The sequence below is a fragment of the Coregonus clupeaformis genome, chromosome 23 (assembly GCF_020615455.1).
Source record: "Coregonus clupeaformis isolate EN_2021a chromosome 23, ASM2061545v1, whole genome shotgun sequence".
NCBI lineage: Eukaryota > Metazoa > Chordata > Actinopteri > Salmoniformes > Salmonidae > Coregonus > Coregonus clupeaformis.
In genome coordinates, this window is record NC_059214.1 from 41,418,771 (window position 1) to 41,652,510 (window position 233,740).

General features: G+C 43.7%; 4 protein-coding genes and 1 long non-coding RNA gene across 8 annotated transcripts; 2 read left to right on the forward strand and 3 right to left on the reverse strand.

Moving 5' to 3' along the window:
• Positions 1-25,655: 25,655 nt before the first annotated feature.
• On the reverse strand, positions 25,656-41,715 carry epsti1 (epithelial stromal interaction 1). 2 transcript variants are annotated; one of them, XM_041844588.1, is made up of 12 exons: positions 41,444-41,715; positions 39,940-39,998; positions 39,537-39,620; positions 39,354-39,427; positions 39,092-39,175; positions 35,706-35,779; positions 32,210-32,294; positions 30,003-30,086; positions 29,824-29,885; positions 29,336-29,541; positions 27,229-27,323; positions 26,365-26,451 (listed from the first exon to the last, which is right to left on the reverse strand). In XM_041844588.1, the coding sequence occupies exons 1-11, from the start codon at positions 41,635-41,637 to the stop codon at positions 27,232-27,234; spliced, it is 1,098 nt and encodes a 365-aa protein (XP_041700522.1). In that variant the 5' UTR covers positions 41,638-41,715; the 3' UTR covers positions 26,365-26,451; positions 27,229-27,231. The 2 variants fall into 2 exon arrangements, with proteins under 2 accessions (XP_041700521.1, XP_041700522.1); XM_041844587.2 differs by lacking the exon at positions 27,229-27,323 and having other exon boundaries at positions 25,656-26,451; positions 41,444-41,714.
• A 4,197-nt stretch (positions 41,716-45,912) lies between these two features.
• Positions 45,913-67,457, forward strand: dnajc15 (DnaJ (Hsp40) homolog, subfamily C, member 15). 2 transcript variants are annotated; one of them, XR_005994928.1, is made up of 9 exons: positions 45,913-46,020; positions 46,468-46,519; positions 53,568-53,641; positions 54,811-54,890; positions 55,276-55,346; positions 55,504-55,860; positions 56,371-57,272; positions 60,477-60,586; positions 67,281-67,368. XR_005994928.1 is itself a non-coding variant. In XM_041844586.2 (6 exons), exons 1-6 carry the CDS (start codon positions 45,940-45,942, stop codon positions 67,349-67,351), a joined length of 429 nt encoding a protein of 142 aa, XP_041700520.1. In that variant the 5' UTR covers positions 45,913-45,939; the 3' UTR covers positions 67,352-67,457. The 2 variants fall into 2 exon arrangements, 1 of the variants encoding a protein (XP_041700520.1); XM_041844586.2 differs by lacking the exons at positions 55,504-55,860; positions 56,371-57,272; positions 60,477-60,586 and having other exon boundaries at positions 67,281-67,457.
• A 395-nt stretch (positions 67,458-67,852) lies between these two features.
• Positions 67,853-70,833, reverse strand: LOC123481762. The gene is made up of 3 exons (XR_006657276.1): positions 70,823-70,833; positions 69,796-69,798; positions 67,853-67,955 (listed from the first exon to the last, which is right to left on the reverse strand). It is a non-coding gene; the product is annotated as an uncharacterized LOC123481762 (long non-coding RNA).
• Positions 70,834-79,854: 9,021 nt separating this feature from the next.
• Positions 79,855-189,800, reverse strand: LOC121536930 (ecto-NOX disulfide-thiol exchanger 1-like). Of its 2 annotated transcripts, XM_041844583.2 has the most exons (15): positions 189,488-189,800; positions 119,347-119,521; positions 119,094-119,246; positions 113,369-113,536; positions 112,950-113,156; positions 109,974-110,207; positions 106,195-106,407; positions 98,864-98,970; positions 92,835-92,952; positions 91,225-91,415; positions 89,882-89,989; positions 86,286-86,345; positions 85,501-85,603; positions 81,737-81,822; positions 79,855-81,593 (listed from the first exon to the last, which is right to left on the reverse strand). In XM_041844583.2, exons 2-15 carry the CDS (start codon positions 119,354-119,356, stop codon positions 81,462-81,464), a joined length of 1,890 nt encoding a protein of 629 aa, XP_041700517.1. In that variant the 5' UTR covers positions 119,357-119,521; positions 189,488-189,800; the 3' UTR covers positions 79,855-81,461. The 2 variants fall into 2 exon arrangements, with proteins under 2 accessions (XP_041700517.1, XP_041700518.1); XM_041844584.2 differs by lacking the exons at positions 119,347-119,521; positions 189,488-189,800 and adding an exon at positions 115,134-115,204 and having other exon boundaries at positions 79,856-81,593; positions 119,094-119,178.
• Positions 189,801-201,569: 11,769 nt separating this feature from the next.
• On the forward strand, positions 201,570-207,139 carry lacc1 (laccase (multicopper oxidoreductase) domain containing 1). Its single transcript, XM_041843578.1, has 5 exons — positions 201,570-202,270; positions 202,370-202,548; positions 203,808-203,976; positions 204,080-204,305; positions 206,868-207,139. The coding sequence occupies exons 1-5, from the start codon at positions 201,742-201,744 to the stop codon at positions 207,073-207,075; spliced, it is 1,311 nt and encodes a 436-aa protein (XP_041699512.1). The 5' UTR covers positions 201,570-201,741; the 3' UTR covers positions 207,076-207,139.
• Positions 207,140-233,740: the final 26,601 nt, after the last annotated feature.

Consider the following 233,740-nt stretch of genomic DNA (forward strand, 5'->3'; position numbering starts at 1 on the left):
CTAACCCTTCCCCTAACCCTAACCCTAACCTTAACTCTTTAACCTAACTCCTAAACTTAACCCTAACCTTAACTCTAACCCCTAGACTAGATAAAGTTAGCCAGCTAGCTAACGTTAGCCACCTAGCTAGAATTCGTAATATATTGTAACGACCCGGTATTGTGTTCTGTGTTCGTGGGTGTGTTATTGTTCTGTGTTCGTGGGTGCTAGCAGGGGTTAAATATGCCAGGACAGATGGAAAGGTTGGGGGGGAATGATGGGTAATCCCGCGGGGTTTTGAAATGCATAAATAGGGGTTACTGTCTCATCTCTCTCTCTTCTGTTCGGGACCCTGATCTGCTCCTAGGAGGGTGACCCTTAACTTGACATGGTATATTTGTGTACGTTCGGAATTTAGCGGCGTGGGCTGTGGCCTGAACAATAGCCCAATTTAGGAATAAACCTGTGTTCTGCCCTGAACACCTGGTGTCCATCTCTTTTTCCTTTATGACCCAGCCGGGACATTACAATATCATACGTTTTGCAAATCCTTAACATATAATACGATTTGTAATTCGTAACATATCATACTAAATGGGTGATGAACATCCACAAATTAATACATACCATACGAAACGTAACATATCATACTAGTTTCACAAATTTACATATAAAATAATACGAAATGCTCTGAGACCAGGTTGCCTCCCACTGCCATGCAGCATTTCTGTTTTCCCATACCAAACTTCACCAAAACCATGGTTCCCAACCTTTATGTTATGACATGCTCCACCTAAAGTTTTTCAGATGTTCCACTGACCCAATATTTCCAGCCACAGCACTGTCCAAAGCCCTGACCCAGTGGGATTTGGCACCGATAGATAAGGTGGTCCTGACCCACGGTTTGGGAAACTAAATCTCCAAATCGTGACACAGATGAAATAACATGCAAGCCTACTGAAACCTCTGGCCACGCACACGCACACACACACACACACAAACATCTGCCAAACATCCTTTTACCAGTCTCTAAACCTTGGGCTGGGCTTAACTCTGACTCCAGTACTAATAGTTGGATTAGAGAAGAGTCAGATGATATTTATGAGGGAGATTATGTGTATGTCAGAGGAGACAGATCACCTGGCAGAGATTAGACTCTATACAGGACAAAAAGCTAATCTCAGTTTATCCTCCCATTGATTAAAATTAAACATGTCATCTACAGATGTTTCTGTAGTTAATCCATGTCTGTCTAGAATTAAGAATTGAATCTAGAGATGTTTCCTCACTCGATCCATCTGTCTGGGTTACAGGCAACACTAGCAGAAGCACTGCAGAACCGGGAGAGAAGTCAAGCATTGGATGCATGCACGCAAATATACACACACAGTATCTCATCGTCACTAAATTCCCAAAACTGGGAGTGGGAGAATTTGAGGGACCTGTTCTCCATTCTCTCCTCTTTGTGTTGGACAGAATGACATCCTTCTGTCTGTCTAAGGAGAGACTGATAGAGAAACCTCACACACACAGCCGGGTCCACGGTTACAGGTCTGGCACTGAGAGTTCCATTAGCTGCCGGTCCAAGGCAGCGCTGTGTGTGTGAATGGTTCCAACACTAGATCCATCCAGAAAGTGTGTTTACATTAGGAGGATTAGCTAGCAGGGTTGGATGAGACCAGCAGGGAAGGGTGACTCACACAGACAGACCGTAACACTGGGAAACACTGGGAGACAGAAGCTATATGGCTGAGACAGAACAGACACACAAAAAACATGAAACATATTATGTGAAGGAGAATACATTAGGCACTGCTACATCAGATGTTATCAGAAACAACATGCAAGTTAAGCATTTTACTGTACTTGAATTTGAACATTAGATATGATCTCAAGAGGACACTGTTTCAGCCTCTCAAGTCCTGTATAGAATCACAAACAATGAAAATGTTGGAGAACAAATATTTTGGAAAGTTTAGAAAATAACAGGCTGTCGTGACCATCCATTGAAAAGCACTGACTGATTCTCGTACGCACCTCATGTGTTTGGTAATTCTTTGTTCTAAAGAGAGACAGATGTAGGCAGTAAATTTACTGTAAAACCAATTACGTTAACCACTCCAAGACCCAGAGACCACATTCACACACACGCACATACACACACGCATGGATGCACGCACGCATGACACACACACACACACACACACACACACACACACACACACACACACACACACACACACACACACACAAATAAACAAGCAAACAAACAATTTACTTTGAGATACAGCTGATTATAGAGAGTAGCCAGTAGAGTTGAAAGGCATTCCTAGCCCACTGTACCTACATGACACATAGCGTTTCCTAGCCCTTCTGCAGAACCACAACATAGGAGCTGGCTAAACTAAGCACTCAGCAGGAGACCTAGTGACTGGGCCATTATAAACCCTACCTGTCATTATAAAACATACCTGTCAGAGCCCTCAGCACCCACTCACACATCTACTGCATGCACATGGAGCAGATGTGAGGCTCTGATATGAACTAGCAAGTGAGCACTACCATTGTCCAGCGTTTAAAGGTCCAATGCAGCTGTTTTTATCTCAATATCAAATAATTTCTGGTTAACTATTAAGTACCTTACTGTGATTGTTTTCAATTAAAATGGTCAAAAAGAAAAAATAGTTTCTTAGCAAAGAGCAATTTCTCAAGCAAGATTTCGCTACGACCATCTGGGAGTGGTCTGAGTGGGTTGGGGAAAGCTGTTATTGGCAGAGAGGTTTGGAACTAATTTACCGCCTGGTGATGTCAACAGGCAAGCCAAAACTCTTTTTTTTCAAACAGCTCTCACAGTAAAAGGACATTATCATGGTCCTCTGTAGCTCAGCTGGTAGAGCACGGCGCTTGTAACGCCAAGGTAGTGGGTTTGATCCCCGGGGACCACCCATACACAAAAATTTATGCACGCATGACTGTAAGTCGCTTTGGATAAAAGCGTCTGCTAAATGGCATATTATTATTATTATTATCATAATTTTCACAATTTCACAGTATCATTCCAACTGCATAGTGTGGAAATATACAGTCAGTATATTTGTGGACAGTTTATTAGGTACCGAGTCAGACCCCGCTTTGCCTCCAGAACAGTCAGAATGATTTGGGGCATGGATTCTACAAGTCGGAAACATTCCATAGGGATGTTGGTCCATGCTGACTAGATGGCATCAAGCAGTTGCTGCAGATTGGATGGCGGTACACCACCGCCACCAGCCTGTACTGTTGACACCAGGCAGGAGGGCTCCATGTACTCATGCTGCTTATGCCAAATCCTGACTCTGCTATCAGCATGACAAAACAGGAACCGGGATTCGTCGGACCAGGCAAGGTTTTTCCACTCCTCAATTGACCATTGTTGCTGATGGCGTGCCCACTGGAGCCGCTTCTTCTTGTTTTTAGCTGATAGGAGTGGAACCCGGTGTGATTGTTTGCTGCAATAGCCCATCCATGACAAGGACCAACGAGTTGTGCGTTCTGAGATGCCATTCTGCACACCACGGTTGTACTGCGCCATTATTTGTCTGTTTGTGGCCCACCCGTTAGCTTGCACGATTCTTGCCATTCTCCTTCAACCTCTCTCATCAACAAACTGTTTTCACCCAGAGGACTGCCACTGACTGGATGTTTTTTTCAGTCGTACCATTCTCTGTAAATCCTAGACACTGTCGTGTGTGAAGAGTTGTGTGTGAAAAGCCCAGGAGGGCGGCCATTTCTGAGATACTGGATCTGGCGTGCCTGGCACCGACGATCATACCATGCTCAAAGTTGCTTAGGTCACTCGTTTTGCCCGTTCTCATGTTCAATCGAACAGTAACTGAATGCCTCAAAGCCTGTCTGCCTGCTTTTTTATATAGCAAGCCAGGGCCACTTGACTCACTGTCTGTAGAAGCGATCAATTTTCGTAAACGGGGTGGTGTACCTAAGAAACTGTCCGGTGAGTGCATATAAAACACAGGAAAATCACATTTTTGACTGCATTGGGCCTTCTTCCTGCTTCCTAGGTACAAAGTGTTGTTGCAAACATGGAGACGCGAGGAGACGTAAGCAAGCTAGATGTTGCATTACTACAAAATAGCTTTCAGATATACACAAGCACACACACATACAGAGACATTACCACCACTTTACCTCAAGAAGCAACTGTCCTGGTCAATAGTTTCATTTACAGAATAACCATCATTCTTTCCACTGTGGGAGTGGGCTGGGCCTGCTTCGGTTTCACAGTCACTGTATCCTGTCCAGCCAACACACACACACACACACACACACACACACACACACACACAGATAAACACACATGCACACAAACACACAAAGATAAACACACACATGCACAAATACACACATAAACACACACTGAGACAACATGGCTCTAAGAGGGAGTGACAGCATATACATCCAGAAGACTCTTGCTCTCTCATTCCTAATCTGGACATTATTTATACTCATTGAAATTAAATTAAATCTGTCACATCGGCCGTGTATAGGCAGGGTTGGGGAGTAACTGATTACATGTAATCTGATTACCAAAAAAATTGAACCGTATTCAGTTACGTTACCAGCAAAAATATTGTAATCAGATTACACATACTTTTGAAAAAATAGATTACATCTTGGATTACTTTTAAATTCAGAAAGGATGTGCAAAAAAATACATTATGACACCATTCTGTTTTCTCAATGACATTCAATTCAGCATTGAAAAAATGCGCAAGTTTAAGTTTGTTCCATCTGACCGAGTCTGGCCACAAGTCAGAGACCACTATGATGACTCACCAAATGATGACCACCAATCAGAGACCAGTATGATGACTCACCAAATGATGACCACCAATCAGAGACCACTATGATGACTCACCAAATGCGTTTGATGGGTCCTTTTCGTCTTCTTCTAATACCTCTTAAGGGGAAAGTAATCCAAAAGTAACTGAATGTAATCCGATTACATTACTGAGTTTGGGTAGTCCAAAAGATATGTTACTGATTACAATTTTGGACAGGTAACTAGTAACTGAAATGGATTACATTTAGAAAGTAACCGTGTGTGTGTGTGTGTGTGTGTGTGTGTGTGTGTGTGTGTGTGTGTGTGTGTGTGTGTGTGTGTGTGTGTGTGTGTGTGTGTGTGTCCTGTTGATGCTGACCAGGTGTTACTCCAGTTTGACGGATGTTTATTGAACATTGGTTTTGGGTTTGTTAGAGCCTGACATTTTCCCACCAAGTTGTGTGCATTATTTATTTTATTCACCACAAAGTAAAGTAAAAGGCTGTGCCAAACCGCCACATGGATTCTCCTTAACTCCGGTCCTATATACAATACTACACACGACAGCAGAAACAGAATGACTGCTGAACGAATCTTGTTCAACATCAATGGTCACCAACTCTGGTCCAGGGTACCCACATGGTGTGCAGGCTTGTAACATATTAGACCTTGATTAATTGAGTCAGACGTATTCATGCTGGCCTGGAATAAAATCCTGCACACCTTGTAGCTCTAGGACCAGGGTTGAGGACCAGTGTTCAACAGCAGACTGTGAATGTATTGTGTACAGACAGTATATAGCTTTGTGTATTGTGAAACAGCGATATCAAAACTTCTGATTACCTTCAGTGGTGTAGCACAGCACCCACAAGGCCCTCTGGGGAGGTTGGGGACCCCCCGAAGGTCAGGCCCCCCAGAAAGTAAATGAACACGTCATAAGCCATGAATTACAGGAAATTAGCTTTAAAACTGAAACATTTTCTCTCAGCCTCATGGAAACATTTGTAGAATAGCAGGAAATTAGCGCAGGGAATTACGTTTTTTATAGTTTTCTTTTTTAATTATTTTATTATTTGAGCTTAAAATGTACATTTAGGCGAAGTTTTTGAACATAAAAAAAAAATCTATATTATTCATTTAGATGTCGGCTCTATGCCTGGAGAAAAGGATCCCGATTTCAAACTCTCCCAAAAAGTGTTTCAAATTCTAAAAACGGGCAATAATGGATATTACAGTTTTTCTCCATTGGTTTGGCTCATTTCTTGAAACAGAAATTACATTCTCAAAACTACATGGACAAACCTCCAAACCACTTGGCAATTGTTCACAACAGAATTGAATTTCTCATTCATTTCATCAAATTGCAAATGTCTAAGTACATGTCTCAATGTCTCAGTACATCTTTGCAAATGATTAAGTACAGGTAGCCTACATTTAGCACAATTTCCAAGTGAATAGATCTTGTTGATCTAAACTGATTGTTGATTCTCAGTCTAATGGTTGTTCGCTCCAAAACGTGTCAGCGTCATTTCATTGTATAAGTCATCACATGCACAATAGTCTGTTCAATTGTCAAAATTAGTCAAGAACATAATACCATGAATACCATATATGAATCCCTTGGAACATTTGATAAATTTATTACAGCAATTGACAGTCAGGTGAAACTAGAACTTGACTAACGAAGGAGGAGTTTCACACATCTCAGATGACCAATCAAACAGTATGTTTAGTTACCTGACAGGTGCTGTCCATGACTGTGAATGCTGCCAAACATGTATGTAAAGAGCTTGACCATGCAGGACCAGTACAATTTCTGAACATGGAGGCACCTGGCCAAGTAAATGAACAAGGGCAACTGCCTGCTCGAGGAAGAGGAAGAAGAAGAAGAGGAGGAGGAGGAGTAAGGGTGCGTGGTGGTGGAATAGGGGGGAAGAGGCCGAGGAGCACGAAGACACCATGCTGTCCCGGATGAAATTCGGGCCACAATTATAGACCATGTCATCAACCATGGCCTCACAATGGCGGAGGCAGGTCGCCGAGTGCAGCCTAATGTGCCTCGCTCAACAGTCTCCTCCATCATCCAAACCTTTCGCAGGGAAAACAGGTATGTAGTCAGTCAATGATGGAATTATATGTTGTATAGGACAGGACACTGTGCATAGAGCAAGAAATATATTTATTTACATATTTACCTATTCATTTAGTGTGTGTGTGTGATAGGCCTACAGTAATATCTTACCTCAATGGGATGTTATGATACTAAAAATGACAAGAAAAACATTGGAGAAAATAAACTATGGAATAGTTTATTTTCTACAGTATTGATGATACAGTTTACAGTAGTATTCCAGTCACTGTGCAGTGATGCATTAGAATTGTGGTAAAGTTACTGTAAGTAAAACAACAATACAATTACATAGGTAACTCATTCTGTAAGGAATACATAAGGTATACATTACGAATGGAGTGTTGTCCTTTGACTTCTATATCTAGGATTGGACGACAACCTTGCACAGGTGGCAGAGGAAAACTTCTCAATGAACAACAAGAACAAGAGATCTGTAACATGGTGATGGCAAATAATGCCATCACATTGAGACAGATCCGCGCTGCAATCCTACAAGACAATGCCATATTCCAAAATGTCAACTCTATAAGCATCTCCACAATAGACCGGATATTGAAGAAGCATCAGATGACAATGAAGCAAATTTACAGGGTACCATTTGAGAGGAACTCTGATAGAGTGAAAGAGCTGCGGTACCAGTATGTACATGTAAGTCAGTTACTGGTTGTCCATCATTATAACATTTTTACAATTAAGCAGTGGTTCCCAAACTTTTTTGGCTTCAGTACCCACTTTACCTGATTTGTGTATCCAGGTAATCCAGGTATGGAAGTATTTGATTTATCTGACTTCAACATTTCGCCTAAAAACTGCAGCTTACTGTATGATGCAATTATCATTATAATCCTTATTTTGAAGAATATAACATACAATAAGAAAAGGGGTCAAAGAGCTGCAATTAGTGCCTCCCATGTAAATCTATCTAATACTGTGGGTTTTACTGTAACATTTCAGTAAGTCTAGTCATTGATGATTTCCCCCCTCCCCTTTCTGTCAAATACCCCCTGTAGTACCTCTGCATAGGGGTACATGTACCCCAGGTTTGGAACCACTGGAGTAGTGGCCAGTAGTATATTGAACTTGTGGAGAACATAGAACATTCCTATGTAATTGTCTGTAACTGTAGTGTATGACTCTTCTGTATGACTGATTTGATGTTTTCTTTTTTACGCTATTGTAGAGAATAATGGCATTGGAAGGAAACGAGACCCATCACATCCTCGTGTTTGTGGATGAAGCTGGCTTCAACCTGGCCAAGGGCCGAAGACGTGGCCGTAATATTATTGGCCACCGGGCCATGGTGGATGTCCCAGGCCAGCGAGGGGGCAATATAACTATGTGTGCTGCCATATCGGAGAATGGTGTGGCCACTCACATCCCCAGTCTTGGCCCATACAATACACAGAAGCTCCTCATCTTCTTGGACCGCCTTCATGTTGATTTGATCCCTGAAAATGAGAGCGGTCTCGTAGGGCCTCACCTACCACAATATGTCATTGTATGGGACAATGTGAATTTCCACCGTGGCCCGCTCATCAGGGCCTGGTTCACTACTCATCCAAGGATGGTCATGGTGTTCCTACCACCTTACTCTCCTTTCCTCAATCCTATTGAGGAGTATTTCTCCGCTTGGAGGTGGAGAGTGTATGAGCATCGGGCTCAAGATCAGAGGTCCCTGCTCCATGCAATGGACGCTGCGTGTGAGGATATTACAGGAGATCAGTGTAGGGGATGGTTGCGACATGCACGCCGTTTCTTCCCTCGTTGCATCGCAAGGGAGAATATACGCTGTGATGTGGACGAGAATCTGTGGCCAGACAGACAGCAGCGTGTGGATGGCCAGGAGGGTGAGGACAGCGACCAGTGAATAACTGTTAGTTGTGAAACTCCAGCTTTATTTACAGCACTGTAGGCTGCATATAATTTTCATTGTTTTTTGTTTGTGTGTTTATATTACAGTATATTATGCTGTATACATTTTCTTTTTACTCTGATGTATGGAAGTTACTTTATGTGTGTGAATGATAATGGTTACAATTTCCTTGGCAGTATGAGTGCAATGTGTGATGTCAAACCTTGGAGGCTACTCTTACCCTAAAATCCTATTTATTTTTTTCAGTTTTATACACAATTGTATTCTGTTAGCTAGACAAAAAACAGTACAGTAACCATTGTCAATGAAGGACTGGGCTAAGACTGAAAGGTGGACATGAGGGATATTTCAATGGTCCTCTGCCATAGTGACAAAACATCTAAACATTTTGACTTGCAGTGCTTACACAATGCCAAAGGGACGAAGCATTTTTGGGGGCACTGACTGTTTAAATGAGAAGGAAATTTAGTTTTGACACATGCGTGAACTGTTTTGGGAGAGGTATGAGCTTTTGCAGGTGAACCATGGTGTTGTGCCGAACCATCCACGTTATTTTGGCTAAAGCACCAAGAGTGTTGAGAACGTCCGGTCTGTTTCAAGAAATGAGCCAAAGCAATTGAGAAGGATCTTTGCCATTTTCGTGGCACTGACTCCTTATATGGGAAAGGAATTTAGTTTTGAAGCATGAGTGAACAGTTTTAGGAGAGATATGAGCTTTTGCAAGTGAGCTATAGTGTTGTGCTGAACTGTAAGACTGTTTTGCCAAATGATCTTAGAGTTTTGAGAATGTAATTTCTGTTTCAAGAAATGAGCCAAACCAATGGAGAAAAACTGTAACTGAATAATTATATTTTGTTGTTTCTTGCAATAGCCCTCTGTGACTTTAAAGAATATTTATCTCAAAACTGTGATTCCTAAAAGATGTGTCTGGAGATTTGGTCTAAAATCCTAAATTAATCAAGAATGAGCAGGGTAATCTATACCATACAGGGTCAGCTATACTATCTCTACTTTTGATAGGTTGAAACAATATTGGAATCACCATGTTAACAACCATAAACTATCAACTCCATCTGCATGATAGATTAAAATAGAACATACATTTTGGTTAAAATACGTTACATTTAATTAGGTTTTATAGTCATAAAGCAACTGAGGAAAAACTAAATTGCTACTGTGTATACCACATGAATAAATAAAACATCAACTCCGTCAGAGTGCTGAAAGATCTAACAAAATGGTTATGTTTTTATTGGGGATTTTCAAATGAATCATTTTCCATATTTTACAAATGTTTGTATTTAACTTTTATTTTTAGAGGCAAAAATGTGTATGTTTTGAGTATCTGTTGTAAACTCCGTCAGTGGCTTGTCAACTCCATCACTGAAAAAAAGCCCTTGCTCGAACCTTGCTGGGGGCCCCGCGGAACTGCACTATGCCACTGATGACCTGGGGACTTCCCATTGTCAAATCCAGTCCCATTTCCTGTGTGAAAAAAATAAGAGGAGAGGTGATGCTGTGAGATTTCAAAGAGGCAGGTGAGGAGAGAGCTACTGCCTGTTTCATCATCCTATGCATAAACCAATAAGAATTTACTTCATGGTTGCATGGTCCACCCTTTTCCAGTCAATTATAATCTTTGATGGCACCATACTAGACAGAAGAGGTGGTAGGATGGGCCTGGTCCCATACTAGACAGAAGAGGTGGTAGGATGGGCCTGGTCTTGAAATACATCATTACATTACTGTACCTCCAACCTCAGAAATACTTGGTAGCTGGCTGGTATCCTCTGGACAGACTTCTGGTAAACTTCTCCCTCAGATGAGCAACAGGCCCTGGAAATGTATGTCTGTGTGTTCTCACAATATCATTAGCTATTAATCTCCACTGTGGGTGTTGCATTCACGTCTGCGTCCGCAGACTGTACACACATGACTGAATTCCCTGTCTCGGTCTGCGTTCAGAAACGCTTCTTTTCCAAGGTGTGTCTGAGTGGTTGTTCTCAGACCGAGTGTGTCAGATCCAGACATCCAATCAGCTGCTGCAGTCATAACAAAAACTCCCATCACTAGGATTAAGAAAGATTGATTTCACCTTGGAAACCTGTGTTTTCCTATACAGTAGATTTGTTTAGAAAGGAAATACAATGGTGATGAAGGCGTTAAACTCCATTACTGGAGGGCTGCAGTGCCTGCTGGTTTTTTATTATTTCTTTCTTTTGTTCTTTAATGTCTGATTGAGTCACACCATTTACAAACGCATAGATCTCTTGGTGTTGGAAGATCTGTCTACACCCCCCAGCCACACCCAGTATACAGTAAGCCTGCTGGGTTAGATCACACTCACAGAATGCAGATACAGAAAGCCTGGTTACTGTTTAGGCAGATCAGAGGGGCTTAAACCAACATGATCTCAGTCAGAAGCAGAGAGCCTTCTCTCTGAAAATAAAATGCTTGAGTGGAAGACTTGATCCCTGCGGTGTTGTCTATCTGAGGAGCCAGTGTGTGTGTGTGTGTGTGTGTGTGTGTGTGTGTGTGCGATTAAGGTCGCTGTACTGTGTCCAACACACAGACGACACAAGAAGCTGAATTACACACAGACACACGGACGTGCACATTCACTGCAATTACCTAAAGCAGAGAGAAGACAACCCCACTGTAAACAGACAGGAGGGGATGGAAATCAGCTGTAAACAGACAGGAGGGGATGGAAATCAGCTGTAAACAGACAGGAGGGGATGGAAATCAGCTGTAAACAGAGAGGAGGGGATGGAAATCAGCTGTAATCAGACAGGAGGGGATGGAAATCAGCTGTAAACAGACAGGAGGGGATGGAAATCAGCTGTAGACAGACAGGAGGGGATGGAAATCAGCTGTAAACAGACAGGAGGGGATGGAAATCAGCTGTAGACAGACAGGAGGGGATGGAAATCAGCTGTAAACAGACAGGAGGGGATGGAAATCAGCTGTAAACAGACAGGAGGGGATGGAAATCAGCTGTAAACAGACAGGAGGGGATGGAAATCAGCTGTAAACAGACAGGAGGGGATGGAAATCAGCTGTAAACAGACAGGAGGGGATGGAAATCAGCTGTAATCTTAGATCTACAGTAGTCCCATTATCTTCACACACACACACATACATACATACATACATACATACATACATACATACATACATACATACATACATACATACATACATACATACATACATACATACATACATACATACATACATACACACACAAGACACTGACCGTGTGAAAAACAGAGGTATTTCTATATCCTACCCAGTCCTCCACCATTATTACACCACTGGAACATATACATCACAATTATCCTGCAATATTCCATGATTTATGTGATAATTATGGGATGGATCAAGTGGAAGAGAACACTTTGTTGTCTTTGTGTAGTGTGTGTGGTTGTGTGTGTGCGTTCGTGTGTGTATGTGTGTGTGTGCATAGCGGACATAGAGAGACATGGTCTACAGAGACCTGTATTGTGAGGAAGACCGCAATTACATTTTTCCCTGAATTGGCCTTTACGCAACAGCAGCAGCTTTGTTGGGATCATTGTGTAGTATGTATGAGTGTGTGTAAGTGTGTTTGTGCATTAAGCGTGTGCGTGTGTGTGTGTGTTTCCCAGGCTCCTAGGCTGATTAAGCTGGTATAAACCAAAGCTTTGTCGGGAGTTCAGACTCATCAGTGAGGATACTACAGAGACACAGAGTGACCACAGGCTTGGTCAAGACACGATCAAGTCACAGACAGGTCACGGTCCTGTGGAGCGGATATATTAAGTCAGTGATTTTTTGGGGAGGGGATGTTTTGGGAAGAGCGAGCTGACCCGTGGTCGTGGGTTCATTGTACTGTAAGTTGTTTATGTTATTCCTGTCTTTACGCCTGAGATGCTGCCGAGTACAGGAGAGAATTCATGACACACAATAAAATGATCAGAAACAAATATTTGTTTCCTTTCAAAGTTCAGCAGGGAAGAGCATAAGAGAACTAATGTTACCCCTGGGTTAGAGTGACAGAGACAGAGCTAGAGGCTGGATGGTGCCAGGGTCCAACCCAGCAATACAGGAACGTCAAGCTGTAGTAAGTAGTGGAGAGACTCTAACCATCGCTTTAACCTCTCCTTCCCTATCTCTCCACCTCTCTCTCTCTCTCTCTCTCTCTCTCTCTCTCTCTCTAATGTCCCCCCTTTTTGTCTCTGTCTCTCTCTCTCTCTCTCTCTCAATCTCTCTCTCTCTTCCTCTCTCTCTCCATAAATCAGTCAAGACACCCACACTCCCCCGGTACAGGACGCCACAAGTAGCAGTGAACTATTACAGTTTTTCTCAATTGCTAAAACACAATTTCTGAAACCTTGCTCCATTTCCTGAAAACATTAAACACAAAACCTCATTTTCAAGCACTATTTACAAAACCTCTGACTCCTCTTGCAAAATGAAACATTCGCCTCAAAACAGTTTTACCTGTGTTCAAAATCAAACACTGCTCTCAAATCATAAACAAAGTGATCAAAATGATATACACTCTCAAGCAGTCAGTAAACAATACACCGAAAAATAGAAAACACATTGTTCAAAACATACAGTTCTCAGTGAGAAGTACATTTTTTATCTCAAAACAAATTTCATATTTTTCCATCATTGTCTTTTGATGAACGAAAACATGTTCTATCATAGTAGGTCAACATTTTTTGTTCTTCCTCCTCCTTGTACCCCTATTTTTACAGTACTGTACCCTGCATCTCACAAACTTGTCCTTTGTCTCTGTGATACTGTAATTCTTGTTCTTTGTTGATATGAATCTGCAACCAGTCTAAATCTATTGAGCAGTCAGTACTGTTAACAAATGGAAAGCCCAATGTTCAGGGCCATACAATTTGTCCATTGTACAGTATACAGCCTACAATGCACTGTACTACAGTATACAATACTACAGTTTTTTCCGACTGCTTACACACAAAATCTTTTCATGTCACACGATTTTTGAAACCTCTCACTCAAAGTGCAAAACTACACACCAAATCTCCAAAACCATAAGCTATTTCTCAGCCTTTGACTCAGTTGTCAATTGCATAAAACACTTTTTTCAAAACACTACACACAATTCTCTACCTAAAACACAAAAATCTAACAGGAAGTGACTTGCTTTCCTTTTCCAAACACAACCATTCAAAATGCTACACTTATTCACCAGGTCACACACACACTCTTCACATGTGCAAACACTAATTGCTTAACTGATCACTAACCAATCACTGCTTTACTGTAGTATAGGCCTATAAATAGGTCAAAGGTCAGATTACCTGTTTTGAACAATGGATGCCAACAATGGACAGAGAGCAAGAGGAGTAGGAGGGAGAGGCAGGGGACAACAACGAGGACAAATTCAAAGACGAAGTGTTGGAAGAGGAGGAGGAGGAGGAAGAGGAAAATGAAGAGGAAGAGGAAGAGGAAGAAGAGGACGAGGGTAAAGAAGAGAAGGAAGGAGATTTATTTATGTGGATGAGGTTGGCTTCAACCTCACCAAAACCAGGCGCCGCTGAAGAAATGTAAAAGGACAGAGGGCAATTACCAATGTCCCTGGACAGCGTGGGGTAATATAACTATGTGTGCTGCCATCACTCAAAACGGGGTCCTCCATCACAATGCCACACTGGGTCCGTACAAGACCGGCCATAGGCTCACTTTTCTGGATGCAATTTACACAATGCTTGTCCCTGATCCAGATCAGGAGCCTGCTGGATTTGTGGTTATATGGGACAATGTTAGTTTTCACCGGGCTGTTCTGGTCCAAAACTGGTTTGCCACCCATCCACAATTTGTAGTTTTGTACCTACCCTCATATTCACCTTTTCTAAATCCCATAGAGGAATTCTTCTCAGCCTGGCGCTGGAAAGTGTATGATTGCCAACCCTATGCCCGCATGCTTCTCCAGGCAATGGAGGACGCATGTGGGGACATAGAGGTTGCCTCTGTCCAAGGTTGGATACGCCATGCTAGGAGATACTTCCCTCGATGTTTGGCAAGAGAAAACGTATCTTGTGATGTGGACAAAGTATTGTGGCCAGACCCAGCCCGGAGAAGAGATGAAGCGTAGCTTAGCACTGGTGACTGCCCACCCCCCTACCAATTCCTGGACTGGCCCCCGGTACCCCACACACACAATTGTGTTCTTTACTGTATTCTAAAGAATATACTTTTGGTTTACATATGTTTATGGTTTTGTTGTGTGCTACTGTATACAACAGTAATGTTTGGCCTAATAAATATTTTCTGTTTCTACATTGCATTGGTGTTTACAGTGTACTTGTTACCCCTCTCAGCAGATTACTTTCACTGTAGAACATTGTATTGAAATGTAGATATAAGCCTATGAAAGACCAAATAGCTTTAGATTTAGAACAACAGTGTTTACATGGTATATCCAAAAATGTACTATTATGAAAGAAGTGTTTGCCATTTGATGCAAATGCTTCATTCTGACATGTGTTTACGGCATTTTGAATGCAGTGTTACATTTTGAAGGAGATGTGAGGCATTTTGCATTTTGTGTGTGCAGTTTTGGGAATTGTGTGTAGAGTTTTGAAAAAAGGAGACATAGTTTTGAAAACGTGTGTAAGCAGTTGGAAAAAACTGTAAAAGGGACAAAAATCAAAGGAGTAAACATGTGATCAATGTGGTTCTTCTTGTCTTTGGGCTGGGTCAGGCCAGAGCACTTCGTCGACATCACAAGCAATATTGTCCCTCCTGAGGCAACGGGGGAAGAAGCCTCTTGTGTGCCGTATCCAGCCCTGACATGATTCCTCACATATATCACTACAGGCTAAATCCATTGCTTGCAGCAGATTTACTCTGGTGTAGGGTTGTCTATCATACACTTTCCATCTCCAAGAGGAGATAAACTCCTCAATCGGATTCAGGAAAGGCGAGTATGGAGGGAGGTACAAGTTCATAAACTGCCCATTGATGTTTCTGAATGTACACTTACTTGCACATACTGAACTCCCAGTTCTTTCACCCTTGGTGAGTTGCGTTCAAAAGGTACTCTGAATACTTGTTTCATTCGCATCTTGTTACGATGGGGACACGGTCAATTGTGGAAATGCTCACACTGTCGATTCCCTGGAAGTGTGTGTTGTCTTGTATCACTCGTTCCTGGATTTCTCTGAGTCGTATTGCATTATCTTGAAGGACCATGCCAACTATAACGGCCTCTTGCTCCCGAGTGAATATACCTGTCCTTCCACCTGCATGTGGCAGCCTTGCAATTCTACAAAAAGTAGTTGTGCAGTTACAAAACATATTCATGCAGTACAATACATACAGTGATTAACTTTACAAATGTCTATTGAAACAGCTGCATATAGTGTAGTACAGTAAATTTGCAATTACAAAAATACAGTAGTATACTGTACCTGTTCTCTTCTCTGAATGTCCTTACTATGGTGGACACAGAAAATCGGCTCAAATTGGGTTGCACTCTAAGTCCTGCTTCCCTCATTGTCAGTCCATGGACAAGAACATGGTCTATGACTATTGGTCGAATTTCATCAGATATTTCCACTCTTTGTCTTCCTCTTCCTCTTCGTCCTCCTATTCCTCTTTCTTGCCCTCCTCCTCCTCTTCCTCCTCTTCCTCCTCGTAGCCCACCTCGCATACGCACTCGTCCTCGTCCTCTCACATTGTTTCTTCTATCCATTCTCAGACTTTCTCCTTCCCACCTTCAACAACCTGTTTGCTCTCTGAACTGGCTTATATTGGTTGTGTCGCATCATTTGAAACAGGTTAAATCAATTTTGAGTGGTTGTGTTCAATCAATGACATGTGTTCTCTATTTGTATTTGATTGTTGCCACTTGTGTTTACCAGTATGGATGACATGTGCATTAGAGTGCAGAATGTGTTTTGAGAATGAGAATGTGTTTAGAGTTTTGCTGAAAAGTCTAAGTGAGATCTGCAAATTGTGTTTTACCATGTGAAATTGTTTAAGGTATTGACAACAGACTGCATAATTAGCTAAATGAGTCCAGGCAACTGAGAACTTTGTTCAGCCAATGGGTTTTAGTGTTTTAGCAATTGAGAAAAACTGTAACCTCAATAACCTGAGTTGTTTGTGACAAGCTAAAATTAGTGTGCAGTTAGACTCAGAGTAATTCTGAAGACATGCAACACACAAACAGATCATGGAAAGGTCCATGTTATTATCAAACAATCACAACAGACAACAGGAGATGGAAAATTGTCACGCCCTGGCTCTGGGGACTCTTGTATGTTGAGCCAGGGTGTTAGTTTCTTTGTGTAGTGTCTATGTTTCGTTTTCTATGTTCTGTTCTAGGTTATGTGTTTCTATGTTGGCCGGGGTGGTTCTCAATCAGTCCAACGAGAATCAGCTGTTGCTTGTTGTCTCTGATTGGGAACCATACTTAGGCAGCCTTTTGTGCACTTGTGATTCGTGGGATCTTGTTCTGTATAGGTTTGTGTTGGTGAACCTGTAGACTTCACGTATCGTTTTGTTATTTGGTTAAAGTACTCATTAAAAGATGTAAGCATATCACGCTGCGCCTTGGTCTGCTTCCTATAACGATCGTGACAGAAGATCCCACCAAAACAGGACCAAGCAGCGTGTCCAGGAGCAGACAGCCTGGACTTGGGAGGAGATCTTGTACGGGCAGGGGTCCTGGACTTGGGAGGAAAACCAGGCCGGAATGGATCGCCATCCGTGGGAGGAGACGGTGGAGGCGCGCCATAGAGAGGAGCAGCGGCGCCAACCGGGCCGACGTCGGACACGCAAGAGGCAACCCCAAGAAATGTTTGGGGGGGGGGCACACGGCATGGACGACGGGGCTGCTGGAGGCAGCTACTGGGCGAGTTTGTGGATTAGGAGAGGAGTCCACCGGGTTTGGGGGGCTGGAAGGGAGGTTGGCGGAGCCTAGAGGTAGAGCAGAGCCAACTCCCCGTACTCAGGCTAGGCAGCGTGAGACTGGGCAGGTTCCGGGGTATGCGGAGCTGCGTACTGTGCCGCGAGTGGTCCGGCACAGTCTGGTACGTCCTGTGCGAGCACCACGCACGTGTCGTGCTAAGGTGGGCATGCAGCCAGGACGGAGTGTGCCGGCTCAACGCTCGTGGCCTCCAGTACCCCTCCTCGGTCCCGGATATCCTGCGCCAGTGTCACGTGCTGTAGTGCCAGTACGGGTACACAGCCCTGTACGTCCTGTGCTGATGCCTCACACAGAGTGTGTAAAAATAGGCATTCAGCCAGGACGGGTTGTGTCAGCTCTTCGCTCCAGACCTCCAGTCCGTCTCCACAGCCCGGTCCGGCCTGTTCCTGCTCCCCGCACCAAGCCTGTGGTGCGCGTCGCCAGCCCGGTCCGGCCTGTTCCTGCCCCTCGCACCAAGCCTGTGATGCGTGTCGCCAGCTCGGCCCGGCCTGTTCCTGCCCCTCGCACCAAGCCTGTGGTGCGCGTCGCCAGCCCGGCCCGATCTGTTCCTGCCCCTCGCACCAAGCCTGTGGTGCGCGTCGTCAGCCCGGCCCGACCTGTTCCTGCTCCCCGCACCAAGCCAATGGTGCGCGTCGCCAGCCCGGTCCGGCCCGTCCCTGCTCCCCGCACCAAGCCTGTGGTGCGCGTCGTCAGTCCGGCACAGCCCGTGCCTGTTTCACCGGTGCCTGGTCAGGTACCGGTCAGCTGCTCCACACCGGAGCCTAAGAAATCCGCTCCACCGATGTCCAGTCCAGCTCCAGCCAGCGGGGCAAGACCAGACCAGGGGCGCTACGGGGGGGTTGTTAGAGGGTGGTGGTCACGCCCGGAGCCGGATCCGCCTCCGAGGTGGAATGCCCACCCGGCCCCTCCCCTGTTGGGTTTATGCTGGCGCGGTCACAGTCCGCGCCTTTGGGGGGGGTACTGTCACGCCCTGGCTCTGGGGACTCTTGTATGTTGAGCCAGGGTGTTAGTTTCTTTGTGTAGTGTCTATGTTTCGTTTTCTATGTTCTGTTCTAGGTTATGTGTTTCTATGTTGGCCGGGGTGGTTCTCAATCAGAGGCAACGAGAATCAGCTGTTGCTTGTTGTCTCTGATTGGGAACCATACTTAGGCAGCCTTTTGCACTTGTAATTCGTGGGATCTTGTTCTGTATAGGTTTGTGTTGGTGAACCTGTAGACTTCACGTATCGTTTTGTTATTTGGTTAAAGTACTCATTAAAAGATGTACGCATATCACGCTGCGCCTTGGTCTGCTTCCTATAACGATCGTGACAAAAATGATGTCCACAGTATTTCCATAGCCTACTGCTACCTTTTCTCAATTGAGTGATTTGATTTCTAACTGACATTTCTCGGTTTGATAATAGTGCATTTACGCTATATTGTTCATACAGTGGGGAAAAAAAGTATTTAGTCAGCCACCAATTGTGCAAGTTCTCCCACTTAAAAAGATGAGAGAGGCCTGTAATTTTCATCATAGGTACACGTCAACTATGACAGACAAATTGAGAAAAAAAAATCCAGAAAATCACATTGTAGGATTTTTAATGAATTTATTTGCAAATTATGGTGGAAAATAAGTATTTGGTCACCTACAAACAAGCAAGATTTCTGGCTCTCACAGACCTGTAACTTCTTCTTTAAGAGGCTCCTCTGTCCTCCACTGTTACCTGTATTAATGGCACCTGTTTGAACTTGTTATCAGTATAAAAGACACCTGTCCACAACCTCAAACAGTCACACTCCAAACTCCACTATGGCCAAGACCAAAGAGCTGTCAAAGGACACCAGAAACAAAATTGTAGACCTGCACCAGGCTGGGAAGACTGAATCTGCAAAAGGTAAGCAGCTTGGTTTGAAGAAATCAACTGTGGGAGCAATTATTAGGAAATGGAAGACATACAAGACCACTGATAATCTCCCTCGATCTGGGGCTCCACGCAAGATCTCACCCCGCGGGGGTCAAAATGATCACAAGAACGGTAAGCAAAATCCCAGAACCACACGGGGGGACCTAGTGAATGACCTGCAGAGAGCTGGGACCAAAGTAACAAAGCCTACCATCAGTAACACACTTCGCCGCCAGGGACTCAAATCCTGCAGTGCCAGACATGTCCCCCTGCTTAAGCCAGTACATGTCCAGGCCCATCTGAAGTTTGCTAGAGTGCATTTGGATGATCCAGAAGAGGATTGGGAGAATGTCATATGGTCAGATGAAACCAAAATAGAACTTTTTGGTAAAAACTCAACTCGTCGTGTTTGGAGGACAAAGAATGCTGAGTTGCATCTAAAGAACACCATACCTACTGTGAAGCATGGGGGTGGAAACATCATGCTTTGGGGCTGTTTTTCTGCAAAGGGACCAGGACGACTGATCCGTGTAAAGGAAAGAATGAATGGGGCCATGTATCGTGAGATTTTGAGTGAAAACCTCCTTCCATCAGCAAGGGCATTGAAGATGAAACGTGGCTGGGTCTTTCAGCATGACAATGATTCCAAACACACCGCCCGGGCAACGAAGGAGTGGCTTCGTAAGAAGCATTTCAAGGTCCTGGAGTGGCCTAGCCAGTCTCCAGATCTCAACCCCATAGAAAATCTTTAGAGGGAGTTGAAAGTCTGTGTTGCCCAGCGACAGCCCCAAAACATCACTGCTCTAGAGGAGATCTGCATGGAGGAATGGGCCAAAATACCAGCAACAGTGTGTGAAAACCTTGTGAAGACTTACAGAAAACGTTTGACCTGTGTCATTGCCAACAAAGGGTATATAACAAAGTATTGAGAAACTTTTGTTATTGACCAAATACTTATTTTCCACCATAATTTGCAAATAAATTCATTAAAAATCCTACAATGTGATTTCCTGGATTTTTTTTTCAAATTTTGTCTGTCATAGTTGACGTGTACCTATGATGAATATTACAGGCCTCTCTCATCTTTTTAAGTGGGAGAACTTGCACAATTGGTGGCTGACTAAATACTTTTTCCCCCCACAGTATTCTGTTCAATTTTGAATGACATTCATGGATTAACAGTATTGCGGTAAGAGATTGAACAGTATACATTTTCAGTTTCTGCTTCAGAGCCAAGAACCTAGATCACAGAGTTTAAGAACACGCACACACACACAAACACACTCTCTCTCTCTCTCTCTCTCTCTCTCTCTCTCTCTCTCTCTCTCTCTCGCTCTCTCTCTCTCTCTCTCTCTCTCTCTCTCTACACACACACACACACACACTGAAAGAGGAAACATGAGAGAGTATTACATTTCTCTATTACATTTTATTCAATTGTTTGGGATGTGATAGAATAATGAACTCGCTCATAAATCAAAGTTACAGTACTGGCTCTGTATTCTGAATGAGGATTTTTCTTTGAAATGGATACTGAATGAAAAAGTGTCAAGTTTGTGCGTGCATGCATGTGTGCTTGCGTGCATGTAACGTATGTGTGTTTAAGGTAACACTATATCATAGAGTTGGACCACACAAGAATCAGTACAGGACTAGTGGCTGATGCCTCTGCCTCACACTCCCACTGTATCTCTTTAAACACCACCTGTGCAAGTGTGTGTATTTCAGCATGCATGACTATGATTTGTGCATGCAGATGTGCTGTGTGTGTGTGTGTATATTTTGTCTTTCTGAAACCGACATTGAATATTATCCAGATTTGTATGTGTGTATTGTGTGTGGTTGATAGACTTTATTGTATTTTCTGCCAGAACTCTGTGTGCGTGTAACGCCATGACCTCATTCAGGGTGGGAACCACCCATGGGTAATCCCCCGATTCACACTTTGGTGTGTGTGTGTTTGTGTGTGTGAGTGCGTGTGTTCCAGCTAATATTGAGGTGATTAAATACTGATTTGATCTGGATATTTATGACCACTATGTTGCACCACTCTTAGACGTTTCTGTTTTGCGGAGGGCTATCATTGACCTGCTCTTTCTGATAGTTTCAGCAGCTGTGATGGCTAGCTGTGGCGGTGGAGAGGTGAATAGAAATGGATGGGACACCTTTCAAGTTCTTTCCAATTTTTATTCAAACAAATTCCATTCCTATTTCATAGAAATAAACAAACACACACAAATACACGCACACACAAACAAACGCACACCGGCAGGGTGATTGATACTGAACTGTTTCCTCTTGGGCCAACGGTAAAAGACAGACAGAGAGAGAGAGAGAGAGAGAGAGAGAGAGAGAGAGAGAGAGAGAGAGAGAGAGAGAGAGAGAGAGAGAGAGAGAGAGAGAGAGAGAGAGAGAGAGAGAGAGAGAGAGAGAGAGAGAGAGAGAGAGAGAGAGAGAGAGAGAGAGAGAGAGAGAGAGAGAGAGAGAGAGAGAGAGAGCTGCTCCATGTTGTTATTGAACAGAGATGAATCAGGCCAGAGTACAGGAAGGGCTGGCGTCACACTTTATGATGCTAATACCTTCCACTGTAGACCTACCGTTTCCTCACACAAACCTCCTGTTATTACAACACTGGATGAGCAGCAGTGTGTGTGTGTGTGTGTGCGTGCCTTAGTGCTTGTGTGTGTGTTTGTACTGTGGATATGAGAGAGGGAAGGAGCTCGTTCAACTTTAAATCCCTGGGAAAAGTTGGAGAGTCTCACACTGTCGGATATGAGGGTCAGATTGGACAGGAACATTATTCCCTCCCTCACTCCCTCCATCTCTCCCTCCTTGCTAGATCCGGAACTGTCTTGCCCTGATTCTGGGTCAGCGGAGAAACACACCAGGGTGTTATGAGGTGAGGACTAGTTGCTTTGAGCCGAGCGGTTTGAAAGACATCTTCAAGATACTGTACATTCAAACTGAGAGTTGGGGAGAGATTGTATCACTTTTTGCAAATGCCATATTGCCATATTGAGATACACACACACACACACACAGACGTACATTGTAGCAGTAAAATAAAGGTCGGGTGAACGCTGGTTAAGATGATATAGTAAAGTCTAGAAAAGGTGCTATCTAGAACCTAAAAGGGTTCTTCGGCTGTCCCCATAGGATAACCCTTTGAATAATCATTTTTGGTTCAGGTAGAACCTTTTTGGGTTCCATGTAGAACTCTTTCCACAGAGGATTCTACATGGAACCCAAAAGGGTTCTACCTGAAACCAAAAAGGGTTCTACCTGGAACCAAAAAGGGTTCTCCTATGGGGACATTCGAAGAACCCGTTTGAAACTCTATTTTCTAAGAGTGTAGGGTAAGGTTTATGGTTATGGCCAGGGTTAGGGTTGAGCTGGGGTGTGGACATGAAGTTAGGGTTAGGGCTAAGATAAAGTTCAAGGATAGGGTTAAGGCTAGCTATATCTACATCCCTGAGAGAAACATTGTTTTTGTCATTATTGACTAGTTTTGGATCGATTCTAGGAGTTTCTGATTCCTGTGCATATCATACACACTCGTCCAGTCTGCTTATATTGCTTACTGTGTGTGTGTGTGTGTGTGTGTGTGTGTGTGTGTGTGTGTGTGTGTGTGTGTGTGTGTGTGTGTGTGTGTGCACGCACGCGCGCGCATGCGTGTGATCCTGTAACAGATACACATATACCGCCCGAGAATCATCATGTGATACCTTATTATAGCATGGTCTCATCAAGACAAAGCTTTGTGCAATACTGGTTTGATTATGCTGAGGGTGGTGGTTTGTACCACTATTTAGTAAACTGTATGTACACACAACATTCATCTAGGGACAGAGGACTTGTCCACTTAAGAGATAGCAAACAGCCTAAAAAACAAAAGCCCATTTGGAGAAAAAAATATATATATATACACACACATGCATACGTGGCACACACAAGCTGCTTCAACCATGGCAGGTGTGTTCAGGTGTACTCCTATCCTAACTGTATAGCTGAGGAGGCATGGCGTTGGTTGTTTAGTTACAGTGGGGAAAAAAAGTATTTAGTCAGCCACCAATTGTGCAAGTTCTCCCACTTAAAAAGATGAGAGAGGCCTGTAATTTTCATCATAGGTACACGTCAACTATGACAGACAAATTGAGAAAAAATAATCCAGAAAATCACATTGTAGTCTTTTTAATGAATTTATTTGCAAATTATGGTGGAAAATAAGTATTTGGTCACCTACAAACAAGCAAGATTTCTGGCTCTCACAGACCTGTAACTTCTTTTTTAAGAGGCTCCTCTGTCCTCCACTCGTTACCTGTATTAATGGCACCTGTTTGAACTTGTTATCAGTATAAAAGACACCTGTCCACAACCTCAAACAGTCACACTACAAACTCCACTATGGCCAAGACCAAAGAGCTGTCAAAGGACACCAGAAACAAAATTGTAGACCTGCACCAGGCTGGGAAGACTGAATCTGCAATAGGTAAGCAGCTTGGTTTGAAGAAATCAACTGTGGGAGCAATTATTAGGAAATGGAAGACATACAAGACCACTGATAATCTCCCTCGATCTGGGGCTCCACGCAAGATCTCACCCCGTGGGGTCAAAATGATCACAAGAACGGTGAGCAAAAATCCCAGAACCACACGGGGGGACCTAGTGAATGACCTGCAGAGAGCTGGGACCAAAGTAACAAAGCCTACCATCAGTAACAAACTACGCCGCCAGGGACTCAAATCCTGCAGTGCCAGACATGTCCCCTGCTTAAGCCAGTACATGTCCAGGCCCGTCTGAAGTTTGCTAGAGTGCATTTGGATGATCCAGAAGAGGATTGGGAGAATGTCATATGGTCAGATGAAACCAAAATAGAACTTTTTGGTAAAAACTCAACTCATCGTGTTTGGAGGACAAAGAATGCTGAGTTGCATCCAAAGAACACCATACCTACTGTGAAGCATGGGGGGTGGAAACATCATGCTTTGGGGCTGTTTTTCTACAAAGGGACCAGGACGACTGATTCGGTAAAGGAAAGAATGAATGGGGCCATGTATCATGAGATTTTGAGTGAAAACCTCCTTCCATCAGCAAGGGCATTGAAGATGAAACGTGGCTGGGTCTTTCAGCATGACAATGATCCCAAACACACCGCCCGGGCAACGAAGGAGTGGCTTCGTAAGAAGCATTTCAAGGTCCTGGAGTGGCCTAGCCAGTCTCCAGATCTCAACCCCATAGAAAATCTTTGGAGGGAGTTGAAAGTCTGTGTTGCCCAGCGACAGCCCCAAAACATCACTGCTCTAGAGGAGATCTGCATGGAGGAATGGGCCAAAATACCAGCAACAGTGTGTGAAAACCTTGTGAAGACTTACAGAAAACATTTGACCTGTATCATTGCCAACAAAGGGTATATAACAAAGTATTGAGAAACTTTTGTTATTGACCAAATACTTATTTTCCACCATAATTTGCAAATAAATTCATTAAAAATACTACAATGTGATTTTCTGGAAAAAAAATCTCATTTTGTCTGTCATAGTTGACGTGTACCTATGATGAAAATTACAGGCCTCTCTCATCTTTTTAAGTGGAAGAACTTGCACAATTGGTGGCTGACTAAATACTTTTTTTCCCCACTGTATCTCAACCCGGCCCAGTTGAGCAATGGGAACAGGAAGATCTCCAGGTCATCGCTGAAGACTTTGTAGAGTCACATTTACCATAAGTACTTCCATTACGTCTGAGGGGGGTTTTGGTTGGCAGTAACACAACCCTGTGCCATGTGAAAGTACCACTCTGTTCTTTGTTTCTGATCATTTAAAAGAAGGGGATGACATCGCTATTGTCCGGTAAATAATGAATGGAAGTGGGGGTTTTAACCACCTTTGTGTCCTATTGTTACAAACACTGGCTTCTATGTTGTTCTATTTTTGGTCAACTGACAAAGACCTATTTGCAAGTACCCTTACAAAGTACAGCATCATAGAAAGACAAAGACAAAGCTTCTTCAACCATGCATAGTACCGTGTTGAACACCCATTTATTAAACACAGCCCTGGATAGCTGACCTAAACATTTGAAGAATACAAAGTGAAAAGTCAGACATCTCAGTGAAACCAGAGATCACACATATCATAAAGACCCAATCTATTATCTAATAGGACACACTAAGGGAGACGGTCTATTGTTGTCCATTCTTACAGATGAAAAACCCTTGTAATGGATAGCCAACATGTTATTGTGATTAGCCTTTATACAGAGAAACAGAAAACAGCATCTCTCCCTGGACAGATGTTTCCATAACAACACAATGAGCTTGTTAAAAGCCAAACGGATATAAAGATGCTGACTCATCCTAGTGACCTACAGCTCATTTGTAAAACACACATCATCCTAAATCAATGTCAAACACAATGGAGCAATACGAGTCATTTGTGTTGAAGAAATTAACTAGTTTCACACTATTATTATTAGTAAGATATTACGTTTCACAATACTATCATTACTTGATCTAATAGATATTATCAAGTTTCACAATATTATCATTATTACAGTATCAAGTTTCACAATTTTACTATTAGAGATGAAGATATGACGAAGATTCAGTACTAAAGGTTAATACACAAGGGTTGTCATTAGACTAACACACATGCCTGTTGGTAGTCTCTGCAGCACTAGATAAGTAAGTCATAGGCCTGTTGATAGTCTCCGTTACACTGAATGACGATGTCCTCCAGAAAGGGTCTCTCACAGAACGGGAAGCTATTCTGAAGCTTCATCACAACCCACTCAAAGTCTGGATCTACAGAGGAGAAACACAGAGTTCAGTGTTAAATTGTACATTTATGCATATGTATGATTTTTCCAGTCATATTAGGTAACAAAGAAAGCCTTTGTTGCAGTCTATTGACAAGCCTAGGAAAGCAAGACAACTGCTCTCATGGAGTTTTATACCACACACTGTGTATGATCCTTTAGTTCTGAATACAGATGCAGGATCTTAATTTGACCTAGGTTGTCACAGCAAAAGAATCATGCAGCAAAAGGATTTAAACGCTTTGTCCATAATGTTGCTTGATCAGTGGTTAGGCTATTAGCTAGCCAAAAGTAGGCTACATGAAAAGTGCAATATTGTTAATATAACCGTTTGTTAGTGTGGGTTTTCAGTGAATTTATGTAAATCACGAAGCTCATCTGCATTTCCTGCAGGAACATTTTCAGCAAAAAGAGCCTGATCAAATTAAGATCCTACATCTGTATCTAAATGGCGGGGTATGGAGACAGAGGTACCATATCCTGGCCTATCAAACCCTAAATGAAAGCTGTATATTTATTCTGCATACAGCAGGATCTGCGCAACAGATGGCATGGAATATAGACTTGACTTTAGATCACTTTATGAGTTACGAAACCTTCTGAAAACTTTGATTTTGGATGAATGTTCCTTGTAATGAGAAACGATGACAGACACAGAGCTCAGCCTCATCCAATCCCATGCATGCATATACACATACACACGCACGCAGGCCCACACGCATACACACACACACACACACTGTACACACACAGACAGGCTCACACATTAGGATGACAGTCCTAATGACCAAGCCCGTTCACTGCAGTCCCATGATGCTCTCTGCTGGGTCATCTGGTTCAGCCAGGAAGGACAGATGACTGAAGAAGAAGAAGAAGAAGAAGAAAGAGAGAGAGAGAGAGAGAGAGAGAGAGAGAGAGAGAGACAGAGAGAGAGAGAGAGAGAGACAGAGAGAGAGAGACAGAGAGAGAGAGACAGAGAGAGAGAGAGAGAGAGAGAGAGAGACAGAGAGAGAGAGAGAGAGAGAGAGAGAGAGAGAGAGAGAGAAAAAAAGAAAGAAGAAACACTGGTCTTCCACCACAGTCATTCTGATCCTCCAACTAACCACACTATACCAGGCCCTGGTCGGTCACACACACACACACACACACACACACACACACACACACACACACACACACACACACACACACACACACACACACACACACACACACACACACACACACACACACACACACACACACACACACACACACAGCAGGGCAGTGTGAGGAGCCTGGAGGGAGAGGGCATCAGCCAGCCAGGAGGAGATTAGGAGTGTTATGGTGATGAAGGACTAACATCCTCTTTACATCCTAATCACCACGGCCATTTAGCCAACGGAGGCTTTTCTCCAAAACTATTTCCAGTTGACATTACACCCTAATCAGGGTGGTTGCTGAACATGGCCATTTACAACAGCTATCGGATGCAAGTTGACGGGTGTATTCAGGACCAACCCACAATCCTGGCATCGAACCCACGACCCTGGCATCGAACCTCCAACCCTGGCATCGAACCCACAACCCTGGCATCAAACCTACAACCCTGCCATCGAACCTACAACCCTGGCATCCAACCCACAACACTTGCGTCCAACCCAAAATTCTGGCATCGAACCCACAACCCTGGCATCGAACCCACAACCCTATCATCAAACCCACAACCCCGGCATCGAACCCACAACCCTATCATCAAACCCACAACCCCGGCATGGAACCCACAGCCACAACCCTGACATCGAACCCACAACCCTGGCATCAAACCCACAACCCTGGCATTGCCAGCCCCATGCTCCAAACCACTGAGCCATCCAAGCCAGTTCACAGGCTGCTGCTGACTGGATAGAGAGGATGAATGGAGTTGGTTTGTCAGGGATGGTGGCTGAGATAGTGTGGCCAGGCAAAGCCAGCTCTGCACTGACAGGCAGAAAACTATGTGTACTGTGATGACAGCTGGGTTCGAACCCAGGTCTCCTGCTTAAGCCCACTGAGCAAAAGCCTAGGGGTTGCCTTGGGTAACTAATGCACGTTTTCATGGGTGCGATGTGACCGTGAGAGCAAAAGTATTTTGCAGATGTGATGACAAGTAGCAGTAGGTCCTGAACTGAACTGTTCCTGAACTGAACTGTGAAACCCAACAGAAGTAAGCTTAAGCATCAGATGCCATCAGCTACAGAAGCCCAAGAACGTGGGAAGGGAATCAAAGCGTACCTTTGTTATGAGGTAACTCTAGTCAACAGAACATCTGCTCCTGTGCTGCTGCTGCTGCTATGGGGGCTTTGGCTTTGGCTGCCGCCATTGATAGGTTCATTTAAAGGGTTTAGTCTTCTGCACAAACACACACACACAGAGACATGTCTGATTTGAAGACTGTATGCCTTGGCACCAGGTAAATGAAATCATTCCAGAAGGCAGCATCTGACTGTGTTCCAAGCCCTGACTACTGGAATGTCTCTGACACGTTGTTTCATCAATTCATTTGGAATTGTATTTACGCTACACTGTATTATTGCCTTTTTTGTAGATATGGGCAGTGGTCAAAGTGGCCCATGGCAGGTGAGTTGAGAGCCGTGAAGTGGCATGGGAAACTAAACCCCAAAACATCTAGCTTACGGACGTGAAATGGTTCGAGCACACACGCAAAGCAGCCAGCATGCCAGTCATTTAAGACTCTCTCTCTGACAGAATCACACTGAGGGGCTTTTCCTTTCTACTTGACAGCTTGGCAGACTGAATGGCAGAGAATTTCCCTCCCTTCCTGACACATTGTAATTAACGGTACCCAGTGTGCAAGTGTGTATGTGTACGTGCATCCGTGTGTGTCTTACTGGTCTCCTCTCGCCACTCTGAGGTGCTGTGTGCTGGGTCAGGCTCCGGGGATGTAAAGGTGTCTTGTGGTCTGGAGGTCTGGCTATGGGTCTGCCAGTCTCTTCTGTCCTCCTCCATAACCACAGGGGGGCGCTGTAGCTCCATCTGCCCCCCTGCAACCTCTGTGCCCCCACCCTGCAGTCGGTCCAGGAAAGCTGATCTCCCCCTGCCACCAGACATAGTCATTTGTGTGTTATAAAATGTCAGAATGTTTCTTTGGAATGTATTCAGTATTTCTATGCTAATGTTTGTAATGCTGCAAGCCACATCTCCTTACAGGGATAATAATATATTCTAAACTCTTAAAAAGAGATTAGCAATATCAATAGATTACAGGCCGTCCGGCCAATTACTGGAGCAAAATAAATAAGGGAACAATGTCTAAACAGATCCCTCGATATTCAAAAATGAAAGTTAGGTTTTAACATGGTTGTAAAAATGAGCACACCTTCTCAATTCTCTCCTCCTCTCCTCCTCCTGATCACTATCTTTCTCCTCCAAGACTTCACTCTGAGGGGAAGAACATGGATTAGTACTGCCCCGATAACTGAAGTGTAGTTTAATTCCTGCTTGGGCTACATATACCGATAACATTTGTTAGCAATGGTTGTATATTTGACAGGGTACCTTCATCCTCTGTTCCTTCTTCTTCAGCTGTAGAGCTGTATTCTCCTCCTCTTTCCTCTCTGCCCTGTATTCCTGGGCTCTGGCCTGCAGGAGAGGAACACAAGAAACAGGGTCTCAGGCCTCTGCTTAAACACAGGCAGGGAGGGAGAGAGAGAGAGTGTGAGAGAGATACAGTACATTGTTTTTCTGGAGTCAGGCTTTTTCTCTTTCTCTGTTCTCTATCCTCACACACACACACATGCACGCACACGCACGCACACTCCCCCACACAAACAGAGGATATAAGGAATATTAAATCGGCCTTAAGGAACCATCTCTGAAAGAACAACAAATTCCCCAGTACCACTGTAGAGACCACATCAACCACACTCTCTTCCCCCTCTCTCCCCCTTCTCCCCGTTGCTCTCCCCACTCCTGCTAGGCAGCTTTGATCGCTGGGTCTGTGACGTTGGTTTAGCTTGGAGGGATCCAGTACTGCAGTCTGGAGCATTGCCAGAGAGCCAGGTCAGTAGAGAGTAAAGCAGGATCACACAGACATCCTGACACTCCTTCACTACCATGTTCTCAGAGGAAACAAGCAGAAAATATATGAATAGAATGTAGGATCTCTATGGAAACTGGAGAGGCATACTGCTACACACATTACTCTGTGTATGTCTGTCTCCACAGGGATGACAGGTATTGTCATATGATGTTTCTATCCTTTTGGGTTCTCCTATAGTCACTGTCTGTCAGGGAGAGGAATCCCTCTCTCTTCCTGTCCTGTTTCCTCATCTTTGCCTACAGCTCTCTCTCCATCTCGCTCTCTCCCTCTCCTCACCCTCTCTCGCTCTATCCTCTCTCTCCCTCTCCTCACTCTCTCTCCTGACCTCTCGTCAGCCTCTCTCTCCCTCTCCTCTCCCTCTCTCTCTCTCCTCACCCTCTCTCTCACTCCTGGCACTGCTAATTCTCCCAATAATGTGAGAAATAAGGGAAAAGAGAGAAACTTGAACAACAATGAGAAAAGCCACACAAGAAAACATTTCCTCTGCCTGTCTATCTGTCTGTCCATCTGTCTGTCTTCCACAGGAGCTGTGTGTACGATTCGAATAAAGATGTCAGTTAACACAATACTGTCGTCAGTCGGTACATTATGAAACCCTTCCCTAACACACACATACTCAAACCCTGGGGCCCTTCCTTCCTGCACTTCCCTGTCTGCTGTCTGCAGCATCACCACAACACGACACCACTGAGACCAGGCTAGGGCTGAGATGAGACATCAACACTACTATTATTAGCACTACATACAAATAATAGTATATTACACACATTAAGCTATGATGGCTTGTGGTCTATCTCTCCTTCCTCACCAGGTAAATTGATTGGTTGTTCTGGAGCTGGTTGACATAGCGACCTGGATGACCTCTGTGATTGGCAGGTCTTCCTGCATCCTGGCCTCTCATTGGCTGACAGCCTGGCTTCCTTTCAGGTACTTTCACCAGAACTACGCAGGTTATTCCACCCTTGGTCTGTCTGCAGTGAACTCTCTCTCCCTCTCTCTCCCTGTCTCTATCCATCTCTCTGTACTTTCTGTGAACTCTGGGAAGTCCCTTGAACTCTGTGAGCCTCACCCCACCAACTCCCTTCCTCTAACCATCAACTTATGAGGAGAGAGGGGGGATAGAGAGAGAGAGCGAAAGAGAAGGAAAGTGAGGGTAACGAGGAGAGAGAGAGAGAGAGAGAGAGAGAGAGAGAGAGAGAGAGAGAAAGCGAGGGTAAAGAAAGAAAGACAGACAGAGAGTGAAAGACAGAAATGGCAAGACTTCTAGTGTGTATGTATTTACACTTACTCAAATCCAATCATACCCTCTAAAGCCCCACTGTGCCCTGGCTCTCTCTCACACACACACACACACACACACACACACACACACACACACACACACACACACACACACACACACACACACACACACGCACGCAGTGTCCACTAGCTCTGACCAGAGGACAATATTAGGGGGATGAGTCCTCTCCCCGGGCTGGGCTGGACCAACCTTTCTGGGGCTGAGTTTATCCCCACTCCACCCCAGTCGATGAGAGCTCCAGAGCAGAGCGTATTCAAAGACGGATCCATTGGTGTGAATTACCCCTGACCTCACAGCCACAGCTCTGAGAGTCCTGAACCCAGGGCCCTGTCTAGGATATACACACACACATAGTCCTACCCAGGGTGATGTGTGTGAGGCACTAGTCAATGCCACTGGAGCTGCATCTGACCTCTCCACCCTCTGAAGGAACTGCTCTGTCCTCCTGCAGATCACAAACACACACACACACACACACAGTTGTGAAATGGAGATGTGGTGTTGTAGTGTTAATGTTTTCTGCAGACACTCCTGATTCTCCCCACAGCAGGATGCTGTTTCACAGAGGAGTCACCTAGTCTGTTTGTCCTGGTCTGACTCTTACTGTTTCAGTACTCTGTCCTATCTGTCCTGTCCCCGTCTCAGTCCCATCTCTAGCCCCATCATCTGTAACCTCCTCTTCTCTCTCCACCCCTGACTCCAACATGCTCCCTCTGTCTGTCCGTCTGTCTGTCTCTACATGTTTGTATTGTTCCTTCCCTACAGTTCTCCTAATGTGTTGTTGTGTCATGTTTGTTGTTATTGGGCTGATGCCAGTGGTGTCAAACAGACATTTTCCTCCAGAGGGGTTGGAAAGTAGTCAGGGTTCCAATAACACAATAACTCTGTGGGGTGCTTGAGGGCTAAGGGTTTGGACCAGTGTTAATATTATTATGCTTTGGAGAAGAGATTCCTGCACATAACACTCTGTACACTCTGCAAATAAACATCCATTAAAGTGCAATGTTCCTGCATTCTACTTCAGTTTTTGACTCTCCTACACCTGTAATTATACTGTATGTTACTTTAGGTGAACAAAAGTGTTTACATGGTTCAAATCAAATCAAATCAAATTTGATTGGCCACATGCGCCGAATACAACAGGTGTAGACATTACAGTGAAATGCTTACTTACAGCCCTTAACCAACAATGCATTTATTTTTTAATAAAAAAAGTAAAATAAAACATCAACAAAAAAGTGTTGAGAAAAAAAGAGCAGAAGTAAAATAAAATAACAGTAGGTAGGCTATATATACAGGGGGTACCGGTGCAGAGTCAATGTGCGAGGGCACTGGCTAATTGAGGTAGTTGAAGTAATATGTACATGTGGGTAGAGTTAAAGTGACTATGCATAAATAATTAACAGAGTAGCAGCAGCGTAAAAAGATGGGGTGGGGGTGGGGGGGCAGTGCAACTAGTTTGGGTAGCCATGATTAGCTGTTCAGGAGTCTTATGGCTTGGGGGTAGAAGCTGTTGAGAAGTCTTTTGGACCTAGACTTGGCACTCCGGTACCGCTTGCCGTGCGGTAGCAGAGAGAACAGTCTATGACTAGGGTGGCTGGAGTCTTTGACAATTTTGAGAGCCTTCCTCTGACACCGCCTGGTATAGTGGTCCTGGATGGCAGGAAGCTTGGCCCCAGTGATGTACTGGGCCGTACGCACTATCCTCTGTAGTGCCTTGCGGTCGGAGGCTGAGCAGTTGCCATACCATGCGGTGATGCAACCAGTCAGGATGCTCTCGATGGTGCAGCTGTATAATTTGTTGAGGATCTGAGGACCCATGCCAAATCTTTTCAGTCTCCTGAGGGAGAATAGGCTTTGTCATGCCCTCTTCACGACTGTCTTGGTGTGTTTGGACCATGATAGTTTGTTGGTGATGTGGACACCAAGGAACTTGAAGCTCTCAACCTGTTCCACTACAGCCCCGTCGATGAGAATGGGGGCGTGCTCAGTCCTCTTTTTTTTCCTGTAGTCCACAATCATCTCCTTTGTCTTGGTCACGTTGAGGGAGAGGCACCACACGGCCAGGTCTCTGACCTCGTCCCTATAGGCTGTCTCATCGTTGTCGGTGATCAGGCCTACCACTGTTGTGTCGTCGGCAAACATAATGATGGTGTTGGAATCGTGCCTGGCCATGCAGTCATGGGTGAACAGGGAGTACAGGAGGGGACTGAGCACGCACCCCTGAGGGGCCCCCGTGTTGAGGATCAGTGTGGCAGATGTGTTGTTACCTACCCTTACCACCTGGGGGCGGCCCGTCAGGAAGTCCAGGATCCAGTTGCAGAGGGAGGTGTTTAGTCCCAGGATCCTTAGCTTAGTGATGAGCTTTGAAGGCACTATGGTGTTGAATGCTGAGCTGTAGTCAATGAATAGCATTCTCACGTAGGTGTTCCTCTTGTCCAGGTGGGAAAGGGCAGTGTGGAGTGTAATAGAGATTGCATCATCTGTGGATCTGTTGGGGCGGTATGCAAATTGGAGTGGGTCTAGGGTTTCTGGGATAATGGTGTTGATGTGAGCCATGACCAGCCTTTCAAAGCACATTCATGGCTACAGAAGTCAGTGCTACGGGTCGGTAGTCATTTAGACAGGTTATCTTAGTGTCCTTGGGCATTGGGACTATAGTGGTCTGCTTGAAACATGTTGATATTACAGACTCAGTCAGGGACATGTTGAAAATGTCCAGTGAAGACACTTGCCAGTTGGTCAGCACATGCTCGGAGTACACATCCTGGTAATCTATCTGGCCCTGCGGCCTTGTGAATGTTGACCTGCTTAAAAGTCTTACTCATATTGGCTACGGAGAGCGTGATCACATAGTCATCCGGAACAGCTGGTGCTCTCATGCATGCTTCAGTGTTGCTTGCCTCGAAGCGAGCATAGAAGTGGTTTAGCTCGTCTGGAAGTCTTGTGTCACTGGGCAGCTCGCGGCTGTGCTTCCCTTTGTAGTCTGTAATAGTTTTCAAGCCCTGCCACTTCCGACGAGCATCAGAGCCGGTGTAGTACGATTCAATCTTAGTCCTGTACTGACTCTTTGCCTGTTTGATGGTTCGTTGGAGGGTATAGCGGGATTTCTTATAAGCGTCCGGGTTAGAGTCCCGCTCCTTGAAAGCGGCAGCACTACCCTTTAGCTCAGTGCGGATGTTGCCTGTAATCCATGGCTTCTGGTTGGGGTATGTACGTACGGTCACTGTGGGGACGACGTCATCGATGCACTTATTGATGAAGCCAGTGACTGATGTGGTGTTCTCCTCAATGCTATCTGAAGAATCCCGGAACATGTTCCAGTCTGTGCTAGCAAAACAGTCCTGTAGCTTAGCATCTGCGTCATCTGACCACTTTTTTATTAACCGAGTCACTGGTGCTTCCTGCTTTAGTTTTTGCTTATAAGCAGGAATCAGGAGGATAGAGTTATGGTCAGATTTGCCAAATAATAATAATAATAATAATATGCCATTTAGCAGACGCTTTTATCCAAAGCGACTTACAGTCATGCGTGCATACATTTTTGTGTATGGGTGGTCCCGGGGATCGAACCCACTACCTTGGCGTTACAATCGCCGTGCTCTACCAGCTGAGCTACAGAGGACCACGGAGGGCGAGGGAGAGCTTTGTATGCGTCTCTGTGTGTGGAGTAAAGGTGGTCTAGAGTTTTTTTCCCTCTGGTTGCACATTTAATGATGGTAGAAATTAGGTAGAACAGTGATGCATGTGAGGGTAAATAGGGGCACACAGGTTAAGTGTGTGTCACACACACCCATCTCCTCTCCTCTGTCTGCTACAGATACACCTCCTTTATTCACAAGTTCAAAGTGCTGACCTGAGGTGGTCCTGTGCGAGAACTTCTCTCCTCCGCCTGTCCTCCTGTTCTCTCCTCTCTTCCAGTCTCTCAGCCTGTAACATAGTTAAAAACATCAGTGACTTGTTACTAATTAGTAGTGACTTGTCGTAACCATTCCCTCTCAGGTCACAACCAAGGACTAGGTTGTGGAGAGAAACTTGGTCAGCTTTATTAAGTGGGTCACAAGGCTTGAAGTGTTATTAGGGTCACAACTCTTTAAAGGTTCCGTAACCACTGCTCTAGTGTCCTTTATGAACCACTATTAAGACATCTCTGTCTGTATTAACCACTCAGAGAGGGCCAGCCAGACATGGACTCGAACATGTCTAACAGCTCTCTCTGCTGTAGCCTGTGGTTCCTGGAAACACCAACGCTCATCAATCAGTCAGGGAAATATTGTCTCCTTAATGATGGGTGTGGATATGTCTCTTTCTCTCTGTCTATTATGCTCTCTCTCTCTCTGTGAGAGAGAGCCAGGGCACAGTGGGGCTTTAGAGGGTATGATTGGATTTGAGTAAGTGTAAATACATACACACTAGAAGTCTTGCCATTTCTGTCTTTCACTCTCTGTCTGTCTGTCTTTCTTTCTTTACTCTCTCTCTCTCTCTCTCTCTCTCTCTCTCTCTCTCTCTCTCTCTCTCTCTCTCTCTCTCTCTCTCTCTCTCTCTCTCTCTCTCTCTCTCTCTCTCTCTCTCTCTCTCTCTCTCTCTCTCTCTCTCTCTCTCTCTCTCTCTCTCTCTCTCTCTCTCATTCAATCACCACATCTAGGATTTTTTTAGTGTGCCTGCCAGCTGTCTGCAGTGGCCTCTGTTGGAATTAAATGGTATTATAGAGAGAAACAATACCTTCTGTATACCTACAGTCAGTGGCGGCTCCTGAAAAAATTCTCAGGGGGGGCAATTTTTCTGATGATTTAGGTGACCTACACACATTTAAAAAAAGATATGTCCAGCAACAACATGAAGACAGTGGCAGCATATAAGTCAATACCAGAAGCATTTATTGACTGATCTCAAAAGTGTTGGCTTACCAGGGTTGGTGGAGCCCTCAGTTTCATCTTTGCCTCGCAAAGCTAACTCAAACACTCCGCAAAACTTCACACACTGGATTAGCCGGCTGAGGATGTGGCGGTTCTTGCTAATGTCGTAGTAAATATATTTGTTATAGTGAATATGGAATATGATATGTTGAGTAAAATGTTGTGCTAAGATCTATTTAGGTCAGGAGCTGGTTATAAGTTCTGTTCCTATCCAATAACAATGGACAAAAGGGTCCTATCTTGTCAGCCTTGTCAGCAGGTGGCCAAGGACAACACCCACGCCATAGGCCTCTCAGTTCTTCCAACTCACGAGTTCTTGCTCTGAGGACACACACACACACACACACAAACACACACACACACACATCATCACTGTTAAAACACACACACACACACACACACACACACACACACACACACACACATCATCACTGTTAAACACACACACACACACACACACAAAAATCCCCTCTCTTAGGCTGAACATTTGAAGACAGAGAACCCGACTCAGAGCCAATGCAACAGTGACAGTAGCCTGGAGGGGACCTCGCCCAACTCATCAGGACCAATCAGAAGATCAGAACTACTAGATTCAACCTACTTCATTTATTGCATAAAATGTCTCATGGATGCGCATCGCAATTGTAAAATGTCAACACAATTGGAGACACCACGTCATTTTTGGAGACATGTTATTGACAGTAAACTATTGTAGATGCGACTGCTAACTAAATAAAACATTTTAGCTGGCTAGCTAATCATCTTAGCTAAATGTGGGGCAAACAATTCAGTTATTTACCGTTAATTTGAGGGATTGGGGTGAAAGAAATCGAGTTACATAGTGATACTTTACGATATACTGTATTGACAATATCGCAATATTTTAGCGCTAGTTGGCTGTACCTGCACCAAAACACCATTATTGTTCCTTCATAGCTTGTTCTCAATCTTTTCACATTGGGAGCCAATTTGTTTTCAGCACTTTTATTTCCATGACTGATCAAAACTCGTTCTCATGGCTTTCTGATCCCTCTGCAACAGACATATGGTGCGCAATAAAATCACAGTATCGAATCGCAATACGTATAGAATCATGAGACTCGCAATGCTGATGCATATATCTTATCGTGAGGTTCCTGGCAATTCCCAGCCCAAGTTCATTTGCCACAACAAATCTCTTCGCTAGCAAACGCAATGTGTCTCCAGCAATGTTTACTTTTTTGACGTTCTATGGCATCTCCACTTTCCAAGCATATATGACCACATGTAATATTTTGGTAAGTGATGCAAATAGTGAACTATGTAGGGCCAGGATGTAAAATATATGTAGCTGCAGCAATTTCTCTTATCTGATATGGTAAGTAATGGGGCTTGATTTATAGCTCCCCTAAGAGTTTGACGAACGGGTCCGTGAACGCGATTGCAGATATCTTTACCTCTGAATAAACTGCCTTATATTATACAATTATCCACCTTGTCCAAAAGTCTCTACTTTTTCTCCGTTCTCCAGTAAACTTGTTTTATCAACAATAGTAAGGTTCAATGACACAGAAAGCAGTTCAATGTCGGGGTACAGTCGCTCTCTTACCAGGATCGCGGTCCGCTCTGACCAGGGTGAAGGTGGCCGGCTCCACCTCTCTGCCAGCAGCGTTTTCATTATTTAGTCCGTTCGTAGCGGGTATGTACACGATCAACAAGATCAGTCCAAAACCGAAGATCAGTCCAAAGCAGAATGTTTGCAGAATGTTTGTAAACTAAGTCTACAAATTAAAAACATAAAATAACGCCACACTGCAGGTCGCAACATAGACGCTGATAGCCGCCATTGTCTTAGTTACGTTCAACGTTACGTCACGTATGACGAAAGCGCGTAAGTGCATGCACACAGACACCCATAGAGAATGTATTGAAAGCTTTGAAATGTGAAAAAAATAGATTTTACATGACAGGCTATGAGAGACTTCTGGGCGATTTTCAACCTGACTGAAATCGCCCAAAAAACGGGCGGGGCCATTTGAAGCACGACTTTAGCCTGATTTGACATTTAGTGGCTGGCAGATCAGACGTGAACACTGATAACTGCTGTTGCCGTGATATAATTTTTTATAAATTTATAAAAAAAATATATAATTTTTTTATTTTTTTTATTTTTTATAATTGATTAGAAAAAAAATCCCTTCCTTTTCCCGTTTGGCAGTGCGTCGCCCATATCGCCCTATTGAACAAGCCGTCCCTGCCTACAGTACATAGTAACAATACAATGACGTCAATAGTAAGTAAGTGATTTACTTGTACAGTGCTAACACCCTCTCCATCCCTCTCTTACCTTCTCCCGCTGTTTAGCCTTCATCCTCTCATCCTCCTCTTCCTCAGCCTGTCTCCGTTGCTGGTCCAGCTCCTCTTTTCTCAGCTTCACACACACAACACAAGTAGACAACTTACTCATACCGTCTGTCAAGGGCTGTTTAGAAGGCATCATCAAGAAATTAGCAGAATGTGAGAGTTTTACATGCCAGGCACAAATTGGATGGAATACGGGCCATAATGTTATAAATAAGTCTTTATTGTAAAATGTAAAGATTGAGTACCTGTTTCTTCAGTTTAGAGTGTCGTAACTCCACCAGCTGCCTGTCTCTGGCCTCAGCCAGTGACACAGCACCACCTTACAGAGATACATGCATTAGAATATAATATGATTAATGTGTGTGTGTGTGTGTGTGTGTGTGTGTGTGTGTGTGTGTGTGTGTGTGTGTGTGTGTGTGTGTGTGTACCTAGCCTCTCTGGGGCCAGTTGGACAGGACCAGGTCTGTTTGCTTCCTTCCATCTCTGGAAGTCCTCCTCTTCTTTCTGAGCCACTGTGGGTTAAGGGAGAATGGTGACATGTTGGCATATTACATTCCAAGTATATTACAATATATAGTATATTACTAATATATACTATTACTGGAGGGAGGAGTAGAGGGGAAGGGGGGGGGGGGTAGAGGGATGGATGGAAAGAGGGATGGAGAGATATCATAACAATGCTATTGTAATGAAACAGGCAGGCAGTGCGCCTCGAAACTCTCAACCTTCTGGCCCGAAGTCCCACGGAAATCGACTGTGCCACAAAAGCGTGCTCAAGTGGCAGAGTCAATATCCAGGCTTATAAACCAGGGTCGCTACAACGAGACTTACTCCTCTGTAGTTTACTCCTTCTTGATTCAATGGGTGGTATCATGGTGAACCCATCTGAACTGTGAGACAGAGACAGAGACAGAGACAGAGAGAGAGAGAGAGAGAGAGAGAGAGAGAGAGAGAGAGAGAGAGAGAGAGAGAGAGAGAGAGAGAATGAGAGGATGTAAATAAAAATCTAATCAAATTGTATTTGTCACATGGCCCGAATACAACATGTGTAGTATTATGTAGTGGTCCTCTGTAGCTCAACTGTTAGAGCACGACGCTTGTAACGCCAAGGTAGTGGGTTCGATCCCCGGGACCACCCATACACAGAAATGTATGCACGCATGACTGTAAGTCGCTTTGGATAAAAGCGTCTGCTAAATGGCATATATATAAATAGTAGACCTTACCGTGAAATGCTTACTTACAAGCCCTTAACCAACAATGCAGATTTTTTTTTTAAGTAAGTAAGAAAATATTTGCTAGTATAGAGGTCATGGATGGCAGCAAACTTGTCCCCAGTGATCTACTGGGCCATCCTACGCACTACTCTCTGTAGCGCCTTGCGGTCGAAGCGGAGCAGTTGCCATACCAAGCGGTGATGCAACCAGTCAGAGAAATCGAGAGAAAGGGAAATGTAAATGCCTCCCCCTACTTATACATTTAATAACCCTCATAATCTTCTGTGCCAAGGGTTTTACCAGACAGAGGTGTGGTGCTAAAACTAATTCATGCACAAAACACACTATTATTGTGCACCCAAACAGAACACAAGCGTCTGTCCATGTGCGCATGCGTGTGTATAGACTAGTTTTACCAGCGATATTAGAGAAAGGAGGAGATAGGAATGAATGGCCAATGTTTAACGCCCCACCCAGCAGACTGTCGACCAATCACGTTCACGTTGTCATGCTGCGTCACACGGTTGCTAAATTAATCGTCACGCAATCCCTTCTCAAACTCAGGGTATGAGTCAATAAACCTGCCTATTTACAGAAAATATTTGTAATGTTGTACTTCTTGTTCACGAAATTCATGGTAATGTTAGGTTTTTAAACCATTCACTCCTTAAAGGAGAGCTCTCCTTGTCCCACAATCGCCCAAAATGCACCGCGCGGCCCATTGACGACGTACAGGCAACGTACTCAATAGGCATTAATAGGAATCCAATGGAGTTTCCCATCTCCTCAAAATAATCTCTGGTTTCTCTTCCGCTTCACAGGAATTAAGAGCATGAAACGAAACTTACTGTAGGCTAAACGTGAATATGACCTTACATAAATACTAAATTTAATACATTCTAAATTTGAATGACATTCCATACTTTTACATAATAGTACTTCCCAAACTTTTCCCAATCTTTCTTAAACTTGATGCAGAAGAGAACCTTCCATATCCGTATAGCCCGAATATCCCCTTGAAACATATGAAAACACATAGTCTAATAGAGATAAATATTATTGCCTACTACTCACTGTTGAGGCTGAGTTGGAGATAAATAGTATTGACTACTACTCACTGTTGAGGCTGAGTTGGATCCTGCTGTGTTTGTGGATCGGTGTTTGCGTTGACAGGTGCGTTAGCATTGGCATCAGGGTTGGAATCCCGGGGCTCTTGCCATGCATTATTTACAGACTGCCTATTTGTTCTCCGATTAGCTCCTGAATTGGTAGAATTGATTTTATTATTACTATAATATCCCTGGTCGTCCATGATGGCACCCTATATCCTATGGCTCCTGACACAGAACTGTCTGAGACGGCGGTAAATTGGAGAAGTCCCTACCCCCTGTGGCAGACACGCGTATTGGAGAGTTAACTCCCAGTATCAAATCAAACCTTATTTGTCACATGCGCCGAATACAACAGGACCTTACCGTGAAATGCTTACAAGCCCTTAACCAACAATGCAGTTCAAGAAAGAGTTAAGAAAATATTTACCAAATAAACTAAAGTAAAAAAGAATTAAAAAGTAACACAATAAAATAACAATAATGAGGCTATATACAGTGGGTACCTGTACCGAGTCAATGTGCTGGGGTACAGGTTAGTTAATGTGCGGGACAACAGTGCCTTCAGAAAGTATTCACAACCCTTGACTTTTCCAATTTTTGTTGTACAAAGTGGGATTTTTTTATGGATTTAATTGATATTTTTTGTCAATGATCTACACTAAATACTCTGTAATGTCAAAGTGTAAGAACAATTATAACATTTGTAAAACAAATCATGAAAAATAAAATACTAATATATCTTGATTAGATAAGTATTCCCTAAGTCAATACACGTTAGAATCACCTTTGGCAGCGATTACAGCTGTGAGCAGGGGCGGTGTGTTCAATAGGGCGATATGGGCGACGCACTGCCAAACGGGAAAAGGAAGGGATTTTTTTTCTAATCAATTATATCACGGCAACAGTAGTTATCAGTGTTGTAATCTAGACGTCTGATCTGCCACAGTGCCACTAAATGTCCAATCAGGCTAAAGTCGTGCTTCAAATGGCCCCCCCCCCCTTTTGGGGCGATTTCAGTCAGGTTGAAAATCGCCCAGAAGTCTGTCATAGACTCCCATGTAAAATCAATTTTTTTCAAATATCAGAGCTTTCAATACAATCTCTATGGGTTTCTGAGGGCTTGCACTTACGCGCTTTCGTCATACGTAACGTAACCATGAACGTAACTAAGAAAAGAGCGGGTAGCAGCGTCAATCAATTCACTATTACTGTCAAAATGGCTAGGCTTCAGTGCAACTCGATTGTGTCTTTGAAAGAAGTTCCTTTTTGTCGGCGAACAAATGAAGATAAATTGGCAACAAAACAATTAGGACCTCCCAGACCAAATTTAATAATTCAACAGGTTTCTACTAAAGGGGGAAGTCCTACACCGAGGATTTTCCAAAAATTGGTACGAACGAAAAACCTGGCTAGCAGGCTGCGATGTAGCTAATGCAGTCTTCTGCTACCCCTGCTTACTCTTTCACCCTGAAGGCGGCACGGCAGACAGCACCGCTTGGACAGCGACTGGTGTGTAACGGACATGCACCATCTTTCAGGAAAGATTAAGAAACATGAGCTGTCAAAGACCCACATGGATAGCTGTTTGAGATTGTCTGTTTTGGGGAGAGTGAACATTCCCACTCAACTGGATGAGGGATACAGGCTAGCTGTCCGCCGCCACAACGATGAGGTTAGTGTTGATAATCACAAGTTTACTGGAGAACTGAAACTGACAAGGCTGACAAGATAGGACCCTTTTGTCCATTGTTATTGGATAGGAACAGAACTTATAACCAGCTCCTGACCTAAATAGATCTTAGCACAACATTTTACTCAACATATCATATTCCATATTCACTATAACAAATATATTTACTACGACATTAGCAAGAACCGCCACATCCTCAGCCGGCTAATCCAGTGTGTGAAGTTTTGCGGAGTGTTTGAGTTAGCTTTGCGAGGCAAAGATGAAACTGAGGGCTCCACCAACCCTGGTAAGCCAACACTTTTGAGATCAGTCAATAAATGCTTCTGGTATTGACTTATATGCTGCCCCTGTCTTCATGTTGTTGCTGGACATATCTTTTTTAAAATGTGTGTAGGTCACCTAAATCATCAGAAAAATTGCCCCCCCTGAGAATTTTTTCAGGAGCCGCCACTGGCTGTGAGTATTTCTGGGTAAGTCTCTAAGAACTTTCCACACCTGGATTGTACAATATTTGGCCATTATTATTTTCATAATTCTTCAAGTTCTGTCAAATTGGTTGTTGATCATTACTAGACAACCATTTTCAAGCAGATTTAAATCAAAACTGTAACTCGGCCACTCAGGAACATTCACTGTCTTCTTGGTAAGCAACTCCAGTGTAGATTTGGCCTTCTGTTTTAGGTTATTGTCCTGCTGAAAGGTAAATTCATCTCCCAGTGTCTGGTGGAAGCAGACTGAACCAGGTTTTCCTCTAGGATTTTGCCTGTGTTTAGCTCCATTCCATTTCTTTTTTATCCTTAAAAACTCCCCAGTCCTTAACGATTACAAGCATACCCATAACATGATGCAGCCACCACTATGCTTGACAATATGGAGAGTGGTACTCAGTAATGTGTTGTATTGGATTTGCCCCAAACATAACACTTTGTATTCAGGACAAAAAGTTAAGTGCTTTGCCACATTTTTTGCAGTATTACTTTAGTGCCTTGTTGCAAACAGGATGCATGTTTTGTAATATTTTTTATTCTATACAGGATTACTTATTTTCACGCTATTGTGGAGTAACTACAATGTTGTTAATCCATCCTCAGTTTTCTCCTATCACAGCCATTAAACTCTGTAACTGTTTAAAAGTCACCATTGGCCTCACGCTGAAATCCCTGAGCGGTTTCCTTCCTCTCCGGCAACTGAGTTTGGAAGGACGCCTGTATATTTGTAGTGACTGGGTGTATTGATACACCATCCAAAGTGTAATTAATAACTTCACCATGCTCAAAGGGATATTCAATGTCTGCTTTTTTATTTTTACCCATCTACTAATAGGTGCCCTTCTTTGCGAGGCATTGAAAAACCTACCTGGTCTTTGTGGTTGAATCTGTGTTTGAAATTGCATGCAACTTATTATGTGACTTGTTAAGCAAGTCTTTACTACTGGACTTATTTAGGCTTGCCATAACAAAGGGGTTGAATACTTTTTGACTCAAGACATTTCAGCTTTTCATTTTTAATACATTTGTAAAAATTTCCCCAAACATCATTCCACTTTGACATTATGGGGTATTGTGTGTAGGCCAGTGACACAAAATATATATTAAATCCATTTTAAATTGAGGCTGTAAAACAACAAAATGTGGAAAAAGTCAAGGGGTGTGAATACTTTCTGAAGGCACTGTACAGCCTACAGTCAGCCCAACACTATAAAAGTTTAGCAGAATCGTTTTCACAACTGAATAAAAAGTAATATGAGTGAGTGAGTGAGTGAGTGAGTGAGTGAGTGAGTGAGTGAGTGAGTGAGTGAGTGAGTGAGTGAGTGAGTGAGTGAGTTGGATGCTTAATCAAAATGTTATATAGGGTATATCCTGTAGCTCAGTTGGTAGAGCATGGCGCTTGCAACGCCAGGGTTGTGGGTTCGATTCCCACAGGGGGCCAGTATGAAAAATGTATGCACTCACTAACTGTAAGTCGCTCTGGATAAGAGCGTCTGCTAAATGACTAAAATGTAAATGTAAAATGTAATATTGCTGTATCCTAATAAAAATTGTGTGGCAGGATTTACATTCCCTAGGAGTAAATACAAATGTATTGCTGTCATCTGCTATGGCTGTGAATTATCTCACTATGTATATTTTTTTGACATTTAATTTGTTTGTTTTCATGTGGTTAATTGATTTATTAAAATTTTCCACAGAATGTTTTGCAAGTTAGGCCTACAGGTAACTGCCAAAATAAAGGAAACACCAACATAGTATGTTAATAGCGCGTTGGGCCACCATGAGCCGCCAGAACAGCTTCAATACGCCTTGGCATATATTCTGGCATATAGCCTAAGTGTCTGGAACTCTATTTGATTCCATTCTTCCACGATAAATTAAATCATTTGGTGTTTTGTTGATGGTGGTGGTGGAAAATGCTGTCTCAGGCGCTGCTCCAGAATTTCCCGTACGTGTTCAATTAGGTTGAGATCTTGTGACACACACACACACACACACACACACACACTTTAAACCCCTTTTGCTCCTTTGAAACCCTTCTTTCAAAGTCACTGAGAACTCTTCTTCTAGCCATGGTAGCCAAAATAATGGGCAACTGGGCATTTTTATACATGACCCTAAGCATGATGGAATGTTAATTGCTTAATTAACTTTCAATATACGTTGTATCCCTTATTTACTCAAGTGTTATCTTTATTTTGTCAGTTACCTGTAGATCACCTGTTCGTTCTGGATTACGAAATGGTATTTAAATTGACCTTGGTTTTTGTTACATCAGACGCTCCGTAGTTGTGCCCTTCAAGTGACGGAACAGGGACACCATGGCGAACGAAACGATGCTATATGCTGAATACAATCCTCAATCTAACATCAGGAGCGAAACAGAAATCGACAAAAGACTTGTACGAATATCGATTATTTTGTTATTTTAAATTTTGGTGGATAGCTGCGCTAGCTAGTTACAAAACTCTAAAGCTAGCTAGCCAGCTAACGTTAATACCAGACCCTAAGCCAAACAGTTTTACAGCTACGCTAGCTAGCTAATGGATAGCTAGCTACAGTAAGCAAGTTATGGTTGCAAATCACAGCAATTATCAACGGAACCAAGGTTGTCATTATGGTTATTAATCTAGCAAAAGGTTGTCATTATGGTTATTAATCTAGCAAAAGGTTGTCATTATGGTTATTAATCTAGCAAAAGGTTGTCATTATGTTTATTAATCTAGCAATCTCCAGTAACATGAACGTCAGGTAACATGCTGTGATGGAATCAACCGGCTTGTGACTCAGCTATGCAATGAATGAAACTGCGTTGTTGTAGTAGTATTGACATTCTTCTGTATCTTCAGGGTGGTACTCTGATAGCGGTTGGCCTTGGTGTTGCTGCCGCAGGATTTGCAGGTAAGAAATGGCAAACACTCACACACCCAGGTTATTTTGTTATTCAGAAAGTTAGTGTCTTACAGAGCATTGTCATCTTCCAGTTATTCGGTGGTGTTTTCAGGTTCTTGCAGAGAGCAACAGTGAGTAGGTCCTTCATGACATTACTATCAAGGTTGGTTGAAGAGTGTCTGCGCATCCATATTGTATCATGGTTAATAGTTAAGCAGTGTGTGGTCTGCCAGTTGCCAAAGGTTTAGAGTGATCTGAGGTCAGTGTTAGTAGTTGTGGCGGCTTTGAGGAACAGCACAGCCTAATTATCCTCTCTCTGTACATGGAAAGGGCAGCAGCAGCCCAGCCGTGTATGTGCGCGGTCCCTACACTGGGGAAGGGCTTTCAGCTCTGGACTTTTAGGAAAACAGAACTTCCAGGCAGCCTGGAGGTGGAATAGCCCACTCAGAACATGTCAATCATCAGCTTATAAATAATGCCCTGATTACTCCCTGAGCTGAGTTTAGCAGCATGGCTCTATAGATGACTGGTTTAGTGTTTTTCTCTTGGAAACCAAGTCCTCCCAGAGGGGTTTCTGCTAACGTGTGTGTGGAGTATATAAACAGAGAATGTTTGGCAGGGTCTAGGTGCTGACTAGCTGTATGTGGGTTTGGAGCGGGACCACAGTTTATGGCATCTTACCAACACAGCCACTGACCAAGTACACACCGATGACACAGACACTCTGAAGTGTATATAAAAAATATAAACGCAACAATTTCAACGATTTTACTGAGTTACAGTTCATATAAGGAAATCAGTCAATAAATAAATTAGGCCCTAATCTATGGATTTCACATGACTGGGCAGGAGCATAGGCCCACCGACTGGGGAGCCAGGCCCAGCCAATAAGAATGATTTTTTCCCCCCACAAAAGGGCTTCGTTAGAGACAGAAATACTCTTCAGTTCCATCAACTATCAGGGGTGGCTCGTCTCAGACGATTCCGCAGGTGAAGAAGCCGGATGTGGAGGTCCTGGGCTGGCGTGGTTACACGTGGTCTGCAGTTGTGAGGCCGGCTGGACTTACTGCCAAATTCTCTAAAACAATGTTGGATGCAGCTTATGGTAGAGAAATGAACATTCAATTCTCTGGCAACGGCTCTGGTGGACATTTCTGTAGTCGGCATGCCAATTGCATTCTCCCTCAACTTGAGACATCTGTAGCATTGTGTTGTGTGACAAAACTGCACATTTTAGTGGCCTTTTATTGTCCCCAGCACAAGGTGCACCTGTGTAAAGATCATGCTGTTTAATCAGCTTCTTGATATGCCACACCTGTCAGGTGGATGGATTATCTTGGCAAAGGACAAATGCTCACTAACTCAAATCAAATCAAATCAAATTTTATTGGTCACATGCGCCGAATACAACAGGTGCAGACATTACAGTGAAATGCTTACTTACAGCCCTTAACCAACAGTGCATTTATTTTAAACAAAAAAAAGTAAGAATAAAACAACAACAAAAAAAAGTGTTGAGAAAAAAAGAGCAGAAGTAAAATAAAGTGACAGTAGGGAGGCTATATATACAGGGGGGTACCGTTGCAGAGTCAATGTGCGGGGGCACCGGCTAGTTGAGGTAGTTGAGGTAATATGTACATGTGGGTAGAGTTAAAGTGACTATGCATAAATACTTAACAGAGTAGCAGCAGCGTAAAAAGGATGGGGGTGGGGGGGCAGTGCAAATAGTCCGGGTAGCCATGATTAGCTGTTCAGGAGTCTTATGGCTTGGGGGTAGAAGCTGTTGAGAAGTCTTTTGGACCTAGACTTGGCACTCCGGTACCGCTTGCCGTGCGGTAGCAGAGAGAACAGTCTATGACTAGGGTGGCTGGAGTCTTTGACAATTTTGAGGGCCTTCCTCTGACACCGCCTGGTATAGAGGTCCTGGATGGCAGGAAGCTTTGCCCCAGTGATGTACTGGGCCGTACGCACTACCCTCTGTAGTGCCTTGCGGTCAGAGGCCAAGCAGGGATGTAAACAAATTTGTGCACAACATTTGAGAGCAATAAGCTTTTTGTGCGTATGGAACATTTCTGGGTTCTTTTATTTCACCTCATGAAACATGGGACCAACACTTTACATGTTGCGTTTATATATTTTTGTTCAGCGTGTATGTGTGTGTGTATGTATGTGTGTATATATATATATATATATATGTATATATATATGTATATATATGTGTGTACAGTTGAAGTCGGAAGTTTACATGCACCTTAGCCAAATACATTTCAACTCAGTTTTTCACAATTCCTGAAATGTAATCCTAGTAAAAATTCCATGTTTTAGGTCAGTTAGGATCACCACTTTATTTTAAGAAGGTGAAATGTCAGAATAATGGTAGAGAATGATTTATTTCAGCTTTTATTTCTTTCATCACATTCCCAGTGGGTCAGAAGTTTACATACACTCAATTAGTATTTGGTAGCATTGCCTTTAAATTGTTTAACTTGGGTCAAATGTTTTGGGTAGCCTTCCACAAGCTTCCCACAATAATTTAGGTGAATTTTGGCCCATTCCACCTGACAGAGCTGGTGTAACTGAGTCAGGTTTGTAGGCCTCCTTGCTCGCACATGCTTTTTAAGTTCTGCCCACACATTTTCTATAGGATTGAGGTCAGGGATTTGTGATGGCCACTCCAATACCTTGACTTTGTTGTCCTTAAGCCATTTTGCCACAACTTTGGAAGTATGCTTGGGGTCAATGTTCATTTGGAAGACCCATTTGCGACCAAGCTTTAACTTCCTGACTGATGTCTTGAAATGTTGCTTCAATATATCCACATACGTTTCCTTCCTCCTGATGCCATCTATTTTGTGAAGTGCACCAGTCCCTCCTGCAGCAAAGCACCCCCACAGCATGATGCTGCCACCCCCGTGCTTCACGGTTGGGATGGTGTTCTTCGGCTTGCAAGTACCCCCTTTTTCCTCCAAACATAACGATGGTCATTATGGCCAAACAGTTCTATTTTTGTTTCATCAGACCAGAGGACATTTCTCCAAAAAGTAAGATCTTTGTCCTCATGTGCAGTTGCAAACCGTAGTCTGGCTTTTTTATGGCGGTTTTGGAGCAGTGGCTTCTTCCTTGCAGAGCGGCCTTTCAGGTTATGTCGATATAGGACTGGTTTTACTGTGGATATAGATACTTTTGTACCTGTTTCCTCCAGCATCTTCACAAGGTCCTTTGCTGTTGTTCTGGGATTGATTTGCACTTTTCGCACCAAAGTACATTCATCTCTAGGAGACAGAATGCGTCTCCTTCCTGAGCGGTATGACGGCTGCGTGGTCCCATGGTGTTTATACTTGCATACTATTGTTTGTACAGATGAACGTGGTGCGTTTGGAAATTGCTCCCAAGGATGAACCAGACTTGTGGAGGTCTACAATTTTTTTTCTGAGGTCTTGGCTGATTTCTTTTGATTTTCCCATGATGTCAAGCAAAGAGGCACTGAGTTTGAAGGTAGGCCTTGAAATACATCCACAGGTACACCTCCAATTGACTCAAATGATGTCAATTAGCCTATCAGAATCTTCTAAAGCCATGACATCATTTTCTGGAATTGTCCAAGCTGTTTACAGGCACAGTCAACTTAATGTATGTAAACTTCTGACCCACTGGAACTAAAATATATATATAGTGAGGGGAAAAAAGTATTTGATCCCCTGCTGATTTTGTACGTTTGCCCACTGACAGACATGATCAGTCTATAATTTTAATGGTAGGTTTATTTGAACAGTGAGAGACAGAATAACAACAAAAAAATCCAGAAAAACGCATGTCAAAAATGTTATAAATTGATTTGCATTTTAATGAGTGAAATAAGTATTTGACCCCTCTGCAAAACATGACTTAGTACTTGGTGGCAAAACCCTTGTTGGCAATCAGAGGTCAGACGTTTCTTGTAGTTGGCCACCAGGTTTGCACACATCTCAGGAGGGATTTTGTTCCACTCCTCTTTGCAGATCTTCTCCAAGTCATTAAGGTTTCGAGGCTGACGTTTGGCAACTCGAACCTTCAGCTCCCTCCACAGATTTTCTACTGGCTAGGCCACTCCAGGACCTTAATGTGCTTCTTCTTGAGCCACTCCTTTGTTGCCTTGGCTGTGTGTTTTGGGTCATTGTCATGCTGGAATACCCATCCACGACCCATTTTCAATGCCCTGGCTGAGGGAAGGAGGTTCTCACCCAAGATTTGACGGTACATGGCCCCGTCCATCGTCCCTTTGATGTTGTCCTGTCCCCTTAGCAGAAAAAAAACCCTAAAGCAGAATGTTTCCACCTCCATGTTTGACGGTGGGGATGGTGTTCTTGGGGTCATAGGCAGCATTCCTCCACCTCCAAACACGGCGAGTTGAGTTGATGCCAAAGAGCTGACCACAACACTTTCACCCAGTTCTCCTCTGAATCATTCAGATGTTCATTGACAAACTTCAGACGGCCCTGTATATGTGCTTTCTTGAGCAGGGGGACCTTGCGGGCGCTGCAGTATTTCAGTCCTTCACGGCGTAGTGTGTTACCAATTGTTTTCTTGGTGACTATGGTCCCAGCTGCCTTGAGATCATTGACAAGATCCTCCCGTGTAGTTCTGGGCTGATTCCTCACCGTTCTCATGATCATTGCAACTCCACGAGGTGAGATCTTGCATGGAGCCCCAGGCAGAGGGAGATTGACAGTTCTTTTGTGTTTCTTCCATTTGCAAATAATCGCACCAACTGTTGTCACCTTCTCACCAAGCTGCTTGGCGATGGTCTTGTAGCCCATTCCAGCCTTGTGTAGGTCTACAATCTTGTCCCTGACATCCTTGGAGAGCTCTTTGGTCTTGGCCATGGTGGAGAGTTTGGAATCTGATTGATTGCTTCTGTGGACAGGTGTCTTTTATACAGGTAACAAGCTGAGATTAGGAGCACTCCCTTTAAGAGTGTGCTCCTAATCTCAGCTCGTTACCTGTATAAAAGACACCTGGGAGCCAGAAATCTTTCTGATTGAGAGGGGGTCAAATACTTATTTCCCTCATTAAAATGCAAATCAATTTATAACATTTTTGACATGTGTTTTTCTGGATTTTGTTGTTGTTATTCTGTCTCTCACTGTTCAAATAAACATACCATTAAAATTATAGACTGATCATGTCTTTGTCAGTGGGCAAATGTACAAAATCAGCAGGGGATCAAATACTTTTTTCCCCTCAATGTGTGTATTTGATCCCCTGCTGATTTTGTACGTTTGCCCATTGACAAAGACATGATCAGTCTATAATTTTAATGGTAGGTTGTTACGTTACAGCCTTAATCTAAAATGATTAATTTAATTTTTTCCCTCATCAAGCTACACACAATACCCCATAATGACAGGTTTTTTGACATTTTTGCAAATGTATTAGAAATAAACAGATACCTTATTTACATAAGTATTCAGACCCTTTGCTATGCGATTTGAAATTGAGCTCCGGTGCATCCTGTTTCCATTGATCATCCTTGAGATGTTTCTACAACTTGATTGGAGTCCACCTGTGGTACATTCAATTGATTGGACATGAATTGGAAAGGCACACACCTGTCTATATAAGGTCCCACAGTTGACAGTGCCTGTCAGAGCAAAAACCAAGCCATGATGTTGAAGGAATTGTCCGTAGAGCTCCGAGACAGGATTGTGTCGAGGCACAGATCTGAGGAAGGGTACCACAAAATGTCTGCAGCATTGAAGGTCCCTAAGAACAGTGGCCTCCATCATTCTTAAATGGAAAACCTTTGGAACCACCAAGACTCTTCTTAGAGCTGGCCGCCCGGCAAAACTGAGCAATCGGGGGAGAAGGGCCTTGGTCAGGGAGGTGACCAAGAACCCGATGGTCACTCTGATAGAGCTCTAGAATTCCTCTGTGGAGATGGGAGAACCTTCCAGAAGGACAACCATCTCTGCAGCACTCCACCAATCAGGCCTTTATGGTAGAGTGTCCAGACGGAAGCCACTCCTCAGTAAAAGGCACATGACAGTCAGCTTGGAGTTTGCCAAAAGGCACCTATAGACTTTCAGACCATGAGAAACAAGATTCTCCGGTCTGATGAAACCACGATAGAACTCTTTGGCCTGAATGCCAAGTGTCACATCTGGAGGAAACCTGGCACCATCCCTATGGTGAAACATGGTGGTGGCAGCATCCTACTGTGGGGATGTTTTTCAGGATCAAGGGAAAGATTAACCAAGCAAAGTACAGAGAGATCCTTGATGAAAACCTGCTCAGGACCTCAGACTGGGGCGAAGGTTCACCTTCCAACAGGACAACGACCCTAAGCACACAGCCAAGACAACGCAGGAGTGGCTTCGGGACAAGTCTCTGAATGTCCTTTACTGGCCGAGCCAGAGCCCAGACTTGAACCCGATCGAACATCTCTGGAGAGACCTGAAAATAGTTGTGCAGCGTCTCTCCCCATCCAACCTGACAGAGCTTGAGAGGATCTGCAGAGAAGAATGGGAGAAACTCCCCAAATACAGGCGTGCCAAGCTTGTAGCGTCATACCCAAGAAGACTTGAGGCTATAATCGCTGCTTCAATAAAGGGTCTGAATACTTATGTAAACATTTGCAAACATTTCTAAAACCTGTTTATGCTTTCTCATAATGGGGTATTGTGTGTAGATTGAGGGGAAAAAACAATAATCTATTTTAGAATAATTCTGTAACGTAACAAAATATGGCAAAGGTCAAGGGGTCTGAATACTTTCAGAATGCACTGTGTGTGTTATTGTCACATACACCTGATAGGTGCAGTGAAATGTGTTATTTTACAGGGTCAGCCACAATAGTATTGCGCCCCTTGAACAAATTAGGGTTAAGTGCCTTGCTCAAGGACACCTCAACATATTATTTTACCTTGATGGCTCAGGTATTCGAGCCAGCAACCTTTTGGTTACTGGCCCAACACTGTAAACGCTAGGCTACCTGCCACCCATATTAGACAGGGCAAGAACATGGTGAGCTGTGGAAAGGTGTTTGTGTGTGGGGCAATAAACATGTACTGTTTTTCAGGTCGCTATGCATTCCAGTTGTGGAAGCCTCTAGGACAGGTCCTGTCACAGACTGCTAAGAAGATGCCCACCTCAGTAAGTAACCAACTAACTTAGCTATGTGGTTCACAGGTCTAGGAGAGTACCACAATCCTAACCTTAACAATAAGGGGGATGAAACATATAGGGTGGTTTTGAGCGACTTCTACCTACTGTTTGCTGTTTGTCTTTTATTAGAACACAGCACTGAAGCTATGCATGATCAGTGATGACACCCACTGGTTTTGCAGAAAATTCTCCCACCACCCTACATGTGCACACATTGGCAAAACTGGGGGTTTCATGTTTTGCCCCATCAGTCACCAAGCACCACTGTTTCGTTGCGTGTTTGTGGTGAAGTGTTCATCCCACTGTCTGTAGGTCGGGTAGTGGGTGAACTGGCTGTCTGTAGGGTGATGTTTTTTGTTGTTGTCACATACAAAAGATAGGTGCAGTAAAATGTTGTTTTACAGGGTCAGCCATAGTAGTACGGCGCTCCTGGAGCAAAATAGAATGAAGTGCCTTGCTCAAGGGCACATCAACAGATTTTATTTCACCTTGTTAGCTCGGGTATTCGAACCAGGGACCTTTCGGTTACTGGTCCAACACTAAACGCTAGGCTACCTGCGCCTGTGGGTGGACTGACTCACAGTAGACATTCCCCTGCTGCACCTGAGTTTGTCTCCACAGGCCAGAGGTTCCAACAACAGGTTCCCAGACGAATTATGCACCCACTGCCCTCTCACCTCCTCTTGAACCGGTTTTGTGTGTCTGTGTACCCAAGTTCAGTTGGAGGGCACCTAGGTCAGCTGGGACAGGGAGGGGTCAGAAAGGGCAGACACACAGCTGCACTTCTTGATGACCCACTTTGCGTGTGTGTGAGTGAAACAGTCATTCCATATAGTGTTTTTAGGCAGTGCGTGACGTGCGATAGTTGAGTGATCAGACCTCTCACACTGTGTCTGTGGGAGTCACTCCCAGCATGTGTGAGACAAAGCAGTGTGTGAGCGAAGGGAGTTACTGAACCCTAACCAAACAACTACTCATATCTCTGACAGTTTTGATCTCTGATCTGTTGTACCAAATAATGCACTTCCACCTTTCATACTATAAACATTTAAACTGAGGACAGAAGGATACGTTTATAAGCAGTCAGTAGGTGAGGTGACTGATAAATACAGGTGTGTTGTATACTTTCAGTACTGACATCTCTCCTCTCTCTCCAGGCCTTCTCATCCTACCATTATAAAGGAGGGTTTGACCAGAAGATGACTAAAAGAGAAGCCAGCCTCATCCTTGGTATTAGGTAAGACTGCTAAAATCATGCTTGTGTGTGTGCGTGCTACTCATGCTTGCCTGTTTTGTGCAGGTGTGTGCAAATGTTACCTGTTTTGTGCAGGTGTGTGTGTGTTCAAGCTAAGGATGTGTGTGATTTCTCTGGGTCTTTGATGGGTTTATATGAGTCATCTCTCTTCCTGGTTTAGTTCAATTTCACACTGTCTATCACATTAGGGAGAGAACAGAACACCACTGACTAGTTTAGTGGTCAGAAGAACTGGATGGGTTTTACTGCAACTTGTCAGTCTGTGGTGTAGCCACTAGATGGTGCTGTAATTCTGCTCTAAATCTGTTTTGTATAGCCCAACCATCCCTCTCTAACCTCAAACCTTTATCTGTCGCTTCCCCTGAAGCCCAACCAGCACCAAGTCCAAGGTGAGAGATGCCCACCGGAGGATCATGGTCCTGAACCACCCAGATAAAGGTCAGTTTAACCGCTATATTAAACCCAAGGTACTAGACATGAGAAATTACAGATTAGATATTGCTTTTACGTGCTTAATCTCTTATTACTGGTTATCAGCATGAACAGCAGAGCACCTATCTATTTAACCACTTGTCCCTTTTCTCTTCTACTCAAGGTTAATAGCCTCCCTCAGTCTCCCTCTGCTGAGAGGATTACACACAGTCATGCACCAATACGCATACACAGTAGCTAGTTTTACACACTCGTCCTCAATGGGTTTTTCCCTCTCCTGAGAGGAGTACACACGGCGGTTAGTTTTACTCTGTGTGAAATGGTCTGTGGGATTCCTATCTGACTCTGGGCGATAAGGGCTGAGGTGACAGGAAGGAGGAGTTTCCAGCTGAACTGTACGAGGATGGAGGAGTACTTTTCTGCAAAGTCTGTCAGCATTCAATCGACTACATACAGTGTCAAACTGCGGTGGAGCACCTGAGGTCACTCCGACTCAAAAATAGGAGGGCTAGTGGACCAGGTAAACATTCTGATGCTTTAGCTAGCTACAGACATTAACTAGCTAGTAGGTTTGTTCTAGTTTGCTAATATCTGTTCTTGACAATTAAATTGTCTATCTACATAGTGGCAAGTTAGCTATCTAACTTTAGCCTGGCAAGCTTCCCATGTCGCTCCATCACGTCATTTAGGCTAGCTAGCTAACTTAGCAGAGGTAATGTGTGCTAGCTAACAAGTTAGCCAAAGTGACATGGTGGAGCTATCAAAACAAGTAACAAGTTAGGAATGACAAAAGAAGCAAGTCACTGACTTTTTAAAAAACTTTTTTTAGTCTTCGTGTGAGACATACTGTCAGGTTTATGGGCTGTGTGTTTTTGTCTGTGTGTTCCAGGCCTCTGTGTCAGGTTTGTGTGTGTGTCGCTTCAGGAGAGCGTGTGCTTAGCTTCAAAGCTTGAGATCCACTGTAGGCCTGCTATTGAACTCTTCTTTCTTAATTTAACAATTTTTTTTTTTTTTTTTTTGTCCAAACAAGAACACAGACCCTGGCCTCCTGTCTGACAAAGACCCCCTCCACAGAGAGAAAGGAGTTCATCTTGGACTTCACAAGAACATTAATCAAAGCAGATATACTTGAGATGGGGCCCAAGTTCTCCACATTTCTGAAGAAACACTGCAAGCAGGGAGGGTCTTTCCCAGTGCCATCCCATCTGCGTACAGAGTACCTACCAGGCCTCTATCCACAATATAAACAGGACATCAAAGATGCTGTAGAGGGAAAGGACATTTATGTCATCCTTGATGAGACGACCGATGCCTTTGGAAGATGTGCACTCGCCATCCTACTCCAGCCAGTGGATAAGCAACCTGTTGTAGCAGATCTGGCTTTCTTGGATAGAGTTAACTTTACCACTGTGTCCCAAGCTGTCATTTCCAGTCTCAACAACAATGGGGTTGACTTTAACAATGTGTCAGCTTTTGTAAGCGATTCAGCTAGCTACATGAAGAAGGCTTTCACCAGCATCTTGAAGGGCCTCTTCCCCAACTCCGTATACGTCACCTGCTTTGCCCATCTCCTGAGCCTGGTGCTGGATGTTTTTCCAGAGATGTTTGAGGACGTGAACAGGCTGTGTGCTCTGGTGAAGGTTCTTTCAGGCACCCCAACGTCGTCTGGCGCTGACATCATTCATGCTGGAAAATGGCCATTCTACTGTGATGCCTGTGTATGCTGTGCAGACCAGGTGTGGCTCCTGGATACGTGCTATGGCGTACCTTGCAGAGTACATGGATGTGCTCACCAACTTCACTAGGACCTTACCAGAAACGGCGAAGTGTGTCCAGGACCTTTGTGAGCTGCTGAGGGAACTGAAGGCCCAGGCATTGTTCATTGTGGAGATTTTCTTCATTATGTTTTTTATTTCACCTTTATTTAACCAGGTAAGCCAGTTGAGAACAAGTTCTCATTTACAACTGCGACCTGGCCAAGATAAAGCAAAGCAGTGCGATAAAAAAACAACACAGAGTTACATATGGGGTAAACAAAACAAAGTCAAAAATACAACAGAAAATATATATACAGTATGTGCAAATGTAGTCAATTATGGAGGTAAGGCAATAAATAGGCCATAGTGCAAAATAGTTACAATTTCGTATTAACACTGGAATGATAGATGTGCAAAAGATGATGTGCAAATAGAGATACTGGGGTGCAAATTAGCAAAATAAATAACAATATGGGGATGAGGTAGTTGGATGGGCTAATTTCAGAATAGCTGTGTGCAGGTGCAGTGATCGGTAAGGTGCTCTGACAACTGACGCTTAAAGTTAGTGAGGGAGATGAGTCTCCAGCTTCAGAGATTTTTGCAGTTCGTTCCAGTCATTGGCAGCAGAGAACTGGAAGGAATGGCGGCCAAAGGAGGTGTTGGCTTTGGGGATGACCAGTGAGAGATACCTGCTGGAGCGCAGACTACGGGTGGGTGTTGCTATGGTGACCAGTGAGCTAAGATAAGACAGGGATTTGCCTAGCAGTGATTTGGCCAGCCAACAAGAGCGTACAGGTCACGATGGTGTGTAGTATATGGGGCTTTTGTGACAAAATGGATGGCACTGTGATAGACTACATCCAATTTGCTGAGTAGAGTGTTGGAGGCTATTTTGTAAATGACATCGCCGAAGTTAAGGATCGGTAGGATAGTCAGTTTTACGAGGGCATGTTTGGCAGCATGAGTGAAGGAGGCTTTGTTGCGAAATAGGAAGCCGATTCTAGATCTAACTTTTGATTTGGAGATGCTTAATGTGAGTCTGGAAGGAGAGTTTACAGTCTAACCAGACACCTAGGTAGTTGTCCACATACTCTAGGTCAGACCCGCCGAGAGTAGTGATTCTAGTCGGGTGGGCGGGTGCAAGCAGCGTTCGGTTGAAGAGCATGCATTTAGTTTTACTAGTGTTTTTAAGAGCAGTTGGAGGCTACGGAAGGAGTGTTGTATGGCGTTTGGAGGTTTGTTAACACAGTGTCCAATGAATGAATGCCAGATGTATACAAAATGGTGTCGTCCACATAGAAGTGGATCCGAGTGTCACCAGCAGCAAGAGCAACATCATTGATATACACAGAGAATAGAGTCGGCCCGAGAATTGAACCCTGTGGCACCCCCATAGAGACTGCCAGAGGTCCAGACAACAGGCCCTCCGATTTTGACACATTGAACTCTATCTGAGAAGTAGTTGGTGAACCAGATGGTGGCTAACCTGACAAAGCTGGAGGAGACCTCTGTGCCAGCAGCCCACAACATCGCCAGCAAGCTGGAGGACCTGCAAATACAGTTTGAGTATGGCAGAACAGCTGGTGCTGACGACTGGCACCCTCATACAACTGAGCTGCTGGGGCAGCTTCCAGAGGAAGACCAGCTCTCCTGGTCTTCCTGCACTGAGTTGTTCCAGTCTGCCATGGCAACATGCTCAATCAAGCTGCAGACTGTGCTGGACAAGCACCCCTGCCTTCACATGTTCAAGTCAATAACTGTTCTAGATCCAGCCCAGGTGGTACAGTGGGGAAAAAAAGTATTTAGTCAGCCACCAATTGTGCAAGTTCTCCCACTTAAAAAGATGAGAGAGGCCTTTAATTTTTATCATAGGTACACGTCAACTATGACAGACAAAATGAGAAAAAAAAATCCAGAAAATCACATTGTAGGATTTTTTATGAATTTATTTGCAAATTATGGTGGAAAATAAGTATTTGGTCAATAACAAAAGTTTCTCAATACTTTGTTATATACCCTTTGTTGGCAATGACACAGGTCAAACGTTTTCTGTAAGTCTTCACAAGGTTTTCACACACTATTTTGGCCCATTCCTCCATGCAGATCTCCTCTAGAGCAGTGATGTTTTGGGGCTGTCGCTGGGCAACACGGACTTTCAACTCCCTCAAAGATTTTCTATGGGGTTGAGATCTGGAGACTGGCTAGGCCACTCCAGGACCTTGAAATGCTTCTTACGAAGCCACTCCTTCGTTGCCCGGGCAGTGTGTTTGGGATCATTGTCATGCTGAAAGACCCAGCCACGTTTCATCTTCAATGCCCTTGCTGATGGAAGGAGGTTTTCACTCAAAATCTCACGATACATGGCCCCATTCATTCTTTCCTTTACACGGATCAGTCGTCCTGGTCCCTTTGCAGAAAAACAGCCCCAAAGCATGATGTTTCCACCCCCATGCTTCACAGTAGGTATGGTGTTCTTTGGATGCAACTCAGCATTCTTTGTCCTCCAAACACGACGAGTTGAGTTTTTACCAAAAAGTTATATTTTGGTTTCATCTGACCATATGACATTCTCCCAATCCTCTTCTGGATCATCCAAATGCACTCTAGCAAACTTCAGACGGGCCTGGACATGTACTGGCTTAAGCAGGGGGACACGTCTGGAACTGCAGGATTTGAGTCCCTGGCGGCGTAGTGTGTTACTGATGGTAGGCTTTGTTACTTTGGTCCCAGCTCTATGCAGGTCATTCACTAGGTCCCCCTGTGTGGTTCTGGGATTTTTGCTCACCGTTCTTGTGATAATTTTGACCCCACGGGGTGAGATCTTGCGTGGAGCCCCAGATCGAGGGAGATTATCAGTGGACTTGTATGTCTTCCATTTCCTAATAATTGCTCCCACAGTTGATTTCTTCAAACCAAGCTGCTCACCTATTGCAGATTCAGTCTTCCCAGCCTGGTGCAGATATACAATTTTGTTTCTGGTGTCCTTTGACAGCTCTTTGGTCTTGGCCATAGTGGAGTTTGGAGTGTGACTGTTTGAGGTTGTGGACAGGTGTCTTTTATACTGATAACAAGTTCAAACAGGTGCTATTAATACAGGTAACGAGTGGAGGACAGAGGAGCCTCTTAAAGAAGAAGTTACAGGTCTGTGAGAGCCAGAAATCTTGCTTGTTTGTAGGTGACCAAATACTTATTTTCCACCATAATTTGCAAATAAATTCATTAAAAATCCTACAGTGTGATTTTCTGGATTATTTTTTCTTAATTTGTCTGTCATAGTTGACGTGTACCTATGATGAAAATTACAGGTCTCTCTCATCTTTTTAAGTGGGAGAACCTGCACAATTGGTGGCTGACTAAATACTTTTTTTCCCCACTGTAGGTGCAAGAAAGGACACTAAGGACTATGTCCATGCCGTCCCTGCTCTGAGCCAGGTGTCTGCAGAGGAGTGGCACAGACACATGGGCATCGACAAGGCAGACTCTATGGAAGTGAGTGCATTGGGCAGCTAGGCAGGCCAGGATGCCAGCCTTAGCTCACATTGCGGCGATACATCTGTGCCTCCCCACTACCTCAGTCGATGTAGAGACTTTTCTCACATTTATCAGATGTTAGTCAGCGTAGAAGGAGCCTCACAGAGAAAAATTTTGTTTGCAAAGTATAATCGCATTGAGCACTAAAAAGCATGTCAGTCTCACACACCCACCAACTCTACCACTCTACTCTTCCTGTGTTTTGGTTTGAATCAATTTGATAATAGTTAATGAATAGTTACAGTTGAAGTCGGAAGTTTACATAAACTTAGGTTGGCGACATTAAAACTAGTTTTTTAACCACTCCACAAATGTCTTGTTAACAAACGAAAGTTTTGGCAAGTCGGTTAGGACATCTACTTTGTGCATGACAAGTAATTTTTCCAACAATTGTTTACAGACAGATTATTTCACTTATAATTCACTGTATCACAATTCCAGTGGGTCAGAAGTTTACATGTTTATATTATATTATATTATTATATTATTATACATGCACTAAGTTGACTGTGCCTTTAAACAGCTTGGAAAATTCCAGAAAATGATGTCATGGCTTTCGAAGCTTCTGATTGGCTAATTGACATCATTTGAGTCAATTGGAGGTGTACCTGTGGATGTATTTCAATGCCTACCTTCAAACTCAGTGCCTCTTTGCTTGACATTATGGGAAAATGAAAAGAAATCAGCCAAGACCTCCGAAAATACATTCTAGACCTCCACATCCTTGGGAGCAATTTCCAAACGCCTGAAGGTACCACGTTCATCTGTACAAACAATAGTATGCAAGTATAAACACCATGTGACCAAGCAGCCGTCATACCGCTCAGGAAGGAGACGTGTTCTGTCTCCTAGAGATTAACATACTTTGGTGCGAAAAGTGCAAATCAATCCCAGAACAACAGCAAAGGACCTTGTGAAGATGCTGGAGGAAACCGGTACAAAAGTATCTATATCCACAGTAAAACGAGTCCTATATCGACATAACCTGAAAGGCCCCTCAGCAAGGAAGAAGCCACTGCTCCAAAACAGCCATAAAAAAGCCAGACTACGGTTTGCAACTGCACATGGGGACAAAGATCGTACTTTTTGGAGAAATGTCCTCTGGTCTGATGAAACAAAAATAGAACTGTTTGGCCATAATGACCATCGGTATGTTTGGAGGAAAAAGGGAGACCTTGCTAGCCGAAGAACACCATCACAACCGTGAAGCACATTTTTACATTACATTTTAGTCATTTAGCAGACGCTCTTATCCAGAGCGACTTACAGTTAGCACATACATTATTTTATCGAACCCACAACCCTGGCGTTGCAAACGCCATGCTCTACCAACTGAGCTACATCCCCTGCCGGCCATTCCTTCCCCTACCCTGGACGACGCTGGGCCAATTGTGCGCCGCCCCATGGGTCTCCCGGTCGCGGCCGGCTACGACAGAGCCTGGATTCGAACCAGGATCTCTAGTGGCACAGCTAGCACTGCGATGCAGTGCCTTAGACCACTGCGCCACTCGGGAGAGTGGCAGCATCATGATGTGGGAGTGCTTTGCTGCAGGAGGGACTGGTGCACTTCACAAAATAGATGGCATCATGAGGAAGGAAACTTATGTGGATATATTGAAGCAACATTTCAAGACATCAGTCAGGAAGTTAAAGCTTGGTCGCAAATGGGTCTTCCAAATGGACATTGACCCCAAGCATACTTCCAAAGTTATGGCTTAAGGACAACAAAGTCAAGGTATTGGAGTGGCCATCACAAATCCCTGACCTCAATCCTATAGAAAATGTGTGGGCAGAACTGAAAAAGTGTGTGCGAGCAAGGAGGCCTACAAACCTGACTCAGTTACACCAGCTCTGTCAGGAGGAATGGGCCAAAATTCACCCAACTTATTGTGGGAAGCTTGTGGAAGACTACCCGAAACGTTTGACCCAAGTTAAACAATTTAAAGGCAATGCTACCAAATAGTAATTGAGTGTATGTAAACTTCTGACCCACTGGGAATGTGATGTAAGAAATAAAAGCTGAAATAAATCATTATCTCTACTATTATTCTGACATTTCACATTCTTAAAATAAAGTGGTGATCCTAACTGACCTAAGACAGGGAATTTTTACTAGGATTAAATGTCAGGAATTGTGAAAAACTGAGTTTAAATGTATTTGGCTAAGGTGTATGTAAACTTCCGACTTCAACTGTATATGGGGAATGGAACGAAGATACAGAATTGTTAATCTAATCTATTAGGTGTTTATATATTTATAGATGGATTCATCAATGTATTATTTGTATTTATATGCCTTTGCACTTTGACACTATTTGTTTATCTATCATATTTTTCCATAAGGAAACATTTACTATAAAAGGATCAAATAAAGGTTCAGTCTGTGTAGAGGTTATTTTTAACTGAGCTTTAGTAGAAGGATAACCATAGGTTCATTGTCATCTAATACACAGAATTAAGCATTTATTTCCATAAAACCGTGTTCTCAATGTTATTAAATAATGTTACTGCACTAGAGGCAGAAAATAGAAGAAGAAAGAGACGCATATTCCGTTTGGGTTTGGTAATGACCACAGTAAAGTTCCAGGGAACCGTTGTCATGGTCATCTCCTTTTATGGACCCAGGACGTGCGTTGGTAGTAGCCAAGTCGCTAATGGCAAGGTACTCAGGGCTCTATTGTCCTTCTAACCACTCTGACATCAATGCAATCGATAATCACATCAAACACTTATCAAAAACAGTATTGTGCTTTTAAAACTCTCCTCACTTTGATTGCTGAATTTGAAGAAGTTCAACAATTGGTTGAAACAGTGGAAAACATGGTCATTGTGGATGTTGTTTCAAAAAGTAATACAAATATTAATTGTGCCAACCTATCCATATTACGCACTGCAGAAAAACATTTACATTGATTTAAGATATATTTCATTGGTCTAGCCTATATTCCAAAATTAAACAAATTCTAGTAATGGCCTTTGAGTGTGGACTGTATTATTATTATGCATACTGGATGGACCTTATGCTACACTGAAGTTTCTATCCATGAGTGGGAGAGAATTTATAGGCCAAGGCGATGCTGTTGGTTCATTGATTGTGCAGGGCGGCTTACAGTTGATTTTGAATAGCTTAGTAATAGGGTGTTTGATATTTTCATAATTAATAGGATGACACATTAGGCTACCTTTTAGCTACAGAATGTTTCACCACGGTGCGTTTCCGTCTCCTCTCCTTCATTCCTTTCTCAAGGGCGCAGAGCGGCGCTGTCAACAGTTTAATTAAATATTGTTAGTTGTGAAAACATGTTACTATCGATGTTCCTAAACAGATTTCACTTGTTTTCCCAAATTAAGCACTTGGTAGCTGCAGGAACAGGGTTGGGGAGCCCATGGCATACAGAGTTTGGGCGGAATATCACCTGTCGCGCAGCGAGAGGCTGCACGCTCGTCAAACAGTGGTTGATGCATGGAGTGAAATAACCCGAGTAGCCTACACGAACAAACATGCGGGAAAGCGGCTTCCATTCGCTATTCGAGTGCATAGGCAGATGACGTATTTTTTCCCCTGTTCCTGCCCATTTAGAATGGGCCATTCTAAATCTAAACTAATTTTACTTATTATTAATGACAAGATTCAATTGAGAATAGTCTGGGTGAAAATATGATCACTTGATAAGAGAACAGCATGCGCAGCCTGAGGCAAGAGAGGAGCGCAAGCTTTTTGTGCGAAATCATCAATGGCCGATAGTCGCATCATGCAGCCCATATGTTTTAAGGTTTGTATCATTAACAACTAAAGTTGCCAAATAACTCTAAATCTAGCGTAGCCTATAGAACCTGTTTCAAAGTATCACTTTTACGTTCAACATAGCCTTCATATGCGCACTCGCTCCGGAATGGGAAAAATATCCTTTCCATTTTTTTCAGCTGAGTTCAATTATATTCTTACTATAAAATCAGATAATATCAAATAATGACACAGGACTTATAAGCATATATTGTCAGAACTATCCTACTGCCTATGGCAGGGCGAATAGCCAGATAACGTACAGTAGGCCAACTCATATTTTGTTAATCTGAAATGCATTTCTCATCTACTGCATGCACATGGAGCAGATGTGAGGCTCTGATATGAACTAGCAAGTGAGCACTACCATTGTCCAGCGTTTAAAGGTCCAATGCAGCTGTTTTTATCTCAATATCAAATAATTTCTGGTTAACTATTAAGTATGGAGGACTAAAAGTGCCACAATTAAATAAATAAATACACCATTAAATAATTACTTAAATGTGTCATTAATTAATTAAAATTAGAATTAAATACATAAATGTGTCATTAATTAATTCAAATACCGATTCATTTTATGTAAAATACATATATAATAATTTCACTATTTACATTTACATTTCATGGTCCTGCGTTGGAGTGCTTCCTGAATTACTTAAAACTGTCAAACTGACCCATCAAAAGTTGGTAGGCGGAACCTAACGCCTGATTGGTTACCCTCTGCATCAAGCCAAGACAAATCAATTCCGGATAATGTCAGCAGGTCCTGCTTCTACATCCTCTGCTAAGTTTAAAATGTCTCTAACCAACTCCCTGGAAAGTTCACGGAGATCCTCCATTGTCTCTATCCAGGTTGGCCTACTCTACTTCAGACCAAAGCAATGGATCAGACTAGATTCGCGTTAGCCCCGCCCACTGACTTTGATGGGTCAGTTTGACAGTTTTAAGTAATTCATGAATCACTGCAATGCAGGATCATGAAATGTAAATGTAAATAGTGAAATAATTATATATGTATTTTACATAAAATGAATCGGTATTTGAATTAATTAATGATACATTTAATTACACATTTATGTATTTAATTCTAATTTTAATTAATTAATGACACATTTAAGTAATTATTTAATGGTGTATTTATTTATTTAATTGTGGCACTTTTAGTCCTCCATAATTAAGTACCTTACTGTGATTGTTTTCAATTAAAATGGTCAAAAAGAAAAAATAGTTTCTTAGCAAAGAGCAATTTCTCAAGCAAGATTTCGCTACAACCATCTGGGAGTGGTCTGAGTGGGTTGGGGAAAGCTGTTATTGGCAGAGAGGTTTGGAACTAATTTACCGCCTGGTGATGTCAACAGGCAAGCCAAAACTCATTTTTTTCAAACAGCTCTCACAGTAAAAGGACATTATCATGGTCCTCTGTAGCTCAGCTGGTAGAGCACGGCGCTTGTAACACCAAGGTAGTGGGTTCGATCCCCGGGACCACCCATACACAAAAAATGTATGCACGCATGACTGTAAGTCGCTTTGGATAAAAGCGTCTGCTAAATGGCATATTATTATTAGACCTGCCTAAAATAAATAATGGATTTATTGTGATGGTGTACATTTAAATTTATTTATTAGAAATGTAGATGTTCCAAAGGCATGCATCAGTGGCTTGTATGCTGCTTGTATGTGTGGAGGTCTGGAGATGCTAAAGTGTTTGTTAATTAATGGTAATTTACCTTGAGACCTGTCTGTCAGTCAGCTGGGTCTGGTCAGGAAAGTGTTGACTGATTCCTGGTCAGAGTAATAGGATGGAATGATTGGTTAATTACCTCCATTAGTTCCTGTCTGTGAGCCAATGAGGTTCAGTGGACAAGATGTCTTTCTCTCTTTGGTGCTGTTTCTGAAAGTAATTACCTGAGTTGGCCCTCTAGCCCTGTTTTTGGTATCTCTCTTTCTCTGATTGTGCTGTAGGCCACACGCCAGGCTGGCTCTGTGTGTGTCAATGACTGATTAGCAGACTAGTTGGGACCTTCCTCAGGCCCTGCTCTCTGCAAACACTCCTTAACGCTTTCTCTCATTTATTACTATAAAAACACACACACACACACACACACACACACACACACACACACACACACAGTAATGCTGAAATACACACACCGCCTAGAGAGGGCAGTATACACACATGGCTATTGGCTACTGAGGTTTGTGTTGTGTACACACACCTGTGCCCTCAGGCTGTCTTGGTGTCACACAGCAGACCCTACTACTCCCAGGATGCTGTACTCATTGACCAGTCTGCCCCAGGAGACACACACACACACACACACACTCTATCATGAGTTTTCAGAACAGTGTGGTGAAGGGTAGGAGATGAGGAGAGGACGTCACTGTACACCATTAGGATGCGACCCAACCTCTTTGTGCTAGCTCAGCATACACCTATTCCCTGTACTCTATAGTGATAACTGTTCCACAGGGTGTTAATGCACAGTGCCGGCAGGCGGAGAAGCTGTAGATTGGATGTGACTGAGACAGCTAATGACTGAGCCTGCTGTAGTCAATCTACACCTGACCTCTACCTGACCTCTATACAGACTGGATGTGTCAGTCAGTTGATGGCACTGAGGGGGTTTTGAGAGGGCATTGGGTCGGCGGGACTGAATGTCTTGCATGCCATGTGTATACTGTGTTATGTTGTTCTCACCTGTAATGGATAGAGGGCTGAGAGATATGGAACAGGAAGATTGGGGAGGACAGAGAATGGGAAGAACATTTTAATGGGGTGGTGGCGAGGACTGATGGAGGAATGGACAGAGTGTGGGAGGATGAAACAGACTGGTATTGATGAGAAGCGGATGTGTGTTCTCTCTCCAGGAGGATCCCCTTACATGGCCGCAAAGATCAATGAGGCCAAGGACCTGCTGGATAAAGACCAACGGGGCTGATAACTACAGCCCCTATCACCCCACTGACCTTCTGGACTACAGTATACTACAGACCTAGCTGCTGACCTGGACTACAGTATACTACAGACCTAGCTGCTGACCTGGACTACAGTATACTACAGACCTAGCTGCTGACCTGGACTACAGTATACTACAGACCTAGCTGCTGACCTGGACTACAGTATACTACAGACCTAGCTGCTGACCTGGACTACAGTATACTACAGACCTAGCTGCTGACCTGGACTACAGTATACTACAGACCTAGCTGCTGACCTGGACTACAGTATACTACAGACCTAGCTGCTGACCTGGACTACAGTATACTACAGACCTAGCTGCTGACCTGGACTACAGTATACTACAGACCTAGCTGCTGACCTGGACTACAGTATACTACAGACCTAGCTGCTGACCTGGACTACAGTATACTACAGACCTAGCTGCTGACCTGGACTACAGTATACTACAGACCTAGCTGCTGACCTGGACTACAGTATACTACAGACCTAGCTGCTGACCTGGACTACAGTATACTACAGACCTAGCTGCTGACCTGGACTACAGTATACTACAGACCTAGCTGCTGACCTGGACTACAGTACTCTTCAGATCCATTTCTATCCCTTACCATTACCTTCCCCAGAAGCAGTGCGACTGCACCGATGGACAATATACACAATCCTTGTTTGTTACGTCTGTCAGGAAAGGTTCTCTTTCAAGTTGAAGGTCGCCTGTAGTTATAGGTTTACAAAAGTCAACATGTTTACTGTACAGTCTGTTGTAAATACACCATAAGATACAAGTGAATAATATTCCATAGAAAAACAAATGAAAACATTTCTGTTACCTTACAATTCCTCAATGTGGTAAAGACATTATGGCCGCTGTGAATTGTGTGTGTGTGTAATTTAGCCAAGGTTGCTGAATAAAGCATTTTATGGAATGTTAATCAATGACTCATTATTGTGTTTCTGTTTGAATGTGTTTCTGTGATTAGTCCCTTTGCGCTGAAACTCCATTGAAGTAAACTACTAACAGTGCTACAGCAATAGCAGGTGCTGATGAGAGGGGGAACATTGGGTAAGATATGTTTTTGAAGCTCCTGCGCCAAACAGTGACATTTGGTAACTTTATATGAGAGCTGTTTCACCAGTAGCCTGCAGTAAAAGGTTTTTCCACATACCAGTATCTAAGCGGAGGGCTAGACAACCATGTTAGACGACTATGTTACACATGCTTTCATTCCAGCATGCTTCATCTACGCATCATTAAAATACATACTAAACTAACTCATTCTGGGGGAATGCAGTTCCAATCTGAAGTTGCAGTAAAGCATTTCCCTATTAGCAGTCAGTGTGTGTTCCCTCTGAAACCCTATAGCCTGACTGTAGTACACTACACTACCGGTCTCAGCTGGATGTTGGGTTGTTCGCTGTTGGGAAGCTATTGATTATCATGTACAGGGTAAGTGCATCTGTGTGTGTTGCTGTGATACAGGTCAGGGCTCTGTGTGCTTGGCTAAGGCCTGTTCTGCTCTGCTGTCCATCCTGTGGATTGGTCTATTTCTAGCTGTAAAACTGAAGAACCCACATGGCCCTCCTGAGCCAGCCTCTCCCTTCCACCTCCTGATCTCTCGTTCTACCTCCCTCCACCAGTCCTCTCCACCAGAGTATCTTTCCATAACAAGTGTGAAAAAGGACAGATTTTGCGAATATCAGAGAAGGTTTTGCTTAGCCAGCTTCCTGCTGTCTAAAATATTTGTTTTGCTGAGCTTCTGCAACTCGGCAGTACTACTGTCATGCTGGAGAGGGGAAATTACTTGCCTATATAACTCCCACCACCCAACTGTTTTTAACAGCTTGTGCTCTGTAAATATGCAAGGCTCTGGGAATTTGCTGATAAAATATATATCCTATGCTTTGCCTAAATATATCACATGATATACGCTGAGACAAGAATGGACTCAGGAATGTATGTGTGGCATGCCCTGTTGTGGTTAGTCGGATTCATCATTCAATAGATTCTAGAATAGTATCTCTACTAACATTCTAAAAAGAGCATAGCATTCATTCCAGAGCATTGAGTTCTAGAATTCCATCACTCTTGGCATTCAAGACTCATTGAATGCATTGAATCCTCAGGTCTCTGCCAGTTTAGTGTAAATGTGGAATCAGATAGGGGGTTATCTGCTGTGAATAGACTCTGACAGGCACCCAGACAGACACACAGGCAGGTTTTTGATCCACATATCTGGTTCCTCTCCTCTCAGATAGCCATCACAGAGAAGTGCAGTAGGGCTTCAGCCGTGATGTCCTCCACGTGTCTCTGAGCAGCACACTCCATCAGAACCAAACTCTCTCTCTGTCCCACTAATATCTCTCCACTGTTAATATCATAATAACATAACCCAAACCATATGGCAGAGTATAGCTCAGGAAAACTACCTCATGATCTATTCTAGATTCTAGAGTATTTTAGGTGTGTGCATGTTAGTGTGCTTGCATATAAATAATATCTCATTCTAGTTCTGTGTGTGCATGACAGTCTCAAGGTAGAGGTTTGTTTAACTGACACCATCTTGGTTGAAAAGATGACATGGCTAGTATTAGGAGATGAGGAGTCATCCATTACCAGTGATGCTGAGATACAGACTGGTCTCTGCTCTGATCACAACAACAACATGAGGCAGGCCAACTGTTCCTCTTTGTTCTGTTCTCCCTCAACAGAATGACCTGACACAGGTTGCTTGGCAACTATTATTCAACATTCTATTGTTTGAAAGTTACAATGTCAAGATGCACTTCAATAGCTCTACTGGGCCCAGATTTACAAAACTCTCCTTACGCAAAAACGTAAGAAGCTTCTAAGAAAAAAAAGAAGTTCATAAGATAGTTCTTAAGTGCAATTCCTCAACAATATCTTAAGATTTAATGATTTTCTTATGAACTTCTCAAATATCTTCTTACAAATCTTCTTAAGATGTTTGTTGCTATGCAACCTTTTTAGCTAGCTATCTAGCTAGCAAAGGCAATCATGTTAGCACATTTCTTACTCAGATTACTGTTCTAAAACATGTTCTTGGGTTTAAAAATAATCAATACTGAAACTTTCAGATGACGTTTGTGAGTGAATTAAACATGTTCAATTGCTTTCATGAGCTTTTTCTCTCACTGCCCTGAGTTTAAGACAAGGTTTTAGCTATCTTGGAATTAAGAAAATTTCCAATAACTTTATTTTCAATAATCTAATTTCTTCTTAACTTTTTGCTTAAGGAGAAACATAAGAAATAGCACAAGAACATTTCCAAGAACCTTTTTGAGGAATAGCAACTTTGCTTAGCTTTCTTCTTAAGCCTATGGTTAAGAAAAAAATGGCAGTTAAGAATACATTTCTTCTTAAGAAGGTTTTGTGGGCCTCCCGAGTGGCGCAACAGTCTAAGGCACTACATCGCAGTGCTTGAGGCGTCACTACAGACCTGGGTTCGATCCCGGACTGTGTCGCAGCCGGTCATGATCGGGAGACCCATGAGGTGGCACACAATTGGCCCAGCGTCGTCCGTGTTAGGGGAGGGTTTAGCCGGCCAGGATGTCCTTGTCCCATTGCGCTCTAGCGACTCCTGTGGCGGGCCGGGCGCATGCACGCTGACACGGTCGCCAGTTGTACAGCGTTTCCTCCACACACTGGTGCGGCTGGCTTCCGGGTTAAGCGAGCAGTGTGTCAAGAAGCAGTGCGGCTTGGCAGGGTCGTGTTTCGGAGGATGCACGGCTCTCGACCTTCGCCTCTCCAAAGTCCGTACGGGAGTTGCAGCGATAGGACAAGACTGTAACTACCAATTGGAAATTGGGGAGAAAAAAAGGGGTAAAAAGTTATTTAAAAATAAAGAAGGTTTTGTGAATCTGGGCCCTGTACTGTATGCGGGAGGGGCATTCTAAAGGACAGAATGTCATATCCCAACTATGGCGTCGTATGACAGGTTCATTCATGATGCCAATACTCATTGCATTGAGACAGCATTTCAAAGATTAGCACGTGTAAAAAACTGAGATTACTTTATCAGTTAATGTAACATAGTTTTGGCTTTAACTTAGTGGGCTAACTCAGTGTTTTGATGCACAGATGAGCCAAGTTCAATGTCAGTTGGCACACACACACACACACACACACACACACACACACACACACACAGAGAGAGACTACTGTATGCTGCATCCCCTCATCTTTTCACACAACTAAAATCTCTCCTCTACCTGTCAGTCCTCACCTCTCAGATCTCAGCGGATCCCTCTCCTCCTGCAGCTGTGCTGTCAGACACACAGGAGGACTAGATGTTCTGTTCAGATGTAGGCCAGCCAGAGAAGTTACAACATCAGCCCTCAGGATGTCTGCTCCAGGGCTGGCTGCGGTGGAGCGTCTGTCTGACAGAGGGCTGGAACGGCAGCCATGTTGGTGAGGTCACCGGGGGATGGCAGCCATTTTGGTGAGGTCGATGTGATTGATATCTGGATGTTAATCTGATGAGAACCAGATAGGGGAGGTAGAGAGAGGTGACAGAACAGCTGCAGCAGCCAGGGGGCTCATTCAGGTGGGCACAACAAAATCCATAGGTCATTGTCATTCATATGATAACATTGTGGGATGTAAGAGAGGCAGACCTACTGAGTGACCTGCATCCCTTAATATTTCCTGGTAAAAACATGGCAACATCATAATCAGGCAAGGATAATTCCTTGCAGCTAGGCCTCAGTAAAGAGGCATGACATTGGTGAGGCTGTGAAACAGGTGGAATGTGAAATGCCTTGTCGCTGTAGACACACACACAAAGGCCCTTGGCTAATTGCTGCTGTCAACAGATGTCATTATAACAGGCCTCTGCTGCTAACACTACAGATATTTATACACACACACACTGACATAGGCAGGCACACAAAAACAGGAGCGTACACACACACACACACACACACACACACCTAAGCAGACAGACAGATAGACAGACAGACATACACACACACACACACACACACACACACACACACCCAAGACCTCAGAGAGAGAAGCAGTGACAGATTTCTTGGCCCAGAGGCATACGTGTTGGCAGCCTAGCTGACAGTCTGCATCTCTCTCTCTCTGAGATGTTTATTTGCATTTTAGAAATGGGAGACTATAAACAGCATGTCATTGAAGGTCACAATGACGCAGTACTGCAGCTGTTGTCTATTATCATACATAAATCAATTATCTTTGTTTACTTCTTAATGTGGTGTGGACCCAATCATAACTGGAGATACAAAGTGCATAAGTCAAAAGTTTAAACTGTTGTGTAAATCTTACATTTGCTCAATGTCCCTAGACACTTCCCAAACAATATGCTATTGTTTCCTCTTGTCTTCTCATTTGTTTAATGTCGACTGATACAAATGGTAGTGTATGAGTTTCCACCATATTGCCTCCACCTATCCTGGGTTTTCAGTTCAGAGCATATGAAGGAGAGAAGATGAGAAGAGAAGCCAACTTGAGACTATGGAGAAGAGGAGATGAAGAGATAAGAATAGGGAGCTACTCCAGACTATTGAAACTCTCTTAGATCCCATTACTGTCGCAGACAATAAACAGTACATGTTCACAGCTCCCAGCACACAACTAGTCTATACGACCTCTGTGTCTGCTAACAGCTAGCTGGTGATGTCACCCACACACACCAGAGAACAATACAGACAGAATTGTCAGAGAGAGAGAGAATACGACAGAAAGGGAGAGAGAGAAAGGGAGAATGAGAGAGGAAGAGAGAGAGAGAAAAAGAGAATACAATAGAAAGGGAGGAAGAGCGCGAGAGAGAGAGAGAGAGAGAGAGAGAGGGAAGGCAAGAGACAGAATGAGAGAGATGGGGACAGGGAGAGGGCAAGAGGAGAAGGATGGGAATTCTAAATGAGGCTTCTAGAACAGCAGGCTATGACAGGCCCTCTGTCAGCATGGGTAAACTGTAAACATTGGGTTGTGTTTGCCCCAGTCCCATTGGTCATTCATCATTCTCCATCTATACATCATCATCTTCCAGGCCTGACCCTACACTCCCAAATGGAGGGATGGTGTTCATAAACGACACGAAAACAGAGGAAGAGAGAGATTAGGGCCTAGATTCAATCAGATCAAGCGTTAACCGGCGATAGCAGACACCCGCATAGCAGATGTTTTGGAGGTGTCTGAGGTGGAACAGTGTTGGAGCCATCATATCAGTGAGCAGCTGCTCTTGCGAGCTTGGGATTTATGTGAATGAAACTCTGTGCAGCCAATGGCAATGTCCGCATTAGGTATAATGCTGGGAGCCATTTGTGGATTTGACAGCTCTAATGCAGTGCCACCCCTGACACCCACAAAAACAACCACTATGACAATGTTGGCTAAAGCGGATCTGATTGAATCGAGCCCTTAGCACATGCATCATGAACCACTACTGTATGCTGTCTGTGTACAAACACAGGGGCGACATGAACAAACACCACTTCAACCACTTCTTCCCAGGCTCAGAGAGAGAGTTGACATGTGCAAATCAAACATTTCTGCAAATTCTGTCCTGTAGTAGTGAACTGTGCATGCTATTTCAGCAGAGCTTACTGTGGTCCGCTGCCTTACAGCACCGGCTTGAGCTCTGCCATTATTCCTGTTCACTATTTAGGAGGGTAAAAATAGCAAACCACTGTGTAGCTCTCGTGGAAGTTGTTCCCTTTCTGTTCCAGCCTAGGCCACAGAATAAGGAACTGTGTATGTACCCACCTTGACCAAACCCCTCAGCCTAATACAGGACTGTGGTACAGGCAGGTGTTACTACTCTATTGTCGCTAATCTAGATGTGGCTAATTTCATCACATTTCTAACAACTGTAACTGCCATCACTGGGTCAATGCAAAATGACAATAATTATTTTAGTCACATTCAACAATAGCAATTCTACTTTCATAAATAGACTTACGGTTAAATTAATCAATTAATGTAAACAAAAACATTTGCTTTTGACATTGAATGAACACATTTATAATCAACGTCGGAAATCTAAACTGGAAAAAGTTAATCTTATTATGATAATTTGCAGAATTGATATTCAAAAAACATCACGGGCATGTCTAGACAATCAGGTGTTGCTGATAAAAGTAATTATGTCATTAGTGAATGATAAATGAAAGATTCAATTAATTCAATTAATATAGAAGAGTGAAAAAAAGGCAGAATCTGCTAATATGACTTTATCAAGACATTCAGTGTAGCTCTATATTCAGAGATTCATTTTAGTCAGTCGTTTTTCCTGGTTACATGGTGAGGAACAACTCCTGACCCTATTATTCATTCTATATTGCCCTACTAGTTAACATCAGCTATTTCTTTGTCTGCTTGAGTTTCAAAATAGAAACCTATAATCTATGGGGTATCCATGCAGCTAGGAGAAAATATTTCATATTTCATAATATTTCACCATGGACACATTCTCTCCTTTTCACCAATGACATATTATATCTCTCCCTTTCCCAGTCTGCTGTTCCCACATGCTTCAAGATGGCCACCATTATTCCTGTACCCAAGAAAGCGAAGGTAACTGAACTAAATGACTATCGCCCCGTAGCACTCACCTCTGTCATCATGAGGTGCTTTGAGAGACTAGTCAAGGATCATATCACCTCTACCTTACCTGTCACCCTAGACCCACTTCAATTTGCTTACCGCCCCAATAGATCCACAGACGATGCAATCGCCATCACACTGCACACTGCCCTATCCCATCTGGACAAGAGGAATACCTATAGTGGGGAGAACAAGTATTTGATACACTGCCGATTTTGCAGGTTTTCCTACTTACAAAGCATGTAGAGGTCTGTAATTTTTATCATAGGTACACTTCAACTGTGAGAGACGGAATCTAAAACAAAAATCCAGAAAATCACATTGTATGATTTTTAAGTAATTAATTTGCATTTTATTGCATGACATAAGTATTTGATACATCAGAAAAGCAGAACTTAATATTTGGTACAGAAACCTTTGTTTGCAATTACAGAGATCATACGTTTCCTGTAGATCTTGACCAGGTTTGCACACACTGTAGCAGGGATTTTGTCCCACTCCTCCATACAGACCTTCTCCAGATCCTTCAGGTTTCAGGGCTGTCGCTGGGCAAAAGGACTTTCAGCTCCCTCCAAAGATTTTCTATTGGGTTCAGGTTTGGAGACTGGCTAGGCCACTCCAGGACCTTGAGATGCTTCTTACGGAGCCACTCCTTAGTTGCCCTGGCTGTGTGTTTCGGGTCGTTGTCATGCTGGAAGACCCAGCCACGACCCATCTTCAATGCTCTTACTGAGGGAAGGAGGTTGTTGGCCAAGATCTCGCGATACAAGGCCCCATCAAATCAAATCAAATCAAATTTTATTGGTCACATGCGCCGAATACAACAGGTGCAGACATTACAGTGAAATGCTTACTTACAGCCCTTAACCAACAGTGCATTTATTTTAAACAAAAAAAGTAAAAATAAAACAACAACAAAAAAAGTGTTGAGAAAAAAAGAGCAGAAGTAAAATAAAGTGACAGTAGGGAGGCTATATATACAGGGGGTACCGTTGCAGAGTCAATGTGCGGGGGCACCGGCTAGTTGAGGTAGTTGAGGTAATATGTACATGTGGGTAGAGTTAAAGTGACTATGCATAAATACTTAACAGAGTAGCAGCAGCGTAAAAGGATGGGGTGGGGGGGCAGTGCAAATAGTCCGGGTAGCCATGATTAGCTGTTCAGGAGTCTTATGGCTTGGGGGTAGAAGCTGTTGAGAAGTATTTTGGAGCTAGACTTGGCACTCCGGTACCGCTTGCCGTGCGGTAGCAGAGAGAACAGTCTATGACTAGGGTGGCTGGAGTCTTTGACAATTTTGAGGGCCTTCCTCTGACACCGCCTGGTATAGAGGTCCTGGATGGCAGGAAGCTTTGCCCCAGTGATGTACTGGGCCGTACGCACTACCCCCATCCATCCTCCCCTCAATACGGTACAGTCGTCCTGTCCCCTTTGCAGAAAAGCATCCCCAAAGAATGATGTTTCCACCTCCATGCTTCACGGTTGGGATGGTGTTCTTGGGGTTATACTCATCCTTCTTCTTCCTCCAAACACGGCGAGTGGAGTTTAGACCAAAAAGCTCTACGTTTGTCTCATCAGACCACATGACCTTCTCCCATTCCTCCTCTGGATCATCCAGATGGTCATTGGCAAACTTCAGACGGGCCTGGACATGCGCTGGCTTGAGCAGGGGGACCTTGCGTGCGCTGCAGGATTTTAATCCATGACGGCGTAGTGTGTTACTAATGGTTTTCTTTGAGACTGTGGTCCCAGCTCTCTTCAGGTCATTGACCAGGTCCTGCCGTGTAGTTCTGGGCTGATCCCTCACCTTCCTCATGATCATTGATGCCCCACGAGGTGAGATCTTGCATGGAGCCCCAGACCGAAGGTGATTGACCGTCATCTTGAACTTCTTCCATTTTCTAATAATTGCACCAACAGTTGTTGCCTTCTCACCAAGCTGCTTGCCTATTGTCCTGTAGCCCATCCCAGCCTTGTGCAGGTCTACAATTTTATCCCTGATGTCCTTACACAGCTCTCTGGTCTTGGCCATTGTGGAGAGGTTGGAGTCTGTTTGATTGAGTGTGTGGACAGGTGTCTTTTATACAGGTAACGAGTTCAAACAGGTGCAGTTAATACAGGTAAGGAGTGGAGAACAGGAGGGCTTCTTAAAGAAAAACTAACAGGTCTGTGAGAGCCGGAATTCTTACTGGTTGGTAGGTGATCAAATACTTATGTCATGCAATAAAATGCAAATTAATTACTTAAAAATCATACAATGTGATTTTCTGGATTTTTGTTTCACAGTTGAAGTGTACCTATAATAAAAATGACAGACCTCTACATGCTTTGTAAGTAGGAAAACCTGCAAAATCGTCAGTGTATCAAATACTTGTTCTCCCCACTGTATATACTGTATTCTATTCTATAATATTCTATTGTATCTTAGTCCATGCCACTCTGTCATTGCTTGTCTATATATGTATATATTCTTAAATTCCTTTCCTTACTAGTTTTGTGTGTATTGGGTATATGTTGTGAAATTGTTAGATATTACTTGTTAGATATTACTGCACTGTCGGAGCTAGAAGCACAAGCATTTCGCTACACCCGCAATAACATCTGCTAAACACGTGTATGTGACAAATAAAATTTGATATGATTTGATTTGAAATATAAATCAGTAAAGCGAGAAAAGGGGGAAAACGACGTGATACTTAATTTATTTCTTTCTCCAGCTGGACATCCTGAATGTGTGTGTGTTTTGATCCTCAGCAGATGAGAGTTTGTCTGAAGTGGAATCATATGGAGAGCAGAGCTGTAGGATGGAGGGGAAACTCAGCAAGGCCTTGGTCACATGGCCAGGCATCAATCAGGGATTAAGTATACATCTCTTGAAATGGACTACATTCCAATCCAATCACATCTGGCCAGCTGATCTCTTTGTGGATAGGAGTGATTGGAACTCAACATATGATTCTAAATGGGATTAATAGAATGAAAAGAGCAGTGGAACCAGAGCCTTATATACACATGGGTCTGACTGGTACGGTGTCGCCAGTGTTCGATCTTACTCCCTCTTTTTTTTCTCTGATGTTGTGAATTGGTCTGGTCTCTCCATCCACTACTGCTGCTTATGATATGCCTATGACCCTTCATACCAGGGTTGGGATCAATTCCATTTAATTTCCAGTCGATTCAGAAAGTAAACCCAATTCTAATTCTACATTTTCCTCATTGAAGAGAATTGGAATTGGTATTTCAGTTTACTTCCTGTAATTGACTGTAATTGAAATGGAATGGAATTGACCCCAACCGTGCTTCATACTGCTGTTTCCATGGCGACCATGATCCTCAGTCCATGAGAGACCAGAAAGTGGTCAGTGCAGAGCAGACAGGGCCAGATCCTCCCATATACTCCCCTGCTTACCCTGATGTTGCATCAGACAAAGTGATACGGTATGTGCATGTGTGCATGCATGTGTTTTTGCGTGTGTGTGTGTGTGTGTGTTTGCATCAGTTGAGGCTCCTCAGAGGAGGAAGGGGAGGACCATCCTACTCAGTGATTTTTATATTTTTGAAACATAAAAATTTTTGTTCACCAAATAACTGATTAAAACGCACTGTTTTGCAATAAAGGTCTACAGTAACCTCAACAGCACTCTCTGGGGTAGCACCATGGTGTAGCCGGAGGACAGCTATTTTCCGTCCTCCTCTGGGTACATTGACTTCAATACAAAACCTAGGAGGCTCATAGTTCTCAACCCCTTCCATAGACTTACACAGTAATTACGATGACTTCTGTACTCCAACCTATCAGAGCTCTTGCAGCATGAACTGACATGTCCACCCAATCAAAGGATCAGAGAATGAATTTAGTACTGAAAGCATAAGCTACAGCTAGCTAGCACTGCAGTGCATAATATGTGGTGAGTAGTTGACTCAAAGAGAAAAACAGTAGTTGAACAGTTTTGAACAAAGATTAAGGAGAAGCAGCAGAGTGAGAGAGAGAGCGAGAGAGAGCTAGCTATATTTTTTTCACTTTCACTCACTTACTTAGCTAGCTAATGCAGCTAGCTAATTTAGCCTACTCAAACACCCAGCTCAAAGAGAGAGAAATGCTATTTATGTTAGCTAGCTGGCTAAGGCTATCCAACACTGGAACCTTTCCAAGTCAAGGTAAGCTTTTGGTTATATACATTTATGCTAAACTGCTAAACTGCTTGCTGTACACTGTACTGCGTAATTGTAGCGGGTTTACTAGTAGCTATGTTGACTATGACATTAGCTAATATGGTGACAATGATGTAGGCTGTGTGTAGCGGTTAGCGGTTATTGTATGAAGGTTTGGCTTGGAAAGGTTCTTTCACCTGGTCACAGACAGCTGTTGTGTTGTGAACTGAAGTCCACAAGCGAAGGGAAAAGGTGAGAGGAGGAGAGCGTGTAGATGCGAGAAGGAATTATACAACGAGTGATGCAAAGTGGCGATGCTGTTTGTATGTGGCTGCTATGAAAATGAACTGTGTGTGCGGGTGATCAGGGGTGTATTCATTATACCGATTCTGTTGAAAAACGTTTCTTAAAAAGAAGCAAACGGTATGAACCTACCAGAATTTGTCAAATAGAAACTCTTGTTTGCAACTGTTTAGACTAATGATTACACCCTAGATCAGCTAGATGCAGGCAAGAGTGTGCAAGGTGGTATTGAATGTGTCACTGTCTGTCACCTTGATTACTACAATTTGTCTCTCAACCTGTTGTAGGAATCTCATGATGGGCATATGGAACATTTGAGTATCATGTAGTAGCTTAAACCTATAGATGTTAAATTGAGCTGGGTGAATGGCATATTAATGTCAGTCATCCAATATGCTGTAATTGAAATAAGGCCATGCTCATCCCCCCCAAAAAATCCCTTCCTAATCTTAAAACAGCACCGACCGCCACTGGTTTGCCTGCATGAGTGGTGCTTGCTTTATGTCAGTCCAGATTGACCAGAATAGAGCATACCAGCACACGATCAGAACTAGAGGAGAGGAGAGAGTACAGGGAGAGGAGTAAAGAAGAGAGGAGTACATAAAACCCACAGACACACTGTTCTGCTCCTCCTCTTTCTCTCCTCATCCAGTATTAATACAGTATTTTATCCTCCGTCATCAGGCAGACACACCACATCATCCAACATGGAATATCAGCTCACTATCTGGATCACAAACAGAAAACCAAAATATACAGGATTTCAAATCTATGCACAAGCTTTGATCATTTGCCATTAGCAGCCTTGTCTTGCCATTACCATCCTTGATCATGTGAATTTAGTTGCTTGTCATGCCGATAAAGCTTCTTGAATTGAAAATGTTTTGGATTGATCAGAAGAGTTGTGGATAAAAACATTTTAATCGATTAGAAAACATAATTTAAATGAGTAGATACCAGTTAGCAGTGGCAACAAGCACAGCACACACTGGACACAAGGCCAGTGCAGAGAGAGAGAAAGACAGACAGAGATAGAGACATCCATATATGGATATGTAGACCTAAAGTGCCAACCCAACAGTATCAGTTCCAGTCATCAGTAGGCTACTAAAGTCAGTTGAGAGAGAGAGAGTGTGTGTGTGTGTGTGTGTGTGTGTGTGTCTGGCTAACGCTGCAGGCATGATGGAGTGTGAAACTGGGTTTTTACAGCAAACAGCCCCACAACATACTGGACGTGAGGGGTAACAAGGGTCACAGTTATAAATCTGTCCTGTACTCCCCCACACCCATTCTCCAGTTTTCCCCAATTCCTGCACATATTTCGGTTGCAGCAGTCCAATATTCCTGGATCCCTCCCAGCCTAGTGGGAGTCAGCTGTTGACAGACCAGTTACACAACTGCTCCACAGAGAGAGATAGAGAAAGAGAGAGAGAGAAAGAGAGAAAGAGAGAGAGAGAGGAAAAAAAAAAACAGAGAGAGCAGGTACAGAAAGAGAGAGAGGGAACAGAAAGAGAGTCTGAAATCTGAGAGAGGGTACAGAGAGAGGCGTCTCAAACCACTCCAGTCCATGAGAGAGACGTTAGGACTAAGAACCTTCTGTTCTGTTGGCTGGGGTCTGGTCACTACGTTACCATAGAGAAGGTCTGCTCTGTGACCCCTTGAGGATGACATCAGTGGATTTAGTTATACAGCATCAAGTAGAGATCCTTGTGGATCCCTCTGCCTCAGTGTCAGCAGATCCCTTGCAAAGATATAACTGAAAGATCCATCAGGGGATCTTGTAGTTTTTGTTATTTTCCCATATCTGTGTTTGAGTATCATCACTATGCACTGTGGATGTCTGTGGATACGCAACATACACACACACACCTTTCGAACAGTCTGGAAGTGTGTCCACCAGGTGTGTCCCACATGTGGTCTTTCAGGCCGTATGTGTGTCCTGGGTCATCCGATGTGTGTGTGTCCTGTTCCACTCAGAGGTGTGTTGTGTGTGTGTGTGTGTGTGTGTGTGTGTGTGTGTGTGTGTGTGTGTGTGTGTGTGTGTGTGTCACACGGAGCCGAGGCTCTGGAAGCCACAGAACTTCCATCGTTTCTCCAGTGTGGCTCCCACTCCACTCAGCTCCTGTCTGAAGACACTGGGCAGACGACCCATCAGAGACTCCAACTCCCTCGCTGACACCTGGACGGGAGAGGGACAGGGAGAGGTGGGATCACCTAACAGGTCTAAGTTCTTATTTGTGTAACAATTAGATGAGATTTCATTTCCCCCCAGCTTTTTTCCCTTTCTCTATTTTAGTGACTATTTCATATATAGAAACTGACCGTAGTGTCCAGTCTCTGAATGTAGGACCACAGATAGTCGATGTTGGCTCCAAACGGGTGGACATGGAGGAAGGTAGATATGATGCCTGCAGAGAGAGAGAGAGAGAGAGAGAGAGAGAGAGAGAGAGAGAGAGAGAGAGGAAGAGGAAGAGAGAGGGAAGGGAAAAACACAGGCTGTTCAGCTCCAGTTCTCCTGCAGAGCTGCAATCTGTATCTTGCTGACAATGCCATGCAATAAATGCATCCCGCGCCGTCATGAAAAACGCTGGTCCGAGCTCAAAGAGTACTTGAGTTGATTACTTGTGAGAAGTCCTGCAGAGGTAGCACAGCAACTCAGGGGGGAGAGAATATAGTGCGGTCCCCTGGGAACCCTGAGACAATATTTATTCCCCTGATTTATATGACGTAACATTGCCCATTTCAGGACTAATTCACTTCCCTCAGCCACCACTACTCACACATAATTGCCACACTGCTGCCGGAGAGGGGGGGTGTTTGCAGATTGCAGACGTGTGTGTATCCATGCATGCTGGCGCATGTCTGTGTGTGTAGGTGTGTGTCCCCTGTAGATGCCTGTGTTGGTTATTAAATGAAAAGCCCAGAAGCTGTAGTGTCTGCGGCAGGCAGGGAAGCAGGCAGGGCGGCTTGCTGGCGGGGAGATAGAGAGCTCTGCCTCTACTCTCCTTCATGTTGGCTTTCTGTGGGCCGCGCTAAAAGAGATAAATGTGCTGCTGCCTACTACTCTCTCCTCTGCTCTCCTCTCTGCTCTCCTCTGCTCCAACCAGCTCCTGGCTCTGTTTTACACCAAGCAGGCTGCTTTCACCTCCCTGCAGCACCAAAGGGAGCTCCGCTTTCTAGCTGTACATCTGAGAATTGGCACAGAACTATTTTGTGCTTGTTGTATGGAGATTCATACAGTGACAGGAAACAAAAGGAAATCAGGCTAATAAAATCAGTCCAGTCAGAATCAGATAGAGGCTGCTTTCCTTTTGTGATGAAATTATACAGTGGGGAAAAAAAGTATTTAGTCAGCCACCAATTGTGCAAGTTCTCCCACTTAAAAAGATGAGAGAGGCCTGTAATTTTCATCATAGGTACACGTCAACTATGACAGACAAATTGAGGGAAAAAAATCCAGAAAATCACATTGTAGGATTTTTTATGAATTTATTTGCAAATTATGGTGGAAAATAAGTATTTGGTCACCTACAAACAAGCAAGATTTCTGGCTCTCACAGACCTAGGCTCCTCTGTCCTCCACTCGTTACCTGTATTAATGGCACCTGTTTGAACTTGTTATCAGTATAAAAGACACCTGTCCACAACCTCAAACAGTCACACTCCAAACTCCACTATGACCAAGACCAAAGAGCTGTCAAATGACACCAGAAACAAAATTGTAGACCTGCACCAGGCTGGGAAGACTGAATCTGCAATAGGTAAGCAGCTTGGTTTGAAGAAATCAACTGTGGGAGCAATTATTAGGAAATGGAAGACATACAAGACCACTGATAATCTCCCTCGATTTGGGGCTCCACGCAAGATCTCACCCCGTGGGGTAAAAATGATCACAAGAACGGTGAGCAAAAATCCCAGAACCACACGGGGGGACCTAGTGAATGACCTGCAGAGAGCTGGGACCAAAGTAACAAAGCCTACCATCAGTAACACACTACGCCGCCAGGGACTCAAATCCTGCAGTGCCAGACGTGTCCCCCTGCTTAAGCCAGTACATGTCCAGGCCCGTCTGAAGTTTGCTAGAGTGCATTTGGATGATCCAGAAGAGGATTGGGAGAATGTCATATGGTCAGATGAAACCAAAATAGAACCTTTTGGTAAAAACTCAACTCGTCGTGTTTGGAGGACAAAGAATGCTGAGTTGCATCCAAAGAACACCATACCTACTGTGAAGCATGGGGGTGGAAACATCATGCTTTGGGGCTGTTTTTCTGCAGAGGGACCAGGACGACTGATCCGTGTAAAGGAAAGAATGAATGGGGCCATGTATCGTGAGATTTTGAGTGAAAACCTCCTTCCATCAGCAAGGGCATTGAAGATGAAACGTGGCTGGGTCTTTCATCATGACAATGATCCCAAACACACCGCCCGGGCAACGAAGGAGTGGCTTCGTAAGAAGCATTTCAAGGTCCTGGAGTGGCCTAGCCAGTCTCCAGATCTCAACCCCATAGAAAATCTTTGGAGGGAGTTGAAAGTCTGTGTTGCCCAGCGACAGCCCCAAAACATCACTGCTCTAGAGGAGATCTGCATGGAGGAATGGGCCAAAATACCAGCAACAGTGTGTGAAAACCTTGTGAAGACTTACAGAAAACGTTTGACCTGTGTCATTGCCAACAAAGGGTATATAACAAAGTATTGAGAAACTTTTGTTATTGACTAAATACTTATTTTCCACCATAATTTGCAAATAAATTCATAAAAAATCCTACAATGTGATTTTCTGGATTTTTTTTCTCATTTTGTCTGTCATAGTTGACGTGTATCTATGATGAAAATTACAGGCCTCTCTCATCTTTTTAAGTGGGAGAACTTGCACAATTGGTGGCTGACTAAATACTTTTTTCCCCCACTGTATTTCTGGGAGCTTAAAGGGAGGAGAGGTAGAGGGGGAGGAGAGAGGGAGAGAGATAGAGGGGGAGGAGAGAGAGGGAGAGAGATAGAGGGGGAGGAGAGAAAGGGAGAGGTAGAGTGGGTGGAGAGAGGGAGAGAGATAGAGGGGGATGAGAGTGAGCGAGCAGTAGAGGGGGAGGAGAGAGAGGGGGGAGGAGGGAGAGGGAGAGGTAGAGGGGGAGGAGAGAGGGAGACAGATAGAGGGGGAGGAGATAGAGGGAGAAATAGAGAGGGAGAGGTAGAGGGGGAGGGAGAGGTAGAGGGGGAGGAGAGAGGGAGAGAGATAGAAGGGGAGGAGAGAGGGAGAAATAGAGGGGGAGGAGAGAGAGGGAGAGGTAGAGGGGGAGGAGAGAGGGAGAGAGATAGAAGGGGAGGAGAGAGAGGGAGAGGTAGAGGGGGAGGAGAGAGGGAGAGAGATAGAAGGGGAGGAGAGAGAGGGAGAAATAGAGGGGGAGGAGAGAGAGGGAGAGGTAGAGGGGGAGGAGAGAGGGAGAGAGATAGAAGGGGAGGAGAGAGAGGGAGAGGAGAGCCACGGGAGAATTAGTCAATTTGTGTTCTCCAGTCAGTCTCTTTCTCTCCTCTCTCCTGGAACCGGTTAGTCTTTTCTTCTGTTCTGGCTGACGGCGTCCTCGTCTGTCACTGTGTCCCCAGCGCCCTGCGATGGAGTGCGTTTCTGTGTGGATGGAGTGTGTTTCTGTGTGAGAACACAACCACAGCACCGCTGTGTGCAGCCGGGAGAGATAATGTTTGTGTGTGTGCGCGTGCCTGCGTGTGTGCGTGTGTGTGTGTGTATAGGGGATTATTCTATGTGTGTGTGGCCAGGGTCAGCAGAGTCCTGCTTGGCAAGCAGACCCACAGTACCTGTCCCCTGAGTCCCCCTCCATCCAACCCCCCATCCCGGTCCTTGGGTTCTTCATCCAAGAACATGACAGACAGGCGTGGGCTGTTTCAAAACCATTTGGCCCCATTAAACATTGGCCCCCCTCCAACATGTACCAATCCACCCCGTACCCTCAGCCTAACCCCAACCATTAAAACACTCCCAGTCAGATGACTATTACAGAAGAAAAGGAGACAATGTAGACAATATGCTTTCCAGTAAAGAGTGTCTAATATACATAGTAGATGATATTCACCCAGTAGCAGAGCCTCTCTCTCTGATGTGAGGGCTCCTCTCATGGTTGCTTCACTCCTCCTGTCTCTGCTGCGGTACAGAGTGGTCGCACACCCGTTCACTACCTGTATACACACACACAATGCTGTGTTAGTCCTTATAGACACACAAATGCAATGGGAACTGATACTACTGCATGGTATCAGCTATCAGATGGGTATCAGCTCTCAGATGGGTATCAGCTTCCAGTTCAGTAACTACAGGGGTAGAATAAAGTTCAGCACACGTGTCTGTCTCTGTGTGTGTGTGTGTGTGTGTGTGTGTGTGTGTGTGTGTGTGTGTGCATGGGCGCATGTGTGTGTGTGTGTATGTGTGTGTATGTACTGTATGTGTGTACGTGCGACCATGTGTGTGTGTGTAGTCACTGGGGTAGTGTTATTTTTATGAGAGAGAGGAGAGTGGCTTGTGCTACTGGTGTTACTCCAATGAGATTCTCCTCTCTCCTTCTCCAGTCCAAGTCTGCCTTTCACAGGGCACAAGGGACATACACAGTAAGCCACTACAAACCCTAACCCCTCCACACACAAACACTATTTTACTTACCCCCCATATCACCCCCACCCTTAATGCATAGGCCTACCCCCCTGCTCTGAAAACATCATCAGACACTGACGTCTCCTCACACTAGCTGGCTGGGTCAATAAAAGCACTCAAGAAGAGGGTACAGAGATGTTAAGTGCGTGTGTGTGTGTGTGTGTAGAGTATTGTGTGGGTACTGTATAGTGGTGTGTGTTGGGGCAGACTGACCTTCTCAGGTGTTTCTCCGTTGTTCCCCTCCACTACCACTACATCCCCATTAGTCAGCATCTGAAAACAAGACAGACAGAGATCAAGACCGAGACCAACATCAAGTACTGACCATTCACACTGGTAACCCTGGTAACAATCAGAGGCATAGAGCATGTACTTAGTAACAGAAGAAGGATCCAGATAGCTGTTGTTTTACACTATACAGTGGGGAAAAAAAGTATTTAGTCAGCTACCAATTGTGCAAGTTCTCCCACATAAAAAGATGAGAGAGGCCTGTAATTTTTATCATAGGTACACGTCAACTATGACAGACAAAATGAGGAAAAAAAATCCAGAAATCACATTGTAGGATTTTTAATGAATTTATTTGCAAATTATGGTGGAAAAATAAGTATTTGGTCAATAACAAAAGTTTCTCAATACTTTGTTATATACCCTTTGTTGGCAATGACACAGGCCAAACATTTTCTGTAAGTCTTCACAAGGTTTTCACACACTGTTGCTGGTATTTTGGCCCATTCCTCCATGCAGATCTCCTCTAGAGCAGTGATGTTTTGGGGCTGTCGCTGGGCAACACGGACTTTCAACTCCCTCCAAAGATTTTCTATGGGGTTGAGATCTGGAGACTGGCTAGGCCACTCCAGGACCTTGAAATGCTTCTTACGAAGCCACTCCTTCGTTGCCCGGGCGGTGTGTTTGGGATCATTGTCATGCTGAAAGACCCAGCCACGTTTCATCTTCAATGCCCTTGCTGATGGAAGGAGGTTTTCACTCAAAATCTCACGATACATGGCCCCATTCATTCTTTCCTTTACACGGATCAGTCGTCCTGGTCCCTTTGCAGAAAAACAGCCCCAAAGCATGATGTTTCCACCCCCATGCTTCACAGTAGGTATGGTGTTCTTTGGATGCAACTCAGCATTCTTTGTCCTCCAAACACGACTGAGTTGAGTTTTTACCAAAAAGTTATATTTTGGTTTCATCTGACCATATGACATTCTCCCAATCCTCTTCTGGATCATCCAAATGCACTCTAGCAAACTTCAGACGGGCCTGGACATGTACTGGCTTAAGCAGGGGGACACGTCTGGCACTGCAGGATTTGAGTCCCTGGCGGCGTAGTGTGTTACTGATGGTAGGCTATGTTACTTTGGTCCCAGCTCTCTGCAGGTCATTCACTAGTTCCCCCCGTGTGGTTCTGGGATTTTTGCTCACCGTTCTTGTGATCATTTTTACCCCACGGGGTGAGATCCTGCGTGGAGCCCCAAATCGAGGGAGATTATCAGTGGTCTTGTATGTCTTCCATTTCCTAATAATTGCTCCCACAGTTGATTTCTTCAAACCAAGCTGCTTACCTATTGTAGATTCAGTCTTCCCAGCCTGGTGCAGGTCTACAATTTTGTTTCTGGTGTCATTTGACAGCTCTTTGGTCTTGGTCATAGTGGAGTTTGGAGTGTGACTGTTTGAGGTTGTGGACAGGTGTCTTTTATACTGATAACAAGTTCAAACAGGTGCCATTAATACAGGTAACGAGTGGAGGACAGAGGAGCCTCTTAAAGAAGAAGTTACAGGTCTGTGAGAGCCAGAAATCTTGCTTGTTTGTAGGTGACCAAATACTTATTTTCCACCATAATTTGCAAATAAATTCATTAAAAATCCTACAATGTGATTTTCTGGATTTTTTTTCTCAATTTGTCTGTCATAGTTGACGTGTACCTATGATGAAAATTACAGGCCTCTCTCATCTTTTTAAGTAGGAGAACTTGCACAATTGGTGGCTGACTAAATACTTTTTTCCCCCACTGTATATACACAAAAGTATGTGGACACCCCTTCAAATTAGTGGATTCGGCTATTTCAGCCACACCTGTTGCTGACAGGTGTATAAAATCGAGCACACAGCCATGCAATCTCCATACACAAACATTGGCAGGAGAATGGCCTTACTGAAGAGCTCAGTGACTTTCAATGTGGCACCGTCATAGGATGCCACTTTTCCAATAAGTCAGTTCGTAAAATTACTGCCCTGCTAGAGCTGTCCCGGTCAACTGTACGTGCTGTTATTGTGAAGTGGAAATGTCTAGGAGCAACAACAGTGGTAGGCCACACAAGCTCACAGAACGGGACCGCCGAATGCTGAAGTGCGTAGCGCATAAAAATCGTCTGTCCTCGGTTGCAACACTCACTACCGAGTTCCAAACTGCCCTGGAAGCAACATCAGCACAAAAACTGTTTGTCAGGAGCTTAATGAAATGGGTTTCCATGGCCGAGTAGCCGCACACAAGCCTAAGATCACCATGCGAAATGCCAAGCCTCGGCTGGAGTGGTGTAAAGCTCGCTGCCATTGGTCTCTGGAACAGTGGAAACGCGTTCTCTGGAGTGATGAATCACGCTTCACCATCTGGCAGTCCGACGGACAAATCTGGGTTTGGCAGATGCCAGGAGAACGCTACCTATTCCAATGCATAGTGTCAAATGTAAAGTTTGGTGGAGGAGGAATAATGGTCTGGGGCTGTTTTTCATGGTTCGGGCTAGGCCCCTTAGTTCCAGTGAAGGGAAATCTTAACGCTTCAGCATACAATGACATTCTAGACGGTTCTGTGCTTCCAACTTGGCAACAATTTGGGGAAGGCCCTTTCCTGTTTCAGCATGACAATGCCCCGGTGCACAAAGCGCGATCCATAAAGAAATGGTTTGTCGTGGAAGAACTTGACTGGCCTGCACTGAGCCCTGACCTCAACCCCATCGAACACCGACTGCGAGCCAGGCCTAATCGCCCAACATCAGTGCCCGACCTCACTAATGCTCTTGTGGCTGAATGGGAGCAAGTCCCTGCAGAAATGTTCCAACATCTAGTGGAAAGCCTTCCCAGAAGAGTGGAGACTGTTATAGCAGCAAAGGGGGAACCAACTCCATATTAATGCCCATGATTTTGGAATGAGATGTTCGACGAGCAGGTGTCCACATTATTGTCATGTAGTGTATGTAGGATCTTTAGACTGTATGGAAACAATATATCCTCCCTGGAGGTTCTATCTATCTTTCTATTTGTTAATCAATTTATCCTCTCTAGGTATCCATCTATCTGATTCCAGCTGAATACACTCTTTCTCCACAGGAGCTCTGTTCTTATTGATGTTCCCATTACCTCAGTCCAATAACAGTCATGCACCAGTAACAGTTAGCATAATCAGATAGAATCAGAAAGATATTCATCCATCCACTGGTTGTATTATTCTCACGCAACAGTACAGTGCTTCTGGGGATGCAAAGTATGTGTGTGTGCATGTGCATGTGCGTGTGTGTGTGCGCGTGTGTGCGTTCGTGTGACCCCCTACTGAGGGAAAGTGAGAGAAAGAGAGAGCCATTTGCATAGAAACAACAATAGAAAGACATATGGAGGGAGATAAGGAGAATACTTTAAGAGACAGTTACTGTATAGTAGCCTGCCAAAATAAATACTAGACTGCCACTACATGAAAACCATGTCCCTAACTCCCTTCCATCTAGCTCAGTCATATGAGTTTACACTCGTGTGTGTATGTGTGTGTGTGTGTGTGTGCATGTGTGTGCGTGCGTGCATGTTCTCTCACCTTGTCTCTCAGGGCTAGGACTTCTCCCTGCAGGTATCTGTGTTCGTCTCTAGCCTGCTCCAGCTCCACCTCCTTACTCCTCAGCTGCTCCTGCAGACTCAGCAGTTGCTGGGAGGAGAGAGACACACAGAGAGAGGCTGTTAGAGTTACACAACAGACCACAAAAGAGATAGATAGAGAGACACAGAGAGAACCACACAGTGCTGGGAGGACAAAAACAACAGAGAAGATGATGAACACAGAGGAGACACCAGTGGCAGAAGGTGTTAGTGCTAGAGTAAGCAGGAACAACAGTAAGCAGAGGTGTGACTGTGTGTTGTGGTGTGTTGGTCTGTCTGAGTCAGGTTATAAAGGGAGGGATTGTGATTGCGGTAGACAGGAGTCAGAATACATCAGTCTCTAATGCTCTGTGTCCTATGTACTTGTGCTATGACCTTTTGCTGGAGAAAGCACCGGTCCAAATACCTGCAGCATGTGATGGCAGTGTTGGCACTGTATTGTATTGATGCTTTATCAATTACTCAGTGGTGTAAGTAAAAATACTTGAAAGTACTACTTCAGTCTTCTTTGGGGGGTATCTGTACTTTACTTTACTATTTATATTTTGTACAACTTTTACTTTTACTCCACTATATTCCTAAAGAAAATATGTACTTTTTACTTCATACATTTTCCCTGACACCTAAAAGTACTCGTTACATTTTTTGATTTGATTTATGTTATAATTATAGTGTCATGCATCTTCAGGATGCCCAGCCCACATTCTGAATGCTCAGGCAGGACAACTATTCCCCAGGTCATTGCTGTAAATGAGAATGTGTTCTCAGTCAACTTACCTGGTAAAATAAGGGTAAAAAAAACAAAGAAATGTCTAATTCACACACCAATCAATATAATGTGTTGTCATCCCTACTACCTCTGATCTGGCGGACTCACTAAACACAAATACTGTGTTTGCATATTATGTCTGAGTGTTGGAGTGTGCCCCTGGCTGTCCGTAAATTTTAAAAAAACAAGAAAATCGTGCCGTCTGGTTTGCTTAATATAAGGAATTTGATGTACAGTATAGCATTTACTTTTACTTTGTACTCTTACTCAAGTATGAGTTGAGTACTTTTTCCACCACTGCAATTACTGTTGGTATAATCACAATCACAATCACAATAGTGTAATCACAGGTGCAGTATGATACAGGTGTAGATGGTGGAATGTAACTGCTGCATGTTGTGCATGCTCTGCTGTAGCAGGTGTGTGTACCTGTTGCATGTTGTGCATGCTCTGCTGTAGCAGGTGTGTGTACCTGTTGCATGTTGTGCATGCTCTGCTGTAGCAGGTGTGTGTACCTGTTGCATGTTGTGCATGCTCTGCTGCAGCAGGTGTGTGTGTGTGTCGGGGAAGTGTTCAGGGTCGTCAGGGCGGCAGGTCTTGCCTTGCTCCTTCCTCAGCAGCTCCACCTCGTTCCTGTAGGCATCCAGCTGCCAGCGCAGAGAGTCATTCTCCTCCCTCAGAGAGGCCCCAGACTGGTCACACACTCCTGGAGAGGAGGAGGGGAGAGCGGGTTAGACACAACATACACACAAATACACATATACACGCACACGCACACATACACACACACAAAGACCAGGGAGGTTTTCCAATGCCTCGCAAAGAAGGGCACCTATTGGTAGATGGGTAAAAAAAAATAATAATCTGACATTGAATATCCCTTTGAGCATGGTGAAGTTATTAATTACACTTTGGATGGTGCATCAATACACCCAGTCACTACAAAGATACAGATGTCCTTCCTAATTCAGTTGCCAGAGAGGAAGGAAACCGCTCAGGGATTTCACCATGAGGCCAATGATGACTTTAAAACAGTTAATGGCTGTGATAGGAGAAAACTGAGGATGGATCAACAACATTTTTGTTATCCACAATACTAACCTAAATGACAGATTGAAAAGAAGGAAGCATTTACAGAATACAAATATTTCCAAAACATGCATCCTATTTGCAATAAGGCACTAAAGTAAAACTGTAAAACATTTGGCAAAGAAATGAACTTTATGTCATGAATATAAAAGCATTATGTTTGGGGCAAATCCAACACAACACATGACTGAGTACCACTCTTCATATTTTCAAGCATGGTGGTAGCTGCATCATGTTATGGGTATGCTTGTCATCGGCAAGGACTATGGAGTTTTTTATGATAAAAAGAGACGGAATAGAGCTAAGCACAGGCAAAATCCTAGAGGAAAACCTGGTTCAGTCTGCTTTCCAACAGACACTGGGAGACAAATTCATCTTTCAGCAGGACAATAACCTAAAACACAAGGCCAAATATACACTGGAGTTGTTTACCAAGACGACATTGAATGTTCCTGAGTGGCCTAATTACAGTTTTAAATTAAATCGTCTTGAAAATCTTGAAAATGGCTGTCTAGCAATGATCAACATCCAACTTGACAGAGTTTGAAAAATTTAAAAAATAATAATGTGCAAATATTGTACAATCCAGGTGTGCAAAGCTCTTATAGACTTAACCAGAAAGACTCACAGCTGTAATCACTGCCAAAGGTGATTCTGACATGTAATGAGTCAGGGGTGTGAATACTTATGTAAATGAGATATTTCTGTATTTCCTTTTCAATACATTTGCAAACATTTCTAAAAACATGGTTTCACTTTGTCATTATGGGGTATTGTGTGTAGATGTGTGAGATAAAACATATATTTACTCCATTTTGAATTCAGGCTGTAACACAACAAAATGTGGAATAAGTCAAGGGGTATGAATAATTTCTGAAGGCACTGTATACTTTAGCAGTCTGGTGATTTATGAGCTACAGTGGCCTGCCATCATTAAAAGGTACAAGTGCCTAGGGGCTAGGGGTTAAGGGCCAAGGGCTAGGGGCTATGGACTATGCCAGGCGTAGATTTGGGATTGGGCTTGTGTCTGTCCTACCGTTTTCCTCCATGCGTATCTTCTTACAGGGGCTCTCATCCGAGTCGTCGTCAGACATCTCCATCTCCTCCTCCCGGCGAATCCCCATGATCTCCTCACTGTGGGCATTTCTCAGCTCCTGTCACATCACAACACAAGGACCCCTCAGTTTCTCAGTCCTATACACCCAGCCAGATGCCTGTCTAAAAATGGTTTCAACCAGACTGCTCCTGGTAATGTGTTCTAAAACAAACTTTATATGTTGTACCTGTGGACAGAGTCTGTGGTGGAAGAGGATCAAATTGGCCTTAGACACTGATCCAACATCAGTTTTGTGTTTCACGTCCCCAAGGGTTATGGTTAGGATTTAGGGGGTACGGTAAACTGATCCTAGATCTGTGCCTATGGGCAGTTTGAACGATTCATTTTTAAAAACATGCTAAAGACAGAGCATAGAAATCATCTCATTCTTCCAGCTGCTCTGATAACTAGTACTATCTCAGCTGTGAGGCTGTCTAATACCACCACTGTGAAATCTCTCCTCAGATAGAGTAAATATGCTTAGCAATGACTCAGCTATGGGAGAGTGGGATGGAGTTATGAGAAGAGAAGGAAGAGAGAGAAGGGAGAGAGGGTTGGATGGAGGGCTTTGTTATGTGTAACTGTGAGCTGCAGTACTGAACCAGCCAGAGCCTTTTTCTTAGAAGCTACAGTAGGGCATGAAGACCAATGGTATTTAGAGCCGTATCTGATCTCATGATTTCTGCCGTCTCCACTATCAGTTCATATTCAAACTGTAATTTCATACTACTGTCATGGAGGATGTGGATACTGACATCAATAGCTAATTAATTCACAGCCATTTGTCATTCAGATAATCTATGACGCTTCAGGCTGCAGAGTTACAGTACCTTACTTGAACTACTTGAACACTTACCAAGCATACTACTGACCCTTAACGAAGGATTTCACAATGGTGGCATTCTAGCAAGACTCACTCCACTGTGTGTCACTTCTTCCAAAGCAATGCCTTACCTCTGGTTGCTATGACAATAGTGATGATTCCTTTCTCACCGACTTGACTTAGAGACATGTACTGTATGAACATAGAGGGCTTGCAGTATGAATTAGGCTTGGGCGGTATACCGTATATACCGGGGTGGGTGGGGGGGGCTAGCTTGCAAGGTCAAATCAAGCTTATTGGTTTCAGCAGAGACAATCAATCCCCTCCTGGTTCAGGATCCCTGCTGCCTAAATTTGTTTTGTGCGTTTCTTTAATGTTTGGATAGAAATAGCGCCACTTGTGTGCACTGCCGGTAATACCGTATACCCCAGTATGGTACAGGAACAGTATGGTATGAAGGTATGAAAATCTGGATACCGCCCAACCCTAGTATGAATGGTCATATTAGGTTAACATCTGTCCTGATAACTCTGGTCCCCACAGACAGACATCCTCATATCATTACTTTCAATTCATGGTCTCCAAATGGCCAAATCAAGACCAAGGGGGTGTATAATAATATATTTTTCACATCCAGGTTTGTGCAGTGTTTCTACAACCTAAAAGATTCCAATTCCATGAGATCAATAGGATGTTTTTGTTTAGTTCTAATGAAAGTGATAACTAACATTTATACCATCGCATTGTTGAATACTCGTTTCTGATTGGTTTGAAGGGCATTCTAGAGCATACATTGTTTCCCTAGAACGCACAGTATAATTGCACGGTATAATTAAATGGCTATGAAGTTCATTCTATTTTTGAGCTGCTTTTGATAGCAAAAGTCGAATTGAAAACATTATTGGCATAGTTTAATTCGATTTTAATAATAGCAAGATAGGATGATGGTTTGGTTAGCTAAGCTAACAAGTCTGTTTGTTTGGTTACCACGGCAACTACTGTAGCTATCTAGCTAGCTAGTAAAGCTACTTCAGTGGATGTTGTCACATTTCTACTGCCAAATTAATACATTTCTAGCGGCAAATATGTTAATTTCTTGCCATGGTATAAAATGGATAATCAACTCAGGGCTTTATGTGTTCTATGGAAAATAATGCAACTCTGTGGAAGGTGGGTTCCACTCCACTAACGCGTCGTGGAACACACCTTCCACGTCGTGCACTATTTTCCAGAGAATGCATAGCCCCTCGTTGATTATCCCTTACGTAATGAATATTCCAGAATGCTGACTCGTTATACTCCCAATGAATTATTGATCTGAGTCTTAACCCTGGAAGCCTCTGATACCAAAGCACCCGCTCACACTTTCTAGAAGGTTACATCTGCGCTTGTGGGTGTAATAAAATAAATAATTTGATGGGTGCTTATATTTGTCCTATTTACAAGTGTGAATTGGAAATGTGTTTTTTTTGCATATCCCCACTCCCTGAGGGTGTCTCAGGGAGAGTTGGAATATGCAAAAAACACATTTCCAATGTCACGGCCAGAGTCTGCCATAATAAACAGCAACCCTGGAGCAATTAAATAAAATAAAATAAAATGTTATTTGCCACATGCGCCGAATAAAACAGGTGTAGACCTTACAGTGAAATACTTACTTTCAAGCCCTTAAACAACAATGCAGTTTTAAGAAAATAAAAAAAGTGTTAAGTAAAAAATAGATAAGTAACAAATTAAAATAGCAAATAATTTTAAAGCAGCAGTAAAATAAAATAACAGTAGGGAGGCTATATACAGGTGGTACCGGTACAGAGTCAATGTGCGGGGGCACCGGTTAGTCGAGGTAATATGTACATGTGCGTAGAGTTAAAGTGACTATGCACAGATAATAAACAGAGTAGCAGCAGCGTAAAAGAGGGTGTGGGGGTGGGGTGTGGGGGCAATGCAAATAGTCCGGGTATCCATGATTAGCTGTTCAGGAATCTTATGGCTTGGGGGTAGAAGCTGTTAAGAAGCTTTTTGGACCTAGACTTGGCGCTCCAGTACTGCTTGCCGTGCGGTAGCAGAGAGAACAGTCTATGACTAGGGTGGCTGGAGTCTTTGACAATTTTTAGGGCCTTCCTCTGACACCGCCTGGTATAGAGGTCCTGGCAGGAAGCTTGGCCCCAGTAATGTACTGGGCCGTACGCACTACCCTCTGTAGTGGCTTGCGGTCAGAGGCCGAGCAGCTGCCATACAAGGCGGTGATGCAACCAGTCAGGATGCTCTCGATGGTGCAGCTGTAGAACTTTTTGAAGATCTGAGGACCCATACCAAATCTTTTCAGTCTCCTGAGGGGGAATAGGCTTTGTCGTGCCCTCTTCACGACTGTCTTGGTGTGTTTGGACCATGATAGTTTGTTGGAGATGTGGACACCAAGGAACTTGAAGCTCTCAACCTGTTCCACTACAGCCCCCCGTCGATGAGAATGGGGGCGTGCTCAGCCCTCTTTTTTTTCTTCCTGTAGTCCACAATCATCTTCTTTGTCTTGATCACGTTGAGGGAGAGATTCTTATCCTGGCACCACACGGCCAGGTCTTTGACCTCCTCCCTATAGGCTGGCTCATCGTTGTCGGTGATCAGGCCTACCACTGTTGTGTCGTCGGCAAACTTAATGATGGTTTTTGAGTCGTGCCTGGCCATGCAGTCATGGGTGAACAGGGAGTACATGAGGGGACTGAGCACACACCCCTGAGGGGCCCCCGTGTTGAGGATCAGCGTGGCAGATGTATTGTTACCTACCCTTACCACCTGGGGGCGGCCCGTCAGGAAGTCCAGGATCCAGTTGCAGAGGGAGGTGTTTAGTCCCAGGGTCCTTAGCTTAGTGATGAGCTTTGAGGGCACTATGGTGTTGAACACTGAGCTGTAGTCAATGAATAGCATTCTCACGTAGGTGTTCCTCTTGTCCAGGTGGGAAAGGGCAGTGTGGAGTACAATAGAGATTGCATCATCTGTGGAAATATTGGGGCGGTATGCAAATTGGAGTGGGTCTAGGGTTTCTGAGATAATGGTGTTGATGTGAGCCATGACCAGCCTTTCAAAACACTTCATGGCTACAGACTTGAGTGCTACGGGTCGGTAGTCATTTAGGCAGGTTATCTTAGTGTTCTTGGGCACAGGGACTATGGTGGTCTGCTTGAAACATGTTGGTATTACAGACTCAGTCAGGGACATGTTCAAAATGTCAGTGAAGACATTTGCCAGTTGGTCAGCGCATGCTCGGAGTACATGTCCTGGTAATCCGTCTAGCCCTGCGGCCTTGTGAATGTTGACCTGCTTAAAAGTTTTACTCACATCGGCTACGGAGAGCCGTGATCACATAGTCATCCGGAACAGCTGATGCTTTCATGCATGCTTCAGTGTTGCTTGCCTCGAAGGAGCATAGAAGTGATTTAGCTCGTCTGGTAGGCTTGTGTCACTGGGCAGCTCGCGGCTGTGCTTCCCTTTGTAGTCTGTAATAGTTTTCAAGCCCTGCCACATCCGATGAGCGTCGGAGCCGGTGTAGTACGATTCAATCTTAGTCCTGTATTGACTCTTTGCCTGTTTGATGGTTCGTCGGAGGGTATAGTGGATTTCTTATAAACGTCCCGGTTAGAGGCCCGCTCCTTGAAAGCGGCAGCTCTACCCTTTAGCTCAGTGAGGATGTTGCCTGTAATCCATGGCTTCTGGTTAGGGTATGTACGGTCACTGTGGGGACAACGTCATCGATGCACTTATTGATGAAGACAGTGACTGGTGATTCCTGCTTTAGTTTTTGCTTATTAGCAGGAATCAGGAGGAAAGAGTTATGGTCAAATTTGCCAAATGGAGGGTGAGGGAGAGCTTTGTATGCTTCTCTGTGTGTGGAGTAAAGCTGGTCTAGAGTTTTTTTTCCTCTGGTTGCACATTTAACATGCTGGTAGAAATTAGGTAGAACGTATTTAAGTTTCCCTGCATTAAAGTCCCCGGCCACTAGGAACGCTGCCTCTGGATGAGCGTTTTCCTGTTTGCTTATGGCCTTATACAGCTCATTGAGTGCAATCTTAGTGCCAGCATCGGTTTGTGTGGTAAATAGTGTGGTCGACAGCTTATCATGAGATACTCTACCTCAGGCGAGCAAAACCTTGAGACTTCCTTAGTATTAGATTTTATGCCCCAGCTGTTGTTTACAAATATACACAGACCGCCACACCTTGTCTTACCGGAGTCAGCCGTTCTATCCTGCCGATGTAGCGTATATCCCGCCAGCTGTATGTTATCCATGTCGTCGTTCAGCCACGACTCGGTGAAACATAAGATATTACAGTTTTTTGTGTCCCGTTGGTAGGATAACCTTAATCTTAGGTCGTCCAATTTATTTTCAAATGATTGAACATTGGCTAATAGGAGTTATGGAAGAGGCAGTTTACTCGCTCGCCGTTGGCTCCTTAAAAGGCACCCCAACTTACGTCCACAATATCTCTGTCTCTTTCTCATGCGAATGACAGGGATTTGGGCCTTGTCGGGTGTCTGTAGAATATCCTTCGCGTCCGACTCGTTGAAGAAAAAATCTTCGTCCAATATGAGGTGAGTAATCGCTGTCCTAATATCCAGAAGCTCTTTTCGGGCATAAGAGACGGTGGCAGAAACATTATGTACAGAATAAATCTTCTCCGGCACCATAAGCTAGACTAGTCTTCACAAAGGTTCTGCATCTTGAATCTTGCTCAAAGGCACATCTACAGATTTTTCACCCTGTCGGCTCGGGGATTCGAACAAGCAACCTTTCGGTTAACTGGCCCAACGCTCTAACCGCTAGGCTACCTGCCAACTCTGTGTGGGTGCATGTGTGTGTGTATGTTTCATCGATGTGAGGAAACAGTATACGAATGGCACTGTAGGAGAGAAACACATAGCATCAGAAGATCAGAACAGCATGGTGGTCTGTCCATCGGTCTGTGTATCTGTGAGGCCACAGCAGTCTGTCCATCTATCTGTCCATCTGTCTGTGTATCTGTGAGGCCACAGCAGTCTGTAACAACAGCAACATGAAACACAGTAGGACTCATGTCAACCCGGCTAGAGTGTCTGTCTGTCAACCTGACAAGGAATAAGACAAGGAATAAGGGGGTAAGGAGAGAGTACCAACCTCACACTGCTTTCTCCAAATGTCTATGTTCTTGCGCTGCGCTTTAGAGAAATGGTCCCATGCCTTCTGCCTGGAGGCAGCGGTGAACACAGCCGTGATCTGCTCGACTTCGGGTGAACAGGGGAGTCAAGACAAGACAAGGCTTTATGTAGAGCTTAGATCCTACTGTACCACCCAGGCACAACAGCACACAGAGGAGACACTAGGGAGCGTCATCCTGCCAGCCTGGGTTAGTAGACCCCATTGCATTTACCTGTACCACCCACCAACAACATATCATCGCTGTAGGATAAAAACCTCTCATCTACGAAACAGAAACATTTCAGGAAATTGAAAAATACGTCCATATTTTCTCATTAAAGCTGGAATCTGCATTAGGTGAAAGAGCTCCACGCGTAGGCCCAGGCACATTTGTTATTGGTTTTGTTTTGTTTATGAAAGGAAGAAAGGAGCATTCGGCCACTTGGTAAAAAACACTGTAGTACATACTCTGATGTTCTATCACGCGTGCAATAATGTGCAATGATGTAAAAATAATAATAATAATTGTTGGTTAAGGTAACGTCTTTGTTGTTGTAATATCGCAAACGGACGTGGCAGTTTCACCACTACGGATTCCAGCTTTAATTAACATACAATTATGAAACTTCAGAAGCTATTTTGAATAAATGTTCTTGGTCGTAGAGTCATTGGAAATAACTGAGTTACAAGGTTTTCATCTGACAGCAACAATATTGAGAATCATTGTGTTATGTGGGCAGCTTGTCTCTCCCTTTTCTGTTTCCCTTCCTCCTTGTTTTGTCCCCTCTGTGTCTGTTGTATCTGTATGTGTGTTTGTCCCCTTTATGTGGGTGTGTCTGGAGTGGATCAGGGGGCGTGCTCAGGATCTGCCTCTCCTGTGCAGCTGCGGGTTGTTTCCAGTGATTCCTGCCTACGCAGCTGCATCCTATTCTCTAATCAACCTGCACTACTAATTCCGGGGCATGGCTCTCCACCGGCGCCAGATCGTTGTTCTTACCAGAGCGGTAACTTGGCTCACCAGTAAAGTTATTTTGTCTTTGTCTTCAGCCTGGCTCTCCACTCTCCTTTACCTGTCATTTGTTTTGTCTTTAGTTTCGGACATACCTCCCAACCTGCCTGCCTTCCTGCCTGTCGGCCTGCCTGCCTGCCTGCCTGCCTGCCTGCCTGCCTGCCTCAGCCTCTCCTTCCTCCGGAGCCGACTAGCCCACTCTGTTCCTTTACTTCAGTTGTTTTTGGACTAAGACGATTTTAACTTTTATTAAATATTTTTGTTTCTTCCACTCCCTTTGTCGTGTTTGTTTCTCTGAGTGCTGGGTTGAACCATAGCCTAACAGAACGATCTGGCCATGGACCCAACAGAGAGACAGCACGGGGCAAACGAAGAGAGCTTCCAACAAGCTATCCAGGCTCAAGGAACGTTGCTAGGACAGCATGACCAACTGATTCGGACTCTTTTGGAAAATAATCATCAACTGCTGAACCAGGTGACTCAGTTAACTACACAAGTCTCTAAATTGTCTGTTATCAGTTCTCCATCTCTCTCTGACCCCCAGTTTGATGCACCCCAAGTTGGTTCCTCGGACATGATGCAGGCTTCGTTCCATCGGGGAACCCCCCTGTCACGTCGCCTGAACCGTTCAATGGAGAATTGGACAAGTGCCGGGGATTTTTGCTTCAGTGTGACTTGATTTTTCGGCAGAGACCACTGTCATTTTCTACTGATTCCTCTAAGGTACATTATGTTCTGGGGCTGTTAAGAGGGGAGAGCTCTGGTTTGGGCTGAGGCTGTGTGCTCAAATCAAACTTTGACTGGATTGACTTTCGCTGATTTTTCTGCTAAATTGAAGACTGTTTTTTGACCATCCTGACCATGTGGGTAATTCCTCCAAGATACTTTTTAATTTGAGGCAGGGTTCTAACAGTGTGGCTGAGTACTCAATTGAGTTCTGGACTTTGGCAGCGGACTCCAAGTGGAACAATGTGGCACTTCAAGGAGCATTTCTAAACGGTTTGAATGAAGCCATTAAGGATGAACTGGCTGCTCGTGACGAGCCACATGATTTACATTCTCTCGTTTCCCTGTCCATTAAGCTAGACAACCGGTTGCGGGAGAGGCGTCGGGGAGAGGCGGTCGGCCGCATCTAGGAGGGACGAGTTCCCCAGCCTTCAACCACTCGAGTCTCGCCTCCCGGAGCCGGCAGCTTCTTATTCCTGATTCCATCCCGAGCACAGAGGAGGAACCTATGCAAGTGGGTCGAGCTCGACTACCTCCAGCAGAACGGCAACGGCGCCTCCAGGCGGGTGAGTGCCTGTACTGTGGAGACGCCACACACATTCTGGCTACATGCCCTAAGCGGCCAAAAGACAAGGCTCGCTCGTAACGGTGGGTCTACTTGCGAGCCCAGAGTTAGATCCTGAACCCATCATTCCCCGATTACAAGTACCTGTAACCTTACGTTTCCAGAGTCATTCCCTGCCACTCTCAGCTCTCATAGACTCAGGTGCAGAAGACAACTTTATTAGCCACCAGTTCGTTACACAAGCTCGTATCCCCATGGAGCCACTACCTACCCCCATTCGGTCACAGCCCTTGATGGGCGCCTCCTCGCGGAGATAACTCATCAAACCACCCCCGTTTCCCTAGTGATTTCTGGCAATCATTGTGAAAGCATTCAGCTAAGAGTTATGTCTGGCTCAGCTACCTCCCTAATCCTTGGCTTCCCCTGGTTGGCTCTTCACAACCCACAAATTGATTGGACACGTCACACCATTCTCAGTTGGAGCACTAACTGCCATTCAGAGTGCCTTAGGTCAGCGGTTCCCCCCACTAAGTGTAACCCAACTCATCCCTCAGCTCCTCTTGATCTGTCATCTGTCCCCAAAGAATACCATGACTTAGCGGAGGTTTTCAGTAAGGACAAGGCTCTGTCTCTACCACCACATAGGCCTTATGATTGCCCTATTGAACTGCTTCCTGGTGCTCCCTTGCCCTCTAGTCGCTTATACAATCTGTCCCGACCGGAAAGAGAGGCAATGGAGCAGTACATTGGTGATTCTCTGGTCTCGGGCATAATCCGTCCCTCGTCGTCTCCTTTGGGTGCAGGTTTCTTTTTCGTGGAAAAGAAGGACAAGTCGTTACGCCCCTGTAACGATTTCAGGGGTTTAAACAACATAACTGTTAAAAACAAGTATCCCCTTCCACTCATCAACTCTGCTTTTGAACCTCTGCATGGCGCCACAGTTTTCTCCAAGCTCGACCTCAGGAACGCTTATCACCTTGTCCGGATCTGTAAGGGAGATGAGTGGAAAACCGCTTTCAACACTCCACTGGGACATTTTGAGTATTTGGTCATGCCCTTTGGGCTCTCAAACGCCCCTGCTGTTTTCCAAGCCATGGTGAACGATGTTCTTAGGGATTTTTGAACCGTTTTGTCTTTGTATACCTGGATGATATTCTTGTTTTTTCCAAGTCACCCGAGGAGCATGAGTCACACGTCCGTCAAGTCCTTCAACGGCTCTTGGAAAACAAGCTGTATGTCAAAGCAGAGAAGTGTGAGTTCCACAAACAGTCTACATCGTTCCTTGGTTTCATCATTGAGAGCGGGCAGGTGAAGGCGGACCCCGAGAAGATCCGGGCAGTGACGGAATGGCCCATACCCACCACCCGTAAGCAACTTCAACGATTTTTGGGCTTTGCTAACTTCTACCGTAGGTTCATTAAGGGTTTTAGTAAAGTGGTGGCACCCCTTACTAGACTCACATCCCCAAGAGTCCCTTTTCTGTGGTCCCCTGAGGCGGAGCAGGCGGTAGGGGTTTTGAAGGAACTGTTTTCCACCTCCCCTGTGTTGATACACCCCAATACCTCTCTGCAGTTTGTTGTGGAGGTGGACGCGTCGGACTCAGGTGTGGGAGCCGTCCTCTCCCAGCGCTCCCCCCACTGACCAAAAGCTTCACCCCTGTGCTTTTTCTCCAAAAAATTGTCACCCACAGAATGGAATTACGACGTTGGAAACCGAGAACTGCTGGCGGTCAAGCTAGCACTGGAAGAATGGCGGCACTGGCTGGATGGAGCTGAACTGCCGTTTGTGGTCTGGACAGACCACAAGAACTTGGCTTACATCCAAGCCACTAAGAGACTCAACTCACGCCAAGCCAGATGGGCCCTGTTTTTAGTAGGTTTAACTTTATTCTTACATACAGACCGGGGTCAAGAAATGTTAAACCAGATGCTTTGTCCCGCCAGTTTGCTGACCCTTCGGAGACCAGCGAGCCTGAGGCAGTCCTGCCTTCCTCATGCGTCGTGGCGGCTGTTCAGTGGGAGATCGAGTCTCTTGTGAAGACTGCACTTGCCACGGACCCGGGACCGGGTGATGGACCTCCCAACCTACTCTTTGTTCCCGAGACGGTCCGGTCTCAGGTGTTGCAGTGGATTCACACCTCCCGTTTTGCTGGTCACCCTGGGATGAGACGACGTTGACGCTGCTTAGGAGACATTTTTGGTGGCCTTCAATGGAGACTGACGTTCGGGCTTTTGTGGCAGCCTGTTCAACCTGTGCTCGGGGCAAAGCCTCCCATCAGTCCCCTTCGGGGCTGCTGCTACCCCTCCCAGTTCCCAGCCGTCCCTGGTCCCACATAGCCATGGATTTTGTCACCGGCCTACCCAAGTCTGAAGGTAATGATACTATACTTACCATTGTGGACAGATTCTCTAAATCTGTTCACTATATAGCATTACCAAAATTACCGTCTGCCAGTGAGACAGCGGACCTCCTAGTCCAACATGTATTCCGTCCCCATGGAATACCTGTGGACATCGTATCTGATAGAGGCCCACAGTTTACTTCCCGTGTTTGGAAGGTTTTCTGTTCTGCTTTGGGTGCTTCCGTTAGTCTGTCCTCAGGGTTTCATCCCCAGACCAACGGTCAAACAGAAAGAGCCAATCAAGACCTCGAAGCAACCCTTCGTTGTGTGGCTGCTCAACATCCATCATCCTGGGCCAAACATCTGCCTTGGATAGAGTACGCCCACAACTCCCTCACCACCTCTGCCACTGGTCTTTCACCCTTCGAAGTTACCATGGGTTATCAACCCCCTCTGTTTCCTGCTCAGGAGAAGGAATTGGCTGTTCCTTCGGTTCAGGAGAACCTCCGCCGCTGCCAGAGAGTGTGGCGCGACGCTTCGGGAAGCGTTAGCTCGGACCACCGACAGGAACAAGATGACAGCGGATAGGAGCAGGACTCCCGCACCTGTGTTTCATCCTGGTCAAGAGGTTTGGCTGTCGTCTAAGAACGTACCTCTTCGTACCAAATCACGCAAGCTGTCTCCTCGGTACCTGGGTCCGTTTGTGGTGGAGTCCATCATTAACCCCGCTGCGGTTCGTTTGAAGTTGCCTTCAGCCATGAAGATACACCCTACTTTCCACGTCTCCCAACTGAAACCTGTGTCCTCCAGCCTTTGTGTCCACGGCTGTTCCACCTCCACCTGTTCGTCTCATTGACGACCATCCGGCCTACACCGTCGGTAGGCTACTGGACTCTCGGAGGCGGGGTAGGGGTCTCCAATACCTAGTCGATTGGGAAGGTTATGGACCAGAGGAGAGGTCTTGGGTCCCTAAGCGTTTTTGTGTTGGATCCTCAGTTGATCACGGACTTCCATCACGACAACCCTGACAGGCCTGGTGGGTCGCCAGGTGGCGACCATTGAGGGGGGTACTGTTATGTGGGCAGCTTGTCTCTCCCTTTTCTGTTTCCCCTTCCTCCTTGTTTTGTCCCCTCTGTGTCTGTTGTATCTGTATGTGTGTTTGTCCCCTTTATGTGGGTGTGTCTGGAGTGGATCAGGGGCGTGCTCAGGATCTGCCTCTCCTGTGCAGCTGCGGGTTGTTTCCAGTGATTCCTGCCTACGCAGCTGCATCCTATTCTCTAATCAACCTGCACTACTAATTCCGGGGCATGGCTCTCCACCGGCGCCAGATCGTTGTTCTTACCAGAGCGGTAACTTGGCTCACCAGTAAAGTTATTTTGTCTTTGTCTTCAGCCTGGCTCTCCACTCTCCTTTACCTGTCATTTGTTTTGTCTTTAGTTTCGGACATACCTCCCAACCTGCCTGCCTTCCTGCCTGTCGGCCTGCCTGCCTGCCTGCCTGCCTGCCTCAGCCTCTCCTTCCTCCGGAGCCGACTAGCCCACTCTGTTCCTTTACTTCAGTTGTTTTTGGACTAAGACGATTTTAACTTTTATTAAATATTTTTGTTTCTTCCACTCCCTTTGTCGTGTTTGTTTCTCTGAGTGCTGGGTTGAACCATAGCCTAACACATTGGGTGGGTTGTGATTTTGACACATTGTTTTTGTTGGTTTGTAGGGCCTGATATGGTTAAATGCTGGTCATTGTATTACCTGGTGTCTCCTCCCCAGTGCTGTACAGTACTTACATTTCATACCTGTTGATTCAGTTCCATCAGGACTGTCAAAGACAACATTCTACAATGGGTGGCTGGCTTGTGATACTAAATGTTTTCATGGATAAAGTAGGTCTAGACATACTATTGAACTTGCATAAAATGTGTCTTTAATTTGTTATGAATCATTCATAACTCTTTTGGGAATTGTCTGTAGTCGTCACCATCCTTTCCACCAGTAGAATAATGTTGCCCTTAAAGTTTTGTTCTGTTCTGATTGCATACTGTCATATTCATCTTCAATAAACAATAGGAGGTTTAAAAAGTGTCATTATTACTACTGGACAAGTGCACTGTGACCATGTCAACATTAAAACTACATCCCCTCATCATCCCCTCTTCTGGTGATTCTGTATCTCTGGACTTTGCTTCATGGATTTTCATGTTAAAGCAACACCAGAGGACTATATAGCTCTGTTTTATTTCCCAGTGTTGAGCATAAAAAATACGATTCAAAATAGCACCATTTAAACAGTCATAAGACGTTGATAAATCTTGTTGTCATCTCATTGTCTTTCCAGATCGTATTTCATATAATTTCAATATCAGTCCATACTGTACATTGACATTGTTTGAGAGTGCCTGCTGGAGGGATACTGTTCTACGATGCCTACCTGGGAGTTAGGTAGATCAGTTGGTCCTCTCCTGTAGAACGCTCAGGACACTGTACTGTACTTACCTCTGTCTGGTCTCTGACTAGTGTCACCCTCCCCAACTACTGGCTTATCACTGTACAGCTGTATAGAACAACTGGCCTTTAGTGCTATGTGAAAGGTACCTGTAGTGCACTGTGTCTAGGAAGGGTTTATGAGAATTAAGTGTTACAGGTAGTGTATAGTGTGTCTAGTTAGATGCTTACACTGAGTCAGTATGGCCAGCAGGGCATTTTTAAACGTCTCCTTGGCTAGCTCCATCTCCTCCTCGTGCTGGGCCTTCTCACTCATCAGCCTCCGGACGTGGCTATTGGCCGACTGGATCATAGAGTAGAAGTGATTGGCTGACCGCCGGTTGACCTCACCATGGTCGATCCACGTGAACAGGACTGCAGTCGCCTCGCTGAACTTATGGTCATCTGGAGGAGAGCGAGAGGAGAGGAGAAGATTTAGGGTAAGGTTTTTAAACCGTGAAACTGAAAGCCTACGAAACTGCACTTTGGTATTTCTTGAAATAAGCTACACTGAACAAAAATATAAATGCAACAACAAAGATTTTACTGAGTTACAGTTCATACAGTATAAGGAAAGTTGTCAAATGAAATAAATTCATTAGGCCCTAATCTATGGATCTCACATGACTGGGAATACAGATATGCATCTGTTGGTCACAGATACCACAGATACCTCCAGCGTGCCAGTGGCCATCGAAGGTGAGTATTTGCCCACTGAAGTCGGTTACGATGTCGAACTGCTGTCAGGTCAAGACCCTGGGGAGGACGACGAGCACGCAGATGAGCTTCCCCAAGACGATTTCTGACAGTTTGTGCAGAAATTCTTCAGTTGTGCAAACCGTAGTCTGTGGTTGTGAGGCCAGTTGGACATTCTGCCAAATTCTCTAAAACAACGTTGAAGGCGGCTTATGGTACATAAACGAACATTAAATTATCTGGCAACAGCTCTGGTGGACATTCCTGCAGTCAGCATGTCAATTGCACGCTCATTGTGTTGTGTGACAAAACGTAAAATTTTAGAGTGGACTTTCTTTGTCCCCAGCACAAGGTGCACCTGTGAATTGATCATGCTGTTTAATCAGCTTCTTGATATGCCACACCTGTCAGGTGGATGGATTATCTTGGCAAAGTAGAAATGGTCACTAACAGGGATGTAAACAAATTTGTGCACAAAATTTGAGAGAAATTATCTTTTTGTGCGTATGGAAAATTTGATTTTATTTCTGCTCATGACAAGTAGGACCAACACTTTACATGTTGCATTTACATTTTTGTTCAGTGTATACGGCCATGTACTTTAAATAAATGATATTTCTCTTTCCTTCATGCTTCAGTGCACAGGAACAGAACAGCATGGGGAGATGAACTATCAGACTGTTTCATATCTTCTGAGTGGATGAGACCACACAGTCCGTTCTGAACACAAAATGCATTTCTGGGTTGGAATCAACAGAAACTAGTTGTTGAGTGAGCATAGACTCTTTAACTGTCTGTGTCTTGGTGGGCCTTTGTTGAATGTATTCTTCACATTTGAATAATAATTGAAAAGTGCCACAGAGCCGCGTCCGATCGCACAGCACAGAGTGAATTAGAAATCGTTTAATGAGCTCAATACCCACTGCAACATGACCTGAGAGCACACTGTCACTTGGCTGAAAACACTTTTCACCGCACAGCTCTAGTCCTATTCAGAAGAGCCTGCAGAGTACAATCATACAATCATATTATAGAGAAGTCACATGAAGGTATTGCGGGCCAGCACAACACAGGGAATAATGGAAGTCTATTTCCCTAGCCTTTTCAATTAATAATCAAAGCAAAATATCTCTCTGTGTTTGGCTATGTGTAATGAAAAGCTTCTTGGAGAACTAAACATCTCTGTAGTAATAGCCAGTGGTGTAGTGGAGCGTAAACCTTTCTTTATTTTGTGCGAGCGTTTACCTACTCATCGCTTGATATGTGTGTGACACAGACTCACACATATATAAAGACACACACACTCTGGCTCGCCCTCTTTGCTCCCCTCCTCTCTCTCTGTCATCTATTGTGACCAACAGTCAGGCAGTCTCTAGTGCTGCAGCCTCAATGTGAAGGCTTTAAGCATCCCTTCATAGAAGCAGCTGTATGTGAGTTGAGAGAGAGACAGAGTAATGCTCTGTAATGTTGTAATGAATATGATTAAGGTATTTACCCGCCTGAGAATGTAAAAGCATTAACCAGAGGCTGTTTGAATGAATATGATTATGAAGAAACAGAACACTTTCAAACACCGCTCTGAACAGAATAGGGGGACAAGGAAGATCGCACAGAGAGAGAGAAAGAGAGAAGCAATATTAGCAGGAAAGCACAGAATGGGAAAAGAAATGAAGCATCAGCGATTGGAATGAGGAGGCAGGACGACACACATTTCCCACCAGCGTGACAAAGAAATCTAGGAATTCTGAGCTCCAGGGAATGTGATGAAGGGAAGGAAGGGGTGTACAATAAGGGGAGGGGGGTGGGAGGGGTGGTAACTGGTGAGAACACAGCATGACATCTCCCAGCCGTGACCCATCACATTATCATACGCTTCATTGAGAGATGATAGAGAAAAAGACTCTCTGCCTCATATCTATTGTATCAATGTGACTCCTCCAATGGTTCATGTGACATGTCTGTTGTTACTGCTGTAGGGGTTGGAGCTGACTGATGGCTGATGAGGTAGAGGGGGCAACAGAGTCAAACTCCCCTATCAGATTAAACTTGGGAACAGGGAACAGAGGGAGGAGAGGGAGGAGAGGGAACAGAGGGAACAGAGGGAACAGAGGGAGGAGAGGGAGGAGAGGGAGGAGAGGGAACAGAGAGAGGAGAGGGAGGAGAGGGAACAGAGGGAGGAGAGGGAGGAGAGGGAGGAGAGGGAACAGAGGGAACAGAGGGAGGAGAGGGAGGAGAGGGAGGAGAGGGAGGAGAGGGAGGAGAGGGAACAGAGAGAGGAGAGGGAGGAGAGGGAACAGAGGGAGGAGAGGGAGGAGAGGGAGGAGAGGGAACAGAGGGAGGAGAGGGAGGAGAGGGAGGAGAGGGAGGAGAGGGAACTGAGAGAGGAGAGGGAACAGAGGGAGGAGAGGGAGGAGAGGGAGGAGAGGGAACAGAGGGAGGAGAGGGAGTAGAGGGAGGAGAGGGAACAGAGGGAGGAGAGGGAGGAGAGGGAACATAGGGAGAAGAGGGAACAGAGGGAGGAGAGGGAACAGAGGGAGGAGAGGGTGAAGATAAAATAAGAAAGGATTTAAGAGGTTGAGCATTGACCTCCACACACCTGTGCAACAGCTCATCCCTCATCTCTCACTCCTCTCTTTTTCTACATCACCTCCACAATTCATCCCTCACTCCCTTTCTCTCTGCCTCAGGTTATTTACATCTCTCTGTCTGTTAAGTAAAGAACAGATGATAACACAGCATGATGTCATTACACTAGCTCTCTGTCCAGGAAGGATTTCAGATCCACATATTAAGGTAATGCTACTGGGTTATAATAACAGTATTGAGGGTGTTATAAGGAAGGAAAATGATAGCCATGACTGTACTTCTCATGCAGATAGAGGATGTGTAGTGTGTCAGAGAGTTCTAGCAGACAGTGTTTTAGATCAATAACTCATTTAGATTATATGAGAAATGATAAATGTAAACGGTAATGTAACCATTTTCATAGGTAATTCCGTCTGACATTTCTTATCAATTTGACATGACAGAGGAATGGTACATTGCTCTATATGATACTAAGACAATAATTATAGATTATTCCTATACTGTAAATTAGGACGGGCTCTGTAAAACAGTGTGCAGTTTGGACCATTACACACATTTATCCACCAACTTGGCCCACCTGCAGCACACGCAGCACACACAGCGGCAGCCAGCAGCTAGAGGCACAGCTGGACATAGTGGTAGAGGGTGGGGGTGACACACACACACATCATGCTCATTGGTCCACTCACCTTTCAATCTCTCCGCCAGCTGTCCCGCCTCATGCTCGGAGAAGTGCATGATGGGAGGTGGCGAGGGCGGGCGGAGGAAGTCTTCGTTGATTTTGCGTCGGTGTCGTTCCTCCCTGGCCAGCAGCCTCTGTTGACATTCCCACTCATATAGGTCGTCTCTGGCCTGAGCAAAGTCCACGTGCATCCTCCCTGAGTCCTTCTTATCTGTACTGGAGCCGATACGCATCCGGTAGCCTGGGGAAACATGGCAGTTAGCGGTCAGATACACTAAACACAACCATACAGATACAGTGGGGGAAAAAAGTATTTCGTCAGCCACCAATTGTGCAAGTTCTCCCACTTAAAAAGATGAGAGAGGCCTGTAATTTTCATCATGGTACACGTCAACTATGACAGACAAAATGAGAAAAAATAATCCAGAAAATCACATTTTTAATGAATTGATTTGCAAATTATGGTGGAAAATAAGTATTTGGTCAATAACAAAAGTTTCTCAATACTTTGTTATTTACCCTTTGTTGGCAATGACACAGGTCAAACATTTTCTGTAAGTCTTCACAAGGTTTTCACACACTGTTGCTGGTATTTTGGCCCATTCCTCCATGCAGATCTCCTCTAGAGCAGTGATGTTTTGGGGCTGTCGCTGGGCAACACGGACTTTCAACTCCCTCCAAAGATTTTCTATGGGATTGACTGGCTAGGCCACTCCAGGACCTTGAAATGCTTCTTACGAAGCCACTCCTTCGTTGCCCGGGCGGTGTGTTTGGGATCATTGTCATGCTGAAAGACCCAGCCACGTTTCATCTTCAATGCCCTTGCTGATGGAAGGAGGTTTTCACTCAAAATCTCACGATACATGGCCCCATTCATTCTTTCCTTTACACGGATCAGTCGTCCTGGTCCCTTTGCAGAAAAACAGCCCCAAAGCATGATGTTTCCACCCCCATGCTTCACAGTAGGTATGGTGTTCTTTGGATGCAACTCAGCATTCTTTGTCCTCCAAACACGACGAGTTGAGTTTTTACCAAAAAGTTCTATTTTGGTTTCATCTGACCATATGACATTCTCCCAATCCTCTTCTGGATCATCCAAATGCACTCTAGCAAACTTCAGACGGGCCTGGACATGTACTGGCTTAAGCAGGAGGGACACGTCTGGCACTGCAGGATTTGAGTCCCTGGCGGCGTAGTGTGTTACTGATGGTAGGCTTTGTTACTTTGGTCCCAGCTCTCTGCAGGTCATTCACTAGGTCCCCCCGTGTGGTTCTGGGATTTTTGCTCACCGTTCTTGTGATCATTTTGACCCCACGGGGTGAGATCTTGCGTGGAGCCCCAGATCGAGGGAGATTATCAGCGGTCTTGTATGTCTTCCATTTCCTAATAATTGCTCCCACAGTTGATTTCTTCAAACCAAGCTGCTTACCTATTGCAGATTCAGTCTTCCCAGCCTGGTGCAGGTCTACAATTTTGTTTCTGGTGTCCTTTGACAGCTCTTTGGTCTTGGCCATAGTGGAGTTTGGAGTGTGACTGTTTGAGGTTGTGGACAGGTGTCTTTTATACTGATAACAAGTTCAAACAGGTGCCATTAATACAGGTAACGAGTGGAGGACAGAGGAGCCTCTTAAAGAAGAAGTTACATGTCTGTGAGAGCCAGAAATCTTGCTTGTTTGTAGGTGACCAAATACTTATTTTCCACCATAATTTGCAAATAAATTCATTAAAAATCCTACAATGTGATTTTCTGGATTTCTTTTTCTCAATTTGTCTGTCATAGTTGACGTGTACCTATGATGAAAATTACAGGCCACTCTCATCTTTTTAAGTGGGAGAACTTGCACAATTGGTGGCTGACTAAATACTTTTCTTCCCCACTGTACATTCAACACACTCACACACAGACACATATATACACATGTACACAGACAAACACACAACACACAAATTGTGTATCCAGTCATGTAAACTCATACTCATACAGTCAGATACAATCAAAGTATACAGTATTACAAATGCCTACATTCTCTACCCCACGTACCACCACAAAGACCATTAGCAAACCAAAAGGACAAACTCTACATTTTCAACTATCCATATTCACATCTCCAGCCTGCATAGCTACGGTCTATTTCTTTCACCTCCAGCTTGCATAGCTACAGTCTATTTATTTCACCTCCAGCTTGCATAGCTACAGTCTATTTCTTTCACCTCCAGCCTGCATAGCTACAGTCTATTTCTTTCACCTCCAGCCTGCATAGCTACAGTCTATTTCTTTCACCTCCAGCCTGCATAGCTACAGTCTATTTATTTCACCTCCAGCTTGCATAGCTACAGTCTATTTCTTTCACCTCCAGCCTGCATAGCTACAATCTATTTCTTTCACCTCCAGCCTACATAGCTACAGTCTATTTCTTTCACCTCCAGCTTGCATAGCTACAATGTATTTCTTTCACCTCCAGCCTGCATAGCTACAGTCTATTTATTTCACCTCCAGTCTGCATAGCTACAGTCTATTTCTTTCACCTCCAGCCTGCATAGCTACATTCTATTTATTTTGGCTCCAGCCTGCATAGTTGTTATCATTTAATTTCTCTCTTCTGCTTTAAGTGTTGAACTTCAGGACACATATTCATATTCATATTGTTAATACATATTCTATTAAAACTGAATACTTTAAAACTGCTGCAAACATATACAGTAGTTATGCTGACCAGTGACCAGAGAGGTAGAGGATTGTGTCTATATGTTGTGTGTATAGCATAGCATTTGCGTAGTAGAGTATAGTATAGCATACAATAGTAAAGTAAAGTATAGCATAGTAAAGTAAAGCATACAGTAGTATAGTATAGTATAGTAAAGTATACAGTAGTATATTAAAGTATAGTATACAGTAGTATAGTATAGTATTGACCGGAGAGGTAGACAGCATTGTATATAAGTTGTGTGTATAGATATAGTATTGGTATTGTATAGTACTGACCAGAGAGGAAGAGGGACTTGTCCACCATGAACTCCTCACTGAAGCGGATGTGACAGAAGTTCTTCTTGCTCTTCCTGATGGCAATGATCTCACCACACTGATCAAACACCTCCCTGATGATCTCCTCGCTGGCATTCTCAGGCAGACCCCCCACAAACACCGTCTTACACCCTGGGGGCCGCTCCCGTGTTGACGGAGGAGGCAGGTCTGGAACAACATACATGCTCAGGTCACATCTAGTGGCAATTCCTTTGACCATATTACGGACAGTCAATATCTGAACGCATTTATACTCATTTAGACAAAAAGGATAGAAAAGCATGCAAGAGTGAGTGTGTCCGTGTGTGTGTGCGTCCATGTGTATGTGTGTGTGTGTGTGTGTGCACATGGATGTGTGTTGGTGCGTGTGTGAGTCTTACTGGGGTTCTGAGGGAAGAGGGTGCAGCTCTGGTAGTGGATGATCTCCTTGATGATGGGCATCTCAGGGGGACCAGGGGGAGGAGGGACCAGGCTGATACCTGCCATCATGGGGTTGATGGGAGCTAAGAGACCCAACCCTGGGTCAAAACCCTGGATACAGATAGAATCTGGAGGAGAGAGGGAAGAGAAGAAAAGTTAGTCTGGAGGAGAGGAAGAGAGCAGAAGAGAGGTGCAGACAGAGACAGAGACAGAGACAGAGACAGAGACAGAGACAGAGACAGAGACAGAGACAGAGACAGAGACAGAGACAGAGACAGAGATAGAGATAGAGATAGAGATAGAGATAGAGATAGAGATAGAGATAGAGATAGAGATAGAGATAGAGATAGAGACAGAGACAGAGACAGAGACAGAGACAGAGACAGAGACAGAGACAGAGATAGATGGACACAGCCTATTCATATCTTCAGAACACAACAAGATGAGAGTGGTAGAATGGACAAGACATCAGCAGAAATCTCCCTGGCTGCTTTCTCAGGCCCTATACAGTCACACAGGGTCTGAGCGAGAGAACAGACACTGATCTACAATTAGAGTAGAAACCAATCTGACTGCAGCTGTCAGACAAGCCTGTCGCTACTGTGAGGATACAGATAGTCAGGGATACAGATAGTCAGGGATTTAGATTGTCAGGGATACATATAGTCAGGGATACAGATATAAATATAAGAATGTAGAATCAGAACTGAAATCATTAATCAAGTCCTCACAGCAGATTTAAGTTTGCCAGCAGGTGAGTGTGAAGAGTGCGTGTGTAGGAGTGAGATTGATTCTATGTGATGCTATCAGAAAGATTCCAGTGCTCAACATAAGTTCCTACATTGCAATATTTGCTGTTCTAAAGAGGCTGCAAAGCAAATAAGTCCTGCTTCTATACTGGCTGTGTCTGGCGAAGCCTCGAAGAGAAAGTGTCTGGCGCTGTGAATAACTCAAGTGTGTTTTATTACAGAGAAGGAGTTTTTAAGAGAAGCTGCAAGTCCTTGAGGCTGGAGAGAGAAAAGAGAGAGAAAAGAAATCTAGACGATTATCTCCCATAAATCTCCCGAATCACTATCATGTGTAATCTGAGATTGTGGATCTGTGGAAAACTAATTCAAGTGTTCTCTGTGTAATCCTAAAAGGTAAATGACATGTCTCCTCTCACCACATTCATCATCAACTAATGCTGTTTTTCTTTTACCCTCCTGGTGAAAATAATTAAAGGCTGTTAGTTTTCCTCCCTGGGCCCGGCCACGCTCTGTTAACGTCTGCCAGGGGGAGAGAGTTCACACTTTGTTTTTCTCATCATTTAATTTCTCTCTCTCTCTTTTCCTTTCCTCCCTCCCTCTGTTCTCTCCCCTCAGCAGGTTTGTGTGGGCGGCCACTGGGTTCACTAGGCTCTGGATCTCCCCTCAGGAAACAGCTGCTCTTAATTACCGTGAAGGTGAGATGTCATCCATCACACACACTCTGTAACCCCCATTAGCTTTCTCATTTTCTTCTCTCTCTCTCCCCCAGTCTCTGAACTGTCCCCCAGTGTCTCTTTCCCTCTCTCTCTTTCATTCCAGATCTCTCCATCGCTCTCTCTTGGACCTGAGTTCTGTGCTCCAGGAGGATATCAGTATTAATCTGTCTTTTCCTTGGCTCTAAGGAGGGTGGATCCAGTCCAGCCGTCCCTGCTGTCTCTTAGCTGATTAAGGAGGAGAAGGACTGTACAGTACTGACCCAATGGAACCACAGTGACGATGGGCCGCTCTGATTCTTTCCTTCCTTCTTTTCCTCAAGTAATCCCAGATCTGAGAGGGTTGGATAGGGTGAAACCAATCAAATCAGCCAGTCAAACTCTGCCTTGACTTTCCAGTCACACTTAAGAAAGTACAAAATCTAGCACACTCAATGCAGTGATATTTTCCCCCCAGTGTAATAACAGTCCTACAGTGCCTTCAGAAAGTATTCACACCCCTTGACTTATTCCACTTTTTGTTGTGTTACAGCCTGAATTTAAAATTGATTAAATTCAGATTTTTTGTCACTGGCTTACACACAATACCCCATAATGTCAAAGTGGAATTATGTTTTCCCGAAATTGTTACAAATTAATTAAAAATGAAAAGCTGAAATGTCTTTAGTCAATAAGTATTCAACCCCTTTGTTATGTCAAGCCTAAATAAGTTCAGGAATATACATTTGCTTAACAAGTCACATAATAAGTTGCATGTGCAATAATAGGGTTTAACATGTAGATATAGGAGACATTTTCTAAAGATCAACAAAAATGTTATCTGTTCGACAGGGGTGATTTTTCTTTTGTCTAACTTTCTTTATTGCGACAAATGATGATGGAAATTGTGTTTTTCTAATAAATGATGATTGCCGAATCATTTTGAAGGTAGGCAGGCATATGATGTCACCGCGTAACTATAACGCTCCACTCCATATTTAATTCTAAATGCCTAGGCCTACTGCTTGCAAAATCACTTTTTCAACTATAAAAATAATGTTTCTTTGCAGGACAAAGATTGTCCTGACTTTCAAGAATGCCTGATTTATTGATTTATTTTTATGGAATTTTAAAACATACAATCTACCTGCAGTGAAGCCGCTCAACATTTACATCACATTCCAGTCATCTAGCAGAAAATCCCATCTAGAGCGACCCACAGGAGCAACCAGGGTCAAGCGCCCCGCCCAAATGCACATCGACAGATCCCCCACCCAGTCGAATCGGGGACCCGAACCAGCCACCTCTCGGCCACCGGCCCAACGCTCCAAACCGAATGCCTGAATTGCTTCGCCTTGCTTTTCTGGTTGGCTGGCAAGTTTCCCTTCCAATTATTTCAGATTTACAGGAGTGCATGTTTCACCATGGCTCAGACCGTGGTGATACGTTGGCACATGATAATTATTAGGATATGGCAAATATTTGTAAAGTATTGCATTCTATCCATGTTGGTTTTCGCAGGCTACCTGAGACATGAAACAGATAGGTGTCGCCAATTTATTAATGCGTAATTTATCTAAGTGGGTAATGGAAACACTTCAACCACTACATTTATGCTTCTTTTTTTTTGGGGGGGGGGGGTTGATATCATTACGTCCAGCTGTTTTGATCGACACACAATAGTTAAATGGAAATGCACCCTAGCAGGAAATTGATGCATCTATTTTCTATGCGAACTTTCTAAATGTCAACAAAAAATCACTGCACAAGTTAATGGAAACATAGCTTTTGGCTTGGGTGGCTTTCCTCTGACACCGCCTGGTATAGAGGTCCTGGATGGCAGGGAGCTCGGCCCCAGTGATGTACCCCCTGTAGCGCCTTACGGTCGGATGCTAAGCAGTTGCCATACCAAGCGGTGATGCAGCCAGTCAAGATGCTCTCAATGGTGCAGCTGTATAACTTCTTGAGGATCTGAGGGCCCATGCTAAATCTTTTCAGCCTTCTATCTGATCAAGATATATTACTGTTTTATTTTTAATAGATTTTTTTTACAAATGTTAGAATTTTTCTTCCACTTTTGATATGAGTATTTTGTGTAGATCGTTGGCAAAATAATTATATTAAATCCATTTTAATCCCACTTTGTAACACAACAAAATGTGGAAAAAGTCAAAGGGTGAGAATACTTTCAGAAGGCACTGCTTCAAAAAACTCAGCTTTCCGGAGTTAAAACCATGTATTCAGTTATTCAGGGTTTACACAAACTCAGCCTCCAAATCTCCCTGTGTGCTCATTTAATGAACTTCACAATGCAGCTCTCACAATGACAACTCAGAGTGCAGGGAATCTGCTATATATAGGGACTGATCACAGCGAAACTATCCAAATCCTTATAGAAAACAATTCTGCTAATGGATTTCATGAAACATGTTGAAATTAAGTCCAAATAAAATGGACCTGTACATTTGGAGGAGCTTAGCGTTTTTAATATAAATCCATAACTGAAAATATAATACAAGTGAGATCAGTGTGGTTCAATTTTAACTGCAGACTCACCAGGGATCATGACAGAGGCCCAGACTATACGTTATACATTTATAGTATTACATACATTTCCATATAATAGTCCATAGAGTGGTTTCTTTTGTTATATACTTGAATAACATATGAGGGGACTGAGAACAAATTTTTTATTAGAACCAGATGTTGGTGATATTTTAAAGCTGAGTGTTTTTCCAGCCCTGTCCTCCTTAGCTGTTATAATAGTCTTATTGGTCTGGAAGAACCTCACTAGGCTAGTTCTCACAGCGTGTGTGTGTGTGTGTGTGTGTGTGTGTGTGTGTGTGTGTGTGTGTGTGTGTGTGTGTGTGTGTGTGTGTGTGTGTGTGTGTGTGTGTGTGAGACTGTCTTTCCAGTCCTGTCCACATTATATATAATAATAATAATGTTATTGGTAGAGAAGAATCTGTTAGTTTTCAAAGTTCTTAGTGTGACTGGGTCCTCTTTGAAGTGCCCAAACCCTGTGTGCATGTGGGCGGGTGCACATGTGTCCGTGGCTGTGTGTGTGTATACGCCAAAATGTCATCCATTGCAAAGGACCAGAGGCATTTTTTTCCAGCAAGAATCTATTAAGCAAAGTCTCCTAGCGAGAAGCTTAGCTAATCATCCAGAACCTCAGTCCTGACTGATTTCCCAGACCGCTCAAAACTAAAGGAACTCACAATATACAATTCAAATGACAGAGCCTTCCATCCCTACTTATAACAATTCCATAAATATGCATGATCTGAAATCTGTTCATGAATTTTAATCAGCCGGATTTCCCTCTATCCTCGGTGGCTACGCTGTCATAATGGTAATTACAAGAGGATGCACACACACAAACACATGCACACGCACGAACACACACACACAAACACCATTAGCATCAGCGTAGAGACAGACATGTAGTCGGGCCATTAGAGAAGAGACCAGAGGTTTCAGTGTATTGTTCCTATCCTCAGTCAGCCACTCTGCAGGGAGGGAACAACGTCTAGATAATCATGTCTGTTATCTAGCTGCTGAAGGGGACACAACAATTAGAACAATCCTACAGTGGGCACGTGCCTGAGGAATTGTGTACTGAATTTGGGAAATGTTGTGATTATCGATGCTGATTGTCAGAAGACAATGGTAGAGTCTGTGGGATTTGACTTGTAATATATACCGAATCTTAGGTCATATCTTCTTATGTCTTCCTTGTATACATCTGAATATTGTATCATAAGAAAACAAAGGGGATTGTATGAACGATGTCTCTATCTCAGCATACTTACTTCCTCAAACTATCCCCCAGCAGATAGACTAGAACACAGTTTAACATATAATAACGACTCTGCTGCCCAGTAAAGGTATTGGCAGAGCTGGTTTGGTATAGCATGCTGCAGCCTGGATTCCCTGCCACAGGGATATACAGTATCTATCTATTCTAGTTCTATGGTAATCGTTGACTGGCCTGCCCTGTGTGGGTGGAGCTGAGGAAGGGAAGGAGGAGTAGGATGCCATCATAGGAATAATGGGGCTCTTGATGGAAGTGCAAAGTTCACTTGATGCCTTTACGATATTCTCAAACGTTTCCAAACCTGTGGACTCTTTCCTTTCTTATGGCCTCGACAATATTGAAAAATTAGAATGAAGAATTTGTAAACAGAGGAGAGGGGGATAAGGTAGGAGGAGGGTGAGAAGGAGGCCTGCCAATGCCCTACCTGAGACCAGTTGCTGCCCGCTGAGGCCCATGGGTACGATGCCCAGGTTGTTCATGGCGGTGGCCCAGGCTCCGTGGTCGTTCACTACGTGGTCATGGACACTGAGGTGCTGCTCCGCCCCCAGGCTCCCCAGGCTCCCTACACCATCTGCTGCTGCAAGATAAACAGGAGGGTTAGGTGGAGGAAGGAGAAGAGACCAGAGCTGTAGTTGACATATTAGTGAAAGTGTAGTAGCCAGTGTTATAGTACGTACCGCTGGCCATAGCAGGTCCTCGGTGCTCCTCTCTCTGGCTCTAACTCCCAGAGCTCTCATCAGAACCACAGCTCCCTCAGGCTACACACCAGACCACACCAGACCAGGACAGAACAGGATGGAGGGATGAAGTAGCCAGTTAGAGACAGGATCCCACCTTCCCTCCGCTAAACCGCTGGGAAAGAAAAGCAGAGTAGTTCAGGAGCTTAAATCAGTGAGTTACAATCAAATCGTTGTAGATTAAGATGCAGCTTTAGCACAATACAATCAGCAAGACATTGTTACTGATGTCCTATTTCCGCCCATACAGAGACAAACATTCGCACATGTACACAGAACTAGATGTAAGTCTTGTTCAATTCTCTCTCTCTCTCTCTCTCTCTCTCTCTCTCTCTCTCTCTCTCTCTCTCTCTCTCTCTCTCTCTCTCTCTCTCTCTCTCTCTCTCTCTCTCTCTCTCTCTCTCTCTCTCTCTCTCTCTCTCTCTCTCTCTCTCTCTCTCTCTCTCTCTCTCTCTCTCTCTCTCTCTCTCTCTCTCTCTCTCTCTCTCTCTCTCTCTCTCTCTCTCTCTCTCTCTCTCTCTCTCTCTCTCTCTCTCTCTCTCTCTCTCTCTCTCTCTCTCTCTCTCTCTCTCTCTCTCTCTCTCTCTCTCTCTCTCTCTCTCTCTCTCTCTCTCTCTGGGTGTGTCAGTGATCTGACCTTTAACCCCTAACCCAATCAATGGTTGTTCTGAGAAAAGTCCCATTTCCCTGTGAAATGTGTCAGAATTCTGATTGATCCCTGATTCACATAATGAGGTCATGTAGGAATGTAACCCTGTACAGTATGTCAATGAACACAGGACCCTATAGAGGATTCTATTCAATCAAAATATGAACTGTTCATTTTGAGGAAAGGCTACCGGTATGTGGCATTCAATACGTGTTGTGAGAAAGCTTGCATTGTGATCAGTATTCCTGTCATGCCTCCTCCGTTGTCTCAGACCACCCCGCAGTAATCATCATTATTCAACTCTGACACCAGGAAATCAAGTCAGCCGCTACACCACCCAGGCGTAACTAAGATACAATCATATCAATAGTTGTTCATTAACAACAGTTTCCTTCCTTTAAATAGCTCTGGGATGCTTTCAGTTCTGTGGGTTTTGGAGCGAGGCCCATTTCTGAAACGTTTTCCCCCACTAGGCTGACAAATAGTTATTTTTGGAGTTACCTGCTCTATGTCAACACATTACTGTGTCTTTAGGCTGATAGGACCTGCCACTGCTCTCATCACAAACACATTACGAACACTGTGCTGCACTAGGAATAATAATGGCACACAGACACACACAGTGGACATGTTATTACAATCAGGCCAATAAGGGAGGTCGATGAATTTCAGGATTGCGAAAACAAGCCCTTTTGAGGACAGTCCCACAGCTGTCATACAATATCTTATAACATATTATAACAGAAACTCCAGTCATGTTCAGTATGAGGACTATTTCATTGTTGTGACTCTGGGCTTTTAGCAGCATCAGCCCACTCCAGAGCCTAACTATGCTGAACAGCTCTATACACAGACACCTCCATATGGTATGCTGTTCCTATCTATAGACAATCATGTAGCCAATGGGGCACAGCAGACAACATCTACTCTACTGTCACACATTAACACTAGGCCATATTTTATCCTCCACTGTCTGTTCTTCGGCTCTTCCTCTCTCCCTCCCTCGCTCTCATTATTTGTCTCTATCTCTCCAGGTGGTACCAGTGTGATGCTGTGTAGTGCGGTAATGTAGCATCACAAACATAATGATATACACCTCCTCTCTTCCCTCTCTCCCTCTGCTCCTGTTCTCTCTCTTTCCTCTCCACCCTGTCTTCAATGTAGCCTGATGGAACAGCTTACCCTCCTGACAAGTGACAAGGCTGTTTCTCTTCCCCCCTCTCCATCATCCCCCTCTCTCTGTGTCAAACTTCTTCTTTGCTCCCTTCCCCCCCCCCTCCAGCTAAACCTCCTCTCCTCTCCCTCTAACCCCCATTCTCTGTACACTCCTCCACCTCCTCTCTCCATCCCAAATCCCTCTTCTTTTTGTACACCCTCCCTCTCCCTCATTCCCTAACCCCTTCTCTCCCTCTGATCTCTCATCGTCCTCCTCTCTCTCCTTCCTTACCTTCTCTCTCATGGTCGTCCGTTGATACCCAGCCCCGCCGAGTATTTGCGCTCACTTTCACACAGCATTAAATATTCACAACAGAACACGTGTCCTCTACATCATTCAGGAGCTCACTTGAAATCTCTGAATCTTTCACAAGCAGACGCAGCAACACACACACAAACACACCGACACACACCCCAGACACACAACCACACACACTGAACACAAACATGGAGGACAGGGGAAAACATTACAGGGAGAAAGGTAAACATTTCCAGGAAAGAGGTTGGCTCTGTTCCCAGCTCAATGTTGCATACTACATAGAATGAATCCATGTATTGGGCATGCATCCTAAGTGGTGTGCTAGTATGGATATGAAGGATTAACCCTAGGTAAATGTTAGTAACAGGACAGTGTGGTACAAATGTAGGATCTTAACTTGATCACCCTGTTGCAGGAGAACTTAAACTTGTAGTGTATTTGAGGTTTAAAAAGGCTTCTGAAGTTTGTAATTTTCACTTTGAAATGTCAGACTTTATTTTCACTTACGAAAAATGTATGAGCCCCTACAAAAATGTCCATTAATTATAATCAAGATAATAATTCACATTTTCTGTTGCTGCAGGATTATTTTCCTGCTGTAGCAAACTGGCTCAAATTAAGAACCTACAGTGGGGAAAAAAAGTATTTAGTCAGCCACCAATTGTGCAAGTTCTCCCACTTAAAAAGATGAGAGAGGCCTGTAATTTTCATCATAGGTACACGTCAACTATGACAGACAAAATGAGAAAGAAAATTCCAGAAAATCACATTGTAGGATTTTTAATGAATTTATTTGCAAATTATGGTGGAAAATAAGTATTTGGTCAATAACAAAAGTTTCTCAATACTTTGTTATATACCCTTTGTTGGCAATGACACAGGTCAAACGTTTTCTGTAAGTCTTCACAAGGTTTTCACACACTGTTGCTGGTATTTTGGCCCATTCCTCCATGCAGATCTCCTCTAGAGCAGTGATGTTTTGGGGCTGTCGCTGGGCAACACAGACTTTCAACTCCCTCCAAAGATTTTCTATGGGGTTGAGATCTGGAGACTGGCTAGGCCACTCCAGGACCTTGAAATGCTTCTTACGAAGCCACTCCTTCGTTGCCCGGGCGGTGTGTTTGGGATCATTGTCATGCTGAAAGACCCAGCCACGTTTCATCTTCAATGCCCTTGCTGATGGAAGAAGGTTTTCACTCGAAATCTCACAATACATGGCCCCATTCATTCTTTCCTTTACACGGATCAGTCGTCCTGGTCCCTTTGCAGAAAAACAGCCCCAAGCATGATGTTTCCACCCCCATGCTTCACAGTAGGTATGGTGTTCTTTGGATGCAACTCAGCATTCTTTGTCCTCCAAACACGACGAGTTGAGTTTTTACCAAAAAGTTATATTTTGGTTTCATCTGACCATATGACATTCTCCCAATCCTCTTCTGGATCATCCAAATGCACTCTAGCAAACTTCAGACGGGCCTGGACATGTACTGGCTTAAGCAGGGGACACGTCTGGCACTGCAGGATTTGAGTCCCTGGCGGCGTAGTGTGTTACTGATGGTAGGCTTTGTTACTTTGGTCCCAGCTCTCTGCAGGTCATTCACTAGGTCCCCCCGTGTGGTTCTGGGATTTTTGCTCACCGTTCTTGTGATCATTTTGACCCCACGGGGTGAGATCTTGCGTGGAGCCCCAGATCGAGGGAGATTATCAGTGGTCTTGTATGTCTTCCATTTCCTAATAATTGATCCCACAGTTGATTTCTTCAAACCAAGCTGCTTACCTATTGCAGATTCAGTCTTCCCAGCCTGGTGCAGGTCTACAATTTTGTTTCTGGTGTCCTTTGACAGCTCTTTGGTCTTGGCCATAGTGGAGTTTGTAGTGTGACTGTTTGAGGTTGTGGACAGGTGTCTTTTATACTGATAACAAGTTCAAACAGGTGCCATTAATACAGGTAACGAGTGGAGGACAGAGGAGCCTCTTAAAGAAGAAGTTACAGGTCTGTGAGAGCCAGAAATCTTGCTTGTTTGTAGGTGACCAAATACTTATTTTCCACCATAATTTGCAAATAAATTCATTAAAAAGACTACAATGTGATTTTCTGGATTTTTTTTTCTCATTTTGTCTGTCATAGTTGATGTGTACCTATGATGAAAATTACAGGCCTCTCTCATCTTTTTAAGTGGGAGAACTTGCACAATTGGTGGCTGACTAAATACTTTTTTTCCCCACTGTACATCTGTATCCCTGAACGGGAGAGAATATCTAAATGTGCTCCACATATGTGTCCGGTGCATATCAGTCCCAAATGTTACGCAGGATGTCCATATTAAGAATAATATAACATCCAGAAACAAACAATAGAGTTATAAGCTTCTCACTTGTTTCAAACAGATTTGATTCCACAGAAGTCAGAGGTTCCCATATGTGCCCTGCTGAATTCTCCAGGGATTCCATATGTCAGGGAAGATTCCAAACGTCCCTTTGCTATCTTTGGCAGTTTGTCAAAAATCTCGGAGGAAAGGGTTCTTAATCTTTTAGGTCAGTTTTACCACCGACTTCAACATTTCAATATTTTTCATTTACATTGACACATTTCTTGGAGAAGACATTGGAAAAAGCCGTAACCCATGCGCATAAATGGTTCACTTCAGCCCTACACCCCACTGCAACACACACAAAATATCTCACATGCCATAGATATGATCATCTGCCCTGTCACACACCAATTCCAGCAGTTAAAATTTTTATTGACCCCAATGCATATCATGCTATCCCTCTAACACTGTCTGTGAGGGGTTCATAATGCATCATATATACAGTGAGGGAAAAAAGTATTTGATCCCCTGCTGATTTTGTACGTTTGCCCACTGACAAAGAAATGATCAGTCTATAATTTTAATGGTAGGTTTATTTGAACAGTGAGAGACAGAATAACAACAAAAAATCCAGAAAAACGCATGTCAAAAATGTTATAAATTGATTTGCATTTTAATGAGGGAAATAAGTATTTTACCCCCTCTCAATCAGAAAGATTTCTGGCTCCCAGGTGTCTTTTATACAGGTAACGAGCTGAGATTAGGAGCACACTCTTAAAGGGAGTGCTCCTAATCTCAGTTTGTTACCTGTATAAAAGACCTGTCCACAGAAGCAATCAATCAATCAGATTCCAAACTCTCCACCATGGCCAAGACCAAAGAGCTCTCCAAGGATGTCAGGGACAAGATTGTAGACCTACACAAGGCTGGAATGGGCTACAAGACCATCGCCAAGCAGCTTGGTGAGAAGGTGACAACAGTTGGTGCGATTATTCGCAAATGGAAGAAACACAAAATAACTGTCAATCTCCCTCGGCCTGGGGCTCCATGCAAGATCTCACCTCGTGGAGTTGCAATGATCATGAGAACAGTGAGGAATCAGCCCAGAACTACACGGGAGGATCTTGTCAATGATCTCAAGGCAGCTGGGACCATAGTCACCAAGAAAACAATTGGTAACACACTACGTCGTGAAGGACTGAAATCCTGCAGTGCCCACAAGGTCCCCCTGCTCAAGAAAGCACATATATAGGCCCGTCTGAAGTTTGCCAATGAACATCTGAATGATTCAGAGGAGAACTGGGTGAAAGTGTCGAAATCGAGCTCTTTGGCATCAACTCAACTCGCTGTGTTTGGAGGAGGAGGAATGCTGCCTATGACCCCAAGAACACCATCCCCACCGTCAAACATGGAGGTGGAAACATTATGCTTTGGGGGTGTTTTTCTGCTAAGGGGACAGGACAACTTCACTGCATCAAAGGGATGATGGACGGGGCCATGTACCGTCAAATCTTGGGTGAGAACATCCTCCCCTCAGCCAGGGCATTGAAAATGGGTCGTGGATGGGTATTCCAGCATGACAATGACCCAAAACACACGGCCAAGGCAACAAAGGAGTGGCTCAAGAAGAAGCACATTAAGGTGCTGGAGTGGCCTAGCCAGTCTCCAGACCTTAATCCCACACAAAATCTGTGGAGGCAGCTGAAGGTTCGAGTTGCCAAACGTCAGGGTCGAAACCTTAATGACTTGGAGAAGATCTGCAAAGAGGAGTGGGACAAAATCCCTCCTGAGATGTGTGCAAACCTGGTGGCCAACTACAAGAAATGTCTGACCTCTGTAATTGCCAACAAGGGTTTTGCCACCAAGTACTAAGTAATGTTTTGCAGAGGGGTCAAATACTTATTTTCCTCATTAAAATGCAAATCAATTTATAACATTTTTGACATGCGTTTTTCTGGATTTTTTTGTTGTTATTCTGTCTCTCTCTGTTCAAATAAACCTACCATTAAAATTATAGACTGATCATGTCTTTGTCAGTGGGCAAACGTACAAAATCAGCAGGGGATTAAATACTTTTTTCCCTCACTGTATATATTCATAAACCACAATAACACACTCAGGATGCACAGGAAGTGTCAGAGGAAACACTCCTGTGCTCACACACACTTATATCAGATCTCTCCCATATACACACTTATATCAGATCTCTCCCATATACACACTTATATCAGATCTCTCCCATACACACACTTATATCAGATCTCTCCCATATACACAAACTTATATTAGCTCACATTAACTCTCAGCTCAGGAGTCTACATAATACATTGTGCAGTAAAGTAACTCTCTGTTAGGTTAGTTCATAGGCGGCAGGTAGCCTAGTGGTTAAGGGCCAGTAACAGAAAGGTAGCTGGTTCGAATCCCCAAACCGACTAGGGGAAAAATATGCCGATGATCAACGCACTTAACCCTTATTGCTCCTGTAAGTCGCACTGGATAAGAGTGTCTGCTAAATGACTAAAATGTCAAGTGTAAAAAGCCGTGCTAGGAAAACCAGTGCTCTATGTTCCAACAGCCCTTCCTACAAAAATAAATGTATATTCAAACAAAAAGTCCTACTATATTGACTTACGTGTCTTCTATGGGAAACTGTGTTAAGACTGACAGTCCTCCCTTCAGCAGTTGGGACATCAATCACTGCTCACAGCAAATGACCTCTAATAAAGACTTTAGAAAAGCACCATGAGAGAGAGAGAGAGAGAGAGAGAGAGAGAGAGAGAGAGAGAGAGAGAGAGAGAGAGAGAGAGAGAGAGAGAGAGAGAGAGAGAGAGAGAGAGAGAGAGAGAGAGAGAGAGAGAGAGAGAGAGAGAGAGAGAGAGAGAGAGAGAGAGAGAGAGAGAGAGAGAGAGAGAGAGAGAGAGAGAGAGAGAGAGAGAGAGAGAGAGAGGTCACAGAAGCAAAGCCAAGCTTCATTGAAACCATCAGTTGAGCTTTGTGAGGAAATATAAACACAACAATTTCACTGAGTTACAGTTCATATAAGGAAATAAATCAATTGAAATCAATTCATTAGGCCCGAATCGATGGATTTCACATGACTGGGAATACAGATATGCATCTGTTAGTCACATACCTTAAAAAAAAAAGTAGGGGCGTGGATCAGAAAACCAGTCAGTATCTGGTTTGACCACCATTTGCCTCATGCAGCGCGACACATCTCCTTCGCATAGAATTGATCAGGCTGTTGATTGTGCCCTGTGGAATGTTGTCCCACTCCTCTTCAATGGCTGTGTGAAGTTGTCGGATATTGGCGGGACACGCTGTCGTACACGTCGATCCAGAGCATCCCAAACATGTTCAATGGGTGACATGTCTGGTGAGTATGCAGGCCATGGAAGAACTGGGACATTTTCAGCTTCCAGGAATTCTGTACAGATCCTTGCAACATGGGGCTGTGCATTATCAAGTTGAAAACTGAGGTGGTGGTGGTGGATGAATGGCACGACAATGGGACTCAGGATCTCATCATGGTATCTCTGTGCATTCAAATGACCATCAATAAAATGCAATTGTGTTTGTTGTCCATAGCATATGCCTGACCATACCATAACCCCACCGCCACCATGGGGAACTCTGTTCACAACGTTGACATCAGCAAACCGCTCACCCACACGGCGGCATACGCGTGGTCTGTGGTTTTAAGGCCGGTTGGACGTACTGCCAAATTCTCTAAAACGACATTGATAGTGAAATGAACATTCAATTCTCTGACAACAGCTCTGGTGGACATTCCTGCAGTCAGCATGCCAATTGCACGTTCCCTCAAAACCTGAGACATGTGGCATTGTGTTGTGTGACAAAACTGCACATTTGGCCTTTAATTGTCCCCAGCACAAGGTGCACCTGTGTAATCATCATGCTGTTTATTCAGCTTCTTGATGTGCCACACCTGTCAGGTGGATGGATTATCTTGGCAAAGGAGAAATAGCTGTTTGTGCATATGGAACATTTCTGGGCTCAGTGTATATCTTCTGAAATATTTACTGGGTTAATAATAGATAAACATTATCACAATTCAAAGAAGATGTGATTACATGGTATAAAGAACACAGGCTAGATGCAATACATCTACAGTTGAAGTAGGAAGTTTACATACACTTAGGTTGGAGTCATTAAAACTTGTTTTTCAACCACTCCACACATTTCTTTTTAACAAATTATAGTTTTGACAAGTCGGTTAGGACATCTACTTTGTGCATGACACAAGTAATTGTTCCAACAATTGTTTACAGACAGATTATTTCACTTATAATTAATTGTATCACAATTCCAGTGGGTCAGAAGTTTACATACACTAAGTTGACTGTGCCTTTAAACAGCTTGGAAAATTCCAGAAAAGTATGTCATGTCTTTAGAAGCTTCTGATAGGCTAATTGACATCATTTGAGTCAATTGGAGGTGTACCTGTGGATGTATTTCAAGGCCTACCTTCAAACTCAGTGCCTCTTTGCTTGACATTATTGGAAAATCAAAAGAAAAATCAGCCAAGACCTCATAAAAAAAATTGTAGACCTCTGGTTCATCCTTGGGAGCAATTTCCAAACGCCTGAAGGTAACACGTTCTTCTGTACAAACAATAGTATGCAACTATAAACACCATGGGACCACACAGCCGTCATACCGCTCAGGAAGGAGACGCGTTCTGTCTCCTAGAGATGAATGTACTTTGGTGCAAAAAGTGCAAATCAATCCATGAACAACAGCAAAGGACCTTGTGAAGATGCTGGAGGAAACAGGTACAAAATTATCTATATCCACAGTAAAAACAAGTACTATAATCGACATAACCTGAAAGGCCGCTCAGCAAGGAAGAAGCCACTGCTCCAAAACCGCCATAAAAAAGCCAGACTACGGTTTGCAACTGCACATGGGGACAAAGATCGTACTTTTTGGAGAAATGTCCTCTGGTCTGATGAAACAAAAATAGAACTGTTTGGCCATAATGACCATCGTTATGTTTGGAGGAAAAAGGGGGATGCTTGCAAGCCAAAGAACACCATCCCAACCGTGAAGCACGGGGGTGGCGGCATCATGCTGTGGGGATGCTTTGCTGCAGGAGGGACTGGTGCACTTCACAAAATAGATGGCATCATGAGGAAGGAACATTTTGTGGATATATTGAAGCAACATCTCAAGACATCAGTCAGAGAGAGAGAGAGAGAGAGAGAGAGAGAGAGAGAGAGAGAGAGAGAGAGAGAGAGAGAGAGAGAGAGAGAGAGAGAGAGAGAGAGAGAGAGAGCTATTGCCACAAGAAAAGGGCAACCAGTGAAGAACAAACACCATTGTAAATACAACATATTTATGTTTATTTATTTTCCCATTTGTACTTTAACTATTTGCACATTGTTACAACACTGTATATATACATAATATGACATTTGAAATGTCTTTATTCTTTTGGAACTTCTGAGTGTAATGTTTACTGTTAATATTTATTGTTTATTTCACTTTTGTTTACTATCTACTTCACTTGCTTTGGCAATGTTAACATACGTTTCCCATGCCAATAAAGCCCTTAAATTGAATTGAATTGAATTGAGAGAGAGATAGCGAGAGAGAGAGAGAGAGACCACAAATTCAAATTGGCTATACTCAAACTCTTCAACATTATCCTAACTGCAAGTATTTTCCCAGATATTTGGAACCAAGGATTGATCACACCAATCTATAAAAATGGAGACAAATTTAACCCAAATAATTAGAGGAATTTGCGTTAACAGCAACTTGGGGAAAATTCTCTGCAGTATCATAAACAGCAGACTACATAATTTCCTTGATGAACACAATGTCCTAAACAGAAGCCAGATTGGAATTTTAAAAAATTATCGTACAAAAGACCACATTTACACCCTCCACACTCTAATTGACAAACAAGTAAACCAAAACAAATGCAAAATCTACTTGTGTTTTGTAGACTTCAAGAAAGCATTTGATTCAATTTGGCACTAAGGTCTTTTTTACAAACTAATAGAAAGTGGTATTGGAGGGAAAACATATGATGTTATTAAATCAATGTACACAAAAAAAAATAATGTGTGGTTAAAATTGGCAACAAGCAAACAGACGTGGAGTGAAACAGGGCTGCCCAATAAGTCCAACACTATTTAACATCTACATTAATGAATTGGCAAAAACATTAGAAGAATCGGCAGCACCTGGTCTCACCCTACACAACTTCTGAAATCAAGTGTCTGCTGTACGCAGATGACCTGGTGCTACTATCTCCCACTAAGGAGGGGTTACAGCAGCATCTAGATCATCTGCACAGGTTCAGTCAGACCTGGGCTCTGACCATTAATCCAAAAAAAATAAACATAATGATATTCCAAAAAAGGTCCGGAAATCAGGATGACAAATATAAATTCTATTTGGACACAGTTCTATTAGAACACACCAAAAAGTATGCGTATCTAGGACTAAATATCAGCAACACAGGTAGCTTTCACATGGCTGAGAGACAAAGCAAGAAGAGCATTCTATGCCATTAAAAGGAATATTAACATCAAAATTCCAATTAGAATCTGGCTCAAAATCTTCCAATCAGTTATTGAACCACTTGCTCTATATGGCAGCGAAGTATGGTGTCCGCTCTCTAATAATGAATTTACCAAATGGGACAAACATCCAATCGAAATACTGCATGCAGAGTTTTGCAAGACTGTATTGCAAGTGCAAAGAAAAACTCCAAATAACGCATGTAAAGCAGAATTGGGCCAATACCCCCTCCTTATTCAAATAGAAAAAAGAGCCTTCAAATTTTACAACCATCTAAAAACAAGTGATCCCAAAACATTCCATCACACAGCTCTACTATGTCAAGAGATGAAACAAGACAAGAGTCCCCTCTGGCCAGCTGGTTCTGAGGCGCAGTCCACTAACCAAAACCAACCTCATAGAGCCTCAGGACAGCACTCAGAAAATCTGGCCCAACCAAATCATCACAAAGCAAAAAGAAAAATATATCACCTATTGGAAAGACACCACAAAAAATCTATGTAAACTTCAATGCTATTTGGCTCTAAACAGACAGTACATGGTGGCAGACTATCTGACCACTGTGACTGATAGAAAACTGAGGAAAACAATGACTAGGTACAGACTCAGTGAGCACAGTCCGGCTATAGAGACCGGTCGTCACAGGAAAACCTGGCTGCCCAGAGAGGACAGGCTGTGCTCACTCTGCTCCAGGGGAGAGGTAGAGACAGAGCTGCATTTCCTATTACACTGTGACAAATACTCAGACCTAAGAGAATCTTTCTTTCCCAAAATTATCATTCAGTACAAAGAATATTAAACTATAAAAGAGGAAGAAAAAATCAAATCTTTATTGGGTGAAAAGCCTAAATGTGCAATTTTGGCAGCCAAATATGTGTCCTCCTGCCACAACCTAAGGGACAGCCAGTGAAAAGTGTAATGTAATGTCAATAATATTTCCTGTTTTGTTTTAGCTTTCATTCCATGTCATGTGTCTTCTCAGTCATGTTGAGACTGATCGACTATTATTGCTTTAATGTATTATTATTCTCATTCATATTGTTGTTGTAATTGCTGTTAATGGTAATAGCATTTCCATTACTACTATTATTGTTGCTGTTGTTATATGTATACTTTGACAATGTAAGTAATTTAACTTGCCATGTCAATAAAGTCTATTGAATTTAATTTAGTTGAGAGAGAGAGAGAGAGAGAGAGAGAGAGAGAGAGAGAGAGAGAGAGAGAGAGAGAGAGAGAGAGAGAGAGAGAGAGAGAGAGAGAGAGAGAGAGAGAGAGAGAGAGAGAGAGAGAGAGAGAAAATAGTCTCTCATAGAAACAGTACTATACACAACAACCAGCAATTAACACCTGCTACTGGGGTCAGAGAGAGAACGCACAGGAGCACTACCTGACTCTAACAACCACAAGAGGGGACAGCTATAATACAGGCCATACTGTCTCTGTCTTAATCTTCCCCACAGAAAAAACAGTGACAGCACCATCAACAAAAAACAGAAGGGGTCTGTTGCAGCTCTGTCGAAGCCTGGGGCTGTACTATGTCAATGGTAGGTTACGGGGGGACTCTTTGGGGAGATTCACCTATTGCTCACCTCTTGGCCACAGCACAGTAGACTATATGATTACAGACATTGACCCTTTCTCTCTCAGCTCATTCACCGTCAAGCCACTAACACCTCTGTCCGATCACAGCCAAATTACGATGTTCCTCAAAAGAACAGACATGGAAACAACTATACATTCACAACCCAGTAAGCTGTACAACCTCATAAATTCATACAGATGTGCCCAAAACAGCACAGAAGAATACCAGAAAGCAACCAGTAACCAAAAAATCCAAACACTCTTAGATATCTTTATGGATACCATAGCAGTACAGTAAAAAACATTAACAATATATTCAGGCAAATGGCAAAAGAACCACAACTGAAATTGATAAAAAAAAAAATAATTAAAACTGGTTTGATAAAGATTGCAAAATTATCAGGAAAAAACATAGAACACTATCAAACCAAAAGCACAGATTCTCAAATAATGGTGATTTACTGTGAGACTTTAAAACTCTATAAACGTACACTCAGAACCAAAAAAACACAGTACAACAGCAAGCAACTGACACTAATTGAGGAGTCCATAAACACAAACAACTTCTAGCAAAATTGGAAAAACCTAAAAAATACAAAAAAACTAGAGGAATTAGCAATACAAAATGGTGACATACAGTGGCGTGCAAAAGTATTCACCCCCCTTGGCATTTTTCCTATTTACTTGCCTTACAACCTGGAATTAAAATTGATTTTTTATGGGGGGTTTGTATCATTTGATTTGGGGCGGCAGGTAGCTTAGTCGTTAAGAGCGTTGTGCCAGTAACCGAAAGGTCGCTGGTTCTAATCCCCGAGCCGACTAGGTGAAAGATCTGTCGATGTGCCCTTGAGCAAGGCACTTAACCCTAATTGCTCATGTAAGTCGCTCTGGATAAGAGCGTCTGCTAAATGACTAAAAAATAAAAAAATAAAATGCCTACCACTTTGAAGATGCAAAATAATTTTTGGGGTGAAACAAACAAGAAATAAGACAAAAAAACTGAAAACTTGAGCGTGCATAACTATGACAGGTTTCCCTCAAGAATTTCCCTGTATTTAGACCCATCCATCATTCCTTCAATTCTGACCAGTTTTCCAGTCCCTGCCGATGAAAAACATCCCGACAGCATGATGCTGCCACCACCATGCTTCACTGTGGGGATGGTGTTCTCGGGGTGATGAAAGGTGTTGGGTTTGCGCCAGACATTTTCCTTGATGGCCAAAAAGCTCAATTTTAGTCTCATCTGACCAGAGTACCTTCTTCCATATGTTTGGGGAGTCTCCCACATGCCTTTTGGCGAACACCAAACGTGTTTGCTTATTTTTTTCTTTAAGCAATGGCTTTTTTCTGGCCAGTCTTCCGTAAAGCCCAGCTCTGTGGAATGTACGGCTTAAATGGACAGATACTCCAACCTCCGCTGTGGAGCTTTGCAGCTCCTTCAGGGTTATCTTGGGTCTCTTTGTTGCTTCTCTGATTAATGCCCTCCTTGCCTGGTCCGTGAGTTTTGGTGAGCGGCCCTCTCTTGGCAGATTTGTTGTGGTGCCATATTCTAGTGGTGTTGCAGACTCTGGGGCCTTTCAGAACAGGTGTATATATACTGAGATCATGTGACAGATCATGTGACACTTAGATTGCACACAGGTGGACTTTATTTAACTAATTATGTGACTTCTGAAGGTAATTGGTTGCACGAGATCTTATTTAGGGGCTTCATAGCAAAGGGGTGAATACATATGCACGCACCACTTTTCTGTTATTTATTTTTTTAAATTTTTTTGAAACAACAAATTTTTTCATTTCACTTCACTTCACCAATTTGGACTATTTTGTGTATCTCCATTACATGAAATCCAAATAAAAATCAATTTTAATTACAGGTTGTAATGCAACAAAATAGGAAAAACACCAAGGGGGATGAATACTTTTGCAAGGCACTGTATGGACAAACCATTAAAAAAACTTCTACAACCCCGTTTACACTGATGCAAACACAGAACAATGCAACATTCATGAGAAGTTGAATGGATTACAAAAAGCTATAAAGGACAATCAAAATCCATTGGACTCCCCAATTACTGACCAGGAGCTCTATAAGTGTCACGTTCGTTCAATGACGGGTCAGACCAAGGCGCAGCGTGATATGCGTACATGTTTATTCAACTTAATAAACACACAACAAAACAATAAACGAAACGCTTGCTTTATCAACTTCCAAAAAGCATTTGATTATATTTGGCATTCAGGACTGTTCTACAAAGTTATTGAAAGTTGTGTAGGGGGTGAAACACATTACATAATTAAATCAATAAGTGCAGAATCAAAATTGGCAAGAAAATAACATAATTATTTAACCAGGGCCGGGGCCTTCGCCAGGGTTGCAATCTGAGCCCTACCCTCTTCAATATTTACATCAACATATTGGCCACTATTCTAGAAAAATCTTCAGCCCCTGGTGTTAAGTCTCCACAATTCAGAGGTTAAATGCCTGCTCTTCGCAGATGTCACCCACAGCACATGGCCTACAGCAGAGCCTGGACCTGCTACAGCAGTACTGCCAGACCTGGGCCCTGCCAGTAATCCCCCAAAAGACAAAAATAATGATTTTCCAGAAAATATGCAGATCTCAGGCAATTAGACCAAAGTTCTCAATTGGTACAAAATATATAGAGTACTGCACACACTACAATTTCTTAGGTTTAAAAATAAGCTCAGCTGGACACCTAAATGAGGCAGTGAATGAACTGAGAGAGAAAGCACGTAGGGCATTCTACACCATTAAAAAACCAATTCAAATTGAAATACCTATTCAGATTTGGCTAAAACTAATTGAATGTGTCATTGAACCAATTGCACTTTAAGTGGGGTACACGTTTACAACAAGATTTCACTCAGTGGGACAAACACCACATTGAAACAACACATGCAGAGTTCTGTAATATTCTCCTACATGTCCAGAGGAAAACTACAAACAATGCATGCAGGGCAGAATTAGGCCAATATCCACTAATAATACAATTTCTAAAAAGAGCAATGAAGTCTTGGAAACATCTCAAATACAGTGACCCCTTCTCATATAATTAACAAGCCCTGCAATGCCAAGAGCTGAGCAAAGAAAATAGTGCCCTCATCCAGCTGGTCCTGGGGCTGAGTTCACAAACTTGTTTTACTAACACACTGAAGCCTCAGGACCGAACATCCAATCAATCAGAATAAACCAAATTGCAACACAGTCAAAACAAAACTACATTACCTATTGGGAAGCACAAGCACAAAGCAAAATGCAGTGCTATCTGGCCCTAAATCGACAGTGTACCATGGCAAACTATTTGACCATGGTTGCTAATCAAAACCTTAGAAAAACCTTGACAAAGTACAGGCTCAGTGAGCACTGTCATTGAGAAGGGTAGACACAGGAAAACCTGGCTCCCTGTAGAGGAAAGGCTGTGCAACCACTGCACCACAGCAGAACCCGAGACAGAGCTGCATTTCCTGATGAATTTACAAAAATATAAAACAATTCGAGAGTGTCATTTACCCAAATTTGAAACCCTTAGACCTCACTGATGGGAATAGGCTACCCGTCCTGTTGGGGGAGGACACAGGGAGCTGTGGGTTGGCAGCGCACTACATTGCTTCCTGCCATAAAATGAGGGACAGTGTCTGACAGACCAACCATCCTGCACGTGTCCTCTATGCCATTGTTATTGTTATTGTCCATTGTATGGTTATTTTTTACCATTTTTATAAAAAATATATTTCACCTTTATTTAACCAGGTAAGCCAGTTGAGAACAAGTTCTCATTTACAACTGCGACCTGGCCAAGATAAAGCAAAGCAGTGCGATAAAAACAACAACACAGAGTTACATATGGAATAAACAAAAACAAAACGTACAGTCAATAACACAATAGAAAATCTATATACAGTGTGTGCAAATGTAGTAAGTTATGGAGATAAGGCAATAAATAGGCCATAGTGCAAAATAATTACAATTTAGTATTAACACTGGAGTGATAGATGTGCAGAAGATGATGTGCAAATAGAGATACTGGGGTGCAAATGAGCAAATTAAATAACAATGTAAATAACAATATGGGGATGAGGTAGTGGGTGTGCTAATTACAGATGGGCTGTGTACAGGTGCAGTGATCGGTAAGCTGCTCTGACAACTGATGCTTAAAGTTAGTGAGGGAGATAAGTGTCTCCAGCTTTAGAGATTTTTGCAGTTCGTTCCAGTCATTTGCAGCAGAGAACTGGAAGGAATGGCGGCCAAAGGAGGTGTTGGCTTTAGGGATGACCAGTGAGATATACCTGCTGGAACGCATACTACGGGTGGGTGTTGCTATGGTGACGGATGATCTAAGATAAGGCGGGGATTTGCCTAGAAGTGATTTATAGATGACCTGGAGCCAGTGGGTTTGGCGATGAATATGTAGTGAGGGCCAGCCAACGAGAGCATACAGGTCACAATGGTGGGTAGTATATGGGGCTTCGGTGACAAAACTGATCGCACTGTGATAGACTACATCCAATTTGCTGAGTAGAGTGTTGGAAGCTATTTTGTAAATGACATCGCCGAAGTCAAGGATCGGTAGGATAGTCCGTTTTACAAGGGCATGTTTAGCAGCATGAGTGAAGGAGGCTTTGTTGCGAAATAGGAAGCCGATTCTAGATTTAACTTTGGATTGGAGATGCTTAATGTGAGTCTGGAAGGAGAGTTTACAGTCTAACCAGACACCTAGGTATTTGTAGTTGTCCACATATTCTAAGTCAGACCCGTCGAGAGTAGTGATTCTAGTCGGGCGGGCGGGTGCAAGCAGCGTTCGCCTTGAAGAGCATGCATTTCGTTTTTACTAGCGTTTAAGAGCTGTTGTAGGCCACGGAAGGAGTGTTGTATGGCATTGAAGCTCGTTTGGAGGTTTGTTAACACAGTGTCCAATGAAGGGCCAGATGTATACAAAATGGTGTCGTCACCAGCAGCAAGAGCGACATCAGTGATATACACAGAGAATAGAGTCGGCCCGAGAATTGAACCCTGTGGCACCCCCATAGAGACTGCCAGAGGTCCAGACAACAGGCCCTCCGATTTTACACATTGAACTCTATCTGAGAAGTAGTTGGTGAACCAGGCGAGGCAGTCATTTGAGAAACCAAGGCTATTTAGTCTGCCAATAAGAATGCAGTGATTGACAGAGTCAAAAGCCTTGGCCAGGTCGATGAAGACGGCTGCACAGTACTGTCTTTTATCGATCGCAGTTATTATATCGTTTAGGATCTTGAGCGTGGCTGAGGTGCACCCATGACCAGCTCGGAAACCAGATTGCATAGCAGAGAAGGTACGGGGGGATTCCAAATGGTCAGTGATCTGTTTGTTAACTAGGCTTTCAAATACTTTCGAAAGGCAGGGCAGGATGGATATAGGTCTGTAACAGTTTGGATCTAGAGTGTCACCCCCTTTGAAGGGGGGGATAACCGCGGCAGCTTTCCAATCTCTGGGGATCTCAGACGATACGAAAGAGAGGTTGAACAGGCTAGTAATAGGGGTTGCGACAATTTCGGCAGCTAATTTTAGAAAGAAAGGGTCTAGATTGTCTAGCCCAGCTGATTTGTAGGGGTCCAGATTTAACAGCTCTTTCAGGACATCAGCTATCTGAATTTGGGTGAAGGAGAAGCTGGCGGGGGGGGGGCATGGGCAGGTTGCAGCGGAGGGTGCAGAGCTGGTGGCCGGGGTAGGGGTAGCCAGGTGGAAAGCATGGCCAGCCGTAGCAAAATGCTTATTGAAATTCTCGATTATCGTAGATTTATCGGTGGTGACAGTGTTTCCTAGCCTCAGTGCAGTGGGTAGCTGGGAGGAGGTGCTCTTATTCTCCATGGACTTTACAGTGTCCCAAAACTTTTTGGGGTTAGTGCTATAGGATGCAAATTTCTGTTTGAAAAAGCTAGCCTTTGCTTTCCTAACTGATTGTGTATATTGGTTCCTGACTTCCCTGAAAAGTTGCATATCGCGGGGGCTGTTCGATGCTAATGCAGTACGCCACAGGATGTTTTTGTGCTGGTCAAGGGCAGTTAAGTGTGGGGTGAACCAGGGGCTATATCTGTTCTTAGTTCTGAATTTTTTTGAATGGGGCATGCTTATTTAAGATGGAGAGGAAGGCACTTTTGAAGAACATCCAAGCATCCTCTACTGACGGAATAGGTCAATTTCCATCCAGGATACCCGGGCCAGGTCAATTAGAAAGACCTGCTCGCTGAAGTGTTTTAGGGAGCGTTTGACAGTGATGAGGGGTGGACGTTTGACCGCGGACCCATTACGGACGCAGGCAATGAGGCAGTGATTGATTATTGTTGTTACTGATTGTCCCGTTGACAATCTTGATTATTATTATTTTAATTATGTTAAAATTGTAAATTAATCACTTAACCTCCAAAGTACGCTTTGGCAATATATTCATTATTACATCATGCCAATAAAGCAAATTGAATTGAATTGAATTGAGATAGAGAGCGGGAGAGAGCGGAAGAAAGCAGGAGAGAGAGCAGAAAGAGAGAGAGAGACAGAGAGAGAGCAGAGAGAGCAGAGAGAGCGAGAGAGAGCGAGAGAGAGTGAGAGAGAGTGAGAGAGAGAGAGAGAGAGAGAGAGAGAGAGAGAGCACGCAAGTATTTCCTGTGACTGTGCCTCAAAACCAAAAGTCTACCTGGCCCACCACTCTACCCTGGACTTGAACAGCCTTTACGACCAGGTCCACCTATACAAGGCAGCAGTGCCCACCTTCGCCCAGACCCTAAAGGATATCGCCCTCAACCGCAGACCCAACACCTCACACAGGAGCAACAGATCAACAGACTCCCCGCCCAGACCAGCCAGACACTCTCCCAGACCTGCGGGACACCCTCCTCCCGGACCTACACATAGAGGACCCCCGCCGAGAGAACCTACATCCAGACCACAGCACCACCAGCCACATCCACACCCTCACCCCAACCAATTAACACCCCCCCAAGTCAACCATGCCCACACCCCATTTAGGCCCCCTCAGATCAGACCTATGCCCCTCCTACCCACCCCATGCCTCAACATGAAAGTCACACATACGCTCAGGCCGTGAGCAGGCAAACAGGCCCAACCCCCACTCTTACATTAGCCCAAGCCAATGGCATGTACCAGATGCTCAGGAGGCTCTGCTCACACTTACTGGCCTGAGGCCAAACCACAAGACCAACAACATTGGACACTTTATGGAACACAAAGCCTTCACTACCTCATCCTGGAATATCCAAGGCCTGAGGTCATCTGCCTTTGGCATAAAGAGCAGGTACCTGGACTTCAGGAATCAGAAATACAGACATTGTCATCCTACAAGAAACATGGTATAGAGGAGACGGACCCACTGGTTGCCCTCTAGGTTACAGAGAGCTGGTAGTCCCATCCACCAAACTACCAGGTGTGAAACAGGGAAGGGACTCAGGGGGTATGCTAATTTGGTATAGAGCAGACCTAACTCACTATTAAATTAATCAAAATAGGAACATTTTACATTTGGCTAGAAATTCAAAAGGAAATGATCTCAACAGAGAAAAATGTCCTCCTGTGTGCTACCTATATCCCCCCACTAGAATCCCCATACTTTAATGAAGACAGCTTCTCCATCCTGGAGGGGGAATTCAATCATTTCCAGGCCCAGGGACATGTACTAGTCTGTGGCGACCTAAATGCCAGAACTAGACAAGAATCTGACACCCTCAGCACACAGGGGGACAAACACCTACCTGGAGGTGACAGCATTCCCTCCCCCAGAAACCTACCAAAAGACTATTAGGCAACAACAAATTAAATCCCTTTTAGACAACTTCCTGGACAAAACGTTCCACTGTAATAGTGAAGGTGTAAACTTGGCAGTAGAAAACCTCAACAGTATATTTGACCTCTCAGCTTCCATATCAAATCTAAAAATGTCAAACAGAAAACCAAAGAAAAATAACAACAATGACAAATGGTTTGATGAAGAATGCAAAAACCTAAGAAAGAAATTGAGAAACCTATCCAACCAAAAACATAGAGACCCAGAAAACCTGAGCCTACATCTTCACTATGGTGAATCACTAAAACAATAAAGAAATACACTACAGAAAAAGAAGGAACAGCACCTCAGAAATCAGCTCAATGTAATTGAAGAATTCATAGACTGTAACCACTTCTGGGAAAATTGGAAAACACTAAACAAACAACAACACGAAGAGCTATCTATCCAAAACGGAGATGTATGGGTAAACCACTTCTCCAATCTTTTTGGCCCTATAACAAAGAACAAACAGCAAAAAAATATACATGATCAAATGCAAATCTTAGAATCAACTATTAAAGACTACCAGAACCCACTGGATTCTCCAATTACATTGAATGAACTACAGGACAAAATACAAACCCTCCAACCCAAAAAGGCCTGTGGTGTTGATGGTATTCTCAATGAAATGATAAAATATACAGACCACAAATTCCAATTGGCTATACTTAAACTCTATAACATCATCCTTAGCTCTGGTATCTTCCCCAATATTTGGAACCAAGGACTGATCACCCCAATCCACAAAAGTGGAGACAAATTTGACCCCAATAACTACCATGGGATATGCCCCGTGTAGCTCAGTTGGTAGAGCATGGTGCTTGCAATGTCATGGTTGTGGGTTCGATTCCCAGGGGGCCAGTATGAAAAAAAAAATATATATAAAAAAAATGATTCACTCACTAACTGTAAGTCGCTCTGGATAAGAGCGTCTGCTAAATTACTAAAATGTAAATGTAAATATGCGTCTACATCAACCTTGGGAAAATCCTCTGCATTATCATTAACAGCAGACTAGTTCATTTCCTCAGTGAAAACAATGTACTGAGCAAATGTCAAATTGGCTTTTTACCAAATTACCGTACGACAGACCACGTATTCACCCTGCACATCCTAATTGACAAACAAACAAACCAAAACAAAGGCGAAGTATTCTCATGCTTTGTTGATTTCAAAAAAGCTTTTGACTCAATTTGGCATGAGGGTCTGCTATACAAATTGATGGAAAGTGGTGTTGGGCGAAAAACATGACATTATAAAATCCATCTACACAAACAACAAGTGTGCGGTTAAAATTGGCAAAAGAACACACACACATTTCTTTCCATTGGGCCGTGGGGTGAGACAGGGATGCAGTTTAAGCCCCACCCACTTCAACATATATATCAACGAATTGGCAAGGGCACTAGAACAGTCTGCAGCACCTGGCCTCACCCTACTAGAATCTAAAGTCAAATGTCTACTGTTTGCTGATGATCTGGTGCTTCTGTCACCAACCAAGGAGGGCCTACAGCAGCACCTAGATCTTCTGCACAGATTCTGTCAGACCTGGGCCCTGACAGTAAATCTCAGTAAGACAAAAATAATGGTGTTCCAAAAAAGGTCCAGTTGCCAGGACCACAAATACAAATTCCATCTAGACACCGTTGCCCTAGAGCACACAAAAAACTATACATACCTCGGCCTAAACATCAGCACCATAGGCAACTTCCACAAAGCTGTGAACGATCTGAGAGACAAGGCAAGAAGGGCCTTCTATGCCATCAAAAGGAACATAAAATTCGACATACCAATTAAGATCTGGCTTAAAATACTTGAATCAGTTATAGAACCCATTGCCCTTTATGGTTGTGAGGTCTGGGGTCCGCTCACCAACCAAGAATTCACAAAATGGGACAAACACCAAATTGAGACTCTGCTTGCAGAATTCTGCAAAAATATCCTCAGTGTACAATGAAAAACAACTAATAATGCATGCAGAGCAGAATTAGGCCGATACCCGCTAATTATCAAAATCCAGAAGAGAGCCGTTAAATTCTATAACCACTTAAAAGGAAGCAATTCCCAAACCTTCCATAACAAAGCCATCACCTACAGAGAGAGTAGCTGCTGCTTTTGCTACAGCTAATGGGGATCCTAATAAAACACCAAAGCAAGCTGGTCCTGGGGCTCTGTTCACAAACACAAACGGACCCCACAGAGCCCCAGGACAACAACACATATAGACCCAACCAAATCATGAGAAAACAAAAAGAGAATTACTTGATACATTGGAAAGAATTAACAAAAAAAACAGAGCAAACTAGAATGCTATTTGGCCCTAAACAGAGAGTACACAGTGGCAGAATACCTGACCACTGTGACTGACCCAAACGTAAGGAAATCTTTGATTATATACAGACTCAGTGAGCATAGCCTTGCTATTGAGAAAGGCTGCCGACCTGGCTCTCAAGAAAAAACAGGCTATGTGCACACTGCCCACAAAATGAGGTGGAAATTGAGCTGCACTTCCTAACCTCCTGCTAAATGTATGACCATATTAGAGACACATATTTCCCTCAGATTACACAGATCCACAAAGAATTCGAAAACAAACCAATTTTTGATAAACTCCCTTATTTACTGGGTGAAATACCACAGTGCAATCACAGTAGCAAGATTTGTGACCTGTTGCCACAAGAAAAGGGCAACCAGTGAAGAACAAACACCATTGTAAATACAACCCATATTTATGTTTATTTATTTTCCCATTTGTACTTTAACTATTTGCAAATTGTTACAACAATGTACATATACATAATATGACATTTGAAATGTCTTTATTCTTTTGGAACTTCTGAGTGTAATGTTTACGGTTAATTTTTATTGTTTATTTAACTTTTGTTTACTATCTACTTCACTTGCTTTGGCAATGTTAACATATGTTTCCCATGCCAATAAAGCCCTTAAATTGAATTGAACTAAATGTAATTGAGAGAGAGAGCGAGAGAGAGCGAGAGAGAGAGAGAGAGAGAGAGAGAGAGAGGGAAAAACAGTCTCACTTTTCCACTTTATCGTTTTCTTTCTACACTCTTAGATAAAAGGGTTACAAAAGGGTTCTGCAGATGTCCCCATTGGATAACCCTTTTTGGTTCCAGGTAGAACCCTCTTTGGTTCCAGCTAGAACTCTTTTGGGTTTCATGTAGAACCCGCTGTAGAAAGGGTTCTACATGGAACCCAAAAGGGTTCTACCTGGAACCAAAAGGGGTTCTTAAAATGTTTTTCCTAAGGGGACAGCCACAGAACCCTTTTTGGTTCTAGATAGCACCTTATTTTCTAAGAGTGTATCTATCCTCTGTCCTTTTTTATCTTCCTCATTCCCTCTCCCTCTCTCTCTTCCTCTCTCTCCCTCTCTCTATCTCTCTCTCCCTCTCTCTCTCTCTCTCTCTCCCTCTCCCTCTATCTCTCTCTCCCTCTCTCTCTTCCTCTCTCTCTCTCTCCCTCTATCTCTCTCTCCCTCTCTCTCTCCCTCTCTCTCTCTCTTCCTCTATCGCTCTCTCCCTCTCTCTCTCTTCCTCTCTCTCACTTCCTCTATCTCTCTCTCCCTCTCTCTCTTCCTCTATCTCTCTCCCTCTCCCTCTATCTCTCTCTCTATCTATCTTCCTCTATCTCTCTCTCTCTCTCTCTTCCTCTATCTCTCTCTCTCTCTCTTCCTCTATCTCCCTCTCTCTCTTCCTCTTTCTCTCTTCCTCTATCTCTCTCTCCTTGCCTGCCTGAAGGAATGTGGAGTCTCTGAAGAACAAAGGAGCTTCCGAGCTGCTTGCCGGGAAAGAAGGATTTGGGATTCAGGAGCTTTGTTGGCTGCAGGGGTAAAACTACTGTGCTGTGATGTCTGTCTCTGTGTGTGTGTGTGTGTGTGTGTGTGTGTGTGTGTGTGTGTGTGTGTGTGTGTGTGTGTGTGTGTGTGTGTGTGTGTGTGTGTGTGTGTGTGTGTGTGTGTGTGTGTGTGTGTGTCTGTCTGTCTGTCTGTCTGTCTGTCTGTCTGTCTGTCTGTCTGTCTGTCTGTCTGTCTGTCTGTCTGTCTGTCTGTCTGTCTGTCTGTCTGTCTGTGTGTGTCTGTGTGTCTGTGTGTCTGTGTGTGTGCTTGTGTGCATTATGTAGTCTGTATTCTGTGCATGCTCACAGGCACACACACACACTCAATAGAGAGGAAATTAGAAGGGCAATGAATTCATAAGAATGCTAAAACACACACAGAAGCTACAACTGCCCCCTCCCACACACACACACACACACACACACACAAATGCAGTGAAGTGGAACCAACAGAGAGATAATGAATGCATAAGAAAGCCAAAGCACAAACAGGGGTCATCACTGTGGCCACATCGCAACTCTGTATGTGTGCATGCAGGCGTGCAACTGTGTTGTGTGTGTGTGTCTATGTGTGTGTCTGTCTATGTGTGTGTGTGCCTATGTATGTGTGTGTGTTGTGTGTGTGTGTTGCGTGTTGTGTGTGTGTCTGTGTGTGTGTCTATGTGTGTGTGTGTGTCTATGTGTGTGTGGTAAACTAAACTCATGTGAACCCTCAGATTGCTTATTATGTATTCTGTATAAAAACAGTTTTCACAGACATCTACTATTCCCAATAGCTTGATTGCGGACACACTGCTTGTTTCACTTACAATATCGGCCTCTTTACCATGAGAATCAATCCAGCATGGCACACTTCAAATTCAAGAAATGCTATTAGTGGTGCTCCAGCTCGCGTTTCACATCCATTTAATCCACTTAGGGCTGAGGAGAGAAGAGAAGAGGAAGGAGAAGCGAGGGGAGGGGAGGAGAACGGAGGAGAGGAGAATGGAGGAGAAGAGAACGGAGGAGAACGGAGGAGAGGAAAACCCTCTCCCTAATGAGAACTCTCTGCCAGAAGCTCACAACTGGCAACCCCATAAGATGGGCATGTTTTTGTTGGTTTTAGTTTAGCAATGGTATTTCCACAAAATGTCAAAGGCCACAACACACAAACACACACGCACACACACACATACACGCACACACACACACACATGCACACACACCTGGGAAACCCAAAGGGAAGTGTCTGTCAGAGAAGTGTGTTAGATTTGATTGTCATGTTCAGTGACAGTCAGACTCCCAGAATGCCGAGGTTCACTCTCAACACTGACACAAATGGTCATTCTCATTCCTTACGTCCACAAAGCAAAAGTAAATGTCCAAGATGTGTAAAAGTCTGGGTAAAAAGTATTAATTGGTAATGACATTTCAGACAAGTGGACAGTCCAGTACTCACTCTGTTCGCCTGCCCGAGAGCTAGCAGAGTGAGGGAGATGGTGTCATGGTGGGTGGTTGCCTTTGCAAAGCTTGCTCCAGCATTACCCACACAACACGTTTAGGCAATACGTATGCGCAAAATATGAAATCGGCTCGAATGAAGTTACTTCAAGCTAGGCAAAGCAGCTACAACTATGCTGACCCTGCCCATTAACATTGACTGGAGTCAGATAATGTCGCGCCTCAAGGATTTGAATGGATGGAAAGAAAAGCATGAATACCCTGGCGCCTTTCCTGAGGTATGAATACCCTGGCGCCTTTCCTGAGGTATGAATACCCTGGCGCCTTTCCTGAGCATGAATACCCTGGCGCCTTTCCTGAGGTATGAATACCCTGGCGCCTTTCCTGAGGTATGAATACCCTGCCGCCTTTCCTGAGCATGAATACCCTGGCGCCTTTCCTGAGGTATGAATACCCTGGCGCCTTTCCTGAGGTATGAATACCCTGGTGCCTTTCCTGAGGTATGAATAACCTGGCGCCTTTCCTGAGGTATGAATACCCTGGCGCCTTTCCTGAGGTATGAATACCCTGGCGCCTTTCCTGAGGTATGAATACCCTGGCGCGTTTCCTGTAGTTTTAGCAAATGTTTAGATATTGAGCATAAAAACCACATTATATAACTATCACTGCACGTCACTGGTACACACAGTATACATCATTGTGTACAGTATATAAACAGCATATCAATTGTTTAGCTTTACAGTAAAGTAGGCTGAAGAATGTTCACACTGTGAGAGCAGGGGTGGTGGGAGTTGCAGACTGCAGTATGTGAGGGGGTGATGGCTCTTAGTCACACAGAAAGTGACCAGATGGACAGATAGAGTGAGAGAGAGAGAGTGAGAGAGAGAGAGAGAGAGAGAGAGAGAGAGAGAGAGAGAGAGAGAGAGAGAGAGAGAGAGAGAGAGAGAGAGAGAGAGAGAGAGAGAGAGAGAGAGAGAGAGAGAGAGAGAGAGAGAGAGAGAGAGAGAGAGAGAGAGAGAGATGGATGGAGAGAGAGAGAGAGATGGATGGAGAGAGAGAGAGAGAGAGAGAGAGAGAGAGAGAGAGAGATGGATGGATGGATGGAGAGAGAGAGAGCGAGAGAGAGCGAGAGAGAGCGAGAGAGAGCGGAGAGAGAGAGAGAGAGAGAGAGAGAGAGAGAGAGAGAGAGAGAGAGAGAGAGAAAGAGACAGCGAGACAGGGAGAAAAAGAGAAGGGGAGAGAGTGAGAGAGAGACTTTTGACTTTTTGTCTTTCTTTAATGATACATTCTCATTTCATTAAAACTTCACCCCCCCCCTTAAAATTAAAATATTACCAATATCCCCTGTACTGCATACTCACCTTGCCCTCTACCCCACGATACAAAAACAACACCACACATCACAATAACCTAAACCTCACCACTTCTACAATCATATATCAAGACCATCTTCCCCAGCTATACAGACAGCCCCCCCAACACACCATATCTCTTGAAACATCTCCACACTTCGGCCGCTCAAACACCCCCCTTACCGGCTCATACAGTGCCTCCTGGACTTCCCCCAGTAATCTCTCCAGCAGCCTAAGAGATGTTAGTCCTGTTTGTTGTACTAGGACTTCTGGGGTTTTCCACCCCTCCTCTCCCAGAAGTCTCAGGTCACCCAGCCTTAGTAATCCCGCTGCCATCAGTCGCCTCTACAGGGTGGCCGACTGAACCGATCTCAAAAGGATGGCTGGGTTGTGGAAGATAGGCTCCTCCCACACCCACAGCCCAGGCTCCACACCTCCTTCTCGTGTGGGCCTTAGTAGCTGCCAGGCCCTCAGCACCGCAGAGTAAAAATCAGAGAGACCTGCTGTACTCAGCCCCTCCAGCCTCATGAGGAATAGCTGCCGGTCCAACCCTAATCCGCCAGCTCTTCTCAGCAGCGTGCATGCTGGTTCCCTCCATCCGACATCAGTATGGTACAGCAGTCTCTGCACCGCCTTTAGTCGGAATGCAGCCACCCTGCTCTCCAGTTCCACCAGGCCCTGTCCTCCTTCATTTACGGACATATACAACACTACCGCCCTCTGCCAGTGAGCTTGCATTGCAGATCTGCGAGCAGACCTGCGAGAGGACAGCCAGATTATGCCACAGGGAAGATGACACCAGGTTGTTAATTATCAGCACCCTCCCTCTATATGACACTTGGGACAGGAGCCACCTCCACCTGGCCAGTTTTGACACCACTCCCTGTGACAGCCCCTCCCAGTTCTTCCTGACCCAACTCTCCGAGCCCAGGTACACCCCCAAAATGTAAAGCCCTTCCACAACCCCACTGCAAACCCCCTGGAAGCAGAGGAGGGGCCCTATCCCCCCATAACAGAGCTTTGCTCTTGCCCCAGTTTACCTTAGCTGACGAAGCTCCCTCGTACACCTTCAGACTAGTCTCTAGTGCCTGCATATCCTGACCATCACAGAAACGTAATCTGCATACGCTGACACTGCTATGCCTGTCAACACACCCATGCCTGTCCAGCACACTCCCTGCAGTCTCCTGCGTAGCAGGCCCAAAAAAGGCACAATGGCTAGTGTATATAACTGCCCTGATAGAGGTCATCCTTGTCTAATGCCCCACCTCACCCCAGACTGGCCTACTGAGCCCCCCTCCCACCTTGACCAGACATGACGGCCCAGCATACAACATCTTCACTGGCCAAAAACCTTTCCCCAAACCCAAACACAGACATCACATTAAACATATACTCATGGTCCACTCTATCAAAAGCCTTCTCTTGATCTAAAGAGACCAGTCCAAAGTTCACATTAGAACCTCTCGACAAGTCCAACATGTCCCTGATTAAGAACAAGTTGTCCGTGATTGAGCGTCCTGGTACGCAATATGTCTGGTCCTTGTGTCCTATAGAGTCCAGAAGGGACTTCAGTCTGTTAGTGAGGACCTTGGCAAATATCTTGTAGTCCGCACAGAGCAATGCCACAGGCCTCCAGTTCACAAGTCCCCTTTTTTGGGCAGGAGTGTCAGAGCCGCCCGACGGAAGCTCATCGGCAACTCTCCTACCCCGACGCACTCACGCTACACGCAAAAGAAGTCCAGTCCAATTATTCCCCAGAATGTTTTATAAAACTCCACTGGGAGTCCATCGACCGCCGGTGCACGGCCGGGGGACATCTGGGTTACGGCCTCTGCCAGTTCATGGGACAACAGGGGAATGTCCATTTCATCCCTCTGTGCCAGAGAGAGCTTAGGGAATTCTGCAAACAAAACCTGAGCACACATAGGATCACACAGTTCTGCCCAATACAACTCAGTATAAAACTTCACAGTCCGCTCCCACATCTCCCCCACCACAGACGTCACCCACCCATCCGAAAGCCGTAGACAATGCATACTCTTGGCTTCACCGCTCTGTCTTTCCAAACCAAAGAAGAAGGAGCTGGGAGCATCCATCTCCTTGAGCATGGAGAACCTAGCTCTTACAAGTGCTCCCTTTGCTTTAACCTGGAAAATGTTGCTCAGGTCCCTACGTAGCTCAGCTAAATTAGCCTGGAGGCCTACATTGCTTTGCCCCACCAGCTCTACCTCCATCTCACTAATAGTACGCTCTAGTTCCCCCAATACTCTCCTAGCCTCTGAGGATGAGAGAGCTGTATACTGTTGACAGAAAAGCAGAATTTGGACTTTTCCCACATCCCACCATTGACTCAGACTCATACTCCTCTCTTCGCTGCCCCCACCTTTCCCAAAAAGTCTGGAAACCTGTGCAAAAAGTGGCATCTTGTAAGAGCTTTACATTAAACTTCCAATAGGATGCCTGCCGAGCTATGGTTATGTGATGATCCGAAAAACCCAACGGGAGAATGGTAGCGCCCAACAGCCTATTGCTCTGATTCCTGGACATGTACAATCGATCAAGCCAGGCTGCACTCACCCTAGCCCCAAAGACCTTCACCCATGTATACTGTCTTGTGTTGGGATTTCTAGTTCTCCAAACATCCACTAGGTCAAACTGATTAATGATGTCCCTTAACACCCCCACTGAGCCTGAATGAGGCTCCTCCCCATGTCTGTATTTTGTAAAATCCATCGTACAGTTCCAGTCCCTGCCGACCACCAGCGTCTCCTCAGGCGATACCTGTGAGAGTTCCTGTCTAAGACACCCAAATAGAAGCCCTCTCTCTCTCCCTGTGTTAGGCACATACACATTTATAAAGACAAAACCCCTGTTGTTGATTTCTGCTTTTACTACAAGCAGTCTACCCCTACACACCTCTTTTGAGGAGCACATTTTTACAGAGAGACCCAGTACAAAAAGGACTGCCACCCCTGCACTAACATTTGTCCCATGGCTCAGCACACTTGCCCCTTTCCACCAGAGCCCCCAATCAACTTCATTCACCACATCACTATGTGTCTCCTGCAGAAACAACACCTGTACTTTCTTTTGTTTTACATATTCACCCAACACACTCCTCTTTCCCGCATCTCTGGCGCCATTAATATTAAGCGAGCCTACCCAAAGAGTCTCCATAAGAAGTGGGAGAAAAGCCAGCAAAGAAAGAGACCAATAGCAAAGCTCAAAAAGCCCCAGTACCAGAAATAAAACTTTCATCTAAACAGTGTCTGAAGGTAGACCTTTACACACGGTTGTGACCCACTTCCTCAACCTTAACCGTTTCCTGGGTGAGAGGACACCATGCCCCTCATTTTTCATAGCATGTTGTACTGATCTTACAAACTTTCCCGGATCGCAAAAAAAAGCCTCAAGATTAACTTTTTTCCCCTTAGTCTCATTCAGGAACCTTGACAGTTTCCTCACCGTGTACTTTAACCCCTCTGACTGGCTGTCAGCTCTTTCTTCTTCCCTTTTATCGTCTTCCACTTGACACCCTCCTCCACCCCCCCTAGTCGCTTACCCTTCCCCACTATACTCTCCTCATCCACTAGCATAACCTAACTAAGCCCAGCCTCATCTACACCACCATCGATGACATGACTAGACCCAGCCTCATCTACACCACCATCCATAACAAGACTAGACCCAGCCTCATCTACACCACCATCTATAGCATGACTAGACTCAGCCTCAGCTACACCACCATCTATAGCATGACTAGGCCCACCCTCATCTACACCACCATCCATAGCATGACTAGACCCAACCTCACCTACACCACCATCTATAGCATAACTAGACCAAGCATCTACCCTACCATCTGTAGCATGACTAGGCCCAGCCTTAGCTACACTACCATCTGTAGCATGACTAGGCCCAGCCTCTGCTGCCTGCATCTCATGGCCCCCTGCACGTTGACCTCGATTTCCCCCACTGGTGCTTCTACCCTCACCTTGTCTACAGCCTTTATGTGGGCACGCAAAGCTCTTATGCCCCAAATCCCCACACTCAAAGCACCATAAACTATCTGTGCTGGCAAACCCTACGTAGAGCCCCTCCCCATGCCTCACTTTAAAATGCACATTTAACTGTTGCTCATTGTTATTCAGAAACATGAACACTTGCCTCCGGAACGAAACAACATGCTTGACGGCATCTGCCTGAAAACCTGCCAACAGTACACGAAAACCCCTAGCAAACTTACCAAGACGACTCAGCTCCTTCCTGATTTGATCATCCGTAATAAACGGAGGCAAATTTGCAACTACCACCGTAGTCGAAGGGGTAGAAAGAGAAGAAATTGGCACCAACACACCCCTTACAAATATTCCACTACAAATGAGCCTAGCCACCAAATTTGCTCTTTTCATGAACATAACCACAGCTTTGTTCATTCTGGAAGCTAATGTATAAATTCAGCTCCTACCTGTTCGCCGACCGTGAGCAGAACCTCCTCCACCTTAATTCCATTCTCGGGAACACACCTGAATCCATGCCGTAACGACAGCGCCTCCTCCGCGCTAGGCTGCGAAGCCATCGCTCACACCTCACCGTTCAAAACCCCAGGAAACTAAACCTCTGTCCTCTTCCTCTCTAACTTTGAAAAAGAACAAACAGTGACTACTGCTAAAACAAACAGTGCATTAACCCTCCACCATAGAAAATAAAAATTGAAAGAAAAGACCAAGGAAAGAATCAAGAAAATAAGTTAGGACAGAGCCCTCCACACCAAACACTCAAACTCCAAAAAACTCCCAGCATGCACAGAGAGAGAGAGAGAGAGAGAGAGAGAGAGAGAGAGAGAGAGAGAGAGAGAGAGAGAGAAAGAGAGAGAGCAAGAGAGAGAGCGAGAGAGAGAGCGAGAGAGAGAGCGAGAGAGAGAGCGAGAGAGAGAGAGAGAGAGAGAGAGAGAGAGAATGCTCAGGGGGAATGCTAATATGGTATAAATCTGAACAAACTCATTCAATCGAATTGATCAAAACAGGAGAATTCTTTATCTGGTTAAAAATCAACAAGGAGGCTATCTTAACCGATAAAAACGTCTTCCTCTGTGCCACATACATTCCCTGCTCAGAGTCACTGTACTTCAATGAAGATCGTTTTTCCATTCTAGAGGGGGAGATTAGTCACTTTCAGGCCCAAGGCAACGTACTGTTCTGTGGAGACCTGAATGCTAGAACAGCAGAAGAACTAGACACTATTAACAGTCATGGGGATAAACACCTACCGGGAAGCAACAACCTTTCCCTCCCCACATACCCCCCCAGAAACGACTATGACAAAGTGAAAAACAAAAATGGAGCACAGCTCCTGCAGCTCTGTCGAACAATGGGTCTGTACATAGTCAATGGTAGGCTTAGAGGGGACTCTTTTGGTAGGTACACCTACATCTCATCCCTTGGCAGCAGTACTGTAGACTACTTTATCACCAACCTCCACCCAGTCTCTCAGAGCCTTCACAGTCAGCCCACTAACACCTCTCTCAGACCAGAGTTCAATCTGAGAAGAGTGGAACCCAACAGTGAAGCATCACGGCCCAATAAATTACATGCCAAATTAGCCTCCTTGACTAATCTAAAGAAACATAAGAGCAAACCAAAAATAATAGATAATGAAAAATGGTTTGATAATGATTGCAAAAATCTAAGGAAGTCATTGAGAAATATATCTAATCAAAAACACAGAGAACCAGACAACAAAAATATACGCCTTTAATATGGGGAAACACTGAAGCAATACAAACACACCCTAAGAACAAAAAACGAACAGCACATTAGAAATTGAGGAATCAATAGAATCAAACCACTTCTGGGAGAATTTGAATAAATTGAACAAACCACATCATGAGGAATTGGCTATACAAAATGGTAATATGTGGAGAAATCACTTTGCAAACCTCTACAGCAATATAACAAAGAGCCCAAAACAAAAAGATAAACAAGAAAAATTACAAATCCTTGACTCAGCAGTCAAAGACTATCAGAATCCTGTGGATACCCCAATTACAGAACAATAATTATTGGAAAAACTATACACTCAACAACCCAAAAAGGGCTGTGGTGCTGATGGTATTTTAAATGAAATGATCAAATATACAGACCACAAATTCAAATTGGCTATACTAAAACTCTTCAACATTATCCTCACTGCAGGTATTTTCCCCGACATTTGGACCCAAGGATCGATCACACCAATCTATAAAAATGGAGCCAAATTTGACTTAAATAATTACAGAGGAATTTGCATTAGCCACTTGGGGAAAATTCACTGCAGTATCATAAATAGCAGACTATGTCATTTCCATGATTACCACAATGTCCTCAGCAGAAGCCAAATTGGATTTTTAACAAATTACCACACAACAGACCACATTTATACCCTCCACACTCTAATTGACGAACAGGTAAACCAAAACAAAGGCAAAATCTACTCATGTTTTGTAGACTTCAAGAAAGCATTTGATTCAATTTGGCACAAAGGTCTTTTTTATAAACTAATAGAAAGTGCTATTGGAGGGAAAACATATGAAGTTATTAAATCAATGAATACTAAAAACAAATGTGCGGTTAAAATTGGCAACAAGCAAACAGACTTCTACTCTCAGGGACGTGGAGTGAAACAGGGCTGCCCAATAAGTCCAACACTATTTAACACCACCATTAATGAATTGGCAAAAACATTAGAAGAATCTGCAGCACCTGGTCTCACCCTACACAACACTGAAATCAAGTGTCTGCTGTACACTAAGTTACAGCAGCATCTAGATCATCGGATCATCTGCACAGGTTCTATCAGACCTGGGCTCTGACATTTTACCTAAAAAAACAGATAGAATGATATTCCAAAAGAGGTCCGTAAATCAGGATCACAAATATAAATTATATTTTAACTCAGTTCTATTAGAACACACCAAGAACTACATGTATCTAGGACTAAATATCAGCAACACATGGCTGTGAACGAGCTGAGAGACAAAGCAAGAAGAGCATTCTATGCCATTAAAAGGAACATTAAAATAAAAATTCCAATTAGAATCTGACTCAAAATGTTCCAATCAGTTATAGAACCAATTGGTTTATATGGCAGTGAAGTATGGGGTCCATTCTCTAATAATGAATTTACCAAATGGGACAAACATCCAATCGAAATACTGTATGCAGAGTTTTGCAAGACTGTATTGCAAGTGAAAAGAAAATAATGCATGTAGAGCAGAATTGGGCCAATACCCCCTCCTTATTCAAATAGAAAAAAGAGTCATCAAATTTTACAACCATCTAAAAACAAACGTTCACCAACCCAAACCAACCCCATAGAGCCTCAGGACAGCATTCAGAAAGTCTGGCCCAACCAAATCATCACAAAGCAAAAATAATAATAAAATACCTATTGGAAAGACACCACAAAAAATAAAAGTAACCTTCAATGCTATTTGGCTCTAAACAGACAGTACATGGTGGCAGACTATCAAACCACCGTGACTGATAGAAAACTGAGAAAAACACTGACTAGGTACAGACTCAGTGAGACCGGTCGTCATAAGCAAACCTGGCTACCCAGAGAGGAAAGGCTGTGATCACTCTGCCCCCCCCCGGTGAGAGGTAGAGACAGGGCTGCATTTCATATTACACTGTGACAAATACTCAGACCTAAGATCATCTTTCTTTCCCCAAATTATAATTCAGTACAAAGAATTTGAAACTATAAAATATCTCATATTTATTGGGTGAAAAGCCAAAAATGTGCACTCCTGCCACTACCTGAGGGACAGCCAGTGAAAATAATATTTCCCATTTTGTTTTTGTTTTAGCTTTCATACCATGCAATGTGGCCTCTCAGTCATGTTGAGACTGGTCGACTACTATTGCTTTAATGTATTATTATTATTATCATGAATATTGTTGTTGTAGGTAATCCCATTTCCACTCCTACTACTATTACTGATGCCTTATTGCTGTTTGTCCTTTTGATAATGTAAGACATTTAACTTGCCATGCAATGAAGTCTACTGAAATTAATTTAATTTAATTGAGAGAGAGAGAGAGAGAGAGAGAGGGGGAGAGAGAAAGAGAGAGCGAGAGCGAGATGGGGAGGGAGCGAGAGAGAGAGAGAGAGAGAGAGAGGGAAAGAGAGAGCGAGAGAGAGAGAGAGAGAGAGAGGGAAAGAGAGAGCGAGAGAGAGGGAAAGAGAGAGCGAGAGAGAGAGAGAGGGAAAGAGAGAGCGAGAGAGAGGGAGAGAGAGCGAGAGAGAGAGAGAGAAATGCCAGTGTGTGTGTATTTGTGTGTATGTGTGTATGAGAGCTCTAACATTCCTCCAGCCGTGACTGCTCTCTGCATTTTAAACACCTTCCCTTCTGTCACTCACAGCTCCAACCCTGCAGGACGGCCCAATTAGCATTACTCGGCATTTCACACACACGCACACGAACACACACACACACTCACACACAAACATAGATACACACACACACACAGTGTGTCAATCTGGGCAATGAATATTTACACAGCCAAGAGAGGAAGAGAGAGGGAGCGAGGTCGTATAAGGCAACTTTATTACTCTAAAGAGGCAACCGTCTGAGTTCAGGTCACAGAGAGCAACACTCGCCATCAGCTGTCTGTGTTTGCAACACATTAGTTTTCCTGGGGTAGAAAGCTGTTACAGTATTGCAGTGATTTGATGTTAGTAAGCCGATAGTAACAGTGATATATCATGATAGGAGCAGAGACAGTAACACAGTGTTTTTAAGGCAGTGACGTCATCCTCCTCTGCAGACTGTCAGCTGTGCTGACTGAGCTAACACTGCCTATGACAGACACCATCTATCTACTGCACACAGAGCATGGGGATCACACACACACACACACACACACACACAAGCCTCCGACGGCCACAGACTCCTACACATTTGCTGTGTGCATCCCGTCAGAGAAGGGTAGAAAAATGGTGGTTGTTTTATTGGGTGTCAGGAAGGAGAGGAGAGGGCTGCCAGGGAATATGTTCTGTCAGTCGCCTGCAAGGACATCTACAGCAGAGAGAGTGGTTCTAAAAGACAGAATCAGAAATGAGATGGAGTCAGTGGGCCAAGTGTGTGTATGTGAGTGTGTGATTGTGCATGTTTTTTGTGTGTGTGTGTGTGTGTGTGTGTGTATGTGTATGTATGTGTGTGTGTGTGTATGTGTGTGTGTGTGTATGTGTGTTTGTATGTTTATGTAGGTGTATGTGTATGTGTATGTGTAGGTGTGTGCGTGTGTATGTGTGTGTGTGAGTGTGTGAGTGTGTGTATGTGCGTGTGTGAGTGTGTGCATGTGTATGTGTATGTGTATGTGTTGTGTGTGTGTGTGTGTGTGTGTGTGTGTGTGTATGTATACAGTGTACTGTATAACAGCTCCCTATTCTGGCTGATTGACAGACTCAGTGATCTAAGGCAGGTCCCTATGTTCCCTCCTCATCTAATTATAATCAAGTTTAGACTCAAACTGCATACACACACACACACACACACACACACACACACACTGGCAACCACATCTGAGAGGAGAGCAGTGTAGAGAGCAGGAAGTTGTGTATCAACCCTGGTTGAACAAGTGTAACCAATCACTCAGACAATAATATCCAGATAGTGACCACCCCCATGCCAATGAACACAGATACAACATAGAAAGGAGATTCACCCTGACTGCAATCAGAGGGAGCTTGGACACAAGCACACTTGCTCACGCCTACACACACACACACACACACACACACACACACACAACTCTTAGCATAGTCCCCCTGACTCTACTGCAATCACAGTAAGGTCTCTCCCTGCACACACACACACACACACACACACACACACACACACACACACACACACACACAGGCACACACATGTGCACACACAAACACACACTCCTCAAGTTCTGGACGGGCCAAGAAGTTTGAGTTCTAGAGCTCTGATGAGAGACAGATGTTTTGGCTGCACGGGAGGGGAAGAGAGACGGAGGGAGGAAGAGAGAGAAATTAAATCTGAGTTAACCCCAATTATTTCTCATGGAATCTCAGGCCACTTGGGTCTACGCATGGTAAGGTAAAGGACCAAGAATGTTCCACAATCTCCTTCTCTCTCCCACACACTGGTGTGACCAATGCCCTGCCCATTATTTTGGCCTTTGTCAGTCTAGGATTAGCCTCTGGTCTGATGGTCTCTAGTGAAAAATAGATCTTAAATGAATGAGATTCAGAATAACCTGGATAAATAAAGGTTAAATCCTCCAGTCTGACAGAATGTCTCGACCCCACGCTAGACCCCTAGAAATGTGATTTCAAATCGAAACAATGTCTTTATGACCTTTGGCTCTCTCTGTGTGTAATGTTTGTTTATGTTACGTGATGGAGCGTTAGTGCTGAGGCTGCTCTGAGCTATAGGACTGTGTGGGAGTACACTATACAGAACACTCAGACATGAAAAAACAGATTACTGCTCTGCTAGAAAGCTTATTATATTGCTAATGAATAAGCACAGGAAGAGGAGGACTGAGAACGAGCTACGCTTCTTTATTGCTGAAACGCACAGTCGACACAAACCTCTCACTAAACCCTCCACAATAATCCTGCTGCCTTATTGTCCTGAGAGCTACAGCAGCGAACAATAACGTTTATTCAATTCAGAATCTGAGACGTTCTGTATATAACAAAGAGCTGAATCTATTCTGGATGCTGCTACAGCAAGCTACCACCACTGCATCACACACACAAACACACAAACATGCATGCACACACAAACACATGTGCACACAGACACAACAATTTGCATATGTGTGCGTGCGCACACACACACACGCACAGTCCTTGCCTGTAGAGATGGGTTTCTGGTGATTGTAATGGAACCACTGTTGCATGGAGGAGCTTATTCACAGAGCAAGCAGCAGCTCCTCCTCATCTGATATAAAGCAATTAAAGAACAGAAAGCCTGCAGGCGAGAGAGAGAGGAGAGATGGAAAGAGAGAAGGAGAGAGAGAGAGAGAGAGGAGGAGGAGAGGGAGAGATAGATGGATAGAGAGAGGGCGGGAGGGAGGGAAGATAGATAAGGGAGGAGGTTCTCTTTGTGCTTTAAAACCCTTCTCTCCCACCCCCACCATACAACATCTATTTGTCACACATTAGTACATTTCTTCAGTAGCGAGGAGGGACCTGTCTTCTATTGACACCTTGACAATGACTGTGCTGCTCTGCTGCTGTGGTTGGAGAGATAGATGTGGGGAGGGCTGTAAACATTAGCAGGCCGTGTGCTTGTTGGTATCACACTGTGATGATGATGATGATGTTGATGATGCACAGATCAAAGACAGAGAGATGCAATTCACTACTGAATACTCATTTACAGTTCCCACTCTCAATCTGCTGTTCTGGGCCTGAATCATATAAATAATATATTATTAATGAATAATAACAAAATATACACCATGGTTGTTTTGGAGAATCTGAAAGGATGCATTTGTCTTTTTGAAGATGCACTTTTCAAATGTAATTACCAAAAGTCATTAGGAACATCCTTATATCCATTATGTATATAGGTACATTTCACACATTTAGTCGTAACTCTTCATTTCATAGTGTTTCTGTTCAGACTACCTTTTCATCTGTGATGTTGACTGTTGCGTCAGAATAAAGCCTGAAGTGTGACTGCTAGTGTGTGAACTCTCATATGTGAAGGAAAAACTGTAAAACAAACTCATCTCAACCTCCCCGGTTTTTCAAAACATATTTCCAAGGGCAAACATGATTCAAAGAGCCTTTGGCAGCCAACTCCATTTAACACAATAGAAACAAGCCGCGGTGTTATGCATGAGAGCACACGTGTATGTGACATGCCCTTGTTTTCTCTACTGTTGCTATAAAGTATTAACACTTAGAGAGAGGAGTTCAGGATACGTTTAGACTGTCCAGTACAGTTGCAACACGGCGAGCGAGAGAGATGGGGGGGGGTCTTCTACACAACTCAAGCCTGTGTTAGCCCAAAGAGCTAAAACTCAAGCATTAGCTATGGGAGCTAACATGAGCCTTCAGGTCTCAGGCATGGTTACTCATCACACAAGTGTTTTTCACAAAAAAACTGATATACTCAAACTGCACAACCTTCAAGAATTGGTCATGAAAGTAGTATCTCAAACATTCAGTGACAGATAATGATGGAGCCATCTGCGTGTGTTGATGGGGAGAAGAGCTGAACCAGCGAGGGAGAAGACTGAGGCAATCCAAGATGTCCGCCCACTGTGCCAGAGCCAAGCCTAAATAAACTGTCAATCTGTCCTCATCACTGCCGCTCCCTGAAGACATATTACCATATCCACTGATTACAACACACTGGTCCACACCAGCAGAATAAACCCTCTCTGACATGTCCTGACATCTCAGAGATATTAGTTAGAGATGACTTTCAACAGAGGCCCATTGTCTTATTGTTTCAGAGTATTCAGTGTGACGTGTTGTCTGTGTAAATCGGGATCTGGTAATGTTTTGGAGGTGCCATGAGTGTGTGTTCTGCAGAGACAGACCACTTGATTTAACAACTGCAACAGCCAAAAACACAGTGCAGCACTAACACTGTGTGCCCACAACAGACAAAATCTCCTAAAAGATATTACGTGACTCTGATAAATGCTGTTTAGTTACTAACATAATGTTTTTTAACATAGTGTTTCCGCCATTGTTTCCTATGACCGGAAAGAGCTTCTGGACATCAGAACAGCTATCACTAACCTTGATTTGGACGAGACTTCTACTTCAATGAGTCAGAGGCGAAAGACATATTGATTGTCGCGGACCAGGCCCAAATCCCCAACACTCGAGACGGCGCTATAGAGGCCAGCGTGTGGGATACCTGACGAGACTACGTTGGAGACTGGATAAATCACCTCTACCCTCCATTTTGTTTGAGAATTTGCAATCACTGGAGAATAAACAGGATGAGCCTATTCGAGAATATCCTATCAACGTGATTTGAAGAATGGTAATATCCTATATTACTCAGAGTCGTGTTGAATTTAAAATACATGGTAAATATAAATCTAGCTGTTTTTTCTATACATCGGCAAGACAGAAAGGCTGCATCTGAGAAGCTAAGAGGAGGGGGTTTGTGTCTCTTTGTTAACAACAACTGGTGCGCAATCTCTAATATTAAGGAAGTCTTGAGGTTCTGCTGGCCTAAGTTAGAATACCTCATGATAAGCTGTAGACAACACTATTTACCAAGAGAGTTTTCATCTATATTTTTCGTAGCTGTCTATTCACACCACAAACCGATGCTGGCACTAATACCACATTCAACGAGCTGTATAGGGCCATAAGAAAACAAGTAAATGCTCACCCAGAAGCGGTGCTCCTAGTGGCTGGTGACTTTAATGCAGGAAAACTGAAATCCGCTTTACCTAATTTCTACCAGCATGTCACCTGTGCAACTCTAGATGACCTTTACTCCACATACAGAGATGCATACAATCCTCCTGATTCCTGCTTACAAGCAAAAACCCAGACAGGAAGTACCAGTGACGCGCTGAATACGGAAGTGGTCCGATGAAGCGGATGCTAAGCTACAGGATTGTTTCGCTAGCACAGACTGGAATATGTTCCGGGATTCATCCGATGGCATTGAGGAGTTTACCATATCAGTCAGCGGCTTCATTAATAAGTGCTTCATTGAAGTTGTCCCCACAGTGACCGTACGTACATATCCCAACCAAAAGCCATGGATTACAGGCAACATCTGCACTGAGCTAAAGGCTAGAGCTGCCGCTTTCAAGGAGCAGGACACTAATCCAGACACTTATAAGAAATCCCACTACGCCCTCTGAGGAACCATCAAACAGGCAAAGCGTCACTACAGGACCAAGATAATATCCTACCACACTGGCTCTGACACTCGTCAGATGTGGAAGGGCTTGCAAACTATCATGGAAACCCAGCTACGAGCTGTCCAGTGACGCAAGCCTACCAGACGAGCTTAATACCTTCTATGTGCGCTTCAAGGCTAGCAACATTGAACCATGCGTGAGAGCACCAGCTGTTCGTAGCCGATGTGAGTAAGACCTTTAAACAGGTTAACATTCACAAGGCCGCAGGGCAGACGGATTACCAGGACGCATACTCGTCAAGCTGGCAAGTGTCTTCACTGACATTTTCAACCTCTCCCTGACCCAGTCTGTAATTTCAAGAATGCCAAGGTAACCTATCTAAATGACTATCGCCCCGTAGTGCTCACAACTGTAGTCATGAAATGCTTTGAAAGGCTGGTCATGGCTCCCATCAACACCATCATCTCAGACAACCTGGATCCACTCCAATTTGCATACCGCCCCAACAGATCCACAGATGACGCAAAGTCTATTGCACTCCACACTGCCCTTTCCCACCTGGTCAAAAGGAGCACCTACGTGAGAATGCTGTTCATTGACTACAGCTCAGCGTTCAACAACATTGTGCCCTCCAAGCTCATCACTAAGCTAAGGACCCTGGGACTGAACACCTCCCTCTGCAACTGGATCCTGGACTTCCTGATGGGCCGCCCCAAGGTGGTGAGGGTAGGCAACAACACATCCGCCACGCTGACCCTCAACACGGGTGCTCCTCAGGGGTGTGTGCTTAGTCCCCTCCTGTACTCACTGTTCACCCACAACTTTGTGGCCGCGCACGACTCCAACACCATCATTAAGTTTGCAGACAACACAACGGTGGTAGGCCTGATCACCGATGACAATGAGACAGCCTACAGGGAGGAGGTCAGAGACCTGGCAGTGTGGTGCTAGGACAACAACCTCTCCCTCAACGTCAACAACCCAAAGGAGCTGATCGTGGACTACAGAAAACTGAGGGCCGAACACGCCCCCATCCACATCGACGGGGCTGTTGTGGAGCAGGTTGAGAGCTTCATGTTCCTCGGTGTCCACATCACTAAGAAACTATCATGGTCCACACACATCAACACAGTCATGAAGAGGGCATGACAATGCCTCTTCTCCTTCAGGAGGCTGTAAAGATTCGGCATGGGCCCTCAGATCCTCAAACAGTTCTACAGCTGCACCATTGAGAGCATCTTGACTGGCTGCATCACCACTTGGTATGGCAACTGCTTGGCAGCAAGACGCTACAGAGGGTAGTGCGTATGGCCCAGTACATCACTGGGGCCGAGCTCCCTACCTTCCAGGACCTCTATACCAGGCGGTGTCAGAGAAAGGCCCTAAAAATTCAAAGACTCCAGCCACCAAAGTCAGACTGTTCTCTCTGCTACCGCACGGCAAGCAGTACTGATGCACCATGTCTGGAACCAACAGGACCTTGAACAGCTTATGCCCCCAAGCTATGAGACTGCTAAATAGTTAGTTAAATTGTTAACCAATAGCTACCTGGAATATCTGCATTGACCCTTTTTGCACACTTTTGACTCATCGCATACGCTGTTGTTACTGTTTATTATCTGTCCCACTGCCTAGCCACTTTATCCCTACCTTTATGTAAACTACCGGTCAAAAGTTTTAGAACACCTACTCATTCAAGGGTTTTTCTTTATTTTGACTATTTTCTACATTGTAGAATAATAGTGAAGACATCAAAACTATGAAATAACACATATGGAATCATGTAGTAACCAAAAAAGTGTTAAACAAATCAAAATATTAATTTGTGTAGTGTACATATCTACCTCAATTACCTCATACCCCTGCACATTGACTCAGTACTGGTACCCTGTGTATATAGCCAAGTTCATTACTCATTGTGTATTTATTCCTTGTGTTATTATTTTAAAAAAATTCTACTATTTCAAAAAAATGATCTCTGCATTGTTGGGAAGGGCCCATAAGTAAGCATTTCACTGTTAGTCTATACCTGTTGTTTACGAAGCATGTGACACATTTTTTGTTGTTGTTGACTAAACAGGATTTATCGTAGTATCTTTAGGAGAATTGAAAATGCATATTTTCTCAGCTTTACAAGTTAGTCTGTGTTAGTATGGAGTCTTCGTTATAGAATGATATTTAACATTGTGGTGATTGAGATGAGAGACTTAAGTCCTGTTGCCATAGTAATAGTCGGCAGTTCCCTCGTTCCCAGGTCAATCTCACATCAGGGAAACCCCTTAACGTCCCAAGCACCTTTTAAATGAAAGAGAGGGAGAGCGGGAGGGATTGAGAGATGGAGAGAAAGAGAGATGGAGAGAAAGCGATGTCATATTTTCCATTGACTCAGCTGTGGGGTTGATGACAAAGTGGAGAGAAAGAGAGAACTGCTTTGAGCGGGCAGGAGACAGCTGGTCTAGACATGAGATCACAAACCACAGAACCAAGAGGAGGGGAGGGGTGGTGTGGAGGGTGGGGTGGGGGGTAGAGACAAATGTCTTCAGGCCTAGGTCCTTCTGGGGCAGGAAGCATGAGAAGTGGACCACAGCTATGGTGTTATGGAGCAGAAACCCTAAGAATGTGCAGGGTCTGTGGAAACTCTGAAAGAAGGAGGAGGAGGAGGAGGAGGAGGAGGAGGAGGAGGAGGAGGAGGAGGAGGACGGAAGAGGAGGAGGGCCAGTCTAGAATGTCTAGCATGTATAGAATAGGAAGCCAGGGGCAAAGTAAGGACAACACACTGGAACTGAATATTTTTTTTTTTTTTTACAGATGAATCTATTGACAAAGGACTTTCCACATCTACACTATTGACTGGTGACTGATAAATGAAAACAATGGAGGCCCTGTTAGGATTTTAATACTTTCTATAAGCTGCTGCACACATTCAAACACACACATACACATGACTGCATCATGGAAATCATATTCACGCCCAGGCATCAAAGCATCACACACACACAAACACCCAGGCCTCAGCCCAAAAAATATGCAGCAGACTGGCAGAGATAAACGAGTGTATGCCGCCAGCCGGGCCCTCCATTCCTCCCTCCCTCCATCTTTCCATTCCTTCCCTCTCTCCATCCATCCATCCCCTGCTCTGTCACCTAGGATGCCCTCATCCTCTACACTGAGTATACAAAACATTAAGAACACTTTGTTCCATGACATAGACTGACCAGGTGAGCCAAGGTGAAAGCTATGATCCCTTATTGATGTCAGTTGTTAAATCCACTTCAATCAGTGTAGATGAAGGGGAAGAGACAGGTTAAATAATGATTTTTAAGCTTTAAGACAATTGATACGTGGATTGTGTATGTGTGCCATTCAGAGGGTGAATGGGCAAGACAAAATATTTAAGTGGCTTTAAATGGGGTATGGAAGTAGGTGCCAGGCGCACCGGTCTGTGTCAAAAAATGCAACGCTGCTAGGTTTTTCACGCTCAACAGTTTCCCGTGTGTATCAAGAATGTTCCACCACCCAAAGGACATCCAGCCAACTTGACAACTGTGGGAGCATTGGAGTCAACATGGGCCAGCATCCCCATGGAACGCTTTTGACACCTTGTAGAGTCCATGCCCCAACGAATTGAGGCTGTTCTGAGGGCAAAATGGGGTGCAACTCAATATTAGGAAGGTGTTCCTAATGGTTAGTATACTCAGTGTATAGGCAGCGGAGAGAAGGTACAGCCACAGCAAAACAAGTCATCACCCCTTAGCCTTAGCTCTCTATCTCTCCCATATCTGTCCCATTCCGCAGCCAGCCCTCCTCCAGACGACCTGTTTTACCTCCGCCTTGCATTTCTCTATCTGCGTTTTAACTATTTTCTCTCCCTCCTATCTCTCCCTTTTCTCTCTCTCTCTCTCTCTCTTCTCCATACATCACAGTGATAGTGTGGACTGAGAGTGACCATCTCTGTCTGCAATAGCCACTGTAAATCACACTCACACACACATACTGAGACACACACACATACACACACAGGCAGCGCGGTGCTGTGTGGTGCTGCAGCAAATGGTTTGGACCCTCCATCACCCCCACTCCAGATACAGCTACAGCAGTATGATATACAGTGGGGAAATAAAGTATTTAGTCAGCCACCAATTGTGCAAGTTCTCCCACTTAAAAAGATGAGAGAGGCCTGTAATTTTCATCATAGGTACACGTCAACTATGACAGACAAAATGAGGAAAAAAAAATCCAGGAAATCACATTGTAGGATTTTTCATGAATTTATTTGCAAATTATGGTGGAAAATAAATATTTGGTCAATAACAAAAGTTTCTCAATACTTTGTTATATACCCTTTGTTGGCAATGACACAGGTCAAACGTTTTCTGTAAGTCTTCACAAGGTTTTCACACACTGTTGCTGGTATTTTGGCCCATTCCTCCATGCAGATCTCCTCTAGAGCAGTGATGTTTTGGGGCTGTCGCTGGGCAACACGGACTTTCAACTCCCTCCAAAGATTTTCTATGGGGTTGAGATCTGGAGACTGGCTAGGCCACTCCAGGACCTTGAAATGCTTCTTACGAAGCCATTCCTTCGTTGCCCGGGCGGTGTGTTTGGGATCATTGTCATGCTGAAAGACCCAGCCACGTTTCATCTTCAATGCCCTTGCTGATGGAAGGAGGTTTTCACTCAAAATCTCACGATACATGGCCCCATTCATTCTTTCCTTTACACGGATCAGTCGTCCTGGTCCCTTTGCAGAAAAACAGCCCCAAAGCATGATGTTTCCACCCCCATGCTTCACAGTAGGTATGGTGTTCTTTGGATGCAACTCAGCATTCTTTGTCCTCCAAACACGACGAGTTGAGTTTTTACCAAAAAGTTATATTTTGGTTTCATCTGACCATATGACATTCTCCCAATCCTCTTCTGGATTATCCAAATGCACTCTAGCAAATGTCAGACGGGCCTGGACATGTACTGGCTTAAGCAGGGGGACACGTCTGGCACTGCAGGATTTGAGTCCCTGGCGGCGTAGTGTGTTACTGATGGTAGGCTTTGTTACTTTGGTCCCAGCTCTCTGCAGGTCATTCACTAGGTCCCCCCGTGTGGTTCTGGGATTTTTGCTCACCGTTCTTGTGATCATTTTGACCCCACGGGGTGAGATCTTGCGTGGAGCCCCAGATCGAGGGAGATTATCAGTGGTCTTGTATGTCTTCCATTTCCTAATAATTGCTCCCACAGTTGATTTCTTCAAACCAAGCTGCTTATCTATTGCAGATTCAGTCTTCCCAGCCTGGTGCAGGTCTACAATTTTGTTTCTGGTGTCATTTGACAGCTCTTTGGTCTTGGCCATAGTGGAGTTTGGAGTGTGACTGTTTGAGGTTGTGGACAGGTGTCTTTTATACTGATAACAAGTTCAAACAGGTGCCATTAATACAGGTAACGAGTGGAGGACAGAGGAGCCTCTTAAAGAAGAAGTTACAGGTCTGTGAGAGCCAGAAATCTTGCTTGTTTGTAGGTGACCAAATACTTATTTTCCACCATAATTTGCAAATAAGTTCATTAAAAATCCTACAATGTGATTTTCTGGATTTTGTTTTCTCAATTTGTCTGTCATAGTTGACGTGTACCTATGATGAAAATTACAGGCCTCTCTCATCTTTTTAAGTGGGAGAACTTGCACAATTGGTGGCTGACTAAATACTTTTTTTCCCCACTGTATGAAGATGTAGATTCTATCATTATTACTACCTCCACTCTTCTGGGACACATGGGAATTAACTATACAGCTGGAGAGAGGAGAGGAGAGGAGAGGAGAGGAGAGGAGAGGAGAGGAGAGGAGAGGAGAGGAGAGGAGAGGAGAGGAGAGGGAGAGGAGAGGAGAGGAGAGGAGAGGAGAGGAGAGGAGAGGAGAGGAGAGGAGAGGAGAGGAGAGGAGAGGAGAGGAGAGGAGAGGAGAGGAGGATGAGAGCTGTGACAGTGAGGCTGTTAATCCGTTTTTAATCCAGTATTATTGCTTTCTCTCAGACTACCAGGATCTGGTTCTGGCGGTGTCATACACCCGATGCCCTTCCTCTTTAACACAAACACACACACCGAAATGGCAGTGAGTGCATTTAACATTGGCTCTTCTTGCAAACCCAACAGGCCACCATTCCCTCTTTTGACTCAAACTCAGTGAACAATGGAGCAATGAACAAGGAGGAAGTGAATCCATTAGCTACAGCTCAGATGATGATAATGACTATGGAGGGAAACTATTTACATCCTGACGATCAATATCCTCTAGAGCCAGCTGAGAACCATACATCTGCTGCTGGGGAGTATCCCTGAGTACAGACAGGAGAGGAGAGAGGAGAGAATAGAGGGAAGAGGAGAGAGGAAATAGGAGAGAGGAAAGAGGAGAGAACAGAGGAAAGAGGAGTTAGAGAGCAGGGACGGCCGTAAAGCAGCTAGGTACTGTAACTGTCAACTCAAGACCACTGTCAGCCTAATGCTGCACCTCAACAAGTGGTGTCCTCTTCTCTGTCTCATTTACATAATATTTACATTTGAGTCCTGTCCTCCATATTGCTTTCACCTATCCTGTTTATTCAGATCAGTGCGGAAAAGATGAAGTAAAGGAGAGGAGAGGAGGAAGGCTCTGTAGATTATTGAGGTGTCCAGATGTTAGGTCTGGTGTTTGGATCAGTGATATAGTAGCATGCAGGCAGCACAGCCTGTCCCCAGAGCCAGGGAGGACCAGAGAGAGACCAGGCTTTACTGTTGCAGCTGGGAACTCTGGCTATATGATGAAGAGGAATTAGACAATGGCATATTACTGTCCCACCCCCCTTTGTCTCATTGTAGGGTTGACCTAATAGGGGCCAGTGGGGTTATTGTGTGTTTGGGGGTTCAGAGCAGGACTCAGTCGAGCTGTAGACTGATTTACAACAAGACTGGGACAAATGCATTATGGAAGAAGACACTGGCAAGCCCCTCCAGCCCCCACAAACACACCCAAACACTGAACCAGCTGCTGGCCCAGAGAAGACCCTGAGACAGCAGAAGGGAGGAGGAAGGGTCAGTTAGAGAACAACACTGACTAAGTACAGGCAGAGACAGTCAGGCCAATAAAATGACTGCTCACCTACTGTAGACAGGACACAAAGACCTGATTAGATAATGAATCTGTGAAGAGGTCCATTTATCATGGTATGGCCAAATGTTCAGGCCTTCATTCCTGATTAAAGCTGGTCCATTTATTAATGGTCTCAATGCTACTAGTGTCTGTATGACAAGGGTTCCTCTAGGCCAGGTTATACAGACACCACAGTGAAACTCTCTGTAGTATGGCCTAACTTATGGACATAAACAGCAGGTGCCCCATCTCTCCATCTCTCCTTTCTCTCTATCTCTCTATGTTTGTTTAACTATCTGTTTATCATTTTCAACAGCACAAGATGGGTATAAATGTGAATAAATGTGTAATTCTTTACATAGAAGGAGACATATTCAACCTTTAACCGGACAAACATTGGTTAATGTATGAGTGTGTGTCGGTGTATGTGTGAGAGCTTCTAGCATGGCTGTGTCCATATGGATGTCAACAGCAGGCGTTCTCCTGCCCAGAGCAGAGCAGGCTGTTAGAAAGACAAGCTGACTCTCAGGGAATTTCATGTAATATAATATCTAAATACTGAGGTAGACAGAGAATACAGTGGATTTCTTTAAGCACTAAAATAAAAATGTACATCCACACACACACTTTTTTGGGGGAAAGGACATCCCCGCCACTCCACATCAAGGACTGAATAACAGTGTGAATGGGAGCACCCAGCCAGGGGGCCAGGCAGGCACATCTATGCTAGGCCATTATGTTCAGTGTGAGCAGACATAGGCTTGGCAGATGGCTGTGCTGCAGTCTAGTGGCATTCTGATGGCAGGGAGGAAATGTTGTTGAGATAACCAGCCAGTCACAGACCAGCTCTGGGTCTCCCTTGACAACCCTCTATTCATTACACTGTCTGGGTAGAATGGATATGATGCATTGAAAACACAATGGATATTGTTGATACCCTGGCTGCTAAAACAAAAACATGCTAATCGTATGCGTGTAATTGTGTGTGTAGCGAGGCCCATGGGTTGTGTTGTGATTAATCAACCTGACGGCGGGAGGAAGGGAGGGGTGAGTAAAGGTGAGGAGGAGAGAGGGGCTGAGGAGAGGGCAGAGGCTGGTGCTCTGATGTGGTTAACACGGTATAGTGGCATGGCACCATCAGTGTCTCACCAGGCAAACCTATAAATCACTGCTAATGACATGGAGGTGGAAACAACAGCAAGCTGCAGCCAGCTCAGCTAGGAGGCACAAGGAGATAGGATACACAAGGTAGCTAGGAGGCACAAGTTAACTAGGATACACAAGGTAGCTAGGAGGCACAAGTTAACTAGGATACACAAGGTAGCTAGGAGGCACAAGGTAGCTAGGAGGCACAAGGTAGCTAGGAGGCACAAGGTAGCTATGCAGTACAAGGTGTCTAGGAGCTAGGATACACAAGGTGGCTAGGAGCTAGGATACACAAGGTGTCTAGGAGCTAGAAGACACAAGGAAGCTAGGCTACCTAGTCAGTTGCACAACTGAATGCATTTAACCTAAATGTATTTTCCGCATTTAACCCAACCCCTTTGAATCAGAGAGGTGCAGGGGGCTGTCTTAACTGACATCGGCGCCCAGGCAGCAGTTGTTGATGGGGGTTAACTGCCTTGCTCAAGGGCAGAATGGCAGATTTTTCCACCTTGCCGGCTAGGGATTCGAACCAGTGACCATTCGGTTACTGGCCCAACGCTCTTAACCGCTAAGCTACCTGTCGCCTATAGAAGGTGGCTAGGAGCTAAGCGGCACAAGGTGGCTAGGAGCTAGGAGACACAAGGAAGTTAGGCGCTAGGAGACGCACGGAAGCTAGGAGCTAGGAGACACAAATAAGTTAGGAGCTCGGACACACAAAGAAGCTAGGAGCTAGGAGACACAAGGGAATAAGAAATATACCCCAGTAGATTTTAGAAGAGCATCTCTAATATTTTACAGACATAGACAAAGGTCGATCATCCTCCTACTGTAACTGACCCTCCTAATGTTCAGAGGATTAAACAAGGTGAATCTCTGCTCTCTAATTGGAGGAACATCATAATCATTCTTCAGCCTTGTTATCATGGCTCTGACCCAAGCCAGGGAGAGAATGGCTTCTCCTCTATAAAACGGCACTGTTCTGTTGTGTTCTTTGCTACTGTGTTTGAGCCTGAGAGAGAGGAGAGCATCAAAGAGAACCACCCTCCTTTCTCTCAAGTGTTGGAATACACTATCATCTGAGCATCTTTTTCCCCTTTCACTCTCCAGGCTTAGGCTACTTGCTTGAATAAAGCCTTTCCTCAATAAAACAGAAAGACAACTTAATCGCTGCTCTAGTCTGTCAACAGGAGATCTCAACTCCCATCGTTACCTCAGTAATACAGAATGGCTGGGAGGGAGGGAGAGGTGGGGAGGCAGGGAGATGCAGGGAGAGGTGGGTAGGCGGGTAGAAGTGGGGAGAGAGAGGTGGGAGGGAGAGGTGGGGAGGGAGGCAGGGGTGGGGAGGGAAAGATGGGGAGGCAGGGAGAGGTGGGGAGGGAGAGGTGGGAGGGAGAGGTGGGAGGAAGAGGGGGGAGGGAGTGGTGGGGAGAGATGAGTAGGGAGGGAGGGAGGGAGGGAGGTGGAGAGCTGAGGGGAGGGAGGGAGAGGCAGGGAGTGGTGGGGAGAGAGGGAGAGGCAAGGAGAGGCTGGGGGAAGAAGAGAGGTGAGGTGAGGGGGAGGGAAGGGAAGACAGGGTGAGACAGGGGGATGGAGGGAGAGGCTGGGTCTTAGTCACAGTTTCCACACACGTACAAACACCCAAACAGCCCAGCAGCCAGACACAAGGTAAACGCATGCAGGCACATTTAGCCTAGCGCACAGCAAAGGCATTCTTCTCTTTCCACCCATCATTAACTCAGAAACAGATGGGTTTATCCCCCAGCCTACTGAGACACACCATAATACTGTAATGACACACACACACACACACACACACACACACACAGGTGTAGCAGCATCTATGACTGATTGCATTAGATATCATCAGCAGTGAATATCTGATGGTTTGAAATTCCACAATGTAAACAGTACTAATTGTGCATGACTGTTCATATCTATACGTTTAGAATCAATGGAGTGAGATCAAGGAGAAACAGACGGAGGATCAATGGCATGTATACAGCAGCATCCTATTTCCTCATTGAATAGTATGAACAACCTCTGTTTCCTTATTGAATAGTATGAATAACCTCTGTTTCCTTATTGAATAGTATGAATAACCTCTGTTTCCTTATTGAATAGTATGAATAACTCTGTTTCCTTATTGAATAGTATGAATAACCTCTGTTTCCTTATTGAATAGTATGAATAACCTCTGTTTCTTTATTGAATAGTATGAATAACCTGTTTCCTTATTGAATAGTATAAATAACTATGTTTCCTTATTGAATACCATGTGTATACACTCTTAGAAAAAAAGGTGCTATCTAGAACCTAAAAGGGTTCTTCGGCTGTCCCCATAGGATAACCCTTTGAAGAACCCTTTCTGGTTTCATGTAGAACCCTTTTGGTTCCAAGTAGAACCATTTTGGGTTCCATGTAGAACCCTTTCCACAGAGGGTTCTACATGGAACCCAAAATGGTTCTACCTGGAACCAAAAAGGATTTTACCTGGAACCAAAAAGGGTTATCCTATGGGAACCCTTTTTCCTAAGAGTGTAGCATCCTTCCATTTCCTCATTGAATAGCATTCATACATTACACCATGTACTCAGCAAACCCTTGTTTCCTGATTGGACTCCAGTGGTGCTTATTGATCTCTGTAGTGTCTCCTGACTGGCTGAGTATAAACAGAACAGAGGCTTCTACTGCACATAAACTGCCTCAGAGATACTCTCTTCTGCTCTCACCATCTCCGCTTTCATCTCCTAATACTCATACAGCAGTTCTATGTGAGATGTTGTTCCTATGCAACCTACTGGAACTGCCTACAGGACAGAGGCAGGTGGAGCAGAGTCTATTCCATTTAAAATATTTATAACTATAGCGTAGATCTGCTATCGGCCATATCACAGGTCAGAGGAATGGTCTTCTGAGTTTGTAGATCAAATGTTGCAGTCTCCATAGTCTTCGAGTTAGCCAATCCTAACCTCTGTTAAACAAACCATCTTTGGGATTATTGTATGGAATGTAAAAAGGTAAAGAAACACATGTAGGCAACTAGGGAATTTGTATAACTGAATCAAATCACATCTTTAACATCTCTTGTTGACTTCTATAATTTAATTAGGAAGAGATGTCATCATACTCTCAGACAGTAAGAGTTTTGTGACATATATGTGATTCTCATGGTTGAGTTCTAATTGAAATACTGTAACTAGGGAACAAAGGGATTTCATGGCATCCCACCACCTCTCTTCCTCCTGCCCCTCTCTTCCACCTCCTCCCCCCTCCTCCTCCTCATCCCCCCTCCCTCCCCTCTCCTCCACTCCTCTCCTCCTCCTCCTCCCCCCCCTCCCTCCACTCCTTTACAGTCTTATGGGGGAGAATTCCCATAGGAAGGTAACTAAGAGCCCCTCCAATAAAGGGGATTAGAGATTTTGCCCTGCGCACCCAACTGTTTCAAATGAAATCACAGCCTCCTGCAGAAGTCATTAAATTTTTAACTATTCCTCTTTCAGCTAGATATCACTGTACCGCTCTGCATTCATTAGACTGGATGGAAAACATCTACCCTCGCTGTGTGTGTTTGTGTGTGTGTGTGTGTGTTTGTACGAGCGAGAGAGTGTGAGAATGTGTCTCCCCCCCACTATTGCACTAGAGGCTCTCTGATGCTCTGATACACACACACACACACACACACACACACACACACACACACACACACCCTCCCTGTGCTGTGGTGCTGATGGGGAGGGAAAGAGGATAATGCTACAGTTCAACCCTTAACACTTCACAGGAGACTGATGCAACATTAATGAGGAGGCACCACACTCACTGGAGAGGTCACACACATACACAAACACATACACCACATTTACTGGAGAGAAAAAAAATCACACACACACTAACACACAAACTGAGAGGAGTTTGGCACACTAACACACACACACACACAAACAGTAAGACACCATTCAAACAAATAATTACGAAACAACATTCTCACCTCTGTTCACCTCTGTCAACTCAAATCATAATAAACTATTAGTGATTACAAAAGTGCATGTCTAAACACTACATTTAAATCACATTGGCTAAGAGAGGACATTTATTTCAAACGGCTACATTTTATTGTTTTTATAGTTAATGTTAAAAGCCTTCAGTAAATTGTGTCAACCCCATGAAAACCAGCTCTAACTAGACCAGTAAACGTTTTAACACACTGATACGCTCCGACAACGAGTAATTATTTAAATGTCAGAGAAATTAGCCAGAGAGTGAGGTTAGTAGCTACCTGGAGCTTCCCTTAAAGGCTGAGAGAGAGAGAGAGAGAGAGAGAGAGAGAGAGAGAGAGAGAGAGAGAGAGAGAGAGAGAGAGAGAGAGAGAGAGAGAGAGAGAGAGAGAGAGAGAGAGAGAGAGAGAGAGAGGAGAGAGAGAGAGAGAGAGAGAGAGAGGAGATGGAGGGAGGGAGGTGAAATTAAACTAAACACTCAGTGTGTGTGTGCGTGCGTGTCCTGGGGGAGGACTATCAGAGAGTAAGCACATCATCTAACGATAGCAGATAGAAGAGGGAGATGATCGGTCCCCTACCTCCTGCCTGTATCGAACAATCCTTACATTTGACATTTTAGTCATTTAGCAGACGCTCTTATCCAGAGCGACTTACAGTTAAGTGAGTGCATACATTTTCATACTGGCCCCCCGTGGGAAACGAACCCACAACCCTGGCGTTGCAAGCACCATGCTCTACCAACTGAGCAACACAACAACTCAGCTAACACTGGCTTGGATTCCTAGAAACACTGTGTACCAGGAGATCAGCCCAATACCATGTCCACATCTAGCCTCTACCCCTACTATAGTGTCTTAATAAGATAGGCTGGTGAAGGTAAAGATCAATCGAATTACACATTTAACCGTCACATGCCCGTCTCCTTCTGTTGCTAAGCAACATTAATTTAGAAATTCAGAGAAAGGAGTGTTTTTTTTTTGTCATTTTTAGCAGACGCTTTTATCCAGAGCAACTTACAGGAGCAATTAGGGTTAAGTGCCTTGCTCAAGGGCACATCGACAGATTTTTCACCTAGTCGGCTCGGGGATTAGAACCAGCGACCTCTAGAATAAGCTACCTGCCGCCCTGTGAGTTGTGACAGGTAACATCACCTCCCTCTGCCTGCTGATGAGAGCCTGAGTGTGAACATATTACAGGCAACAATACTTATACTTGAGTACAATTTATGATATTAATATATTACTTTTTTATGGACATCGAATTATGTTTTCATATGATCAACTCAAAACAAATGTTGAGTTCACTAGCTAAATAACCTTCCACATGAAAGGCATGTATATTACTAATTTACGATGCTATAAAATAGTTGTTTATGGGTATAAAATTATGCTGTCAAATTATTATGTTAAACACATGTATTTGTAGTTAACCTGCTCCAGATGGTTGATCATTATAGTGAATGTTTTCTCACCCACGTATTGGTTGAATAAACTCAAAATATTGACTCATGTGATGCTAGCATCCCACTGGACCACTGAAACAGCCTTCCCAAGCCCAGTGTAGCCTCGGTACAGAAAAACTAAGAAAGAGAAAGTATCTAGGCTAAAACAGAGAGAGCTATAGAAAGATGACCTATTTTAGTCCATCACCAGTTTTGGGTCATACCTCTTTTATCCTTTCATCCCCTCTGGTCATAACTTCCCTCCCCTGTAATGCGGGTTAAGATGAGGGATGGTGGTAGCAGGGACTTTAACAGTAACAAAAACCTGTTTCACTGATGAAGGCGAAATGCATTGGTTCCAACAATAAATAAGTATTTTTGAAGACAAGTCTATTGTCCTCTATTGTTGTACATATGCTGACTATTCTTTATCTTCAGTTTGCCCTGGTCATGCACGCTAGTTGGAAAGACAGACACAGATTATTTCGGCTCACAGAAACGGTTATTGCCACACACAGTCATAGAAAAGACAGACAGTCACGCTGATTCCTTCTGTTCTCACCGTCCATTACTGTCCAGAGACATCACATCACCCCACAGCAGCATGCAGGGCTCTGCACACACACACACACACCACCTTTGGCTGCCCCTGTCCCTGTCCTACTCTATATAGCATATTAAAACAAAAAAACTGTTTTAAGTGAAAATAGCCATTGGTCTGAAGCCGAAAAATAAAGGAAATTCAGGAGCACCACAATGCCTATTCCACCCATGCTCTACCAAGGTTTTCCAGCACACAGCTTTGACCTACTACAGTAGCTATATTGGTATTGTACTTCAAACTATGTGTAGGCAGGTTGCTTAGGATTCAAACCTTCTCAAACAAGAGCTTCCACAATAATGTGATTTGTACTGCATGCAAGGTAAAGTATTGGATTCTTCACACACCACAGTAAGACATTATCATGTTCAGTTCATGCAAGGTTTGCTTTTATACTTACAAGACCATCAGGCTTGATTGAGCTGTTTTGTCTTGTAGTAATGTGGTGCATGCCTGTATTTCCTTAAACCTTTATTTTAGAAAAATATAATAACATCATTTTTTTGGTCAGTAGGTGCCCAACATAACAACATGTGGTGGTGTGTTGGACACAGCAGCTCAGATAGATAGAGCCTGTCAGCATTCCTGATTTCTGTAACTGTTAGCTTACCTGTGTAATATTGACATAAACTCAGAACCACTTGTGTTTCAAACATGGTTCTGTTTTATAAATCGCTGTGCTGATCAATGGACAGTTCATGATCACTGTCAAAATCATGTGTAGCTTAAAGTTTGTACTTCTATTTATTTTTGCAATAAAGATGGTGATGCAGCGATAATACACATTTACAATAGGCCTACCGTGCATTCAAAAAGTATTCAGACCCCTTGACCTTTACCACATTTTGTTAAGTTACAGCCTTATTCTAAAATTGATTTTTATTTTTTTATTTCCCCTCATCAATCTACACACAATACCCCATAATAACAAAGCAAAAACAGGTTTTTAGAATCATTTGCCAACGTATTAAAAATAAAAAACTGAAATTCACATTTACATAAGTATTCAGACCCTTTACTCAGTACTTTGTTGAAGCACCTTTGGCAGCGATTACAGCCTCGAGTCTCCTTGGGTATGACGCTACAAGCTTGGCACACCTGTATTTGGAGAGTTTCTCCCATTCTTCTCTGCAGATCCTCTCAAGCTCTGTCAGTTTGGATGGTGACCGTTGCTGCACAGCTACTTTCAGGTCTCTCAAATATGTTCGATCGGGTTCAAGTCCGGGCTCTGGCTGGGCCACTCCTGGACATTCAGAGATTTGTCCCGAAGTCCGGAGTTGTCTTGGCTGTGTGCTTAGGGTCGTTGTCCTGTTGGAAGGTGAACCTTCGCCCCAGTCTGTCTTGATCACTCTGGAGTAGGTTTTCATCAAGGTTCTCTCTGTACTTTGCTCCATTAATCTTTGCCTCGATCCTGACAAGTCTCCCAGTCCCTGCCACTGAAGAACATCCCCACAGCATGATGCTGCCACCACCATGCTTCATCGTAGGGATGGTGCCAGGTTTCCTCCAGATGTGACACTTGGCATTCAGGCCAAAGAGTTCTATCTTGGTTTCATCAGACCGGAGAATCTTGTTTCTCATGGTCTGAAAGTCTATAGGTGCCTTTTGGCAAACTCCAAGCTGGCTGTCATGTGCCTTTTACTGAGGAGTGGCTTCCGTCTGGCCACTCTACCATAAAGGCCTGATTGGTGGAGTGCTGCAGAGATGGTTGTCCTTCTGGAAGGTTCTCCCATCTCCACAGAGGAATTCTAGAGCTCTATCAGAGTGACCATCGGGTTCTTGGTCACCTCCCTGACCAAGGCCCTTCTCCCCCGATTGCTCAGCTTGGCCGGGCGGCCAGCTCTAGGAAGAGTCTTGGTGGTTCCAAACTTCTAAGAATGATGGAGGTCACTGTGTTCTTGGGGACCTTCAATGCTGCAGACATTTTTCGATACCCTTCCCCAGATCTGTACCTTGACACAATCCTGTCTCGGAGCTCTACGGAAAAAGGTGTGTGCCTTTCCAAATCATGTCCAATCAATTGAATTTACCACAGGTGGACTCCAATCAAGTTGTAGAAACATCTCAAGGATGATCAATGGAAACAGGATGCACCTGAGCTCAATTTCGAGTTTCATAGCAAAGGGTCTGAATACTTATGTAAAGGTAAGGTATTTCTGTTTTAAATTTTTTATAGATTTGCAAACATTTCTAACATTTTATCAATTTTAGAATAAGGCTGTAATGTAACAAAATGTGGAAAAAAGTCAAGGGGTCTGAATACTTTCCGAAGGCACTGCATATCTAAAAATACATACAGCCAAATTATACACTACCGTTCAAAAGTTTGGGGTCACTTAGAAATGTCCTTGTTTTCGAAAGAAATGCAATTTTTTTGTCCATTAAAATAACATCAAATTGTTCAGAAATACAGTGTAGACATTGTTAATGTTGTAAATGGCTATTGTAGCTGGAAACGGCTGATTTTAATGGAATATCTACATAGGCGTACAGAGGCCCATTATCAGCAACCATCAGTCCTGTGTTCCAATGGCACGTTGTGTTTGCTAATCCAAGTTTATCATTTTAAAAGGCTAATTGATCATTAGAAAACCCTTTTGCAATTATGTTAGCACAGCTGAAAACTGTTGTACTGATTAAAGAAGCAATAAAACTGGCATTCTTGAGACTAGTTGAGTATCTGAAGCATCAGCAATTGTGGGTTTGATTACAGGATCAAAATGGCCAGAAACAAATAACTTTCTTCTGAAACTCGTCAGTCTATTCTTGTTCTGAGAAATGAAGGCTATTCCATGCGAGAAATTGCCAAGAAACTGAAGATCTCGTACAACGCTGTGTACTACTCCCTTCACAGAACAGTGCAAACTGTCTCTAACCAGAATAGAAAGAGGAGTGGGAGGTCCTGGTGCACAACTGAGCAAGAGGACAAATACGTTTGATTGTCTAGTTTGAGAAACAGATGCCTCACAGGTCCTCAACTGGCACCTTCATTAAATAGTACCCGCAAAACACCAGTCTCAACGTCAACAGTGAAGAGGCGACTCCGGGATGCTGACCTTCTAGGCAGAGTTGCAAAGAAAAAGCCATATCTCAGACTGGCCAATAAAAAGAAAATATTCAGATGGGCCAAAGAACACAGACACTGGACAGAGGAAGATTGGAAAAAAGTGTTATGGACAGACAAATCGAAGTTTGAGGTGTTCGGATCACAAAGAAGAACATTTGTGAGACGCAGACCAAATGAGAAGATGCTGAAGGAGTGCTTGATGCCATCTGTCAAGCATGGTGGAGGCAATGTGATGGTCTGGGGGTGCTTTGGTGGTGGAGAAGTGCCCATCAAGCCAACCCAACTTGTGGGAGATGCTTCAGGAAGCATGGGGTGAAATCTCTTCAGATTACCTCAACAAATTGACAACTAGAATGCCAAAGGTCTGCAAGGCTGTAATTGCTGCAAATGGAGGATTCTTTGACGAAAGCAAAGTTTGAAGAACACAATTATTATTTCTATTAAAAAGTATTATTTCTAACTTTGTCAATGACTACATTTCTTATGCATTTTGCTATATTTCCTATTCAAACTCATTTCATGTATGTTTTCATGGAAAACAAGGACATTTCTAAGTGACCCAAAACTTTTGAACGGTAGTGTATATACCGTGCCCGCCGTAATTATTGGGACAGTGAAGCATTTGTTCTTCTTTTGGCTTTATACTCCAAAAGTGTGGATTTGAAATCAAACAATATGTATGTATGAGGTTAAAGTGCAGACTGTCAGCTTTAATTTGAGGGTATTTTCATCCATATCCGGTAACCCGTTGAGAAATTACAGCAGTTTTTATACATAGTCCCCCTATTTTAGGGAACCAAAAGTATTGGGACAAATTAACTTATATGTACAGTGGGGAGAACAAGTATTTTATACACTGCCGATTTTGCAGGTTTTCCTACTTACAAAGCATGTAGAGGTCTATAATTTTGATCATAGGTACACTTCAACTGTGAGAGATGGAATCTAAAACAAAAATCCAGAAAATCACATTGTATGATTTTTAAGTAATTAATTTGCATTTTATTGCATGACATAAGTATTTGATACATCAGAAAAGCATAACTTAATATTTGGTACAGAAACCTTTGTTTGCAATTACAGAGATCATACGTTTCCTGTAGGTCTTGACCAGGTTTGCACACACAGCAGCAGGGATTTTGGTCCACTCCATACAGACCTTCTCCAGATCCTTTGGGTTTCGGGGCTGTCGCTGGGCAATACGGACTTTCAGCTCCCTCCAAAGATTTTCTATTGGGTTCAGGTCTGGAGACTGGCTAGGCCACTCCAGGACCTTGAGATGCTTCTTACGGAGCCACTCCTTAGTTGCCCTGGCTGTGTGTTTCGGGTCGTTGTCATGCTGGAAGACCCAGCCACGACCCATCTTCAATGCTCTTACTGAGGGAAGGAGGTTGTTGGCCAAGATCTCGCGATACATGGCCCCATCCATCCTCCCCTCAATACGGTGTGCAGTCGTCCTGTCCCCTTTGCAGAAAAGCATCCCCAAAGAATGATGTTTCCACCTCCATGCTTCACGGTTGGGATGGTGTTCTTGGGGTTGTACTCATCCTTCTTCTTCCTCCAAACACGGCGAGTGGAGTTTAGACCAAAAAGCTCTATTTTTGTCTCATCAGACCACATTACCTTCTCCCATTCCTCCTCTGGATCATCCAGATGGTCATTGGCAAACTTCAGACGGGCCTGGACATGCACTGGCTTGAGCAGGGGGACCTTGCGTGCGCTGCAGGATTTTAATCCATGACGGCGTAGTGTTACTAATGGTTTTCTTTGAGACTGTGGTCCCAGCTCTCTTCAGGTCATTGACCAGGTCCTGCCGTGTAGTTCTGGGCTGATCCCTCACCTTCCTCAGGATCATTGATGCCCCATGATCTTGCATGGAGCCCCAGACCGAGGGTGATTGACCGTCATCTTGAACTTCTTCCATTTTCTAATAATTGCGCCAACAGTTGTTGCCTTCTCACCAAGCTGCTTGCCTATTGTCCTGTAGCCCATCCCAGCCTTGTGCAGGTCTACAATTTTATCCCTGATGTCCTTACACAGCTCTCTGGTCTTGGCCATTGTGGAGAGGTTGGAGTCTTTTTGATTGAGTGTGTGGACAGGTGTCTTTTATACAGGTAACGAGTTCAAACAGGTGCAGTTAATACAGGTAATGAGTGGAGAACAGGAGGGCTTCTTAAAGAAAAACTAACAGGTCTGTGAGAGCCGGAATTCTTACTGGTTGGTAGGTGATCAAATACTTATGTCATGCAATAAAATGCAAATTAATTACTTAAAAATCATACAATGTGATTTTCTGGATTTTTGTTTTAGATTCCGTCTCTCACAGTTGAAGTGTACCTATGATAAAAAAGTACAGACCTCTACATGCTTTGTAAGTAGGAAAACCTGCAAAATCGGCAGTGTATCAAATACTTGTTCTCACCACTGTATGTTGAAGCACTAAAAAGTTAAGTATTTGGTCCCATATTCATAGTACGCAATGACGACATCAAGCTTGTGACTATACACATTTGTTGGATGCATTTTCTGTTTTGGTTGTGTTTGAGATAATTTTGTGCCCAACAGAAATGAATGGTAAATAATGTATTGTGTCATTTTGGAGTCACTTTTATTGTAAATAAGAATAGAATATGTTTCACTCCTAAATTAATGTGGATGCTACTATGATTACGGATAATCCTGATTTAATCGTGAATAATGATGAGTGAGAAAGTTACAGATGCATACACCCCAAAAAAGCTAACCTCCCTGTTATTTAAATGTCCTAAGTAATGCTGTACACACCTATCCAACTCCAGTAAAAGAGCACACATGTCCTCATTTAAATATGAAAACATTTGGGAGTACTCACAGATTTGGAACAGAACATACATTTTAAGTATTGATAGTGTGCGAAGTACCATGTGTACTGTATGCATTTGAATTGGCATAAGTTGTTTGTCGGTTCCACATGGGCCAGCTTGCATTTCTCTGTGACAGGCGCATGCCCACAATCCGCCACTCTGCCATAAAGCACTGTGTCCATGGGCAGTACTGTAGGGATGGCATGCATCTCACGGATGAGGGCAACGACCTCCTTCTTCCTTGAGGGTCTCAGAGCTGGTCTCTCCTCCGTTCTAGCAAGACGCACGCAGTAGTACACACCACCACACTCACTGCCACTTGCCTGCCACTCCACGAACCCAAAGGCTCTTTTAAGAGCCACGTAATAAATGTGAATAAGCACTGTGTGAAATCTATACACTAAAGAGAATGGTCAAAATGTATCCTCCAGAGGTGAACTCAGGACCTGCAGTTCCCAGGGCAGTGATACTAACCGTTACGCTACGAACCTTGTTATAACCACGATACCTTGACACTAGTTAAATGGACAGTCTGGTCTATTGAACTGGACAGTCTTGTGATGACAGGAAGCTTTCATTGCACAATGTTTTTGTTGTTCATTCACTCAGTACTGATTGAACATGCTTGCTTGGTTAAAAATAAATAATCTAAAACAGTTGATGTGTTGAAACAGTCTCATTTATAGAGTTTTCTCCAAGTTAGCAACCATGGTGTTTTCTTTTGACTGCGCACAGGTGCGATTGCACTAGCAAGCAATGATGTTTTTGTTTTAACTGGGTGCATGTGTGCACTCACACAAAGTGTGAATTTCGATTTTGGGGAAATTCTGATTTTTGGGAACACACTGAAAAGTAAATTGACACTGTGTTAATCAGTCAGCGCAAATTTGGATTATAATGACAAGAAGAAAATTGCATTGACAGAGGAGGGAGCGTACTGAATTAATGCATAGGGTAAGGTCTGTAACGTTAGCTAACGTTAGTTTTGGATGGTCGAAAATCAACATGTCTGTCTGGTGTGCTAGCTAGCTAACTGCTTCTTATTTTTATCAGCTACAGTTTGTGTTGTGAGAGGCATGGCTGATCTTGGTCGAGGCTAGCTAGCTAGCAGCTGTTATGTTAAGTGCTGAAATCTGGTTGCACACGTAACGTTAGCAAGCAAGCCAATTTGACTGTATGGAGTAGCTAACGTTAAATGAGCAATGCCCATTGCATGATGTATTATAAAGTAGCAGCTTGGCAATTTCCCAAAGTTTGGTGTAGACTATTAACTTTCCTTAGCTAGCTATGCTTTGGAAGAATGTGGGATATAAGTTATTGTCAACATTGGGATGTTACTGGTTAAATAGTTGGCTAGCTAACTGGCTATAGCAGGCAAGGACGTTCACTAGCTTATTTCTTTGTTTACACAGATGACTTCAGCCTTATATAAAAAAAAACCTTCCTTGGCAAAATATAGCTAGCTATCTTTCCTCGCTTGTTGGTTAGCTAGCTAGCCAACTTTAGCTCTCATCTGACTGGTATTCTATCTGTGGTATAACGTTATGTTAGCTAATGTTACAGCTGCTGGCTAGGCTGCTAGCTACCTAACGTTAGCGAATCCAAACAAAACCACATTCAGCTCACTAATAACAACCAAATAATTTTTTATGTCACACAATTTATCTGTATGCATTTATTGATTAACCTCAGCTTGAGTGCCAACATATAGCTATCAATATTAGCATAGGTTTGTCCTCAACCACTTCTTATCATCACTGGCTGCTGCCTGGCTAGTGCAGTTGCTGAGATACCCAGTTGCTTAGCAATCAAGTTGATTTGCAAATTTTCTACGAGAATGGTGTCATATTGGCTTAGATATGATGGTAGGGAGATTTTAATTTAACACTGAGCTTCAACCTGCTCTCCATCTATATATCTCAGTGCCTTCTCCCAGCCAGTCCCTGTCCACCCAAGGACACAGAGGAGAGAGGGATGGGGATAGGAGAGAGGTAGGAGTGCGAGAGAGGATGGGAAGAGAAGAGAGAGGGGGATGGGGATGGGGGGATGGGTTGCAGAGACAGAAAGAATCCGAGAGAGGAGAGCAGATCAATGTGGCTGCTGCAGGTAGTCAGTCTGTTTCTCAGGATGCTTGTCCTAATCCTGGATAGCACCATGCTAATGCAACCGTTCTCATCTTCCGCCCTCAATAAAAACCTACACCTCTTACCGTACAGGCATGCTGCAGTACTTCCATCTCTTTCCATTCAACATTTGTATGGGATGGAAAGAGAAAGATTCTGAGGCTATTCCAGCAGTCAAACCCAGTCAGTGTAGTGACAGCAGCAGTGTGTGTTTCTGTCAGGCTAGCAGAGAGAGGCAGCTTGTTCCCAGTGTTACAGACTGACTGCAATGATCACTCTTTGTTCCCACTGGTAGACTGGCCTGTAATAAGGACACATCCCTCACTGTCTCTATACTGGCTCAATGTACTACCGCTCTGCAGACACACACACACACACACACACAGAGATAAACACACACGCAAGTATTCACACAGAGAAATACACAATAAAAACACATAAGCAGTGACATGCATGCACACAACAACACACACACTGTAGCAGTGGAATCATTATTTCCATTAGTAGCTGTAGGACTGTCTTTGTCTGAATTGGGTTTCTATTTTACTCACACACTGCATTCTCCATATCACAGCCCTCTCCTATCATAACATCATGAACATCACTAAATATTCTGGCCTTAGTCTAACATGGATCTTTACTGATCAGGACGTTTTACTACTGTATCTAAACCTTGGAGTGAACCCAAAACACACACGCACCTATACACACACACACATGCACGCACACACATCCTGTACACACACACACACACACACACCAACAACACGCACATACACATACAACTTGGAGTTATCCCAACTCTAAGTGTTTAACAGCATCAGTGTGTAAAGTGAAACCCTCAGATGAGCTGCAGTATCTATGGCAGTCCATGTCTGGCCAGTAGAGAGAGAAGCGATGCCAAACCTTCCCCTGCTCTGATTGCAGACCAGAACACATACAGTATGACAATGGCTTGGTTGGCCAATGGCCACCACAGAGGGGACAACTAGCATCCTTTCTTTAATTAACTGAAAATGTAGTCCACTGTATTCATGGTACTTATTCTGTCCAACAACTTGTGAAATATTTCCAAACATTCTCCACACTAATAATACTACCACATGCCAGTAAAACCATTGCATACCCTCACCTCTCACTCTTTCTAACAACAAAATACATGCCTTGAAGATAGGAATGTTCAAAACATCTTGGACTGAATGTTTCCCATGGAACAACCCAGAATATCGTATTTCTATTTCTAGCACAGCATCAAAGGGAGAGACAAAACAGCACCAAGGCTAATCTGACTGGTGAAATAAATGTGTGGTGTGCTACACCCATGATGAACGTTAGATAGATACGTATCAAACCAGACTCATGATGGCTTCTGCTGCAAACACATTTAACACACACAGTGTGTGTGTGTGTGTGTGTGTGTGTGTGTGTGTGTGTGTGTGTGTGTGCCTGGAGGATGACTGTGAGAGAGTAAGCACATCATCTAACGATAGTGGATAGAGGAGGGAGATGAGTGGTCCCCTATCTCCTAACGTCTGTCTGTATCCAACAGTCATTCTCTATTCTTCTTCGGTAATAGGAAGAGCAGGAATCTGGTCCTTATCTACCCTGTTTAACCCCTCTAATATGTCACACACACACACACAGGGAGTGCAGATGCACCATCGAGAGCATCTTGACTGGCTGCAGCACTGCCTGGTTTGGCAACTGCACCACCCTCGACCGCAAGGCTCTACAGAGGGAAGTGCGGATGGCCCAGCACATCACTGGCGGTGAGCTCCCAGCCATTCAGGACATTCATACCAGGCGGTGTCTGAGGAAGGCCCGAAAAATGTATAATTGCACATTGTAATTATGGTACTGGCACTGAAACTGTTTATAGCTTACATTCTTGTGTTTTTCATACTTTATATTTTTTCCTCTGAACTTGATGTTGAATATGCCATTATTGGGAAAGAGCTTGCAAGTAAGCATTTCACTGTACTGATTTACACCTGCTGTATCCTGTGCACGTGACAAATAAACGTTGAAACGTTAAACACTGCATACACACACACACCTCTCTCCAAAGACAAATGAAGACAGTCCAGGCATTGGTGCACTTACTGAGAATTCTAGACATGAAAGCAAGACTCACAAAACACACCACACACACACACATTCAAACAGCCAGCCAGACCCTAGCCTACTTAAAGGACTTAAATATCATGGGGGAAGTGGAAAATTACCCCTCAAAAGATCAGCCTCAGTCTTTTGCCACAGTATTCTCTCCATCTTAAAGGAAAATAGGATTTAAACCGGATTGAAAAGGCCAGTGGTGGAAAAAGTACTTGAGTAAAAGTAAAGATACCTTAATAGAAAATTACTCAAGTAAAAGTGAAAGTCACCCAGTAAAATACTACTTGAGTGAAAGTCTAAAAGTGTATGGTTTTAAATATACTTAAGTTACAAAAGTAAATGTAATTGCTAAAATATACTTAAGTATCAAAAGTAAAAGTAAAAGTATAAATCATTTCAAATTCCTTATATTAAGCAAACCAGACGGCGGCATCATTTTCTTGTTTTTTAATTAACGGATAGCGAGGGGCATGCTCCAACACTCAGACATAATTTACAAACGAAGCATGTGTTTAGTGAGTCCGCCAGATCAGGGGCAGTAAGGATGACCAGGGATGTTATCTTGATAAGTGTGTGATTTAGGCAATTTTCCTGTCCTGCTAAGCATTTCAAATGTAATGAGTACTTTTGGGTGTCAGGGAAAATGTATGGAGTAAAAAGTACATAATTTTATTTAGGAATGTAGTGAAGTAAAAGTAAAAGTTGTCAAAAATATAAATAGTAAAGTAAAGTACAGATACCCCAAAAAACTACTTAAGTAGTACTTTCAAGTACTTTACACCACTGGAAAAGGCACTGTGCTAGACCACAGCCAATTAACTATGACTGCTCTACTCTACAGAAATAAAAACAACTTCAACCAAAGGAAAATGTGACTGAGCTAACATATGGAATTGTTTTACAATGGTCATACCATGGATCATTTAGCTATTTGATTTTGAATTTTAGGAACCCTGTAGGTATCCAAAAATATATTTTAAAAAATATTTGAGAAAATATTGAATTTGGGCATTACTACTATAGCCCATAGAAACGCATTTAATAGCACATTCATAAATAGAAAAACAGACAGTCCCCCCAAAAAATCATAAGGAATAAGGTTTTGAAGTGTCTGTCATATACTGTATCTAGGAGATCTAAGAAAGCTCAGAAAATATTTTAGTTTTTTGGACACATATTTAACCCCTTTTCTTGTTGAAACAAAACTACCTCCATACTTCCATTCATTTTTTAAAACCGGTACGGGGTTACCTTCAGACGAGTCCTGTGACAGTTGTGGGGGTCATAGAGCAAAACGGAGAACACTGTCGTGTTCCTGAGAGTCTCCTTTTCCCATAGAGGTCATATTAGTAGGCCAAACCGTTCGGAGGCTACAGACGTTTTCATGAGAAGAGCGATTTTCGGAATGTCTCCTGGTCTGACAAACAGCGCTGTGGCGCTGCCATTTTCCACCGCAGATGCGGACGGTCGACATAGGCGAAAATATATATATATATCTCTAGCTTAAACTGACAGATTTTAATAGGGATTTTTTTATTATGATAATTAGATTGACGCACAGGTGTGTCAATAGATTTTATGAACATGCATACTATGTGAATGCTAAATTCCCTCTTTTACAGAAAAAGTATAACGTTAGAGTGATGAAAGACAGATTACATTTCCGATTCAACACACACACACGCAGAGAAGATGAAAACACGCTGATAGTCGGACAGAGCTTAGCTGCAAGAGACTGAACTAACCCCCACTGCCTTAAAAGTCTCAAGAGGGGAATTATTTTTCTCTCTCCCTCTCTCTCTTTTTCTTGCTCCCGCTGCCTTTCTATTGCTCTATCCTTTTCTCTCTCTCCTGTTCAGAGAGGCAGGCAGGCAGAGAGGCAGCTAATTGTACTTCCTGCCTGTTCTTCCATGGGCTTCAATCCCAATTAGATGGTCTGATCTGCTGCCAAGCCTCAGCTTGACTGACTGAGTTCAGCTCTCCTTGACTGGTGGAGGCTTAGAATGGGGCATGCACACACACAACACACACACACACAGGCTGGAAATCAGGCACACACATGGACAGCCTCCCTCACACAGGCCATCTCGGAGAGTGGTCACACATGAGATTCTACAACCACCGTGTGAGACAGCCAGGGAGGAAACAGCAGCCAGAGCCCTGAGGGAATGAAACACTGTGACTGAAGACCTTTCTAATTCAATGAGGACCATTGTGGGTGTGTTTGCGCGTGCATGTGTGTGGAGTGGAGAGGCATGCCATGGCTAACACACTCGCACATACACAGCAGCTGTGTATCCTATCCTGTTAAAACTCAAAACACAGTTTATGTGTTTGACTACAGGACCCAGCTGTTAGCGTTACTAACAAGCAAGGTGAGAGAGAGAGAGAGTTTCTTTTAAACACAAATCCTGAATCAGGTCTGTAATTGTAGACTTGATTATGTATTGAACCTATTTAAAGGCTATAATGTAACAGCTCATCAGTAAATGCCACAGTAATCAGTGGTTGTGTGTGTGAGGAGCATAGTGGGGTCAGTAGAGGCAGAGCTGTGTTTATGTGTACAACATGAATAGCAGTGTAATCCTATTAACTCCATGGTGGGTTTTATATTATACCATAAATACAGCATGGTACAGTCACTATACTCATTCAATAAAGAGAGGTGTGAATGTACAAAGTTGATCTCTCTCTCTCCCTCTCCCTCTCCCTCTCCCTCCCTCCCTCCCTCCCTCCCTCCCTCCCTCCCTCCCTCCCTCCCTCCAGTGGTGATTGTTTTAAGGTTTGAAGCTGTTGTTTACAGACTTCAGTTCTCTTCGCTGAAAGTATAGGTTTTCCCCAAAGAACCAATGCCCCCTGGGAAATATGGCTGTTGCTGTTATGGTGTTAAATTAATCCCTGTTTCTTCTCTCCTCTTTTTTCTCTCCTCACTCCCTTCCTTTCTCTCTCTCTTCCAATCTGTGATTAACTATTTTGTTGTCTGAATCACGTTAATGTAACATCACTCACAGACATGCAATAGAGGATGTTTGTTTGCTCACTGAAATGATAAGACCTTCTCTGCTTTCATTATTCACCTATCTATTTAGACATATGTTAATAATAATAATAATAATAATATCTGAAATGACTCTGTAATCAAACATTGCATTTTGTCCTTAATATATAGAATTTAAACTGTTCACAGCCATATTGCAGTCTGCAACACTTCAATTATTAGAAGGAACATTTCATGTGCTTTTTCAATTAAGACTAGCTCAACCACCAGCCCCTGCACTCTCACTCTACTGTATTTCTCACGGGGAAATGTGTTTTTCTATTCAACATCTTGTCTATATCTATGCCTATAATACAGACTTCAAGGCCAAACCTTTCCATCATGACAGTCCTTTGTTACCAGCTGCACTGGCTTTATGCTAATTGTCTTCATAAGATGCCACACCTAAATGTAATAGAAGCTATAGAGGACTCTTGCATAATCAAACAGACACACATAGCTACAGTTGGGCTAACTAAGATATGGAATAAGATGGTACTTACACAAGGCTCTTAGCAGAGGTTCCATTACGCAAATGAGAATTTGTATAATTAATGCTGAGTTATATTCACTACATTTAGCCTACATAAAGCACTGAGTGTCACCAATCTAACCACAGTAATGTTCTCCCAAGGATCCCCCCTCCCCCCACCACCCCACCAACTGCTCTCCATGGTGCTGAACCGGTTGCCCAGGTGACTATAATCAAGCGCATCCGCCAGGCAGCGAGCTGTTATGTTTGACTCACCGTCACCTCAGCAGAGCAAAGCATCGCTGACTGCCTGTATTCACTTTAACATCCACTTTCTCTCAAGGACGCCATTCTCAAGTATCCTAGCTACTCACTCATTGATAAACAAATACTGTAAGCGACCATAAAAAAAAAAAAAAAATCTGAAATAGAGGCTGATTTGACCCCAGAAAGACCCGACATTTAGCCAACAGTGTTCTATCTTCCTGTTTTAGAAAACCGAAGTAGCCTATTCAGAACAGTGGGGGGGGGGTTAACTAACTTATTTGTAAAACAATGCAGTTTGAAATGGGTTTACATTGAATAGTAGGCAATTAGGAATTGATACTTGTGTTTCCATCAACTTGCGTGCCCTTTATAAAGTTTGTATTTACATAGGCTAACTGAATATAATAATATTCACGTCTCTAAATCAATAAAACAATATATATATATATATATATATATATACGTTTTCAATCAACAAATAAATAGCCTGGAATAAATGGAAACATTCAACATGTCTGATATGGCATGGCACCATTCTATTAGGGTGCTCGAGGCATTACCTTTCTCTATCAGTTTATCTCAATATATAATCACACCACATCCGGCATGTCCAGCTGTTAATATCTCAATAGGTTATTAATGGTTGTAGCCATGCAGTGATGGGGATAAGAGGTGACACCGCTGCCTTCAAATAAAAAGGGATTACCAGCAGCGAAACCTCTCGATAGATAACCTGTCTACCAAATCAAATCAAATGTATTTATAAAGCCCTTTTTACATCAGCAGATGTCACAAAGTGCTATACAGAAACCCATCCTAAAATCCCAAACAGCAAGCAATGCAGATGTAGCACAATCACACACTGTCAGAAACAGAAATCGCCGCGCATAAGACATGGGAATTTCACAAGGAAACCAGCCTGTTTCTTACCGTTTTAAGTTTTCAGGGATTCTGGAGGAGAAGAATTATGGATGCGACGCCACTGTCAACCCTCTTCTCTCTCTCTCCTCCCGCGAGCTCTCTGGCGCATCTCACTGAGGAGTGGTGGGGACACCCTGCAAGCCGCTGTTTCCTCCTGTCTACGATATAAAAACACCGAGTTGGGCGCGCGCCATCTACGGTTCTCCGTGCACGACTCGACAGGCGGGTTGACTGCCTCTAAAACTAGCAAGGACGTTTTCAGTTGCGGAAAATCGGTTTACAGCCAAGGAACAGAAAAGGGAAAAGGAAAGCTGCGATCGCTTCGCTTAACAAAGTCAGTCGGATAGATGATGTATGTATAACGTATAGTGATGTATAACAGATAGCTGCGCTCTGTGTTTATCACCATTAGATAATAGGCCTACCGCCGCTTATCTGGCCACTGGGGACTTAGATCTCTCTACACAATTACATATTTACATAATTATTTGTATTGTTTAAAAAAACTAAAAACATTTTAATCATTTAGCAGACGCTCTTATCCAACGCGATTTACACGAGCAATTAGGGTTAAGTGCCTTTCTCAGGGGCACATCGACAGATTTTTTATCTAGTCAGCTCGGGGATTTGAATCAGCGACCTTTCAGTTACTGGCCCTTCAGTTACTGGCCCAACGGTTTTGGTTTAATTTGTAGGTCAAAACAATGGTTTAATTTGCAGGTCAGTGCTTGTTTCCTACGTACTATTGGGAGGGTAAGTTCAGTCAGAAGGAAGAAGATTGGGGATGACCGTGGCTGGTCTGCCATTTGACCTCAAACAATTTAAGTCCATTTGTATTTCTGTTTAGAAAAGGTCACTTTACATTGATGTTGTCACTCAAATGATAGTTGAATGTCAGAGGCTACAACGATCAAGCACTCCATATCTGAAAATGCAAAGGCATATCACATCAGTTCTGCCATATAATAACCAACAACTAACATTAAAATCTAATGGAAAATACATGAAATATGATCTAATACCTATGAATGAGGAAAACCGTAGATAGATTCCTCCACACCTCCAGTAGCCTTGACAATACAGATCATTATCCCCTCCCTCAGGCATGATCCCTAGAGGACATGTGCAGGTACACACACACACACACATACACACACACACACACACACACACACACACACACTCACACACAAGCCACAGGGTACTGTAGCTATAGAAACTGTGTCTGCAGGATATTACAAGGTAGAATGGCACAGCAGGTGAGGTAATTAGTTCAATGGGGATGAATATTCATACAAACATTCCATTGACTCTGCTTGGGATGTTTTATATCATGACAGATAATAGATAAATAAATAAATGCTATTGAATTGATAACAGCCACCTGCTAAATGTGAAAATATTATCTGATAACTTGCCCCACCTGGTGGTAGCTTTGAGAACAGCTTTCACATGTCCAGTAAAATTTGGTCAGTAGGAAAACCCTCTTTAAAAAATAAAAGGCAGACAATGAATAATACTATCGCTAACCAAATAAAAACAATTCCTCTGTCATCGGTCATCTTTATTTCCAGCAGTGGTGTGAATGTAATAAAAAGTTGTATGTGGATAGTAGGCTCTACAAACCCCAACCATAGAGCAGAACAGTGTTGATATTGTTTCAATCTCTCGTCTCATATTGCTATTTTGTTGTGGTTTTCTGTTCATCGATGTGTTTGTCTGTTTGTGGCTAACAAAATGACACTCCCTTCTTTCCTTTAATCAGTGCACTAAGAATGGCGTCTTAAATCACTAGTTAAATCAACTGTCACATTACACACATCCACCATGGGTGGGGAGAGAGAGAGAGAGAGAGAGAGAGAGAGAGAGAGAGAGAGAGAGAGAGAGAGAAAGAGAGAGAGAAACAGAGAGAGAGAGAGAGAGAGAAACAGAGAGAGAGAGAGAAACAGAGAGAGAGAGAGAGAGAGAGAGACCAGACCAGAAGCAGACCAAAGCTCCATTAAATACAAATATTTTCTGAGTAACCACTTCTCCCAAGAGGATGATCCCCTTGGTCAGCTTGCCCTGCAGCTCGCTAAGAACATCGAAACTAAAGACCAAAAAATAAATTTAAAAATCTAACAAATTCACTCCAAATTGAAAAACAACTACATTGAAAATTGGACAAACTAAATTAAATTACAAACTAAAGTTGATTATTATCCCTCCCTAAATCGAAAATGTAAATTTGTACATTTACATTTTAGTCATTTTAGCAGACGCTCTTATCCAGAGCGACTTACAGTTAGTGAGTGCATACATTTTTATTTTTTTATTATTGTTATTATTTTTTTTTTTCATACTGCCCCCCGTGGGAATCAAACCCACAACCCTGGCGTTGCAAACGCCATGCTCTCTCAACTGAGCTACATCCCCCTACATTGGCAGAATATCTTAGCATCCATGATGTAAAAGGAAAAAATAACCTATCAGAATAGACTGAGTGACCACAGTCTGGAAATTAAAAGAGAAAGACATGGTAAATCTTGGTTGCCAAGAGATCAGAGAATATGAGGTATAGATCATTTTCCAGTACACGACACACTGACGTCAGGCACAGATGCGCGCGACTCTTGGCAGCAGTAAGAAAGCCATCACCATCTGCGCCCATTCAACATAGCCTAGATTTACATTTTTATTACTTCTCAACAAAATAACTTTTTTGGGTTCTCATAGGCTTCCAATGATGTTTTGATTCTTGCTTCAACAGTCGCTAAGATTATATTTGGTTGTGATCTTTGCAAAATAACTATTTTGGATGCAGCAGTTGTTAGCTAGAATACCAACGCTCATTGATATAGGCTGTAGCAAAAGCTAGCCAAAGAGCCATTTTACTAGTTGAAGTTGAAGTGTTTTTTAAGCATAATGCAGTTGATTTGCGATGATGACACAAACATGATGACACAAACATTATGTTAAATCAGGAGATTCATAAGATTCAAAATCCAATTATAATCCAAAAGTAGTGTGAAATGCACTAAATGTAAATAGAGGCTTTTTTTGCTGGCTTGCTATAAGAATTCCCACTTGTTCTGCCACCAATTTACGCGCATTGCCCTCGTGCAGCAATGTTTGCAAACACAGAAAGGGGTCTATTGTGGTTTACAGGAGGTAGAAACTGAGATGCACTTCCTGTGTTCCAACCCAAAATATGACAACATAATGGAAACATACTACCCAGATTTTCTTAAAATATATACCAGATTTAAACAGATCCCTGATGTACATAAACTCCCCATCCTGCTTGGAGGGGAGCAGCAGTCAGCTAAACTGGCAGCTAAATGTGTCACCCTGCGCCACAACCAGAGAGACATGAGATAGACTTTGCAGTTGTTTGTGTTTTTGCTTTGTTTTATTGTTATGTTATGTTCTCTTTTGTTGTTTCCTCATTTAAATATTTTTACTCATTTCATTTCCGTGCATACTTACACACAACACCTCATGTATGCACTCTAAATACACATTAAATAATACACTTATGCACACACTCCTATATGAACACACACTCATACAAAACCATGTGCATAAGTCTTGCATGTGTATTTGTGCACTTGCATATGCACGCACGCACGCACGCACGCACGCACACACGCACACACACACGCACACACGCACACACACACACACGCACACACACACACACACACCCTCTTCTGGACACCATGGTGAAGAAGGCACGACAGCGACTCTTCAACCTCAGGATGCTGAAGAAATTCGGCCTGTCCCCCGAGGGCCCTCACAGTGTTCTACAGGAGCACCATCGAGAGCATAATGTTGGGTTGCATCACAACCTGATAAGGCAACTCCACACCACTGCGGACCGCAAGGCGCTACAGAGGTTGGTAAACTCAGCCGAACGCACCATTGGGTGCACACTGCCTGCCCTCCAGGACACATACAACACCAGGTGTCGCAGGAAGGCCAAGAAGAACATCAGGGACCTCAGCCACCTATGCCATGGCCTGTTCTCCCTGTTTCCATCAGTCAGATGCGGGCAGTATAGGAGCATCATGTCAAAAGACTAAGACTGGCCAATAGCTTCTACCCCCAGACCATCAGTCTGCTGAACAGCCACCTTCCTCCCCGGACAACCTGCTCCCACCCCAATGGACATTATCATGCTGAATAGCCACCACTAGTCAACTACCTACTCCCCCTGTCCCGCCACCTGCTCCCCCGGTCTTCCTACCCCCCCCCACTCCACCCCTGCTGCTCCCCCTATGGACATTTACCCTGTCCCCACCCCGATGGACATGTATAATTGCCACAGTTGTTAAATGTATATATTAGTATTTCTATTTTTATTCTTATCTATTTTTATTATATTTTTTATTGTTTTATTTCAGTTTGTCCTGCATTATTGGAGCTCAGAGCTGAATAATTTCACTGTACCATGTAATTACATCTACAACCCTGTACATGTCACTATTAAACTCTCTAATCTAATCTGACACCTTCATGCACATCTACATTCCATTGATGATCTCATTGTACCTATTCAATGTTGTTACACAGGAGGCTGGGAGAGAGGGGCTGGAAGAGAGAAGGGAGAGAGAGACGGACTCACGAGATCAGCCACACGAGATCTTCTCCCCAGAAATGATGCTGTCAGCTAGCTACCTCCATCTCTCACACATGCACAGGCACACGCATAAATGCAAGCACACACACACAATCTGCTCTACACAAAATTATGCTGTCAGCTGGCTACATCCATCACTCACACATGCACAAACTGTACACACACCTGATCCTGGGGCCTTCATAATAACTGTAGCTCAGAGATACAGTGGGGAAAAAAAGTATTTAGTCAGCCACCAATTGTGCAAGTTCTCCCACTTAAAAAGATGAGAGAGGCCTGTAATTCTCATCATAGGTACACGTCAACTATGACAGACAAAATGAGGGGAAAAAATCCAGAAAATCACATTGTAGGATTTTTTATGAATTTATTTGCAAATTATGGTCTTATCATGTGTATGTTTGTCTGTGCCTGTGTGTGTGTGTCTCTTCACAGTCCCCGCTGTTCCATAAGGTGTATTTTTATCTGTTTAAAAAAAATCTGATTCTACTGCTTGCATCAGTTACCTGATGTGGATAGAGTTCCATGTAGCCATGGCTCTATGTAGTACTGTGCGCCTCCCATAGTCTGTTCTTGACTTGGGGATTGTGAAGAGACCTTTGGTGACATGTCTTGTGGGGTATGCATGGGTGTCCGAGCTGTGTGCTAGTAGTTTAAAAACAGACACCTCGGTGCATTCAGCATGTCTTCTTACAAAAACAAGTAGTGATGAAGTCAATCTCTCCACCACTTTGAGCCATGAGAGATTTACATGCATATTATTAATGTTAGCTCTCTATGTACATTTAAGGTCCAGCCCTACTGCCCTGTTCTAAGCCAATTGTAATTTTCCGATGTCCCTCTTTGTGGCACCTGACCACACAACTGAACAGTAGTCCAGGTGCGACAAAACTAGGGCCTGTAGGACCTGCCTTGTTCATAGTGTTGTTAAAAAGGCAGATCAGTGTTTTCTTATGGACAGACTTCTCCCCAGCTTAGCTACTGTTGTATCAACATGTTTTGACCATGACAGTTTACAATCCAGAGTTACTCCAAGCAGTTTAGTCACCTCAACTTGCTCAACTTCCAAATTATTTATTACAAGATTTAGTTGAGGTTTAGGGTTTAGTGAATGATTTGTCTCAAATACAATGCTTTTAGTTTTTGAAATATTTAGGACTAACTTGTTCCTTGCCACCCATTCTGAAACTAACTGCAGCTCTTGCAGTGTTGCAGTGATTTCACTCCCTGTAGTAGCTGATGTGTATAGTGTTGAGTCATCCGCATACATAGACACACTGGCTTTACTCAAAGCCAGTGGCATGTCATTAGTAAAGATTGAAAAAAGTAAGGGTCCTAGACAGCTGCCCTGGGGATTTCCTGATTCTACTTGGATTATGTTGGAGAGGCTTCCATTAAAGAACACCCTCTGTGTTCTGTTAGTGTCATGATCATTGAGAGACGGGTCAGACCAAGGTGCAGCGTGGTATGCGTACATGTTTATTAAGACGAATAAACACTAGACAAAATAACAAAACAACGAAAACGTGAAGTCTTATGGGCTATACACACAACAAGCCTAACAGGAACACAAACAAGATCCCACAACTAAGGTAGGCAACCAGGCTACCTAAGTATGATCCCCAATCAGAGACAACGAGCGACAGCTGCCTCTGATTGGGAATCACACCTGGCCAAACATTGAAATATCAACCTAGATCTACAACATAGAAATACAATAACCTAGATCTCAACAGAAACTCACACCCTGACCCAAACAACAAGAGTTCTCTAGATCAGGGCGTGACAGTTAGACAGGTAACTCTTTATCCACAATATAGCAGGGGGTGTAAAGCCATAATACATACATTTTTCCATCAGCAGGCTATACATCGATAATGTCAAAAACTGCACTGAAGTCTAGCGAAACAGCTCCCACAATCTTTTTATCATAAATTTCTCTCAGCCAATCAGTCATTTGCGTAGGTGCCGTGCTTGTTAAAATGTCCTTCCCTATAAGCGTGCTGAAAGTCTGTTAACTGTAAAATAGCATTGTATCTGGCTGATTGGTTGGCTATTTGAGCCAGTAAAGGGGGCTTTACTATTCTTGGTTAGCGGAATGACTTTTGCTTCCCTCCAGGCCTGAGGGCACACACGTTCTAGTAGGCTTAGATTGAGGATATGGCAAATAGGAGTGGCAATATCATCCGCTATTGCCACTCCGGTGGCTTGTCATTGTTGATAGACAACAATAATTTTCCACCTCTTCCACACTCACTTTATGGAATTCTACATTACAATGCTTGTCTTTCATAATTTGATCAGTTATACTTGGATGTGTAGTGTCAGCATTTGTTACTGGTATGTCATGCCTAAGTTTGCTTATCTTGCCAATGAAAAAATTATTAAAGTAAATTGGCAATATCAGTATCATGCTCAGGCTAAGACCCAGATGCAGACACAGGAGGCGGATAGTACAAGTCTCAGAGTTTACTATAGTACAACGGGCAGGCAAAAGGTAAGTCAAGGCAGGCAAAGAGCTATAATCCAAATCAGAGTCAGGCAGGTACAGGACGGCAGGCAATCTTTAGGTCAAGGCAGGCAAAGAGTCGTAATCCAAATCAGAGTCAGGCAGGTACAGGACGGCAGGCAGGATCAGGGTCAGGACAGGCAGAAAGTTCAGAACTGGGAAGACTAGGAAAACCACAAACTAGAGCACAGGAAACACGGTGGTAGGACTTGACGGAACCAGACGAACTGGCAACAGAAAACGCAGGTATAAATACACAGGAGATAATGGGGATAAATGGGAGACACCTGGTGGGGAGTGGAGACAAGCACAAGACAGGTGAAACAGATCAGGGTGTGACAATCAGTGGGTTTCGTGATGAACGAGCCATCTGAGTCAATGAATAATGGAGTTGAGTTTGCCTTTTTGCCCAAAATTTAATTTAAGGTTCTCCAAAGCTTTTTACTACCATTCTTTATATCATTTATCTTTGTTTCATAGTATAGTTTATTCTTTTTTTTATTCAGTTTAGTCACGATTTCTCAATTTGCAGTACGTTTGCCAATCGGTTGTGACTTATTTGCCATTCCTTTTGCCTCATCCCTCTCAACCATAAAATGTTTAAATTCCTCATCAATCCACAGGGATTTAATAGTTGACAGTCATTTTCTTAATGGGTGCATGCTTATTAGTAACTGGAATAAGCATGCTGGAATAAGCATGCAGCGTCTGGTTGCTCCTCATTACACACCACAGACCAACAAACATTCTTTACATCAACAACATATGAATCACTACAAAACTTATTGGGTGTCCTCTTATACACCATATTAGGCCCAGGCTTTGGACCTTTGGTTTTCCTAGATATGTCTACTATATTGTGATCGCTACATCCGATGGATTTGGATATTGCTTTAAATCAAATTTCTGCAGCATTAGTAAAGATGTGATCAATACATGTTGATGATTTAATTCCTGTGCTGTTTGTAACTACCCTGGTAGGTTCACTGATAACCTGAACCAGGTTGCAGGCACTGGTTACAGTTTGAAGCTTTTTCTTGAGTGGGCAGTTTGATGAAAACCAGTCAATATTTAAAATCACCCAGAAAATATACCTCTGTTGATATCACATACATTATCAAGCATTTCACACGTTATCCAGATACTGACTGTTAGCACTTGGTGGTCTATAGCAGCTTCCCAAAAGAATGGGCTTTAGGTGATGCAGATTAACCTGTAGCCATATTACTTCAACAATATTTAACATGAGATCCTCTCTAATCTTCACAGGAATGTGGTTCTGAATATAAACAGCAACACCTCCACCATTGGTATTTCTGTATTTTCTGTAGATGTTATAACCTTGTATTGCTACCACTGTATCAAAGGTATTATATAAGTGAGTTTCAGAGATTGTCAAAATATGAATGGCATCGGTTACTAGCAAGCTATTGATTTCATGAAACGTGATTCTTAAGCTACATTTGTTAACGTGGTCTATTTTTAGCACTTTTCTAGGATGCTTGATTGTTATCATTGCTTTACTGGGAAGCTTAGCAGAAGTAGACATGCTCATGTTATTTATGTTAGTGTAGGGTGAGCTGCACACAGTGGACTTCCTACTAGGGCACACCGCCTCAGTGCTAACAGTATAACTCTGGTTCATAGGCACATGATTACAGCATACAATAGCTGTAGGATCAGCAGAGGCATTCAGGGCAGTTAGAGGGACATAAATTAGGTTACTTACATTGTCTACCAACGCCCCTGGGATAATGTTCATTTGCGGAAGCATTATGACAACTCAGCGACACAATGATAGGGATTAACTGAGCTGGGTTTGGGTCATTGATAAGTCCTTGTCTCAACACAGCCTTATAATGCTGTGAAAGGATCCAGGAACTCAAATGATTTGGGTGGATCCTATCATTATAAACCGAGCTTTGTTTCCAGAAGGTGTCAAAATTGTCAATAAATGTTTCACGCACAGAGCTGCAATAGTCACGTAGCCAGTTATGGAGGGCTAAACGTCTGCTGAAATGTTCAATGCCACGATTTAGGGATGGCACAGGGCCAGATAATATGGGGCGTTTGTTGGTGTCAACCAGAGACCCAATCAGTTCTTTAAAATCCATCTTCAGCTGTTCTGAGCTGCCCTTCATAATGTCATGGAATCTCACATGAACTATGATAGACTACATTTCCTGATGCAGGTTTAAAAATGTTTGGGAGCAGCTTATTGATGTCCTGTACTCGTGCTCCAGGATAGCACAATGTTTTTGCTCCAGGGCCTCAGACATTTCTCACCATTGAACTGCCCAATACAACGGCCGGACAAGGGGATGGAGAAATTCACCCATTCCTACTGCTCACACAATTAGTGGAACCTTTCACGGGCCCATGAGAAGCAGGATAGCGTACGCCCGCAGTTCCCGGCGATAGGTCCAGACCTCCCACAGCAGGAAGAGCCCTGTTAGATCCAGAGAGAGGGAAAGGAGCTGAACTCAACGACAAAGCCGCTGTTGGAGTCAGAGCAGTTGGAGTCAGCACAGCTGTCGCAGACACAAGCAGTCCCAACGATGAAGGCGCAGGTAGATCAGGCACCAGGGCGGCGAATCTATTCTTCATGTCGATCTGCTAATAAATTATATGGACACTGTGTGAAATAATAGGGGTTGACATAATTTTTTTATAACTACCCCCTTCCTCTGTCCCCCATACATACAACATCTGTAAGGTCCCTCAGTCAAACAGATTGAACTACAAAGACCAGGGAGCTTTTCGAAAGCCTCATAAAGAAGGGCAGTGATTGGTAGATGGGTAACAATAACAAATCAGACGTTGAATATTATCTTTAAGCATGGTCAAGTTAATAATTATGCTGTGGATGATGTATTAAACCATCCAGACACATCAAAGATGCTGTCTTCCTTCTGAACTGAGCTGCAGGACAGGAAGGAAACTGCTTAGGGATGTCACAATGAAGTGATTTTAAAACAGCTAGAGTTCAATGGCTGTGATGGGAGAAAACGGAGGATGGATCAACAACATTGTAGTGGCTCCACAATAATGGTCTAAATGACAGAATGAAAAGAAGAATATAAATATACAGAATAAAAAGTCAAAAACTAAAGTAATTAGTAACTGCCTCCCTCCTTATTTTTAAGCATGGTGGTGGCTGCATCATGGTATGGGTATGCTTGACATCGGCAAAGGATGGGTAGTTATTCAGGATGAAAAGAAACAGCATGGAGCTAAGCACAGGCAAAATCCTAGAGGAAAACCTGCTTCACAACAGACACTGAGAGAGGAATTCATCTTTCAGCATCTTTTTAACCTACAACACAAAGCCAAATCTTCACTGGAGTTACTTGCCAAGAAGTCAGTGAACGTTCCTACGTGGCCAAGTTTCAGTTTTGATTTAAATCTGCTTGAAAATCTATGTCAAGACTTTAAAATTGCTGTCTAGCCATGATCCCCAACACCTTGACAGAGCTTGAAGAATTTTGAAAAGAATAATGGGCAAATATTGCTCTTACATTTACATTTTACATTTTAGTCATTTAGCAGACGCTCTTATCCAGAGCGACTTACAGTTAGTGAATACATATTTTTGTATTTTTTTTGTAATACTGGCCCCCCATGGGAATCGAACCCACAACCCTGGCGTTGCAAACGCCATGCTCTATCAACTGAGCTACATCCCTGCCGGCCATTCCCTCCCCTACCCTGGACGACGCTGGGCCAATTGTGCGTCGCCCATGAGTCTCCCGGTCGCGGCCGGCTGCGACAGAGCCTGGATTCGAACCAGGATCTCTAGTGGCACAGTTAGCACTGCGATGCGGCGCCTTAGACCACTGCGCCACTCAGGAGATTATGGAGGGCTAAACGTCTGCTGAAATGTTCAATGCCACGATTTAGGGATGGCACAGGGCCAGATAATATGGGGCGTTTGTTGGTGTCAAGCAGAGACCCAATCAGTTCTTTAAAATCCATCTTCAGCTGTTCTGAGCTGCCCTTCATAATGTCATGGAATCTCACATGAACTATGATAGACTACATTTCCTGATGCAGGTTTAAAAATGTACTCGTGCTGTACCCACCTCTTATGAGACTCACAGCTGTAATCGCTGCCAAAGGTGTTTCTAACATGTATTGACTCAGGGGGGTGAATACTTATCTAATCAAGGTATATTAGTGTTTTTTTTTTCATTAATACAAAAAAATAGATACTTTTTCTTCCACTTTGAGTATTTTGTGTAGCGTGTACAATAAAACGACAATTAAATCCATTTGAATCCGACTTTGTAACACAATAAAATGTGAATAAATCCTAGGGGGGTGTAGACTTTCCATAGGCACTGCACTGTACATTAACTTTCGATTCAATTTGACATCCTGCAATTGAGACCTGGAGAGGACAGAGGAGGTTTGTCATAATCACCTGACACAGCACACCCTTGAGCAAGCCTGTCTGTTGTCTTGTTTGTATTTACAGTAGCCTACTTCCTCTTCATCTAACCAAACCAGCACAAAAATGGCCAGACATTATTTATAAAGTATGAATGATAGGACATGGCTATGAGGAAGTTATGGGTCTTCAAAACAATAAAAGGGATTGAAGAGGAACAGTCAGAAAGGTAAAAGATTAGATTACCGCTGTTTACCTGTGTACAGTCCGTCGCAGAAACCCCACCCTGGAATTTCCCCGGAGGCAAACGTAACTAGTTACCACAGCTACAAAGTCATAGAAATGGCTAAACCCCCGCCTATTTCTAAAATGTATCTTCTTAAAATCTGATTTGAAACCTAACCCTAACCACGCTGCTAACATTATGCCTAACCCTGACCTTAAATTAAGACAAAAAGCAAATTTTAGTTTTCATGAATTTTTACGACATAGACCATTTTGACTTTGTGGCTGTGGTAACTAGTAATAACCCCTGAGGGCGGGAACAGTGTTATGCAAGGAGGAAGTTCAAACTCTCCGCTGGAGTTTCTGAAAGCGGCATGTTGACGCATGAAACATGTTCCTCTCTGCATAAAAAGGCACATCGCCTCTGGAAATTCGGCATTCATAACACACTTTTAGAGAAGCTTTTGTCCAGTAGTTAAGTTATTTCCGTTTGGATCTCATTGCATTTACCTGACAACATGTCAGAAGTCTTCATTATAGATATAATTCACTGTCGGTGTCCGCAGCACAGCTCGTGCGTGGAGAGGCAAATAAAAAGCGTCACAGGTAGGAGCGATGTCGGCTTTCAAATCTATCTACTATTTCAACCACACGGTCAACGTTGTAATGCAAACGGCGAGAACACGGTGTCTTTGCTGGAAACGTTTTCCAGTCAGAAGACAAACGTCCACGTATTGGACTACACCACTGTTACGGAGTCTTGGTACCGTTTCAAACTAGCCGTGGACCAACTAGACTTGCGAACGGTTCGGGTCTTCACCTCAAAAAACAGGAGGCAGATGTTTGAAGCATACCATGAGCAACTTTTCACGGAGGTGTACACGTTTGAGTACGTCACATCCAATGATCTCCCGTGCCCTGGTCACATGCAATGCGACTCACCTTTCGCTCCACCTGTCAGTGAGGTCAGAGAGGAGGTCAGAAGCTTTCTGCAGCAGTTACACGCTAAAGGAGACATCACTATACTGAGGTCCACTTTAATTTCAGGTAGGTGTGTGTAATACACTATCAATTACTGTAGTGTAATATTAGGCTGAACTATCATTCAGCAACCAGTGAACAGTCCATCCATCTCTCTCTCTGTAGACTGTTTCTCCCATGGGTTCACCACGCGTACAGGAGGTATTTCCTCCATCTCCACCCTCTCCTCTCTCAACCTGTTCAGTAGCTCCAGACGCAGAGACTCCAGGACCCTCGTAGCCGAGAACATCCGCCGACTAGCCCAAAAGGCTGGGTTCTACCCCCGACTACTGCACCTGGTCAAGGTACGACAGTACAGCAAATAACATTATTGTAGACTCCCTGAATGTAAGTGTAGCACGGCCTCTGCCAAGAGGTCAACCAGAAGAAGACTAGCAACAGAGGTTGAATTATATAGTGACTTTTAGAAACGGACACGCTCTCAGTATAGTGATGTAGGTCTTTAGATGTTGTACACATTAAATTGTGTCATTCCGAACTGTATCCGCAACGTTATAATCCATTTTGGTCGAGTTTCCCCCACACAGTTGTGCAGGCCGAGCGTGTCCCTATAGTACACGAACACAGCCCACGCAGCACTGCTGGTAGGTAGAAGAAACGTCTCGAGTTGCACAAAAGGGAATATAACATTGCGGATAAAGTTCGAAATGACACAATGTCATGTGTACAACATCTAAAGACCTACATCACTGTACTGAGAGCGTGTCCGTTTCTAAAAGGACGTATTTGCGTGTTTTTGTAGCTTTTATTAATATATTTTGCGTGCCCTGATACTACACAACAAGCAATGAGGAAGTGAATCGCAGCTTATGATCAAAGAGCCACAGTAGCCTACTTAACCACTATTAAAACTAACTTAAAGCGGGTGCAGCCTCATTGTTCACAGTAAACACGCACCGGAAGTTGCATAGAATTTTCACAACGTTCAAGTTTGCACTCAGCAGACCTGAAATTTGCTGACGTGAGGACATTTTTTTAGAGGGAACATTGGTCTGGACCCTTCTATAACAAGCCATTTACATCAAAAATAGAGATTTACTTCAGACATAGGAAAAAGTACCAATGTAACAGAACAAATGGCATTTTAAACTAATAGGAGAATGGTTCAATTATAATTAATTAGAGACCCCCCAAAGTTTGACTTTGTTGCATTTAGGGGCACTCATGTCTCATTCAGGGGGTCTGAGACCCCCCTGGGCCCCCCGTATTTCGCACTCTGACTGGCCACGCCTCTTAACCTTGTTCCTCTCTAGGTTTTTTCCTAGGTTCCTGCCTTTTTAGGGAGTGTTTCCTAGCCACTGTGCTTCTGCTTCTGCAAAGCTTGCTCTTTGGGGTTTTAGGCTGGGTATCTGTAAAACACTGTGACAACTGCTGATGTAAAAAGGGCTTTATAAAATACATTTGATTGATTGAGGTCTAGACCGTTATGGCACAGGGAGGTAGTGCACTTGTTCTGTACAGCGTATAACACTCACTCCAGTAGGTTGTAGAAAACATCACTGACATCATTGAGTGGTTAATGCTGATTAGCTGTTCCTGCCAGGTGAACCACGGCAGTGACGTATGGGTGATGGGAAAGGAGGAGGAGCCACAGGACTATGATGGTATCGTAACCAATCAGAGAGGTGTTGTCATAGCTGCTCCAGGAGCTGACTGCATGCCACTCCTCTTCACTGACCCCGTGACCAGGGTCATCGGAGTAGCTCACGCTGGTGAGACACACACACTTTAGGTACAAGACAGTATTCATATTCTGCAGAAAGATGTCTTCTGGTGCATCATTATAAAGTGTTCCTTTGTGTTTCCCTCTCTCAGGATGGAAAGGAACCCTGATGGGTGTTGCCATGGCTACAGTCAACGCCATGGTGATGGGGTTCGGCAGCAGGGCATGTGATGTCACCGTGGTGATCGGGCCGTCGGTGGGGGCCTGTTGCTTTACACTGGAGAGAGAGCAGGCTGCAGAGTTCTACTCTATACACCCTGACTGTGTTCCTGACATGGCCGAGACCAGGCCTCACGTCAACATACGACTAGCCACCAGGTTAGTTTGGCCAACTATGCAACATATAGACAAATAGCGCGTTCAAGCGGATCCCTTTTCTCAAGCCGTTGAACATCGTTGGTCACTGCCTTTCAAAGTGTTGCATTATGGGGATAAAAATTGTCCGACTTGCGCCTATATGTCAACTGCATGAACTTTACAAAAATCATGTGACCAAGTTTCTGCAGTTCCTCTTCACCAACTTCATCCTGCAGCCATCGCCTGCATTGTGGGAGGCTCTATTGTCAACCAATCATTCGTATTTTTTTTTGGACCCGCGCGAACGTGTCAAAAGACATGACTGAAACAGGAACTATCTTTTCCCGCGATTTGTGTATACAGTGGATATATATACAAATGAATGTGATATTTGAGTCTCTCTCTCACTAATTGATTGTACAATGTACACATACAGTGCATTCGGAAAGTATTCAGACCCATTTACTTTTTCCGCATTTTGTTACGTTACAGCCTTATTCTAAAATGGATGAAATATATTTTTTCTCATCAATCTACACACAATACCTCATAATGACAAAGCGAAAACTGGTTTTTATAAATCTTTGCAAATGTATAAATGTTTTAAAACATATACCTTATTTACATAAGTATTCAGACCCTTTGCTATGAGACTCGAAATTTAGCTCAGGTGCATCCTGTTTCCATTGATCATCCTTGTGATGTATCTACAACTTGATTGGAGTCCACCTGTGGTATATTCAATTGATTGAACTTGATTTGGAAAGGCACACACCTGTCCACAGTTGAAAGTGCATGTCAGAGCAAAAACCAAGCCATGAGAACACAGTGGCCTCCATCATTCTTAAATGGAAGAAGTTTGGAACCACCAAGATTCTTCTTAGAGCTGGCCACCCGGCCAAACTGAGCAATTGGTGGAGAAGGGCCTTGGTCAGAGAGGTGACCAAGAACCCAATGGTCACTCTGACAGAGCTCCAGTTCCTCTGTGGATATGGGAGAACCTTCCAGAAGGACAACCATCTCTGCAGTACTCCACTAATCAGGCCTTTATGGTAGAGTGGCCAGACGGAAGCCAATCCTCAATAAAATGCACATGACAGCCCGCTTGGAGTTTGCCAAAAGGCACCTAAAGGAGTCAGACCATGAGAAACAAGATTCTCTGGTCTGATGAAACCAAGATTGAACTCTTTAGCCTGAATGCCAAGCGTCACGTCTGGAGGAAACCTGGCACCATCCCTACGGTGAAGCATGGTGGTTGCAGCATTATGCTGTGGGGATGTTTTTTAGCGTCAGGGACTGGGAGACTAGTCAGGATCGAGAGAAGGATGAACGGAGCAAAGTACAGAGATCCTTGATGAAAGGACCTCAGACTGGGGCGAAGGTTCACCTTCCAACAGGACAACAACCCTAAGGATACAGCCAAGACAACGCAGGAGTGGCTTCGGGACAAGTCTCTGAATGTCCTTGAGTGGCCAAGTCAGAGCCCAGACTTGAACCCTAGCGAACATCTCTGGAGAGACCTGAAAATAGCTGTGCAGCAATGCTCCCCATCCAACCTAACAGAGTTTGAGAGGATCTGCAGAGAAGAATGGGAGAAACTCCCCAAATACAGGTGTGCCAAGCTTGTAGCATCCTACCCAAGAAGACTCAAAGGTGCTTCAACAAAGTACTGAGTAAAGGGTCTGAATACTTATGTAAATGTGATATTTCCGTTTATCTTTTTATAAATTTGAAAAAAATTCTAAAACCCTTTTTTTGCTTTGTCATTATGGGATATTGTGTGTAGATTGAAGAGGGGGGAAAAACAATTTAATCAATTTTAGAATAAGGCTGTAACGTAACAAAATGTGGAAAAAGTCAAGGGGTCTGAATACTTTCCAAATACACTGTATATTATTTCAGTTTGTGAGTGTGTGATATGGGGGTTGGAGACATAGAAAGAAAACCTTTTATAAACAATGGCAACACTGCCATGTTGCTCTGAGCCTTGCTGTTGGAAAACCACATTAATATCCGACTTTCGGCTGTAGGAGTTGCACCTCACCCGACAGTCAGTTGCTTGAGCCTTACCACTCAGGCGCGCCCAATGACTTTATGGTCTTTCTCTGACGTACTGTCATTAAATCACTGACTTAATTTTTTTTTTAAAGCATTGACTCCCAGTTGAAATAACACCACAGGGTCAATAATGAGGTCAAACTATGATGGGGTTTTTATGATGGGTGCTGCTAGACTGGAGTCACCTGATTGATTTCCTATGGGCTGTTACTGGGTTACCCCCCCCCCCCCCACCCACCCCAGCCACTCATCTGATTGCAAACACAAAGGTCATGCCCTGGGAGTGATGTCTTTGATTGGATACTGGTTGTATGGGGTGATACTGTTGAAATGATCATTAGTCCCATCAGGTCAATGGATTACCAATCTAACCAGCAGAATGATGGAGTCAAACTAAAGCGGCAGTATTTCTTCTGAACACATAGTTCACCCAGGGGCATGCTGACCATGGAATACAATCTACATTGTTTAGATCAGGGTCTCCTCTCCTCCCATGTTTTTAAACCTTCACGTTCTCCATTCCAGAATACTTCTCCAGAGGGGTGGGGTCCTGCCTGAGCGTATCCATGATGACACAGTGACTGACAGGCCGAGTGTGACCCTGTGCACCTCCTGTCACCCTGAGGCCTTCTTCTCCCACGTCAGGGACGGGCTTGACTTCGGAACACAGATGGGCTTCCTGTGGATGGACGAAACAGGAACTACTGACTGTTTCAGTAGTTCACAACACTGAATTAATTTATGTACACTACCGTTCAAAAGTTTGGAGTCACTTAGAAATGTCCTTGTTTTCGAAAGAAAAGCAATTATTTTGATTTGTAATGAAATATCTACATAGGCGTACAGAGGCCCATTATCAGCAACTATCAGTCCTGTGTTCCAATGGCACATTGTGTTTGCTAATCCAAGTTTATCATTTTAAAAGGCTAATTGATCATTAGAAAACCCTTTTGCAATTATGTTAGCACAGCTCAGCAAGAGGACAAATACATTAGTGTCTAGTTTGAGAAACAGACGCCTCACAGGTCCTCAACCGGCAGCCTCATTAAATAGTACCCACAAAACACTAGTCTCAACGTCAACAGTGAAGAGGCGACTCCGGGATGCTGACCTTCTAGGCAGAGTTGCAAAGAAAATATTTTATTTTTATTGGCCATTCTGAGATATGACTTTTTCTTTGCAACTCTGCCTAGGTCAGCATCCCGGAGTCGCCTCTTCACTGTTGACGTTGAGACTGGTGTTTTGCGGGTACTATTTAATGAAGCTGCAAGTTGGGGACTAGTGAGGCGTCTGTTTCTCAAACTAGACACTCTAATGTATTTGTCCTCTTGCTCAGATGTGCACCAGGGCCTCCCACTCCTCTTTCTATTCTGGTTAGAGCCAGTTTGCGCTGTTCTGTGAAGGGAGTAGTACACAGCGTTGTACGAGATCTTCAGTTTCTTGGCAATTTCTCGCAAGATATGGCATTTAGAAGCAAACCGGATGGACATCATGAAAATGATCGGAGAGGTTGAGAGTAGAAGAGGTTCAGGAGCAAAAAATAATATATATATATATATATATATATATATATATATATATATATATATATATATATATAGAATTATTGTAAAATTAACTCTGTCCATAAGGTGTAGATAGTAAGTATAGACCGGAAGTAGAGGCCTGGGCGTTGTTGTTCACTAATTTACTCCAAGTAGGGAAAGGATGGTGGGGTTAAAAAGTAATAAAGGGGAATATATATATAAAAAATAAAAAAAACATGGGGGATTGGAAGTGATGCAGACAATTACATTGATAGAAGATACAATCTATCTGCAATATTAAGCTGATCCATCCCCCAACCAAAAAAAATAAATAATAATAAATAAATTCTCGCATGGAATAGCCTTCATTTCTCCGAACAAGAATAGACTGACGAGTTTCAGAAGAAAGTTATTTGTTTCTGGCCATTTTGAGCCTGTAATCGAACCCACAATTGTTGATGCTCCAAATACTCAACTAGTCTCAAGAAGGCCAGTTTTATTGCTTCTTGAGTCAGCACAACAGTTTTCAGCTGTGCTAACATAATTGCAAAAGGGTTTTCTAATGATCAATTAGCCTTTTAAAATGATAAACTTGGATTAGCAAACACAACGTGCCATTGGAACACAGGACTGATGGTTGTTGATAATGGGCCTCTGTATGCCTATGTAGATATTCCATTACAAATCAGCCGTTTCCAGCTACAATGGCCATTTACAACATTAACAATGTCTACATTGTATTTCTGATCAATTTGATGTTATTATAATGGACAAAAAAATGGCTTTTCTTTCAAAAACAAGGGAATTTCTAAGTGACCCCAAACTTTTGAACGGTAGTGTATATTAAATGCATATATAACCATGTCTGTCTGTGGGAAAGTTGCACGCAACATAAAAGCGGTACATTCCAGATATGATTAATCTTTACCATGGATATTCACTTCATATTCATACACTTAATGTTTCTGTGGAATACAGTAGTGTTTATCTTAGTCTCAGTCTCTTTATTTTAAAGATCTCAGGAATCCTGTCAGTATGAATAGGCCATGTGGGGTGCACGTAAATGAAAGCCCAATATTGAAAGTTTGATTCAAATAAATTCAATATATCTTGTATTATCTTGTATTTTAGTGTTTTATGCGGCCATGGTCTATTAAAGCTACTGTTAAACACTTCTTAACTGCATTGTATAAATTCCACACCAGCTACTTCAATTAAACCTGACTAATTAAGACCAACAGCTGTGCTTAATCTGGCCTACTATAATAACCTAACCACACGGAGAGGGGGAGAGAGAGAGGGGGGGATACAGACACAGAGAGGGGGGAGACAGACAGAGGGGGGGAGACAGACAGAGAGGGGGAGACAGACACAGAGGGGGAGAGCGAGAGGGGGAGAGAGGGGGGGAGACAGACAGAGGGGGGAGAGAGAGAGGGGGAGACAGATGCGAGAGGGGGAGAGCGAGAGGGGGAGACAGACAGAGAGGGGGGAGACAGAGAGAGAGAGGGGGAGAGAGACAGGGAGAGAGAGAGGGGGACAGGGAGAGAGATAGGGGGACAGACACAGAGAGGGGGGTGAGAGAGAGGGGGAGACAGACAGAGAGGAGGGGAGACAGACACAGAGAGGGGGGGTGGAGACTGAGGGAGAGAAAGAGAAAGGACAGAGAGTGGACGGATTGCAGTGTAGATGCTATAGGTAGTGTTGTTGCAGACAGTGGACGCTAAGGGGCAGTATTAGCTTTGTTATAAGTAGTAGGTATATTTTGCTGGGAGAATGAGTCAAGACACTGGGGGATATAGGCCTCTAAACACGGTAGTGTCCTCAAATATCAGCAACCCTATGAACAGGTTCAGACCTCTGGACTTAATGGCTTAGGTGCTAGACTGATCTATGTAAGGTTGAGAGTTTAGCCAGGACAACGTGCCATGGGATCTCTAATAGGGCTCCCGAGTGGCGCAGCGGTCTAAGGCACTGCATCTCAGTGCTTGAGGCGTCACTACAGACCCCCTGGTTCAATTCCAGGCTGTATAACAACCGGCCGTGAATGGGAGTCCCATAGGGCGGCGCACAATTGGCCCAGCGTCGTCCGGTGTTGGCGAATTTGTTCTTAACTGACTTGCCTAGTAAAATAAAAATAAAAAATAGGCTCTGAAAATACACATACACACTCAGACATATTGGAGCTGGCAGAACTCGGATGACAGTGTGTGACTTTAGGTGTGTCAGTGTTAATGATATCAGAGTCTACCACCCCATCATCTTGCCAGAACAACACAGGAAGCCACGGCCTGAGAGGGTGAGACATATACAGTGCCTTGCAAAAGTATTCATCCCCCTTGGCATTTTTCCTATTTTGTTGCATTACAACCTGTAACTGAAATTGATTTTTATTTGGATTTCATTTAATGGACATACACAAAATAGTCCAAATTGGTGAAGTGAAATGAAAAAAATAACAAACAAAAAAATAACGGAAAAGTGACGCGTGCATATGTATTCACCCCCTTTGCTATGAAGTCCCTGAATAAGATCTGGTGCAACCAATTACCTTTAGAAGTCACATAATTAGTTAAATATAGTCCACCTGTGTGCAATCTAAGTGTCACATGATCTCAGTATATATACACCTGTTCTGAAAGGCCCCAGAGTCTGCAACACCACTAAGCAAGGGGCACCACCAAGCAAGCGGCACCATGAAGACCAAGGAGCTCTCCAAACAGGTCAGGGACTAAGTTGTGAAGAAGTACAGATCAGGTTTGGGTTATAAAACAATATCCGAAACTTTGAACATCCCACGGAGCACCATTAAATCCATTATAATAAAATGGAAAGATATGGCACCACAACAAACCTGCCAAGAAAGGGCCGCCCACCAAAACTCACGGACCAGGCAAGGAGGGCATTCATCAGAGAGGCAACAAAGAGATCAAAGATAACCCTGAAGGAGCTGCAAAGCTCCACAGTGGAGATTGGAGTATCCGTCCATAGGACCACATTAAGCCGTACATTCCACAGAGCTGGGCTTTACTGAAGAGTGGCCAGAAAAAGCCATTGCTTAAAAAAATAAATAAGCAAACACGTTTGGTGTTCCCCAAACATACGGAAGAAGGTACTCTGGTCAGATGAGACTAAAATTGAGCTTTTTGGCCATCAAGAAAAACGCTATGTTTGGCGCAAACCCAACACCTCTCATCACCCCGAGAACACCATCCCCACAGTGAAGCATGGTGGTAGCAACATCATGCTGTGGGAATGTTTTTCATCGGCAGGGACTGGGAAACTGGTCAGAATTGAAGGAATGATGGATGGCGCTAAATACAGGGAAATTCCTGAGGGAAACCTGTTTCAGTCTTCCAGAGATTTGAGACTGGGACGGAGGTTCACCTTCCAGCAGGACAATGACCCTAAGCATACTGCTAAAGCAACACTTGAGTGGTTTAAGGGAAACATTTAAATGTCTTGGAATGGCCTCGTCAAAGCCCAGACCTCAATCCAATTGAGAATCTGTGGTATGATTTAAAGATTGCTGTACACCAGCGGAACCCATCCAACTTGAAGGAGCTGGAGCAGTTTGGCCTTGAGGAATGGGCAAAGATCCCGGCTAGATGTGCCAAGCTTATAGAGACATACCCCAAGAGACTTGCAGCTGTAATTGCTGCAAAAGGTGGCTCTACAAAGTATTGACTTTGGGGGGGGTGAATAGTTATGCACGCTCAAGTTTTCAGTTTTTTTGTGTTATTTCTTGTTTGTTTAACAATAAAACATATTTTGCATCTCCAAAGTGGTAGGCATGTTGTGTAAATGAAATGATACAAACCCCAAAAAATCTATTTTAATTCCAGGTTGTAAGGCAACAAAATAGTAAAAATGCCAAGAGGGGTGAATACTTTCGCAAGCCACTGTACACCCTTCCTGGGGTCAGCTGGTGTGTCTGTGTGACCCGATCAGGCTTTAGCACCTGTGGTGTAATAGAACCTGTCGAGATCTTTAATCATTCATCTGCCAGTGTAATTACAGACTGCATCACCTCTGTCTGACTGACTGGACTAGTGTGACATGTACATGTATGTGTGTTTGTTGCATGTGTATGTGAATGTGTCAGTACCGTAGGAAAGAACACATTGCTGCAGTATTTTGCAGACATCGGTGTTGCATATTTGATTGTTTGCGTTCAAATTAATGGAAGCCTCTGTTAGGGATTCCCCTGTCCTTGTGTCCCCAATCTTCTTCCTTCTGACTGAACTTACCCTCCCAATAGTACGTAGGAAACAAGCACTGACCAACAAATTAAACCATTGTTTTTGGGGAGGCAGCAGGGTGGCCTCGCGGTTAACAGAGATGGGCCAGTAACCGAAAGGTTTCTGGTTCGTAATCCCCGAAAATCTGTCTGTTCCCTTGAGCAAGTCACTTAACCCTAATTGCTACTGTAAATCGCTTTGGATAAGAGTGTTTGCTAAATGGCGTAAATGTAAATTGTTTTGAGATAAAGATTTGGTCCAATTTGATCCAGCAACAAAGCAACTGTTTTCTCTATTTATTACAGACATGTGAGAGTGAGGATATACACCTAACCTCACTACTCTGTCTGTCTTTAGTAAACAGTTCTGAGAAATTAACTAGCTGTAAAGATGTTAAATCTATGATCTAGGGCGTTTTGGGTCTCTCTCTGTCTGCAGATTTCTCTGTCTCTCTCTCTTTTCCTCTGGGTCTGCAGACCATCATGAGACTGAGGGGAACTGGCTCTGGCTGTCACACGTGACGAGGAGGGGAGGGGAAAGAAAGGAGAGCAGAGATAGAATGGAGAAGGGGGAGAAATAAATACAAAAGGAGCAGAGGAGTGAAGAGGAGGGGAGGGAAAAGGACTATGAACTATACTAATACCACTTCTAACCACTTTTGATTTGATTGATAATCTAAACACAGTCAGTCTGAATGATCAGTCTCAGTCTAGTCACAGCCAGAGAGCAGCAAGTTCAAGACAAATCCGAAACTAATCACCAAGTTGTTGTGTCTGCAAATGGATGGTTCTCTCAACATTCCAGACAGCACTCTCCCTCCCTCGTTTGCTTTTCCCTTCTTCTCTTTCACTTCTTCTCCCACTCTCTCTGTTTTACTTTCTCTTTCTCTCACTTTCTTTAGCTTTTTCTCTTTTGCCTTCTCTTAATCTTTTGTTTTCTCCCACGCTATCTATCTCTCTATCTGGTTTTATCTAGTTTAGAATGGCAGTAGTGAGACGGTCAGAGTCTTCTGTTGAGTAACTATAACTATAAATCTCTCTGTTTCATAACCACCACATGCAAACACATACTCTCCTCTGTTACTCCATACATTCATAGTGCACACACATACACACAGACATTTACCTACCCACACTATGTTTCATAACTGCCTCGCCTCTCTCTCCTCATATAATAATCATAACCACATATACACTCTGCTATACAGTAACTGTTTACACTGTCTCTGTGTACCCCCCAGACAGGCCTCCTGACCCTGGCCATGACAGATTTCAGTGTGTGGTGTGAGAGGACTTGGAAAACCACAAAGTGTTTCCTAAACACCAACCTGACTGCTTTTGTTTTGGAAAGAATGTGGTTAAGGAGGTTAGGATACACAATCCCACAAAGCCAGCATTTCACAGCACCGGCCTGTGGCACGCAAGGCAACGCCAAACACACACACACACAGACACACACACACACATATCTCATTGTGACGCAACACAATATTCATATATGTTTTACTGCAAACAGCCAGGGAGAAGGTCGAGGCCCGGCCTAGACAGAGGTTCAAGGAATAGAAAGTCAGGGTAATTGAAATGGAACTCAGCACAGGGGGTTCCAAAATAAGTCTGTGTCGTTCCACCATTAGGTGCTTTTTTGAGTAGTGTAACTTGGTGAAAAAAGTAAAAATTCATAGATGGCACTATGGATGCAAAGACTGACCATCCATGAGATCAAAGCTATCTTTTAACCATGTTTTCAATGTTCGTTGACAATTACATTGTTTACAAACAGTGGAGTAAAACAAGCTTATATTTTGGTTTCTAATGGGGTAGGACAGTTGAACTAAGCTCATGAGGCATTTATATGTTATATTATTCTTCAAATTAATCACTAATCACATTAAATAAATAATAATCTTCAGAAATGACTTTGTGAAAGCAACAAAATAACTAGTGGAACAAGCAGTCTACCCTACAGTAAGGGTGATATCTGAGTCATTATCAGGATCGAGATGTGTGTGTCCTTGCCCTAACCTCTGGAATGAAACAGACATGCCAAGTCTTATATAAGAGTCTTCTTCTCTCCGTTCATCCCTCCTTTCTCTCTGTTTGAGTCTGTTGATGTTTCTCTCTGTCTCCAGGATCAGTTGCATGAGGATGGCAGCAGGGTGCATACACAGAAAGTACTACATTTATGGATATATCATATAACCAACATACCGACGTGGCATGAGTTAGTTGCGTAAAGATACCGGTACACTCCGACATACCCAGAAGCACATGTGTTTTTAAGGCTCTGTTCCTAGTATCCTGATAGTACCCTGATAGTACTCTGCTCCCTCCCACCCCTTCAGAGTGTTCTTATTGTACAGCTTTATATAAATACCTCCATCTCCTCTCCAACCTCCCACTGCAGTCACACTCACAACCACCTAACACTCACCATTCAATCTAACTCCGTCACCCGGTTTCCTGGGATCAGTCAAAACCACTACTCTGCACTACACTGCGTTAATATTGCATGTTTGGATCTGTGTATTCAAACAAAGCAGTGTTCAAAAAATGGTCTGAAGAAAGAAGTCGTCCCGATGCTGAGACAGATTAGAGGAGTTAGAACTCTTAGATGAAGTTCTAAATTCCTCAACATTCTGTCTGTCTGCACAGAGTAGCCAGGAAACAGAGAGTGTCTGTAGAGCTTTAGGTATTGTTAGACTTTAAACTACCTCTTGTATAGAACATACTGTCTGCAGCCCTGACTCTATACCCTGGCTAGGCATCATACCCTGGGCTTGGCCTGGCTACAGAGAGGAGAGTCTAGGATAACACTGCAGTGTGGAGCGGGTACAGTGGCACAATAGTACAGTGGTACAGTGGTACAGTGGTACAGTGGTATGGATCTGTTGGCTGGGCTGCAGTGTGGGTCTTTCAACTTCCCCTCTCTCTAACTAATGCTGAGGCAGCAGCTAGCAGCTTTAACACACACCTGCAGGAGAGGAGCTGCCCTAGCGACACAGACACACACACACACACACACACACACACAGACTGAATGTATAGCTATAGGTGGCTGATGGAGAATTAGAATTTTACTGGCACATATAAGAAACCATATTTGTCTTTTCCCTGCATGTCATACTGTCTATCTAATTAAAGTGATGGAGTGCCGTCTCTAGTAAGTAGAATTGAGGATAAAACAGACACTCTGCCTCCTCTGTTTCTCTGACTCTATTCTGGCTCTGGTCCCAGAGACACTGCTGACTGTCCTCTAGAGGAGAGAAGGAAGGAGAGAGGAGGTGCAGGTCATCAAGTTCGTTTTGGCAGACAGTTTGGTCATAAGCACAATAACTCAGCCGTGTCTCCTCTCTCTAGACTGAAGATAGGAGAGAGAGAGAGAGAGAGAGAGAGAGAGAGAGAGAGAGAGGTGAAATGTGTAGGGAGAGAGGGAATGCTGAGGTGATGTGTGTGTCTGGATGCTTCCAGGGCTTTAAACAGTACCATGCTCTGTTGTGAGAACCTGCATGTGTAAGAGAGAGAGAGAGCGTCTGGTCTGACTCAGTAGCAGGGCTCACGTCACACACCAGCTCTCGGATCAGGGTAAACAAACACACCAGGGATGTTTTTATCTCTCTCCTTTTCCTCTCTTCCTCTCTCCTACCTCTTCTTCTCTCTCTCTCTCTCTCTCTCTGTCAGTCGATTCCCATGGGGGACCAGTATGAAAAAAGTATGAAAATGTATGCACTCACTACTGAAAGTCGCTCTGGATAAGAGCTGCTAAATGACTAAAATGTAAATGTAAAAATGTGGCATGGAGGAAGAGATGAAGGCACCACGGTGTTCCATCTCTGTGACCCAGCTACCTGGCATGGCCACATTTTGGGTTTGCCCATCTGGCCAGCACACCCTCTCATCATGTCTACCCCTTTTCCCCTCCTCTCTTCCATGTGCATCTCCCCCCTTCTCCTTTCCCCCCACTTATCCTCCTGTCTCTCTCCCTTCTCCCCCTATCTCTCTCCCTTCTCCCCCATCTCCTTTCTTCTCAACACTTTCACCAACTATAACTACTCTGCAATATATTTATGAATAGAAGGCAATCTTATTCTTTCCATGATTTTCATTGCATGGATAGACCCAACTATAACTATGTAACTATTACACCCTTGCCCTACAATCTAAATATGATATACTTCTGTATGGTCTTCATCTCAATTCAAACTGCTGATGCATCTTCACAGTAAAACCTTCACACTGGCACGTGTGCTGTAAACCCAAAAACAAACTTCATGTGGAAAGCAGACCCACACACTGTATTTTTACTACAGGTGATGTTTTATTTTGGGAAGGGAAGGTAAAACAACTTGATCCTCCATATTCAGTGTGGGGGTCCACTCTTCTCTTTCCTGTAAGGATGTGTGTGAAGTGAATTGCACTATTTGTCTTGGATCTGTCCTGTGTCCAGTCTGTCACTGATGGATGATCTCTACTCACACACACACACACACACACACAGAACTCAACACACACACACCTACACACAAACACACAGAACTCAACACACACAACACACAACTAACCACAGGCACTACAGTCCAAAGTTACATTTCTCTCTCATGAGGCAATTAGGTTTTACAACTACCTCTTTATGGCATCTGTTACTTTGTGTGTGTGCACTCGTGTGTGTGTACATTCCTGGGTGGGTCTATATCAATGTCAACTACTGTAAGGACAGAGAGTGTATTAGAGGGAGAACCTATCTGATAAGACGACCAATCAGATTGATTTGATTCTACATCACATTAATCACTATTATTACCTTGTTGGTGTTTGTCTGTATGCAGCACTGGGAGGGAACTCCGCAGTCTGACGCAGAGAGGAAAACAAAGTGACATCAGGATTCATTTGGGTGTGGAGGACAATAATGTACTTGTGTGTGTGTCTATGTTTGTGAGAGGGAGATTGTATCTATGCAACCAAATTCAAAACTGTACAGAGGAATTTGACTTTCAATGTGCAGATACACTATATGATGTCATAATCTCCAATGACACACAGGCCCTCATTTAAATGTTATCAGAGAGAGAGAAAGAGATAAAGAGGGGAAGGAAGGACGGAAGGAAGAAAGAAAGAAAGAAAGAAAGAAAGAAAGATAGAGGCAATTCCACGGTAACGGAATTACGCTAAGATTCAAATGTTTTATTTTACAAAAAACACATTGATTTCAAAGTTTAACAAAACATAGAACACTATGCATAATGACAACTTTTAACAATTTCCACTGAACATTTACAGGAAGAACTGTGAAGATACAAAGTTTGGTAGCAGAAAAAAACAGAGGGAGATGTTACTGTAATTCTGTTACCAAACTGCATCTGCACAGTTTTTCCAGTAAATGTTATTTGTATTTATTGTTTATGTAAATTGTTCAAAGTAGTCATTGTTCATAGAGTTCTATGGTTTGTTAAACTTTGAAATCAATTGTTTTTTAAATCAGTGGAATAGAGGGAGAGAGAGAAAGGACGAGAGAGAAAGTGTTTGAGAGAGTGTTTGTGTGACTCAGAGACATGAAGAAGTAGCCGGCTGCGACCGGGAGACCCATGGGGCGGCGCACAATTGGCCCAGTGTCGTCTAGGGTAGGGGAGGGAATGGCCGGCAGGGATGTAGCTCAGTTGGTAGAGCATGGCGTTTGCAACGCCAGGGTTGTGGGTTCAATTCCCACGGGGGGTATGAAAAAAAAAAAATGTATGCACTCACTAACTGTAAGTCGCTCTGGATAAGAGCGTCTGCTGAATGACTAAAATGTAAATGTAAGAAGAGAGGGTTGTTGTAAGCAGGACAGGTGTGTGTGTGTTAGTGTTAGTTAATTAGCTATTCCCACACGATGCACTTGGTAGGGTAATCAGTGACAGTGTCTGGTGTCACTATACACAGGGTCAATCCCCAGGGAACGCATACACACATTTTCCCTTACACACAACTATACACATAAACCTACAACAGACTGGTCACACACACACATTATCCTATCTATACACACAGTGTTACCTAACCTTTGGACTCAGTTGTCAGTAGTGCTACATGATAAGAGCAGTGTGTTTTGTCACCTACATTAATGATAACTCAATGCCTTCAGCATTCTGTCCCTCCCAGAGACACATACAGACTGTCTGACTATATGGTCCCTAATCTTTCCCCATTGGACTCCCCGTATCTATCATTTGTCTCTTAAAGTGAAACCAAGGTGCTTCAGCAGGGTTGAAGAAGGAGGAGCGAGAGGGCTGAGCACAGCACAGCTACACAAACAGCTACAGGGGAGGTAGGTCTGTTTGACCTCTGGGAATATAAATAGCGGGAAAAAAGGTTTGTTTGTTTGTAGTTGGTTGTCAAGCTGGTTGTCTAGCACTGTGAGTGACATCACTTTCCTATTGACTCAACTGTCACTCCTAGAAAGACAAACTAGTTTCTTACTCTCTAGAATCTTTGTTTGTTTTGTTTAGAAAACGGTAATCCTGATATGGAATAGTGCATACATGCCACATGTTCAAATTGATATACTTGCATTCTTGTAAGTAGCAACGGTCATCGAAATTGTTCAAATGTTTTAAAAACAATTCTAATAAATGCAAGTTGGACAATGGATGAAGATACTCCATCTTTTAGAATTGTTATAATCCATCAGATATTTACAGAATTATAGAACATAAAACATTTTACTGGCACGGACAAATAATGAATGGAGTTCAGGGATTTTGGTGGGAATTCAGGTATTCAATTTATTGTCAAATAAATAAATACAAATCTTAGAATGCACCCATACATACATGTTCTTATTGTATCAGGTATTTTATATTATATGTGCCTAATTTGCACATTAACATAAAGGGGTGGAACAGGGCTGCAACCACCAAACACTTGCTCTGTCTACCCTACCTATAATTATAATAAGTCATTTAGCAGACGCTCTTATCCAGAGCGACTTACAGGAGCAATTAGGGTTAATTGCCTTGCTCAAGGGCACATCGACAGATTTTTCACCTAGTCGGCTCGGGGATTAGAACCAGCGACCTTTCGGTTACTGGCACAACGCTCTTAACCACTAAACTACCTGCCGCCCTACCTACCTGTACTCACCTGTGCTGTCTAGACTTCCTCATTAGTTACTGTTGTTGTCACGTTCTCTTGCACAATTCAACAAGTGTGTCAATAAGCAGGATACCCTCAGATTAAAAATCTACACGGTTGGCTCTAGATTACATCTATCTAAACATACTTTACATTGTTTGCGAAATCAGACATAAAATCACTGTAATCCGAGTGTTCATTTTCGGAAGTTGCTTTAATTTCAGCGGTTCTAATTTGTAAACATTTCAACTGAACTAAATGATTACTTTTTTTAATTGCACAAAAAATGAAAACCCATCAAAATAAAGTGATCTTTCTTCTCTTTCCTTGTGATGTACAGCGCCTGCAGAAAGTATTCACGTGTTGACTTCTTCCACATTTTGTTGTGTTACAAGGTGGGATTAAAATGGATTTAATTGTAATTCTTTTGTTAACGATCTACACAAAATTCTCTAATGTCAAAGTGGAACAACAATTCTTAAATTTGTAAAAAAAAAAAGAAAAGAAAAAGAAAACACTAATATACACTACATATACAAAAGTACGTGGACGCCTCTTCAAATTAGTGGATTTGGCTATTTCAGCCACACCTGTTGCTGACAGGTGTATAAAATCGAGCACACCGCCATGCAATCTCCATAGACAAACATTGGCAGTAGAATGGCCTTACTGAAGAGCTCAGTGACAGTTAACGTGGCACTATCAGAGGATGCCAATGTCAAATTTCTGACCTGCTAGACCTGCCCCGGTCAACTCAAAGTGCTGTTATTGTGAAGTGGAAACGTCTAGGAGCAACAACGGCTCAGCCACGAAGTGGTAGGCCACACAAGGTCACAGAATGGGACCGCTGAGTGCAATGCTCACTACCGTGTTCCAAACTGCCTCTGGAAGCAACGTCAGCACAAGAACTGTTCGTCGGGAGCTTCATGAAATGGGTTTCCATAGCCGAGCAGCCGCACACAAGTCTAAGAACACCATGCGCAATGTCAATCTGGGTTTGGCGGATGCCAGGGGTGCGGCTGGCTTCCGGGTTAAGGAGAGATACAGAGAGAGAGAGAAGGGAGGAGAGATACAGTGAAAACAGAGAGAGGAATTATTTTGTAAACACAGGTACAAAGGAGGTCATGTCTTGTCTTACTGAGGGAGGAACTAGTAGCAGATAGTTATACAGCATTATACTGACACACACCCTGGATAGAGCGATAGAGGGAGAGAAAGAGAGGGGGAGAGAGGCACACAGCAAGTGCAAGCTTTTGTGCATGTGTGTCAGCATTTGAGTGCGTGTCACATCTTGCTGAACTCAGAAATCCCTGTGTGTGTGTGTGTTTGTGTGTGTGTGTGTGTGCATCAGCCTATGTGCACCTCACGAATGCTCTTGTGGCTGAATGGAAGCAAGTCCCCACAGCAATGTTATAACATCTAGTGGAGGCTGTTATAGCAGCAAAGGGGGGACCAACTCCATATTAATGCCCATGATTTTGGAATGAGATGTTCAACGAGCAGGGGTCCGCATACTTTTGTTTTTATTCTGTACAGGCTTCCTTCTTTTCACTCTGTCATTTAGGTTAATATTGTGGAGTAACTACAATGTTGTTGATACATCCTCAGTTTGCTCTTATCACGGCCATTAAACTCTATAACTATTTTAAAGTCACCATTGGCCTCATGGTGAAATCCCTAAGTGGTTTCCTTCCTCTTCGGAAACTGAGTTAGGAAGGACGCCTGTATCTTTGTGGTGACTGGGTGTATTGATACACCATCCAAAGTGTAATTAATAACTTCACCATGCTCAAAGGGATATTCAATGTCTGCTTTTTTACCTACCAATAGGTGCCCTTCTTTGCGAGGCATTGGAAAACCTCCCAGGTCTTTGTGGTTGAATCTTTGTTTGAAATTCACTGCCTTAAATTAATCTGTGTTTGAAATTCACTGACTTTACAGATAATTGTATGTCTGGGGAACAAAGATGAGGTAGTCATTCAAAAATCATGTCAAACACTATTATTGCACAGAGTGAGTCCATGCAACTTATTATGTGACTTGTTATGCAAATGTTCACTCCTGAACTTATTTAGGCTTGCCATAACAAAGGGCAAGACATTTCAGCTTTTAATTTTCAATACATTTGTTTACCATTTACTAAAAACATAAGTCCATTTTGACTTTTGGGGTATTGTGTCTAGGCCAGTGACACAAAATCTCAATTTCATCCATTTTAAATTCAGGCTGTAACACAACAAAATGTGGAAAAAGTAAAGGGGTGTGAATACTTTCAAAAGGCACTGTAAGTGTCGAGACGGTGCGTTAAATCCCAGACGAAGCTTTAGCGTTCTTATAGAGACAATGGCAAGACAATGTATTCCATTGAGCCCATTTCAGCCATTACCGGGGTTCGTTTAACAGGTAATTACAAACATTTCCGCGGACATAATGTTAACGAGGAAAAACGACAGGTACAAGCAAGAGTATGAAAGAGTCGCAGGAGTAAAATCAAAGGAATCAATGCAGCGAGATTTAAGTGACAAGCTTTAGGGTTAGGGCAATAGGGTTAGTATTGTAGTGTCTGAAAGAGGGGGCTGTGTGAAAAGCCTCTCAGATGACTGAGCAGAGAATAGAATGTTCTGAGCAATCTTTTGGCTCACATACAATTACCATCAAATCCACAGGTGGCTGTGTGTGTGTGTGTGTGTCCATGTGTTCTGTTCTGGCTCTGCCTGATACTGAAGTCTGTTGCAGTTACAGTGGATGATGATTCCTTCTCAGGGAAACCAGTGGCGATAGCCGGAGCCTCTCTGCCAACTCACTCTGTCTCTCCTTGCAGCCATATCAGTCCCTGCCTGGTGAGCACTACCAGACCATTCATATTCTAGTACATTCCATTTCTGTTCATGTGGAAATACTGTAAATCACAGCCCATCATTGCTTTCCTATCTGTGTAGCATCACAGGAGCTGGCAGGCAGGAGTGGGGAGGGTGTCACATACCTTTGTAATGTACCATACACACACACACTGGCACATCGTGTAGGGCTCCGCTCTCACACCACAATGAGGAATGTCCAGTTCAAACATTTCAAAAACACACACACAAACAAATGGTCACCTCAAACATTACCTCATGGATGTCACTCGTGAGGGTACAGATGTGTGTGTCTTACAGGGTTAGGGTCAAACCAACGTTCCCAAACGGCAACTCCTAACTCACTGCTGACATACCTTGGCAGAGTCCTATGGCCAGGCACTAGGTACTGTTGGCAGAGAGAATGTTGATAACTTCAAAGTGTCTGTTAGCTGAGAAAGTGTGTGTGTGTGTGTGTGTGCCTGCATGTTCACCACACGCTGGTGTCGTGGAGAGCGTGACAGAGCCTGTCTGGTATGAATAAGCCAGCTCCATGACCTCATCCATCCAAACTGTCTCATAACATCATCAAGACGAGACGCTGTTTCTCCTGGAGACTGTTTTCACACCAATTATTATTCAAAACATGTTTATCAGATGGAAATGGTAATGTTTTCCTATAAATACAATGTCATAGTGGGCGAACGTTGGAAACGTTTCAGACAGAAGGCACATCAGGGAGTGGGATGACGTTGCTACCAGATGCTGATCTAAGGTCAGTTTTGGGTTTATTTAAGACTTGATTCAGGGAAGGTAAGCTGATCCTAGATCTGGCCCTGCAACTACAGGCAACTTCTACCCAGGGCACCCAGGCATGAAAGTCGATCTGATTGACTGGTTCAGCAGATAGGATGGTGTGTGATTTTTAAGAAGTCTGTGAAGTGAGGAAGTTGAGTCTGTGTGTTCCATAGAATCCTTGGATGCGGTTTAATTAGGGGCATACCTGGAATCAGCTGCCCTCTGGGTGTGTTCTTTATTTTAAAAAACGTAGGCAATCACAGTATATGACACCGGCGAGAAAGACAGGCCATGAGAGGAGACAGTGGCCTTCTTACATTGGCCTCACATGCTGCAACATACACACACTGGTTGAATCAACGTTGTTTCCACGTCATTTTAATGAAATGACGTGGAACCAACGTGGAATAGACATTGAATTGATGTCTCTGCCCAGTGGGGTGGCATTAATGTGTGCTCCATTCGCCCATAAAAGGCTAAATACATGTATTATTTATTATTTCACCTTTATTTAAACAGGTAGGCCAGTTGAGAACAAGTTCTCATTTACAATTGCGGCCTGGCCAAGATAAAGCAAAGCAGTGCGATAAAAACAACAACAACACAGAGTTACACATGGGATAAACAATACATACAGTCAATAACACAATAGAAAATCTATATACGGTGTGTGCAAATGCAGTAAGTTATGGAGGTAAGGCAATAAATAGGCCATAGTGCAAAATAATGACAATTTAGTATTAACACTGGAGTGATAGATGTTTATTTATTTATTTAACTAGGCAAGTCAGTTAAGAACAAATTCTTATTTACAATGAAGGCCTACCCCGGCCAAATTGTGCGCCGCCCTATGGGACTCCCAATCACAGCCAGGTTGTGATACAGCCTGGAATCGAACCAGGGTCTGTAGTGACGCCTCTAGCACTGAGATGCAGTGCCTTAGACCGCTGCGCCACTCGGGAGGTGTGCAGAAGATGATGTGCAAATAGAGATACTGGGGTGCAAATGAGCAAAATAAATAACACTATGGGGATGAGGTAGTTGGGTGGGTGGGCTAATTACAGATGGGCTGTGTACAGGTGCAGTGATCGGTAAGCTGCTCTGACAACTGATGCTTAAAGTTAGTGAGGGAGATAAGAGTGTCCAGCTTCAGAGATTTTTGCAGTTCGTTCCAGTCATTAGCAGCAAAGAACTGGAAGAAATGGCGGCCAAAGGAGGTGTTGGCTTTGGGGATGACCAGTGAGATATATCTGCTGGAGCGCATACTATGGGTGGGTGTTGCTATGGTGACCAATGAGCTAAGATAAGGAGGGGATTTTCCTAGCAGAGATTTATAGATGACTTAGAGCCAGTGGGTTTGGCGATGAATATGTAGTGAGGGCCAGCCAACGAGAGCGTACAGGTCACAATGGTGGGTAGTAAATGGGACTTTGAAATAAATACATAATCTCTTCATAACAACTTTACTGGATGGACATCACTCTACACATAAAACAGGGAGAATTTTGTCACCTCACCCGTGCAAGAAAAATGTGTGTGTGTGTGTGTTTGGCCTATCAGAGCTCAACCCAGTTTCCCTGCTGTAGGTTGGCAGCAAGGGTCAGCGCTAACAGACGTACAGTGGGTCATTCACCAAGGCATGCGTGTGTTGTGGAAACACTGCGTGCCGTGTGTGTGTGCGTGTGTGTGCGTGTGTGCGTGCGGAAACCTGGCTTATGTGTGTGTTGACCTTGGCTGCGTGTAAGTGATCCAGCTGCCTTTGAACAGGCCTCAACGTTTTACAGCAGGGCCGGGCCACGGAGGGAACTCATTTACCAACTTGTTTACCTAAAACACACCGACACGCACACACACACACTGGGACTGATTGTAATTCCATTGCTCCAATCTGATGCTAATTTAGTTTTTGCTGCTATTCCTGCCAGTCTGTCAGAGAGAGAGAGCAGGGTTGTCTGTTTATCTGCTAAAACATGAGCGAATCTAGGTGTCTCATTATATAGTTTATTTGTGTGTACTGCCTCATGTGTGATGAGCAGGGTCTTTGAAAACACACACACGCAGAGATTCACTCACACATACATATACACACAGAGACACATACACACAATGTGACAGGATAGCATTGCAGAAATAATGATGTTATTGCAGACAGCAGGGAGGGGAGTCTGTGTTGAGCTGTTACATATTCATAAGGGAGACGGGACATCATCATCAAAGCCTCCATTCTAAAAACACCAATAAATCAACAGTCTCTAAAACTAGAGTAGGCCTTTATACAGTTAAAACCTTCCATTACAGGAGGGCACTGTAATATCTCAAACAAAGCTTGTTCCTTTACCAGCCATGCCAATTAAGCATATTTGATACAAGAGAAGGAATGTTACGGTGAACTCAGTGGTTGGATGCTACTACAGGAGAGAAATGGGCGGAGTAGAGATACAGAGAGAGAGAAGGGAGGAGAGATACAGAGAGAGAGAGAAGGGAGGAGAGATACAGAGAGAGAAGGGAGGAGAGATACAGAGAGAGAAGGGAGGAGAGATACAGAGAGAGAGAGAAGGGAGGAGAGATACAGAGAGAGAAGGGAGGAGAGATACAGAGAGAGAGAGAAGGGAGGAGAGATACAGAGAGAAAAGGGAGGCGAGATACAGAGAGAGAGAGAAGGGAGGAGAGATACAGAGAGAGGAATGATTTTGTAAACACAGGTACAAAGGAGGTCATGTCTTGTCTTACTGAGGGAGGAACATCAAAGTAGCAGAGAGTTATACAGCATTATACTGACACACACCCTGGATAGAGCGATAGAGGGAGAGAAAGAGAGGGGGAGAGAGGCACACAGCAAGTGCAAGCTTCATGCTTCCATATAGTGCTGTGTGCTTTTGTGCATGTGTGTCAGCATTTGAGTGCGTGTCACATCTTGCTGAACTCAGAAATCCCTGTGTGTGTGTGTTTGTGTGTGTGTGTGTGTGTCTGTGTGTGTGCATCAGCCTATGTGTACCTCATTCTTGCGTTCTCTGGGTTTTTCAGGCCTGTGGTCATTGTGGTTCTATTGTCAAGTGCTGCTTTGTCCCCGTAAAGGTTAGCAGCTAAAACAGTGACCGCAGCGCTGGGGTTTTGTAATGCACTGCAGTGTGGACAATATGAACTGAGCTGTGTGTGTGTGTGTGTGTGTGTGTGTGTGTGTGTGTGCGCGTGCATGTTTCAAATCAAATCTAATCTAATTTTAGGGTTATAATTAGGGTTAGGGTTATAATTATGTTTAGAGGTTTAGGGTCAGGGGTTAAGGTTAGGTTTAGGGTATGGGTTAGTGTTAGGTTAGGGGTTAGGGAAAATGGGAATCAATTGTTGGTCCCCAAAAAGTCCTCCACAAGTATAGTAAGACATAGCTGTGTGTGTGTGTGTGTGCATATTTATATTGACATTTATAGTAATTTAGCAGAAGATCTTATCCAGAGCGAATTACGGGACAAATTAGGGTTAAGTGCCTTGCTCAAGGGCACATCGACAGATTTTTCACCTACTTGGCTCGGGGATTCGTATGAGCTCAAAATACCCTACAGAACCACTACAAATTCTGGACAAATAGAGAAGACGGTTAATCACTGGATAAAGAGAGTTAAACCCCCCCCCCCGTCTCTGTCTATCTCTCAATTAAATTCAAGGGCTTTATTGGTAAGGGGAACAGACTATTTAAAAAAAATGAAAAAATAAGGAAATAAACAATCAGAAATTAACAGTAAACATTACACTTAAAAGAAGTATAGACATTTAAAATGTTATATTATTGCCTATGTACAGTGTTGTACATCAGTGTTGTACATCTCTCTCCCTCTTCCTCTCTCCCCCATCTCTCTCTATCACCCCCCCCTCTCTGTCTCTCTCTCTCCCTCCCACTCTCTGTCCCTCTCTCCCTCCCACTCTCTCTCTCTCTCCCTCTCTCCATTAGCTGATTATAGTCTCTGAGCCCCTGGTGCTGCTCACATGGCGAAGTGCTGCTGCTGCTGCTAATCACTTTCTCTTACCCTCATCTCTCCTCCTCTCTCTCTCTCGCTCTCTCTCTCTCCCTCTTTCTCTCTCTCACTCTTTTAGTGGCAGTCTAAAAACAGGCAGTTATTCTGAGGAGTAGCTGTGGACTGAGGCAGTGTTCTCTCCTGTTATTAAATATTGATTCCAGCTGTTAGAGAGACAGACTAGCCACTCTGGTTGTGGCTGCAGTAGACACCTGTTGATTCAGCCTCTGGCTGGGGGAATATAGTGAATCAGTAACCAGTGAATAAGTAGCTGACTACTAATATTACACCGATCTCCTCTACCCTGCCTCCATATCTCTGCCCACGATCACCCTCCAAACCCCACCCCTCTCTCTTCTCTTCTCTCTTTCTCTTTCTCTCTCTGTGTGTGTGTGTGTGTTTGTTTCCATCAGTGTGCACGTGCCTGCATGATGTGTGTGTCCTGTCTGGTACACTGTGTTCTTTGGGATCTAAACTACATTCAACTGAACTGGGGTTTCATTACAAGCCTGTATTACTCAAGCGGTACGGATGCACCAAGTCTGGAACCAACAGGACCATGAACAGCTTCTACCCCCAAGCCATAAGACTATTAAATAGTTAACCAAATAGCTACCCAGACTATCTGCATTGACCCTTTTTGCACTAACTCTTTTGACTCATCACATACGCTGCTGATACTGTTTATTATCTATCCTGTTGCCTAGTCACTCTACCTCTGCCTATATATACATATCTATCTCAATTACCTCGTACCCCTGCACATCGACTCGGTACTGTTACCACGTGTATATAGCCAAGTTATCATTACTCATTGTCTATTTATTCCTTGTGTTATTATTTTATATTCATTTTATATTTTTCTCTCTGCATTGTTGGGAAGGGCTCGTAAGTAAACATTTCACTGTTAGTCTACAACTGTTGTTTACGAAGCATGTGACAAATCAAATGTGATTTCATAAGTTACATGTGAAGGGAGAGAGAAAGAGAGAGAGACAGGTGTCTGCTGCAGCCACAACCAGAGGGGCTAGTCTGTCTTTATCTCAATTCAATTCAATTCAAAGGGCTTTATTGGCATTGGGAACATCTGTTTACATTGCCAAAGCAAGTGAAATTATCTCTCTCTCTCTCTCAGCCTGTGACCCCCCTACCCACCCTGTCACCTGCCCTACAGACACTTGTTTAAAACTTGTGTTGTAAAAGCCTTGCTGCCTCTACCCTCTTTCATCTTTGGCCAATATCCTGTTTTCCTTTCTGAGAGTGTTTTTTTCTCCTACCCTCTTTTCCTCTCTCCCTTTCTCGCCCCTCATGTCCTTGTGTGACTGGTGTCAGTCAAAACGTCTGGGGCCACTTGGACAAAGGTGTGCATGCATGCCTGTGTATGAGTCCACATGTGCTCTCTTTTAAGATTAGCCGCATTCCTCTCTGTCATCCAGACAGGCTCAGCAACAGTATAGGCTTATCATCGATGGCTTCAGCTATCATAACAATGACATTCTTAAAGTGTCACTCTGTCACTAGCAGCCCTCTATTAACTAGGATTGCCTGTCTTGTCTGTCAGCTGGCATACTGTACGTGTTTGTGTGCTTAAGTGCGTTATTGTTAACAACGTGCGTGCTAGCGTGTATGCACGTGAGTGTAGAAAATTGTGTGTGTGTGTGGTTGCAGCCCCAGCTTCATCTCCAGCCACAGCCCCAGCTCTAGTCCAGTCAGTCAGCCCCAGCCAGCCCAGCCCATTAGAGGGAACAATCCACATTGGAGAGACACCCCAGGGAGAAGGCTGGTGGGGTGGGGAGGGGAGGGGGTCTGATGGAAACGCTTGGACCACTTTCCACTTCTGACCTACATACAGTGGGGAAAAAAAGTATTTAGTCAGCCACCAATTGTGCAAGTTCTCCCACTTAAAAAGATGAGAGAGGCCTGTAATTTTCATCATAGGTACACGTCAACTATGACAGACAAAATGAGGGAAAAAAATCCAGATAATCACATTGTAGGATTTTTAATGAATTTATTTGCAAATTATGGTGGAAAATAAGTATTTGGTCAATAACAAAAGTTTCTCAATACTTTGTTATATAACCTTTGTTGGCAATGACACAGGTCAAACGTTTTCTGTAAGTCTTCACAAGGTTTTCACACACTGTTGCTGGTATTTTGGCCCATTCCTCCATGCAGATCTCTTCTAGAGCAGTGATGTTTTGGGGCTGTCACTGGGCAACACAGACTTTAAACTCCCTCCAAAGATTTTCTATGGGGTTGAGACCTGGAGACTGGCTAGGCCACTCCAGGACCTTGAAATGCTTCTTACGAAGCCACTCCTTCATTGCCCGGGCGGTGTGTTTGGGATCATTGTCATGCTGAAAGACCCAGCCACGTTTCATCTTCAATGCCCTTGCTGATGGAAGGAGGTTTTCACTCAAAATCTCACGATACATGGCCCCATTCATTCTTTCCTTTACACGGATCAGTCGTCCTGGTCCCTTTGCAGAAAAACAGCCGCAAAGCATGATGTTTCCACCCCCATGCTTCACAGTAAGTATGGTGTTCTTTGGATGCAACTCAGCATTCTTTGTCCTCCAAACACGACGAGTTGAGTTTTTACCAAAAAGTTCTATTTTGGTTTCATCTGACCATATGACATTCTCCCAATCCTCTTCTGGATTTTTGCTCACCGTTCTTGTGATCATTTTGACCCCACGGGGTGAGATCTTGCGTGGAGCCCCAGATTAGGGAGATTATCAGTGGTCTTGTATGTCTTCCATTTCCTAATAATTGCTCCCACAGTTGATTTCTTCAAACCAAGCTGCTTACCTATTGCAGATTCAGTCTTCCCAGCCTGGTGCAGGTCTACAATTTTGTTTCTGGTGTCCTTTGACAGCTCTTTGGTCTTGGCCATAGTGGAGTTTGGAGTGTGACTGTTTGAGGTTGTGGACAGGTGTCTTTTATACTGATAACAAGTTCAAACAGGTGCCATTAATACAGGTAACGAGTGGAGGACAGAGGAGCCTCTTAAAGAAGAAGTTACAGGTCCGTGAGAGCCAGAAATCTTGCTTGTTTGTAGGTGACCAAATACTTATTTCCACCATAATTTGCAAATAAATTCATAAAAAATCCTACAATGTGATTTTCTGGATTTTTTTTCTCAATTTGTCTGTCATAGTTGACGTGTACATATGATGAAAATTACAGGCCTCTCTCATCTTTTTAAGTGGGAGAACTTGCACAATTGGTGGCTGACTAAATAATGTTTTTCCCCACTGTATCTGCTGCTGCTGCTGCTTCCCTCTCTTTACTAACCTGCTGCATCCCAGCTGTATCTGTCAAGAGACGGTGGGAGAAAGACTGTGGATTCGCTCTGGATATCTGGCTGTGCAGAAAGGTTGCTGGTTTTCCAGTTAGATTAATATTGTATCAAACAAGGATGTTGCCACAGTGGATGGCTGTGCCTGCAGGTGCAGAGAGTTTAGAAGTGGTGCCCTAGCTCAGGATGTGGTTGAGTTACTTGTGAAGAGGGACAATAACAAGTTGTGTCCTGTTGAGAAGGACTGTACATGAAGAGAGCTGTAGGAATTCAAATGCAGGCCCACGCCAGAACCACAACAATCAATAGTGTCTATCATACCTGACACACATCTTACCAGTGGTGTAAAGGACTTACACTACCAGTCAAAAGTTTTAGAACACCTACTCATTCAAGGGTTTTTCTTTATTTTTACTATTTTCTACATTGTAGAATAACAGTGAAGACATCAAAACTATGAAATAACACATATGGAATCATGTAGTAACCAAAAAAAGTGTTAACAAATCAAAATACATTTTATATTTGAGATTCTTCAAATAGCCACACTTTGCCTTGATGACAGCTTTGCACACTCTTGCCATTTTCTCAACCAGCTTCACCTGGAATGCTTTTCCAACAGTCTTGAAGGAGTTCCCACATATGCTGAGCACTTGTTGGCTGCTTTTCCTTCACTCTGCGGTCTGACTCATCCCAAACCATCTCAATTTGGTTGAGGTTGGGGGATTGTGGAGGCCAGGTCATCTGATTCAGCACTCCATCACTCTCCTTCTTGGTAAAATAGCCCTTACACAGCCTGGAGGTGTGTTGGATCATTGTCCTGTTGAAAAACAAATGATAGTCCCATTAAGCCCAAACCAGATGGGATGGCGTATTGCTGCAGAATGCGGTGGTAGCCATGCTGGTTAAGAATTCTAAATAAATCACAGACAGTGTCACCAGCAAAGCACCCCAACACCATAACGCCTCCTCCTCCATGCTTCACAGTGGGAAATACACATGCGGAGATCATCCGTTAACCCACATCGTGTCTCACAAAGACACAGCCGTTGAAACCAAAAATCTCAAATTTGGACTCCAGACCAAAGGACACATTTCCACCGTTCTAATGTCCATTACTTGTGTTTCTTGGCCCAAGTAAGTCTCTTCTTGTTATTGGTGTCCTTTAGTAGTGGTTTCTTTGCAGCAATTCAACCATGAAGGCCTGATTCACACAGTCTCCTCTGAACAGTTGATGTTGTGTCTGTTACTTGAACTCTGTGAAGCATTTATTTGGGCTGCAATTTCTGAGGCTGGTAACTCTAATGAACTTATCCTCTGCAGCAGAGGTAACTCTGGGTCTTCCATTCCTGTGGCAGTCCTCATGAGAGCCAGTTTCCTCATAGTGCTTGATGGTTTTTGTGACTGCACTTGAAGAAACTTTTAAAGTTCTTGAAATGTTCCGTATTGACTGACCTTCATGTCTTAAAGTAATGATTGACTGTCGTTTCTCTTTGCTTATTTGAGCTGTTCTTGCCATAATATGGACTTATTCTTTTACCAAATAGGGCTATCTTCTGTATACCCCCCTACCTTGTCACAACACAACTGATTGGCTCAAACGCATTAAGAAGGAAATAAATTCCACTAATTAACTTTTAAGAAGGCACACCTGTTAATTGAAATGCATTCCAGGTGACTACCTCATGAAGCTGGTTGAGAGAATGCCAAGATTGTGCAAAGCTGTCATCAAAGCAAAAGGTGGCTATTTGAAGAATCTCAAATATAAAATATATTTTGATTTGTTTCACACTTTTTTGGTTACTACATGATTCCATATGTGTTATTTCATAGTTTTGATGTCTTCACTATTATTCTACAATGTAGAAAATAGTAAAAAGAAAGAAAAATCCATGAATGAGTTGGTGTTCTAAAACTTTTGACCAGTAGTGTAAGTAAAAAATACTTTAAAGTACTACTTAAGTAGTTTTTTGGGGTATCTGTACTATTTTGACAGCTTTTACTTTTACTTCACTACATTCCTAAAGAAAATAATGCACTTTTTACTCGTTACATTTTGAATGGCTAGCAGGACAGAACAATGGTCCAATTCACGCACTTACCCCAATTTGATGTATGTATTGCTGTTCCATGTATTTGGAAATACACTTAAAAAGTATTTGAAAATACTCAAATACACTCCTATGCATTTAACCCCGGTATTTGAAATTAGTATTTGAAATATGTATTTGAAGACACTCCAATACAATTGGGTAGATTATTTGGTTTTTACAAATAACCATTCAAATACTGAAATAAAATTACTTGTTTTAGGCTGTGTATTTGAAAATACTGAAATACACAGAATACTTAAACGCAGAGAGAGAGAGAGAGAGAGAGAGAGAGAGAGAGAGAGAGAGAGAGAGAGAGAGAGAGAGAGAGAGAGAGAGAGAGAGAGAGAGTGAGATATGGCCTGTTTAGATGTAAGTTGGAGATAAACAGGTCTGAAACTAGGTCAGATATTCTCTCTGTTTCTCTCTAGAAATAAATGGTGTAGTGCAGAGGGTGAAGTTGTTTTACAGTGGACAGGGATTTACTGTCAGTGGATCCCCATAGGAGCAGGCATGAAGGACCCCAATCTCCAATCTCTCTCTCTCTCATCTCCCCTTGCTGCCTTTTCTCCTCTATCTTCCCTTGCTCCCTCCTCTCCTACCCTCTCTCTCTTCCCATACCTCCTTTCCCCTGTCCCCTCCTCTTCCCCTGTCCCCTTCCTCTGTCCCCTCCCCTTCCCATATCCCCTGCTCTCCTCTCCTCTTCCCTGTCCCCTGCTCTCCTGTCCCCTTCCCCTGTCCCCTGCTCTTCTCTTCCCCTGTCCCCTTCCCTTCCCCTATTCCCTGATCTCCTCTCCTCTTCCCTGTCCCCTCCTCTCATCTTCCCCTGTCCCCTGCTCTTCTCTTTCCCTGTCCCCCTTCTCTTCCCCTGTCCCCTCCTCTCATCTTTCCCTGTCCCCCTCCTCTCATCTTCCCCTGTCCCCTGCTCTTCTCTTCCCCTGTCCCCTCCCCTTCCGCTATCCCCTCCTCTCCTCTCATCTTCCCCTGTCCCCTCCTCTCACCTTCCCCTGTCCCCTCCTCTCATCTTCCCCTGTCCCCTCCTCTCATCTTCCCCTGTCCCCTCCTCTCCTCTTCCCCTGTCCCCTCCTCTCCTCTTCCCCTGTCCCCTCCTCTCCTCTTCCCCTGTCCCCTCCTCTCATCTTCCCCTGTCCTGTCCTGTCCTTTTCCCCTCCTCTAGTGTGTCCTTGGGCTGGGCTGAGACTGCCCTCCACATGGTGTAAAGCTGTGAAACACATACAGGAGCAAGGTAGACCACACACACTCACCGAATAGTCACAATAAACACAAACACATCTGTGCGTGTCCAAGCTGAGTTTTCGTATTGGAGGTTGTTGCACTGCATGCAGTTTGGCTGAATATAGGCCTAGAATCTAGATACTGTGGGCAAGAGGAGCCAAACGGTTGTTGCAAAGTGAACTGTCTGGATGACATGTGTTTGGGCTCACAATGTTCAGTGCTGTGCAACACCAGAACAACCCAATTAGTAAAACAGAGC

What these genes read in the sequence shown, in the direction of transcription:
- epsti1 (XM_041844587.2), bottom strand. Translation starts at nt 41,637, where the DNA reads ATGGACGACCAGGGATATTATAGTAATAATAAAATCAATTCTACCAAT. An exon ending in GATCCAACTCAGCCTCAACA is followed by an intron (nt 39,999 to 41,443) that starts GTGAGTAGTAGT and finishes TCTGTCTCACAG; the next exon opens with TTCAGATGGGTTCACCATGA. An exon ending in CCTCACACACATCACCCTGG is followed by an intron (nt 30,087 to 32,209) that starts GTAGGACTATGT and finishes CCTCTCCTGCAG; the next exon opens with GCCAGAGCCCAGGAATACAG.
- dnajc15 (XM_041844586.2), top strand. Translation starts at nt 45,940, where the DNA reads ATGGCGAACGAAACGATGCTATATGCTGAATACAATCCTCAATCTAAC. An exon ending in AGCCTCATCCTTGGTATTAG is followed by an intron (nt 54,891 to 55,275) that starts GTAAGACTGCTA and finishes CTTCCCCTGAAG; the next exon opens with CCCAACCAGCACCAAGTCCA. An exon ending in CCTGAACCACCCAGATAAAG is followed by an intron (nt 55,347 to 67,280) that starts GTCAGTTTAACC and finishes TTCTCTCTCCAG; the next exon opens with GAGGATCCCCTTACATGGCC.
- LOC121536930 (XM_041844583.2), bottom strand. An exon ending in GATACGCATGGAGGAAAACG is followed by an intron (nt 91,416 to 92,834) that starts GTAGGACAGACA and finishes CCTCCTCTCCAG; the next exon opens with GAGTGTGTGACCAGTCTGGG. An exon ending in GAGAGAGGCTCTGCTACTGG is followed by an intron (nt 81,823 to 85,500) that starts GTGAATATCATC and finishes CTCTCTCTGCAG; the next exon opens with GCATCATATCTACCTTCCTC.
- lacc1 (XM_041843578.1), top strand. Translation starts at nt 201,742, where the DNA reads ATGTCAGAAGTCTTCATTATAGATATAATTCACTGTCGGTGTCCGCAG. An exon ending in GAGGTCCACTTTAATTTCAG is followed by an intron (nt 202,271 to 202,369) that starts GTAGGTGTGTGT and finishes CTCTCTCTGTAG; the next exon opens with ACTGTTTCTCCCATGGGTTC. An exon ending in CATCGGAGTAGCTCACGCTG is followed by an intron (nt 203,977 to 204,079) that starts GTGAGACACACA and finishes TCCCTCTCTCAG; the next exon opens with GATGGAAAGGAACCCTGATG.